At 45.6% G+C, this 288,358-nt stretch overlaps 5 protein-coding genes, 1 non-coding gene and 1 pseudogene across 17 annotated transcripts; 3 read left to right on the forward strand and 4 right to left on the reverse strand.

Annotated features, from left to right (window-relative positions):
- Nucleotides 1–42,449: 42,449 nt before the first annotated feature.
- On the reverse strand, nt 42,450–67,800 carry SPOCK2 (SPARC (osteonectin), cwcv and kazal like domains proteoglycan 2). Of its 2 annotated transcripts, none has more exons than XM_027530307.1 (11): nt 67,306–67,800; nt 54,404–54,412; nt 53,990–54,035; nt 53,616–53,730; nt 52,420–52,534; nt 50,688–50,802; nt 50,149–50,274; nt 49,427–49,645; nt 47,929–47,991; nt 46,322–46,459; nt 42,450–46,225 (listed from the first exon to the last, which is right to left on the reverse strand). In XM_027530307.1, the coding sequence occupies exons 1-11, from the start codon at nt 67,492–67,494 to the stop codon at nt 46,080–46,082; spliced, it is 1,281 nt and encodes a 426-aa protein (XP_027386108.1). In that variant the 5' UTR covers nt 67,495–67,800; the 3' UTR covers nt 42,450–46,079. The 2 variants fall into 2 exon arrangements, with proteins under 2 accessions (XP_027386108.1, XP_027386109.1); XM_027530308.1 differs by having other exon boundaries at nt 50,149–50,268; nt 67,306–67,798.
- A 7,309-nt stretch (nt 67,801–75,109) lies between these two features.
- ASCC1 (activating signal cointegrator 1 complex subunit 1) lies at nt 75,110–188,687 on the reverse strand. Of its 7 annotated transcripts, XR_003509259.1 has the most exons (12): nt 188,329–188,680; nt 186,375–186,510; nt 185,376–185,475; nt 181,204–181,301; nt 175,854–176,032; nt 139,869–140,005; nt 127,911–128,030; nt 109,870–109,994; nt 105,214–105,299; nt 76,920–77,076; nt 75,662–75,872; nt 75,110–75,502 (listed from the first exon to the last, which is right to left on the reverse strand). XR_003509259.1 is itself a non-coding variant. In XM_027531139.1 (11 exons), exons 2-10 carry the CDS (start codon nt 186,484–186,486, stop codon nt 76,960–76,962), a joined length of 1,074 nt encoding a protein of 357 aa, XP_027386940.1. In that variant the 5' UTR covers nt 186,487–186,510; nt 188,329–188,682; the 3' UTR covers nt 75,110–75,502; nt 76,920–76,959. The 7 variants fall into 7 exon arrangements, 4 of the variants coding, with proteins under 4 accessions (XP_027386940.1, XP_027386936.1, XP_027386939.1 ...); XR_003509258.1 differs by having other exon boundaries at nt 75,110–75,872; nt 76,524–77,076; nt 188,329–188,681; XM_027531139.1 differs by lacking the exon at nt 75,662–75,872 and having other exon boundaries at nt 188,329–188,682.
- On the reverse strand, nt 116,627–116,733 carry LOC113885627. Its single transcript, XR_003509279.1, has one exon. It is a non-coding gene; the product is annotated as a U6 spliceosomal RNA (small nuclear RNA).
- LOC113885601 lies at nt 173,750–174,811 on the forward strand (annotated as a pseudogene).
- Nucleotides 188,166–198,492, forward strand: ANAPC16 (anaphase promoting complex subunit 16). 4 transcript variants are annotated; one of them, XM_027531140.1, is made up of 5 exons: nt 188,171–188,260; nt 189,485–189,620; nt 191,104–191,272; nt 196,559–196,633; nt 197,668–198,492. In XM_027531140.1, the coding sequence occupies exons 3-5, from the start codon at nt 191,131–191,133 to the stop codon at nt 197,781–197,783; spliced, it is 333 nt and encodes a 110-aa protein (XP_027386941.1). In that variant the 5' UTR covers nt 188,171–188,260; nt 189,485–189,620; nt 191,104–191,130; the 3' UTR covers nt 197,784–198,492. The 4 variants fall into 4 exon arrangements, with proteins under 4 accessions (XP_027386944.1, XP_027386941.1, XP_027386943.1 ...); XM_027531142.1 differs by having other exon boundaries at nt 189,485–189,581; XM_027531141.1 differs by having other exon boundaries at nt 188,175–188,260; nt 189,459–189,620.
- Nucleotides 198,493–224,641: 26,149 nt separating this feature from the next.
- Nucleotides 224,642–226,772, forward strand: DDIT4 (DNA damage inducible transcript 4). The gene is made up of 3 exons (XM_027530630.1): nt 224,642–224,779; nt 224,902–225,157; nt 225,431–226,772. The coding sequence occupies exons 2-3, from the start codon at nt 224,962–224,964 to the stop codon at nt 225,922–225,924; spliced, it is 690 nt and encodes a 229-aa protein (XP_027386431.1). The 5' UTR covers nt 224,642–224,779; nt 224,902–224,961; the 3' UTR covers nt 225,925–226,772.
- Nucleotides 226,773–267,634: 40,862 nt separating this feature from the next.
- DNAJB12 (DnaJ heat shock protein family (Hsp40) member B12) lies at nt 267,635–285,786 on the reverse strand. 2 transcript variants are annotated; one of them, XM_027530476.1, is made up of 9 exons: nt 285,573–285,786; nt 278,008–278,185; nt 276,490–276,635; nt 274,467–274,652; nt 274,266–274,345; nt 273,084–273,193; nt 271,227–271,399; nt 270,584–270,681; nt 267,635–269,455 (listed from the first exon to the last, which is right to left on the reverse strand). In XM_027530476.1, the coding sequence occupies exons 1-9, from the start codon at nt 285,703–285,705 to the stop codon at nt 269,426–269,428; spliced, it is 1,134 nt and encodes a 377-aa protein (XP_027386277.1). In that variant the 5' UTR covers nt 285,706–285,786; the 3' UTR covers nt 267,635–269,425. The 2 variants fall into 2 exon arrangements, with proteins under 2 accessions (XP_027386277.1, XP_027386278.1); XM_027530477.1 differs by having other exon boundaries at nt 270,530–270,681.
- Between the last annotated feature and the right edge of the window lie 2,572 nt (nt 285,787–288,358).

Genomic DNA, 288,358 nt, shown 5'->3' on the forward strand with positions numbered 1-288,358 from the left:
GGGGACCTGGTGACAAGTCCCAGCTTTGCCACTTTCTGGTCCTGTGATTTTGGGTAAGTCAGTTCCCTTAATTTGTACCCCAGGTGCCTTTACAATGAAAGGTGTAATTAATAGTTGACAACCATTGTTCCAAAAATACCCCTTTAGGGATGGACTGAAGTCAGCTGTAAGGGCAGGCAACGCTTTCCCACTTAGCAGCTGTGCATTCATTTGGCCTTCAAATAAATTTCAAGAATCACCTGAGATTTCCAAGAACCCTTGCAGCTAAGAAATGCAGTGCCGTTACATGCTGTATCAGTCATATCAACTTAGTCCAAATTAAATTTCCACGCTTTTGTTTCCTAACAGCCACCTGGAGGGAACAGTTTTTCCCCCAGGAAGAACGGTTCATTTTAGAACCCAAGAAGACAGAGCCTGTGGAACTTTGTGGGTTTGGGGACACAGGAAAAGCGGAAACAGCAGCAGCCACGAAGAGGCAGAGAACAGCTGAAAACGGGACAGTAGTCCCGGGAGTGAGGGGGTGACAGAGGAAAGCATGATATGAGGGCAGAAGGCCTCTTCCCCCCAAATTCAAACCTGTATCTGTCATTTCACCCAGGCCAAGCCTTGGAAACTCAGACCATTCCCCTCCCAACCCTTAAAATACAGAAGCAGCACAATGACACCCCAGCCTGGGTGAAATCTTGGCCATGCGGCCCCCAGCCAGGTGCCACTGCTGTTTCCAATCTTCTGGGCACTGGATATATTTAGCTTAATTTCTAGGCTGTGTTTCCTACCACAAATGGCCCCCTGGAGAAACAAATTGCCCTAATCATAGAGCTGAGAAGCCTGGAGACCTCCCCACCCTCCCACTCTCAGCCACCAGCCTAGGCCAGGCCTCTTTCCACTCCCAGACCTCTGAGGGCTCCTGTATGTTCCTGTACTGCACTGCAAGTTATCCACCCTGGGAAGGAGCCGAACACCCTCCTGGGGTCGCTGAGACAGCCAGTCAGCTGGCTCGATCCTAGCGGGCAGCTTGATCACGCGCAGAGAGAGGCCTTGGGCCTGTGCACTTGTACACAGAGCCCTGCCAGGTCCTGGAGTCCACAGCAATGTCCCCAAATCTCTTTGGAGGACCTGTGGTCACCTAACCTCTTGTAAGGAGGTACAGTTCACATTAGTGTATCAAAGGCTCCGAGAAGCCCTGCTTTCCTCTGACTGATCCAGTTTACCAGGATTCCCTCAAAACCAACTTTATGGGTGGAATTTTTATCACGTAAACTTTTTTTTTTTCCTGAATAAGATTTTCAAGACTTTGGCATTCTACAGAACAATTTGTACTTACCAGAAACCTGCAAGGGTAAGTGTTTAGGACTAAAAGCCATGGTAAGCAGACAGTAAGGGGGTAGGTGATGTAGCTGTCTACTTCAAGGGAGAAAAAGCCCAGGGTTTCAGGGCCCCTTCCCGCTTTCCCATCCCCTTAACTGAGCTGCAGGCCAGGAGCAAGAGTCAGCCTTGGGGGTCACTGGGGGTCAGAGTTCACAGCTCCAAGGCATCCATGCTGCTGTCATAAAACCTGCCGGGGTGACTTGAAACCCTTGGCATCTTCAAATCGACCCACACCTGTGGGGCCTCTGTGGCATTACCCAAAAGATGTAGTGACCCCTATGGAGAGTGGGGACCCTGGAGAGCCAGGCCAGGCATAAACATCACAGGACACTACTGATCTGAGAAACTCAAGCTTGGGGTAGTTCTTAAAGGAACCATTTCTAAAATATCTGGACAAAGGTTACCAACAGTAAACAGGTTCCCTGGAGATGCAACCCCTTAGTAGCTAGTAAAGCCCTTGCTAAATGCTGCTGTGCAGTTTATTAGAAGAGCAAGCAAGCAGTAAAGACTCAGCTGGAGAGGCTTGCCCAAGAAAATCAGAATGAGGGAGACAAGGAAGGGAGGGAGGGGGGAAAGGAGAGTGACAACAAGGAAGAGACATTCTCAGAGATGCAGGGAAGGAAGACAGCCACGTTGCTGGAAAGAACACCCATGAGCATAGCCACAGCCATGATGCCAAGCATTTAAGGGATGCCAGGGTCAGGCCAGGCCCAGTGCACACCTAGCCCCACACACCACTGGCCATGGACCAAATCTACCCTGTGGATGCGTGGTCCATGAGTGGGCTGCTTTTGTTTATAACAACTGACCAACACTTAAAAATTAAGGGATTTTATATAAAAAGCAGATTTCTGCTTCATGTTGACAATCAGGCCTCTTGCTTTGAGTCACGCAAGAAGCTGATGCTGAGACAAAGGTTTGAGAACAAATGGTTTATGATGGAGCTGCAGACGGCCCAGCAGGGGAAGAGGGGAGGAGACAGGCAGCAAAGGGGGCAGTGCTGAGCCAGCGGCCACCGTGGACAGCTGGAGCTGAATGCGTCCAGGGGGTGCATAAAGCTTGAACCTCAGGATGACCCGAGCTGAGGGGCAAGGCAAAGACACTGAGAGTATATCTACATCAAAGACCCGTCAGTCTTGGGCTGAAGGCCATTCTTGGGATGTATTAATTCCCTTAGCACTTGCCCTGCTGGCAGAACAACATCCTGGAATTCTGAAAAAAGCTGTCAGGCCCAGAAAGGAAGGAAGATACAAGTGGTTGGAAGTTTCCAGAGCACCGTGCAAGTTTCCAAAGTAAGGTATGTGAGAGGGGAGGGGCCTGACAGCACCTGCTCCCTGGGGTGGTAAGTCACCCAAGGCTCTCACCCTGGCAGAACAGCTGGCTGCAGCTGCGGAGAAGGGCAGGGCCTGGGCTCCCTCTGGTCTCTCCAATACAAGGCAGCACTGATCACGGCATCAGTATTGATGCTTTACTTCCAACGGACACATTGGCCACATGGATTTCTCTCTGTAAATCCATGGCCATCCAAAGGGAGAAAGCAACGGGCCAGGAAGGCCACAGTACGACCCCATTCATTAGGACAGCACCCCAGACCCTGGAGCATTTGAGTTTTCAAACCCCGCTTGAAGTCCTGGTGGAATGCTGAGGTCTGAGTTGGCTTTCCCCTGACAGGGCCCACTGAGGGGCCCTTAATGCTTAGACCTTGGGCATAACGTGGTTAGTTCTGGATACCAAGGACTCTGCCTAGGTCTGTCTGGTCAGAACACCGTGGAATTTAACCTTCCCCCTTCCCTTCGCCATCTCTCCACACACACACCTGAATTTCACCTGCTCACCCCTACCCCAAAACAGCTGCTGCCCACCGGAGCAGGAGGCCAGAATACACAGTGAGGCGGAGCACAGGTGCTTTTCCCGCGCAGAGGATGGACGCGCCAAGCAGCATCTGATCCATACCAGTGCTGCCCTCCCTGGAAAGTCCTCCATGTCGTTCTGCTCTGATGCACATAGTAGGTGATGCTCACTTGCGGGGCCTAACAGGCCCCTGGGTGTGCTCTTGTGATGCTCACAAGGGCAATCCTCAGTGCCTGGGTTCAAATGCCACCCCATTCTTGCCCACCCAGGAAAGTTCAACAGGGTGACCAAGGAGACAGCGTGCAAAAAGACCTGGAGGATGAAGAGGACTTGAAGGGTTTGGGGACCGAGAAACGGTTTGCTCTGGTTGAGGTGGTGACGAAGCAGGAGGCTGGAGAGGAAAGCTAGGACCTGAGTATGAAGGAGCCTCCAAGCCATGCTAAGAAGAGATTGGACTTGATCCCAAGAACTGTAGGGAGCTGCTGAATGATAGATAGAGTGAAGCAGTGTGGGCTGGCCTGACCAGTTACGTCCCATTTTACAGATGAGAAGAGAGAGGCACAGAGAGCTGGCATGACCAGCAGTGTCAGCACGTGAATCTACATCCCTAATCCTTGAAGACCCTTCTGTCCCATCTTTTGCCTCAAGTCTCCCACTTCCATCTTTTAGGACCCCACAGGCCACGAAAATGCTGTGGAGATCCAGAACCAAAGGGTTTCCTTTGGGATCATACAGAACAAGCCTAACCTCTTCCCTATGTGCCAGCTTTCTAAAGTCATCCTGAGTCTGCTCTTCTCCAGCAAGGTGTCCCAGCTGTGTGACCTTGGACAGTACACTGCCCTCTCTGAGCCTTGGGTTGCTCATGTATTAAAACAGGGATAATATTTGTGAAGGATGTGAAGGGTGAGTGTAGCATGTCTGGTTCATGGTAAGCCCTGAGTAGACAGTGGCTGCTATTACTTGAAGACAGAGGTCCTTCGCCCAATGTTCACACACTTTTGGATGCCTCAGTTAATCAATGCATCAACAAATATTTTGAAGGCTAGTGTTGTTTAGTTGCTAAGTCTTTTGGGACCCCATGGACTATCACCCTCCAGGCTCCTCTGTCCAGGGAATTCCCCATGGTGAGAATACTGGTGTGGGTTGCTGTTTCCTTCTCCAGGGGATCTTTCCAACCCAGGGGTTGAACCCACATTTCCTGCATTGGCAGGTGGATTCTTTACCACTGAGTCATCAGGGAAGCCCTTTTAAGGTTATAGGGAATCCTAAATAGAGCTCACAGTGGAAGCTGGGACCAAATAGAATAGGTCCCTCAGTATCTGCCCCAGCAGGACAAATCATAGAAAGCAGTGCTGAGCTTCCAGGAACGACCCTCAGACGGCCCACAGAGCAACCTCCAGAGTTTGGTTGAGTGAGTAGGAGCTAGTCTTCCCTTTCCTTTTGGAAGCTTTCATTAATCCACTTCTGTGTTTCAGCAGTCTCTTTCCTCTGACTTGATGTTGATTTCTTTAAGCAGTTCCCTTTCCAGGAAAAAACTGCCCTCTACCTTCTGTCTGTATGAGTGGAAAGGCTGACCCTTGAGAACCAAGAAGATTTGGGTTTAAGTCAATTCATTCAAAACATTGCCCAATGGGCAGCACTTCTCCCTGATGACCTGGCCCCTGAGGGGTCTGGCTGGCCCAAATGGAAGTGTGTTCAGACTTGGTCTGAAGCCTACCACTTTGAAGCAAGTCTCGCTTGGCTGGGAGCAGAGGAACAGCTGAGAAGACATGTTGAGACTTGCCCTTGGAAGTAGGAATCCAAGGAGCTCACAACAGGGAAATGCTCCTGACAACTTACTTCTTGATACATGCCCTTCATATTCTCTTTCACGGGTGGTTAAGTCTCGGTGAAAGCCTTCACATCGTGTCTCCTGGCACAGCACAAATGCTGGGTGGATGAATGAATGAATGGAGAGGAAGTTTAAGAGGCAATTGGAATAAACATTTTTTTCCAATTGTAGTAATACACACATGACCTAAAATTTACTGTTAGTGAAATTAGGACATTCATAATGTGTAACCTGCAGAGGGAAATGGCAACCCACTCCAGTATTCTTGCCTGGTGAATCCCATGGACTGAGGAGCCTGGTGGACTAGAGTCCATAGGGTCACAGAGAGTCAGACATGACTGAAGTGACTGAGCAGGCACACAGGCAAGCAATATGTAGCCATCACCCTAAAAGGAAACCCCGTATGCCCTGCAACTGCAAGTCTGCTTTCTGTCTCGATGGATTTGTCTATTCTGGACAAATTCTAAATGGAATCATACGACACATGACCACCTGTTTCTGGCTTCTTTCACTTAGCATAAAATTTTCAAAGTTCATCCATGTTGTAGAATGTATTAGAACTTCATTCCTTTTTAAGGCTAAATAATAATCCATTGTGTGGATAAACCACATTTTGTTTATAAATCTGTAAGCTGATGGGTACTTGGGTTGTTTCCGTTTTTTGGCACCATTTTCATTTAATGAATATTTCCTGAGCTCCTACAATGACCCTAGCACTGTACTGGGGACTCACTCATTGTCTATTATTGAATCCTCAGTACCACTCTCAACTGAGGTGGAAATGACTTCCCCATTTTATAGATAAAGGAACGGAACGTCTGCAAGATTTAAGGAATTTGCTGTGATGAAAAGTAGCAGAAGTAGTTCAGCCCAACAAACACTGGCTCTGTGCTCACAACATGCAGCCCCCACATCGGGCTGCAGGGCATGGAAGCGAAGAGCACTGTCCCTGTCTGTGTGACAACAGACAGCCTGTGTCAGACTTGCCAGGCAGACTCAGTATCACTTACTTCTATACTTTCCATTTCATTGGAAACTCAACAACAATTCTGATATGGCTTAATTTGTAATCATCTGTCCCAATAAATTCCCAATAAGGGAAAAATAAAACCTACCATCAGACCCAACGATTGCGTCCGTCCCTCCCTGCATATGACAGATGGCACTGTCCAATTTCAAGTGGTTTAGACCTCACTGGTTCAAGTGTAAGTCACCAGCTCCTTTCTGACCTTGGCAATGCAACGTCACTCAGTCTCTACCTGTAGCAACAGCTCCCTGAGCTTTATCAGTCTCCTCAGAGGACTAAGACCTCTATTCACTGAAAATACCTCTCTCAAAACCCTCCAGATACTCACAACTGATCAGTAATCATAATGAGGAACTTCCCCAGTGGCCCAGTGGTTAAGACTCCATGTGTCCACTGCAGGGGGCATGGGTTTGAACCCTGGTTGGGGAACTAAGATCTCATGCCATCCACGGTAGCCAAAAAAAAAGGAAGAAAACTGATTTGCAGTTGCTGTGTGTGCGGGGGGTGGGGGGAAAGGGGGTGGCGGTGGGGGGGTGAGGAGGTGGGGGTGGGGGGAGGAAGGTAAAGATGAGTAATCTCATATATAAGGTCATAAAGAACAATTTAAAAAATCATAATGATGATGATTTATTGAGTTTGGCACACGCCCAGTACCTTCCAAGCATTATCTCCTTGGATGATCCTTCCATCCCTGTGAAACTGGCTCTTGATTTGATCATTTTACTCATTATCCCCCCATTTTACTGGTAAGGAAACTAAGCCTTGGAGAGGCAGACCCTGGGTGGACCAGGTTGCAAACCCAGGTCTTTCTGCTCTGGACTGGACTTCAGGACAGCTGTGCCACATCACCGTGGGGAACTGTGCTCAGGCCTTTGGCACCCTCAATCCTGTTCTTGGCGACAGGGGCATATAAAAGGCGCTTGTTAGTCCAGTTGTCTGGGGTCTTAGGCAATCCCTGCAGATGTCATCTGCCTCTGCTAACAGCGCTCATAGGATCCTGGCCAAGAAAGAAGCAGTGGGACCAGAGATTCTCTTTAGGACTTGGCTTTCAGTGCCAGAAGAGTGGAGCTGAGACAGAAATATCACACGCAGAGCTGCTAGAGGAAATTCTCCTGTTGCCCTCCAGATACAGGCCCACAGTAACACAGGCATAAAGCTCGAACTCAGCAGACAGCCAAGAAATGCAAACTAAAACAAGGACCTCTTAAGTTGGCAACAGTTTTAAAATACTAAAACCTAGTGCTGGTGGAGGCATAGAGAAACACCCATTCATCTACTGGGAGGAAAGTTTGGTAATATGCATCAAATACCTTAACATTTTTCATACCCTTTCATCCAGCAAATCCAGTACAGGAGTTTATTCTAAGGAAATAACTGTGGCTGAATGCTAAGATTTAATGTTTAAATCATTAAACATTTCTAACAGTGAAAAACAAACAGAAAAAACCTCAACTATTGAATAATAAGGAATTGGTCAAATAAATTATGGTTACACATATGATGGAATACTTTGCAACTATTAAAATAATCATGCAGAAGGCCTTTTATGACATTAAAGATATCTAGAATATATTATAGGAATATATAGGAGAAGGCAGTGGCACCCCACTTCAGTACTCCTGCCTGGAAAATCCCATGGACGGAGGAGCCTGGAAGGCTGCAGTCCATGGGGTCACTGAGGATCAGACACGACTGAGCAACTTCACTTTCACTTTTCACTTTGATGCGTTGGAGAAGGAAATGGCAACCCACTCCAGTGTTCTTGCCTGGAGAACCCCAGGGACGGGCAAGCCTGGTGGGCTGCCGTCTATGGGGTCGCATAGAGTCGGACACGACTGAAGTGACTTAGTAGCAGCAGCAGCAGGATATATTAAACAAAAGTAGTCTATAAAATTCCATTTACATAAAATATTTTTTATAATGTGAAATATTTTGCACAGAGAAATGATTGGAAAGACATAAACCAAACTGTTGACAGTAAATTACTTATCCGAATTTTAAGCAATTTCTTTAACAAACATGGATTCCTTACATTCATCACATAGTGTTTAAGAACATAGAGTCTGGGGGCTTCCCTGGTGGTCTAGTAGCTAAGATTCCATGCTCCCAATGCAGGCGACCTGGGTCCGAGCCCTGGTCAGGAAATTAGATTCCCCGTGCTGCAACTAAGAGATGGAATGCAGCAGCTTTAAGAACCTGCATGCCACAATGACGATCAAAGATCCTGTGGGCTGCAACTAAGACCGGGCCCGGTCAAATACATGATTTCTATAAAAAAAGAGAAAAATGAGTGTAGCCTTTGGAATCAGGCTGCCTGAGTTCAAATCTCACTTCCATCCCTGATTCATGGAAACCTCTCTGAGTTTCAAAGTACAAATGGAGGTAATAACAACACCAAAGCGCCTGCTCAGGGGGTGTTGGAGGCTCTAAATGAGAAGGTATGTGTGACATTCTCAGTACAGTGCCCCAGGGTGATTTATCATCACCATTGCTATGATTTCTATAACTAACTATGTTTCTGATAATACAAGTCATGCAATTAGGAAGGAGAAGAGCCTGAACATTTGCCTGCTTCCTCACCCACCTCGGAAAGCCATGTCTGCTAGCTGTCCCCACTCAGGGCTGGCATTTGCCCTCAACTTCCTGCAAGGCATTCAATTCACACTTGCCAGGACTCCCGTGTTCCGTCCTCCTCGCCCCTGTCCACAGAGAGGAAGAAACAGCCCAGCAAACACTGGTGTGCTGGCCCCAGAGTGAGACATGGAAGTTTACAAAAACCATAAGCAAATGTTTGGTTTGGGAGAAGGAGCAGAGGCTGCGCGGAGAAAGGAGACTTTTCAGAAGCCCCTGGAGGAGACTGCCCTTCACAGCTGGGCCTCCTTCTTTCCCCTGTTTGTTCTTGACTTCGTCCTGACCACCTCATTTTCTCTGAAGCATCTGGTCCCAATATGGGGCTGATTTTCATAAATCCAAGACATCTCCCTTAGCCCAGCAGACTTGGAAGAAGCCAAGGAGAAACCCTACAGTGTTGCCAGCAGAAGCCCTGAAAGGCAGAGACAGACAGGAAAGAGGAGGGTGGTTAATAACCAAGTGAGGACCAAGGTGTGCCCAGGGCGCAAGGCATGTACGGGAAGCTGATGTGTTCAGAATCCAGAGGGATGAGCCAGGGAGAGAAAGAGATGCCCCTGGAACCCACAGAAGCCTCCAGCAGGTGTCCACCCACCCTCGATTTCTTTCCTCTCCTGTGGCCCCTCACTAGACAAGAGCTGGCTCATATGGGTCACAGATTTCTTCAGGTGTGGAAGAACCAGATCAGGGGACATGTTCTGTCCCCTGCATAGACATACCCAGGTGAACACACACGCACACACCTTCCAGGCTGGGAAAGCAGAGGGTATGGAGTTCTAGCCAGATCTCATCCTCCAGTTGCTTTAACCCAGACGCATACTTTAGTCCCTTCTGCTTGGAAATACCAATACATGATCCCAAGACAAAGCAGAGTAACTGTTGCTGGGTGGAGCATCAGGAACAAGCAGTCAGGGACATTAAATTGAAAATAAAAAAGTGAATGAAAAAAAAAAAAAAGCTGTGATTCCTAGAAATTCCCACTCCACCCACTTCCCACAACTATTCTATTACTCCAAAATGAGAAAATAATTCCTCCAGGATTAGGATTGTGAAGAATGTGCCAAAACCCAAGAAAAAGGCTTTATGTTTTCAGGGTGTGAACTTGGCTTAGCTGGGACGCACTAAGCTGCAGCTAAGGGAGCCTGGGCTCCACCTCTTTGCATTTTTCAATACTGTCTCAAAATACAGTTCGTCAAGGATGCCCTCAGCCTGTCAGCCCCCTCTGTTACGGGTGTTGGTGAGAGAGCAGAGGGGCAGCAGTGCTCACCGTGCGGCCTCGTTCTCACTCACGTATGCAGATTTTCAAAGAATGGGGAGGTCACTGTCCCCTTTCACCTTACAGGGAGTAGAGGCCAGCTCCTCTCATCCTGAACTCTGAACCTCAGCAGGGAGGAAATAAGTCACCACTGAAGAGGCCGCTAAACTCAATCCTCACCCACTCACTCATTTTAAAAACACAAAGGTCCTAAACTAACCCAGGAGTTTTCAACTCTGGACACACAGTAAAACTACCAACTGGGCTTCCCTGATGGCTCAGTGGTAAAGAATCTACCTGCAGATGCAGGAGACATGGGTTTGATCCCTGATCCGGGAAGATCCCACACACCATGGAACAACTGAGCCAGTGTACCATGACTCTTGAGCCTGTGCTCTAGAGACCACGCTCTGCAATAAAAGAAGCCACTGCAATGAGGAGCCCGTGCACCGCAACTAGAGAGCAGCCCCTGCTCGCTGCAACTAGAGAAAGCCCACATGCAGCAGCAGAGACCCAACACAGCCAAAAAGAGACAAGAAAATAAATACAATTATATACAAAAATCTACTGTTTCTTAAACTTTTCCTGTGCGTAGGACTCTCCTGGAGGACTTGTTAAATTGCAGATTTGGGAACCCCACCCCAGAGTTCCTGATTCAATTGGTCTGGGATGGGGCTAGGGGACTTGCATTTTAACCAGATTAGTGCCCTGGTGTTGCAGGTCCCTGGCGCACACTGAGAGCCACTGCCTCCTGCTGTCCTCAGAGACTGACCCAAGTGATCTGAAGTGGGATCTGGACAACTGCTATTTAAAGAGGCTGAAGCCAAACAAGACCCCATGGGGCTCCTGGGCACAAAAGCCTTTCTGTGTCCCCCATTTCTTGATTACGGGAAATGGGCTTCATTTAGCCTCCATGACCTTCCCTGAGTTCCTAGCCACAGATTCAGCCGGTCACTAATTAGGGAAGGAAATGGATTTAGAGACAGGGTGGAACAGTCAAGAAACAATAGGGCAGCATGGGGCAGGGTCCTGGTTCCCCTCAGGGAATATACATAACAATACTGCTGAGTAATATCAGCTGTATTACAGATGCTGAAATCCCCACCAGGGGGGAAAGTTTACTGTATGCTGCTCACAAGCTCTGAGACCCCAGAACGCTGAAACCAGAAGAAAGCTGATGATGCTGACGCCCGCTGACCTCACCACCAACCAGTCAGAAGAATGTCCATGAGTTGATCACACCCTCCTCCTTGAACCATTACTATAAATCTCATTACCCACCTCCAGGTTGGGACACGCAGTTCTGAGAACATTAGACCTCTGTGGCCTCCTTTGCCTGGCAAAGCGATAAAGCTATTCTCTGCTGCTGCTGCTGCTGCTGAGTCACTTCAGTCATGTCCGACTCTGTGTGACCCCAGAGACAGCAGCCCACCAGGCTCCCCCGTCCCTGGGATTCTCCAGGCAAGAACACTGGAGTGGGTTGCCATTTCCTTCTCCAATGCATGAAAGTGAAAAAAATAAAGTGAAGTCGCTCAGTCGTGTCCAACTCCTAGCGACCCCATGGACTGCACAGCCTACCAGGCTCCTCCGTCCACGGGATTTTCCAGGCAAGAGTACTGGAGTGGGGTGCCATTGCCTTCTCCGAAGCTATTCTCTACTTCACCCAAAACTCTGTCTCTGAGATTTAATTTGTTGTCAAGGTACAGAGGCTGGATTCGGCACCAGGGCCCAGGAGATCCTGGTCAGAACCACCGCTAACACCGCAATGGCCAATTGAAGTGAGATCAACTACAAGAGCACATTCAGCACAAACAGCTGTTAACAGTGAAGTACTTAGTAGAATCCAGCTGTTCTCAACCATGGCCTTACCTAATATCTATTCCTTTTTTACATTAAAGGAAAATCTTGACATCTCTCTCTGATTTAGCAGGTCTGTAACTTCACAGAGGTCATTTCTGCACATCCCTGCTCTGCCCCTAGTTCTGGCTGATCTTTGGGGCCTCAGCACTTGGTCACAGCTCTCAGCTCTCAGTTTGCAGGTCCGTTGGTGTCTTAACGTCCTCCCTCTTCCCTTTGTTCAAGAGAAATGTTCCCTTTCCTTGCACATGGCACAGAAAGCCCCTATGGCACGCCTTCCTTATGACGCAGCCCAAGGAAAGCTGACTCATCTTGATCCATGGAAAAGCCGAGGTCCACTGAGCACAAGACTTTGGCCAGCCCTGGGAAGTGCAGTCTGCCTAGCACACAGCCGATCCTCAGTCTGCATGGGCACAAAGCCGCCTCCAAGACCTGGCAGCAGTGTCAGGGTGGGCCTCCAGCCCCACTGTGGGAAGATTTACAAAACAAAGAGCAGATGCTTCGGTAATGACTTCACCGCAGAATGGGGCCCAGTGCATTTTCATCAGGGAGGGAAAGGTCAGTGGCTGCCGGCCAAGTCCTGCTCAGAGGAGCCTCAGAGAGACAGGCAGGCAAGCACATTGACCAGGCCGCCATAATGAGAAGCAGAGAGAGAAGAATGAACACACTTTACCACCCCTAGGCCAGGCACTTATAAGTAGAACCTTATTTAATCCCTACAACAACTCCATATTAGATGCTGTCATTGCTTCTAATATTTTCAAGGGGAAATAGGCTCAGAGAGGTCACATAGCCTACCTACAGTCACACAGCTGTAGCTAACCTTTACTGTTGTAACGAACATCTTACTATATGCCACTTGCTTTATATGTATTGACCCATTTAATCCTCACAACGGTCCTAGAGGTAGTGTTTTAGTCTGCGTAGGATAGTGTACCGTGGTAACAAACAGTTCCCAAAGTCTCAGGGCCTAACATAACAAGGATTTACTTCTTATCTACACGAAGTCTGCTGTGGGTCCATGAACCTCTCTGGGGCGTCTTTCCTTCATACAGGGACTCAGCAAGCCGGGTAGCTTTGATCTTATCACTCAACCAACTGAACAGGAGGCCTTGGTGCTGAGGTAGAGAAAAAAACTGGAGGGTTGTACACCATCTCTTTTATCCTTTCTCCCAGAAGTGACTCATTCATTCAGCCCACAGGCCATTGGCCAGTGCTAATCACGTGACACCTACCCAATTTCAGGGGGGTGGGAAATATGAGGGAACAAACAGAACATTTGGTGACTGTCACTATCTCTGCTACAGTAAGTACTGTATTTTTTTTTTAACCATTTTTTAAAAATTGAATGAAATAAAAAGATTCTTTAAATTCTATACAGAGAAGGCAATGGCACCCCACTCCAGTACTCCTGCCTGGAAAATCCCATAATGCTTTACAAAATTTCACGCACACGATTTCATATAATCCCGTAATGACGCTTTTATTTCCCCCCTACCTCTATACTGCTCCTCCCAGTAGGTACTATTATTATCCCCATTTTACAGACAAGAAAACTGAGACTGAGTGGTGAGGTGCCATGCTAGGGCTGCCATAGCAGGGTACCACAGACTGGGTGGCTTAGACAACAGAAATTGATTGTCTCAGAGCTCCGGAGGCTAGAAGTCTGACAGGGCCGGTCTCTTCCATGAGGAGTGAAGGAGAGTCTGTCCCAGGCCCATCTCCTAGCTCCTGGTAGTCTGCTGGCATCCTTGGTGGTTCTTGGCTGGTAGAACCTTCACCCCAGTCTCTGCCTTTATCTCCACATGGTGTTCTCCTTATGCGTGTCTGCCTCCAAGTTCTCCCGTTTTATAAGGACATCAGTCATATTGGATTAGGGGCCCTCCTTTCTCCAATATGACCTCATTTTAAGTCATTCCATCTTTAACAATCCTATTTCTAAATAAGGTCACATTCCGAGGTTCTGAGAGTTAGGAGTTCAACATATGAATTTTGGAGGACATAATTCAGCCTGTAATTCTTGTTCAAGGTCACACAGAGCCAATAAGATGAATAACTTGTACCTTAGTCTGTCTGACTAATTTTAACTCTCCATCCAAGGTGATAATTACTTCCTCTGAAATGGGAGGTCTATAAAGCATTTGGAGCCATGTTGATGATGAGAATTAATCATGTTATTCTTGTCAGTCTCCAAAAGCAAGGATCATACTTCACAAAACCACTCTTACACTTGTCGTTAAAAAATATGATATCCATTTAAACTAGGATTCTTATAAATAAAATCTTCATCTAGGATGTTGAAAACTTCCTATAAATTAAAACCCCTCTTCCTCTCTACCAGCTCCACCCAAATAGAATGCAGTGTTCTCCTTAGAACAGACAGCTGTGGGGCTCTCATCTCTCAGGTCCCAACCATAGGCCTGATCTAGAAGGAAGATGCCTCTGTCTTTCCCGTCTTTATGAACTAGGATGGCAGTCTGGCCCCAGCATAAATCTGGGAGGTGTGACAGCTGACCTACTGCGCCTCCTAGGGTCTGACAGTAAACAAACTGGACACGGGAAAGGGTGTGTGTGCTCGTGTGTTGATTCACATACCTTTTTGCCGTCTACCCCAGGTTCCTACCCTTTACTTCTCCCAGCCCCACTGGACACAGATCCCATCTTTATCTTCCTAAGTTTTTGTCTTTGCCCAACACCACGCCCAGTAAGTCTCTGTTGGATTGGTGCAGGATTCCTCTCTGCTTAGCCCAGAGAGGAAGAAAACAATCCAAAAGTTTTAAAGTCTTGGTGTCGATGTTCTTGCATGTCATTCTCTAACACCTTCCACCCACAGAAGTATAACACACCCGGTGGAGATGCCCGATGAGCGAGGCCATGCCCAGCAATGGGCTGAGCATCTCATCTAAACTCTCACAGCAAGCCTGAGATGCCTCTGAGGAAGATGAAAGAGCCTGGCACTAGTTAGAGTGGTCTGGACAGATTTTAATCAGTAATAACCACTGTAGTAGGGAGAAGAGTCAGATGTGAGCTAAACTGAACTTGGACTTGTGCAGAGGTGCCTGGGCATTTTAAAGGGAGAATGAGGGAAGAGGGAAGTGGGTAAGCAGGGGCTTGGGAGAGTCAGGGTAGTGAAGACCAAGGCGTTGGTCCAAATGAAACCCTTGAGTGTTGGCTCACTGGCCTTGTAGAGGTTATGCCCCTCCCCTCCCATGGAGGCTGGGAGGTGGGCCATCTCTTCAGGTAACAGCTGGGACAGTCAGTTCTATCAGCAGCCATGAGTTCTCCCAAGTGGGCACTTTAAAAGGGACCAGGATCCATCCTAGAAATACGGCTCTGAGCTGTTAGAAACTGTTAGTGTCTGTTCAGGTCTCTTAAAAAAATTTTTTTTTAATTTATTTCTGACTATGCTGGGTCTTCATTGCGTTGCACAGGCCTTCTCCAGTTGCAGTGAGGAGCTACTGTTCACTGTGGTGCATGGGCTTCTCACTGCGGTGGCTTCTCTTGTTGCAGAGCATGGGCTCAGTAGTTGAGGCACTTGGCCTTAGCTGCCCCGCAGCATGTGGCATCTTCCCTGGACCAGGGATGGAGCCTGTGTCCCCTGCATTGACAGGCAGGTTCTTACTCACTGTGCCACCAGGGAAGTCCTGTTCAGCTCTTTCTAGTTCAAGGTTAAGGCCTATTCCACAAGAGGACTCAAAGTAGCCTGGCTGGGGTGTGGTCAAGGTGTCACGCCTATCATTCTCTGCCACGAATCCCATGAAAGCGGGTCAGCGTCCCACCCAAGGCCACACACCTGGGGAATGGTCAAGCCATACCTGGCCTCCTGAGTTCCTCGCTATGTGTCTCTGGTTTCTGGCTTACCTCTCTCTCCCTGGGTGCGTCCACTCACAACCTGCCCCCGCCCCTATTACTCAGCGCTCCAGCAGGGGGATGATGTGTCTATGAGGGTCAAGGTGCCAGCAATGAGGCGTGTGAGTGGCCCAAGCAAGTTACTCACCCTCAGGCTGAGTCCTCACCCTTCCAGTGGAGGATTATAGAACATCCTCGAAGCAGGCTGGGGAGGCCAGTGACCCCATTCAAAAGCTAATGATAACAGCAGATGGTTATGCAACACTTATGATGTATCAAGTACTTTACCCAACCTGATTTTTTTTTTCCCTGAAAGTAAGGCTCAGAGTTTCCTCTGCCACCAAGGTGTGAGGGTTATTTAGAGTGAGTCATCAGTCATCTTGGCCAGAGGAGGAAGAGGGCACACAGGACCACTCCCTCTCAGCCTTCAGACCCTGCCAGCCTCCTTGGGCCTCTGTCCCGTGGAGAGAAGTCAGCGTGACACTGTGGTTTTGGGGCCCAGGGTCTGAGTGGCCCATGGTTGAGGATGTAGGTCTGACATCCCCTGAACGGAACTGCAGTTTGTTACCTGCTTATTGTCCCTTTCTAGTCTCATCTTCCTCATCTGTGATAACTCTTGGAGTTAATGAATGCTGTGAAGTTTAATGACATAAAGCAGATAAAGAGCTTAGGAGAGAACTCAGCAGGTAGAGAGCCTCAAAAATGTTAGCTTAGGGACTTCCCTGGTGGTCCAGTGGCTAAGACTCTGTTCCCAATGTAGGGGGCCTGGGTTTGCTTTGTGATCAGGAAACTAGACCCCACATGCTGCAACTAAGAATTCACATGCCACAATTGCAGATCCTGCATGCATGTTATGATGAAGATCAAAGATCCCACATGCCATGGGATCTAAGACCTGGCGCAGCCAAAAAAAAAAAATCTTAAATAAAAAAAATGTTAACTGCACTTATGGCTTCCCAGCTGACACTAGTGGTAAAGAACCCACCTGCCAATGCAGGAGACATAAGAGACATGGAGTCAATCCCTGGCTAGGGAAGATCCCTTGCAGGAGAGCATGGCAACCCACTCCAGTATTCTGCCATGGACAGAGGAGCCTGGCGGGCTACAATTCATAGGGTCATAAAGAGTTGTACACGAGCGAAATGTCTTAGCACACATGCATGGCAGGGATGAACTTCAAAATCACATCTACTCTGGGAGATGTGGAGGGTGGACAGTGGTAACTAAAGGCCACCCCCTCAGTCAGTCCCGTAGAGCCCCAGGGCAGACCCCCAGCACAGGTGGAGCTCTGACCTGCTGGGAGCCCCGGTGTAGGACATCATTCCAGCCCTGCTGCTGGCCTCCTTCAGCCCCTGGATACCCTGCTCTGCTCTGAGGCAGGAGGTGGTTCACGCGAGCGCCAGGAACAGCTCCTCCCTGTGACCTGGCTCACAGGGAGGCTGGCGGGGGTGGGGAGTAAGGATGGGAAGCCAGGAATCTGTCACCCTTGAAGACAAAGAAACAGCCCTTTGCTGTTGTTATTGAAAAGAAATTTTCCTGTTCAAACCCAACTGCTGCAGAGAGCCCCAGGCTCAGACTCGGCCAATCCAGGTCCCTCCTGGGATCTTGGGACCCCTGTCCTGAGGGATGAGCCTCCCCGCAGATTCTCACCTCCCCTCAGGGCACTTCCCATCCCAGCATTGGTTCCCTAGTTGTTAGCCACAGAATCCTGCCCCCACAGTGGTATCTCACATGGGGATGGTTAAAAACAAGAAGAATAAAGCCCTGAACTAAAACCACAGCTGTTATGCTTGAAGCCCTGTCCTCCTATCCAGTTTTTTAATAATAATACAACAATGTGCTCTGTTACTCAGTTGTGCCTGACTCTTTGCGACCCCATGGACTGTAGCCCACCAGGCTCCTCTGTCCATGGAATTTTTCAGGCAAGAATACTGGAGTGGGTTGCCATTTCCTTCTCCAGGAATGCAACAATAGCTATCATTTATTATGCTATGTTGGAAGGACATTTGACTAAATTCAACACTCACAATAACCTCATGGGTGCTATTACTGTTATCCCTGTTAAACAGTAAGGATGTGAGAGTTGGACATTAAGAAGGCTGAGTGCTGAAGCACTGATGCCTTTTGAACTGTGGTGCTAGAGAAGACTCTTGAGAGTCCCTTGGACAGCAAGAAGATCAAACCAGTCAATCCTAAAGGAAATCAACCCTGAAAATTCATTGGAAGGACTAATGCTGAAGCTGAAGCGCCAATACTTTAGCCATCTGATGTGAAGAACCGACTCATTGGCAAGGACCCTGATGCTGGGAAAGACTGAGGGCAGGAGGAGAAGGGGGTGAAAAAGGATGAGATGCTTGGATTGCACTACTGATTCAATGGACATGAGTTTGAGCAAACTCCGGGAGATAGTGAAGGACAGGGAAGCCTGGCATGCTGCAGTCCATGGGGCTGCAAAAAGTCAGATACAACTGAGCGACTGAACAACAGCAACAACCATTAAACAGGTGGGAAAACTGAGTCACGGTGACTTAAACCACTTGCCCAAGGTGACACAGATAAGAGCGAAAACTGCATAAAGGCCCCCTGCAGCCCGCTCCTGACTGTAAAGGCTCTCTCTGCCCTCTATGTCCTCAGGGACACATGTGACACCCCAGTGCCCAACCCTCACCAGAGTCTCTGCTTTCAGGGGTGCGCACAGAGAGTCCTGAGCATCTGCCTCTGGCCACCTTTCTGTGTTTACCCTGAGGCCGCCATCTGGACAAAGCCTCCTGTCCTGTCTCAGGAGGTGGCAGGTGTTTAAGGACATGGGTTTAGTACCGGGCTGTTTATCATCAGGACTGGGTTTACTCTCTCAGAGGTGAAGAAGTTGCTCCACGAACTGTGTGGAGGGCGATGCCAAGCCCACCACCTCTTCCTCTGCTCCCTTCCCCAGGGAACACAGTTCTACCTGGCAGTGTGCTACACACACGCACAGCACACTCACACACACACACACACACCTGCAAACACACACATGCAGTGTGTACACATACACGGCCTTCCAGGAAGCAGGGGAAAGCAAGACGTGTCTTTCTTGAGTCTCTGAATGGTGTCGTGGGATTCCTGCACATCTGAAGTCGTTTGCAAATTGTGGTGTGTGGCTTGTGCATAAGAAATGCAGGCTTATGCAGGGCATAATCTGCAGGGCCCAGGGCAAAACGAAATGTGGAACCCATTGTTCAGAAAGTATTAAAAATTTCATGATGCCAACAACAGGCCTGGGGCCCTTCTGAGCATAGCCGCCTGCTCAGGAAGGGGGCCTCACGCCTGTGAGTGGGTTGGATGTTTATCTTGCAGGCACTTTTTCTGATTAGAAGGTTCAGAGCTGTCATTAGAGTCTCAAGGGGGTCCATGAGTCTCAAGGTTAAGAACCCTTTGGTAGCAGAAGGCCAGAGTCAGAAGCATGGGTCTGAGTCCCAGGCATCTGGTTTACTAGCTGCAGGACCTGGACCAAGTTCCTTAACCTCTCTGAGCTATTTTCTCATCTGTGAAAAAAACAAAACAGGGTTATAATAAAGCCCACCGCACAGGGTTAATGTGATGATAGGGGCAATAGGATAAAGAACTTAGCACAGAGCCTGGCATGTCAGTTCCCAGGAAGTACTGAGAGTTGTTAGTTACTGAACAGTGAGTTCATTCTCTTTTACTTGTTACGCTGGATGTCATATTCTTGTGCTAGCTTGACCTCAGCAAGCCGTGCCTTCCTAGCTGCCCTCGGCAAGCCCAGCACAGCGCCTGGCAGGGGCTCTTGTGGACACGCGCTGGCGTTTCTGAGGCCTGGCTTGGGGTCTTTGCTGGTCTCTCCCTCAGATCTTGCCCTGTGGGCTGCCTGACTGGTTTGGTCTGAGTGTCTGGGCCACAGGGATATGTGACAGGTAGCTACAACCTAGAGGACTTAGGACTGGTGGACGGTCTCTGGGTTGAGCTTGAGAGGACTGGGCCCCTCAAGAGGACCTCCTAGCTTTTAAGTCCAGTATCATCCTTGACAGAGCCTCTCTCCAAACTGGGGCACCCAGGAGAGGGTTCTTAGGAAACGTGGGGCCCAGCAGCCCTTGGCAAGCATGTATTTCCCCTCTGGGTACCCCCATGATGGCTCCTCAGGGGCCTCTCTGGTGCCTCAGCAATTGTCTCCTCTGGGCCTGCCAGCATCTCGGGGAGAGCTGCTGCGGCCCAGCCCCCGTTACCTCCTTCCCCCGCAGCCTGGTGCCCTGGCCCTCTCACTCCCTCAGGGTGGAGACTCCTAGTGGAAAGGAAGAGGGAGCCCCGGGGCTAAGATCACTGCATCCTCCGACCCACCAGGGGATCTGAGCAAGTCTGCAGCCCTTCAGGGTCCCCACTGCCATATTTCTAATCTGCAGGGGTGGTGGGGCGGGGGGCGGGGGGCGCAGTGTCACCTTCTTTTCTGCCCTGGAGAAGCCCTCACCCATATCCAAAGGAGGTGTTTCAATATGTGCGGTGTGCATCTTTGTGCTGATGAAAAGTGGAGGCAACTAAATGTCCATCCAGAAGGGAGTAGTAAATAAATGGCAGCTGAGAACTAAAACTATCAGTAAACTCTCAGTAAACAATGGATACTGCAGCCACCAAGCCATTACATTATGGCCGCCTGGATGGTGAGCCCTGAGAGAACTCAGGATGGAGACAAAGGGGGTGCCCACTGCCAAGCCCGTGTAGCAGTCACCCCCAGGGGTACACCTGAGGAAACTCAGGATGAGAAAACCCAGGACACCAGGCCCAGAGAGCTGAGGTTCATAGCCAGGGAATGACTTCAGTGAGCCCAGACTTTTGCACCTTCCCATATACAGAAACGCACCAAATTCCTTGAGATAACTGGTTTTCCTTTATTAACTGTAATCTTTTGATATTCCACCTACCTGGTCTTCTTTGGTAAAAACTCCTAAATATCCTGCCTCCCTCCACCCCCTCACCACCACCCCCTCCACTTGCCTGTTCAGAACAGCTTCCTCAGAGTTATCTGAGATGCTGTCTCCTGGACTTGAAGTCCTCAAAAAGCCCGCCAAGTAAAATAGACCGCCTGACTTCTAGCTTGTGAATTTTGTTATCGGTCAAAACTATCGTTCTAGAAGCGCTGTCCAGCGGTTCTTAAGAGCCAAGTGGGCTGACACAGAAAGGTGTCTAGGATGTATTTTTAAGAGAAAAATGAAAAGTGCAAGATAATATAGTATAAATAATTTCTGTAAAAGTCAAGTATACATTCTCTAAGCATATCTACGCACAGGGAAAGGCCTGGAAAGATGTATTTCAAGTTGATCATAGAGGCTGCCTCTGAGAGGGGAGGAGGCTGAGGGGGTTGTCAAAAGGGACTTGAAGTCTACCTAGAAAGCCCTTGCCCCAGAAAGCCTGTGTCAGATCCTGCCGGGATGGAATTCCTAACCCCAGGGCCAAGGCCGTGCTGTACTGCTGGCGTCTTGGGTGGGAATTCTCACTGGCTCTTTGTGAATAACTGGCCTCCCATACGCTGATAGTAAAATTGTTCCAAACATCATTTATTAACTCCCCACCAAGGGCCAGGCCTCCTACCCTCCCACAGCAGGGTGGGTATTAGAGTCAGGCATGGACTGCCAAGAATGGCGGCAGGCCTGAGATTTCCCTCTTGCTCATAAGCCAGCAGCCAGCCTGCCAGTGCCTTGAATAAAGGTAGAAGACTTCTGGGACAGAGACAACAGACCCGCAGGTAGAAGAGGGGACACGAGCTCCATGTTCATGTCGGTTCCCTTTGCCCCCTTGTCTCATGGGCCAAGGGGGAGGCAGGCCCAGGGGAACTCTGTGCCCACAAAGGGCTGGTGTCACAGCCAAGGAATCCTGAGACTAGAAAACCCCTAGCCTTATAAAGCCTTATATTTCCACTGGAGAAGGAAACAGCAACCCGCTCCAGTGTTCTTGCCTGGAGAATCCCAGGGACACAGCAGCCTGGTGGGCTGCCGTCTATGGGGTTGCACAGAGTCGGACATGACTGAAGCGACTTAGCAGCAGCAGCAGCAGCCTTATAAAAGCGGCTTCTAGCAAACCTGCTGGATCTTTGCCTTGGAGGAGACATTGTTTTTATTGTCCTGGAAAGCAAACAAATCTGCCCTCTGCCCAAGGGAGACACTGTATTTATCTGCCAAGGCTGTTTGCTAAACAAACACCCTTGGAAAGATAGTCCAGAACAAAAGGTGTCACAAGACTCCAGAAATTCCAGAGGCCCCTGGAGAACTATCTCCTGACCCTGACAGCCTGAGATGAGGCCCCGAGAGGCTGAGTCCCTTCCCCAGGGTCACACAGCAGAGCTGGGGTTACCCCAGGTAATCTGACTCCTGCACCCCTGTTTTTTCCTCCCTTCCTCCAAAACAGGCTTCTGGGCCAGCCTGGGAACGAAAGAAGCCCTGACAACATTACTTCAGAGGGAAAATCCACTTGGAGTTCCCAACAACTACCTATAGAAGAATTTCAGGAACAGAGTCTGTCTGCGGCTTGGGACCTAGAGCTGCCCACACATTGTTCCTGACCCGACTCCCCCCAGGGGATGAGAAAATTTTTCTCCGGCTGCCCCTGGGTGAGGTCAGAGAGGAGCTGGAAATAAGGAACCAGCTTCTGGAGACCGGATAAATGCTCTTTTCTTTTGCAGAAGGAAAATAATGTCATGCCGTTCCATATTTATTTAAATGTGAAATTTATTTATGGAGCAGAAAGAGGTGGTGTTGGCTTTCAGCGCCCAACCAGGAAATGGTCTGGGCTTGTTTTCGTCTCCTCCAGCACCCTGTCCCCCAGTGACCTAATCTGGATCCTAGCCCTGCTTCTCAGGCCCGCCCTGACCCACCTCATCTCCAGAGCCACTCCTCTCTCTCTGCGAGGATGCACAGAGAGGAGGCAAGTCTGTCATTGGGGTTCCCCTATTGCGTACTGTCCTCATCTGTAAAATAGGGACACATGTCTGCCCCACATCTCCCTCATCGATGCAAAGCAACTAATAGTAATAGTAACAGTAATAATAACAGCTTCTAATTTGATGAGTTGCTAATAAATACATGCATCGGTGAGGTTTTAGGATTCTTCTCTACGGATAGGGAACTGGGGTCAGAGACAGGGCAAAATTGGCCGCTGTCACATAGACACCCTTAAAGAATGTCTGCCTCCTGCCCCCTTGCCCCTCCCACATTCCTCCTGGCTACTCAGGAAGATGCAGCTCCAACATCTGTTCCTTTGAGCTCTGTCTGAAGCTGCTCAAGGTTTACGTACTCAGAGGCTTGGGCAGGGCTGAGGCGAGGGGCTTGTCTTACAAACAACAAGTTTTCCCCAGGAGCTAGTCTCTTTGCAGCCTTTTAACTTTGTTTACACCTCATGGCAGCCCTGACAGAAAGAGCTTTATCTCCACTTGCAGGCGGGGAAACCGAGGTTCTGAGAGTCTTCCACGGCCAGACCTCGTGGTTGGTGGAGACCAGGACAGAGCCCCACTCTGTAGGCCTGACTTCTTGTCCCCACACTGTGAAGCCCCTGAGCCAGCAGGTTATGATACGGCCTCAGTTTTTCCCTCCGCAGCATGGGGACAGTTTCTACCTCTGGTTCCTTACCATCTGAGATCCTAAGGAGTTTTCTACATTCCCTGCAGATGAACTCTGTGCTAAGAGTTTGGAAAGAGGCAGAGAGATCCATGACACGCCAGAAGGGAGCCACAGTAGGGCCAGACAAGGCCTGAGCCCCCTGTCTTCCACACCACATGACCTAGGCCTCTGCAGGGAGGCGATGGTGGGGGGTGGGCCGAGGCCTGTCTCAGGGAGGGGGTTGAGGGAGCAGTTCCAGTTAAATCCTAAAGAAGCTCCCATGGCAGACAGAGAAATTACAGGGTGAGGTGGTGGTGGCAAGGCCAGGGTGGGGCTGGAGGACAGAAGAACAGGGAAGAGCAGGCCTGATGCCCACACTTTCCTGCCCAGAGGTGGCTGGCAGCCGTGGAGACGGACACCTGCAACCAGCTGTGTCTGGGGACGCCCACCCCAGGAAAATGCCACCAGAACTGAGGCTGGCAGGCAAGCAGTGGGGATGACGCAGGAGCTATCCCTCCCCTCTTCACGGCAGGGTGAGATCTATTGTCCTGCTGACCTGCTAACTAAAAAATGTCGCTCGCCACCCAGTTCCACAGAATTAAGTCATTAGTCACTGCAGTTGCTGACCTTCAACACGCCCAGGAGTTCAGAACAGAGATCAGGACAAGGCACTCTGTGCTCTGGGAAAACCGACAAAACAGGCCTTCAGACAGGTAAGTATTTCCATGAGAAATTTTTTTTCAAATGCGGATTCTTGTATCTTCCCACACTTAGAAAAGCGCTAAAAGCACTAACTGACACCTCTGCTCCGCGTGACCAGCAGCAACTTCTACTGAGATATGTGCTTGGTTGCATGTACCCCCTTCATCAAAATCAGGTTTATGCTGACCTCGCCTCCCTGTTCGGAGCAGTTCCTCCCTCTACTGAGTAGTCCTCAGTAAGTTATCCAATAAAACTGAAACTCGCAGCTCTCACATTGTGCATACTTAGCTCTGCCTGGAACACTTTCTGCCCCTTCACCCTTCAGGTCTCGGTTTAAACTCTTTCTTAGGAACGCTGCCCGCTCCCCACCCCCACCCCACCCCCACTGCAAATCTGCTTGAGAGGAGCAGTCTCCTCTCCAGCTTGCTGGGTGTTCATGCCCAGGACTGCTGGCTATCCGCTTTATTTCAGATTCATTGTCATGTGAGAGCACCCTCAGAGTCCATGCCTTGCCTGGTTCTGTTTCACCGCTGTGGCCCTGTGCCCGACTCGGGCTGAGGTACAGCAGATGCTTGGTCTCTATGAAGAGGGCCCAGAATCAGCACCGGGATGCACTTGTTCATTCAGCTGCATAACAGGAGGTGAGAGACTTGTCCCATGGTTTCAAAAAGTCGCAGAAAAGCAAAGCAGATCTCTAAGGCAGAATGGGGCCCAGGCTTTAGAGAGCCGCCCATCTGGGGCTTAACCCCTTTCCCCAGAGCCCTCAATGCCAGCCAAACTGACCCTACCCCAGTAGCCTCCACCCTCACTCAGTCGGTGTGGAGGATGATATTCCTTGAGGGGAAAAAATTCAGATGACAAATAACTCTTCACCTGGCCCCACGGTGGGAAGGTGGCTCACCCTGTCGCCAGTAGGGGGGACCCTCAGAATTCTGCATGGATACTTGGGGTTCCTGCAAGGAGGAGGGGCTGCCATCTAGTGACCCAGAAGCATAGGCAGAGTTTTCAGGAGAGCTTGCCCTGTGTCTCCAAGAGTTAGGGATCCTGGAGAGCAGACAAGCAGGTTTGGGAAGGCAGGAGCCTGGGCAGCTGCCCCAGCGGGTGCTGAAGGATATATATATTAGAGTCAGGGCCTGGTCCTACAGGAAAATGCAGGGCCTTTGTGCAAAGATTACTAAGCAAGGTTATCATCAACAGTGGTAAGTCATGTTGACCATACACTTTGATATGATGTGATGAGAAAGGCACTTTACTGCCGAGGGATCCCCTGACTCCCAGAGGGACTGCCTCCCCAGAGGCATCTATGGAGCAGTGGCCAAAAAAAGTGTTAAAAGATGCTCAGAGATCAGAAAAATATAAATGAAAGCCACAATGAAATACTGGTTTTCACTGTGCAAATAGGCAAGAATTTCAAACATCAAACAGCAACAGCCAGGGGCACTGAGAGTGCCTGGGAAGCCAGCTGTGCTCTGCTGTGAGCACACTGCATCACTCTTTGGAAAAATAACCTGACGCTTTCTTCTAAAACACAAAATACATATACTATAGCCTCACAGCCCAACACTGACAGGTTTCCTAGAGGAATAGAAGCACCCACCAAAAGGATATATAAAAAGAAGTGGTTTTGTGATACAATTTGAAATAGGGGAGAAAAAAAAAACTCGAAACAACGTAAGTATCTGAAGAGCCATTTCTCTATAAGAGAAATGATTGAATGGACACGGTAGATTCCTCCTGTTGCATAGTCTGCATTTTTTTTTTTTTTAAAGGTAGATTAGACACAGCTCCACTGTCTGGAGGACTGTGCACATCCTGTGAAATTTAGAAAGTGTGTTGCCAAGTTGGGCCACTCCGGGAACCTCAGGTGCAGAACTGCCACACACGTTACAGGACATTCAGCATCCCTTTTCCCTTCAGGTCACACCAACTCTGCCTCCTCATTGTCAAAAAAAAAAAAAAAAGGAACAACAAAAAAACCTTAGCATGTTTCTAAATATTCCATGCTAAAAACCACTGGGACAGCGAGGCCTGAGGTGGGTTTTGGGTTTTGGTTTTTTTTTAGCAAATATTAGTAAGATCCTAGTTGTACAGAACTTTCCACGTGCTTGTACAGACATGTGGAGGGTGAAAGGGTCCCCAGGGCTAATACGGGAATGGGGAGGGAGAGGATCTCTATGCCTGGTTCCATCTTTGTATGGATTCACCAAGCAAATGAGTCCATGTCACTCTTGTAATTACCAAAATTAAGTAGGAGAAAGACCTTTTAAAAGAAAAATAATGAAAGAATAACAAGAACAAAAATAAAATGGAAGGAAAGCAGGAAGGGAGAAAGGGAGGGAAGGAGGGAAGAAGGAAGGGAGGCAGGAAGGCAGGCCGCTTTGGAGACCAAAGTCCCCACCCCCTAGCACAATATACACTCCATACGGTCCCTTTCACAGCTAGCGACCCTCACCCCCACCAGGGCAGCAGCATCGGAGTGTGGACAGGGACCGCTGCCACTGCCCCAGTTCTACAAGGATCGAGCCATTAGCCACAGCAGTTTCCCACTGACCGTGCACGCTGAGGGGAGTTCAGGATGGAGAAAAGCAGGAAAAATTCTGTGCTTTGGATACTGGCCCTAGATAGTTAAGACTATGTAGGGGATAGTCTGGAGAACAATTTCAATGAACCCAGATTCTTGCATCTTCCCACAATAATTAACGGAAGATAACAGTTTTTTTGTGATTAGCTGTAATCTTTTGATGTTCAATTGTGGTTTCTTCCTGACTCCTCCCTTATCTCTTCAGAGCAGCTCCTCAGAGCCATCTGAGAGGCTGTCTGTGCATGCTATAGTCCTCAGTAAGATCTCCAAATAAAACCGAATTTTTAACTTTCAGTTTGGGTTGGGCTTTTTCCTCCAGTAAACAGGGGTGACCCGGTGGCAGCACCTGCCGGCCACCTCCCTGGCCACACAGCACTGGCAACCTCCCTGCAGCCCCCCGACCACCCTCCGCTCTCCACAAAGGCCCCTTTCTCTGCCGCCTGTTTTCATTGGGCCTTGCCCACTTCCAAGGGCAGGCTCTGGCTGCTGCTGGTGGCACCAGGAAAAGCCCTTGCCCACTGCTGAAGGCTCACTTTATGGACATAAAGATTTGTCGGCCGGTGCACCCAGGCTCTTGGAAGGCAGCTGTTTCCACCTTCCTGCCACATTCCCACCCCACTCCCCGGGACCCCTGGCTCCAGGACGGAACACACAGCTCCTGTTTTTCCTCATCCCACGACATAAATTACTGCTCCTCCAGCTAGGTAGCAAGACCAGGTTCCCCCCCAAGCCTGCATCACAGGCATCCTTGACACCCTGCTGGCTGGAAAACATTCCCAGCGCCTCCCCTCCATGCAGTACCCTCCCTTCTCCCAGGCCTGGGTGAGGCCAAGCCAGGAGCCCCTGGCTGCACCCCAAGGCTACAGCAAGAGGAGGCTCCAACTCGTGTATTTCTCACTTCTAAAACATTGTATGCATTTATTAAACATGCCCTGTCTTGTTCCAAAAACACAAAACAGCCACAAGGACACATAAGATGCAACCAGCAAAAACTAAGAACCAGGAGAAGATGCTTACAAAAATCTTGGGGCAGAGGTTTTTAGTACAGTTGAAAACACAGAAACCTTGGAAGCCGCCCAATGTCCAACCATAGGAGACTGGTTAAATAAATTACAATAACGCCACACAATTGAATGTTATGCAGTCATAACAATTAAAATTATAGCTAGATAATAAAATTTATTTATATTGATAAAGAGTGTATTTATTTATAGAATCTAAAACTACATTTGTATGTCTATATGCCTAAGGGTATTTTTATGGGAAAAAGATGAAAAGTCTCATGAGTTTCTTGAAATGACTGCAGCTCCCAAGAAATTAAGAGTCACTGTCTTGTAGAAGTCACTGTCATATAATGCCATGACTAGGTATTTAAGTTGTATATAAAACGTATGTGTTACAAAGCCTCCTGCTGTCTAGCCTTAGGGTGCAGGACAAATCTGATGTGTGGCTGAGGGGTCTGCTAATACAGGTAGTCTGTCCAGGGGTACGCCTTGCAGCTCCCCTCTGCTGACCCCATTGAGGAAAAGAGTTGACTCGTTCCATCAAAGAGGTGTAGGGTGAGATGGGGTCTGAAACTCTGTTCACTTCTCACAGGAGAGTCAAAGACACATCTCAAAGAGCCAGCCTCTAATGGTGGTCTTTCTGGCACAAACAACAGAATGTTTGGGGGTGACTGAAATCAGATCACACAGAAAGTTATTCACTCCACCCAAGGCTTATCTACCTATCCCCAGGGGGAAATTCCCAAACACTCTGTTTACCTACTAACAGATCACCCCAAAACTTAGTGGCCTGAAGCAACAACAACCATCTTATTATCTTTCATGGTATTTGTGGGCCGGGAAGTCAAGGCTGGGCTCAGTTGGGTGGTTCCAGCTCACGATCCCATGAGGTTGTAGTCAGTGGGAAGCTGGCATTGGAACTGCATAGGACTGTGGCGGCTGGGGGGATGACCAAGCATCTCTCTCTCTTTTCATGTAGTCTCAGGGCTTCTCCATGTGATTGCTTCATGTGTGATAGTTTGGGCTTCCTAACAGCATGATGAGTATCACACAGAGCCAACACCAATATCCCAGGTTCGTTATACTATGCCGTCCTTTTTTCGTGAATGTTTAACACTTCCATTATAAAAAATATACATTTATATTACAAATTAAGAACACATCATTAAGCATTGCATCTAAAATTGAAACTGATTAGGTGTAATTAAGTTCCTGGAAATGTCCCCTCCCCATAATTCAGTTCAGTTCAGTCGTTCAGTCTGAGTCTGACTCTTTGCGACCCTATGGGCTGCAGCACGCCAGGCCTCCCTATCCGTCACCAACTCCCAGAGTTTACTCAAACTCATGTCCATGGAGTCAGTGATGCCATCCAACCATCTCATCATCTGTCGTCCCCTTCTCCTCCCGCCTTCAATCTTTCCCAGCATCAGGGTCTTTTCAAATGAGTCAGCTCTTTGCATCAGGTGGCCAGAGTACTGGAGTTTCAGCTTTAACATCAGTCCTTCCAATGAATATTCAGGACTGATCTCCTTTAGGATGGACTGGTTGGATCTCCTTACAGTCCAAGGGACTCTCAAGAGTCTTCTCCAACACCACAGTTCAAAACCATCAATTCTTCAGTGCTCAGCTTTCTTTATAGTCGAACTCTCACAACCATACATGACTACTGGAAAAACCATAGCCTTGACTAGACCGACCTTTGTTGACAAAGTAATGTCTCTGCTTTTTAATATGCTGTCTAGGTTGGTCATAACCTTCCTGCCAAGGAGTAAGGGTCTTTTAATTTCATGGCTACAGTCACCATCTGCAGTGATTTTGGAGCCCCCCCAAAATAAAGTTTGCCACTGTTTCCACTGGTTCTCCATCTATTTGCCATGAAGTGATGGGACCGGATGCCATGATCTTTGCTTTCTGAGTTTTGAGCTTTAAGCCAACTTTTTCATTCTCTTTTTTCACTTTCATCAAGAGGCTCTTTAGTTCTTCACTTTCTGCCATAAGGGTGGTATCATCTGCATATCTGAGGTTATTGATATTTCTCCTGGCAATCTTGATTCCAGCTTGTGTTTCTTCCAGTCCAGTGTTTCTCATGATGTACTCTGCATATAAGTTAAATAAGCAGGGTGACAATATACAGCCTTGACGTACTCCTTTTCCTATTTGGAACCAGTCTGTTGTTCCATGTCCAGTTCTAAGTGTTGCTTCCTGACCTGCATACAGATTTCTCAGGAGGTAGGTCAGGTGGTCTGGTATTCCCATCTTCAGAATTTTCCAAGTTTACAGTTACCAGAGTCATGTATACAGAAAGAAGGAAATGGCAACCCACTGAGGTATTCTTGCCTGGAAAATCCCACGGACAGAGGAACCTGGCGGGCTACAGTCCATGGAGTTGCAAAGAGTAGGAGACGACTGAGTGACTAACACTTTCACTTTCATAAATATAGAAGTTAGCAATCATCTATTCTGATGTACTTAATTCAGTTGTACAAACAATGCAGAATTTTCCTTTTAAGAGAAGTGTATTATATATGTGCAATAACAACAAAAATAGTCCCAGTCCCTGAATTCAGAACTCTCAAAGCAATGAGGGAGACATACATAGCTGGTGTTAGCAGTGGGAGGCAGGAATATCCTGTATGGTTTGCTGTGTGTATGTGTCAATTTTTTTAACTTAATTGATGTATTTATAATAAGAAAAAGCTGTTGAATTGGCTCTTCCTTTCTTTTTCCTATAGTAATATCTTTACTACTTTTTTAACTTGTGTTGTCTGCCAAGGGAGTAGGTATCACTAGCAGACAAGAAACAGCAGGCATCAAAGATAAAGAGAAAAGGATGCAAAGTTTTAAATGGAATGAACTCTGATCATCAACTTAATCCCACTTCTCTACTTTACCCCCACCCCCACCCCGCCTCCACCCACCACCTCTGACTTGAAAAAAAATCACTTGTTGGATTTCAGCCCCTGGACGTCTCCCAATCCTGGCTAATGCAATGGCCAGCGCGCCATCTGGTGGCTTCTCGCAGAAGTGCATGGGCCGTGTTCTTTTCTGAACTCATTATAAGCCAAGTTGTAGCTTCCACTGGTGGGTCATAAACTGACGCTCCGCAGGCCAAATCTGATATACAGAGGTACTGTCTATAAATATACAGTTGTATAGATCATAATACTTTCTCAGGTTTTGAATATTTTGTTCACATTTAAACATCCAGATGTTTTCCCTACAAAGTCTGACCTCTGGCTTCTTTTGAAAACCAGACCTGAGGATGCCTGGGGCTGAGGTCTGTGCTCTCCAGGTACCTGTCTGGCCTCTACTGTGGCCACTTTGATTTGTGTTAGTTTGTCCTACACAGGATTCCCCAGAGTGTGTTGAATAGTGTCTCCCAAAGGTACATGTCCACCAGGAACTTCAGAATGTGATCTTATTTGAAAAACAGGGTCTTTGTGGATGGAATGAGTTAAGGATCTTGAGATTACTCTAAATTCCAACCACTGGTGTCTTTATAACAAGTAGAGAGGACACAGAGACATCTTTCATGTGAAATAGATACTGGAGTGATGTGTCTACAAGTTGGGGAGTGCCAAGGATGGCTGGCGGAGAAGGCAATGGCAGCCCACTCCAATACTCTTGCCTGGAAACTCCCATGGACGAAGGAGCCTGAAGGGCTGCAGTCCATGGGGCTGCGAAGAGTCGGACACAACTGAGCGACTTCACTTTCACTTTTCACTTTCATGCATTGGAGAAGGAAATGGCAATCCATTCCAGTGTTCTTGCCTGGAGAATCCCAGGGACGGTGGAGCCTGGTGGACTGCCGTCTATGGGGTTGCACAGTCGGACACTGCTAAAGCGACTTAGCAGCAGCAGCAAGGATGGCTGGCAACCACCAGAAGCCAGGAGAGAGGCGTGGAAATGCATCTCCCTCACAGCCTCCAGAAGCAACAACCCCACTGATGTAATTTCGGGGTTTTGGCCTCCAGAACTGTGGGGGAATAAATCTCTGTTGCTTAAAGCTACTCAGTTTGTGGTAATTTGTTACAGTGGTCCTAGTAAACTAATCTACAGTACCTAAGAGGTCCTCACCTTTTTACAACAACCCCCAAACAGGCCTCTGCTCTAAAGTCTATAGGATGGACTTCCCCGGTGGCCCAGTGGCTAAGATGCTGCACTCCCAATACAAGAGGTCTAGGTTCAATCCCTGGTCGGGGAACTAGATCTCACATGCCGCAACTAAGAGTTCACATGCCACAGGTTAAAAAAAAAAGAACCTTTATGCCGCAACTAAGATCTGGTGCAGCCACATAAATACATATTGATCGATCGATCAATAGATAAATAAAGCCTACAGGGACAAGGAACTTACTACCTCCCACTTGTGTGATGAAGTAATTGCGATGGCCTAATTGTTGGAAACTCTTCCTGCTAAACCAATACATAATACAAACTACATAAAATCATATAAAGTCTATAAAAGTCTATAAAACAACACAAAATCTTTATGGAGTCTATAAAGAGTGAGGGAAACCACTCTTAAAAAGAAACAAATCCCTACTGGTTATGGCTCAGGGGTTTCATGGAGGAGGCAGCACTTGAAGTGGGCCTTAAATGATGGGCATGATCAAAACAAGCAGAAACAGGAGTGGTGACCTATGTTCCAGATGAAACCGAGCAGTGGATGGCCCAGAAGCAGGAAAGTGTGGGCTATGCATATATAGACTGATTGACTGATTCATTCATCCATTCATTCTAGGAATATTTATTCTCTGAGCAGTGGGCAGTGAGCTTAGTTGGAAGGGATGTGTGTGGGGTGGGTGGGGTCAGTCGGTTGGAATTAAGTGTGAAGCGTCTAAATTTCTAAAAGTCCTGGTCTCCCGAGCAAGCTAAGTAAAATATGTGATATTTACTGGGTTTTTCTTCAGGCTAAAAAGGCAGAGGAACCAGAGATCAAATTGCCAACATCCGCTGGATCATGGAAAAAGCAAGAGAGTTCCAGAAAAGCATCTATTTCTGCTTTATTGACTATGCCAAAGCCTTTGACTGTGTAGATCACAATAAACTGTGGAAAATTTGGAAAGAGATGGGAATACCAGACCACCTGATCTGCCTCTTGAGAAATTTGTATGCAGGTCAGGAAAGAACAGTTAGAACTGGACATGGAACAACAGACTGGTTCCAAATAGGAAAAGGAGTTCGTCAAGGCTGTATATTGTCACCCTGCTTATTTAACTTATATGCAGATTACATCATGAGAAACACTGGACTGGAAGAAACACAAGCTGGAATCAAGATTGCCGGGAGAAATATCAATAAACTCAGATATGCAGATGACACCACCCTTATGGCAGAAAATGAAGAGGAACTAAAAGCCTCTTGATGAAAGTGAAAGTGGAGAGTGAAAAAGTTGACTTAAAGCTCAACATTCAGAAAACGAAGATCATGGCATCTGGTCCCATCATTTCATGGGAAATAGATGGGGAAACAATGGAAACAGTGTCAGGCTTTATTTTTCTGGGCTCCAAAATCACTACAGATGGTGACTGCAGCCATGAAATTAAAAGACACTTACTCCTTGGAAGGAACGTTATGACCAACCTAGACAGCATATTCAAAAGCAGAGACATTACTTTGCCAACAAAGGTTCATCTAGTCAAGGCTATGGTTTTTCCTGTGGTCATGTATGGATGTGAGAGTTGGACTGTGAAGAAGGCTGAGCACCAAAGAATTGATGGTTTTGAACTGTGGTGTTGGAGAAGACTCTTGAGAGTCCCTTGGACTGCAAGGAGATCCAACCAGTCCATTCTGAAGGAGATCAGCCCTGGGATTTCTTTGGAAGGAATGATGCTGAAGCTGAAACTCCAGTACTTTGGCCACCTCATGCGAAGAGTTGACTCATTGGAAAAGACTCTGATGCTGGGAGGGATTGGGGGCAAGAGGAGAAGGGGACGACAGAGGATGAGATGGCTGGATGGCATCACTGACTCAATGGACGTGAGTCTCAGTGAACTCCAGGAGTTGGTGATGGACAGGGAGGCCTGGCATGCTTCGATTCATTGGGTCGCAAAGAGTCGGACACGACTGAATGACTGATCTGATCTGATCTGAAACTACTCTAATCACCATTTGTATAGAGGACTATTAGTTTGTATCTTTCCAAGATGCTTGCCTGTGTCCCTTCCCCTGGTCACAGCCCATGTCCTGGCCACAGGGGTGGATATATGATCCAGGCTGGCCATTCACAGCACCCCACCCACCTGGCAGCAGTGATGGGTCCAGTCGTTCTTTCCTGTGACTGATGTGTAGACTCTGGGAGCAAGCAGCTCTCTCTTTGCTTGAGCCGCCAAGTTCTCTGCCACACGGAGAACACTTCAACAGGAGTCAGAGTGAATGAGGCCAACAGGTGAAAAGAAACAATAAAGTGTTGATGAGAATCAGGCAGCACCGGGGACAGCCTTCGGGGCACTGACCTCACAGTTGCCATCACAGAGGCCCTGGTTCCTAGACTTTATCCTTCACTTCCAAGAACGGCCCCAATATCTTCCTATTTTATGAGGGCCAGTAAATTATTTCTCTGCCTACGCTAGTCTTGAGTTGAGTTTCTGTTGCTTGCACCAAAGGGTCCTGGCTGATACGGTCCTGTTTCCACACTCTCCCATCCCCAGTGGCCAAGCAGCCGATGAGAGAAAGGAGCATGGTTCCCACCCAGGCTGGTGGCCCTCTCTCCAGTTGAGAGAGGTCACCCGAACACTTTCTGATGAGCATGTGAGTACTTGGTCCTATTGGGGTGACGCTAAAAAAGCACAGGAGTGTGACTGCAAGAAAAACCCAAGCACAATGTAAATAAGATAATGCATGAAAGCCTCTCTGTTTTCTACCCAAAAGGACACCCATTTCCATTCTTAGAGAGTCATTCCTTTGGGCTAGTGTTTCTTTTGAAATATAAGCTGGGAGGGTAGCTCAGGAGGCAGTAAGGCAGCCAATTTGGCAAAAATTTCATATACCTGAATGCACCAAATTCACTAGATTTAAAAAAAAATTATAGAAGCTTGTTTCTTTTAACTAAATATAAAATTTTCAGCACTTTCTATAAAATGTTGACACTTGGTTTTCAACATGAAATGATTGTGATACTTTAGCTTGGCAGCAATTTGAAGAAAGTGTCTACAGGAAAGGGTAAAATTGTTCACGTACCTGAAGAGAAGTTAGTGGTGATAAACTGCACCAGGAGTGATGATTTTTAAAGGAAGATGTCAGGCTGAACTGAGACAAGATAATTCATCTAGCCACTCATTTATTTAACATATACATCCTGGTTATCTGCCCTGTGCCAGGCCCAGGACTCAAGGAAACACATGTGACAAGACATGATCCACGCCCTCAAGGACCTCCAGCAGGGAAAACCCAGGGAATCAAGGAAATGCAGCCCAGGGATCTTAGGATAGAATATAGGCCAGGGAGGGACAGAAGCAGAGTGGAGGTGGGAAGGAGACATGATGTTTGAGCTGGGTTTTGAAGAATGTGTAGGAGTTTACCATGTAAAGGAAGAGAATGGAGAAAGTTTTTCAGGCAGTGCCGGGGTCCAGCCCCAGCTGATCCAGGGTATTTGAAGGAGAGACGGCATAGGCGACCTATTTATTTAAATATTTATCAAAGATATAAAGAGTAATAGAATGAGGATAGCTCAGTAGGAAAATTCAGTGAAGAAAAGAGGCTGAGCAGCTTGGTTTACCCGGGAGACCAATAAAACTTCAAGACAAGAAGTTTGCACCTCTTACGTAGGCCGCAGGCGTCCTTCTGTTCTCCCGAAGGAGAGGAGACACTGAGGCCTCCCCGGTCGGATCTTAGAAGCCCAGGCATAATTAGCAAGCATGGCGGGTTCCGCACTCCAGATGGAGACTTAGCCAGAATTTGAGAGAGAGAGCAACATGGGGAGACCAAGTTTCGGTGAACAAGGCCCACACTTTACTTTTCAAAGTAGTTTTTATACCTTAAGTTGTGCATAGAGGATAATGGGGGAAGGGGTGGAGTCATGCAAGGACAGCAGTCCTAATCGAAGCCAGGCTTTCAAACTTACCATATGCAAAAGTTCAGGTGAATTACATCATCTTCTGGCCAGGAGGCCTGTTAACATTTTAAGAAACTTATCTTTCTCTAAAGGTGATTTTTCCAAAGTCAGGCACCAGCCTCCAAGAAAGCATTGGACAAAGCTGCATTCCTATAGGGCAAAGGTGAGGTGGGCTCAATCAAGAAAAGAATTAACTCAAGGGTCCCAGGTTACAAACATTGAGGCTACTACTTACATTTCTATACACCCATTATATCAATCAATACACTGCCAAGGACACAGTAGGTAAGGAGTATGGAGACTTAGCAGCAAACATTGGCCCAATAAGTGAAAAACCCTTCACCAATACAATTTCTAATCAATCTTTTAACTACTCAAAGGAATCTGTGTTTAGACAGTTTAGAACATCTCCTGCCTCTCACAGTTGGGAGGCTCTGAACAATCACATGTGGCCGGAAAAACCTATTCAGGCAGGCTAGAGGATTTCCAAAGGAGTTTGTAGGTTGAAAACACTGTCACACCCAGGAATTATTAACTGGAGCTGTAAGCTAACTCTCTTTTTTCAGAGAGAGGTAGTGGGGGACAGCCCCCCATAAAGTCAGAGGTGTAGGTGAAAGCACAAAGCAGAAAGTAGGCAGAGATGCTTGAGAATTTCCAGGGGGACTCCTGAGGCTCCATCCGCCTTTTCGTATGCCGAGCCTCCTTCCTCATGACCTTTGTCATGGGTGGAGCTCCTCATGCTGGCTCCCGGCAGTGATAGAATTCCAGTTGAGCTATTCCAGATCCTGAAAGATGATGCTGTGGAAAGTGCTGCACTCAATATGCAATATGCACTCAATATGCAATATGCCGGCTCCGGGCAAGGCAGGAAGTACAGACTAAACTAAGACTCTGAGGTACAGGAGGTGGAGAGGAAGAAGAGGAAGAGGAGGAGCAAAAGGACTGCGGGGGTCAGATCATCAGGCCCCTAAGAGGTCAGTCAAAATGAATTTGACTTTCACTCTGTGGGTAATAGGGAGTCACTGAGGGTATTATGTAGAGGAAACAAATCCTGCCTCCATGGCAGCTGTGACCAAGATGGACCAAGAGTCCTAGAAAGGAAGGGGCTAGAAGGCCAGTTTGAAGGCTGCTGTAGTTGTCCAAGCAACAGATGAATCGGGCTAAGTTAGAATTTATTCATTCAACATACACTTATCGATCACCACCTGCTTAGAGACAGGCACAGATCAGGTGATCAGTGCTGGGGATTCAGCAGTGCGTAGAAGCCGGGTGATCAAAGGGGAGGAAAGCATTCCAGCCACAGAGAACAGAGTGTGGGGGCCCTATGGTGGGAAAGATTTGGATTCTTTTCAGGCAGGGAAGCAAGAACCATGTGGCTAGAGCCTCAAGACTGGGAGGCTGGGAGAGGCTAATACTGAGGCCAGTCTTGCGATGTGTTGCTCATCCGCATTTATCTCTGCCCTTCAAGGACCAATGTATACGCTACCTCCACCAGGAAGCCTCCCCTGAACACTGATTAGGGTAGAGTAGCTCCCAGCTACTGTTAACAGGATGATCACTCGAGCAGTTTCTGCCCCAGAGTAAGTAATTCATAGTCTTTTGAATAAATGACTATTAGAAATAGGGGGAAAAAAGAGTGGTGTGAGAGAGATAGTGAGGGGCAGTGGGTGGTCACAGAAAAGTGGGAAAGCTGGTGGCCTGAGGGGAGCAACGTCAACCTGGGTAATAGCCTCAACAGTGTTTTTCAGACTTCAGGTCGTGACAAAATTTAGTGAGCACACGATAAGCATTTTATTTTAAAAACTAAAGTTAAAATATTGAATGCAGAGTGTGGGAAGGGGTGGTATTGCTTCATGAAGGCCTATTCTGATTACATGCTCACAGCCCAGTGTAAAATCTACTTCTTCCTGTGGTCAGGGAAAAAGAGTTCGAGACCCTCGTAATTCAGATATAGATTTAGCTCTTATATCAGAGGGCTTTCCAGGTGGTGCTAGTGGGGAAGAACCCACCTACCAATGCAGGAGGCATAAAAGATGTGGGTTCAATCCCTGGGTCAGGAAGATCCTCTGGAGGATGACATGGCAACCCACTCCAGAATTCTTGCCTGGGGAATCCCATGGACAGAAGAGCCTGACTGGCTACAGTCCATGGGGTCGCAAAGAGCCAGGTATGACTGAAGCAACTTGGCACTTGTATCAGAGGCTAAAAATAACAATGATTTAAACAAAATAAACACTTACGTGTCTCTCTACTGGCTGGAATGGTGACTCTGGGGTGAGTGAGGCCCAGGCTGCTTCTCCGGTTGTATCACCTCAGATGGAGCAGCTGTGTCTGTGTTCCCAAGTAAGGAGTTGGGCTGGGGGGTGGGGGTATGGCAGCTTCTCCTGAAGACCACCACCAGGAAGTGGTGCCTGTCACTTCTGCTCATGGGGAGCTGCAAGGGAGGCTGGGAGGTGTGGCCTTTGTCTAGGTGGCCAGGGGCCCCGCCATTATCGGGGGGTTCTGTAACTTTAGGAGAGGAGCATGGAGGTGGGCTCGTCCTGCAGCCTCTGCCCTGGCCTGTGTTTGAGGAACTGCTAGGGATCCCGTGGGCTTTGGGACCTGTTGTTGCCTGGGCACAGGCCCTCCTCCCCTGGAGGGCAGGGGAGGCCTCCTCCCATCCCACCCCACACCTCTTGTCTCGGGACTCCACGTCCCTCAGAACTCCCCACGCTCTTTGGACTCAAGGAGTGAAGGAGATGGCCCGGGTCAGTGCATCCACAGCACAGGGCCTGGTGCGGAGCAAGTCCTCTGGGAACCAAGCCATCTGCAAGTGTTGCCCTCCACCCACCCTTCTCCTCACTTAGCTGGATTGACTGTCACAGTCCCCAGGGGCCCAGCACCCAGCCGCCCACGTGCCCTCTTCATCTGGCACTCAGCCTCGTGCGCTTTGTTACCAGTGCCTCTGCCTCGCCTCTATAAAGCGGGACTACGGGGGAGCCTGGTAGGCTGCCATCTCTGGGGCCGCACAGAGTCGGACACGACTGAAGCGACTTAGCAGCAGCAGCAGCAGCAGCAGCAGTGAGAGGACTCGTCACAGACAGTTGTGTAACAATGTCCTCGTCCGTGTAATGCTTGGATGAAATCATGCACGTGAAGGCTCTGACCTGGCTGGGCCTGAGGCCACTGTCTGCCCCAGCCGCCCGCTGGGGAACTGTGTCAGCGAGGTGACCTCCTCGGCCCCTCCCTGCCATGTGGCAGTGTGCTCAGGCTGAAGGGAGAGTGCATGGCTCTCTCCTCCTGTCCCCTCAACTGTAGGAAGCACCCCGGTCCGTCTGGCCCCAGCCTCTCGACCTCCAGTCGTCACTCCATCCTTTGGTCTTTTGAGCCTTCCAAAAGATGGCTCCCACAGCTCACAGCCCTTCTCCAGCATTCTTTTTAAAGCACAGTTAATTTTGCTCTGCAAATGTGTGAGCCCTTGGGGTTAATTAGAGGAAATGTGGAATGTGAGAGGGAGAGCAAGAAAATTCTGAGCCTGTCAGGACTCCTGCCTTTGCACTCTGGCACAGAATCACAAAACCGGGTAGTCTAGTCCCACCCCGTCCTCTCACAGCTGGAGAAACTGGGGCTCGTGGGGAGGTGCTGACCCACGTTCGGAGACCGGACCAGGCAAATCCCAGGTGGCCTCGCTTCCGAGCTCTTCCCCGACACACACTCCTGTCCGCGTTTGCCATGGCTTGTTTTCTGCGGTACTTTCTGTCTCACTGCAGGATCACCCAGCAGTGGCCGAAGAACGCGGAGGCTCACACTGGAGTCGGCCTGGCCAGGTTCACGTCATGGATACAGGAATGAATCAAGGTCACCCCCTGGAGGCGAAGTTGTTGCCTGCATGAACGGGAGTGGATGGGTAATAATACCTGTCTCTTGGGGTTGTTGGGAATATTAAGCAACATAATGCAATAAGCACGTGGGATGCTGATGGAAAGAGAGAAACATTTGTGTTTTCCTCCTTTCCCTCACCTGTGTTGCTCAAAAATAAATTTTTTAAAATTATTTTTTAAGCTAGGGGGTGTTTTGTTGCTGTTGTTTTGTGTTTGGTGTCTTATTTGTTCTTGGTCAAAACTACCCCCTCTTTAAGCTCACTCCACCCAAAGAGGATGAGACCAGCCACAGGCATGGGGCCCACAGGGTAGGTGGTGGGGAGGCTGGTTCTCTATGGGTTTATGTGTGACTTTCTTTTTTCTTTTAGATTTGTTCTCAGGTCCTGGCTACTCACCTGAGAGCAGTAAATACACAGTCCTTGTCTCCAGGAGGCTCAATCCGGTGGAAAAGCGAGGTACCAGACCAGGGTGGCACCCACAGTGCAGGGAGCGGGTGGGATGACCAGGGCTGACGGACCATGTCCAGGAGGAGCAGTGGCAGCGGGCATCCCAGTCACTCGCTTTCTGCGTCAGCTCCTGGGCCTGCCCTGGGAGATGCCCTCTGTCCACCGCCCTGGGAACCCAGGACGCTGGGCTATGATGACAAGGGATGAACTTTTCCAGAAGCCTGGGCCCTGCCTAGCCTCTGCCTCCCCATTGCCTGAACAAATGCTGATCATGAAGTGCAAACACCAACATTTCCCTGCAGGCTGAAGATACTCACACTTCCTAAGGGGTGGACACAGGCACATACGGCAGACTACAGGCTCCTCGATCCAGTACCCAGGCCTGGCTTGGTGACTGACATTAGATGAAACAATAAAAGGAAGACCTACTGCCAGGGGACCGCTGGACCTCCTGGCTCCTGCCCGTGACCTGGCCTGCAGACCTCACACTGCCCCCACCCAGAGACAGGGGCCCAGTCCTGGCTCCTCACGGGCTTCTTCCTGCCCTGGCCTCTTGCACATCCTGCCCTCACCTAAGGGACATGCCCTGCTCCCATCTGCTTAGTCTGGATGCCACATCTGGCTGCATATCAGCATTATCTAGTGATGGCTCCAACGCAGAACAATGAAATCAGAATCTCTGTGGGTGGGGCTTGGGGCCTGGACTCCCTCAGGTGATCCCAATATGCGACCAGGGTTGAGCTACTAGGTAGCTCCTCCCCGTGTAGCGGGCCTAGCTGAAGTCCCATTCCTCCAGGAAGCTTTCCTGGCTTACCCCTGTGAGGGTGACCATCCTCCTCTGGGAGCCTGGGGGCCATACAAGGAGCAGTCACTGGACACTGATAACAGCCTGCTTTGTGTGAGGTAGTAATTAGGAAACAGAATCAAGGCTTCACACTAGCTGCATATCCTTGGTCAGGTTACCAAACTTCTCTGAGACTGTTTCCTCACTGGCAAAATGGGCATTAATAATAGTACCTACTTCACAAACTGGTATAAGATGCTTCCACTGACCAATCCAACCTCAAGGACCCCACACCTCCCCATGGCACCCCTACTTCCAAAACTATAGGTCCCCACAAACCCAGAGAATGAACCATTTTCCAGGGATCTCCATCTCCATCTCCAACCTACTTTCTCCTGCAACCTGCATGCTGGGAGCAGCTTCTAGGCAAGTCATATCCATCTTTACACTTCCTTCCAGGAAGACTTCTGGGCCTCCAGGTGACAAGGTCAGGTGACCTCTGACCTTGCGGGTGACAGTGAGAAGTGTCAGAGAGCAGAAAACCAGTGCACACAGACTCCCCCCACCCAGAAGGTAGCTCCTTTTCCTTAGGATCTATTCCAGCCAGACGGGCAAAGTCTGCTCTATGGGCTGGCACGAGGGGCAGAGCTAGACATTTATGCAGGGTCTTCACTGTTGAGAAACCACTTCTATGTGATCCTTGTGAGATGACTTCTCCACCTCTGCAGATGACTTGACCAAGGTCATGGTTATCAAGTTCTAGGGCTAGAGCTGAGAGTATCAAGAAACTAGGAACAATAGAAATATTAAAAAACAGAGAAATGATTAAATTCATTAGAGTACATCCATATTGTGGAATACTACATCAACTACTACAGTCATATTGGGGTGGGGGAGAGGAATAAATTAGCAGTTTCAGATTAAAATATACATACTACTATAAATAAAATAGATAACTAACAAGGACCTATGTATAGCACAGGGAACTACACTCAATATCTTGTAATAACCTAAAATGGAAAAGAATCCAAAAAGAATATATATATTCTTTACTGAATCACTTTGCTGTATATCTGAAAATAACCGACATTGTAAATCAACTATATTTCAATAAAATTAAAAACAAAAATTTTAAAAGGCATGTCTTCAAATAATTTTAATGACATAGGAAAAGATTCATAACAGGCTGAATTTTAAAAAGCAGAATATAGAGTTTGATCTCTGCTTTGTGATATAGATATATTTATTGGCCTATCTACAAATATATATCAGAGAAGGCAATGGCACCCCACTCTAGTACTCTTGCCTGGAAAGTCCCAAGGACAGAGGAGCCTGGTGGGCTGCAGTCCATGCGGTCGCTAAGAGTCGGACACGACTGAGTGGCTTCACTTTCACTTTTCACTTTCATGCGTTGGAGAAGGAAATGGCAACCCACTCCAGTGTTCTTGCCTGGAGAATCCCAGGGACGGGAGACCCTGGTGGGCTTCCGTCTATGGGGTGGCACAGAGTCAGACACGACTGAAGTGACTTAGCAGCTTAGCAGCTACAAGTATATATAGCGCGTATATTTACAATAATACCAAAAATGTTTCTAAGTTGTTTCTGGTCCTCCCCCAGTAAATCAGGCCCCTCCTCGCAGCCCCACCCTCATGGAGGTCTAACATATGAAACTGAATAAGAGAAGCCTGCTGACCAGAAGCCTGGACTCTGGGAACTTGTTTTGTGAAAAATGACACCGAGGGAGAGAATAATCAGAGTAGTGCCAGTAGGTGGTGTTTATAAAGTTTTTATTTTCAGTTTTCTTAAAAATAACATTTGATTTCCTTTATGCATGTGTGAAGTGTACTTGCTTTCTTAGGCTGAGTTAATAGGCAGATAAAGACAACACGAGGCAGGGTCCCCAAGTAGAAGTGGGGGGAGGGGGCATGTGAAAGGGAGGCGGGGCACAGGGGAGAGGGTGGGTGACCCACGGGACGCTTGAGTGCCCATCAATGCACAGACACGGTCTAACACTTTGTTTTTCGATTTTTTTTAAAGACATCTAAAATTACTGAGAGATACAGTTTCAGCACTTAAATATACAGACGGAAATCCAAGCACTTGAACACAATTCTTAACTCTAAGCTCAGTTATTGCACATAACACAGTTTAAGTAGGCTTCAGGCTATAAGCTCTGCTTGGGACTTCCTTGGATGTCTCGAGTCTCCTTTTGCACCCCCAGTGTCTCTTCCCTTTGACCCCTGCCAGTCCACAGCCTCATGATGATGCTGGGGGTCAGTGGATTAGCCATTCATTCTCCCCAAGGGCTGAGGGGGAGGCTTTGGTGAAATGGAGGGTCCCCAGGTTGATGCCCATGGACCCCCCACCCACTCTGGTGAAGCTGAAAGCACATGGAGCTCATGAGGGGTGAGTGGGTGGCCTGCCCAGATGGGGTGGCATGAGGACGGAAGTGTGGCCATGGCCACGTGTGGTCACAGCCCCAGGGGGTACTGGGGCGCAGTCACGCCCCCTCACGCTCTCATCGGCTGTGCTTCCCTCCTCCTCCTTCCTGAGCTCTCACACCTCCTTCCCCATTGCCCTGAATCCTCTCTGAGTGGTCTCTCAAGGCACATTTGTTTGTTCTGACTCCAACCTGTCCCATTTAGACGTGACTGTCTCTCCCAGCGCCCAGGGGAAAGGAGACTGGGGTGGCCAAGGGCAGCTCTAGAGCCAGGCCAGAAATTTCTTTGAAAATCTGGTCACGCTCTTTTCAACACAACTCAAATTCCACTGCCTGCCTAAACCAGGGGAGTGGGGACAGGACAGAGAGAGGACACAGAGAAGAGGGATGCAGAAGAGGCCGGGTGGCAGACAGCTTGGTCGAGGGCACACATCCAAGGAGTGAGGAGGGACAGCCCTGCAGTCTTGCTCACAAGGAAACCTGCACCTTGTCTGACAGGAAGTAACCTGAAGGCCTTCAGCCCACTGGGCTCAAGCTGCTTGGTCTAACTTTGGGGGCCTCGGTCCCAGAAAGTGGGGTGAAGCAGCATAGGGGCTTCAGACAGGGCAAGGCTGGACCCCTGAGTCCCACCAGCGTCTAGTTCAGTGTCTTTTGCTTTCTTTCTACAACATATATACAAGGTCATAAAAATGTGCACAGCCGGAAGACCCAGAGACACGGAGAGGATGCGTGCCCCCAGGAGGGGAGGGCCATTGTGAGAGGAGAGGGGCGCCCCTCCTCCACCCCAGGACGCCCCAACATCCTCAACAGCTGCGCCCAGGAGATGGTTCCAGAAGTCTGAGCCAGGGCAGAGGGAGGAAACAGACAGACTCCAATCCTGTGAGAGCACAAAGTTTCAAGTAGCTCTGAGAGGGGCTGCGCTCAGAGAGCAGAGGGCTGACTGGACCGGTGTTTCCCTGAACCGAGCAGGGGAGCAGAGGGCGGGCTGGGAGGCTGGGAAGCGGGGCGGGAGACGGGCAAGGGGGATCTGGGGCAGCGCGGGACACCTTAACAGCCGGAACTGTGCTGGAGAATGAGAAGCGGTTCATGGGGCTAACTGGAGTTTCGTTATTTCCCCTCAAGGGAGGACCTAGAAGATATGAATCCCAGGGTGGAAGTAAAGAAGCCAGGGAGCCAGGCTGGGAGGCTTGCCCAGGGAACTTCACCACATGGACCCCACACCTGCCACCACCCAGCACACAGGGTGCTCCTCCTCACACGCCAGGCCCCCTTGGCTCACACACACACACACACACACACACTCACACATACACACAGCACTTGCCATACACCATAGGGCATCAGAGGCCCAAACCCAGGAAAGAAATTCTTTACCAAAGTGTTAGGAAATTTGCTTCAACAGGGAGAACTGGACAGAGTAGGAAAAAAAACAAAACAAACCAGGGGGTACCTGCTCATCCACCCCAGCTGCCACCTGCTAAGCAGATTTGGGGAAGCACTGAGACAGCGCCTCAGATTCTGGCTACCCCAGACCCGTCCCCTCTGACTTTTCGCAGCCCTAAACACCCCAGCGCTTGAGAGGCCCTCCACTACAGCGGCCCTAGGATCCCTCATAGGGGAGGAGGGAAAAGCCAAGGAGCTGAGAGGACTGGGGCTGGAAACAGCCCAGGGGTGCCTCTCTCGGAGGAGGGACGGGAAATGTCGTGGTCTCTGAGGGCAGAAGGCTGCAGCTGTCCCCTCCGTCACAGGACCTCAGGGACAATGCCTTTATGGGTCTGGATGGGAGGGGAGCATTTATTAAGGGGTCAGGGAGGAGGTGGCACACACACTGGCGAGACCCAGGCTCTTTATCTGCTGCCTGATCTTTAGGCTCCTGGAGTGGGGGCCCCAACCAGGGAGACAGGGAAGGTGTGCACCCCCACCCCAACAGGAGCAGAGGGAGCTCAGCTGTACAACTGCCACCCACTGCCTCCACAGAGCAGCACAGACCAGGCCCCACCGAGAGCTGCAGGGAAGGCCCGAGCTGTTCTGACATCAGGGCGACCCCGCCTCTCCTCCTAAGAGCTCTAAGAGATCTGCAAAAGCAGCTCCCGCTGGCGCCCCCCCCACCCCCCGCCCCCGCTCACGTGGCCCCCTCACCATCCCAGCAGCCTGGCGAGTGCTTCTCCTCCCCCACCTCTCAGCCTCTGCCCCCAGCTTCTCAGCCACCACGGCTCGCCCTGGCCTGGGTTAGGAGGAGAGTCCAGCAGAGGGAAAGGGCTCCCTAAGGTGGGTGCCCGACTCACCTCATCTGAGTCTGAGGAGGGGGAATGTCAGAGCCAAACCGGCCAGCAGACAGCTCCCTGCCCTCCCTCCCCTTTGGGACCCATCCCACCAGGCCAGGGCCTGACTCCAGAAGGGACAGGGCTGGGGGGCGGGGTGGGGGTGGGCGCGGGGAGCAGGGAAGGGCACAGGCAGGAGGAGGGGGCTGGTTGAGGCAAGGACAGAAAGCCAGGACCAGGAACCCCAGGGTGACAGGGCGGCTTGGATGGGGCTGGGGGGCTGGCAAGGGGGCACAGAAGCCATTCTGAATCAATTTTCACTTTGCAGGGTGTGCATATGTGTGAATGTGCGTATTTCAAAAGTAACAAATGGAAGAAAACAACCACAAGAGACCTTAGGGGCCTTTGGGTGACCCTCTGCCACTAGCAGTGTGGACCAAGGACACATTTGTCAGTGCATGCCACACACACACACACACACACACACACACACTCTTGCATACGCAGTCATACATCCTGGCCGTGCATCCACACACGTGCCATGCGCACTCACACGTCTGGTCCTCCCCATTGGAGCCAGGGTCCTTTAGGCTGTATTTTCTGGATCCATTTGTAATCTGCCTGCTTCTGTCCAGGTCTCTGCTGCCGTGTCTCCCCGGCCGTCAGCACCCTGGCCTGCCCCGGTTCCCCGTGGGCCGTCTACCAGATGTAGCCTCCATCGTCCGCCTCGCCCGCCTCGCCCTCCTCCTCCTCTGTCTCCTCGCCTGCTTCCTCCGTCTCCTTCTCCTCCTCGTCCTCCCAGCCGACACCGCTCCCGAAGTCCCCTGAGAAGCCCACGATGTCGTCTGTGAGGGGAACCAGCCAAGGGGCAGGTTAGGACCCTGCCGGCAGGGAAGCCCAGCCCAGCAAGCGGGGCCCCCGGCTGCCGGCCCCTGGCTTACCACAGTCAGGGCTCCCGTGTGTGCGGGTGCCGGTCAGCTCCAGGCCCAGCTGGTCCACACACCAGCAGTCTCCACTGCTCTGGTCACACTGCATCTTCCGGTAGTAACCATCCTCGTCACAGCTCGGGATGAAGATCCCTGCGTGGGGCAGGCCCCATAGGGTCAGAGCAGGGGCCTCAGGGTGTGGGCTCCTTTGAGAGGTGGCTCCCGGAACCTCGGACTCACAAGCACGTGGGCCCCACCAGAGCCCAGCCAGACCAGCTACCAACCACTTAACAAGCTCGGACACCCAGGGCTGGACGCCAACGTTTCTTCCAGTTCAACTGACCAGAAACAAACAAACAAAAAAAAGCCTTCCTTTCTAAGCCACCTGCTCAGCCCCTGCTATGGGTCCCATCTGCCTCCACGGCCCCCCAGTCCTGTAGGATGGCCAATCTGACCTCATTGTGCCAGACGCCCTGGATCCTGGGCTGTGCCTAGGCCTGCTAATGCCCAGCTTTTTCCTCCCAGCCCTCTGATTCTGACCTGCCCTCGGGGCCCCCCACTTTCCTTCAGATTGCTCCTTAGTTCACTCAGTGAGACCCCCACCCCGGGGCCCTGGGGATAGACAGACTGCCCACTCTGTGGGGTGACCTGTGTAAAAGGACAGCTGCTCAGTGCACACGCTCCAGGAGCACAGACCAGAGAGGACTGCTCCCAGGAGGCAGAGACTGGCTTCCTGACAGAAGTGGTGCTACACCCAGCCCGAGGGCCACTGGGCTCTCAGTCGGTACGGCCTTGTGGGAGGTTCTAGGGGGCTCCATGTACGCTGGTGTCACTGCTCAGTTAAATGCCAGGCTGCACTCAGGAACTGGGAGGCCCCATGGGACCTGCCTCGTGGACATCTGTCCGCTCACCCACCAGGCTCAGCCAAGAGCATGAGCTTTCTGTTTCCCAAGAACGTTTCCCTGCCCTCGGCTTTGCTCCTGGCTGGCTCACTCTCATCCCCTCAGCTCTCCTCTTGGACACCAGCACCCCAGGGAGGCCTTTGCTGACTTCTGTCTGCTGTGCTCTCCCTCGGCACCACACACACAGGAGCTCTTTCTGTTGTGTCAATTTGTGGGTTGTGTTTCCCCAAGTAGCCTGTGTGCTTTCTGAGTCCAGGGACCATGTCTGTCTTGCCCATCAGTTCTGATCTGCGAGGGTTCACTGCTGTCTCTCCAGAGTTGGCACTCAAGTATTTGCTGAGAACATGAGCATCTGCTGTGGCGGGGGGGGGGGGTCCTCCCTTCAGCTTTGCACACCCTGCAGTCCACAGGGTTGCAAAGAGTTGGACACGACTGAGTGACTGAACTGAACTGACTGACTGAACTGAATTGAAAGGAGGGTTCAAGGAACTTTCCGTATTTCTACCTACAGTCCCAGCAGGAATGGGCACAAAATTAGTGCTTAAAACACACTGAGGGGCTGGTTGGGAGACCTTGCCTCACCACGAGGATAAACAGGAGAGGAATTTCCCTCTCCTGTCTTCCTAAGCCAGGGCCTCCTCTGAACTCAGCATTTTCCATGACACCCACAGGCTAGAGCCTCTGGGCCTCAGAGGTACCCTGGGGCACCTGCCTCCTCACCTGGCTTCTTCTTGGCAGCCTCCTGGATCTGGATGCGCTCCAGCTCTGCCAGGCAGGGAGGCTCTGTGGGGAGAGAAGCAGCCTCTGATGGGGGCCAGCCCGTGGTGCTGACGGGACTCACTGAGCCCCCCTACCCAAGGCTTGGCAACCAGGCAGGGGGCTTTGCAAAATTAAAATACCCGGGCTCTGACACACTGCCGACTGCGGGATGCACTGATCCCTCTAAGGTCCCCTGAAATGACAGAGGGGCTCTGCCAGGTGAGAACACCCAGGTTCCAGTTGAGAGAGGCTATTCCAAGGCTGTGGGATGGGTTGAGGCTCCCCAGGGCCTTGGGGAGGGTATTGGGGACTCATGGGATAAATAAACAGGATTCAGAAGAGGAGGTGGGGGTGAATGCACAGATTCCCCAGGGTGAGAGGCCTCCAGGGCAACATAAGACTGGAGGGAACATTCAATGGAGGCCTGAAAATAACTGGCAGCCAAATCTAACTTGTCTGTGACCTTGAGAAGTCCCCTAGCCCTTCCCAGCATGAGGCCCGACTGGCTGTAAAATGAGATCAGCTCCCAGCTAGACGGCTGCTGTACAGAACAGAGAGCATGAGCTCCAAAGGCCTGGGAAGTAATAAGTGCTGCTGGAGCCATGCGGAGAGAGTGGAAGCCTGGACAGTTAGGGACAATGAGACTGATCAAAACATGAGACACTGGCAGGGGGAGCTGTGATTTACATGGTGCTCTGCACCCAGATTTTTCTCACTTCATCTTCACAACAGTCTCTGAGGTATTGTTATCTCCCCATTCAGTTGCCCAGGCTCCCAAACCAGCTAACGGTGGAGCCCTAGCGGAAGCCTCAGCCTCAGGCCACAGATGCTGTAACCCTCCCACCACACGACCACAGTGGGGACCAGGCCAAACACCAGAGGCAGAGCAGGGGCTGCCCCACCTCTGGCTGGTCAGCTGACCCCTTGGAACCTCAATTTCCCCATCGATGATGGTTACCCCTTGACCTAGGTGGTCTCTAGGTGTGTGTCCCGCTTTGGTTCAGGATATAAAAAGCTGGCAAATGACACCACATCTCTAATGATCACATGCACACCCATATTTGGGGCGTATACTATGAGATGCATTCAAAAGTGGAATCACTAAGAAGCCAATGAAGCTTCAGCTTCAGGACCCCTTAGTCTCTTCCAAGCCCTCTGAGGGGCCCTAGAAATTTTACATTTGTAGTTTTTAATACTCTTCCTCAAAGTAGGCCTCCAAAAGTGCACAAGCTTCAGGACCCATAATATCCACTCAGGGCCTGCTGAGGAAGGGGGTCCACGTGCTGGTTCCCCTGGGCTCCAAGAGATGAGGTGCTAAAGAGTGCAGGAAGCTGGGGAGCTGGCAAGGTTCTGGGTGGTGGGAGGTGGCCAAGAGGTAGCCACCTGACTCCCAGAGGGAGCCTGGAGTAGGAGGCAGAGCCCGCATGGCAGGCAGGGGCCTGGGGAGGGGCCCACTCACTCTCCCTCCAGAAGCAGAAGCACCACTCAGCGGTGGAGACCCGGCCGTCCTTGTAGGTGTCACAGGAGTTGAAGAAGGGGCGGATGCAGACTTCGTACTTGTCCAGGTTGATGGCAGCCAGCTCTGTCTGGTCCAGGAAGAGGTCGGCACTGGTGTCCAGCTTGGAGAACATCCAGCCGATGGAGTCCTTGCAGCTGGCCCCCAGGCTCTTGTCCAGCCCTGAGGAGAAAGCCACAGTTCAGACCTGCTTGAGGTAATCACTCCATCCATCTGTCTGTCCATCCCTCCAACTCTCTGTCAGCCCCAGCTCTCTGTTCAGGGTCAGGACAGCTCAGAATCAATCCGACCACTGGGGTGAGAAACTCAAGAACAGCTGAAGGCCCACCCCTCAGCCTCTTCACAGGACCACCCAAACCAGTCAAAATCCTGTTTAGAAAGACCTTCAGGGAAAGTAATTCCTTACCTTCCCTTGGCTGCTCATTTCAGGGTTTAGTTTCTTTCCACCCATTTTAAGGAGTTCTTCCTTTTAGCTAACTCAAACCCCTCCAGTCCAGTTGAAGCCTACCTCCCCTTGTTCTGAAGTTTAGGCTCTTTGAGGCGCTCAGTGTCTGGCAGGAGGGGGAAAAATGTGGGTACCCCCCAGTGGAGCCAACTGGCCCCAGTGCACACCCATCTCCCCACTTTCCCGCCCTCCTCCCCGGCACAGCAAGCAGCTCCCATACCGCTGGCCGGGCTGGCTCCGCTGTTGGCTGAGCCGTTCTGCTTGGAGTTCTCATGAAGGAGCTGGAACCAGTCCCGCAGCCGATCCCCCAAGTCGGCCAGGTCCTGACCGGTGCATGTCTCTGCAGTTGGCAGAACAGGGAGAAAGGAGTAGAGGGTGAAGGTGGGGTGAAGCAGCAAGCATGGTCTCGGCTGGGGGTGGTGCCCTACAGGCCTGGAGGCCGGGCAGTGGCGAGGAGCGCCAGGGGGAAAAGGGAGCTAGAAACCAGAGGCTCTCTCTCCTCCTCTCCCATCTTCCCCTCCCCCTCACTCCCTAGGACCAAAAGCACACGGCTCCCTGTGATGAGACCAAGCCCTCCTGCTCCATGCAAACCAGACCCTCCAGCTCCACAGGTCCCTCAGGCCTGTTCCTGGTTTTGGTCACTTCTCCCTTCCCATTGCAAACCTCCCTTGCCCTTTCAGAGCTCTGAAGGAGGACCCCAGGAGCCCTGGCAGTGAGCCGCTCCCCACCCCAAACCTGCCGTGGCCCAGCACTCATTACCTGGTTTGCTGTCGGAGGTAGAGGTGGCGGCCTGCTCTGTGGGGCAGGGGCAGGGGCCCTCGCATCTCACTGTCAGCTGCTTGCTGCTCAGGCACGCCTGCTGCTCCAGCTTACACTGCAGGACAAGAAAGTCTGCTGGGTGTCGGGGGCACTGCTGGGGGCACCCTCCAGCCTACCATGGCAGCCACATTTGCCTTCCCCCTTGGAGATGGGAGGGCCAGACCTGCAAATAGCGCAGAAAGGCCCTCCCACTCCCTCTGCAGGCCACAGGTGCCCACTGGTCAGAGGAAGCAGACCCAGGAAAGCGGGAAATGAAATGCTCCCAGGATGTCCACTCTGCACCAGCCTGCCCTCTCGGCACATTTGTCCTTCCCAGGGTACCTGCATACCCTCACCTCATGCACCCACCCCCTCCTTGCCCTCTTGGCCTCTCCTCCCCCTCCCCACAGTCCCTTGGCCCCTGGGTAACCAGCTATGGGCCCCTCCCTCGCGGCCTTCCCACAGTCACTTCCATGGGCTCTCTTGATAACAAACAGCTACTACCTACTGATGCTGCTGCTAATTCCCTGGCCTTTAGAGCTTCCGAATTTATTCCTTGCTTTTAAAGCATTTTTCTGTGGTGGTGTCTGGTTTCTCCCCATGGGATGACCGCTCATGAAACTCAGGTCCTGGTAGCATCTTATTACATGATCTCACCTGGTCCCCCTCAGCTCCATGAGGGAGAAATTGTGTTTCTTGTGCTCAGCAGAACACAGACATTCAGAGAGGCCCAGTGACTCAGCTAAGGCCACAGGGCTGAGCTGGAATCCAGACCTTCTAATGACCTCCACCTCCTCCCTGGGCAGAGCAGGGACCCTCACACCACAGCCTCCTGCCCACACCTCATTTTGCCCTCAGGTGGTATGACTTGGTGCTCTCCTCCCCACCCCCACTGGCTCTGCCTGCCTCCTCTGTAACCCTCTGCCTCCTCCAGGCAGCTTCTGCCCTCTGGCTTATTCTTTCTCTCCTTCCTCTTCTCCCTGGTGACCTCATCCTCTCCCCAACTTCAATCATCACCCACAGCAGATGACTCTTAAATGTGCCTCACACCCCAATTGGGTTCCTAAGCCTAGAACCCAACTCCAGCTAATAGTCCATGCCCCCCAAACACCAAACAAGTCCTCACTGCTAGTAGGAGCATTCACAATTAGCACCTGCATTTCTATGGTACTTAAAGTTTATGCTTTCACAAATATTGTCTCATTTAACCCTTACAAAAACCCTACAAAGTTGGTCTTCATTCCCCCGACCACCATTCCCTCCCACACTGTCATCTCACGAAGGATTACTTCCTCTTGTCCCAGAATGCCTGGTGCTTGCTGGTGAACCATCCTGTCCATATGGATACCCAACCACAGAAAGATGTCAACCCCCAACACCTGGATGACAGAACTCCTTTCTTCTGTTGCCCTCTATGTTTTCCTGAAGCCCTTCCCTCACCTGCTCTGACTTGTAGTTACCGGCCTCCTCCAGGCCCTACCCCTCACCTGCCCAAGGTCGGGCGCAGGATCTGTCTCAGGCTCCTGGGCTTGGTGTCCGCACTGTGGCTGGCCACACTGATGTGCTGACAAGCGCGCCTGGCCCCGCATCATTACTGGGAGCCACGCAGAAGGCCTGGCTGAGTTGTTCTCTCTGCTCCCTGTAGCCCCAAGTGCACCCTCCCTCCACCACACCTGGGACCATGGCTGCTCACCACTGAGCTGTAAGTGTGGCCATCAGAGCCGCAGACAGAGGCAAGGTGAGCCATGTGACAGGGCTTACAAACGGTGTCTTTGTTTCCATGGAGTTTCACAGCGGGCTGCTTGATCCTACAGGAGGAGTGGGATAGGAGGGCACAGGGATGGAAGCAAACATGAGACAGACAGAGGAAGGGAGGGTGCAGGAGACTGGTTCCAACAAGAAGCTGCTCTTGGTGATCTACAGCATTTGCAGCTGCCTCCCTGCTCCCGCCCCGCCTCCCATCACCCCCAGTCAGACCCTCCTCTCGCTCACAAAAGTGGAACCAATCAGGCAGAGTATAGACACTCCCTGCTTCCCCTTTCCAGCAGGGCCCTCAGGTTCAACTCCAGGTTCAACTGTAAGATGTAAATGGGAGTTGTACTGGCATAAGGGGTCAGGTCAAATCAGAGGTTGCAAACTGATGGCCCGAGGGCCACTTGTGGTCTGTAGACCCGAATTTTATTGCACCACCAAGGATTTTTGTTTTCAATTGGGTTATGTACCAACATTTGCAAAATGGAAGAGTTCACATAAAGAATCCTGGATTTCTGGCCTAGGTAAAATGGAAGATATGGGAGTCCTGGTCCCGCATTTCCATAAGGCCTGGGCCTACCAGACTGGCTCATCACCAATGCAAGCTCTCTCTTCACGCATTTACATTACCTGCCAGGCCCCTAAAGGCATCTAAGATTGCAATCCCAAGTCCCTGGTCACTGATTATATGATTAAGCAGAGAGGGGAGGAAGATGAGACCTTCTCCAAGGGTCTTCGAGTCAGGTAGGGTCTTGCCCTTGGACTGGAGCTAAAGCCTCAAATGCTCCTCACTGCTTCCCTCCTCTGCGAGGTCCACTTGACTAGGGCCAACAGCCAAGTGAGTGAGCTTGGAAGTGGATCCTCAAGCCTGAGTCCAGCCTTCAGATGAGGGAGCCTCAGCGCACATCTTGACTGGAACCCCCTGACAGTCCCTGAGCCAGAACCACCCAATAAAACCACATCTCGCTCCTGACCCTCAGAAACTGTGTGATAACGCACATTTGTCCCTTCAAGCCACTAAGTTTGGGGGTAGTTTGATCTGCAGCAAAAGATAATTGTTACCTAGGAGAGGATCAGTTCAGCCCTTGCTCTTTAAGCAAACCCCCTCCAGCCCTTCCACCTCCCCAAGGCCCTCACCTATGCTCCAGCTTCTTGCGGCTGATGCACATGGCCCGCTGGTAGCCCTGGGCGATGCACACTTTATGACGGCTGCACTTCACCTTCTGGCAGGGGTCCTTGGTGGTATCCAGGGCTGCAGAGGACGTAGAGTTAGAACACAGGTCATCTGGGATTCAGTGTCAGAGAGCCCAGGAGCCCACAGCCCCACTTCTAAGCTGGGAAGCCCCCCCTCACTAGCAGCCCTTGATAACCACAGCTCCTCAACTTGGAAGTCTCATCTCGATCTGGGCCTGGCTCCCCAAGGAGCCTCCAAGGCCACAATCAGGACTTGCCCTCTGGTCACAAGTCCTCATGGGTATCAGTCACCTTCCCCTGTAAGAGGGGCATGTTACCTTCATCTCCTTGCTGATTGTCCTCCCAGCTCTTGATGTAGTCATCCTAGGGAAGGACAGAGTGGGTGAGGGGGTAGAAAAGGGCTAAGATTTACAACCTAGAGCCAAAGTTCAACTCCAGGGCCAACAGAGCAAGGGCCCGGGCCACTGCTTCCTCATGCCAACTGCCACCATTCTGGTGGCTTCCCAGGTGACCCTGTCTACCCAGGCCCTGCCAGCTGCCTGCCCCAGACCTTTAGCCCCTAAACCCATGTCCAGAATCCCTTCTGGCCTTATCCCTAAGTTCCTTATTTCCGACCCCCCCATCCCACACTGAATGCTGCAGGGAAGGAGAAATTGGGGTGAGGGTGCAAGGGAGAAGAGTGGGGTGTAGAGCTACAGATACCTATGCAGGGGGCCCCAGGCAGAACTCACCTCTACCTCCTAGGGATCAGGCAGCATCAGCAGGCCACGGGAAATGGAGCAGGAGGAGAGAGGGAGAGACGGTGATTTTAGTGTGCGGCCTATCCTCAGACCACAAGGTCTCAGGGCTCCCCAGGCCTTCATCATGTGACTGTGGGTGCTGGGCAACAATCTTTGACTGCTACGGTCCTCTGATCTCTACAGCTTCCAATTGGAGGATGGTATTCCTATGTCTTTACAGTAGAGAGCTTAAGGCCTGGGCACACTCAAGGCTGGCCTTAGGAGCAGTAGAGGTGAGGATCAGGGCTTTGAGAACGAGGTCCCATCCTTCCACTCCAGGCCCTGAAGATGGTCCCAAAGGCCCAGCCCTGGTCCCACCACCAGGACGGATGTCTGAGGGGCCGTACTGCCTGGGAAGGGATTCTTATGCCTCTGCCCTGGCTGTTTCAGAAACGCCTTCTCTCCTTCTGCCAGGGTCCTTTCCTGGGCAGTCGCCTCAACTGACACCTGCCCACCATGCAAGTGAGGCAGAACGGGCCTCTCCTCTGGGCTGCCTGGGGACTGTTTTTCAGTCAACATCTACCTTTCCTGAAGAACTCAAATGGTGTACTGAGAGAAAGGGGGGTCTTGGCCCCTCCTGATGGCTTTCTCAGTTCCACCATCCAGCTGCAAATCCTGACTCAGAAAATCCTGAAAAGCCCCTCTGAGGTCATCTGTCCCAGCCCCCGCTGTGTGCAGGAGAAGCCAGGAAGCCCAGAGACAAGAGAGGACCTCATCCAGGTCCCACCATCTCAAAGCCCAGGTCTCCTGGTGCCCAGCATAGAACGCTCTGCTGGATACAACACACCATTAGGGACCCAAGGCAACAGTGTGTGCTGGGTGTTCACAGGTAAAAAGGATGCTTCAATAAAGTTCACCCAATGCTAGATATCTTTTATCTGAAAATGAAGTAATAACCCACATATGTGTCCAAGCAGCCAAGTGTCCCCAGCCCTTAGATCCAGGAGCAGCAGGAGGAAGGCCACAGGAGGGGCTTCCAGGGAACCTGGCCTGGGCGGCCCCCTGGGCACTGGACAGGCCAGCCCACACTCCTGGCTCAGGAAGCCAACTGACTCCACAGGGCGGCTGGAGTCCTCTTGTGCCCTGCCCTGGGCAAGCTTCTACAGAGACTGCAGGGCAGCCCTCAGGGAACTACAGCATAATTCCCTGTTTGTCAGAACCAAAGGAAGCCAGCCCAGACCCAGCCCTTCTTCTCCAGGAACTCATCAGGGTGAGGGGTCCCTCCTGCGGTGTCTACTCCACCATGGATGGGAAATGAGGCTGAGCGTGGCCAAGTGGTTGAGGCTAGAGTTACAAGTTGGGGCAAAGGCAGAGGCTGGCCTCCACTGAACTGGGGTCTTCTCACCAACCCGGTATTCTTTGGGAGGGGAGTGGGCATGAGGTTATGAAGAGGACCGGGGAAGTAGCTGGTGTGAGTCACCCGCTCTCAACCAACGAGGTGTGTGTACCACAGAACCTACCCACACCTGAACTGGACCAGGGAGGGGTGTCAGCCGAGGGCCTCGATGCCTGCTCACTCCCCCTTCACTCTGGCCCTACCCTGCTGCTTTAACCTCTAACCAGGCTGTGAGCAGAAGCCTTTGAGACTCAGAACCGAGTAGGTCCTCAAAGGTCAATACCAAGAATTTCTGATTAGAAATCCATGGGGAAGTGGGCTGGTGGAAGACAGAGTTCTAAGAAAGGGACTTTCCCTGTCCAGTTGCTGTGTAAGAGCCCTGGTGGGGAGCCATCCCCACCCACCCCAACCTGAGCAAAGGTAGGACTCCCTCCTCTCATTCAGGATACAAGGTTTGAGCCCCTTTCATATACAAGTGTTGTTCTGGGTTCTAGCTGAGCTCCTTGTCTCCACTGCTGTGGATGAGGTAGGGGGAGGCCTAAGTGGTTCTAGATCCCAGGGCCCTTACTCCCAGGAAAATGGGAGAAGCTAGTCAGAAAAGAGTGATGAGGAGAGGGCCCTGGAGTCACACAGAAGCCCACGTTTCCCCACCAGCACACCCTGGGCAAGCACCTTGGCCTGTTGGAGCTTAGCATCTATCTCCTGGGACCACTTGGAGATAAAAGGAGATAGGGTCTGAAAAGTGCCTGGTGTTCACAGAATACTCAACAAATAAAAGCTGTTATAGCGGAAGAGACCAGAGAATTCAGATGGAAGAATAGTGCAGGGGCAGGAAATGAGCAGGGAGAGGCTACACGAGGGGCCCCTGCAAGTGGAGAAGAAAGCGGCCACCACTGGGACAGCAAAGACACAGGAGTGTGAGCAGGGTCACCCCAAGGGGCCTCAGTGAGAGGGGCGATGAGGAAGTCCAGTGGGTGACATGGGAATGGCTGCTCTGAGGCAGAGACCAGGGGCACACTTAGGAGCTCCTAAGGTCAGGTGTGGGCTGGTCCATCTGTAAGGTGCAAAGGAGGCATCTGTTGGCAAGTGTGAACAATGCCTTTCAAAGCAGTGGTGTCTGTTTACGGCACCCAAATGGGCTCACTAGCAATTATGAGAAACGGTCTGATAAGGGCACCGGAGACTTCTCAGCAAACATGCCTGTTTCCATCCCGGCTCTGCTGCCAATCAACCCTGTCCTCTCCTGAGAAATGGGGATTTGGAAGCGCCCACCTCCAGTACTCTGGGGCCAGGGCCAGGGTAGAGGGCAGATAGGTCATAGGCTGAGACCCAAAGCTCTAGGCAAAGGGAAAGCCCATCTATTTTATCTGGTAGTAGAACCAGCCATGACCACCGCTGCACCCAGGGGTGCTCAGCACAGGGCAGGCACATGGGGAAAGGCTGGGATATATAAGCGGCTTATATGTCATGGTGTTTTTAAATTAAATCCTCTCCATGTATTTTTATGTCTGTCTTCCTTTTATTCTCAGATTCCTGTGAATAGGGCAGAATGGATAGGATCAGCTACACAACAAAAAAAAAAAAAAGAGAAAATGGAGGCTCAGAGAGGCAGGGCAATAGGCCAAGGGTCCCAAGACAGATGAAGAGCTGGGCCAGGACTTCCCATCTGGGCCTGACCCTATGACCCTAACCCTATACAGGAAAGTTTTGCTCTTACGGGGACAAGGGGAATGGGTAGCAAGGACTTTGGACCCTCAGTTTGCTCTAAACTTGGTTCGCTGTGCGTCCTCAGCAAGTCACTTGCCCTCTTGGGGTGTCTCTCAGCAACAGCTGAACATCGGAACAACCTGAGGAACTTTTTCAGCCCTCCATTGCTGGCGCCACCCAAGCCCACAGGGCAGGCAGCCCTGGGCTCCCCTGGTGCTCAGCAGGCAGCTGAGTGAGCCCATGGCAACAGCCCTCAGGTGTCAGGTCCTTCCAGCTCTGTCTCTTGGTCTAATGCTCTCATTTGCTCTCACAGCGGGCCTCAGGGAGGAAAAAGAGCAGTCATTCACTTCCTTCTGAGGACACCTCACACAAAGCAAACACTCAGGCCAACTCACTAACCCCGGGTCTCCTGACTCTCAACCTCCAGCTTGAAGCCTTTTCCTTTGGAAAGTGAAGAAAGTGTTAGTTGCTCAGTCCTGTCTGACTCTTTGCAACCCCATGGACTGTAGCCTGTCAGGCTCTTCTGTCCATGGGATTTTCCAGGCAAGAATACTGGAGTGGGTTGCCATTTCCTTCTCCAGGGAACCTTCCTGACCCGGGGATTGAACCCAGTCTCCCGCATTGCAGGCAGACTCTTTACTGTCTGAGCAACCAGGGAAGTCCAAAGGGATGCTGTGGCTGAAGTGCAGATTAATTTATTCTCTCAAATCTCATGACACCAAGCCCACTCCACCCGCTGCTCTCTCTCCAGCCTGCCCTCCCCTCCCCACACCCACTGGTGCCACCCTAGCAGCCCTGGCCTCAAGTACTTCAGGGTCTCCTCTGGGCTGTCCTTGGCCCCACCCAACTCCCACACCCCTGCAGGCACAGGGATCTTTCTAGGACATAATTCTGATCATATTTCTCCTATCTTTAAACCCTTCACTGAATATGCAACTTTCTCTCATTTTGAAAAAAACTGTTTAAAAGATGATTAGGTTAAAAAGGATGAAAATCAAAATATTAACAGTGACTTCCCCTGGGGAGAGGAATAGAGAATTTCAGCATCTTTCTGCCTTTTTTCATAAGTTTCCAAAATTTCTACAATGAACATGTATTAGTTTTGTAATGAAGGTGAAAAAAATAACCACAATAAATATCATATTTAAATACCCTCACAGGTTCCCAGTCACCAACAGAAGAAAGTCCATCTTCTCTCAGTCTGTTCCTGTCCCCATGTCCTTCCAACAGATGTTTCAGTCTGGCCAGGCCTCAGCAGAGCCTTCTTCCCGCTCTGGAATGTGTTTGCATCCAGCCCCCAGAACTTCAATTCATATTTCAAAACTCAGCTTTCAAACTTTATCCTCCCTAACTTTGCCCCATATCTAGTTTTCCTTCAGGCCGACTGTACCTAGCAGAAGTTTATTATTACTCTGGCTACATGAAGCAATGCCATAGCTTCTGACCTCTTTAGATGGCCAGTTTCTTGAGGGCAGAGACCATATGAAGTTCACCTAAAAATACCCAAGAACAGCTAATAGTTTCTCACAAATTACCATGTGGGAGGCATTGTACTAAACATTTCACACTCATTGGCTCATTTTGCTCTTCATAAAAATTTAAGGGAAAATTACTACTATTATCCTATTTCTCAGGTGGTAAAATTGAGGCTTGGAGAGGTTAAGTGACTTATGCAGGATCACACATCAAATTGAACAGCAGAAAAGTATTAGAACTCCAAGAACTGGGATTCCAGACTTTGTGCCCCTAATCAGGACTCTCACTGTTCCTTAAATGTTAGAAGAAAAAAAAAAAGTCTCAGAATCGAACCCAGGAGGCCTAACCCCAGCCCATGAGTGACTTCTCCCTCCACACCAGCTCTGTTCCAACCCCTAGGCTGGAAGTCTTGTAGCAGAATGGAGGGATTGAGAGTGGTGGAGGAAGACACCTGGGGGCCCCCCTTCTTCAGGCATTTTCCAGAATCCCTTCACACACCCCTGGTTGGGCTGGTTTGGAGCTAACCCATCTCCTGCTTTGATCTCGGCAGCTCAGCCCGGTTGCCATGGAGACGGGGCCCACTGTGCCAAGCTGGGGGAGAAACAGTGGTGAGTGCGCAGGCCTAGCTGGGCTTAGGGGGGCACATGCTGGGTGTTTCCAAGTGCTGTTTACTTCCTGTCATTTTAATTAGCACCCGAATCACCCGCTCACTTCACAGCTTGAATTAACCCAATCTCTCCCAACCTCTCCATCTGGTGGGGAGGACGAGACGCGGCAGTGAATCAAGCAGAAGAGCAGCGCCCCAGGGCTGAAAACCACCTGGGCGAATCTCCACCTGCCTCTTTGCAGCACAGCGTGATGGGGAGACAGACACCGCCTACCCCCGCCCTGGCATAGAATGTGGGTATCCACTTGGCCTGGCCTCTGACTGCCAACAAGATGTGGGCTGGAGAGGCCTTTGGTCTACAAAGTGAGGATGACTTTCTTGTTTTCCTCCCTGAGGTGTGGAGGGACTCAGTGTGGCTGTGAGAGCACTTTGCAAACTGTAAAGCCATACACTTTCAAAACCCACAAAATAGGAGCACTTAAGCTGGGTTCTTCGGCACATACGGGGAGTCTGGGGGACAAGGTAGATGAGAGGTACTTCCCGGTCTCATAGTCACAAGGAGCCTCAAATGCAGACTTCTGATGTTGTCTCCAGCTGAGGCTCTAAGATGCGCTGACAGGACGGAAAGAGGTGCATCATGAGACTTTAAAGAAACCACAACTTCTGTAACCCTATTATGGCATTTTTTAATTTTTTAATAGATCAAGAACCTCTAAAAATGGAAGTGCGCCAGGCCTCTCTCAACCTCTGAAAAGCCTTGTAGCTGGCATTATTTCTGCCTCATTCCTCAGGTGAGGGAACCTCTGACAGAACCCAGTCCCCTGAGAACGCCCAGGAGTGGGGAACTTGTGGCTGGGGGCTCCTGCTGTGACTCCCTGCAAACCAGCAGGGAGCACAGAGGGAGGGGCCCAGAAAGGAACGAGCAGGGGTGAAGTGGGGGCCGTCTGGCTCCTCCTCAGCTGAGGCTGACACCCCCATCGCATGCCCAGGCAGAAGGCATCTTGAGGAGGCAGCGCCCTCCACACGGAGGAGACTGAGAAGGGAGGGGGGCAGTCATTAAATATTTGCCCCTCTCTCAGAGGGAGTGGTGGAGGCTGTGTGAGGCCTGGACAAACAGACGGAGACAGGCATCTGGCAGACTCCCTGCCTCCCACCTCTCCCCTCGGAGGAATTTCCTTGGAGGACAAAAATGTGCTTATTGCTCCCTGCATGCCAGGATCTCTACCTGGCCTCAGGTATGCCTGTACCAGCCCCCACCCACCCCCAGACTCCATGGGGCCTGAGCTCTCCACTGCTCCAGGGGCATCTCAGACCCCAGTCCTTGGGTTTCCGGTTCAGGCAGTGGTCCCAGGGGTCCACAGAAGACAGAGAATAGGAGAGAGAAACAGGGGAGAGCAGACCTGGAGCTCTGTTCTGAGCTGCCTCAGGACCTCTGTTTCCTTTCTAGAACATGAGTGGGGGGCAGGATTGCAATCCAGGATTCTCTGAGGAGGCCCAGACACTGGAGCTGAGGAAGCACAGGAATGGGGTCGTGAAAGAGCATGTGGCATTGTGTCTGGTCCTTTTCTTTACCTGCAAGTGCCCAGTGCTTAATGCTGCCAAGCTCCATGATTCTGCTGCCCAAACCTCCTAAACTGAAGAGCGGAAAAGGAGCCTGAACAAGTTTAGACTCTTCCATGTCCTCTAACCTGTGCAAAGGAGCCAGGGATCAGGGAAGGAGTCAGCAGCTTGCATCCAAGCAGGGGTAAGACACCGGCTGGGCCCGGCTTGTCCTTCCTGCTGTGTGCAGCTTTGACCTGTTCTCAGATGTCAGGGAAGAGACTTGGAAGGGCAGGATGCCCTGTCTCAGGGAACCTGGTTGCCACCTGAGGTAGCCCTGTGCTCACCCACACACAGGTCTGATGGAGGGTGACCTGCTCTCTGGGCCCACTGAGGTGGGGGGAAATTCTGAGTCGCCTATGCACCCCCTCACCGAGGAGAAAGGAGGCTGCCTGCACCCAGGTCCAGGCTGGTAAACATGGGGAAAACAGGGAGGCCTGAGGGCAATCTTCCTTCCTGGCATCTTTCATTCCCTTATCGTACAAATGAATCACTGGAGTCAGTGCTGGGGTTCTAGCTTTGACTATCCCAACCATTCAGGGCCCAGAAAGGGGAAGAGAGCACCCCAAAGAGTCAGCATGGCTCAGCCCAAAGCCCCACCTGAACCCATGACACTGCTACCTGGAGGGAAGAGGGAGGGGCTCAGAGGACAGATTAGTTGAGATCCTTCCTGGCTCTCACATTCCATGGTGCATACATTTATATGGAGCACCGACTATGTGCACAGCCACATGCAATGCTCTGAGGATGGGGTGTAAGGTCACAAAGCAGTCTATCTCTAAACCCTGCCCTCAGGGACTTGCCTTGGGAGGAACGTGATACATACCAGCAGGAGGACTCTTTATAAGCCCACAGTGTAAAGGATGCAGGGAGGCAGTACCAACACGTGCCAAGTGAGTTTATGGCCAATAAACGTGGCAGGAATCCCGAGGAAGGGGCTATATCGACAACTGAACACTGGCTGAGCCCTCAGGGGATCAGAGGCTGGGACATTTCAAGATATCACCCTGGCTTGAAGCTGGGCCTGGGTCTGCCCACGAAGCACAGACACATTTTCCCCATCTACAGCACTAAAAAGACTCACGTGATACCTGCACGGGAACCTTACACAGTGGCGACATGGCCATCCCCAGACTGGTGTTTGCCCTGGGATGCCATTAGGCTTCATTTCTCAGGTTCCTTTGTCTCTGGTTAGTACGCACTCAATGCTGATCTGGTCATAAATGCTACCTAAAGAGCAAATAAGAAAATCCTTTTCCTAAACCCAAAGTCTTGCTGCTCAGCTTGTGGCAAGGGTGGGGGTGGGGGGGTGAGAGATTCATGCAGGTGAAGGGGCGGTAGGTGGGCTCTAGTGCCATCTTCCGGAGTCACAGGATGACAAGGGCTGCCCATTAAACCCAGAGGAAAATCAAGGGCTGGCAAAGGGAAGTGGCTCTGCCAGGGAGGAAGACAAGCCGAGAGCCCTCCTGGGGCCCCTGGGGCTCAGGGTAGGCTAGAGTTCTCCCACTCCTCCAGAGAGCCCGCTGACCTTCTGGAGAATGGAGGGGTGGTGTGGGCTGGCCATCCTCTTCAGATTGCCTGGAAGTCAAGAGGAGACTAAGACAGCCTCTCCAGGCAGAGTGCTCTTCTCGCCCTCTCCTGTCCCTCTCTGCTCAAGGCCTGGAGCCCTGCTGGGTGTTCAAGAGCCCCTCACCATGCTACATTGCTCTGGGTGATGCCAGCTCCTCCAGGGTGGGAGAGGATTTGAAACTAGGCTGGAGGAGGTGGAGGCCAGAGTGGGGCCCAGCCTGAAACCCCAAAGATGGAATCCATCCTGACCCAGTTTGGGGTTCTTCTCACACACCCACACTTATCCACAAACACCTGTGCAGCTCAATCCCACACTTGCCCTGGTTCAGCTGTGTGAGGTGGAGAGAGGGGAGCCTCTTTGTGGCTGAAACTTGCTACTGGCCTACTTGGTGCTCATATAAACATATGAGAATATATGAGAATTCTCATATATGAGAATCACTAAGTAGCTAGCAGGTGGTATTTCTCTGGGCCAGACCCTAGGTTCATGGTGAAGTCCTGGGCTCCAGGGAGGTGCTAAGATCTGCAGTGAGTGAGTGAATTAGTGCACATACACCGGTGTTGTTCTCATGGAGATGGAGGTTGGTGTGAACCAGCCCCAGAAACACTGATCCATCTGGTGGTTTTTCTATGGGGCTGAAGTTTCTTTCTCTATTGCCTGAAATGGATGCCCTCCAGCCCTCAGACAAGATGTCTTCATGCTCAGTCTCCCAGACTGAAACTGAAGTTCAGAGAGGTTATGTGATGTACCTGGTATTGTGTGGCCAGGCAGCGGAAGAGTCAGAACCTGACCCCAGGCCTCATGCCTCTCCTTGGTGGAGAGCTGCCTCTGGAGGGTCACTAGGCCAGGCTGGTGGCAGGCTGCTGAAGACACCGAGCACCCTAGCCCTCCTTCCAAGGAGGCGGTGCTCCTGGCCAGGCATCCTTGAGCCCATAGGACACGAGCCAGGGTAGGCTCTTCTCTTCCATCTCCACTAAGTGTTAGGCACAAAGTTCTAAAAAGCAAAGTTGAGTTAGAGGAGCTGGGTTCAAACCCCAGCTCTGCCGCTTGCTAGCGATTTGATAGTGGATACGTTACTCAGCTTCTCAGTGCCTCCTTTTCTTGAGCCGGAAAATGGCTGGACGACAGAGTAATGGTAAGTATCTCACAGGGTGCTGGCGGGGGCAGAGAGAACAGGGACAAAGTGCTGACTGCAGGGACTGGCAGAGGTAAACACCCCCTACAGCCAGCGATGTGTGCCTCCCAGGTGCCCAGCGCTGTGCTGGACACTCATAAATATCATTAAAATGTAACCGAAGTGGAGTACAAAGCAGAGGAGCCAAGAAGATAAAGAGGAGTCAGCACTGTCCAGCCAGCTCCTGGAGCCTGCCTGGAAGAATGCTGCGTAATGGCCTGTCTCCTCTCAAGTGTCCATCTCTATCTATGAGGCCCTGGATGCTTTGTTCCAAAGACTGCAGTAAAATCCACCCACTTCTGCAGGGAGTTAAATCGAGAGATGGGAGCACCGGGGAGCAGGGCTCCGAAAAGCCCAGGCCTGCACAGATTGGGGCGCAGCCAGATCCCAGCTCCTCTGACTTGAAATTCCCTCCTCCCTGGAAACAGGACACGAGGCATTAAAAGCGATCTATCCAGACACATGTGAGAGCCCCAAGCCCACTGGAGAGGAGGATTACTCTGTCAGTAAACCCTTCACAATACCCCCTACCACCCCCTACCCCCCATCAATAATCCTACTGCTCAGAGGAAGAATGCTAAGCTGAATTCCCGGCTGACCAGCTCAGACCAATTCCACGCTGGAACCATGGCCACGCTTTCCTTCTCTTCTTGGTTTTCCTGACCGCTTTGACGTGATTCCCTCAATCTCCCTGCCCTCAATTCGGTCCAACCATTTAATGAGACACTGCCCCCACCCACACTCGACTCCTTGATCCTCTTCCCCAAGGATATTCCACTCCCCCTGCTTGTGTGCTTCCCTTGCACCAAGGCAGAGTGGGGGCCCTGCACCATTTTGTGACTGATAGTCAACAAGATTGCTCAACCTGGCAATGCCTTAGAGGTTCAAGAGAAACTCCTACCTCTCTTTTGAGGAGCCAAGGAGTATAGTTTTAAGAAAGCCTGCCTGATGAAAGGTACATAAAGCCCAATGCTACTGTGCCCAACTAGAAGGCCTTCAGTCCTTAGGGTGGGAAGTGGGGCCTCTACTAACAGAGGAGGGATGACAATGGTCTGCAGTCCTGGCATGGCCCCTGTGTATGGTCTGTGCACTGCACAACTCACTCCAGGGGCATCATTCACATGATGGCACCCCTAGAGTTATGCAGCACAGCGGCTCTGAGCTAGCAGCCTCCCGCATTTCTGCAGAGGCTGCCAAAGAATCCCTTCAGCCAGGCCCTCCTGCCAAGCCTTCCTTGTCCTCCTTCTCTCCCTGACCCCATTCTCCTATAGCCAGGGCTACCTTAAATGGGGTTTTAGAGGAAATCTACCCTATAAAGTGCCTGAGACCCTCCAAACCATTACATGCCTTGAAGCTTTCCATGAATCCTATGGAGGCAGATCTTGCAGAATTTCACTCTGGTGCCTTTCTTCTGATAAGCATGGGAGGAAGTGGGAAGTGACTGGCACCAGTACAGGGAGACAGGTGGGCAGCCCTGTGCCAGGGGGTCATGGAGTCAGTCATTTATCCTCACCCACAGAGTTGGCTATTGGAAGTCAGAGGAAGAAGGAAGGTGGGGAGGAATCTTTTATTTTTAAACTTGTACTGCTCTGATTAAGCATTTCTTTTCTCTCTGACCTTCACCAGTTCCATTTTGGAAAAGCAAACTGCCAGAGAGTCAGAGGGAGGACTGGACCAGTGACACATGGATTCAGGACGGGCCAGCCTGCTGCCACCCTCTTACTGCTGTGGCGGGGCTGCTTCCCAGGCAGCGGCAGGAGACTGCAGCTAATCTGAGTTGGGCCTGCAGGGGACTCGGAAGAGGCCTTGCTGGAGTGCCAGGCTCGTCGCTGGACCAGCCATGGGTGGGGAAAACCGCAGGCTGGGGCCAAGGCCACTCAGCCCTGAGGACCAGGCAGCCGGCGAGTCCTTCTGATGAATTACAACCCACCAGTTTGACTTTGGAGATAAACAGTCGTTTGTTTCACAGGAACAAAAAGATGCGTATCTGCCTGCTCCCATCCTTCGGCTGGTTATCACATGAAGCATGTGTGTTCTAAACGCATTGCCAAGGAACTTTTGGATGCATACAATATACGATGAGAAAGGTCACGGTGTTATACTACGTGGGTCTGCTGTGGGAATCTGGGGAACTGAACTGGAGAAGCAAGAACGGGGCCGTAGAAGAGGCTTCCTGGGGTTAGGGCGCTGGAGAGCACCGGGTGGTGGACTTTGCGTTCCTCTTCTCTGGAGCATCCGGGCCCATCCTCCACCTCACACCCCGCCCCCCCCCGCCCCCACCCCGCCCCCCCCTGCTCTGGGTCCCAGCCACGCCCTCTGCGCGCCCCTCCTCACTCCTACTTCCCCTTCTGGGAACGAGGCAGCCTTCAGTTTCCCCTCTGATCTACAGGTGCCTGTAAACAAAGTGCTGCAGTGTTGCCTGCTCCTCCGCAGCCACCTCCACACCCCCTACACGGCAAAGTTCCGCACAAGGTTAAGCTGGGTTCCAGCGGGCGTATGCAAAGGGTCCCCCGACCCAGCTACTGAGCTGTCTACTCTTTTCAAGTGTACTGGGCTAGGGAGTCTTCCCTCCAGGTTGGAGGTTCAACTTCTGGGTCATTCTACCCCATGAAAGATTGGCCCTGGAAAATTATCCTCCATTAGTGCTCGCGTCCCTCAATGGGAACCCCAGACCTGGCTCTGGCGGCCACCCAGAGGTGGCCTATGGTATTTTCACTGCCGTCACCCGCCCCCCATTACGGACGGACGGACACGCCTTTCACCATCTCGCCTTTAGGAGGATTGCTCAGAGCGCCCCCCTGACCCTAACTCAAAGCGCCAACCGTGGGCCGGTCCTTTCTGTTGCCCCCAGCCCAAAGCCCAAGATGGAAATAGAGGGCAAGCACAGGAAGATGCTGCCTTCCCCGCCGGCCCCACCCAGACCTGCTCCTTCCGCAGTGGCCCGTATGTGGAACCTGCAGCATCCACCCACCTTGGGGACACCTGGGGGTGGCTCGCCAAAAAAAAAGAGTAGGTCAGGGACTCAGCCAAAGCCGGGGCTCCCGTCCCTCCCTCCCTGCCTCCTCCCCCTGCCCTCCACATCTCGCACCCCTCTCCGCATCCAGCCTGCAGAGGAGAGCTGATCGCTAACGCACGCCCCCAGAGCAGCTCCTCACTCGGGGCATGTATGTATGGGACTGGGGGTCGCCAGCTCCGGGGCTGAGGGGAATATGAGGAAGGGGTTCAGGAGCCCGGTGGGTGCGCGCTGTTTACTCTCAGTGCAATTATCCGGTTGGGCTGCGGGAGCCCGTGGCTGCCATGGGCACCGCCACTCCTGGCCCCAGGGTCTCTGCTCCGAAGCTCCCTCCCTAACCCCCCGCGCGGACCCTCGGCCCTGCAGACTCACATCTCGGAAGCGGTTCCAGTGCTTGATCTTGCCGCTGTACTGCGAGATGGACGACAGCCATTGCTCGTCCTCCATGAAATTGCCGGGGGTCTCGCCCTCCTTGAGCCCTTTGGCGTCGCCTTCGGCCAGGGCAGCTGCCGAGAGCAGCAGCAGCGGCAGCGCCAGCCGCCCGCAGCCCCGAGCGCGCATCGTGGTCTGAATTCGACCTGGAGGGTGGGGGAGTCTTGACTTCTGCAGTATTTTAATGTCCTTTTCCCACCCCGCAGCTGGCGAGGCAAACGTCCTCGTCTTCCTCAGCCTTCCTCCTGCGGTCTGACTCCGATGACAGACGGATAGTGGGTCGCTGCTGAAATGTGACCTGGTTAGGAGATGCACTTGTCTGAAAAAAAAAAAAAAAAAAAACCCAGCGCTGGACGTGGAGAGGAACAGAGAATCAGAGAGGCTGCGCCAGTAGGGGCCGTGTCTGTAACTGTAGCATCAGCATCACGTTTGACATCATCATACCTGGTTTAAAAAAAAAAAAAAGGAGGGGGTAGATTTCAAAGGGAAGCGCTTAATCGGAGCGCCAAATGCCAGTCAGCCGCTGCAGAGCCCAGCCCAGCCCAGCCCAGCCCAGCACTTAGGGAGTTGCAAACCAAGGAATCCAAATCCCAAGATGTCCCTGCTGTCTCTCCAAGGGTAGAGATCAAAATCGGTGCTGGGCCTCCTCAGGGAAGATGGGAGTTAGGAAAAGACAAAACTCTCCAGTTACAAAGCCAACCAGGCTCAGGTGTCTAAAAGGGAATTTGGCCAGAGACACTCTTTTCTCTCCCCTTGCCTCCCACCCAGATGGGCCTGCGCCATAGCCCTGACAGCTGGCTTCCTGCGAGTTATGGCTCTACAATAATGGGTGGCTTCGTTAAGACAAAAGCCATATAACAACTGGCTGCCTCAGAACTATTGCTGCCAAGCCCCACATGCGCTTTTCAAGGCAAGGCCTGAGCACTGAATAGCTGGTAAAACAGAGGCAGATGTCCTCCTCCCCAGGCAGCTGTTTAAAGGCTGTCACCCTTTTTGTTAGCTCTTCTGAGGGCAACCCTAAAAGGCAAATGTCTGGCCATTTCATCTGCCTTGAGGCTTCACATCTGAAATAGGCACATTTGCTAAGGTTCTGACTTCAAGTTGATTTTAATAAGTCACTGGGGAAGAGGGTGTGGGGAGGCTGGTTTTTTTTGAGGTGTTTTTGTTAAAATTGTGATCTTTATCACTGCCTTTAGAAATGTGTTGACTTAAACATTTCTGGGCACAGTCCCAGGATCGGAGCAGAAATGGGGCAAGGTTTATATCACAAATAAATTGAAGAGGAAACAGATAATCTGACAGGACAAAACATATTAAACTTTTGGGACCCAAGCCCTGGATTGTTTTTATTGAAAAAACAAACAAATTTTAAAAAAAGAAAGAAATCAAAGGCAATGAAAAACATGATCTTAATCGATAGGGAGAAAAAATACAGGTTACAAGGTTCATAGTTGCCCTGAGTCTGGCTTGCCTGGGAATTCTGAATGCATCAATGGCTTGGGCTGGGGTCCCTTGGGAAAACAGAAAACAACAGCTCCCATTCCGTGTTTTCTTTTTTCTTTGCAGCTGGACTTAGAGGTGCTGATGCAATGAGGCCCGGGCCATTAATGTTTTCATCTCACAGTAAATAAAGCAGCCTTGCCCTGCCCACTTGTACGCAGCCGCAATGTATAATGGAAGAGCAATTTGTTGTCATATAGACTGAGGGCGGACCCCCTCTTACTAGCTGGGTTCTTGGGCAAAATATCTATTTTCTATCTATAAATTAATAATGATGCCACTCACCTCAGAAGACTGCTGTGGAACCCATGCAAAATTAAATACTAAGTGCCTGGGCATAGTGAACATTTCTAAAATGCTATTTCTTCTTCCCTCAGGTTGGGAACGGAGAAGGAAATGGCACCCCACTCCAGTACTCTTACCTGGAAAATCCCATGGATGGAGGAGCCTGTAGGCTGCAGTCCATGGGGTCGCTGAGGGTTGGACTCGACTGAGCAACTTCACTTTCGCTTTTCACTTTCATGCATTGGAGAAGGAAATGGCAACCCACTCCAATGTTCTTGCCTGGAGAATCCCAGGGACGGGGGAGCCTGGTGGGCTGCCGTCTATGAGGTCGCATAGAGTCGGACACAACTGAAGTGACTTAGCAGCAGGCTGGGAAGAGGTAGCTTTGATGTCCCATAGTTCTGAATACATACTAACATTTGCCATCTTTTTCCATTTCAATCCTAGTCTTCTAGCAAAGCTAGTTATGTGCCTCCCAGTCATTAAGGAGGCAGAACCTAGATACCATACACCTCCCATGTCAATGCTATCTTATGAAGTCCCTGATCTTCAGGAATGACTATGGTTGCCCAATAAAGAGTTTGGAAAGGCTTTAACAAGATGCCCATCAATAAGACAATAGCTGTTTCCAGACCCTTGAAGGTCAAAATGTTTCCCATATTTCTGGGTAATGCCTCCAATAGGACTTGCCTTCTGTAGCACCTTCAAGATGGGTCAATATTAGCCATGGGCGGGTCAATATTAGCCATGGGCAAATCAACAACAATCCAGAACTGTTAATTCTACTGTAAAGCTACTTAGAGAAAATTCAAATTTCCAGATAAGAAAAAAGTTGTAGAAAACGGACATTAACTATAAAGAAGAAAATGTTCTCCTAAATTTTGAGAGACTTACTGGCAGGTCAGCCTTTTCAAACCAAAGGGGTCTCAAAGTTGCTGGGTATATTTGATAAATGGTACTTTTTTTTTTTTTTTAATATTTAGCAATACAAAATGGAAGAAGGCCTTAGTTTTCAAATAAGAAACTTAAATTTAACCACCTCTTTAAAACCATTTAACCTCATTTCTAGAGGACCTCACAGACATAAAAATACAAACAAAGGTGTTCAATCCAGAATTATTTAAAATAGCCAAACCTGGAAACCCAATCAATGTCCATTAGCTAGGGATCAACGAGTTAAATTATAACAACATACAAAAGGCTATTCTGCAGACACTAAAAATAATGTAACTCTGTATCTATTGACAACTAATGTGATCCACTGCATACTACTTGGATCCACTGTGTATTACTGGGTAACGCAAGCTCATTATAGAAGACCATATATAACAGGTTGGACTTCCCCGATGGCTCAGCACTAAGAATCTGCCTGCAGGTTTGATCCCTGGGTTGGGACAATCACCTGAAGGAGTAAATGCAGTCCACTCCAGTATTCTTGTTTGAAAAATCCCATGGACAGAGGAGCCTGGTGGGCTACAGTCCAAAGGGTCACAGAGCTGGACACCACTGAACGACTGAGCATGCATGCACATAGTATAGTGCAGCAGTTCTCAGATTTCTGGTCTCAGGATTCCTGTCCACTGAAAGATTATAGAGGAGTCCAAAGAACTTCTATTTTTGTTTAAATGAGATATACAATATAGACACTGATATACTGTACTTGAAAAAAAACCCGGCCTCTCAATTTTTCTGTGAACCTAAAACTGCTCTAAAAGATCTTTCAAGGAAAAATTAATATTCAGTTCAGTTCAGTCGCTCAGTCGTGTCCAACTCTTTGCGACCCCATGAACCGCAGCACGCCAGGCCTCCCTGTCCATTACCAACTCCTGGAGTCTACCCAAACCCATGTCCATTGAGTCAGTGATGCCATCCAGCCATCTAATCCTCTGTCATCCCCTTCTCCTCCTGCCCCCAAACCCTCCCAGCATCAGGGTCTTTTCCAATGAGTCAGCTCTTTGCATGAGGTGGCCAAAGTATTGGAGTTGCAGCTTCAAAATCAGTCCTTCCAATGAACACCCAGGACTGATCTCCTTTAGGATGGACTGGTTGGACCTCCTTGCAGTCCAAGGGACTCTCAAGAGTCTTCTCCAACACCACAGTTCAAAAGCATCAATTCTTCAGCACTCAGCTTTCTTTATAGTCCAACTCTCACATCCAAAAAGTTTATTTAAAAATAACAACACTGACTCCTATTAACAAAATAATGTATTTTAAGGAAAAAAATTATATTCCCCACCCTACTCCCCACAAAATGTAGTACTGTTTTATACTCTGGCAAATCTCTTTAATGTCTGGCCCAAAGAAAGAAAGGTAGATTAGCTTCTGCATTATAGCGAGTGTTGTTAGTTTGTTAGAGCTGCCATAACAAAATATCACAGACTGGGTGGCTTAAACAGCATTTATGTTTTCAATAAATTCTGGAGGCTAGAAGTTCACAATTAAGGTGTTGGCAGACTTGGGAATTCCCTGGTACTTCAGTGGTTAAGACTCTGCTTTCACTGCTGGGCCCGGGTTTGATCCCTGGGCACAGCCAAAAAAAAGGAAAAAGCTGCTGGGAGACTTGGCTTCTCTTGTCTCCTCTTGGCTTGCAGATGTCTGCCTTCTTATTGTCACACATGGTCTTTGCTCTATACATGCACATAGCTGATGCTTCTTTCTTTTTTGGTTGTCAAATGATACTTTATTGAGGTATTGTCCTTTGTTGTCCTTAACTAGCTGGGCATTCCACTGGACCACTGTTGATGTCATCCATGATGTCACTGAGGGCGGCAGCCACCAACACTGCAGTCCACAGCCTGGGCAGTCCCTGGGATCTCTTTAATGATTCCAGACAGTTCTTGAACTAAAAGTAAGTGCCACATCTGCTGGGCAATGCTGACAATCTCATTGTGCTTAATGTTCTGCCTCTTTCTGTCTCTTGGCCATTCCTTGAGGGTGTGGATGATCAGGGAAGAGGCAAAAGGAACGTCCTCAGTCTGGCCCTGTCTGTTCTGTATTGGTCAGTTTCAATGTCATTCTCAGACTCTTCTAATCACCAGTTACTAGGCAATATCATCAACCAAACATTTTTGCAGACAGACCCAGGGACTGATGATCTTGGTAGTCTGGGGTCCAATGTTTCTTCATGTGTCCAAATTTCCTCTCCTTATAAGGACATCAGTCAGACTGGCTTAGGGCCCACAGTAATAGCCTCAGCCTCATTTTAACTTAACGACCTCTTTAAAGGCCCTATCTCAAAATAGACACATTCTGAGGTGCTAGGGGGTGAGAGTGTTAACATGAATTCTCAGGGGACACGATTCAGCCCCTAACAGCAGGTAAAACGGGAAGTAGCCAGTAATAGCCCAGCAGAAGTACTGAGAGCAAACTAAGTTATCTCTAAAAAACACGTATCTAAAACCTAAAACTACCACCTTATAAAATTCTAGAGGACATAAGAATATACACACATACAATTCTATTAACCATCAGTGTGGTGATGTTACCATATCACATAGCTTCTGGAGACTCCAATGTACACTCAGGAGAGAATTAGAGTGGAAAAGGCCAATTATATCTTAGTATTTTCATGAGAATAATAGGACCTTCTCACCCCTCTAAAGGAATCAGGGACTCCGAGGGGTCCAAAAATTACATTTTGAGAACCACAGATACAAGCTTTATGACCTCAGGCAAATTTCTTAACCTTATTAAATCTCAGTTTCTAAAATGAGGTACGATAACACCAACTTATCAACTTATCAAGGCTTCCCTGATAGCTCAGTTGGTAAAGAATCCATCTGCAATGTGGGAGACCTGGGTTCGATCCCTGAGTTGGGAAGATCCCCTGGAGAAGGGAAAGGTGACCCACTCCAGTATTCTGGCCTAGAGAATCCCATGAACTGTATAGTCCATGGGGCTGCAAAGAGTTCGACATGATTGATCAACTTTCACTTCACTTTACTTCAACACCAACTTAAGTGGGCTTGTGAAGATTTAATGAATAAATACACATTTACAAATAAATGACAAATGTGAATACTCTGTTAATATTGGCTGTTATCATTTGTGAAAAATTACTTAGCAATATGATATATGTGCTTAAATGCATAAGAAGTAGTAGCTTGTGGATGAGGAAATTTATTTTTTAAACGAATATTTAAATTGAAACATAACACACAGACTGGAAAAAGTTTAAGACATAAAAGTATATATAGCTTGATGCTTTTTCACACAGTAAGCTTATTTTACCTTTAAGAGATCATTTTATTAACAACAAAGTTATTGATAAACAACCACAACAGCTGCCCCTTTTCTTACCTATAACATCCTTGGGCTTGGCTATCCATCTCCCTGCAGGTATAAAGACAGAATCTGAGAGGTGTTCCTTAACTCATACCCCTCTGGCTCCCTTTAGCGCCAGGAAAATGGCAGAGTGCAAGAGCAAACCCGAACTAAGCTTTTCATCATTATGAAGCTGGAGTCTCATCAGTGTCCAATTTAGTAAACTCTGAAGTTCACTTAAAAAATAACCATTATAAGTAATATTTATCATGTCTCTACCAAGGATATGGAGTTTATTTGGGGGTAACTTCTTATGCCCCATCCAAAAAAAACCCCACAAAACTATTCTCACAACAAAGTTCTTTTTATAACAATACAGATCTCGTGTAACAATCGTGGTGAGAGATTCTTTTCCCCCTCCTCTTCTTAAAAAGAGTTAAGGGTGAAGCCAGTGGTGCCTTAAAAGTCAAAAAAAAAAAAAAAAAAAAGTCAACCGGAGTGATGTTAGCTACAACTTAACTCTATTTCAGTGCAGAATGAACTGCAAATTGGTAACACTAAGGGAGACTGGATGATAAGTAGAGATCAAATCCTCCAACCTTGACCTCATTATAGTTTGGTGAAAGGGGACCTGGAATCTTAAACAATTCTGTTAGCGCCATCAAAAATTATTTGCTTACACTGTTGCTCTTCATAAAATTTCTGTTATACATCAAAACTACCTGCTACTCCCTCTCCATAATAAGCAGTTAAAAGTGTACTTTCTTTAGAGCTATGGTGTCTCAAAAATTTGTCTACTGGCATCCAGGGAAAAAAAAACCAACTTAAAACATAAACACATTCCCCCCCGCCAGTTCTACTGATAACTACTAAGCTACAAAATTCTACAAAACACAAAAATACACAGGTGCATACACTATTAACCATCAGATTGATGATGTCACCTATTCATGTAGCTGCTGGAAAACTCCACTTAACAGTAATGCTAAGTCCTTACATGCTCGGTTACCTCTAAATACTAAATAACAGAATTTCTGTTAAGAATTTATGACTTGGGGTAAAGAATCTGCCTGCCAATGCAGGAGACATGGGTGCAATCCCTCAATTGGGAAGACCCCCTGGAGAAGGAACTGGCAACCCACTCCAGGATTCTTGCCTGGGAAATCCCATGGACAGAGAAGCCTGGTAGGCTACAGTCCATGGGGTCGTAAGAGTCAGACATAACTTAGCAACTAAACAACAAGAACATATAAAGTTACATTTTCCAAAGACAAAAATTTTATTTCTAAAAACTGAAATCATACCTCTGATACTCAAAAGAAGACATCTTTATTTTCTGGCCAAGGTCGCTCAATGGTAGCTGTCAGAAAGAAGCCAGTTAGAAGCAAAACCAAGATGACATGAGGGCACTCAACTCCACACTCGATTCTGCTATTCAGTACTACCCCTGGGAGCGCTTATTCCCATATGCCACTGAACAATCAGAGGTGAGCAAAGTAAAAGCTCCACTTAAATAAAAACTGAATATTACCTGTAGAAAGCTTTTTTGGGAAAACAACGAACCCGGCAGGCACCAATATTAAGTCCTGGAAGAATAAAATAGCTATGCCAGCGAATAAGTGATGGCAGCATCGTATCCCAATGTACACCAAGGGGGTCAAACAAACTAAACAGGAATACCAGAAGAAAAACACAGTCACTTTAGAAATCCATTTATTCACAAATGATTTGTGCTGTTACAAGGATAACAAATCTGAGTGTTACATACAGTCTTAACCAGTTAGTGGCCTTATTAACACATGGGGTTCAGAATCAGACTTCTCAAACAGAAAATAATAATCAGGATGAGACTAAGTGGTGAAGGAAAGACAGAGGCCACGGAGGGAGGAAAGCTGTAGGGGGGCAGGGATGAGAGGTGACAGTGAGGCTGGGGCTCCCTAGCAGAGAAAGTGGCAGGGCTGACGGGTGGGGCTGAGCAGAGGAGCCCCCACCCTCTGCCGGTCTGCAGCAAAGGAGTGCCTTCTGTGGCTGACATTCTCCTGGGAAACTGCACAGTCCTGCTGATATCACCATTTCAACTGCTGCTGCCCTGGGAAGTAAACAGAAAAGAGCCAAATACTGCAGCTCCGTCAGTGGTATGGGAAGGCAAGGGCTGGGGTAGGGTGAAGAGACAGGAACTGAGAGAGCACAAAAGGGACCAACTTCAGAAGAAAAAGGACAGATCAAAGTAAGAGGCTGAAACCTTTACCAGTTATTTTGCTTAAGTTAAAGTTCTAAGTAGTAAAGGAACTGAAAGCGGGGTCTCAGATATTGGTACACCGACGTTCATAGGGCATTATTCACAACAGCCAAAAGGTGGAAGGAACCCAAGTGTCCATCGATGAAAGACTGGATAAACAAAATGCGGTACAATCGGCCCTCAACACATCCATGGATCCCACATCTGTGGAGTCAGTCAACTGTGGACCAAAAATATTCAGAAAGTTACAGAAAGGAAAACTTGAACTTACTGTGTGCTGGCAACTATTTACATGGCATTGTATTTGGTCATTATAAGTAATTTAGAAATGATTTAAAGTATCCAGGATGGTATGTATAAGTTATATGCAAATACTATACCATTTTATATAAGGGACTTGAGAATCCACAGATACAGAGGGAGGTCCTGGAACCAAAGAAACTGAGGGATGACTGTATCATCCAGTGGAATATTACTCATTCTTACCAAGGAAGGAAGTCCTGTAACATGCTACACATTGATAAACCCTGAGGGCATTATGTTAAGGAGAATAAGCCAGTCACAAAAAGATGAACAGTGTATGATTCCACTTATACAAGGTAGTCAAATGCATAGGAGTAGAAAGTAAAATGGTGGTTGCTGGGGGGCAGGGGGAAAAGAAGAGTTTTTTAATGAGTCCAGAGTTTCAGATTTGCAAGACGAAAGGTTCTGGAGATATTTCACAAGATGAATATAATTAACATTACTGAACTGTACACTTTTAAGTGGTTTAAGACTAAAGTTTATGTTCTGTGTTTTTTTACCACAATGAAAAAGAAATTCTGGGTACTGATTAAAAATTAGAGTGTAAGAGGAAGGGAAAAATACAAACCTTCTAGAATTTGTTGATATTTTATCTAGGTGGAGAGATTAATAAGATCACACATCTGTAATTCTCTTAAAGTATTAATATTAATACAAAAAAGTTTAAAGGCTGGGGCAAAATCAGTAGGTATGTAAGAAATACTATGAGTCTGAGCTCCAATGGGCTTCAGAGGTACATTTCCAGAGAAGAGCTTTGGAAAGAGAGGTAGATTATGAGAAAGATGAAGAGGCATATGTTACAGGCACATGTTCTCCCCACGCCCAAAACCATCCCGGCTGACTGCGGTGACTGTGGACAACCAGGAGGCACTGTGGCATCCTCGGGGAGCCGCCCAGGGAAGTTATCCCCAGTTTCCCACATCCCTCCTTGGCGCTTAAAGTGATGAGACTTCTCCCTCAGCACCTTGTGAGGATTTTAACTTCAGTGCTTCCCAAGATCCACCTCAGGAGAAGTCAATCTGTCCACAGGAGGCATAGTTTCCAAAGCTGTCCACTGTGAACCTCTGAGAGATGTGAATTGAATTGAGCTTTAGGGTACCAAAGTAGAAGTTCTCAAATAGCTGAAAAGGAAAAATAAAAAACCCAGAATGAATATCCAAAGAATATCACAGACAAAAATAGTAAACACCAGATTCTCTTGTAAAAATCTCTTGCTGTGTGTGTCCCCAACAATCCTAATAAACCTCTTATGCTTTGTTTCTCAGTATTCTCATCTGAAAAATGATCCTAGAGAGCAGGGATAGGAGTGGGATTGAGGAAAAAACAGCAACTCTTCGTCGACTGATTGAAAAGACTCCTCTGACAAAATGCACTAGAGAAAGAGGTCTGAGAAATCAACTCCAAAATGTATCTATTGAGGAGATACCACCAAGAACTTGTAACAAACATCCTGGGGCCATACCCTGATTCACATGGCCTAACAAAGCTGCTTCTATGGACTTTCAGTTACTGACCATGGGGAATGTTAGTTTTGTTACAGCCAGGATAAAATTTGATATAATACATTCCTCTACCTCGTCAACAACATTTATTAGAAACAGTGACTAAAATAAACAGAAGATAAGGTTCCTGCCCTACAAATGATTTTGATAACCTAGCGAGGAGTTCAGAACACTCTCACACAAAAAACAGCCAGGGAAACACTTCTATTCAATGATAATAACAAGTACAAATGATAATGTTTATCAAAAACCTTTCATTAGACTTTGGATTCAAGCCAGCATCTTAAAGTAAATGCTCTTTACTACAATTCTTTATTTTAAAAGCGTTCAGCTTTGTCAGAGGAAGGGATGAGCCACGTTATGAGAAAGACCTACTCCCATGATGAGCACATTTACAAGGCAGAATGCAAAATGACATCAGAATTCATCCCAAGAAAATTAAGCTACAATGCTTAGAGAAGGAGCATCAAAGAGCAAAGGGCTGCCCTTTTCCTGTTAGGATGCAAGAGTTGCTCTTTCTTAAATGTCAGCATGATCCCAAGAAAGCCTTTCAGTACGTGAACCAACAATGCTTGAGTAGAACCTAAGGCTGAGACCTTTGCACACTAGCAAGTGACTGTCTTGTCTCTTCATTTTTTACTCTCTACAGCCATGGACTTTAGCCGTTGTCACCTTTTCTCTTCCTGCAGTTAATCGCCTAGCAAAGTGCCTGGGGTTCATTAAAGGCTAACTTTATAAAGCCCAGTAAATATTGATTCTTCAACATGACATCAACTTGACCCCAAAGATCTATTTAGAGCTTATGCGCTGCATTGTCTTGTCTTTCAGAAAGGTGATCAGCTCCTGCCTACATTGATTTACACAATTAACTTCTCTTCCTGCCTTTGGCAGCATGTTCAAACCATATCCACACTTTTGTGTAAGAAAATACTGCCTGAAAGGTTTATTGGCTAATCCCCTTTGCTGAACATTAATTTGAAGTGAAAACCACGTCAACAAGACCGACAGATTTGTAGCTTTACAAACTGAAGCCTTCTAGGTACAAAAAAGACATAACCAAATGGGCAATAAAAAACAAGCCAAAAACAAAACTAAAAGGGAACTCATAATACTTTTAAAGAGTTACTTTTTAGGGATTAGCAGCCCATGGTTCTCCTCTTTGTGCCTATGTTTCCATGAGATGGAGACACCACAGCTAGGAGCTGGGAGGTACTTATCTCTGACTTCACTTTGGCATGATTTGACAGGGAGATTTCTCATGCTTTAGGTTTGAAGCAAAGAGTACATACAACTATAATGAAGTTAGCTGGGATGTGATTTCAATGCAGTAATTACAAAACTGAAGACTGAACACAAATTCTCTTGCTTCTCTAAAGCAAGAGCAGTGGGTGGGAAGAGTGAAGTCAGTCTAAACTTTCAACAGGCCATGTGGGAGCTGTGGACAGACACCACCACCCACAACACAAGACCATAAAGGGCAAGGACTCAAAAAGATGAATAAGTCAAAGTACCTTCCTTATAAACTGCAAAGCACTATTGAAAAGTAAATATTGCCTATGATGTTTACAACACGTCTCTGCTCTTTCTGAAGTGATGAAGTGAAGTGAAAGTCACTCAGTCATGTCCGACTCTGCAACCCTATGAACTGTACAGTTCATGGAATTCTCCAGGCCAGAATACTGGAGTGGCTAGCCTTTCCATCCTCCAGGGGATCTTCCCAATCCAGGGACTGAACCCAGGTGTCCCCCATTGCAGGCGCTTTTTTAACCTGTCCTTATTCTACCTTCATAGGTTGCCATCTTCTTCCACATAATCAAATGAATTTCTTATCCAAAGTCCCTACTGCACTGTCAAGCTTCATCTTGGCCTTTTCTGTCCCCATGTCCTTATTCTGTGTTATTTATGATGATTTAGTAACAATCTTTCATAGTTATTTTATGTTTAATCTTGTTATATCTTCAGTTTTAAGCTTTTATTTTAGTTCTACCAATTATTTCTAGTGATTCATTAAAATATAAGCACTCTGGAAGAAGGGTATTTTATGTTTGTCAAAGCTGAATTCCACTATATGCTGTAACTGTAGCCAGGAGACTGTATATGATCAATAAATATTTGTTGGATAAAATGACAACAAAAACAAATGTTGAAAATATCTGTGTACTTTGTGTTGGAAAAGAGAAAACATGGCCCTGTTTAGATGGGCATAAAGATTTTATTTATAGATCACTGCCTAGGAATCCTTGAGGACCTACTCAATGGTATTACTTCTAATTATACCTCAACTGAAGGTATATTTCAGTTGAATATGAAGAAAATTTTTATTAGTGAAGAAAAATTTTATTAGTAACAGAAATTTCATATATTCCTTTAAATTTCTATGTTTCTTATTTGTCAAAGCCTAGGCTTGACTCAAACTTTTGATCTGGAATGTCACTGGGCACCTGATGATGTGCATTTTTCTATAAAGAGGCATATAACATGGTGCTGTATCCCAGGCCATCTGGTTAGGGAGACGGGGTATGTGTCAGAAGAGAGGCATGTTGATGACACGGCTGTGTTCACCCTGTGACAAGTTATTGTGTTATGTATTCAAGTAAAAAGTTTACCTAACACAATATAGACAGTAAAGGTTAAGTGTGGGAGGAGAGGCACAGGCAATCAGTAAATGCAATGGGAGGTAAGAAAACGATGGAGAGGGCTTGCTTTCTAGACAAGCCCTTTAGAAGAGACAGACACTGAGTTGGGCCTCATAGCAAGTCCAAGACTTAGAGAAGAGGAGGAGGGAGGGCAGCGTGAAAGCAGAAATGGGTCTGGAGGGCCAAGGAGATCGGTTTAGATGTATGCAGGGTTCCTAAAGAGAGGCAGTGAGAAGCACTAAGGCTAGAGACATAAGGAAGGTGAATCAGATTAAGGGAGGCAGGGGGCCTGAGGGTGGGATTCAGAAGTGAGACTTCATTCTAGATGGTGGGAACCACTGAAGGCTTCTGAGTAAGCTTGGGGCCCAAGATGAAAACCAAAGGAACTTAATCTGGGTGTGATATATATCACGCTAACTAGAGAAAGGAACAAGCAAATAAAGAAAAGGAGACCAGGGTAGTAGTTAAGTTGTGACATACTGAGTGTCTCTTGACTAAAAATAGTTAGTAGTGGGCCTACAAAGATTGGAGCAGATGTGAAATACTATGAATGAAACACAGAACAGACTCTGTGATTTTCTGGATATGAAGGAGAATACAGGAGATGAGAAAAGTCATGGATGACAGGGTATGTGAGGGCATCAGAGATAGTAGCAGAATAATTCTGAGTGGAGCGATTTTATAGGAAAAACAGACAATTCAGGTCCGTATCTTTAGCTGTGTATCTCAAGCCCTTCTCCAACCACGGGTTTGCCTGGTATCCTCTGAGAATATAAATGAAAGGCATGAAATCTATAGCACAGTTAAGTGGAAGCACATCCCATAAAAAACTTTACAACTGTCCATTTTTTTAAATTGAGTAGTAGTTCTCTATATATTAGGGAAATGAACTACTTGTGTGATGAATCACAAATATATTTTCCCCCCAGTTTGTCATCTGTCTTTTGACTTTACTTATGGTGATTTTTGCCATGTCAATTTAAACTTTTATAAACTCAAATATATCATAACAGGAGATTTTTAAAACAAAGTTACCTAATGCAAATACTGTTATATATTAAAACATCAAGGTGAACAACAAACATATAAGTGTTGACAATAACACTAATGAAATGAAGATCATAACAGCCAGAGTTTACTGAGTAACCATGCATGTCAGGCATTACACTTTGGGCTGTATGTGATTATCTAATGGCCTCCTCATTTTGGAGTTGAATGTGAAGTTTAAAAGGCTAAAGTAACCTGCCTAAGAATACACAGCAAGTAAACAGTAGAAAACTGACATTCATAAAGTTTGAAAAAGGGGAAAAAAAGGAAACTAAGATTAAAACTCAGAACTTATATACAAACCAGAAACAGACCCATAGACATAGAAAACAAATGTCTGGTTACCAAAGAGGAAAGTGGGGGAGAGATAAGTTAGGAATTTGGGATTAATCTATACACACTGCTGCTGGTGGTGCTGCTAAGTCACATCAGTCGTGTCTGACTCTGTGCAACCCCATAGACAGCAGCCCACCAGGCTCCCCCGTCCCTAGGATTCTCCAGGCTAGAACACTGCAGTGGGTTGCCATTTCCTTCTCCAATGCATGAAAGTGAAGTTGCTTAGTCATGTCCTACTCTTAGCAACCCCATGGACTGCAGCCTACCAGGCTCCTCTGTCCATGGGATTTTCCAGGCAAGAGTACTGGAGTGGGTTGCCATTGCCTTCTCTGAACCTATACACACTATTATATATAAAATAGATAACCAACAAGGACCTACTGTATAACACCAGGAACTATACTCAATATTGGGTGACAATCTACATGAGGAAATAATCTGGAAAAAAAAAAGATACACATGTATGCACAAGTGAATCACTTTACTGTATACCTGAAACAAACACAACATTGTAAATCAACTATACTTCAATTCCAGTAGTCATGTACAAATGTGAGAGTTGGACCATATAGAAGGCTGAGCATAGAAGAACTGATGCTTTCAAACTGTGGTGCTGGAGAAGACTCTTGAGAGTCCCTTGGACAGCAAGGAAATCAACTCTGAATATTCACTGGAAGGACTGATGCTGAAGTTGAAGCTCCAATACTTTGGCCACCTGATGCAAAGAACCAACTCACTGGAAAAGACCCTGATGCTGGGAAAGATTGAAGGCTGGAGGAGAAGGGGGTGATAGAGGAGGAGGTGGTTGGATGGCATCACCAATTCAATGGACATGAGTTTGAGCAAACTCCAGGAGATAGTGACGGAAAGGGAAGCCTAGAGTGCTGCAATTCATCGGGGTGCAAAGAGTTGGGCACGACCGAGTGACTGAACAACAACACTTTGATTAAAAAAAAAAAAAAAAAAGACTCCATGTTCATGGATTGGAAGAATCAATATAGTGAAAATGAGTATATTACCCAAAGCAATCTATAGATTCAATGCAATCCCTATCAAGCTACCAATGGTATTTTTCACAGAACTAGAACAAATAATTTCACAATTTGTATAGAAATACAAAAAACCTCAAATAGCCAAAGCAATCTTGAGAAAGAAGAATGGAACCGGAGGAATCAATCTGCCTGACTTCAGACTATACTACAAAGCTACAGTCATCAAGACAATATGGTACTTGCACAAAGACAGAAATATAGATCAATGGAACAAAATAGAAAACCCAGAGATAAATCCACACACCTGTGGACACCTTATCTTTGACAAAGGAGGCAAGAATATACAATGGAGAAAAGACAATCTCTTTAACAAGTGGTGCTGGGGAAACTGGTCAACTACCTGTAAAAGAATGAAACTAGAACACTTTCTAACACCATACACAAAAATAAACTCAAAATGGATTAACGATCTAAATGTAAGACCAGAAACTATAAAACTCCTAGAGGAAAACAAAGGCAAAACACTCCCTGACATAAATCACAGCAGGATCCTCTATGACCCACCTCTCAAAGTAAGAGAAATAAAAGCAAAAGTAAACAAATCGGACCTAATTAAACTTAAAAGCTTTTGCACAAGGAAGGGAACTATAAGCAAGGTGAAAAGACAGCCTTCAGAATGGGAGAAAATAATAGCAAATGAAGCAACTGACAAAGAATTAATCTCAAAAATATATAAGCAGCTCATGCAGCTTAATACCAGAAAAATAAATGACCCAATCAAAATATAGGCCAAAGAACGAAACAGACATTTCTCCAAAGAAGACACACAGATGACTAACAAACACATGAAAAGATGCTCAATATCACTCATCATCAGAGAAATGCAAATCAAAACCACAATGAGGTAACATCTCACAACGGTCAGAATGGCTGCTATCAAAAAGCCTACAAGCAATAAATGCTGGAGAGGGTGTGGAGAAAAGGGAACTCTCTTACACTGTTGGTGGGAATGCAAACTAGTATAGTCACTATGGAGAACAGTGTGGAGATTCCTTAAAAAACTGGAAATAGAACTGCCATATGATCCATGACCCAGCAATCCCACTGCTGGGCATACACACCCAAGAAACCGGAATTGAAAGAGACACGTGTACCCCAATGTTCACTGCAGCACTGCTTACAATAGCTAGGACATGGAACCAACCTAGATGTCCATCGGCAGACAAATGGATAAGAAAGCTGTGGTACATATACACAATGGAATATTACTCAGCTATTAAAAAGAATGCATTTGAATCAGTTCTAATGAGGTGGATGAAACTGGAGCCTGTTATACAGAGTGAAGTAAGTCAGAAAGAAAAACACCAATACAGTATATTAATGCATATATATAGAATTTAGAAAGATGGTAACAATGACCCTATATGCGAGACAGCAAAAGAGACACAGATATAAAGAACAGACTTTTGGACTCTGTGGGAGAAGGCAAGGGTGGGATGATTTAAGAGAATAGCATTGAAACATGCATATTACCATATGTGAAATAGATCACCAGTCCAAGTTCGATGCATGAAACACAGCACTCAAAGCCAGTGCACTGAGACAACCCTGAGGGATGGGATGGGGAGGGAGGTGGGAGGGGAGTTCAGGATGGGGGACACATAAACTCCCATGGCTGATTCATGTCAATGTATGGCAAAAACCACTACAATGCTGTAAAGTAATTATTAGCCTCCAACCAAAATAAATAAATTAAAAAAAAAAAAAAAGACTCAAACTCAGGCAGCCTAACTCTAGAGTCTAAGCTCTTTAACCTCTGCACTCTTTCCTAGTAGATGAGATCCCTTAAAACCTGGCCCTGTTAAACAAGAGAGGAAGCTTGACTCACAAAACTCCCAAAAGCTGAGATGAACATATTCTCTCCTTGTCATTTCTACTTTCACTGTAATCTCTTATTTTGGACCTGGTTTAAGAATCAGTGGCTCTAGTTCAGCTATAAGAATTTTAATTGAATTCTGGTTGAAAATAAGCACAAATCAACTAAATGGCTCCATTTAATTAGGTACCTGAATGGAGAAGAAGAAAAAGCTTAAACTACAAGTTTAGAAAAGAGAAACTTGGTTGCTCCTTTTAGGCTAACATAGCCCAAGAAGAGCAAAGTGGTCTATTGTTTAGAAAATAAAAGATAGAACAGGAAAATTTTAAATTCAAAAAGAATTACAGCAAGGTATTTAAATCATGTTGAATTTTTTCTCCTGACTGTTGTTTTATAACAATTCCTTGGGGATTTTGAAACCTAAACCTTTTTCTTTCTGAAAACATTTCTTTCTGATGCGCACACACATAGAGCCCTGCTGTGCTGGAAGCCAGTATTTTTTGAAGTCTGCCATAAAGGAATAAAACAATGAACAGCTGCACAAAACTATAAATATTTGATGAGAAAATAAAAACAGAGTTTAAGACCGCCAATATTTGCAACATCACTTGTAAGTAATATGTACTAATTTGGACAATTTAAGAAGAAAATTTAAAACTTAAGTATGACATTTGAAAAATGTCAACCACACGGTTGCTACCCTTTATTGACTACACTACTACTCACAGTTATCTTCAGAAAATTAAACAAAGTTTTCCTATTACCGAGTAAAGAGAGAAATGTGGACCACCAAGATGAAAAGGTTTTTGGTCAAAACCAAAGCTTCCTTGACAGAATCTCAAGACCAAGATCTAACCATCTTGGTGTGCCCTGCTCACATGATCTGTGAAGCCTACCATGTTTTAGTTTGTACATGGTTGTTTCCTAGGGAGAACACAGAAGGAATTATTATTTCTGGTAGTATAGTGGTATACACTGAAAGAAAGCAAAGAGCAAGACTTCAGGGCTAATTGTGGTCATTTTTCCTCGCTCTCATTTCAGACCTTCTACTCCTTCCTCTCAGGCTCCGTGACACAACCATAAAATACCAGAAATAATTCCACATGTGACGAGGCTGAAAAGATGAGTCTGAAAATCTCAGTGAGAAGTGGGGAGGAGGGTGGAGAGGAACCTTCTCATGTCTACAATCTCAAGCTACAGAACTGAATGAATGGCCAATCTTCAACAGCATAATGACAGACATGTTGGAGATCCCTGTCTATTGGACTTCCCAAATAAGGCCCACTCTCTTTCTTCAATCTTAGACAAAGTAGTGGCCACTCTCTTCAAAGATTTCTCCTTTAAGAAAATCTATTTCTTGTGCTAGGTAGACTCAGCGAGCTATTTGCTGTCTAATATGACTTCAAAAAGAGGAAATTCAGTTTTGAAGTCTAAAATGAAGATTCAAAATACGTAATTCCTGGCAAAAGAAATAAAAGCCAAAAAAAAAAAAAAAAAGAAATAAAAGCCAAAATAAACAAATGACATCTAATTAAACTTAAAAGCTTTGCATAACAAAGGAAATCAATGACAAAATGAAAAGACAACCTAATGAATGGGACAAAGTATTTGCAAATGATATGGCTGATAAGGGGTTAATATCCAAAATAAGTAAACAGCTCATACAACTCAGTAACAACCAAAAAAAAAAAAAAATTAAACAATGGGCAGAAGACCTGAATAGACATCTTCCCAAAAAAGACATACAGATGATTAAAAGGCACATGAAAAGATGTTCAACTTCATTCGTTATTAGACAAATGAAATGCAGATGGAAACAACAATAAGATAACACCTCACACTTGTTAGAATGGCTGCCATCAAAAAGTCAGTAACAAATGCTGATGAGGATGTGGAGAAAAGGGAACCTCCTATACTGTTGGTGGGAATGTAAACTGGTCCAGCCACTATGTAAACTGGCACATCAGGCATGCGGGTTCCTTATAAAACTGAAACAGAGTATGACCCAGGCATTCAACTTCTGGGTATATATTTAAAAAAATTTTTAAACACCAATTCAAAAAAATACATGCACATTAATATTCATAGCAGCACTGTTACATAATAGCCAAGAAATGAAAGCAAAGTGAGTATCCATCAGTAGATGAATAAATAAAGAAGATGTGGTGTATCTAATATATATATATATATATACACACACACACATACACACACACATCATACATATACACATAAATGTGTGTGTGTGTGTATATACAGGAATATTACTCTGCCATAAAAAGAATGAAATTATGTCATTTGCAACAACATGCATAAACCTAGAGAGTACTATACTTAACTTATATATGTCAGGCAGAAAAAGACAAATTTGTATGCTATCACTTATATATAAAATCTAAAAAATAAAACAAATATACACAGCAAAATAGAAACAGACTCACAGATATAGAAAACAGATTAGTGGATACCAGTGTGGCAAGGAAGAGGGAAGGGGCAAGATAGGGATATAAGATTAAAAGACACAAAATACTATGTATAAAGTAGATAAACAACAAAGATATATCATATACTATAGGGAATCATAGCCATTACTTTGAAATAACTTTAAAGGGAGTATAATCTATAAAAATACTGAATCACTCTGCTGTACACCTGAAACTAACATAATATTGTAAACCAACTATATATATAGTTTTTAAATGTAAGTCCTATGAAATTTATAGTCATTCTTGATATATGCGAGTTAAACTAACTCTTAGAACATAATCTGGTGCAATTGAAAATAATACTAGTATTCAATTAATGCAAGTATTTAGAAGGACAGAGTGGGTCCTGTTTCTCCCCCAACAAAGGATGATCTTTATTGTTTCCATGTATGGCAATTAGACTTTTGAAGCCTAAAGTACACAGGGATAGCAAATGCACACTACTTTGAAGTTTTCCCAGTGTTTTTCTTCTATAATCTGTTTTACCAACTTCTATTTCTCACAATTACCTCCTGTTTACAGATAAAAGTAACAGTAATAACACCATTTTGTACTTAATTGTAATGCTCACCCACTTCCCTCCTTACCAGGGATGGTATGAGGATGAATGGAAGACAGTCTGACAAACACTTTGAGCTCTTTGGAAGGCACTCCTGCAGGAAGCCTTGCTGAGGCTAAATAACACCTTTCATCTAAGGATCTATAAGAATCTCACAAAGCCCAGATCATTAACCCTTCCAAAAATCACTGTGACATAAACCAGAGCTCAGCGATACTATCCTCATTTAAATAAGATAAGAAACAGAGACAGGCTAGGACCACAAACACTGTGATATAAATTTAACAGTTTCTGGGAGCAGGCCTAAAACATAGGCCAGCAGCAGGCCATGTCTACATGGCAGTGTGCATTTCTCTCACAATCTGAGTAACAAATCTGTACGGAAGAACAATAAGTGGGGAAGAAGTTCCATTTGTGGGCTATGGGTATGCAGTCTGACAGCAAAGGAAGTGGTCACTTGGATTTGTGGCCATGAAAGAGAAATAAGTAATGTGAAAAAACTTTAATCATAGCCCTTGGAGGATCCTAATTGAAAACAACAAAATAAATACTGGTATACTTCACAAGTATTCTTCACCCAATTGGCCTCTAGGTACAATAATAAAAAGACTCAGACAGTAAACAGAAAGATGTGGACATCAGACTGACTAAGAAGATAAAAATTTGAAAAATACCACACAGCTTTTCATATGCTATATTGCTAATCTCACTTAAGAGTTGGGATCACAAATAAGTTTCTTTTCCCACAAGTAAGTTTTGTTTCAAAGTCTTATTTGTTAAAATCCCCCAAACCTTAAAAAATGATTCTGAGTTCTGTCAAGGAACCCAGCAATTCCAACCTTCAAGCCTTCCTGGACCTTGCATTTTCCTTCTGGCTATGTGTGACATTACTTCAAAGAGAGCAAATATGAGAGATGCAAAGACACAAGAAGGAAAATGATGATCTGACATCTCAGGTCCAAAACACCTTCCATCCACGAAAAAAATATTCATATAGGCTGCACTCACATGGATTCTTTCTAAATCTTCATGGAAGAATACAATGGAGTCTATTCACACTGAGGTAAGCCATGTCCCTCCAAACACACACAAACACATACAACTTCACCTGGAAACCAAAGATAGAAACTTCTTTTTTACTGAAGAGAGAAATCAAAACAGTTCTTAGGGCAAACGAGACTTCAGTGCTTTCCTGTCAATAACCACACAGCTACTCTATCCCTCAATTTTTCCATCTTTACACATGGACAACACCTTACAAGGATATTCTGTAGTTACAGGAAGATAAATTATCAATGTATTTTGAGCTCTATTATTGTCACTCACCAACTAAAACCTCCAATGCATCATCACAGGACAAAAAGCAGCTTCCTTAAAAGAAAGTAAGAAAAGTCAAGTAGGAACTCTGATAGCTTACAGTCTCTGCAGTCATCAACTGGTCTCATGGGGCTGTAATATTTTTAAAGAATGGAGCAGAAACATCTACTTCAGAATAAAAGACAATGTGGCTGTTAGATGGTTACTCTCCCAGTCTTTTCCAAATACAGCCCTAACTCCACCTCAGATACCACATCTAATCTGAAATCTGAGACTACAGTAATCAGTGGTGAGACAGCCAATAATAACAGCTAATAATAGCCAATAAAAATGGGACATAATGTGTTTCCAGGAGGCCAGGGGCACCTCAGAGCCAAGGAACAAGTCAAGGCCAGTCTGTGTGAGAGGTAATCCTTATCGTCAATTACCTCTGTAATCAGAGGACTCAGCCGCAATTTTTCAACCCTATTAACACATCACTCCTGCTTTGGCACCTCCATTACATCAGTACCAAAAAGCTTGCATGTCACCAGAGCTGAAGTCTCATCTCCACTGACTTCAATGACATGGGAACGTCATCAGGCTGCGCACACAGAAGAGGAATGTGAACTTCCCTCATTGATTCTGCTCCCAAGCCATGTGCCTGTCTTGGCTGCAGTGAGCATGAGGAATGTTATGAGGAGCCTGACCTGAGGAGCCATCAGGCAGAAGCCAGACAAAACAGCCAAGGAATGAAGGCTTTAAAACCTCCTTCAAATAATTTCGCAGGGTTGCACTTCTGGATATGTGGCCTGAGCCTCCCTGCTGACGTGAGGATTATCAAGTTTAAGACTCAGCTGGTAAGGTCAAATGACCTATTAAGAGAGTGAATTAAAACCGTTCTATACAAACAGAATGCCAGGCAGTTCTGCTGAGCATCTCAATACTCAAAATGCCAAGGGACTTCCCCTCCTCTCCCTTCCCTTTTCGGTTTTTAAAAGTAGCAAGAAAAAAAATGTGGGGTGGAGGTAGGAGGCAGGAAGAGAGAAGAGGCTGTGCTGACACGGCTGAAGAACCCGACCTCGTCTCAGCACACACCAGCACGCTCTGCCAGTTTCCACAGCACCATGCAGAATTAGCATCAGAGAGAGGCCGCTGGGATTCAGTTTGGTGCAAAATTACTTCCGGAGAAAGCTTTGCCTTCAGGCATGGATATTATTGCTTCTTCAGGGCAAAACTGCCCCAGGTGGCTGCTGGCGAGCAGGAACTCTTCAATGCCCTAAGCCTGTGCCCACCAACCCTAAGGGCAGATGCCCTTTCAGAATCTAGGTTGTTTCCACAGATAAATTCTTTCCTTCAGAAGGCGGCGACCTAATGCTCATTCAAATGTGTTTCAACTCTTACTTTCAGCTTGGTCATCTTCCCTCAGGGATTACTCATAACTGTCCCTCAAACAATAGCAACAGGAGGTAAGTGTTTGATCTTTGTATCATACATATCATACAGGAGAAAGGAAGTGCGAGTCAGCAGAAAGGGGCAGAGATGATTTCTGCTCAGCCTGGGGGTTCTCTGGGCAAGCAGCTTTAGGCTGGCAGGGCACAAATATGCTGACTATTGTGTCAAGTGACAAATTGGGAAAAAGAACAATGAGATGGGAGAAAAGGCCATCAGGTGCAGCCACCTCCTCTCCAACTTTTCCAATGGGAGAACAGCAATCAGAAAAGTTGAAAGAGCAAATCAGAGGCCCCTTGGCAACATCAGGCACTGGCAAGAGTATATAGACATATAAATAGGAGCTGTCTAAAAAATAGCTGGGTTTGAAATGCTTCCTTGGAAGATGGGAGAGAGGCTGCCACATGTTATCTTAGATTTTCAACTAAATTATCTTATCTTATTAGACAACAAAACATGAAATATTCTGTCCTCTGTCAGGACCATAGGAGACCTGCTTTCAGTAGCACCAATGTAACATTATCTATTATGACACACTCTTATCTGTAATCGAGTCCAGATGGCCTCCTTCCCTTCTGCTAAGGTGTGGGCTAAATGCCAAATAAGCAAAAGGCCTTGGGACAGGGGTAGGGTTATCACTCCCACCCCGCCAACACACTTCAGGGGTTGCAAGACCTCTACAATTTAAGGAACTGGTATCAATGTTTTAACTTACAACTGAGAGAACAAACTTTGAACTAGAGTTCTGAATGATTTATATTTTGTTTTTCTACTTTTATTTTGTAATAGTAATGTCCACCTATGAGCATTAATTCTAAAATTGCTTCATCACTGAGTTATGGGAAAGAGGACATTATTTCTTAAGAAATCATCACAGTTTCATGGCATCATGAACTTCACTCTCATTTCTTTATCTCTTCCCATGATGTCCTCCAACATTTGGAATAACACTTAGACATTTGTTGGCACCAAGCCACCTAATCTAACATGGTTTCATTTGGCCTGGTCTCTAAACAATAGGCTGACTCAAAAAAGACAGTGCCCTGCCACCATCTCTAGGTACAGATTTATGCTGGCTTGTTGTTGGTCAGTTGCCAAGTCGTGTCCGACTCTTTAAGACCCCATGAACTGTAGCATGCCAGGCTCCTCTGTCCTCCACTATCTCCCAGAATTTGCTCAAATTTATATCCATTGAGTTGGTGATACTATTAATAACTAACCATCTCATCCTCTGCTGCCCTCTTCTCCTTTTGCCTTCAGTCTTTCCCAGCATCAGATTCTTTGCAGTGTGTTTACATTGTAGCTAAAAAACCACAATGGAATATATAATTCATGCCCATATAATGCATACAATGGAATATTATATGGGCATGTAAACATATAGTGGAATATTAGTCAGTCTTAAAAAAAACTAGATCCTGATACATGCTACAATGTGGATGAAACTTGGAAATGTTATAGGATTAAAATAAACCAGAAACAAGGAAAATATTGTATAATTCCACTCATATGCGGTACATATAGGAGCCAAATTCACAGACAGAAAGCAGAATAATGAGTGCTAAGGGCGGAGGAGAGGGGAGAATAAAGTTACTGTTTAATGGGTACAGAGTTTCAACTTGGGATGATCCAGTTCTGGAGCTGGATGGTAGTGATGGTTATAGGACAGTGTGATGGGGTTATTAATGCCACTGAATTATATACTTAAAATGGTTAACATGGTGAATCTTATGTATATTTTACCGCAACTGAAAAACCCCATAAAACTCAATGGATCCAAGTGAATCATAACCCAACTCCCTTCATTTGTAAAGTACACCCAAATTAATATACTAGACCCCTAGAAATGAATATATAAAAGAGATGAATATTTCCCACAATAATAACAAGTACACTGTTCAAAGAGTTCACAGCAATGGGATCAGAGAGACCAACTGAATATCTGTCCCCATCTCCCAGAAATACAGCAAACAGTAGCTTAGTGTTTTACATTGAGGAGGGATTCAATAAAATATTTTTCATTCTGATAAAACACAGAAGCGATTTTAAGAAAAGTAATTTTAACCAAATAATTACTTTCTACTCTCACTGTCTTCTCCTATTTCTTGTCATCACATAGGTTAGGCTTTCCAAACCTGTCATTCCCTGCCTGAGCCAAGACAAGGCATGAAGTATCCCAGAACCACGGCAAAGACGAACAGCCAATAAACAGAAATTCAAAAGAGAGTGAAGGGAGGAAAAAACATCTTGTATAAACAGACAGCAACAGACCAGGGAGGGTGCATCTTTCTAGAATGGATGCTGGCTCTGTCAAAATCAGCTAAGAGCTTGTTTTCCAGTTTCATTTTAAGAACGGTTTTGCCTCACTGACAGTCATATTTTTGGGTGCCCTCATTAGTGTTTTAAGACTTCACTTTCCAGGCAAAGTGACACATGAAGCAAATTCAGATGATAAGTTTTGGTGAAATCCTACTTGGATTTAAATTGTCCCCCTGCCCCCAACCTAATAATCTAAAACAAGAAATGTACCAAACCAAATTGAAGCGCTTCAAACTGTACTTTTCCTTATATATCTGATGCGCCTATCACTTGGCAGAAGCCTTTCAGATTTTTAACATAAAACATATTATTTCTATTACTAGCAAAATATGAAAAGCCCCTAATGATTTCTTACATCTCCCATTTGCTTAAGTTTCATTCTGTAATCATCAAGAATGAAGGCTGAGCCACACTTTATCACTAACACAGCAAAGCAAGAGAGGCCATATTGTGGCAAGGTGTCTTATCACAGGTTCCTTCCTATATGTCACATTTTTCTGATAGTCATGCTAGTAATATATTTGGGACTGATTTACGTAAAAGTTCACTGGCATTTACTCTTCATTCAATATTTTTTATTAATACATTCTGCAATAAGGCATAAATGAAAATGTGAAAGAAATCACTGTTCATGTTTCAAGTTAATCAGTGTACACAATGGGCTTCCTTGGTGGCTCAGACACTAAACAACCTGCCTGAAATGCAGGAGACCTGGGTTCAATTGCTGGGTCAGAAAAATCCCCTGCAGAAGGGAATGGCTACCCACTCCAGTATTCTTGCCTGGAAAATTCCATGGAGAGAGGAGCCTGGTAGACTATAGTACATGGGGTTGCAAAGAGCTGGACACGAAAAGTGACTAATACATTCACTTTTTCACTTTCACAGACAAACACAAGACTAATTTTGGATGTATTTTGAAATAAAAGAAATTTAAGTGTAAATTCAAGCTCAAAATTATTCCTATCAGCTGAACTTTGCTGATGTGAAGTAATAAAGTTACAGTCAAATTTAACTGGAAAATAAACTTATCAACAGAGGATTGTGACTCTGGGCTCTCTTTTCTGCAATTTAATAAACTAATTTTTAAAAAATATTTGCTTGAAAAGAGTTAACAAAAATGCAATAGGATTGACGGCTGTTAACTCAATACTTATGACATAAATAATATATCTTGTCAGTCAGTTCAGTCGCTCAGTCGTGTCCGACTCTTTGCGAACCCACAAACCACAGCAGGTCAGGCCTCCCTGTCCATCACCAACTCCCGGATTCCACCCAAACCCATGTCCATCGAGTCAATGATGCCATCCAACCATCTCATCCAACCTTCTCCTCCTACCCTCAATCTTCCCCAGCATCAGGGTCTTTTCAAATGAGTCAGCTCTTCGCATCAGGTGGCCAAAGCACTGGAGTTTCAGCTTCAACATCAGTCCTTCCAATGAACACCCAGGACTGATCTCCTTTAGGATGGACTGGTTGGATCTCCTTGCAGTCCAAGGGACTCTCAAGAGTCTTCTCCAACACCACAGTTCAAAAGCATCAATTCTTCGGCGCTCAGCTTTCTTTATAGTCCAACTCTCACATCCATACATGACCACTGGAAAAACCAAAGCCTTGACTAGACGGACCTTTGTTGGCAAAGTAATGTCTCTGCTTTTTAATATGCTGTCTAGGTTGGTCATAACTTTCCTTCCAAGGAGTAAGCGTCTTTTAATTTTATGGCTGCAGTCACTATCTGCAGTGATTTCGGAGCCCAAAAAAATAGAGTCTGACACTGTTTCCACTGTTTCCCCATCTATTTCCCATGAAGTGATGGGACCGGATGCCATGATCTTTGTTTTCTGAATGTTGAGCTTTAAGCCAACTTTTTCACTCTCCTCTTTCACTTTCATCAAGAGGCTCTTCAGTTCCTCTTCACGTTCTTCCATAAGGGTGGTGTCATCTGCATATCTGAGGTTATGATATTTCTCCTGGCAATCTTGATTCCAGCTTGTGCTTCTTCCAGCCCAGCGTTTCTCATGATGTCCTCTGCATAGAAGTTAAATAAGCACGGTGACAATATACAGCCTTGATGTACTCTTTTTCCTATTTGGAACCAGTCTGTTGTTCCATGTCCAGTTCTAACTGTTGCTTCCTGATCTGCATATAGGTTTCTCAAGAGGCAGGTCAGGTGGTCTGGTATTCCCATCTCTTTCAGAATTTTCTACAGTTTATTGTGATCCACACAGTCAAAGGCTTTGGCAGAGTCAATAAAGCAGAAATAGATGTTTTTCTGGAACTCTCTTGCTTTTTCGATGATCCAGCGGATGTTGGCAGTTTGATGTCTTGTTCCTATGCCTGTTCTAAAACCAGCTTGAACATCTGGAAGTTCATGGTTCACGTATTGCTTAAGCCTGGCTTGGAGAATTTTGAGCATTACTTTACTAGCATGTGAGATGAGTGCAATTGTGCGGTAGTTTGAACATTCTTTGGCATTGCCTTTCTTTGGGATTGGAATGAAAACTGGCCACTGCTGAGTTTCCCAAATTTGCTGGCATACTGAGTGCAGCACTTTCACAGCATCATCTTTCAGGATTTGAAATAGCTCAACTGTGATTCCATCACCTCCACTAGCTTTGTTTGTAGTGATGCTTCCTAAGGCCCACTTGACTTCATATTCCAGGATGTCTGGCTCTAGGTGAGTGATCACACCATCGTGATTATCTGGGTCACGAAGATCTTTTTTGTACAGTTCTTCTGTGTATTCTTGCCCTTCTTCTTAATGTCTTCTGCTTCAGATAGGTCCATACCATTTCTGTCCTTTATTGAGCCCATCTTTGCATGAAATGTTCCCTTGGTTTTTCTAATTTTCTTGAACAGATCTCTAGTCTTTCCCATTATGTTGTTTTCCTCTATTTCTTTGCACTGATTGCTGAGGAAGGCTTTCTTATCTCTCCTTGCTATTCTTTGGAACTCTGCATTCAGATGCTTATATCTTTCCTTTTCTCCTTTGCTTTTCGCTTCCCTTCCTTTCACAGCTATTTGTAAGGCCTCCTCAGACAGCCATGTTACTTTTCTTGCATTTCTTTTTCGTGGGGATGGTCTTGATTCCTGTCTCCTGTACAATGTCATGAACCTTCATCCATAGTTCATCAGGTATGCTATCAGATCTAGTCCCTTAAATCTATTTCTCACTCCCACTGTATAGTCATAAGGGATTTGATGTAGGTCATACCTGAATGGTCTAGTGGTTTTCACCACTTTCTTCAATTTCAGTCTGAATTTGGCAATAATATATCTTGCTGTTGCTGCTGCTGCTGCTAAGTCACTTCAGTCATGTCCGACTCTGTGCGACCCCATAGACAGCAGCCCACCAGGTTCCCCCATCCCTGGGATTCTCTAGGCAAGAACACTGGAGTGGGTTGCCATTTCCTTCTCCAATGCATGAAAGTGAAAAGTGAAAGTGAAGTTGCTCAGTCGTGTCCGACCCTTAGCGACCCCATGGACTGCAGCCTACCAATATATCTTGCTGCTGCTGCTAAGTCACTTTAGTCGTGTCCGACTCTGTGCGACCCCATAGACAGCAGCCCACCAGGCTCCCCCGTCCCTGGGATTCTCCAGGCAAGAACAATGGAGTGGGTTGCCATTTCCTTCTCCAATGCATGAAAGTGAAAAGTGAAAGTGAAGTTGCTCAGTCGTGTCCGACTCTTAGCAACCCCATGGACTGCAGCCTACCAGGCTCCTCCATCCATGGGATTTTCCAGGCAAGAGTACTGGAGTGGGGTGCCATTGCCTTCTCCAAAATATATCTTGAGTGCCTATTAAATATGAGCACATATCTAATCATAAAGCAGGAAGGACATTGGGTGAAATTTAAAAAAAAATTAAACTAAATACTAACCTTTAAGACAGGGGTCAACAAACTTTTTCCATAAAGGTTCAAGTTGCTGTTGTTTACTTGCTAAGTCATGTCCGACTCTTTTTACAAACCTATGGACTGTATGTAGCACCCCCAGACTCCTCTGTCCATGGGGATTTCCCAGACGAGAATACTACAGTGGGTTGCTACTTCCTTCTCCAGGGGATCTTCCAGATTCAGGGATCAAATCTGAGTCTCTGCATTGTAGGCAGATTCTTTACCACTGATCCACCTGGGAAGTCCCATACGTGTATAAACATACATACAAAGAATGAAATAGCCATACTCTGTCGTCACAACTACTTAACTATGGCGCTGTGGCACAAACGCAGTCAGTGGATAAATAAAGGAAGATTGCTGTGCTCCAATAAAATTTTACTTAGAGACCCTGATATTAGAATTTCATATAATTTTTACATGTCATGAACTATTATTCTTCTTTTAATTTTTTTCAACCATTAAAAAACTAGAAACACTATTCATAGTTTGAGGGCCACACAACGAAACAGGTAACAGGGCAAATTTGGTCCTTAGACCATAGCTTGCTGACTCCTGAGAGTTTACAATTTCAAGTATGGGGCAAAAAACACCCCCTTCGTCAAACAAAACCTTTTTCTTTTCTTTTTTGAAAAGAAAAATCAACAGAAATTTACAGGTTTCTGATCTTTGTAGAAAACAGTTTTAGCTCCCTGAATGCCTGCCAGCACAAGAGACATGGCTAAGCACTGACAGTTTCTGCACAAAGTAAGGGGTGGAGGCAAGGCACTGAGAGCTGGAAGCTTGCCACTGACTGGGATGGCCCTCACCATTAGAGAGGACGTAACATCTGTATAGGACTCTGAAGAATGAGTGGGATTTGGATAGAACAAGACTGCAGTAAAAGTGAGAGATAAGGACAAAACTTCAGGACCTAGCCATATAAGCCAATGAATTAAAAAAAAAAAAAAAGGCATATCTAGAAAAAGGGAAAAAACCAGCAAGAACCAAATGCCAGTGAAGCCAAGAGAAGAGAACATTTGAAAGAGAAAAGGGCTTAAAATTCTCAATGTGGTTACTGGGAAAAATAAAAGTAGGTCAAGGCACAGGACAAATGGGGGCTGTTGCTGACTTTTTTATCCTGCTGTTTCAGTGTAATGATAGAGCTGACAGATAGGTTTCATGGAATTAAGTAGGGAAAAGCCTGAAAGGGATGCTGGTGGGAAGAATGGCTTTATAGAGATATACACTATTTTCTTAAATAAAACAAAAAACATTTTAGTGAAAGTCGTATCTTTCACTTTCACTACCTTATTAGGAGCTTGCTCAATATGAGACACCCTATTCAGGAAGCTGTTTCTTACATTAAATTCTAATACCCTTTGAAATTAAACGGGCCAAATTTTGTGGTAAGATCAAGAATTAATAAAAGTTGCATCTATCCTAAATGCTGAACAAAACACAGGAAAGACTTCAGCAAATTTTCTTAAGAAAAAAACAAAAACAACTATAACAAACGGCAGTGTCCTATTTCCCTTCTCTTTCCTTGCTGTTTTTTTAGTTTAAAAATTTTGTATGTCGATGAAGTTTCAGTCTTGCAGAAAGTTACAAAAACTGTAAAAAGAATTCCTGGATACCTTTTATCCTTTAAAAAAAAATTAAAATAACAACTTTAATCAAAGCATTCTTCTGTTGATTTCCTGGTTTTTGTCCTTTGTAATGTGGATACTGCCAACGAATTCTGGACATTCAATTTAAAAAGTGCTGGGGTCTAAGTAGTTTAGTTAATGCTGTCCATGATTCAGTCACAAGTTGTAGGAAAGAAAAGTGCAATATCAGCTCACTCAACAAAACTGGAATTCACTTGGCTTCTTTAATCTGTAGGTTGATGTCTTTCATCAGCTTTGGCCCATTCTCTCTCTCCTCTCCTTCTGGGATTCAAATTAAATGTGTGTTAGGATGTCTCATTCTCTCCTATATGCCTCTTTTTCTCTTATCTGTAATTTTTACTTTTCCTCTCTGCAAATGTAACATGCTGGATATTTTCTGATATAATTTCTAGGTCACTATTTCCCTCTGCAGCCGTATCTAATTTGCTGCCAAATCCATCCACTGAGCTCTTACGTTCACTTACACAGTTTCATGGTTCTAGTATTTCACAGTTCTAGTATTTCTAATTGGTTCTTTTTCAAAACTGCTACATCACTTTTTGTTTGCAATAGTTTCCAATTACCTGATTAGAAAAAAGTTATTTTTAGCCAAAGTCTGATGATAATTTTAGTTATTTCATGTCTATGAGTTCTGGATGTCTGTTTGCTCATGGTGGGTTATTTCCTCATATGCCTAGTTATTTGTGTGTTGGACATTTGGGGGGCAAAAATTCTTTGGAAGAATATTTTTAGGCAGAGAGTGATGAGACTTTCTTCCAGAGAGGTTTTTTTTTTTTTTTTTTCTTTACTATTGCCAAGTCCCTGGAAACACTACCAGTCCTGGGGCTCTCATCCAACTTCAAGACTCCAAGGTCTATGTTCTCCCCTTAAGAATCCTAACAGTTAATTTTTGCACTGCTTGAGGATCCTCTTCATCAGATTTTTTCCCTCATATTTTCTGTCTCTCTCCACACTGTCAGAGATTTCCTTGACATTATTTTCTAAACCTTAATTGAATATATACATATGTGGGTATATATGTTATTTCTATGAACTCTCTTCTGACAGAAACCTTTTCCACAGCATCTCATTTTCATTTTCCAAGTGAAATTCTTCAGAAAGTTGTACACTTGTTCCTCTAACAAGATGCCTATTTTACATGATTGTCAAGAACAATGTGATTGCTTTCAATGTATGGATAAAAGCTATTACAAAATATTAGGATGTCCAAGCACAGTGAAGTTAGTAAGTGTCCATGGTGTATAAGCATGAACAGCTTAAAGAGAAAGTGGCATCTGCTTAGTGATTCTACTTAAATAAAATTAAAATTTCAAGTCACAGAAATATCAGGTAGCAAAAATACTACCACAGCTGTGGTGGTAATGAGAACAACTTCTTTCTACATTCAATTTGCTGTTATTAATACTGATGTAATAGTGCAATGAAACATTTAGTGATAGATTTTTAAGGACAGGCTTTCTGAAAAAGGTAAGTTTGAGGAAAAAGTTCTAAAGATGAACCACAAGACTAAGGAGTAATTTTCAGGAACAGTATGTAATACAGCTTAGTACTGAATTGGATAAGAAAAAAACACAATCTTTTCTTCCTCAGAAATAATATACTTTCTAAATGCTTGTCTTCCTTTGTAGTCATTAATATATTCTTAAAAAAAATCATGACTGAGTTCTCAATCTAATCTCTCTTCCCTTGAAAGAATAAAAATGTATTCCTTTTTTCAGTATTCTTCTAATACTCCAAAACAAAGTAATCATTGAAAACAAAGCTCTTCACTAACAGTGTTTAGGAACTTAATTGTGCCTTTGTTACCTTAAGACAAACAGACCACAGAGTTGGCCAGGGAGGGGCATGTGAGGCACATTCTGCTTTTTGACCTTGGTAGTTAGTTACATTGTTCACTTTATGATTATTTGTTTAAAAGTACATATATGTTTGTGCACTTCTACCAAGAGAATAAATAGCATGCATTTTTAAACATCTTCCTTATAGAAACTTCCCTAAGTAACAAAAACTAAATAAAGCACTCATTTAAATGTATTCATTCTACTGTCCTCTTAAATACTTTAAGAGCCAGAGATGGAAAAAGAGCAAAACTGAATGAAATACTTGAGTCACTCTTATTTACATATTTCAAGAAAACTCTCAATGTAGCTAGCTAGATTTAAATCATATTCTCAGGTAAAGTACTATTAAATATTAATATAGTAAAATACTGACAATTCCCTCTTTCTCTAAATTTAAATATTCTTATATATAAAATGGAAACACATGTGCTTTTTACTTGGTTTATATGCTCCAGGATTTTTAAGTATCTAAAGAAATGGCACTTTTGTCCTTTGCTTTTGGACCTACAGTACATTCTGCTGCTGCTGCTAAGTTGCTTTAGTCGTGTCCAACTCTGTGCGACCCCATAGACGGCAGCCCACCAGGCTCTCCGTCCCTGGGATTCTCCAGGCAAGAACACTGGAGTGGGTTGCCATTTCCTTCTCCAATGCATGAAAGTGAAAACTGCACCCCTATTCAATCTGCTGAGAGCATAGTCTTAGAATACTGATTCAACTGCATAAGGGCATTTCATAGGTCCCCCAAACAAGACTGCCACTAAGTGCCGGGGTCCAGCCCCAGCTGATCCAGGGTATTGGAAGGGGAGACAGCGTCGGCGAGGATCAGGATACAATAGCTTCAATTAGACATTAATTAGAGATGTAAAGAGTAATAGAATGAGGATAGCTCAGTAGGAAAATTCAGTGGAGAAAAGAGGCTGAGTAGCTTGGTTTACGCAGGAGACCAATAAAACTTCAAGACAAGAAGCTTGCACCACTTACGTAGGCCGCAGGCGTCCTTCCGTTCTCCCGAAGGAGAGGAGACACTGAGGCCTCCCCGGTCGGATCTTAGAAGCCCAGGCAAAATTAGTAAGCTTGGGGGGTTCCGCGCTCCAGATGGAGACTCAGCCAGAGTGAGAGAGAGAGCGACATGGGGAGACCAGTCTTTCGAGGAACTGATCCCAATTCTTTATTTTCCAGAGTCTGTTTTTATACACTGAGACGTTATACAAAAGTCACGTGGGGATAGCAGTCCTGACTTTTATTAAAGTCAGGTGCTTCACACAAATGTATACAGAGGTCTTAGGGGTGTTACATCATCTTCTGGCCAGGGGGCCCTGCTGACAATTTACGACCCTCTCCTTGTGACAGCGGTCAGTCAACACTTATTTCTCCAGGGGTGATTATTCTTAAAACAGATGTCACTCAAATAAAGTTACATTCCTATAGGGTGAGGGTGTAGTGGGTTTTAGTTAAGGAAAGAATTTACTTGGCCTAAGGTCTAACGTGATTTATAGCAAAGGTTAATACTTATTTCTTCTATATATTCATTAATGTGTATAAGGGCAGGGGAAATGGAGACTTAGCAGTAAACACTGGCTCAACAAATGAAAAACCCGTCACCAACACAATTTATAATCAGCCCACTATACTTATACTAATAATTTTCTAACTTCTCTAAAGAACCTGTTTTTAGAAGGTTTAAAGCATCTCGTGCCTCTCACGGTTGGGAGGCTGTGAGCAATCACATGTGGCCGGACAAGCCTGTCAGGCAGGCTAGAGAACCTTCAGAGGAGTTTGTAGGTTGAAACACTCCTATCACGCCCAGGAATTATTATTAACTGGAGCTCTAAGTTAACTCCTTCTCCGAAAGAGGTGGTGGGGGACAGCCCCCCGTAAAGTCAGAGGTGTAGGGGAGAGCACAAAGTAGTAAAGTAGGCAGGCTCTGGTTATGGGGGTAGATGCTCAAGAATTTCCAGGGGGACTCCTGAGGCTCGATCCCGCCTTTGCGTATGTCGAGCCTCCTTCCTCATGACCTTTGCCATGGGCGGAGCGCCTCACGCTGGCCCCCAACAACTAAGACCACTTCTCCCTCCAGAAGCTGGCAGTCAATGACTATCCTACTTCTAGCTAGTGAGGGAGCAGTTATTTCCTGGCAGAATGTTTTTAGGTCAGCATGATTTCTCCATTTACAAGCTTATCACTGCGTTACAGATAACCAAACCACATCTTCGCTCCTATCTCTTAGATGAGAAATGGAAACTCTGACAGCACACTATCCTATTAATGAGGCCGAGGTCGTCTTCACTCGCATGTACATCCTCCTTTCAGAGCCATCTGTCAGTCTTTCATAAAAAACTACCACTACTAAATACATTGCTTTTCTGGTTTGAAAAACACAAGGGAATGATTCTCTAGTTGTCAGTTCTTCTTTCAAAGTCCTTCTTAGAATAATAAAATTCTTATTTTAACAAGGAATAATCAGATACTAGTCTATAATAGCTGCAAGAACTCTCAAAAGAGCTATACAAAACAAAAACATAGCTTCTACCTCCAAAAGTCATTGGAGATCTTTTTTTTTCTTATTAAGGCATCCAGAACACATAATATTGCACTGAATCAAAAGGACCAATTCTCTTCATGGAGTAGAATAGCAATTGGCTGTTACTCATTAAATTCTTACAGCAATGAGCAATGACTCTCATTCTCGTTTTGTTTCTCTTTGAATAGCAGATGAAGTTGATTTTTTTCCAAGGCTGCTTCCCATCACCAGCATTCCTGATCCTTGACCTGTGTAGCTGTCAATATGCTGCGCACATATACTTGGGCTCCTTAACAACCAATGCTGTTAACCTTTCTGTTTACTCCAAGTCAGTTCCTATCTTGTTAGTGAAAGTGATTTTTTTTCCTTTCTGAACATAATAATTATATGTGGTACAAAAACTACATATATAATCCATAGGCTTTTTTAATCTCTTGCTTTTTTTTTTTGCCAGGGATTCAGGGGCCATGTGTTTTCATATTCTAATTGAGAAAGACTTGTAATTCCAAAAAAGTGCACTGCTATAGCTACTTTATAAATATAGCTATTACCTCTTATATGTCTGGGGAATCAGTGTTGGATGCTACATTTTATCTTTATTCTCAAAGAAAAGTTAATTCCTTTGATTAAATATAAGTGAAAGATTATATTTTCTGGAACTAATGATTAAAAATAATATGTTATAGATTCTATCAAAAGATATTTTGTTACAACTACCTGTGTTCAAAGGAACTGTGTTCAAAGGTACTTCTCTTCCTCCATCTCATAATCTGCTCCCATCATTTTATACTATATATTAAAATACTGCCTATTAATCTGCTGTATCTCTCAAAGATAGGAAGCTCCTGGAAGGTAGGGACTGTATCATAATGACTGTTTTATCTGCAGAGCACATGGTCTGACAGATAGCACACAGTCAGTATTTCTGTTGGTGTTAGTATTACATTCACCTCAAAAGTCTAATTGTTAATTTGCCAGTTTTAGACTAACTGGCATATCCACTGCCCCAACATTTATGTCCAGTCAGATATTATCACATTTCAAACGGAGAGGCCCAATTTCAAGTATCTACTGATCTCTGCCTAAACACTGAGCATCTTTATGAAGAAGGTAGAAAAGCTAATTTGTGAGTTTTAAATCTTTTTTTCTGATTCAAACTCTGCTACTATCTAGCAATAACCTTTGACAAGTCACTTTAACCATACTGGATCTTGCACCCTTAGAGAGTAAAATGAGGAACTGGACTAAATAGTTTGCAAGAACCTCGCTGGGCCCAGTTCTAAAACTCCAATTAGGCATTAAACAGTAAGGGTACAACTATTACAGCAAGCTTTGTCAACACTAGAGGGAGCTATGGCCATGTTATCATTGGGGTGGGTTAGAAAGATTTCCAAGTCAAGCATCTTTAAATGGAAAACTGACTTTCCAGAATGAGAGAAGTTAAATACCAAACAAGAGACCCATACTGTTCATACAGCCACTTCTCAGGCTACCTGTGGTTACCTCCTTCTTACAGATGTCAAAGCACCTCACCCGCAACTTGCATCAATATACCTTATACCTTTTGGGCTTAATTCTAATTTCAAAGAAACCAAGTTGGCTTGAGTCATTCCAACAGATTTCTTTCCCCATTCATCTAGCTTCTTTCTTTATCAAATTAGCAGTAACAAAGAAAGCAAAATAATTAATGCTATTATTTTAAAAGCCTCAGGAAATGAGCTAGAGGAGGAAAGAGATTCATATCACAATAAAGCTGTGGCCTGGGAAAAAAGTTAACTGCAACTGAATTCATTAGCAACCTGCCACTCAAACTGAAGCTACCAGAACTACTCTGAAAATAAAACTATTCAAAGAGAGGAAAGGTATCAAGGAAAAGAAGGAATCAACAAAGCTCTGTAATGTGGGAGCTGGAATGCCTGCCTAAAGAGAATGCTGCCATTGCTCTGCTAGGCTCTGCAATGAGAAGCTTGCAGCTGCTGAAGAGTGATGTCATTAATTAGAGGCAATGGGGTCACATTAGGCATTTGGCAAGAAATCTGTCAAGTGACAAGATAAAGGAATGGAGGAAAAAGAAAAAAACATTTCTAAAGCTAGAGCTTGCTCTGAAGTTTTATTATTTACATCCTCTCCCTCCCAGCTCCAAAAAACACCCATGGCCTTGAAAATACATGACCCAAACCATTATAGAACAAGTAAAATGAAGAATCAAAAACCTTTCCTTTGATATCAACTTATGTTTCCCTTTTCCCAGAGGCACAATGGCATGTTAACCTGACAGAGAGGGCCTAAACTGTGGATGTTATAGAATGTGGTCTGTGGGAGAAAGATAATGCAATCCTGAAGAACCCTTTTCATTTAAATTTCATAGGTTAATTTAACACTCAGAAGCAAATCCTCAACAGTCAGAAATGGACCACCTACTTTTTAGCACATGGGCTGTTCCTGAGTAAAAATAGATTACACAGGAACTTTGGAGAGTGACTCTGTGGGTGAAGAGAAAAATCTACTAGAACAAGACAATTCTTCACTTAAAAAATGCATACTCAGTCCTTCAAGGGTAAAATACAGAGTAAGACTCACAAGGTTAAAATCAACTTATTCCTATGGATTCAAATAGTATAGTTGTTTCTTAAATCATCAACTTTAAGTACTCTAAGAGACACCAACAGCCTTAACAGGTCAAAAAGATTTCTCTTTTAGGACAATGAAAAGAAATTTAACAGTCCTTTCAGTCAATAATCCTCATGGGAAGTATAAGAAAAATATACTTTACTGTTAAAAGGAAAACTTATTGTCCTCCCTTATTTTAGGACACATGCCAAAGGATTTCCAATTCACTCAGATTTGTACTGACCTTTAAAATGTTTCGGCCATCAAATGATTCTCTTTCCTTGAAGATATATTTGCCATCCGCTGTGTAGAGATTGTACCTGCCTTCAGCTGTAAATATTCCAAAGACAGTGTTAGAACAGAAGCTTGGGTTATTGAGCTGTCTGTTTCCTCTTGGATTTCTACAGGGACAACTAGCAAGACCTTCATGTACTACCTAGAAAGTAACACAGTGAAAAAGTGAAAGTCTCTGGGTGTTCGACTCTCTGCAAGTCCATGGTCTATACAGTCTGCGGAATTCTCCAGGCCAAAATAATGGAGTGGGTAGCCTTTCCCTTCTCCAGGGGATCTTCCCAACCCAGGGATCGAACCCAGATCTCCCGCATTGCAAGAAGATTCTTTACCAGCTGAGCCACAAGTGAAGTGAAGTGAAGTGAAAGTCACTCAGTTGTGTCCGACTCTTTACGACCCCATGGACTGTCCATGGAATTCTCCAGGCCAGAATACTTGAGTGGCTAGCCTTTCCCTTCTCCAGGGGATCTTCCCAACCCAGGGATCGAGCCCCAGTCTCCTGCATTGCAGGCGGATTCTTTATTAGTTGAGCCACAAGGGAAACCCCAAAATACTGGAGTGGGTAGCCTATCCCTTCTCCAGGGGATCTTCCCAACCCAGGCATCAAACAGGGTTCTCCTCCATTGCAGGTGGATTCTTTACCAACTGAGCTATGAGGGAAGCCTGGAAAGTAACTTAACATGGAGGGGAAAACATCATATTATTATAGTCGAGAGACTAGTCTCAGCTCTGTCATCAACTCATTTGGTATATATTTATTCATTCAACATTGTCCACGTACTCACTGTACATAAACTACATAACAAACCATATTCTTAGGCAAATTATATCTCTTCAGTTCCTCATTTACAAAGTTAGAAGTTAAGAGTGGGTGATTTCCAAAGATTCCCTGCAGTCTAAAACCCAAGATTCCTTATAAGCTGTACAGATTTTTAAATACATAAAAGTTCACCCATTAACTAGTAAAAAATGCTGATAATCATGGTTTGGGTTGATTTAAGGACTCCCCTGAAATGAGAAAAACCTCTCCAGTTCCAATCAAAGGTATCCTTATGTTCTACACAGAAATCTGCAAATCTATGACCTTAGCCTCATCAAAGCTGTGCTCTAAATCCTTGTATTAATTTAGCTTGCTTATACCAAAAGCTGTCCTTCAAATACAGCAGGAAAAAAATGGATATCAAAGAAAAGGATAACCATTATGAAAAAGCAAAACAATGTATTCAACAGCCTTTTCAAAAGAAAATACAAGATAGAGAAGTATCCAAGGTATATAAAATTCAAAACATCTTCAAGAATTATTTAACTCTCAGGATATTTTCTGAAATACCAACTTTTTCCTGCCCACCAACAGACACTTAAAAGTATGTGTATTTCTACTTTTGAGTATACTCTTTTATTGTATGTAACTATGGAGATTGCACATCAGAACTGATAAAATATATTCAAACAGCTAATCCCAGGAAGATAATATATTTTAGAAAGTCCATTAGAATTACACCTGGGTAACTATAGGACTACTTCTCTAATGAGAACTATTCTCTTATAAAGAGCCCAAAGTTTTTCACAACGTAAAAATAGGTCCCCTGTTAAAAGAAAACGTGAAACTTTATAAAGCAAAATTCATACTAGGTAAATGTCAATTTAAAAAAGCAGTAATGAAATCTGGAGATTGAAATGTTTACTAACAGGTTCAAAATCTATAAGTAAATAGCATTAGCCATGAGGGGAATGTAGATCAAAACCACGAGATACCACTTCACACTCAAGATGATGGCAATAACAAAAAAGACAGATAATAAGTGCAGGTAAAGATGTAGAGAAATTGAAGCCCTGATGTACTGCATCCCTCCTTGTTCATGGTTCTTCTTTCCACCTTTTCAGTTACCCATGGTCAACTAAGATCAGAAAACATTAAATGGAAAATTCCAGAAATAAACAATTTCTAAGTTTTTAATCATGCACCATTCTGAGCAGTGTGATCCATCCCACCCAGGAAGTATCATCACTTTGTCCAACATACCCCTTTCTCTCGGTTATCATAATGACTGCCAAGGTATTGCACTGGCTTGTGTTCAAATCACCCTTATTTTATTTAATCATGGGCTCAAAATACAAGAATAGTGATGCTAGCAATTTGGAGATGCCCAAGAAAAGCCATAAAGTGCTTTCTTTAAGTGAAAAGGTGAAAGTTCGTGACTTAATAAGGAAAGAAAAAAAATCTTAGCTAAAGTTTGCTAAGATCTACAGTAAGAACAAATCTATCAATGAAATTGGGATGAAGGAAAAATAAATTCATAACTAGTTTTGCTGTTACACCTCAAACCGCAAGAGTTATGGTCACCGTGCATGGTAAGTGCTTGGTGAAAATGAAAAAGGCATTAAATTTGTACAAGAAGAAATTTTGAGAGAGATAGATAACATTCACATAATTTTTATCATAGTATATTGTTTAATTCTTCTACTTTACTATTGGTTGTTAATCTCTTACTGTACTTAATTTATGAATTAAACTTTATCATAGGTATTCATGCATAGGAAAAATATAGGATGTCTGGTATATGGTTTCAGGTATCCACTGGGGACACTGGAATGTATCTCCTGCAGATAAGGCAGGGTGGCTATTGTACTGCTTGTGGGAATGTAAAATGGTGCAGCCACTGTGGAAAACAGTCTGGCAGTTACGCAAAAAGTTACAACTTTGCATTAATCATGACTCTGCAATTTCACTCTTCAGTATTTACTTAATAGAAATGAAAACATAAAAATACATACATGTTTACAGCAGCATTTTTCATAATAGCCCAAAAGTGGAAACAATACAAATGTCCATCAACTGCTGAATGGATAAATAAAATGTGCTATGTCCATACAATGGGTTATTATTTGGTAATAAAAAGGAATGACACTGTATCATGGCTGAACCTTATAAACATTATGCTAAGTGAAAGAAGCCAGTCACAGAAGATCCCATATTGCATGATTCTATCAGTATTTATGTGAAATACGCAGAAAAGGCAAATTCATTGTACAGAAAGTAGACTGGTAGTGCCGAGGACTGAACGGCAAGGGGGAAACGGGGAGTCACTGCCAGTAACTAGAGAGTTTCTTTCTGGGGTGATGAAAATGTTTCAAAATGTACTGTGGTAAAGGCTGCATAACTCACTATACTAAAAATTACTGAATTATATACTTTAAATGGATAAATAATATACTATATGAATTATATCTCAATAAAGCTGTTACATTTAAAATATCTGTCAATAGGAAAGGATAACTAGACTGTCAACACAGAATATTTTCCTATATGATGCTCTGGTGCCAACTGAATATACATCTGGATCCACACAATTTAAAAGAAACAGATTCCTATATAATTCAACTCTTTTATGTTGAGGTTAGGTAATAATGGGGCATGAAATAAGTTGTAAGAGCTCTGAACTAAGATTTAAAGACAACAATTTATTTTTAAAAGTCTTAAAATACAATCTAGCATCAAAAAAACATAACACTAGAACTAAGAATTGGATAGCTACGTCTCTCTCAGTCCTACAATGGCTCTAATCAAACCAAACCACCTTACAGTTGAGATCTCTGGTATGTATCTGAGAGAAATTAAAAGATGTACTTTGGCAAAAAGGGATACAAAAACTGTCCTAAACTATAAATCTTAAATAGTTCATGGGTTCCAATGGAGTCCTAATGAAGTCCTCTTCCAATGAAGACTTTCTAAAACCAAGGTCAGTCCTAACAAAGGTAATAAAACCTATATATGGGGTTTTGGTGGTGGTATATTTTGAACAACAGGCTTTAAAGAAGAAGCTGCACATAACTTGAATTTGTAGCTCCTGTTCAAATAGATGCTGAATGTGCCAGACAGCTTTCACTTGGCAGGTGGGGATGGGAAGAAAAATAATCCTTTTTAAAATGCAGATTATTATCCCAAATAAAGGGTTAAAACAAGGCATTTTTATATGAAGGCTTTTAGATTCAGGAGGGGAAAAAAAAAACATTAACACAAAGTTTCTCAACCTTGGTGCTACTGACATGCAGGGCTGAAAAACTCTTCATTATGAGGGGCTTGTCCTGTGCATTGGAGAGAGATAAGCAGCACCCCTAACCTCTATGCATTAGATGCCACTATCAACCCACTCCCACTTCCCTAACTGTGACAACCCAAGTGTCTCCAAAGAATGTCCTCTGGAAGGACAAAACTGCCTCTAGTTGAGAATCACTGCTCTAACACTTACTTTTATTAGTTAATCTTCTCTTGTTTCTGAAAAAAAAAAAAAAAAAGCTGCCATGCATTCCTTAGGACACAGTTACACTAAAACAATTATTCACTGTCCACCTAAAATTTACTTAGGAATCCTGCATTTTTATTTGCTACATCTAGCAACCTTATGTGCAAGAAGAGTATAAGATTTGAGAAGCTATACAGTCCCATGCACGATATGATCCTGCCCTCTTCCACTGTACTCATCAAAACAAGATAATGGATATAAAAAAGATATGTCAGAGATCCTTTGATAGCCCATTCTTCAAACCCCAGGGATATCATTAGATCTTGGTGGTCACAAACTGTACTGTGGTTCTATGGAACACTTACCATTGGGGTCTTTCCTGAACAGAGTATTCATGACTGTAGCATGGAGTTTCACACTATTCCACTCCTTCACTATTAGTCCAGATGCCTGAAAACGTTCCAGCACTCGATCAACCAATTCCTGCAGCCTGCGGAAATTGAAGAAAGCAGCACAGAAACCTTAGTAAACTGAACCCCGATTACAAATTCAACATTTACAGAGCATCTGCTCTGAGCCGGTTACTGCACAAGGCCCTCAGAAGAGAGGCTGCAGTCCCCACCATCATGAAACACACAGCTTCATGTGGATAACAGACCTGGAAACAACTGCAGAACATCATGGTGAGTGTTAAGGGAGTGACCAACTGTATTTGGAGGGGCCAGGTTTTCACAGGAGGCTTAAGCATGGTCTTGAAGGAACATGGAAGTTTATCATCTTGGAAATCTGGTGCAAGCAGCCAGGTTCAACAGAGAGCTGCCTGAAAGAAAGTGCTTTAGTGGTCAATCCAGTCACAGAACCAAAAGCTACCATGACTGATGTGTTTCTGCCAGGATCAAATGAGGTCTGCCACAACTCGATTCAAGACATTTACTCCCTGGGAAAGAGCATGCACTGTGAAGTTCCCGGCAGCCCTGGCCACTACATCAAAGGGGCAGAAGTGCGGTACCAGTGAAGACGACTACAGGAAAATCCACAGGCACCGTGACTGATGCTCCAAAGGGACTCCAGCTGGCTCTAAGCACTGGGGCTCTGTAGTGGATGAGTTCTGTCTTGGGGATGGCTGTTCATTCCAATACCTCCACCAGAAACGATTCTTGCACAAGAATTTTTCCCTTTGTTCAGGTGTCCTGATCAGCAGCCTAAAGGACTCCCTTTAACACTTCTTATAAGGCTGGTCTAGTGGTGATGAACTCCTTCATTTTTTGTTTGTCTGAAAAACTCTTTATCTCCCCTTCAGTTCTGAAGAATTTTGCCAGTTGTGCCACTGAGAAGGGGTCATTATTCCAGCAAGGGTGTGGTGGAGCAGATCTTGGTTGGAGTATTCAGAAAACAGCCATCTTATGTGACCACCCACGTACCTGACGGTGAAGTTCAGCCTGGGGTTTTTACCTATTGTGCCCGAACGTCCACCCTGGGCCTGGTGAAGTGCTCTCTGAACACAGGTGTTGACAGGGAGGTCTGCATCAAATGACAGAACAGCTCACCTGGCGACGAGCACAGAGAGCAGTGTGTTCCTTTTAACTTTTCCCTTGTTTGTTTGTTTTTGAGATTTGTACTGCACTCTAACTTTCCTGGCTCAAAATCTTTCATTCGTCACCAGTGTACTAATGAACAACAGATTTCACTTTTTTTAGCTTTTACATGTTAGGTATACATACTAGGAATGCTCTTTGTATCACACACCACCTCTTTTCCCAGATGCAAGTGGCCCTGAGACATTTGGAGGGTTTGTGAATCTTCCACTGCTTCTTGGGCCACTTGCGTGTGCTCACTCATGTCCAGTTCTTTGCGACCCCATGGACTGTAGGCCACCAGGCTCCTCTGTCCATGGGATTTCTCAGGCAAGAATACTGGAGTGGGGTGCCATTTCCTTCTAGGGGATCTTCCAGACCCAAAGATTGAACCTGAGTCTCTTGCATCTCCTACGTCGGCAGGTGGGTTCTTTACCACTGTGCCACCTGGGATGCCCATGGCCTGTGGTAAAACACTGTGGCCCAGTGAGCGGCTTCTCTTTGAGCAGGCTGGATGGGTCTGTTTTATATGAGATGTGGGTCAAGCTCACCTTGGATGGCCCATTTGTGGGAGTTTTCCTGAGGCCATGGGGCAGAATCTCTGGTTGCAACAGCTGAGTTGCCCAATGCCTATATCCACAAGTTCAGCAGCCTCTGGTACCCCTATCTCTCAGTTATAGAACGTGGGCAAAACAACCATCTTCTGCTTGCACTCATACGCTGAAGCAAGAGGGGGTTATCCTCCTGTAGAGATTATCTCAGAAGCACAAAGGATTCTTTTCCCTTTCATGTTTTTCAGGCTTCAAAGTTCCAAATTAATATTTTTGTAATTCTAACTTCTTTATCTTAATTGTTTCTATTAAATGCTGTCTACTAACCAAAAATATTTAAACATGAGTAAGCCACCTGACACAAAGAGCTGACTCATTAGAAAACACCCTGATGCTGGGAAAGATTGAAGGCAGGAGAAGGGGATGACAGAGGATGAGATGGTTGAATGGCATTACCAACTCAATGGACATGAGTTTGAGCAAGCTCCAGGAGATGGTGAAGGACAGGGGAGCCTGGCATGCTGCAGTCCATGGGGTCGCAAAGAGTCAGATATGACTGAGCGACTGAACAACAACAAGAAGCTATAATTAATAATAATAAAATAAATATCCATACCCTCACCACTGACCTCCAGACCCTCACCACTGACCTCCAGAAACAGAACACAGGGCTGGGATGAGGGTGAGGTAAGTGAGACACTTGCCTGAGGCACACAATTTAAGGATGTGCCAAAAAATGCAGTAATCACAAGAACTAATTTTTTTTTTTATAAAGGAGATAAATAAGGCTTTAATGCAATATTTTAAAACTCAAAATTAATGCAAAAAAACTCAGGATGAACAAAATATCACATTTCTGAATGAAGGCAGGATCAGTATTACTGAGTTTTCCTTTTGCCTCAGTACAGTTTGGCATAGGACATACCAGAACCCAAGGGTACTTCCTGCTCTGCAGACCCCATAACTCCCTGCCGCCTGCCACAGCATTTGCTGAGGCGGCCTCACATCCTCAAACTCCTCAACATGCACACTTTCCTAGCAGGCCTCCTCCACTGAGCAGCTTCCAACTGCCGCCTCTTTGCCTTCTGTTACCTGGGCCCCACACGTCCACTTCCCCTTCCCTCCATCTACACAGATTTCATTACCCTTCCAAGCCCAATTAAAATCCCACTTTTCCACGAAGTCTTTCTAAGTACCTAACACAACCACCCCTCAGTATCCATGACCAATGAGTTTGCTCTTCTCTGAAATGCTACCCCACTAAGTAGGCTCTACTTAACCTTCTCAAGGACAGTCCCTTAATGTTTCACGTTTGTCTGTCTTGTTTCCCCACTGGATTGTCTGCTCCTCAACAGCATTATCTGTCTTGTATCTACCAGAGCACCACTGTACTACACTTTCTGTAACTACTTGCTATGATTGGTTAACTCATGCATTTGACTGATTAAAAACTGAGAACTGAATGTTAAAAAATAAAATAAGTATGGTTTTAAAGGATTATTAAAGATTTTCAGATGAAACCAGGGAAGGAAGGACACATCAAGCAGGAGAAATAGTGTGCAAAGATGCCAAGGCATGCAAGACCACAGCTTACCTTGAAAACTACCAATTACTTAATATAACTGTAACAAGTTAGAGAAAAAAGTGGAGATGAACTGGATGTAAGCAAGTGGTCAGAGAATGGGAAGCCACGGAAATTTTTTAAAAGGGAATGATGTTGTCAGATGTCCATTCATTAATCTCACACTGTGGAAGACTGGAAAATGCTTCAGAAGGGAAGGGACCAGTGGTACTGAGGTCAGCTAGGTGGTATTAATAATAGAAATAATAACAAACATGATGTGTCAGGCACTATTCTAAGCACTTTGTATCTCTTAAATCATTTAATCTTCATGATAAATTATCTCTATCTTACCAGTGAGGAACCTGAGGCACAGAGAAGTTATAAAATTTGACCAAGGGACGTAACTAATAAGTGATATATCCAAAATGAGAGCCCATGCAGTCTGGCTTCAGAGGACCACACTATAAAGGAGAAAGGGAGGAATATCTAAACTATGGCAGGGACAGGGAGAACAGAGACAAGGTCATATATTAATACTCAAAAGAGCTTGTGAGAGAGAAGCTGGGACCCGCAAGCACCACAGTGTCACAGAAGAGGAGGCAGCCGAGAGCCGCTCCCAAGAGCACACCTTAACTGAATGACCAGGTGTGTCACTGACCAGGTGGGAAGTGGTGGAGAGAGGGTTAACAGTGTGTATACTTCTGCATGTGTGGCACTGGGTATCTTGTGGGACATGTCCAGGAGACAGATGGAAATAACAAGCCTGAGGCTCAAGAGAAAAATCTGGGCCAAAGACAGACTTGGGAGTCATCAGTGCAAAAACAGTAGTTAAATGTGTGGGAAAGATGCAACCACAGGGTGAGGAGGAGTCAGAGCAAGAAGACAGCCAAGAACAGAGACCTTATGGGACACTCCTATGTAAGGGGCCGAAAGGAACCCGCAAGGACAATCAATAAGGATGATCAGAAAATTACTAGAGCTAATCAGTGAATTTAGCAAAGTTGCAAGATACAAAACCAATACACAGAAATCACTTGCATTTCTATATACTAACAGTGAAAAACCAGAAAGAGAAGTTAAGGAATCAATCCCATTCACCTTTGCAACAAAAAGAATTAAAAATCTAGGAATAAACTTACCTAAGGAGACAAAAAGAACTGTACACAGAAAATTATAAGCGACTGATGAAAGAAACCAAAGATGACATAAACAGATAGAGAGATATTCCATGTTCCTGGGTAGGAAGAATCAATATGGTGAAAATGACTATACTACCAAATGCAATCTACAGATTCAATGTGATTCCTATCAAATTACCAATTGCATTTTTCACAAAACTAGAACAAAAAATTTCACAATTCATATGGAAACACAAAAGACCCCGAATAGCCAAAGCAGTCTTGAGAAAGAAGAATGGAGCTGGAGGAATCAACCTTCCTGACTTCAGATTATACTACAAAGCTACAGTCATCAAGACAGTATGGTACTGGCAAAAAAAAACCAGAAATATAGACCAATGGAACAAGATAGAAAGCCCAGAAATAAACCCATGCACCTATGGGTACCTTATTTTTGACAAAGGAGGCAAGAATATACAATGGGGCAAAGACAGCCTCTTCAATAAATGGTGCTAGGAAAACGGGACAGCTACATGTAAAAGAATGAAATTAGAACACTTTCTAACACCATACACAAAGATAAACTCAAAATGGATTAAAGACCTAAATGTAAGACCAGAAACTATAAAACTCTTAGAGGAAAACATAGGCAGAACACTCGATGACATAAATCAAAGCAAGATCCTCTATGGCCCACCTCCTAAAGGAATGGAAATAAAAACAAAAGTAAACAAGCGGGACCTGATTAAACTTAAAAGCTTTTGCACAGCAAAGGAAACTATAAGCAAGGTGAAAAGACAACCCTCAGAATGGGAGAAAATAATAGCAAATGAAACAACTGACAAAGGATTAACTTCCAAAATATACAAGCAGCTCATACAAGAAAAACAATCAAGAAACTCAATGCAAGAAAAAGAATCCAATCAAAAAGTGGGAAAAAGACCTAAACAGACATTTATTCAAAGAAGACATACAGATGGCTAACAACCACATGAAAAGATGCTCAACATTGCTCATTATTAGAGAAAGGTAAATCAAAACTACAATGAAATATCACCTCACACCAGTCTGAATGGCCATCATCAAAAAGTCTATAAACAATAAACGCTGGAGAGGGTGTGGAGAAAAGGGAATGCTCTTGCACTGTTGGTGGGAATGTAAACTGATACAGCCACTATGGAAGGCAGTATGGAGATTCCTTAAAAAACTAGGAATAAAGCCACCAATGACCCAGCAATCCCACTCCTAGGCATGTACCTTGAGGAAACCAAAACTGAAAAAGACACATGTATCCCACTGTTGAGTACAGCACTATTTCCAATAGCTAGAACATGAAGCAACCTAGATGTCCATCGACGGATGACTGGATAAAGAAGTTGTGGTACATATACACAGTGGAATATTACTCAGCCACAAAAAGGAACCTTTGAGTCAGTTCTAATGAGGTAGATGAACCTAGAGCCTATTATACAGAGTGAAGTGAGTCTGAAAGAGAACAATAAATATCGTATTCTAATGTATATATACGAAATCTAGAAAAATGGTACCGAAGAATATATTTACAGGGCAGCAATGGAGAAACAGACATGCAGAACAGACTGATGGACATGGGGAGAGGGGAGGAGAGGGGGAGATGTATGGAGAGAGTAACACAGAAACTTACATTACCATATGTAAAACAGATAGCCAAAGGGAATTTGCTGTATGGCTCGGGAAACTCAAACAGGGGCTCTGTATCTCCCTAGAAGGGTGGAATGGGGTGGGAGATGGGAATGAGGTTCAAAAGGGAGGGGATATATGTATACCTATGGCTGATTCATGTTGAGGTTTGACAGAAAACAACAAAATTCTATAAAGCAATTATCCGTCAATTAAAAAAATAAATTTAAATTAAAACAATAAGGATGAGGAACAAGAAAAGGAAAACTTCAGAAAGGCTGAAAGGAGAATTACAAAAGGTGGGTGGGGTGAGGGGAGGGAGGAATACTCAGTATAGTACAATGCTATAGAAAAGTAAAGTAAAAAAATAAATAAATAATAAAAAAAATAAACAAAAAAAGAAAAGTAAAGTAAGAAAAGGAGCAAAAGATGCCTACTTATTTCTTAAAATCATAACATTATTTGCTAGAGCAGTTTCACTGGCATACTGGCAATAAAAGCCTTACTGCAGAGGACCAAGGGAGAGGCCAGTGAGACAGGGAAGGGATAGGGGCACATAAACTCAAGAAACTCACAAGGAAGGGAAAAAACTAATTGCTTGGTAACTAGATAAAGAGTCAAGGGCAGGTTATTTGCATTTGTTTTCTTTTTCTTTTTTAAATATGGAACGCTTCACGAATTTGCGTGTCATCCTTGCGCAGGGGCTATGCTAATCTTCTCTGTATCGTTCCAATTTTAGTATATGTGCTGCCGAAGCAAGCACTGCATTTGTTTTCAATGAGAAAGAGTTGAAAATGCTCACTGACAACAAGAAAACTATCCAACAGAGATGGAAGATGAAACCTTAGCAAGAGAGGGGATTGACAGAACAAGATCTCAAATGAGACAAGAAGGGCTGGTGTGTCACAGGTGATAGGAACACAGAGATGAGCGAACAAGTCCCTGCCCTAGAGTGGCTTACATTCTGGTGGAAGGAGACAAACAATAAACAAACATGTACCTGACATCAGGTGGTGCTAAGCACCATTAAGAAAACAAAATGTGACAGAGAGAGGAGAAAGGGTCTGATGGTGAGTGTACTATTTTAGACACGGTGCTCGGGGATGACTTCCCTGATAAAGTGACACTTGAGCACAGACCTAGGGGAACAGCATTTCAGAGAAAGGGAACAGCAGACACAGTCATCTGAGGCAGCATGGCATGACAGAGGAACAGGAAGAAGTCAGTGTGTGGAATGAAGCTGTGAGGAGAGGTGATGAGGCGGGAGGACCAGGTCACGGGGGCTTCCGTAAGGCTCTTGGGCCTCTGTAAGGACTTGTCTTTTAGTCCAGGTGAGGTAATGAGCTTTTGGAGAGTTCTCAGCAAAAGAAGGACATAATCTGACTGACATTTAAAAGGAAGCCTCTCACAGCCCTACGGAGGAGACAGTGGTGGGCAAGGAAGGAAGCAGGAAGGCAGTCCAGAGGCTGTCACAAGCCAGGTGGCGGGCATGGCACCAATGCAGGTGGCGAGGAGCATGGTGGCTTTTCTAATACACTGCAGTCAGGAGTTGAAGATAATGATTCTAAAAGAATTTTTGTCCTGAACAACTGAAAGAGTGTATATCAAAGAATAAACCATCCTCCCGGATCATGAGAAATTCTGTGGAGAGAGAAGGGCAGCGATGAAGCAGAGACAGGCAGAAGCAGGCTATGAAGGCTCCTGTGTGTCAGGCAGGGATGTTGCAGTCTTGGCAGGCCTAAGACAGCCAGGTGAGAAGCAAGATACACGAGGGGAAAACCAAAGGCATGGAAGCCAGTTAAAACAGATGCTGTGCTTCCCTGCACAGCTGTCTTAATCTTTTTCTGATTACAAAAATAATACGCTAGTTATAAAAAACAATGGAAAGTGCAAAAAAGGAGAAAAAGAAAAAAAAAAACCTTACCATCCACAGATGAAACACTTATTTGGGGGTTAGATAATTTTTAAGTCTTTTGCTACAGACAGACACCAATTTTAAAAAGACAGAACAGTTTTCTGTAACCTGCTTATTTAATATACCCTGAATATTTCCCCATGATATAAAATATTTTTCTCTAGTATTTAAACCAGTATTTTAACCAAAAGGGTTAACCAATAATACATTGATAAGGATGAAGAAAGAGGACTGATTCAAGAAAATGACTTTGTTCCTACATTCCTAAAGGGAAAATAAAATATATTCACAACGCACATAATCTGATTTTGCAGTTACTTGATTTACTTAACTGTGCATGTGGCTCTCCAAGCCAGGACCTACATTATCATGTCTAAAGTTTCTGATTAACTAACAACACCTCATAAACTTTAAAATATTTTAAAATATTGCAACAAGTCTAAACATAATCAAGCACTGCAAAATTCCCCTCAATTTCAAATCACAACAGAATGATGCCTCCCTGTTCCTTCTTGTCTATTAAAGAAGTGGACAGGGAGCTCAGATAGAGAGAAACAGCGAGCATGTTAATACTAGAGGAAGGAAATTAAATTGATCAAATGAAAGAGTCCAGTTTCCAGCTTTGTCTTTTTGGAAAATTAAGACTCCTGCCAAACTTACACACTCAGAACTTTGAAGAGACTAAAGTCCTTTAAAATGTTCTACTGTAACCTGCTCATTTTAGACAAGAGGAAATGAAGCAGACAGGTTGAGGTGCTCAGTCATGACAGAGAGAAAGGGACTCCAAGGCTCCTGGCAGCCAGTGCTGCTCTGCTATCAATTAACTGTGCACTCCATGAAGCCGGCTCTTTATCTTATTCACTCCCTTATCCTGGCACCCAAGGATTAACTGGCACCCAAGTTAATGCCTAACTGACAAATCACCAGTGCTCCATGAATAGCTGTTGCAGGTATGTATGCATGAAGTCAGATGACAAATCTTTGGAGATCTATTAAAAGAACTTGAGGGTGCTTAGAAACACACACTAAATTTCAGGCTGCTGTCACAGATACTACATTTGACAGTATGTCAGTATATTTCTAACAGTAATACAGTCTTTCAATTCCTACTTCATTGATCCTTTCCTGGTTGATTATGAAAGAGTCACAAAGCTTCTCTATGCCTTTGCCTCCTCATAAGCGAAATAAAAACAACATAGAATTGCTGTGAGAAAAATAACAAATTATTTTTAAGCAGCCTATCATTTTGACAGAACTCTGTGTTTGAAAACAGAAGCCAGTTATTAATGTCTTGAATCTGAGCTTACTTTAAAGGCTTATCAGCATTCAAGCATTCCAGAGGCTTGGAAATGTACAGCAGAATGATCACTGACTCCCTAGAAAGTACAAATTCCAGACTTTTGTTTGCCACCACCCCCCCAATTTAACTCAGTTCTATCCAATTAACATTTCCTGAGTGCTCACTGTATACAGGCATTATGCCAGTCACTGAAAGAATTAAAAACTAAGCACACACAGTTCTTGTCATCAAGGAGCTCACAATCTATTAAAATAACTATAAAGAGGACGTTGGTAATGACACAAACAATGCAAGGTGCTTTGGTAATTTAAAGGTGGAAGACAGTACTGTTAGGTTGAGACCAGAAGAGGCTACCAGGAGGATGGGGTGAGAAGAAGAAGTTAACCAGACTCACTTCACCTTTGAAAATCAGCTGAATAAGTAAATCACTTAAATAAACAAACATTTACTGAACATCGACTATAAGCCATGAATTATAAAAGCCAGTGGATACATAATGCTGAAATAAGACACTCCCTGCCCCCAAGAATCTTAAAGTCTACTTGAGCAAAAAGAAGGAAGGATAGCAAGAAGGACAGAAAGAGATGAGGAGCAACAGAAATTTTAGTCATAAGAAACGACACTGAGAAAGATACAAAGGATCATCAATAAGCAGTGAAGCCGGCTAGGGCCTGGGGCAAGTGCAAGACAGTGGAAGATCAAGTTGAAATATTAAGTTGGTTTCATCCTGCAAGATCTTAACTACTAGACTGAAGTCGTCCGAAGTCTTAACTACTTAGACTGAAGAATATGAACTAACTCAAAGAACGATGTAAAAGGATGGGAGATTTTTAAGTCATAGTAAGTCCTACTGTATATAGGTTAAAGCTTGGGAAGGCTGATGTAGTAGTAGGACCTATGCACAGTGGCATAAAGTAATGTCTAAGTAATGTTTCTTGAAAAGAAGTATAGAATAATATGAACAATGTGGTCCAGTTTGTATAAAACAATATGCACAGACAGTGACTCTCAGCAGTATCTGCTCTGCTTACAATCTATCGCAGAAGAATACAGGGAAAGTCAGGGCAGGGGGAAAGGGAGCCATTTAATTTTCATTTTACCAATCTGGGAGGCTTTAGTTTTTTGAGAGAAAATAATATGAAAGGAAGATGGCAAACTGGAAGACAGTACAGGGATGCTGGGCTGCACAGTTGTAGAATTTAACTACACTTTTCTCATCTTTTCACCAAACTTTTCAAAAGAGTGGTCTGTCTCCAATTATTTTTAAACTCCCTTTTCTGCCCCATGAGCATAGGCTTTACAGTCAAACACATTTGGGTCAAACCATAATTCTGTCACTTACATGCACATACCGATTACTACTGACCTCGGTATGATGAAGTGTACCAGGTATATCTGAGCAAGTGTAACACTTGCCTGCTTTACCAACATTTTATTTAAAAAAAAAAAAACTTACTGATAAGCTAAAAGAAAAAAAAATTACTATCAAAAAAATAGCCACTGATAAGATGTTTATATATTCAGACTAACTAGTTTATTTCTCTCTTGCTCGCTCTTTCCACTTTTGAGGGGGGAAAGGTAAATGTATATTTACAAATTGTATGACAAACCCTCTGCCCTCCAAGAATTTTAAAGTCTACTTGAGGAAAAAGAAGGATAGAAATAAGGAAAGACAGCACTTAGACACAAGAAGTTTTTATTTCACTTTTGTTTTTTAAGATGCTTTTTTAAATGAGCAAATAATTCCAGGTTGACAGCCATTTTCTCTAGAAAACAGCCCGCTGTCTTCTGGCTTCCACTGTTAATACTGAGAAGTCCGCAGTCCTGATAATAGTCAATCCTCTATAGATGGCATCTTTTAAACTCTTCTGTCTTCAGTGTTCTTCACTTCCATTGTGATTTATCTTGATATGGATTTCTTTTTATTTATTGTGTGCATTTATTCTTTTTTTCTCTTATCTTTGCTACTGCCTCAATCCATGCACCTCCAGAATCTCAGTAACACTCTTCACCCTAGCGTATTCTAGTTACTGATATCTGCCTCATCCATAACAAAGAATCCCTAGGGTCTACTGCGCCTCACATTCTGGGCACTTGAAAAATGCCTGAGGGAAAAGGGGACTGGAAACGCCCTGTAAGATGGAATAACTGATGGGGTCAGGTCTTTGCGGAGATAAGAAAGAATGGGGTCCCAGAGTAAATAAAGGGTTAGCCTCATGAGAGAGAATGCACGCCGTTCTTCAGAATGAGTGTGAAACTGAATGTGGTGGGTATGATGAAAACAGGAAGACTGTGAGGGAAAAAGGAAGTTGACTTGGCTTCACATGCTCAGTTTAATGTGAGGAAGATATTCCTCTAGAGGGGCAAGGGTGAAGGCCTGTGAGAGTAAGAGACAGAACAGAATAGCCACTGTGTTCAATGCTTAAGTCTTAGCAATACTTGACTACTAAGCAATGAGTAAAATGGTTGAATGCCCTACATAGTCAAGGCTTTACAAAATATAAGGATCTAACAATAAGCGTATGACCAACCTAGATAGCATATTCAAAAGCAGAGACATTACTTTGCCAACAAAGGCTCGTCTAGTCAAGGCTATGGTTTTTCCTGTGGTCATGTATGGATGTGAGAGTTGGACTGTGAAGAAAGCTGAGCACCAAAGAATTGATGCTTTTGAACTGTGGTGTTGGAGAAGACTCTTGCGAATCCCTTGGACTGCAAGGAGATCCAACCAGTCCATTCTGAAGGAGATCAGCCCTGGGATTTCTTTGGAAGGAATGATGCTAAAGCTGAAACTCCAGTACTTTAGCCACCTCATGCAAAGAGTTAACTCATTGGAAAAGACTGATGCTGGGAGGGACTTGGGGCAGGAGGAGAAGGGGACGACAGAGGATGAGATGGCTGGATGGCATCACCAACTTGATAGACATGGGTTTGGGTGGACTCCGGGAGTTGATGATGGACAAGGAGGCCTGGCGTGCTGCAATTCATGGGGTCGCAGAGAGTCGGACACAACTGAGCGACTAAACTGAACTGAACTGATACTGTCCCAGCTCTGTTTTCAGAGGAAAAATCTGATCTAAGTGGTTCCATTCTTTTGAAGGTCAGGTACTTCACAGTCAAGCATTTTAAGGGAATCTTTGATTTAAAAATATATGAAACCATACAGAGAAAGCGGAGTGTTTTTTTAATTACAACAAGGCCTCTCCTACATGACTGCATTGAACAGTGTCTCTTCACATAAAAAAACACAAATGATTGGACGTACCTTAAAAACAGAGCTATGTCTTACTCATTTCTCTATCAATTTACAGTCTTGCAAAATACCTTGCACAGAGGAGGCCTTCAAACAGTTTTAATGTCGAGTTAAATAAGAGGTATATAAAGTCCCTTAGACACTGCAATTTGGGGAGGGGAAATCTACAAATCTTTTTGAAATAACACAAATGTGTCTCTTCTTGTGGAAGTGGAATGGGCAAGGAAAAAGAGAAAACAGAGCAGTAAGAGAGATGAAAGTGAAGTCGCTCCGTCGTGTCTGACTCCCTGTGACCCCATGGACTGTAGCCTACCAGGCTCCTCCGTCCACAGGATTTTCCAAGCAAGAATACTGGAGTGGGTTGCCATTGCCTTCTCCAAGAGAGATGAGAGTTATTAAAAAAATGTTCTTGCTTGATCCTATTAGTGGATTTAGTCAACATTTCACATGACTTTTCAACTTACAAGCCCTCATAATAGCAAGTGTGCAAAATCTGTAAGGGTTGTGAAACAATGCAGCTCAGATGGGGACTTGAACCCACGGTTTTGAAACAGATCACACACATGGCCTCAGGGCTTTAACGCAGCTCACCTTCTTGATGTCTCATCACAGAAAGAATTCAGTGAGACACAAAGTGATAGGCAAGAAGTGAATTCATGTAGAAAGAAACATACTGAACAGAGCATGGGCCATCTCAAAAAGCAAGAGGGGCCCCAGAGTATGGGGCTGTCAGTTTTTACAGGGCTGGGTAATTTCATTAGCTAATGAATGGTAGGATTATTCCAATTATTTTGGGAAGGCGCAGGTATTTCCAGGAATTGGGTCACCATCCACATGTTGACCTATTATGGCTGGCCTTCAAACTGGTGGCTCAGAAGGTAAAGAATCCGCCTGCAATGGAGGAGACCCAGGTTGGATCCCTGGGTTGGGAAGATACCCGAAGAAGGGAATGGCTACCCACTACACTATTCTTGCCTAGAGAATTCCATGGACAGAGGAGCCTGGCTGGCTATAGTCCATGGGGTCGCAAAGAGTCAGACACAACTGAATAACCAACACACACTCTGGAACTGTCATGGAGCTGGTGGGTGTGTCACTTAGCTAGTGCTAATGTATTACAATGAGGTTACAGTAAGGCTCAAGGTCCACCGGAAGTCAAATCTTCTGCCATCTTCTACCTAGTTGGTTATAACCAGCTTTTGTCATGCCCTATGGCTACGTCCTTTTATAGGGTTCATGAGGTTCTCATGGCAAGTATCCTGGGGTGGTTTGTCATTCCCTCCTCCAGTGGATCACATTTTGTCAGAACTCTCTGCTATGATCCGTCCATCTTGGGTGGCCCTACAGGACATGGCTCATAGCTTCATCGAGTTACACAGCCCCTTCACTAGAACAAGGCAGTGATGTAAGCTGGATGAGTTACAAGCTGGAATCAAGATAGGCAGGAGAAATATCAACAACCTCAGATATGTGGATGATACCACTCTAATGGCAGAGTGAAGAGGAACTAAAGAGGCTCTTGATGAGGGTGAAGGAGGAGAGTGAAAGAGTTGGCTTAAACTAAATATTAAAAAAAAAAAAAAAACTAAGATCATGTCATCTAGCCCCATTACTTCATGGCAATTAGAGAAGGAAAAGGTGGAAGTAGTGACAGATTTCCTCTTCTTGGGCTCTAAAATCACTGCAGATGGTGACTGAAGCCTTGAAATCTAAAGACGTTTATGGCTTGGCAGGAAAGTTATGACAAAGCTAGACAGTGTGTTGAAAAGCAGAGACATTATTCTGCGGGCAAAGATCTGCATAGTCATGGCTGTGTATTCCCAATGGTCACATACAGTTGTGAGAGTTGGACCATAAAAAAGGCAGAACACAGAAGAACTGATGCTTTCTAACTATGGTGCTCAAGAAGACTCCTGAGAGTCTCCTGGACAGCAAAAAGATCAAACCAGTCAATCTTAAGGGAAATCAAGTCTGAATACTCATTGGAAGGACTGATGCTGAAGCTGAAACTCCAGTATTTGGTCATCTGGTGCAAACAGCTGACTCACTGGAAAAGTCCCTGATGATGGAAAACACTGAGGGCAGAAGGAGAAGAGGGTATCAGAGGATGAGATGATTGAATGGCATCACCAATGCAATGGACATGAGCTTGGGCAAACCCTGGGAGATGGTGAGGGACGAGGGGCCTGGGATGCTGCAGTCCATGGGGTTGCAAAGAGTTGGACATGACTGGGCAACAAAGCCTATGTCATTCTTTTAAAGGCTGTGCCCTACCCCCTTCCCTCCCACTTTGGTTGGATTTGTGGGAACATAAAGGGTACATTCACCTCCTAAGACCTTTCCTTTCCATTAATGTAAGGACAAATTATGTCTGAGCACTATCTTCAAAAGACATCTAGCTTCTATAGCTCTTATTTTCCTTCACATTTCAAAAAGCAATTCTTTTCTATACTTGAAAGTTGACATCACTTTGCCAACAAAGGTCCGTATAGTCAAAGCTATGGTTTTTCCAGTAGTCATGAAGGGATGTGAGAGTTGGACTATAAAGAAGGCTGAGTGCCAAAGAACTGATGCTTTTGAACTGTGGTGTTGGAGAAGACTCCTGAGAGTCCCATGGACAGCAAGGAGAGCATGGCAGTCAACTCTGAATATTCACTGGAAGGACTGATGCTGAAGCTGAAGCTCCAATACTTTGGCTACCTGATGCCAAGAGCTGACTCACTGGAAAAGACCCTGATCCTAGGAAAGATTGAGGGCAGGAAGAGAAGAGGATGACAAAGAATGAGATGGTTGGATGGCATCCCTGACTCAATGTACATGAGTTTGAACAAACTCCGGGAGAGACTGAAGGACAGGGAAGCCTGGTGTGCTGCAGTCCATGGGGTCACAAAGAGTCAAACACGACTTAGCAACTGAACAACAACATAATACTTGAAAGACCTTCTATAGAACTAAGGATCTAACCATTAAACATAATCAACAGAAACACTCAAAGTAATGATTTCATTACCCTTACTTAATGACCACCCTCTCTTCCTGGGAGCCACCTCCAATAGGGTAAACCAAAACTGTGCAGTCTATGACATATGTATGGTAAAACAGACCTGAAGCCCTAGATTAGGAAAAATTCACTATTTTATGTAATGAAACACTGTAATCCATGTAAATTTCCATATAGCTTCATGTTAACTGCCCAACTATACGCTATCACAGACTTTAGTCTCACAACATTAAGGTAGTGACAAAAATTAAGACTCGAAACAGAGAATAAGGAAATGACAGAGGTTGGGCTGAGTCACTGTGATGTTCTATAAAATTACGAGGTTTATCAAGGAAATAAAAAACATGACTTTAAAACATTTTTAAAAGTGAGTCAGCCCCAAAGAACTGAAAATAGCTCTATTCACAATAGCCAAAAGGTGGAAACAGACCCAAATGCCCACCAACTGATGAATAAACAAATGTGGTATCCTTTCATACAATGGAATATTATTTAGCCATAAAAAGGAATAAGTACTGATACATGCAATAATATGGATGAATATTGAAAACATACACTGAAAGAAGCCAGACACAAAAGGCCACATACGATATGGTTCATTTATAGGAAGTATACAGAATAGGCAAGTCCACGGAGTCACTAGACTAGTGGCTGCCAAAGGCTGGGGCTGGGAAGAGGGAAATATGGGGAAGGGAGAAACTGAGAGTGACTGCTTACTGGGTCTAGGATTTCCTTTTGGGGTGATAAAAATGTTCTAGAACTAGACAGTGGTGATGGTTGCACAATGCTATTAATGTACTTGATGCCACTCAATTATAGCCTTTAAAACAGTTAAAATGATGAATTTTATTATATGAACTTTACCACTTTCCAAAGAAACGTAGGTCACAATTTTCTATTTTAGGAATAAGAATTGCAACACAGTTTATTCTACTCAGCCGAGCACAATACATACACTAAAAACCGCAGGAATTCAGAGCAAGGTTTTGCTATCTATGCGTTCCTTAGCCAAGTTATTTAAGCTCTCTGAACCTCCTTCATCTATAAAATGGATATAATAAAAGTATTTATTTTATATAAATGTTATGAAGATAAAATAGAGATAAAACAATCTAAGCACCAAGTCAGGCCCATTAAAATTAAATTGATCAATTTTACTGAATCTCAGCCCTTGAGTAGGTGTCTTCAGTACTCTGTGTGAAGAAATTAGCAGGATGTATGAATCACTTGGACTGTATGAGACTATATGGCTGTCTGTAGGAGGCATTTGCAAGCTTCTTAGATTTATAGCTCAACTAGCCTCTTTGTCCATAGAACACCATTGTTGCTTCAAAGAACAACTGACAGACAAATTATGGTTATTCAGACTTGGCTTTTTGGCAGACATTTTCTCAAAAAAGAATTTCATGGAAAACAATCACCAGTATTTTTTTCTTCCAATAACAAAATTCAAGCTTTCAAGTGAAAACAAGAATTTTGGAAAACATGTATCTGCTACCATGAGCTTGACAGCTTCCCATACTTAAGAGATTTTGATGAAATTAGTAGTGATATTAATGTACTTTTTTCTCCAGTTTTCCTGAGATATAATTGATATTCATCACACACAAAAAACTGATTCTGTACCCTTTTTTTCTTCCATTAACTCAAAATTCACTTTCATTGGAACTGAAAGAGGAGACAACTGAGATTATTAATTCAAATTGAGATAAGCGAAACTTTACAAGAGACCCTCCAGGAAAGCAATTTGGAGGCCTGTCTAGAGACACAGATTTTCTCTAGAGGATTTTTTATTCTGTGTGAGCTCTGTTTTATCCTGTCCCAGTGAAAAGGCTACACAAAAACAAAATTCCGATTCAAGATGGGCTCCTCTGCTCACCAAAGGCCTTGCATAGGCTAAAAAATAGCACTAACACTGAAAATGGCCTCAGAAATAGCATGGGTTGCAGACTGAGAATCTCTAACAGGGATTAAGGTGTGGTAGTAACAAAAATTAAAAGCAGCAACCATTTTTAATGTATGATGTCAGCAAGTGCCAAGCACTGATCTAGGAATTTTATATTAATTCAATCTTAATATTCCTATGTAATTTGTGTTACAGTTCTGTTTTGCCCTTTTATTCATTAGATCTGCATTATGTCACTTTTGAAACTACCATCCTAGTATGCCATTCTTCTGCCTCCTATTATCCTAGAAAACATCAAGGAAGCACTGAGTTCCATAAAAACTAGATTGCTACTATCAATATCCACCAACCAAGTAATTAAATAATTACCAAACTAAAAGTCTGATAACTTCTTCCAACAACAAATTCCTCTTGCAAAATATTAACTTACTATTTCAGAATAAGAAATACAATACACTCCTTACAATAATAAGATCTCAAAGAAAAGGAATCAAAACTACCTGAACTTTCAGGAATGCTTTGAGGCACCTCTTGATTAAAACAAAGGAATATTTCAGAAACATACCTGTTGGAGCCATCTTTCATATGGACTTTGGCATAAAGAACATCCACCATGCCAGGATCATCATTCATGTATTCTATCCCTGACATCTCTACTTCCAGGGGTTTGCCCCCTGAAATGTCACTGCAAAGGAAAAAACATTAGATTTTCAAAATTTTTTAAGCTAAGAGGGCTATTATATTTTGAAATATGATAAATATAGTCAAATATTACAAAAATGAAGTTGTTGAGGTTTTTTTATTTAACTAATATGATTTAACTGTCCTTCTAATTTCAAACTGATACATGTTTAATGAACACAAACTAGAACCACAAGTATTCCTAAAGTCACACCACATCTATCCCAACACCAGTTTATTATTAATAGCATATCTAAGAATGTCTAATCAAAGGCCAAGTAATGACAGTTCTGACTGACAAAGACATTTACTACACTGCCCACCTCTCCAGCTGTTAGGGAAATTAAAATGGAGGTGGTCTTGTTCAGGCTTTAGATGTAGGGGAGAGGATTCCAACCAACTTCTGACCTTGTCTGGGCCCTGCCTGGACTACGTGCCTGCTTGTGAACACACCAATCGTTACCAGTAAGTCAAGTGGCACTTTAGATTAAGAAAGGGAGTGGATCTTGGAATTTTTCAAGCCCCTGGAGGCCTGGCTAACCCCATTGGAGTCTAAGGAAATTTGGTGACTCACAAGATGAAACAATCAGCATCGTAAAAGAAAACCACAGCTGCATTTCTGCACACAAACTGATGATGATACCAGTTTGTGGCCTGGGATTATAAACGGGAGCCCCCCAAACTGCAATTCAAAATCTCGCCCACGGAGTAGATGAATGGCCCAGGGCCCTTTTCCAATTGAGACTCCAGATTGCTGTTAATGAGGTATTTCCAAGAAGGGTTCAAATCTGGGTGTAGGTGTCAGCTCAATTTGGTGACGTATACTCTGCATCTTCTATTGTTTCTATTTCTTTTTTCCCCCAATGACTATATATTGAAATTAAGTTAAATAATCTTCTATTAGAAGTTAAAATTGTTTATTTGTGTGTAATGAGTGGTTTGTTAATGAATCCTTCAAACCTAAAACAAGGCAAAACATTCGGCAAAATACCAGTTTTTACCTCATTATTTCTAATAATTCAAATTGCAAATAGTACTTTATTCATGTAACAACAGTGAAGGTGCAAATTGGTAACACATCTTTAAGAGCAAGTTGGCAATATTTATAAAAAGTCTTCAAGAATAGAAACCCTTTGCCCAAGCAATTCAATTCCTTGCCCAAATAATCATAAATTCAGACACATATCCAACCACAGCCAATGAAGTTCTTTCAGAAGAATTCCAACAGATAAATGCAGAAGTAAAAATAGAATCAGAATATCACCATTTTGCAACCCCTGATGAAATATTTAATCAGTTTCATTATTTGTACAAAGGATGGAAAGTGGAAGTGTTAGTCACTCCATCATGTCTGACTCTTTGCGACCCCATGGACTGTAGCCCTCCAGACCCCTCTGTCCATGGGATTTTCCAGTCAGGAATACTGGAATGGGTTGCCATTTCCTTCTCCAGGGTATCTTCCCAAGTCAGGAATCAAACTCAAATCTCCTGCATTACAAGCAGATTCTTTATCACCTAAGCTACCAGAGAAGCCAACAAGGATGGAGATAAGAAAAATTAAACGTATACATTATATACATATACACACACACATACACATATATATGCTTGTACATAGGTCAAATCTCTGAACTGATACGATACAAAGAAACTGCTAAAATCTGTTGCCTTTAGAGATCAGAGTGCTTGGTGGGATAGCAGTGGGAAGGAAACTCTTCAGCACATATCCTTTGTACTTAAAAATTTTTTGAACCATATAAATGTATTATTCTTTAAAAAGTTAAAATAAAAAAATACATGCAAAAGAAGCCAAATACAAGATGTATATATATTGCACATACATGAAAAATAAGCCAAACATAAAAGTATATGTGCTTAATGATCCTATTTATATGATATTAAAGAACAAGCACATTTAATCTATGATAACAGAAATCAGAACAGCAGTTACTTCTGGAAGAAGTGAATTTACTGGTAAAGAGCATGAAGGAACATCCTAGGGTGATGGCAATATTCTACATGGAGATTTGGGTGAGGTTACACGGGTGTACACATTTATTAAAATTCATCAACTACACTTAAGATCCATAAATTTTACTGTAAGTAAAACACCATAAAGCAAAAATACATATATGAATACAAAAAAGTATGGGCACATATGCTCCAAAGTGCTGATGGTAATTATCTTTAGGTAATACTACTACAAGGGACATCTTGTTTATCCACAATTTGGGGCTTTTATAAAGCTAGTATGTATTGCTCTTCTGTTAAATAAAACCCACCATCTTGCTTTCTTCACAGACCCCTTAAACAGATTTATACTTCAACAAGTAAATAGCTGTGCCAACCCAAAACCCAGCTAAAACTCAGCTCACCACACAGCCTTCTCTAGGTCCCATGAGGCCAAGGACTCTATTCATATTTTCTACTCCCATATCCCCAGCACCTGGAACAGTGCCTTATATAAAGTGAGTACTTCGTAAATCTCTGATGATGTTCCACTATAAATGAAGAAGATGTTCTGGGCAATTTTGTGATTATGGACATATGCCTATATTATCATTGAATAAAATGTGGTACTGGCTCAGAGACAACAGGATGTTAGGATTAATCAAAAGATAATTCCAAATAAAGAAAACGAAAAAGTCTTACTGATATTTAATTAAGGCTCAGGGAGATTCTTTAGGAATCCTAATGATAGACTCCCTTAAAACATTCAGTTTAGTTCAGTTCAGTCGCTCAGTCATGTCCGACTCTTTGCAACCCCATGAATCACAGCACGCCAGGCCTCCCTGTCCATCACCAACTCCCGGAGTCCACCCAGACTCACGTCCATCGAGTCAGTGATGCCATCCAGCCATCTCATCCTCTGTCGTCCCCTTCTCCTCCTGCCCCCAATCCCTCCCAGCATCAGAGTCTTTTCCAATGAGTCAACTCTTTGCATGAGGTGGCCAAAGTACTGGAGTTTCAGCTTTAGCATCATTCCTTCCAAAGAAATCCCAGGGCTGATCTCCTTCAAAATGGACTGACTGCATCTCCTTGCAGTCCAAGGGACTCTCAAGAGTCTTCTCCAACAACACAGTTCAAAAGCATCCATTCTTCGGCGCTCAGCCTTCTTCACAGTCCAACTCTCACATCCATACATGACCACAGGAAAAACCATAGCCTTGACTAGACGGACCTTTGTTGGCAAAGTAATGTCTCTGCTTTTGAATATGCTATCTAGGTTGGACATAACCTTCCTTCCAAGGAGTAAGCGTCTTTTAATTTCATGGCTGCAGTCACCATCTGCAGTGATTCTGGAGCCCCCAAAAATAAAGTCTGACACTGTTTCCACGGTTTCCCCATCTATTTCCCATGAAGTGATGGGACCAGATGCCACGATCTTCGTTTTCTGAATGTTGAGCTTTAAGCCAACTTTTTCACTCTCCACTTTCACTTTCATCAGGAGGCTTTTTAGTTCCTCTTCACTTTCTGCCATAAGGGTGGTGTCATCTGCATATCTGAGATTATTGATATTTCTCCCGGCAATCTTGATTCCAGCTTGTGTTTCTTCCAGTCCAGTGTTTCTCATGATGTACTCTGCATAAAATTAAATAAGCAGGGTGACAATATATAGCCTTGACGTACTCCTTTTCCTATTTGGAACCAGCCTGTTGTTCCATGTCCAGTTCTAACTGTTGCTTCCTGATCTGCATATAGGTTTCTCAAGAGGCAGGTCAGGTGGTCGGGTATTCCCATCTCTTTCAGAATTTTCCAGTTTATTGTGATCCACACAGTCAAAGGCTTTGGCATAGTCAATAAAGCAGAAATAGATGTTTTTCTGGAACTCTCTTGCTTTTTCCATGATCCAGCGGATGTTGGCAATTTGATCTCTGGTTCCTCTGCCTTTTCGAAAACCAGCTTGAACATCTGGAAGTTCACGGTTCACATATTGCTGAAGCCTGGCTTGGAGAATTTTGAGCATTACTTTATTAGTGTGTGAGATGAGTGTAATTGTGCGGTAGTTTGAGCATTCTTTGGCATTGCCTTTCTTTGGGATCAGAATGAAAACTGACCTTTTCCAGTTCTGTGGCCACTGCTGAGTTTTCCAAATTTGCTGGCATAGTCACAGCATCATTTTTCAGGATTTGAAATAGCTCAACTGGAATTCCATCACCTCCACTAGCTGTGTTCATAGTGATGCTTTCTAAGGCCCACTTGACTTCACAGTCCAGGATGTCTGGCTCTAAGCTTTAAGCTTTAAGTCACTGGCTCTAGGTCAGTGATCACACCATCGTGCTTATCTGGGTCGTGAAGATCTTTTTTGTACAGTTCTTCTGTGTATTCTTGCCACCTCTTCTTGATATCTTCTACTTCTGTTAGGTCCATACCATTTCTGTCCTTTATTGAGCCTATCTTTGCAGGAATGTTCCCTTGGTATCTCTAATTTTCTTGAAGAGATCTCTAGTCTTTCCCATTCTGTTGTTTTCCTCTTAAAATATTAAGGCCATTATTATTTCACAAGACCAGAATTTTTCTAAGAAACTAAATAACCCAGCTATTTCATACAGTCACTTGAATGAAAAAATAACAGCCTCAATCATCTCTATAACCACCTCCAGTAAGTGGGATATTTGAAAACACAAGCCGAACTCTGAAATATCACCTGACTGAAGACTTTAGCTTCAATCAGCAATACAGGGTATCTTCAGTCCTAGTAATAGCCAAAGAATTCAATATGAAAGACTGCCATTCAATCCATTCAAGTGCAGTCAACAAAACTGCTTTCAGGAAAAAAAAAAAAGTTTAATACAAAGTATACATTCCTCTACATTTTTTTCAGCTCCAACTCTGCATTGTTAGACCACCAGAAGGCACCATACCATTGGTTTAGTTTTCCACTAAAAAACTTGTACCAGGTTGTACTTAATGTTACACCCTCAATTTCACGTCACACCCACGTGAACAATGTTTTTTTTATCTTCTGCAAAACTCCCGTTAAAGACACTGCTCATCATCATTCTTGGGTTCTTTATGCTAAGATTTACACAAATTTTTCTTGGACTGAGAGCCAGAAAAGGATTCTCTCCCTTAAAATTATTATGCTTCTTTTTATCAGATAAGAACTTTAATAACTGGTGTGTTCCTTTTTAGAATTTAGTTCAAATACACTGACGCTTGAAAACAGCACTAAATTTTAATGTTCTAGCACAATTATTATCAAACCTCAGTTTCTAGATAGAATTTTCTTCCCATTCCATCTTTATGGTTTCTAATCTGTCTTAACATTTCTTTTGTATATACGCCCTCACTCTAAACGACCTCAAGCCCTTGGAATTAGATGGAGCACCAAAAACAAAACACTGAAACAGGATCCAAAGTCTGCCTTACGAGCGGAAACAGAAACTCTTTCAACATATCTCTAGGATTTATCAAGAGAGAGAATTAAAGAGCAGTAAAGAAAAACGCTGATAAATGCTCTTTGTCCTGGTGACCAAACTATTCCACCTGGGACACCAGTGAGCACACTTCACAATGGAAACATACCCAAGGCAATAATTAGGAACATTTGCCCTTGGGTATTTTCCCTTCTCTTCTCTCCTCATTCTTCTCCCTTTTTAACTTATTTGGTTTTACTTCAGGCCTACTGGGAACACTCAGGTATGAGTTGAGTGATATGGGAGCTAAGGAAGAGCTGCATATTTGTCAGACTATATACTCAGAACCACTGCACTGTCTGTGTTTCATATCTCACAAAGAAAAGTCACAAGGGACACACTTGAGTGTCAGGACTTACTGAACACTGTGAGTAATTCATCTGAAATCTACACAGCTGCATGAGCCTTAAGCTTAAGAACTGGAATCAAAATTCTATTTCTGGTCAAGTCACATCCCTTAAACTTAATTGTCACCCCCAAACTTGAAACAAATGTTCAACCACCCATTTCTTTAGAATATTTATATAGCACCACAGTTTTAATTAGATTCCAATACAGCCACATTTATTTAATATCTCAATTTAAAAAGCCATCAAATTAAGCTACAGCATGTTATACAAAAAATTGAAGGCAGAAGGGGACAACAGAGGATCAGATGGTTAGATGGCATCACTGACTCAATGGACATGAGTTTGAGCAAGCTCCGGGAGATGGTGAAGGACAGGGAAGCCTGGTGTGCTTCAGTCCATGGGGTCGCAAAGAGTAGGACATGACTGAGTGACTGAACAACCACAAATTCATTCCCAATGTTTTCCATTTTTATATTTTAGTTTGAAATCTTTACATCATAAAAGGCTGGGGTTAGAAATGCCATTATTTACTGACATTTTTTCAAAGCATACCAAGTACAAAGATTGAGATCAAAGATCAACAATAGTGAAGAAAAAGAAGGTAGATGATGCAATTCCCACCAGGGCTTTATTAGAAGTACTTGGGCTTTCCTGGAGGCTCAGACAGTAAAGCATCTGTCTGCAATGCAGGAGACCAGGGTTCCATCCTTCAGTCAGGAAGATCCCCTGGAGAAGAAAATGGTAGCCCATTCTGGTACTCTTGCCTGGAAAATCCCATGGACAGAAAAGCCTTGTAGGCTACAGTCGTCCATGGGGTCGCAAAGAGTTGGACACAACTGAGTGACTTCACTTTCACTTTTCTTTCTTTTAGGAAAATCAGGCATATCGAGGCAAACAACCAATACTGATTATCATCCCCCTAGCCAATCAGGTAAATTAATTTTGCGCTATATACTTTTTAAACAAGTGTATGTGACAGAGAAGGTGAGAGAAGGCAGCTGGAAAGGCTTGCTTTACTTGTTGGTTTCAAATCTTTCCAGCTTTTTGAAAAGAGCATCTTCAAAAAATTTTTGCCTGCACTGCAGATTTTTGGCAGGGTAATGTGTCCTATTTCAAAAGCTTTGCTGAATTTGAAAAACTACAATTACTGTTTTCATCCTGTCATGTCAAAAATTCTTAGTAACTATTAAGGACGCTCTTCATTCCCTATGCACACCAACCCTGACATGCTTAAAGGGTTCAGATTTGGCATTTAGTCACAAAAGGCACCAACAGACATAAAAGGGAAGAACTCAGCTAAATCCTCACATAGCTCAGGATAAAGCTTCCATGATTAAAATCCTGTGACCTGATTTTCATAAAGTAAAAAAACAAATACTTCTTTAAACAAATATTTTATCTGCCTTTAGTTTTTTTCTTTGCGGGATTATCCTAATGGCAGCCAAAAAATGCAGCTGCTTCCATTTCTGTTTAACAAAAAGTAATCTGGGAAGTTAAAGTATCAGAAGTATTTTATCTTAAACAAGGTAAAATGGCTCTGCTTCATAAAGTAAAGCATAAAGTTTTATCTTATGCAAGGAAAACTATAAATATCTAAATACAAACATCAAGTTATTTTGAATTTTAGGTAAGATAAGACAGAAAATATTTCCATCACTAAGCAAACAACAAGACAAAGTATTCCTTGCTGTTTGAAATTCAGAAAGAACAGGTAGCTGCAAACCTGATCAGCTTATGATTTTGTTCAAGAAAAATATTTTGTCTTCAAAATAATTAATGGAAAAAATGAGAACTGGCTGACAGATAAGTCTCTGTATTACAGTTTCATATACAACATCAGTTCAGTTCAGTGGCTCAGTCGTGTCTGACTCTCTGCAACCCCATGGACTGCACAGCACACAAGACCTCCCTGTCCATTGCCAACTCCCTGAGTTCACTCAAACTCATGTCCATTGAGTCAGTGATGCCATCCAGTTCTCTCGTCCTCTGTCATGTCCTTCTCCTACTGCCTTCAATCTTTCCCAGCATCAGGGTCTTTTCAAATGAGTCAGCTCTTTGCATCAGGTGGCCAAAGTATTGGAGTTTCAACTTCAGCATCAGTCCTTCCAATGAATATTCAGGACTGATTTCCTTTAGGATGGACTGGTTGGATCTCCTTATATATACAACATAACTATAGAAAAAACTTAAAACATTTTACCTTGTTTTACCCAGTGAATAGGTAGCCCATTTCTACAAGACCATGTCAGAATAGGATGGGACCTGTATTTTATGATCTCTGTTCATTTCCAAGGCAAACTATTCAATATCACGGTAATCCAAGCCTATGCTCCAACCAGTAAAGCTGAAGAAGCTGAAGTTGAACGGTTCTATAAAGACCTGCAAGACCTTTTAGAACTAACACCCAAAAAAGATGTCCTTTTCATTATAGGGGACTGGAATGCAAAAGTAGGAAGTCAAGAAACACCTGGAGTAACAGGCAAATTTGGCTTTGGAATACGGAATGAAGCAGGGCAAAGGCTAATAGAGTTTTGCCAAGAGAACACACTGCTCAGAGCAAACACCCTCTTCCAACAACACAAGAGAAGACTCTACACATGGACATCACAAGATGGTCAACAAGGAAATCAGACTGATTATATTCTTTGCAGCCAAAGATGGAGACGATCTATACAGTCAACAAAAACAAGACCGGGAGCTGACTGTGGCTCAGATCACCAACTCCTTATTGCCAAATTCAGACGTAAATTGAAGAAAGTAGGTAAAACCACTAGACCACTCAGGTATGACCTAAATCAAATCCCTCATGATTATACAGAGGAAGTGAGAAATAGATTTAAGGGACTAGATCTGATAGAGTGCCTGATGAACTATGGATGGAGGAAACAGGAATCAAGACCATCCCCATGGAAAAGAAATGCAAAAAAGCAAAATGGCTGTCTGAGGAAGCCTTCGTATTCCAAGGCCAAATTTGCCTGTTACTCCAGGTGTTTCTTGACTTCCTACTTTTGCTTTCCACTCCCCTATAATGAAAAGAAGGGAAGTGAAAAGCAAAGGAAAAAAGGAAAGATATAAGCATCTGAATGCAGAGTTCCAAAGAATAGCAAGGAGAGATAAGAAAGCCTTCCTCAGCAATCAATGCAAAGAAATAGAGGAAAACAACAGAATGGGAAAGACTAGAGATCTCTTCAAGAAAATTAAAGATACCAAGGGAACATTTCATGCAAAGATGGGCTCGATAAAGGACAGAAATGGGATGGACCTAACAGAAGCAGAAGACATTGAGAAGAGGTGGCAAGAATACACAGAACTGTACAAAAAAGACCTTCACGACCCAGATAATCATGATGGTGTGATCACTCACCTAGAGCCAGACATCCTGGAATGTGAAGTCAAGTGGGCCTTAGAAAGCATCACTACGAACAAAGCTAGTGGAGGTGATGGAATTCCAGTTGAGCTATTTCAAATCCTGAAAGATGATGCTGTGAAAGTGCTGCACTCAATATGCCAGCAAATTTGGAAAACTCAGCAGTGGCCACAGGACTGGAAAAGGTCAGTTTTCATGCCAATCCCAAAGAAAGGCAATGTCAAAGAATGCTCAAACTACCACACCATTGCACTCATCTCACACGCTAGTAAAGTAATGCTCAGAATTCTCCAAGCCAGGCTTCGGCAATATGTGAACCGTGAACTTCCAGATGTTCAAGCTGGTTTTCGAAAAGGCAGAGGAACCAGAGATCAAACTGCCAACATTCGCTCGATCTTTGAAAAAGCAAGAGAGTTCCAGAAAAACATCTATTTCTGCTTTATTGACTATTCCAAAGCCTTTGACTGTGTGGATCACAATAAACTGTGGAAAATTCTGAAAGAGATGGGAGTACCAGACCACCTGACCTGCCTCTTGAGAAATCTGTATGCAGGTCAGGAAGCAATAGTTAGAACTGGCCATGGAACAACAGACTGGTTCCAAATAGGAAAAGGAGTACGTCAAGGCCGTATATTGTCACCTTGCTTATTTAACTTATATGCAAGGTAGATCATGAGAAACGCTGAGCTGGAAGAAGCACAAGCTGGAATCAAGATTGTCAGGAGAAATATCAATAACCTCAGATATGCAGATGACACCACCCTTATGGTAGAAAGTGATGAGGAACTGAAGAGCTTCTTGATGAAAGTAAAAGAGGAGAGTGAAAAAGTTGGCTTAAAGCTCAACGTTCATAAAACTAAGATCATGGCATCTGGTCCCATCACTTCATGGGAAATAGATGAGGAAACAGTGGAAACAGTGTCAGACTTTATTTTTGGGGGCTCCAGAATCACTGCAGATGGTGACTGCAGCCATGAAATTAAAAGACGCTTACTCCTTGGAAGGAAAGTTATGACCAACCTAGATAGCATATTCAAAAGCAGAGACATTACTTTGCCAACAAAGGTCCATCTAGTCAAGACTATGGTTCTTTCTGTGGTCACGTATGGATGCGAGAGTTGGACAGTGAAGAAAGCTGAGCGCCGAAGAATTGATGCTTTTGAACTGTGGTGTTAGAGAAGACTCTTCGGAGTCCCCTGGCCTGCAAGGAGGTCCAATCAGTCCATTCTGAAGAAGATCAGCTCTGGTATTTCTTTGGAAGGACTGATGCTAAAGCTGAAACTCCAGTACTTTGGCCACCTCACGCAAAGAGTTGACTCATTGGAAAAGACTCTGATGCTGGGAGGGATTGGGGGCAGGAGGAGAAGGGGACGACAGAGGATGAGATGGCTGGATGGCATCACCAACTCGATGGACATGAGTTTGAGTAGACTCCGGGGAGTTGGTGATAGACAGGGAGGCCTGGCGTGCTGCAATTCATGGGGTCACAAAGAGTTGGACACGACTGAGCAACTGAACTGAACTGTATTTTATAACTGCATAAAAATAAAATTATTCAAGCAAGTCAATTTTCAAATTGCTCTTGTTCTGTATCAATCTTATGCGAAAAGAGTAAAGGAAGGGGTCAGTGGGGAGAGATGATCCTTTGAAACAGAGCTGTTAGGTCAGATGTACATACAAGTTAAAATATTACAATAAAAAAGAATAAGAAGTCAGCCATCAGCACAGCAATGTTCTCCCTGGCCAGACTGCTTGGATACTTTTTGGTATCCTTATTGACTCAAACAAAATAACCTGAATTTGAAAAAAAAAGAAAAAGTCTGCTGCTTTTCTGAAATACAATGAAGACTCTCCTAGGGAATCATCTTATAATGTCTGAGTAACCATGGTAAACATAGTAAGAGCCCTCCCAAGATGCCCGTGTTCTACTCTTTGGATTTGTAAATACACTAGTTCAAAGAGAGCAAAGACGGTTTTGCAGATGTGATTAAGGCTAAGGAGTTTGAGGTGGGGAGATTTTTCTGCATTACCTGTGTGGGTTCAATTAAATCACACGCATCCTTAAAAGAAGATAACCTGTCCCTGCTATGGCCAGAGAGAGAGATGTAACAACAGACGGAGGGCCAAACAGATGCAATGTTGTTAGTGTTGAAGAAGGAGGAAGAAGGCTACTAGCCAAGGAATGTGGTGGCCTCTAAAAACAGGACTTCAAAGGCAAGCAAACAGATTCTCCCCTGGAGCCTCCAGAAAGGAACACAACCCTGACAGTACCTTGATAATAGCTCAGTGAATCCCGTATCAGACTTCTGCCCCACAGAACTATAGGATTATAAATTTGGGTTTTTTTAAGATACCAATCTTGCAGTAATGTATTACAGCAGCACAGAAAACTAATACACTCATACAGATAATGAAGAGAATTTCTTTTTTGACAAAGGAATGGGATGTCCTGTTAAAGAATAAAAACTACTTAGTGAATTAGCAAAATTTAAGGTAGAGCCTTTCCATACAAATTTGTAAATATATGCTTTAAATCCACTTTAAACCTTTCACACAAGAAACCCAATGTTAAGTGTTACAAATGGGTCAGTCAACAAATCTTGTTCCCAAGTCACCCAGCTCCCTAGGCCAAAAACAAGTCTGTGATACCAGAAAAAAAGGCCAGTACAGGGCAACCACCCTCCCCACTCCTCTGGATTACTCACTCAATGAATTCCTCTTTACACTGCTGTAGCATCTCACATGTCTGCTGGATCTCTTGCTCACTCAAAAGCACCAACATCCCAATAGTTAGGTGAAGCTTTTTAGGATTCTGGAAAATGCTGCTATCAACCCCATGATCCTGTTATCAAAGGGAGAAAAACAAGAAACTCAGCCCATACAAAACTAAATGGCAGCACAGAACTGAGCAGAAAGAAATAAAGTCACACATCCATGACCAACTGACTTTTCAACCAGGGTGCCAGGACAATTTAGTGGGGAAAGAAGAGTCTCTTCAACAAATGATATTGGGACATCTGAATACCTACACACAAAAGAATGAAGTTGAACCCATACCTCATACTATATACAAAACCTATATCAAAATGGATCAATGATATAGGAGCCAAAAACTACATAATCACAAAATTCCTGCTGATGCTGCTAAGATGCTTCAGTCGTGTCCGACTCTGTGCGACCCCAGAGACGGCAGCTCACCAGGCTTCCCCGTCCATGGGATTCTCCAGGCAAGAACACTGGAGTGGGTTGCCATTTCCTTCCCCAATGCATGAAACTGAAAAGTGGAAGTGAAGTCGCTCAGTCGTGTCCGACTCCTAGCGACCCCATGGACTGCAGCCTACCAGGCTCCTCTGTCCATGGGATTTGCCAGGCAAGAGTACTGGAGTGGGTTGCCATTGCCTTCTCTTGCACAAAACTCCTAGAAGACAGGAAAATCTTCATGACCCCTTGGATCTGGCAACGGATTCTTAGATATGACACCAGTAGTATGGCAACAAAAGAAAAATTAGGTACATCAAACTTCACATTTTAAAACTTTTATGTATCAAAGGACTATCAAGAAAGTAAAAAAGACAACCTAAAGAATGGAAGAAATATTTGTAAACTATATACTTGATAAGGGTCATACAGTATGCATAATATATAAAGAACACTTACATAGCTCAACAAATAAAAGAAAACTCAATTTAAAAAATAGAAAAAGGACTTGAATAGACATTTCTCCAAAGAAGAAATACAAATGGCTAACGACTACAAGAAGATGTTCAGTGTCGTCAGCCATTAAGGGAAATGCAAGTCAAAACCACGATGAGGTGCCATTTCACGCCCATAATGCTGGTTATAACCGAAAGAGTGGAAAGCAACAAGTGCCGGCAAGGATGTGCATCAGGGTATGGGATTCCTTTCAGGGGTGATAAAAACATGTGAAATATTACAGAATTCATAGTTGTACAATACTGCTAATGCACAAAATGCCACTGAATCATTCATTTTAAAATGGTTAATTTTATGTTAAATGAATTTCACTTCAATAAAGTAGTATTTTTTAAAAAATGAACTGGTAGCCTGACAAAATGGTATGCCCAGGAAAAACAGAATGCTACCTAATTATAGATTCTAATAACCTTTTGTTCCTCGTCGGCTTTTAATTAGTTCAGAGCAACTGGGCCTCTTATGGCCTTACCCAAAGATAATATACTATTTATAAAAGACAGTTTTTATCTTGGCAGACACTGCCAGTATTTATAGGTAAAATATTGTGTTAAGAACAAACTGTCCCCAAGCAAAGACAGATGAAAAATGAATTCAGAGAAATATCTAGACACTGGAGTTGCCACATCAAATATGGTCATCCTTTTCTGGCATCATCATTCCTTGCACTTAAAGCTTTTGTCTCTGAAAGCAGAAAAAGTAAATATATTTATGAACCCCACTGCCACTTTTAAAAAGACAGAAAATTCACTTAGCATACAATTAACCATTTTAGGATGACAATTGAGTTGTATTTCGTGTATTCACAATGTTGTACAACTGCCAGCTCTCTTTAGTTTCAAAACTTTTTCAGCACCCCATAAAAACACCTCATACTTATTAAATAATCACTCTATTATTTCTCATTGCTTATCCTCTGGTAACCTCCAGTTTGCTTTTTATCTCTTTGGAGTTTGGTACTCTGGACATGGCAAATAAAGTAAATCATACTACATACAACCTTTGCGTCTGGCTTCTTTCACTTAGCATGCTTTCAAACTTCATTCAAGCTGAAGCATATATCAGTACTTCATTTGTTTTAATGGCTGAATAATATTCCAGTGTATGCATATAACACAATTTGATTATCCATTTAACTCTTGAAGGCCATTAGGCCTGATTCCATCTTTCGTCTAGTATTATGAATAACACTGCTTTAAAAAACATTTGTGATCACTGATGAACATAGATGCAAAAATCCTTAACAAAATTCTAGCAAACAGAATCCAACAACACATTAAAAAGATCATACATCATGACCAAGTGGGCTTTATCACAGGGATTCAAGGATTCTTCAATATCCGCAAATCAATCAATGTAATACATCATATTAATAAATTGAAAATAAATACTATATGATTATCTCAGTAGATGCAGAGAAAGCCTTTGACAAAATCCAACATCCATTTATGATAAAAACCCTCCAGAAAGCAGGACTAGAAGGAACATACCTCAACATAATAAAAGCTATATATGACAAACCCACAGCAAACATTATCCTCAATGGTGAAAAATTGAAAGCATTTCCCCTAAAGTCAGGAACAAGACAAGGGTGCCCACTCTCACCACTACTATTCAACATAGTTTTGGAAGTTTTGGCCACAGCAATCAGAGCAGAAAAAGAAATAAAAGGAATCCAAATTGGAAAAGAAGTAAAACTCTCACTGTTTGCAGATAACATTATCCTCTACATAGAAAACCCTAAAGACTCCACCAGAAAATTACTAGAGTTAATCAATGAATATAGTAAAGTTACAGGATATAAAATCAACACACAGAAATCCCTTGCATTCCTATACACTAATAATGAGAAGATAAAGAAATTAAGGAAACAATTCCATTCACCATTGCAATGAAAAGAATAAAATACTCAGGAATATATCTACCTAAAGAAACAAAAGACCTATATAAAGAAAACTATAAAACACTGCTGAAAGAAATCAAAGAGGACACTAATAGATGGAGAAATATACCATGTTCATGGATCAAAATAATCAATATAGTGAAAATGAGTATACTATCCAAAGCAATCTATAGATTCAATGGAATCCCTATATCAAGCTACCAATGGTATTTTTCACAGAGCTAAAACAAATAATTTCACAATTTGTATGGAAATACAAAAAACCTCAAATAGCCAAAGCAATCTTGAGAAAGAAGAATGGAACTGGAGGAATCAACCTGCCTGACTTCAGGCTCTACTACAAAGCCACATTCATCAAGACAGTATGGTACTGGCACAAAGAAATATAGATCAATGGAACAAAATAGAAAGCCCAGAGATAAATCCATGCACCTATGGACACCTTATCTTTGACAAAGGAAGCAAGAATATACAATGGAGAAAAGACAATCTCTTTAACAAGTGGTGCTGGGAAAACTGGTTAACCACTTGTAAAAGAATGAAACTAGAACACTTTCTAACACCATACACAAAAATAAACTCAAAATGGATTAAAGATCTAAACATAAGACCAGAAACTATAAAACTCCTAGAGGAGAACATAGGCAAAACACTCTCTGACATAAATCACAGCAGGATCCTCTATGACCCACCTCCCAGAATACTGGAAATAAAAGCAAAAATAAACAAATGGGATATAATTAAAATTAAAAGTTTCTGCACAACAAAGGAAACTATAAACAAGGTGAAAAAACAGGCTTCAGAATGGGAGAAAATAACAGCAAATGAAGCAACCGATAAAGAATTAATCTCAAAAATATACAAGCAACTCCTGCAGCTCAATTCCAGAAAAATAAAAAACCCAATCAAAAAATGGGCCAAAGAACTAAACAGACATTTCTCCAAAGAAGACATACAGATGGCTAACAAACACATGAAAAGATGTTCAACATCACTCATTATCAGAGAAATGCAAATCAAAACCACAATGAGATACCATTTCACGCCAGTCAGAATGGCTGCTATCCAAAAGTCTACAAGCAATAAATGCTGGAGAGGGTGTGGAGAAAAGGGAACCCTCTTACACTGTTAGTGGGAATGCAAACTAGGAGCCTAGTGGGCTGCCGTCTATGGGGTCGCACAGAGTCGGACATGACTGAAGCGACTTAGCAGCAGTAGCAGCAGCATGGTAACTCTATGTTTAACTTACTGCTGCTACTGCTAAGTCACTTCAGTCGTGTCCGACTCTGTGTGATCCCACAGACGGCAACCACCAGGCTCCCCCGTCCCTGGGATTCTCCAGGCAAGAACACTGGTGTGGGTTGCCATTGCCTTCTCCAATGCATGAAAGTGAAAAGTGAAAGGGAAATCGCTCAGTCGTGCCCGACTCTTAGTGACCCCGTGGACTGCAGCCTACAAGGTTCCTCCATCCATGGGATTTTCCAGGCAAAGTACTGGAGTGGGGTGCCATTGCCTTCTCCGAATTACCAAACTGTTTACCACAGGAACTCAACAATTTTACATTCCAAGTAGCAATGTATGAGGGTTCCTATTTCTCTACACCTTCACCAATACTTAATATTTTCCTTTTTAAATTTATAATTTAAATTATAGTCATCTTAGTAGGTATAAAATGGTATTGCATCTACTATGAGGTGGTTTTGATCTGCTTTTCACTATTGACCAATGATGCTGAACATCTTCTTATGTCCCTGTTGGACATTTGTACATCTCCGTTGCCCATTTTCTGTCTTTTTATTGTTGAATTATAAGGATTCTTTATATATTCTGATACTAGTCCCCTATTAAATCATGAATCCCTTTTGAAAGTAATTAGGTCTCAACTTTCATTGAACTCATTTTGCAAATGAAGTCAAGAAAAAAAAGTTGAGCATCTTCTCCTCCAACAGGAACAAACAGGAATTCTACCTCTGAATTTCAAGTTCTTATCCCATAATCTGATCTCTATGCTAGTAAATCAGCCTAAAGGCAGAAGAATGTATTTATCAAATGCAGATAGTCTTATATCCCAATTCTTGGTTTGCCTAAGACTAATTTTGCCTTGGCAAAAGGAGTTAATAGAGTATTCATTTTCTAAGTGTTAACAGAGCTTGACCTATTTTTACATCTAATGAAGAGTTTTATGATTCTACAGATCAACTCAAATTGCCTCATTTAATGAAAGTGATTTTAAGGAACAATCAACTTTAAAAGTGTCGAGGAAGACTAAGCACAATGCTTATCAAACCCTAGCTGCTGTAACTCATGGCAGAAGCTGTCATTTTAGAAAGGCAAGCAAAGTCCCCCAAATGATGCCAATATGCACAACCCTATCACGAACTACAATTGAGAATTGATCCCCTAGTAATAAGATCTAATATTTTCTAAGCCCTTTACTCTGCCCTAAGCATTTCTTACAAACTTTATATAGACAAATATCTTGTGAGCAAAGTAGTAGTATTCACTGCTCACAGATGAGGAAAACTGAGGCAAAGAGAAATAAAGCCACTAACCCAAAGCAACACTGGTAGGAAGCAATGAAGCTACAATTCAAACCCAGGTAGGCAGGTCCGAAAGCCTACACTTTTGATCAATATTACACTGCCTCTCCAGTAATAGTTGCCCTGAAAAGCTGGAACAATGTGGCTATCACGCAGAAGCAAGGCCTTGCACATTTCAATAAAACTCACACAATAAATGGGTCTGATCACCAGACTAGTCCTGAAAATAAGGCAAATTTCATAATTCCATGAAAAGAAAGGTAGTTTTAATACTTGCCTTTTCTATTTATTTATTTTTATTATTATTATTTTTTCTTACTTTACAATATTGTATTGGTTTTGCCATACATCCTTTTCTGAGATATGAGCACCAAACGCATAATTCATAAAAGAAGAAAAAAAAGGATTAACTGAACTTGATCAAAGTTAAAAATTGTGCTTCAAAAGACACATTAGGAAAGTAAGAAGAGTAGCCACAGAGAAAAAAAATTATTTGGGAGAAAAATATTTGCAAATCATATATCTGATAAATACAATTTTTTTAAGTTTTTAAAAATTCAGTAATAAAATGGATACACCATCCAACTTAAAAATGAGCAAAGTATCCGTATAATTCACCAAAGAAGATATACTAATGGCTAGTAAACATATGAGAAGACACTAAATATCATTAGTCTATCAAAACCAAAATGAGATACCACTTCACATTCACTAGAATGACTATAATCAAAACGACAGGCAATAACAAGTGTTGGTGAGGATGTGGAGAAACTAAACTGCACGTTGCTGGGAGGGTGTAAAATGATGCAGCCATTTTGGAAAAGTTTGGCAGTTCCTCACTCCAGTACTCTTGCCTGGAAAATCCCACGGACGGAGGAGCCTGGTGGGCTGCAGTCCATGCGGTCTCGAAGAGTCGGACACAACTGAGCGACTTCACTTTCACTTTTCACTTTCATGCATTGGAGAAGGCAATGGCAACCCACTCCAGTGTTCTTGCCTGGAGAATCCCAGAGACAGCGGAGCCTGGTGGGCTGCCAGAGTCGGACTCTGGGGTCGCACAGAGTCGGACACGACTGAAGTGACTTAGCAGCTGCAAAAAGTTAAACATGAAATTTCAATACAACCCAGACATTTCACTCCTAGGACTTTACTCGAGAGAAACGAAAGCCTGAGTCCACATACAGACTTGTAGGTGAACATCATAGCAATATTATCTATAAAGGCCAAAAAATGGAAATAATCCAAATGTTTATTAACTGACGAGTGGCTAAACAAAATTTAGTATAGAAATACAATGAAATACTATTGGGCAACAGCAATAATATGAATAAACCACAAAAACAATAGCCAAGTAAAAAAGCCAGATGCAAAAACTACATATTATATGATTCCATTTATATGAAATATCCGGAAAAGGCAGATCTATAGAGACTGAAAGACAGATGGTTGTCTGGGATTAGGCATAAGGGATCTTTTTAGAGTGACAGAAATGTTCTAAAAGTACATTTAGATTATGGTAATGATTGTACAACTCCGTAAATTTACTAAAAATGACTGAACCATACACTTGAAAGGGGTGGGGTTTAAGTAAACTGTACTTCAATAAAGCTGTTAAATATAAAAATGTATATGTCTTTTCTGTTTAAGAGCATCTTAGCAATCCTGAAATAAGTTTTCTCCTATAACTCAATTATCATGGAATATTTCATTTGACCGTCTGATCAACTCTTAGTTGACCCTCTGGATTTGATGACTTCCCAAAGGTCTTTTAACATATGTTAAGAATACCATGTACATACAAAAATCTTTGTGGAAGGTAAGGTGTTATCTCAAATCACTGAAGCAAGTATCGTTTCTGTTAATAAATTGTATTAGGGCAACTGGATAGTCAATTAGAAAAAGAATAAAATTATATGTATTCACTGCACCAGACACAAGAATAAACTTCAAATTAAAGACTGAAATGTAAATAAACAAACTATACAAGAAAAAAAAAATGGGTAAATTCTTCTTTAACCTGAAGGCAGAAAAAGATTTTCAAACTAAGACTAGAAATCCAGATGTAATAAGAGATAAGACAAATAAATTTGATTATTTAAAAAGAGAAAACTTTTATATGGCAGAATATATAAGCAAGTCCAAAGACAAACAATACACTAGAAGAAAATATTTACAATAGTGTCACAGATAAAGGGGTAATATCTCTAATATATAAAGAACTTCCAAAGGAAAATGACTAAAATACTATTGCTATTAAGCAATGGAAAACAGACATAAACAAGACACTTGACAAAAATAAAAATGACTCAAACATGGGAAGATATACATGGTTATTCAAAAAAATTCCAATTCTCAGGAAATATATACTGAGGTATTGGTGTAAAGGGCCGTGACATATGCAATGCACTTTATAGAAGTTCAGAAAGAATGAAAAAAGAGAAAAAGAGAATGATAAAGTAAAATATTAACAACAAGCAAATCTGAGTAAAGGGTACTATTCTCAGTCTTACAACTTTTCTGTGAGTTTAAAATTATCAGTATCCCGTTGATGCTGCTGTTGCTACTAAGTCGATTCAGTCGTGTCTGACTCTGTGCGACCCCACAGACGGCAACCCACCAGGCTCCCCCGTCCCTGGGATTCTCCAGGCAAGAACACTGCAGTGGGTTGCCATTGCCTTCTCCAATGCATGAAAGTGAAAAGTGAAAGTGAAGTCACTCAGTCGGATCCGACTCTTAGCGACCCCATAGACGGCAGCCTACCAGGCTCCTCTGCCCATGGGATTTTCCAGGCAAGAGTACTGGAGTGGGTTGCCATTGCCTTCTCTGGTATCCCATTGTTACTGTAACAAATTACCACAAACTCAGAGGTTTGAAAGTGAAAATCACTCAGTTGTGTCCAACTCTTTTCGACCCCATGGACTATACAGTCCATGGAATTCTCTAGGCCAGAATACTGGAGTGGATAGCCTATCCCTTCTCCAGTGGACCTTCCCGACCCAGGAATAGAACCAGGGTCTCCTGCATCACAGGCGGATTCTTTACCAACTGAGCTATCAGGGAAGCCCACTTAGACATTTAAAAACAACACAAATGTATTATGTTACTCACTTACCTTATTCTCTGGGAGTCTACCACTCTAGTCAATTTGAATTCACTGGCCACAAAAAATCCCAAATACTGGGAAGCCAAACATAGATAATGCAAAAGAGGAAGAAAAGGAGCAGATAGGATACCTAAAGGCCACATAATCTGAAGTCTGGGGGAATTCTGAGTCATAGGAGTTCCAACAGTCTTCAACTATACTGGAGATTATATAATGCATATGCAACCCTACTGTACAATCTTTTAGTAAATGAAGAAACGCCCTAAATTTTACCCTGCCTAGGAATGCCATCTACCAAGAAAAGCTCTTCTCCTATTGAATTATCTAAATTTAATGTGGAACAAAACAATCTTCAAGGCAATGGCATAAATCTCTACAGTCACTGTTTTTCTTTGCTTGGAATATATCATATTCCTACCCGCAACCCTCTTCACTGAAATGAATAAAGGCCAACAACAAATTCTTTACTCCAGGGGCTTAATTACACTGGGCCCTGCTCCAAGTTCACCATTACTCGGAGCTGGAACTATTTTACTTCATTAGGTTGGCCACCCAGGCTGGCGCCTGAAAATTCTAATGGTGGTGACCTTCCACCCAGCAAGCAGAAGCAAAGGGTGAAGTAACAGGAATTCCCTAGGGCAGTTCTATCTCGACTGGGGGTGGGGGGTGTATTCTTCACGGCTAAGCCACATCTAAGAGCCTCAGTTTCTTTATTTGTTAAATAAGACCTCATCTAAGGAAAAAAATACATGCAAAAGCTACCTCCACAGAAAGCTTGTGTGCAGGCCTAAGCCCAAGCTCAGAGTTCAACGTCAAGCTGTAACTCAGCGTGCGTGTGTGCGTGCTAAGTGGCTTCAGTCATGTCCGACTCTTTGCAACCCTATAGACTGTAGCCCACCAAATTCCTCTGTCCATGGCATTTTCCATGCAAGAACACTGGAGTGGGTTGCAATGCCCTCCTCCAGGGGAATCTTCCCAATCCAAGTATTGAACCCACATCTCTTATGCCTCCTGCATTGGCAGATGGATTCTTTACCAATTGTGCCACCTGGGAAGCCCATAGCTCCATGATTTACTAGCAATCACCAACCACATGGTCACAGGCTCTTCACTGATCTCACTTTTAATCCAGCCCTCAGGCTCCACTCCTGGGCAGAACTGCTGGCAGTCCTATCAGAATGAACAATTAAGGAGGCATAGTGATATCTAACAATTGCCACGTTTGGGGAAAAGGCCAATAGAGAGAAGTATGGATTAGCTCAGTTTTTTTCTTCCCTTAAAGCCCTAATAAGTCTGCAGGATAGCAATGGAGATGGGATGGGATGAATGGAGAGGGTAGGATGACTTGAGAGAGTAGCACTGAAATGTATACATTACTTAATCACATGTAAAATAGACAGCCAGAGTAAATTTGCTGTATGATGTTCTGTGACAACCTAGAGGAGTGGGATGGGGTGGCAGGTGGCAAAGAGGTTCAAGAGGGAGAGGACATATATATACCTTTGTCTGGTTTATGCTGATGTAAGGCAGAAACCAACACAACATTGTAAAGCAATTATCCTCCAATTAAAAATAAATTAATAAAAACAAAACAAAAAGCCCCAATAAGAATTCAAACTGATCTGTTGAGGTTGGGATATAACTTAAGATATATCTGCCAGAGCTCTCAGCTAGCAGAAATGAAGCCTCTCAGATTCAGATCCCAAAGGTCATGCTCAATTACATGAGTTAAGAATGACTATGAATATGATCCAAACATGTAACACAAAACATAATTTACAGCACACTGCCTTGACAGAACATGCTGAGAGGCACAGACAAAAAAGTAATCCTCCAATTATATTCACATATGTATCATCTTCCAGGAACTCCAGGTATAACACAGGCTTGGGATTTAGCTACAAGTCTTGTAACCTGGAATATAGGGTCTCAGGTTCTAATTTCAATGCAGTCATAAACCAGCTATGATCAGGCATACCATCTCACTTCTCTAGACCTTGGTCTCCTTCTCTGTAAGATAAGGGAGATGGCCTAGTTTACTTCTAACTCAAAGGTCCTATATAGATTTTTTACATGCTCTCACAAAACCTATAAATAAGTACAAAACAGGTTATTTGTGAGGTGTCCACCTATTCACTTCCTGATATTCTATGCAAAGAAAAAGAGGGAATTAGTATGGAAGCCTTCTCCTCCTACGCTCATTAAATTTTCTTTATGGCCAAATCCCAGAAAATCACTCCTGGGTGAATGATATAAACCTCATTCACACAGGAAAGTTATTCATATAGGCAGACTGGTAAAAAAGAGCATTTGGTTTTGCAACCAGGTAGGCCTAGGGTCAAATTCTATTTCTGTCACTTATCAATATTACCTGAGGTGAGCTAGTCACTGCTCTGAAACTCAATTTCATCATCTTTAAAACAGACAACAGGGTTGTGCTGAGGCCTCTGGAACACAGTAGTATATAGTAAGTGCAGGTTTTACCCCTTCTCGCTTTTCATGTGACTATGCAACATTCTAAATAAATGCCATCTTTACTCTTCCTTCTAAAGCACAGCCAAGAGTTAATCAGGCTCTGCTGAGTCATATCTATTCAAGAATGCTCACAAAAGTGGACTTTGAGAGTCTCTATATGTTATGTTGTTATGTTGAATAAGCTTAGAAAACAGGGTTTTGACTATTCTATTTTATAAATTCTATTCAGACATAATAACAGGAAAGAAGAGAGGCTCTTAAAAACAAAGAGCAAATATTCAAGGATCAGCTTTTACAGTGACCAGAAAAAAATGAATGTTCTCACTTATTGTTTAAATATCTTTACCCATTAAAAAGGGGCAAAGAGTATCTCCCCTTCACTAAAGGATACATCTCTCTTAAGTAGATAAGCACAATGAGTACTCAAACCTACTTTTCTAAAAGTTTAACTAGTTCCTCCATAAGTTACTTGTAAGTACCAGCTGGCAATTCACCTACCAACCTACATTTATTCCCAAAGACAACGATCACTTAAACAGTAGTGGTGAGTTAATGGTAAACCTCCTATTCAGGTTAGACACTCATCTCCTACATGGTAACCTGTACTATTATTACAACAGCAAAAGTCTTCTTTCAAGACTGTTCAAGTGTCGCCTCCCTTATTAAGCCTTTTCCAAACACTGGAGAATCTCTTCCCTGGGTACCCACTGTGCTGCTGCTGCTAAGTCACTTCAGTCGTGTCCAACTCTGTGCGACCCCATAGACGGCAGCCCACCAGGCTCCCCTGTCCCTGGGACTCTCCAGGCAAGAACCCTGCAGTGGGTTGCCATTTCCTTCTCTAATGCATGAAAGTGAAAAGTGAAAGTGAAGTCGCTCAGTCGTATCCGACTCTTTGCGACCCCATGGACTGCAGCCTACCAGGCTCCTCCATCCATGGGATTTTCCAGGCAAGAGTACTGGAGTGGGTTGCAGAGTACTTCCCTCTAATAGCACTTAACTCTCAGTACTGTAACTCCTTCTATAAGAACACTATTTTCCCCCACTAGAATATGGGGTCCATATTAAAGTAAAGGTAAAGATCCAAGGTAAAGTCCATTGTTAGTATAAAATATATAGTCTGGCCAATAATAGATGTTTAAAAAATAGTTAACGAATGAATAAAAGATAAACACAACCACCATCTCCATCCAAATGGTGCACTATATGAATCTTGTTATTATACCACCTCCTTTCTGACTTTCCCACCTAACAAAAGACCTCAGGCGTTCACAACTTTTATTACAATCAAAGACAACTACAGACACACCTTGTTTAATTGTGCTTCGCTTTACTGTGCTTCACAGATAAGTTTTTTTACAAATTGAGGTTTTTGTAGCAACTCTGAGTGGAGCAAGACTACTGGCACCATTTTTCAAACAACATTTTTAATCAAGATATATACGCTTTTAGACACCAAACTGGGAAACCAAAAAATTCATGTAACTCACTTTATTATAATATTCACTTTATTGCAGTGGTCTGGAACCAAACTTACAATATCTCCAAGGTATCTCTGTTATCTGTCTTCATTCTAAATTAGTTCACAAGATAATTATAAATCCTGCAGCTCCCTTTACACATGAAAAATCCTAAATTATACACTAAAGCTTTTATATATAAATTTTCTTCTTCAGGGAATAATACTAAATGGAAAAAAATTATCCTAACTTGGGGACAGAATATGAACCCCAGATCCAAGAGCCATTTGTGCCTAGTGTCAGCCTTCAGACTACAGTATGAGCAGGATGATGTAGTTTCTGGTCCATAATCTGTTTAGGTTTTCCAGGCAGCCAAAAAAGTCCCCTGTTGCTTCAGACATATCTATAAGCTTTCAGAATGCTCCACCGAACACAGTTTTGAATTACTATTTTTCATTACTGATGTGCTTTCTACTAGGCCCTGCTGTGAGATAAAATGAAATTATAGCAGCATTACTAGCTATAGATAGATTGAGAGACATACAGGGTTTTAATATATTATGCTTCTTGAACTTGCAGACAATGAGACATCTTTGAATCTTAATGCAAGATAGGAAAGAGTAAAAGTGCAGTTCATCTGCAGATCACATAGATGAAAAATACCTTGCTTATGTCTGTGAGTAGCTAAATCCTACATTAAATACTCAGGCTTAGGGAGCTGAAGCACAAGGATGATGGTGATAACGTCTAGAGTCAAACAACATTTCTTATATAATTGACCAGCAGAAAAGAAAATGATTTCAGGAAACGTTATTCTAAAAGGTAAATACAGGGTTTCCTTAAGAGAGTCAAGGGTGAGATCAAGGACAAGCATACTATCAAATAAAGAAAGAAAAGGGGCCCGCTACTTTAAGGAAGAAAAGAATTCTAGGAAGGGTGAGGGAAGGGAAGGATGAAACCCGGGAGTAGAAAAGTTATCTGCTGAATCAAAAATGTGACCTTCACCACAATGTTTTAAAATGAACATTAATAGCTATGACAGGCAGAATTTTAAGAATGACCCTCAGAGACCCTTAACCTCGTAGAATCCCCTTTGACTGTGGATAGAACCTGTGAATGTGATATCACTGCTATGATTATACTATATTATATGGCACAGCTGACCTTAATATAGGCAGATTATCCCAGTAAGCCTGATCTATACACATGAGCTCTTTATAAAGCAGAGTTTTCTCTGGCTGGTGGCACAAGCAGAGATGTGAAGCACAAAAAGGATATGACAGAAACAAGAACAGTCACATGTCAAGGAAACAGGGACTTCAGACCTATAGGCACAAGGAACTGAATTCTGACAACAATGTGAATGACCTTGGAAGCAGATTCTCCTCCAGGGCCTCCAGATAAGAGATCAGTCTGGCCAATATCTTGATTTTGGCCTTGCGAGACTCTATGCAGAGAATGCCATAGAGTCCACCAGGTCTTCTGATCTACAAAACTACTACAATATTGTGAAATGATAAATGAGTGTGGTTTTAAGCTAAGACTGTGGTAATTTATTACATAGCAGTAGAAACCTAATATAGTAGAGGAAGATTTAAATGTAAACTAATAAATTCCTTTTTCAACATTACCTATATTCCTATTGCACCTCAGAGATCCCAAAAGAACTTCACACACTTGGCACAGCTACAAAGAAGGATAAATTCGCCTTCTCAAAGGAAGAAAAAAATTAATAATATGAATGAATTTTTAAAAAGATAAAGAATCTTACCTCCCGCAGTCCCGATTCAGGAGTGAAGATGGATAACCCTAATGAACAGAAGTCCTTCTTTTTAACATCTGATTCACATGATAACTTTAACTATTAGGGAACAGAATATGATTTGGAGTTGAAAAACCCAAGCACAACTGGGAAGACCCTGGGGAGCTTTTCTGAATGCTCAGGGAACGTGTCAGTTGCTCAGTCATGTCCGACACTTTGTGAACTCATGGACTGTAGTCCACCAAGATCCTCTGTCCATGGAATGAATTCACCAGGCAAGAATACTGGAGTGAGTAGCCATTCCCTTCTCCAGGGGATCTTCCCGACCCAGGGATCAAACCCAGTTCTCCTGCACTGTGGGCAGATTCTTTACCGTAGGAGCCACCAGGGAAGCCCATACTGTGCAAATTACTACCTAACTCTAGTCAAGGTTGGGCCCAAGAAATCTTGCTGAAAGACTGATGCCAGTGGTTACAGATAAGCAAAAGACCTTCAATTTACACAGCTTTTGGAGGCTTTTTGGTATTACGGTTTTGTTTTTAGCCATGACGTGCAGCATGTGAGATCCTAGTTTCCCAGCCAGGGATTGAACCTGTGCCTCTTGCACTGGGAGCACAGTCTTAACCACTGGATCACCAGGAAAGCCCCTAAACAGTTTTTTTTTCCCATTCAAATAATTTTCCACAGTGACTCCAAGAACCAATTTCATCTATCTGTTCTATCGGACTGTACAAACTGCAGCTGTTATTAGGACCTACACAACTTTGCATAATCTATCCTGCTTAGCATGATGGACCTACTAGCTGTGGTACCTTGAGAAAATTATCATCTCTAAACTTCAGTTTCTTAATAAGTAAAATGGAAAAGCAGTATCTAACTCAAAGGGATACACTGATGATGACACAAAATAAGCAAAGGAGGCACTTAGAACACTGTCTAGCATAATGGAAGAGTTATTTTCTCTTATCAGATCAAGGTCAATTAAATGAATAAAAACGGTAAACTCAGCCTTGTTTACAATATTACAAATTATTACAAGAAAACATGTATGAATAGCAGTGTTATTTATAAAAGCCCAAAGCAGAAACAACTCAAAATATTCACCAAGTGATGAAGGCATAAACAAACTGCGGTATAGCCATACAATGGAATATTACTTGGCCATTAAAAGAAATGAAGTAGCACTACATGATAAAACATTGATAAATCTTAAATACATTATAAATGAAAGATGCCCAGAGACAAAGGCCACATACTGTATGAGTCCATTTCTATCAGATATTCAGAATAGGCAAATTCATAAAGACAGAAAGTAGATTAGTGATTGTTAGGGACTGGGAAGAGGGAGCAATCACACAAGAAGAATCAAGCTCTCATCTCTCATTCCCAGACAGAAACACTAAATGAACAACATATGGACGAAAGTAGCTTTGGGAGAATGCTAGAAATGAGTTAAGAACCTGCAATAACCAAACAAATGCCTAACCAAAGGAAAACTGTACTCAAAATGGTAGGAACCCTCATGTTCTCTATCTACCCCTTGCCCTACACTCTGCCCTAGGACATCACAACAGATCAGAAAGAAGCCACCCAGTTTCTACTCCTCCAACAGGGGAGAAGGAAGAGTAAAAGTGGTTTGCAATGTTCCGGCTTATTAAGAGGCTGCCTGAGGAACTGGTTTCTGTCTTGCCTAACTTGCAGTGCTGTTGGGGACAGAAGCACAGTCTGGATACCAGGTTGGAGGCCACTATAAGAAGTGTTAATTGCCTGCAGAGGGAGAAAAGGAACTACAGGGGACGACAGATCTTTTACCGGGGACAAGAGATTACCGGCAGAAGAATACGACAGAATAACTAAAGCTCTAAGGGGAGACACCGGGTGAGACCTTAGAGAAATTAAGACATTTTAAAGCAGACATGTATACATATATATGGGAGAACTGAAACAAAAGTACAAATACAGGCCAAAGAAAATGCATCCCCAGAAAAGGCTTCAGAGGACTCCGAGATAAATCTGAGATAATTTAAGTATCAAAATAATTAAGCACAACAGTAAATTATAAGCCCTTGGAAAAGAAAATTTATGAAATCACACCCATAACAAATAAATTTAAAAGTAAGGTGAGAAGGAAGGTCCCCTACTTACAAATGAATGCAGAAAATTGAATACTAAATGTAGAGCAAGTGCTAGAATCATCAGGTAAGAATCACCAGTGGACGCTAAGCCTGAGGAAAATGCCAATGAGAAACAGGATACAGCATCCAAGATCCATTCCAATCAAGAGTAAATAAATAAATAATTTTAAAAAACATTCCAAAAGAAAAAAAATCCTGTAACCAGTAAAAATTATCTTTCGAAAAAGAAGACAAATTAAAGACTTATTTCATACAAAAAAAACTGAAAGTGTATCCAGTACCAACAAACTATAAGAAATCTTACAGAAAGTTGTTTATAAATAGAAGCAAGATTAATGACAATCAGACAAAGGATAGAAGGAAGGAAAAAAATGACATATTGTGAGGTTCTTAAATTATATGTTAAGTTATGTAATATTATTTGAAGGTGATGAATTAAATATATATTGTAAACCTATGAAGATTTACTGAAAAATAAAACGGTTGTAGCTAATAAGCCAACAGTGTCAAGAAAATGCAAGTTTTAAAAACCCTCAATCTAAAAAACGGTAGGAAAACATGAACAAAGGAAAGATAAGACCAAAAAAAAAAAAAAAATCACAAAATGGTAGACTTAAACCCACCTATGTCTATAACTACATTAAAAGTAAACAATCTAGTCATTCCACTTAAAAGGAAGAGATGACAGACCAGATTTTTAAAAAATCAATTATATGCTATCTTTAAGAAATCTACTTAGGGACTTTCTCATGGTTCAGTGGTTAAGAATCTGCCTGCCAATGCAGGGGACATGGGTGCAATTCCTGGCCTAGGAACTAAGATCCCACATGCCATGCAGCAACTAAGCCTGTGCACCACAACTACTGAGCCCACATAACACAACTACTGAAGCCCAAGCACTCCAGAGACCATGCTCTGCAAGAAAATAAGCTACCACAATGAGAAGCCTGAGCATGGCAACAAAGACTAGCCTCCGCTTGCTGCAACTAGAGAGAGTCTGAAACCATCAACGAAGACCCAGCACAGTCAAAAATAATTAACTTAAAAATAATAAATAAAAGTAAAAGAATAAAAATATATATACAATGAAAAATACAAAGCAAAGAAGGCTGGAATGGCTATATTAATATCTAAAAAAGTAGACCTCAGAACAAGAAATACTATCAGGGATAAAAAGGGATGCTTCGTAATTATAAAGGAACTGACCTGCCAAGAAGATATGGAAAAACTGACACAACTGAGAGGAGGAATAGACGAATCTCCAAGTACTGTTGGAGATTTCAACAGTCCTCTCGGTAATTAACAGAACAAGTAGACAGAAAATCAATATGGATATACAAGACAATGATCACCAACAACTAGATGCTATATTTATAGATTTATAGATCAATTAAAAAACAAAAAAACATCAGAATGTTCATCCTTTTAAATGTACATAGAACATTTACCAAGATAGATAATATTCTATAACAGAAAACAGGTACAAATGTATTTAAAAGAACTGATATTGTACAGAACGTTATTTGACAAACAGAATCAAACTGTAAATCAGTAACAGGGATATCTGTAACAGTAACAAAAAAAAAAAACCAAATGTAGAAAACTAAACATACTTCTAAATAGATGAAATAAATCACAAGACTTATAATTGCAAATGAATTGACAATTATCTCAAAAATGTTTACTTAAAATACTTTTAAAACACTAAAATACTAAAAAAAGTCTCAAATCAGTAATTTAAGTTACTACATTAAGCAACCAGAAAAAGAGCAAATTAAACCCAAAGCTAGGCATAAGAAATGTAACAATACAGATAAAAGCAGAAGTCAATGAAACAGAAAATGAACAAACAATAGAGAAAAATTAGTGGAACCAAAAGCTTTTTGTTGTTCTTCTTATAAGACAAATACAACTGATAAACCTCTTACCAGAGAGATCAGGAATAAAAGACTAGACACAAATTACGGATGTCAGCAAGAAAAGAGGGAACATCACTTCAGGGCGACAGACATGAAAGAATAATAAAATATTATGAACATTTCCATCTAATGAAATTCAAAAACTTTAGATGAAACAAACAAATATTCTCAAAGACACAAATTACAAAAACATACTCAAGAAGAAGATAATCTGGATAGTTCTAACTCGACTAAATAAATTCCTAATTTAAAACCTTTTCAGAAACCTACAATGTTATGAATCTTCATTCACAGTTCTCCAGGCACTCTGTCTACCAGATCTAATCCCTTGAATCTATTCATCATCTCCACTGTAAAATCATAAGGGATTTGATTTAGGTCATATCTGAATGGCCTAGTGGCTTTCCCTACTTTCTTCAATTTAAGCCTGAATTATGCAATAAGGAGCTGATAATCTGAGACACAGTCAGCTCCAGGTCTTGTTTTTGCTGAGTATATAAAGGTTCTCCATCTTCGGCTGCAAAGAATATAATCAACCTGGTGATGTCCACGTGCAGAGTTATCTCTTGTGTTGTTGGAAGAGGGTATTTTCTATGACAGTGGATGGCACCCCACTCCAGTACTCTTGCCTGGAAAATCCCATGGACGGAGGAGCCTGGTGGGCTTCCGTCTATGGGGTCGCACAGAGTCGGACATGACTGAAGTGACTTAGCAGTAGCAGAAGCAGTATGTTCTCTCGGCAAAACTCTTAACCTTTGCCCTGCTTCATTTTGTAGTCCAAGGACAAACTTGCCTGTTATTCCAGTTATCTCTTGACTTCCAATTTTTGCATTCCAATACCCTACAGTGAAAACGACATGTCTTTTTGGTGTTAGCTCCACAAGATCTTGTAGGTTTTCACAGAACCGTTCCACTTCATCTTCTTGGGCATTAGTGGCTGGGGCCTAGACTTGGATTACTGTGATGTTGAATAGTTTGCCTTGGAAACAAACCAAGATCATTTTGTTGTTTTGGGGATTGAAGCCACGTACTGCATTTCATACTCTTTCACTGACTATGAGGGTTACTCTATTTCTTCTAAGGGATTTCTTACCCACAGTAGTAGATACAACGGCTACCTGAATTAAATTCACCCATTCCTGTCCATTTTAGTCCAATGATTCCTAAAATGTCAATGTTCACTCTTGCTATCTACTGCTTGACCACCTCCAATTTACTTTGATTCATGGACTTAACATTCCAGGTTCCTATCCAATATTGCTCTTTACAGCAACAGACTTGACTTTCAGCACCAGACACAGCTGAGAAAACAAGAGAAGTGAAAGGAAAAGGAGAAACAAAAGATATACCTAACTGAACACAGAGTTCCAGCAAACAGCCAGGAGAGACAACAACGTCTTCTTAAGTGAACAATGCAAAGAAATAGAGGAAAACAATAGAATGGGAAAGACTAGAGATCTCTTCAAGAAAATCAGAGATAACAATCAAACATTTTATGCAACGATGGGCACAATAAAGGACAAAAATGGCAAGGACCTAATAGGAGCAGAAGGGATTAAGAAGAGTTGGCAAGAATACACAGAAGAACGATACCAAAAAGTTCTTAATGACTGAGATAACCACAATGGTGTGGTCACATACCTAGAGCCAGACATCCTGGAATATGCAGTCATGTGGGCCTTAGGAAGCACTACTATAAACAAAGTTAGTGGAGGTGACGAAATTCCATCCAAGCTATTTCAAATCCTAAAAGCTGATGCTGTTAAAGTAATGCACTCAGTTCAATTCAGTCACGTCCGACTCTTTGTGACCCCATGAACCGCACCAAGCCAGGCCTCCCTGGCCATCACCAACTCCCAGAGTCCACCCAAACCCATGTCCACTGAGTCAGTGATGCCATCCAACCATCTCATCCTCTGTCGTCCCCTTCTCCTCCTGCCCTCACTCTTTCCCAGTATCGGCGTCTTTTCAAATGAGTCAGCTCTTCACATCAGGTGGCCAAAGTCTTGGAGTTGCAGCTTCAAAATCAGTCCTTCCAATCAACACCCAGGACTGATCTCCTTTAGGATGGACTGGCTGGATCTCCTTGCAGTCCAAGGGACTCTCAAGAGTCTTCTTCAACACCACAGTTCAAAAGCTTCAGGGCTCAGCTTTCTTCACTGTCCAACTCTCACATCCACACATGACCACTGGAAAAACCATAGCCTTGACTAGATGGACCTTTGTGGACAAAGTAATGTCTCTGCTTTTCAATATGCTATCTAGGTTGGTCATAACTTTCCTTCCAAGGAGTAAGCATCTTCTAATTTCATGGCTGCAGTCACCATCTGCAGTGATTTTGGAGCCCCCCAAAATAAAGTCTGACACTGTTTCCACTGTTTCCTTGTCTATTTGCCATGAAGTGATGGGACCGGATGCCATGGTCTTAGTTTTTTGAATGTTGAGCTTTAAGCCAACTTTTTCACTCTCCTCTTTCACTTTCATCAAGAGGCTCTTCAGTTCTTCACTTTCTACCATAAGGGTGGTATCATCCGCATATCTGAGGTTATTGATATTTTTCCTGGCAATCTTGATTCCAGCTTGTGCTTCTTCCAGTTCAGCGTTTCTCATGATGTACTCTGCATATAAGTTAAATAAGCAGGGTGACAATATACAGCCTTGACATACTCCTTTTCCTATTTAGAACCAGTCTGTTGTTCCATGTCCAGTTCTGACTGTTGCTTCCTGACCTACATATAGGTTTCTCAAGAGGCAGGTCAGGTGGTCTGGTATTCCCATCTCTTTCAGAATTTTCTACAGTTTATTGTGATCCACACAGTCAAAGGCTTTGGCATAGTCAATAAAGCAGAAATAGATGTTTTTCTGGAACTCTTCTTACTTTTTCCATGATCCAGCAGATGTTGGCAGTTTGATCTCTGGTTCCTCTGCCTTTTCTAAAACCAGCTTGAACATCTGGAATTTCACAGTTCATGTATTGCTGAAGCCTGGCTTGGAGAATTTTGAGCATTACTATACTAGCGTGTGAGATGAGTGCAATTGTGCAGTAGTGTGACCATTTTTTGACATTGCCTTTCTTTGGGATTGGAATGAAAACTGCCCTTTTCCAGTCCTGTGGCCACTGCTGAGTTTCCCAAATTTGCTGGCATACTGAGTGCAGCACTTTCACAGCATCATCTTTCAGGATTTGAAATAGCTCAACTGGAATTCCATCACCTCCACTAGCTTTGTTTGTAGTGATGCTTTCTAAGGCCCACTTGACTTCACATTCCAGGATGTCTGGCTCTAGGTGAGTGATCACACCATCGTGATTATCTGGGTAGTGAAGATCTTTTTTGTACTCAATGCACTCAATATGTCATCAAATTTGGAAAACTCAGCAGTGGGGACTGGATTTGGCTGACTTGTTAACCAGAAATACAGTGGCTACTGTGATTGAGGAGGCCAGGGCCTCTCACTCACTTCATCATCAATATGCTACTGCTTTAAGATATCAATTCCAAATTCCCAGAGAGACTGCTCGAGAGATTGTGCGTTCTTGCCTACACTGCCCCACTGTTTATAATAGTCTACCTATGGGAGTTAATCCTCACGGTCTCAAACCTAACGTACTCTGGCAAATGGATGTAACTCATGTCTCTTCATTTGGAAAACTGTCCTTTGTTTATGTAACTGTAGATACCTTTTCTCACATTATTATTGCAACTGCTCGTACCGGAGAGGCGGTTAAAGATGTGATACAACATCTCTTTACTTGTTTTTCATATCTGGGCCTGCCAAAGGCTCTGAAAACTGACAGTGCTCCTGCTTACACTTCTAAGTCTTTTCAGGAATTTTGTATAAAGTTTCAAATTAAACATAATACGGTCATCCCTTACAATCTCCCCAGGGACAGGCCATTGTTGAAAGAGCGCATTCAAACATTAAAAATCCAAATTCAAAAACTAAAAGAAGGGGAGTTTAAGTATAGCTCTCCCCATCAAATCTTGCAACATGCTCTTTTTGTAATAAATATTCTAAATACTGATCTGGCTGGAACTACTGCAATGCTTCATCATTGGTGCCTGGAGCAATTAAACGCAAAACCATTAGTCAAATGGAAGGACCTCCTCTCAGGACAATAGAAGGGTCCTGACCCATTATTAACTAGCGGTTAAGGATGTGCTTGTATTTTTCCACAGGATGCAGATTCTCCAATTTATATCCGGAACAGGCTGATTCGCCATGTTGCAGTCCCCCAGACATCCAGTTCCCCCATTGCTTCGATCACAAAAGAGGAGCCCCACCAGAAGGGGAGGCAAGATAAACATCGAGATCCTGGCGGGACCGATGGGGCTGCTGCAGCGCGAACTCCAACCAGAAAATAATTCTACTTATTCTGTTTTGGCTTGTCTACCCTCTCCTTATGTTTTTCTCTTTACCAACGATTCTGGAAAACTTAATGTACATATGACTTTCACTGGTGGACCCAATGTAGTGACTTGTGAACAATGCATGCTCTCATCTTGTTTAAACCCTCAATATAATGTTTGCTCCTTTGTAGTGTTACAATGTCCACCTTATGTTATGATGTAACCACTTATTTATATGATAATTATTGGTCTTGCTGTATTACAACAGCTTCAGGATTTAATGCAATCGTGACAATTTGTGGGCTTACTTATTTTAGGAATATCAGCTTTAATAGCAGCAATTGCTTCTGTTACTGTGGCAGCAATATCATTGACTCAACAAGTGCATACTGCCCAATATGTTGATACCATGTCTAAAAATGTTTCACTAACTCTAGCAACACAGGAAGCTTATAGATAGGAAATTAGAGATGAGAGTAGATGCCTTGGAAGAGGCAATAATGCATATTGGGACTGAGTTACAGGCTTCAAAAGTGAAAATGGCTCTGTCATGCCACGCTGATTACCAGTGGACATGCGTGACATCTTTAAAGGTAAAAGAGACAGATTATGAATGGGAAAAAATCAAAAATCATATCTCAGGTGTTTGGAACAGCTCTGACATTGGCCTGGACTTAGGAAAATTTCATAATCAAATACAGACCCTGGAACACTCTAGACTGGATTTTACCGCGCTGGAGCAGCTAATGACTTATTTCACACCTTCTCTAACTTTATTTCTGGAAAAAACATTCTGTCTAATATCTTTAGATCTAATTTTGCTTCTCATAATCATTCTTCTTTGTATTGTCAGGATTCTTCGGCAGAACATTCAGAAGCTTGCGACTGAGCTGCATTTGGCTGTTTTAAGAAATAAAAAAGGGGGAGATGCTGGGAGCCGGCATATTGTATATTGAGTGCATATTGCATATTGAGTGCAGCACTTTCCACAGCATCATCTTTCAGGATCTGGAATAGCTCAACTGGAATTCTATCACTGCCGGGAGCCAGCGTGAGGAGCTCCACCCATGACAAAGGTCATGAGGAAGGAGGTACGCAAAGGCGGGATCGAGCCTCAGGAGTCCCCCTGGAAATTCTCGAGCATCTACCCCCAAAACCAGAGTCTGCCTACTTTCTGCTTTGTGCTTTCACCTACACCTCTGACTTTATGGGGGGCTGTCCCCCACTACCTCTCTCTGAAAAAAGAGAGTTAGCTTACAGCTCCAGTTAATAATTCCTGGGTGTGACAGTGTTTTCAACCTACAAACTCCTTTGGAAATCCTCTAGCCTGCCTGAATAGGTTTTTCCAGCCACATGTGATTGTTCAGAGCCTCCCAACTGTGAGAGGCAGGAGATGTTCTAAACTGTCTAAACACAGATTCCTTTGAGTAGTTAAAAGATTGATTAGAAATTGTATTGGTGAAGGGTTTTTCACTTATTGGGCCAATGTTTGCTGCTAAGTCTCCATACTCCTTACCTACTGTGTCCTTGGCAGTGTATTGATTGATATAATGGGTGTATAGAAATGTAAGTAGTAGCCTCAATGTTTGTAACCTGGGACCCTTGAGTTAATTCTTTTCTTGACTGAGCCCACCTCACCTTTGCCCTATAGGAATGCAGCTTTGTCCAATGCTTTTTTGGAGGCTGGTGCCTGACTTTGGAATAATCACCTTTAGAGAAAGATAAGTTTCTTAAAATGTTAACAGGCCTCCTGGCCAGAAGATGATGTAATTCACCTGAACTTTTGCATATGATAAGTTTGAAAGCCTGGCTTCGATTAGGACCAGGAACTGCTGTCCTTGCATGACTCCACCCCTTCCCTCATTATCCTCTATGCACAACTTAAGGTATAAAAACTACTTTGAAAAATAAAGTGTGGGCCTTGTTCACCGAAACTTGGTCTCTCCATGTCGCTCTCTCTCTCAAATTCTGGCTAAGTCTCCATCTGGAGCGCGGAACCCACCAAGCTTACTAATTATGCCTGGGCTTCTAAGATCCGACTGGGGAGGCCTCAGTGTCTCCTCTCCTTCGGGAGAACAGAAGGACGCCTCAGCCTACGTAAGAGGTGCAAACTTCTTGTCTTGAAGTTTTATTGGTCTCCCGGGTAAACCAAGCTACTCAGCCTCTTTTCTCCACTAAATTTTCCTACTGAGCTATCCTCATCCTATTATTCTTTACATCTTTGATAAAATATTTAAATAAACAGGTTGCCTATGCCGTCTCTCCTTCGAATACCCTGGATCAGCCGGGGCTGGACCCCGGCAGAAAAGGTCTGTTTTCATTCCAATCCCAAAGAAAGGCAATGTCAAAGAATGTTCAAACTACCGCACAATTGCACTCATCTCACATGCTAGCAAAGTAATGCTCAAAATTCTTCAAGCTCAGCTTCAGCAGTATGTGAACCGAGAACCTCTAAACATACAAACTGGATTTAGAAAAGGCAGAGGAACTAGAGATCAAATTGCCAACATCCGTTGGATTGCAGGAAAATCAAGGGAATTCCAGAAAAACATCTACTTCTGCTTCATTGACTACACTAAAGCCTTTGAGTGTGGATCACAACAAACTGTGGAAAATTCTTAAAAAGAAGGAGTACCAGATCACCTTACTTGCTTCCTGAGAAACCTGTATGCCGGTCAATAAGCAAGAGTTAGAACCGGACAAGGAACAATGGACTGGTTCAAAACTGGGAAAGAAGTATTTCAAGGCTGTATACTGTCACCCTGCTTACTTAACTTATACACAGAGTACATACATCATGTGAAATGCTGGGCTAGATGAATCACAAGCTGGAATCAAGATCAACAAGCTCAGATAAGCAGATGACACCATTCTAATGGCAGAAAGCAAAGAGGAACTAAAGAACCTCTTGATGAAGGTGAAAGAGGAAAGTGAAAAAGCTGGCTTAAAATGCAACATTCAAAAAACTAAGATCATGAGTTTGAGCAAACTCCAGCAGATGGTGAAGGACAGGAAAGCCTGGTGTGCTACAATCCTTGTGGTCACAGAGTCAGACAATAGAAACCTACAGATCTAGATGGCTTCAATGATGAATTTTCTTAAACACTTAAGGAAAAACAATACCTACACAAACTTACATGAACTCAGAAAGTTAGAAGAGAACACTTCTTAACTCACTTGACTAATCTGGTTTTTAATCAGATGGTCAGTACTACCCCTAATACCAAAACCAGATGAAGACTAAACAAGTGATACAAATGAACTTATTTACAAAACAGAAATAGACTCAGACACAGGAAACAAATTTGTTTACCAGAAAGTATAGCAGGGGTGGGGGGTAAGAGTTAGGGATAATTTAGGAGTTTGGGATTAACATATACACACTGCTATGTATAAAATAAATAAACCACAAGGACCTATTATATAGCATAGGGAACTAACTATATTTAATGTCTTGTAACAACCTATAATGGAAAAGAATCTGAAAAAGAATACACATATATACACACACACAACTGAATCACTTTGCTACACACCTGAAGCTAGTTATACAAACACATACAGGTGAAGACATCACAAAAAAAACTAAAACCAGTATCTCTTATGAACAGATATAAAAATCCTTAACAATTCAGTTCAGTTCAGTTCAGTCGCTCAGTCATGTCCGACTCTTTGCGACCCCATGAATTGCAGCACACCAGGCCTCCCTGTCCATCACCAACTCCCGGAGTTCACTCAGACTCACATCCATCGAGTCAGTGATGCCATCCAGCCATCTCATCCTCTGTCGTCCCCTTTTCCTCCTGCCCCCAATCCCTCCCAGCATCAGAGTCTTTTCCAATGAGTCAACTCTTCACATGAGGTGGCCAAAGTACTGGAGTTTCAGCTTTAGCATCATTCCTTCCAAAGAACACGGCTCTAATAAATCAAATCCATCAAAATCAAGTTTTAGTATAAGTGTTGCTAAAGCGAGCACAAATCCAGGAAAATATAAAAATTATAATACATCAAAAAATAAGTGAGGTTATCTGAAGAGCCAGACTGGCTTAACATTAAAAAAATTAATAAATGTAATCAAGTGTATTTATACTATGAAGGAAAATATGTAAATCTCATATTAAAAAAGGTTAACAAAGTTTAATACTCAGTTTTGATTTTTTTTAACTCTCAGCAAACTAGGAAGAAAATGGAATTTCCTTAACCAGATAAAGAGCATCTGTAAAACTTAATAATAAAAGACTGAGGACATCCCTGGAAATCCAGCAGTGAAGATTCAGCCCTTTCACTGCAACAGAACTAAGATCCCACATGCTCTGTGGTGTAGTCAAAAACACAATAATAATAATAGTAGAAGACTGAATATTGTTCCCCTATGATGGACAACAAGGAAAGACTGTCCTCTCTCACATCTTCTACTCAACACTATATTCGAGGTGCTAGCCATATGTCCAATAGAAAGACAAATACCGTATGACATCACTTACATGTGGAAACATATGATACAAATGAATTTATTTACAAAACAAAGAAACTCACAGACATAGAACACAAACTTATGATTACCAAAGGGTAAAAAGGATTAGTGAGAGAGAAATCAGGAGCTTGGGATTAACAGATACAAACTATATATAAAATAGCTAAACAACAAGGTCCTACTATATCACACCTATATTCAATATCCTACAATAAACCGTAAGGGAAAAGAATATGAAAGAGTATGTGTATGATGTATGTGTAAGTGAATCACTTTGTTATATACCAGAAACTAACAAAACATTGTAAATCAACTATACTTCAATAAACAATTTAAAAAATGAGAGACCACCAAATGTTAAACCTAAACTCTTCACACATCATTAGTGGTAGGAAGAGGCACAACCACACCTGAAATAGTTTTAACAGTTTTCTATAAAATTAAACCTACATCTGTACTTGATTCAACAATTATACTAAGTACCTGCTCAAGAAGAATAAAAACATACTTAACCCAAAGATTTCTATACAAATGATTAAAATAGGTTCATTTACAATACACTAGAAACCACTTAAAGAGTTGAACTAAACACATTTTGGTACAGTCATGCAAAGGAGTATGCTTAACAATAAAAAGAAATGAACTACTGTAACACACATCAACATGAATGAAGCTCAAAAACGTTCCACTGAACAAAAAATAAATAAAAGCCACAAAGACTATATCCTGGGGTCTTCTCAGAGGTAAAGATTCCGTGCTTTCACTGCAGGGGGCATGGGTTCAATCACTGGTCAGGGAACTAAGATGGCACATGCTGCATGGCACAACCAAACAACAACAACAACAAAAAGACTATATGCTGCATAACTCCATTTATATTAAACTCTAGCAAAGGGAAATCCAACAGTAACAGCAGATAAGTGGTTGGCTGGAATCACTGGTAGGAGATGAGATGGCAGGAAGTGGAAGTGGCTGCAAAGATGCACAAAGGAATTTTTTCGGCTAATGGAAATGTTCTACATCTTGTTTTTGATGGTTGTTGCACAGCTGTATATGTCTTATGTCTGTCAAAACTCAAAGCATATTCTTAAAATATGCTTTATATTTTAAGCATTATGCTTTATATTATATGTGCATTATATACTTTGTAAGTTGTAACTCAATAAAGTTGATTTTTAAAATAAAATGGAAAAAATCTATCAAAAAATTTTAAGTTTACATTCGCCTAACCCATGTATCATACTGTTCATGGGGTTCTCAAGGCAAGAATACTGAAGTGGTTTGCCATTCCCTTCTCCAGTGGACCACATTCTGTCAGACCTCTCCACCATGACCCGCCCGTCTTGGGTGGCCCCACACGGCATGGCTTAGTTTCATTGAGTTAGACAAGGCTGTGGTCCGTGTGATCACACTGGCTAGTTTTCTGTGATTATGGTTTCAGTGTGTCTGCCCTCTGATGCCCTCTTGCAACACCTACCTAGAGTATTGCCAAGAGAAAGCACTGGTCATAGCAAACACCCTCTTCCAACAACACAAGAGAAGACTCTACACATGGACATCACCAGATGGTCAACAAGGAAATCAGACTGATTATATTCTTTGCAGCCAAAGATGGAGAAGCTCTATACAGTCAGCAAAAACAAGACCGGGAGCTGACTGTGGCTCAGATCATGAACTCCTTATTGCCAAATTCAGACCTAAATTGAAGAAAGTAGGGAAAACCACTAGACCATTCAGGTATGACCTAAATCAAATCCCTTATGATTATACAGTGGAAGTGAGAAATAGATTTAAGGGACTAGATCTGATAGATAGAGTGCCTGATGAACTACGGATGGAGGAGACAGGGATCAAGACCATCTCCATGGGAAAGAAATGCGAAAAAGCAAAATGGCTGTCTGAGGAAGCCTTACAAATAGCTGTGAAAAGAAGGGAAGCGAAAAGCAAATGAGAAAAGGAAAGATATAAGCATCTGAATGCAGAGTTCCAAAGAATAGCAAGGACAGATAAGAAAGCCTTCCTCAGCAATCAGTGCAAAGAAATAGAGGAAAACAACAGAATGGGAAAGACTAGAGATCTCTTCAAGAAAATTAGAAATACCAAGGGAACATTTCATGCAAAGATGGGCTCGATAAAGGACAGAAATGGTATGGACCTAACAGAAGCAGAAGACATTAAGAAGAGGTTGCAAGAATACACAGAAGAACTGTACAAAAAAGACCTTCACGACCCACATAATCATGATGGTGTGATCATTCACCTAGAGCCAGACATCCTGGAATGTGAAGTCAAGTGGGCCTTAGAAAGCATCACTACAAACAAAGCTAGTGGAGGTGATGGAATTTCAGTTGAGCTATTTCAAACCCTGAAAGATGAGGCTGTGTAAGTGCTGCACTCAATATGCCAGCAAATTTGGAAAACTCAGCAGTGGCCACAGGACTGGAAAAGGTCAGTTTTCATGCCAATCCCAAAGAAAGGCAATGCCAAAGAATGCTCAAACTACCACACAGTTGCACTCATCTCACACGCTAGTAAAGTAATGCTCAAAATTCTCCAAGCCAGGCTTCAGCAATATGTGAACCATGAACTTCCAGATGTTCAAACTGGTTTTAGAAAAGGCAGAGGAACCAGAGATCAAACTGCCAACATCTGCTGGATCATGGAAAAAGCAAGAGAGTTCCAGAAAAACATCTATTTCTGCTTCATTGACTCTGCCAAAGCCTTTGACTGTGTGGATCACAATAAACTGTGGAAAATTCTGAAGGAGATGGGAATACAGGACCACCTGACCTGCCTCTTGAGAAACCTATATGCAGGTCAGGAAGCAATAGTCAGAACTGGACATGGAACAACAGACTGGTTCTAAATAGGAAAAGGAGTATGTCAAGGCTGTATATTGTCACCCTGCTTATTAAACTTATATACAGAGTACATCATGAGAAACGCTGGGCTGGAAGAAGCACAAGCTGGAATCAAGATTGCCAGGAGAAATATCATAACCTCAGATATGCAGATGACACCACCCTTATGGCAGAAAGTGAAGAGGAACTAAAAAGCCTCTTGATGAAAGTGAAAGTGGAGAGTGAAAAAGTTGGCTTAAAGCTCAACATTCAGAAAACGAAGATCATGGCATCTGGTACCATCACTTCATGGGAAATAGATGGAGAAACAGTGGAAACAGTGTCAGACTTTATTTTGGGGGGCTCCAAAATCACTGCAGATGGTGACTGCAGCCATGAAATGAAAAGACGCTTACTCCTTGGAAGGAAAGTTATGACCAACCTAGATAGCATATTCAAAAGCAGAGACATTACTTTGCCAACAAAGGTCCGTCTAGTCAAGGCTATGGTTTTCCCAGTGGTCATGTATGGATGTGAGAGTTGGACTGTGAAGAAAGCTGAGCGCCAAAGAATTGATGCTTTTGAACGGTGGTGTTGGAGAAGACTCTTGAGAGTCCCTTGGACTGCAAGGAGATCCAACCAGTCCATTCTAAAGGAGATCAGTACTGGGTGTTCTTTGGAAGGAATGATGCTAAAGCTGAAACTCCAACACTTTGGCCACCTCATGCGAAGAGCTGACTCACTGGAAAAGACCCTGATGCTGGGAAAGATTGGGGGCAGGAGGAGAAGGGGACAACAGAGGATTAGATGGCTGGATGGCATCACCGAATCGATGGACATGAGTTTGAGTGAACTCTGGGAGTTAGTGATGGACAGGGAGGCCTGGCGTGCTGTGATTCATGGGGTCGCAAAGAGTCGGTCACGACTGAGCAACTGAACTGAACTGAACCCATGTATTCCAATTCTAAGAATTTATCCGAAAATGTACCCCAAAGAAACTGTCAGCCAAAAACAGAAAGATGTATTTACAAAAATGTTCATTATAGCATTATTTAATATAAATAGTTTCCTTTAGTGGTCCATCGCAGGGGATTGATGAAATAAGTTAGGGTACATACACAGACTAGGATCTTTACAGCACCTAAAGGCACCAGTTAGATTTATATATATTGACCCAAAACATGTTGTTAAATCAAAAAGATAGGGAGGTCCATGGTTGCCTAGTGGCTAGGATTCCGGACTCTCACTGCTATGGCCCTGGTTCCATCCCTGGTCAAGGAAAGTGAGATACCAAAAGCCATGTACAGCCAAAAAAAAAAAAAACAAACCCAAAAAGGTAATTAGAAAACAGTGTGTGTAACAATTTAAATAAATATACATAATACATACATATGTAAATTTTTTTAAATGTATGAGCCAACTGTATACCAAGAGAGGTCATCTCTTTCTTATAAGGAAGAAAATGCTAAGACCACTCCTATTTTAGAGATGAAGAAATTCTCATCAGAGATGTCAGATAAGTGTCAGAGGAGTCAAAATAAGACTGAGAGCCACACGGTCTTTCAGGAAACCACTGATATCTCAATGAACAGGTATACATTCTTCAAAGTCACCAGAAAGGAACTCTCCTCAGTCGGAAAAATAAAAGAGTACCAGTGGAAAATGCCTGCATGGTTTTATGGTCATCTGCTTATCAGTCTAAATTCAGTAAAACTTTCTTCAGTAATAGGTAGATAATGGTTCCTTATTTACTGTTTTATGCTGTGCTTACTTCCCTGCTGTTATCAAGATCTGATTTAAAAGCAGGAAGATGACATGTCAGTGTGGAGTCTCCCTGAGAGCAGGAAGGAAGTACTTGGGGCTGATTAAGGCCAGCATGATACACATAGTGGCCAATCTCATTCCAGCTGAGTTAAAGTAATCATTCCAATATTTATTCCTTTTCAGCCCATGCCAGGAAACGAAAGAAAAGTGAAAAACATTCACACATATAGAGAGAGAGAGAGAAAGAAAAAGGCCAATTTATTACAATCTGCTTGTCACATACCAGGTATTTGTAATATTTCAAAAAATAAATAATCATTGAGCTTCAATAAGTGGTGTTTACAAGGTAAAACAATTCCAAAACTTACCAGCACGACCCCCACAAAATTTATCCAAACTGTACTGAAACATCAATATTCCTGATCTTCTCCTACCCTACCCTCCACTCCCACTGAGAATAAATCCTCTTGCTATGAAATTTTAAGGGGAAAAAAGATACTCTGGTGGTTGACTAATGACAATTAGTAATATTCTGATGGCTTTCTAATCATATATGTATGCACGGATACACACATATGTATAGTATTTGAGTACTGAACTTATAGATGTACCTTTGTTCAAGCACACAAATGCTAAGAAACTTTGAGATTATACGGTTCTGTACTGTCTGCTCACATCTGCCCAGTCTCTATGTTCTTATCATATTAAATAATCAAGTTGATGAACTGTCACGCCCGTCCCACAAAAGTACTTGGATTCTAATACTTCTATATCTGGATACCTATATCTCACTCTATCCTAATACCTAAGACCCAGCTCGAGCAATATGGACAAGATGAAAAAAGGAAAGGAAAAAGAAGAAAGGATCTTACAAAAATGTTCACCAAATCATTTTCTCTGACCTTGCCCACAACTATCAAATAGAGGGCTTATCTACTCTGAATACTCCAAGTAATACTTTTAACCTAACCAGTCATAAAAATATCAGGAATAGCAGTTACCTTTTATCAAATGTTTCTTTTGTATCCAGCACCATGCTGAGTACTATATGTCATCTCATCTAATCCTTCCTACAACTCTCCAAAGCAGGCTGTAAAAATCTGGAGAGGTTCACTTGTTCAAGTCTATACAGATTGAAGAACCCAGAATCAGATGTAGGTCCATCTGTTTCAAGAACGAAAAAAAATCCTAACCACTATTCTATTTTATCCACATGCTTTTATTCCTCTCTTTACTACAAGATTGAGAAAACACAGTATGGACACCCATATGCAAAAAAATGAACCTCGACCTAAACCTTACAACTTAAACAAATACAAAAATTATCTAGATCACAGATCTAAGTGTAAAAAAGCAAAGCCATAAAAATTCTAAGAGAAAACCTTTGTGACTTGGGGCTATGCAAAAAGTTCTTAGACATGACATTAAAAGTTCAATCCATAAAAGAAAAATTAATAAATTGGACTTCATCAAAATTTAAAACTTTTGCTCTATAAAAGTCACTGATAAGAGGATGAAGAGATAAGCTACAGCCTGGGAAAAAATACTTGGAAATCACATATCTTTGAAAGGACTTGTATGTGTAACATTTACAAAAGAACTCTCAAAACTCAGCAGTAAGAAAACAGTTTTAAGTTGTGCATAAGAAGTGAACATGGGCTTCCCTTGTGATTAAGAATCCACCTTGCCTGGTCCAGGAAGATCCCACAGCTACTGAGTCCATGCGCTGCAACTTCTGAAGCCCACACACCTCGAGCTTGTGCTCCACAAGAGAAGCCACGACAATGAGAAGCCCACACACTGCAACGAAGGGCGGCCCCTGCTCACCACAACCAGAGAAAGCCTACATGAGCAACGAAGACCCACCACAATCAAAAACAAATAAAAATACAAATCTTAAAAAAAAAAGTCAACACCTCTCCAAAGCAGATATAAGAATGGTTAAAAAACACACAATAAAAAGATGTTCAACACCATTAGCCATTAAAGAAATGCAAATTAAAACCACCATAACATCTCACTACACACCACACTCATTAGAATGGCTAAAATGAAACTGCCAACACCACCAAATACTGGTAAGTATGCAGAACAGCTGGAATTCTCTTATGCTGCTGATGGGAGTGTAAGGTAATAAAGGCACTCTGAAAAACAGTTTGGTAGTTTCTTATGAAGTTAAAAATACACCTAGCGCAGGTGCTGCGAGCATGGTCCGGAGAAGACCTTCAGCGGTGCCCTGGCGGAGTGGACAGGCCCCTCCTGGTGCAGCGGACGGGCCCTCCGGTTGGAAATATGTGTAACATGCCGACTTACTGTGACCTAGGAAAGGCTGCCAAAGATGTCTTCAACAAAGGATATGGATTTGGCATGGTCAAAATAGATATGAGAACCAAGTCATGTAGTGGAATGGAATTTTCTACTTCTGGTCATGCTTACACTGATACAGGGAAAGCATCAGGCAACCTAGAGACCAAATACAAGATCTGTAACTATGGACTGACCTTCACCCAGAAGTGGAACACAGACAATACTCTTGGGACAGAAATCTCTTGGGAGAATAAGTTGGCCGAAGGGTTGAAACTGACTCAATATCGTATTTGTACTGAACACAGGAAAAGAATGGGGAATTGAAGGCTTCATATTAACGGGATTGTTTCAGTCTTGGCAGTAATGTTGATAAAGATTTTTCAGGACCAACCATCTATGGCTGGGCTGTTTTGGCCTTTGAAGGTTGGCCTGAGTTTTGACACAGCCAAATCCAAACTGTCACAGAATAATTTCGCCATGGCTTACAAGGCCGCAGACTTCCATCTGCACACTCAGGTGAATGACAGCACTGAGTTTGGAGGGTTGATCTACCAGAAAGTGAATGAGAAGATTGAAATGTCGATAAACCCCGAGTGGACAGCCGGCAGTAACAACACCCGCCTAGGCATCGCTGCTAAGTACAAGCTGGACTGCAGAACTTCTCTCTCTGCTAAAGTAAACAATGCCAGCCTGACTGGACTAGGTTACACTCAGACCCTTCGACCAGGAGTGAAACTGACTCTGTCAGCTCTAATCGATGGAAAGAACTTCAATGCAGGAGGGCACAAGGTTGGTCTGAGATTTGAACTAGAAGCTTAATGTGGTTTTGAATAAAGCATCAGCTTTGTCCCTGGAGGTGAAGAGAAATGAACCCACTATATTTTGGCCTTAAAATTCTTCTGTGAAATTCAAAAGTGTGAACGTTTTATTCTTCCAAAGAATTGTACTCCTCCCCACACTGAAACTTAGATACTGAGTCCATCCTAAGGGAGGTGCTTGAAGGCATGCCCGGAAGTGGTCACGTACTTGCCCTGTTTCAGTTCAGTTCCACAGTGTTATTTTCAAAGTGTTCCTCAGCGACAGTGTAGTGTCATGTTCAAAGGAGATGACCTGACCCTCCAGTTGTCCATCACGTCCTGCATGTCCCACACCACTTTTTCATGACCTTGCAATATATTGGTCTCTGTATGGTAGTAGAATCTTTGGTTTTGCATCAGAGTAAAATAAAATAAACCCATCACATTTGGAACATAAAAAAAAAAAAAAAAACCTACCATAGATCCCAGCAATCCCACTCCTGGGTACTTAAGGAAATGAAAACTATGTTCACATAAAAACCTTTACACAAATGTTTATAGTAGTTCTACTTATAATTACCAAAAACTGGAAACAAATTAATGAAAGAGGATAATCTACTGAAACAGACCACTCAGCCATTACACTGAGTGAAAAAAAAACACAATCTCACATATAGTACATTCTCAGGAAAACATATAGTATATATTCAGGAAAGACAATGCTAATAGTAACCAAGAAGGGATCAGTGATTCCCAAGGTTTGGGGTGAGGAAGAGGTGACTCCAAGAGACCACGTGAGGGAGTTTTTGGGGGGAGTGCAGCTGTTTTGTATCCTGATTGTGGTTAAGTGGCTACAGGAATCTATACATGTGCTAAAATGAATAAAAATACACCCACAAGGTGCAGAATGGTAGGTACATTAGGATGATCCTTTTGTGTCATCCTTTAGAGGATATTTCTGTAATACATGGAAACTTATGTGCTGATACAACCGTAGGTATTTTTTTTCAGTTCAGAATTAAAAGAAACCATCAGAAATGGTTCCCTTTTTCAGTGGGAGAAGAGTGTATCTTTCTACTGTTTGAATTACGAGCCATTTTTGTACTCTTCCTTATACTTTTTCAACTTTTAATTTTGTTCTATTTGTTGCTTACCATGGAGCACTTCTCCAGTACTTCCTCCTGGAATTTCAGAAATCGTTCCTGAACTTCAGCTTCATTGAGGAAAAAGGCAAGGAAGTGAGTGAAGGGCTGCTTTCTTCTAAAAGTGAGCAGAAGAACATCAATCCGAGTTCGGGCTGAAACTACACCACTTCGATGCTGACCAGTGATTACTGTAAGCAAAAAAAAAAAAAGATTTAACACGCTCAAGGACCATCAGTTGGTTGTAAAATAGGTGACCTCTTAAAACTGTCATCTCTGGGGAACAAAACTGTCATGAATGTGTACATAATTCTGAACAGCAGACAGTATCAAGGGTAAGAAAGCTGTTAATGAATCCAGTCTAAGCAGAATGAGGTTTAAACAGAGTAACCTTAAGACCGTCTGATGAAGTAAGAAAATGAATTCAAAAGCTACAAAGCTATCCCTCATACCTTGCTAGTATGAATGTAAAATGGTGCAGCTGATATGTAGAAGTCTGGCAGTTCCATGAAAAATTAAACAGAGAAATATCACATGACCCAGGAATTCCACTCCTAGGTAGAAACTCAAAGGAAGTACAGGCAAGTATTCAAAAACAAAAACAAAAACTTGTACAAATGTTCATAACAGCTTTATTCACAACAGCCAACAGGTGGAAAAACACAAATGTTCTTTAACCAATAAATGAACAAATAAACCGTGGTATTAGGTATTATCATACACTGAAATACTATGTGGCAAAAACAAAAAAGGAGTGAAGTAATCATACATGCAAAAACACGGATGAATCTTGAAAACAGTATGCTAAGTTAAAGATGCCAGACACAAAAGACCACATGTTGCATGTTTCTGCGTATAGGAACTATCTAAACAGGCAAATTCAGAGACAGAAAGCAGATTAGTGGTGACAAAGATCTGGGGAGTAGTGAGGAATGGCGAGTGACTGGTTAATGGGTATGAAGTTTCCTTTTTGGCTGACAAATGTTTTGGAACTAGACAGTGGCTGTCAAGCAACTGTAAATGTTTCCTACTCCAGGGCATCTTTCCCACCCAGGAATCGAACTTGAGTCTCCTGCATTGCAGGCAGATTCTTTACAGTCTGAGCTACCAGGGAAGCCTGTAAATGTACGCCACTCGATTCAACACTTTAAGGTGGTCTAAATGGTAAATTTATGTTGTGTATATTCTACCATTTTAAAAAAAAGAACAATGTATTACACAGAAATTCAAACAATAAAAATTAAGAACAAAAAAAGTGGAGTTTTCTGTTATGTGAATTTACCTCAATTTTAAAAAATACTGTGGCAAAATTTTTAGCAATTTGCTATAGTAAAAGAGCAAAACGGAGTCTACTACAATATATACGATCCTACCCTAACTGTATGAAAAATACAAGGTTAAGTAAAAATGTTTATCTATATCTGCATTGTATGTATGGATATCAAATTTCCACACCTCAGTGTAACTTGGTCTTCTCTGATCTGGGCTGTCTTTATATATAAATGAAAATAAGAGGAAAAACCACAAAACCTTACACTACAATCTGTAAAGAAAAAAAAATCATTTAAGGATTACATAACCTCTGTTTAATAGAGATTAAACCTCTAGGTTCCAGAACTGGCAGTGCTTGGTTCAAAACAGAAGCTAAGGACAGACGCAGAAGACAGGAACAGCGACCAAAACTGCCACCTCAATGGAGGACTTATTAAAGAGGCAAGGACAGACTCCGAATATGATGTGAGATACTGAAGTATTAACTTCAATAGTAGCAACATCTGCTATGTACTTTCAAAACCACAAAGCTTGCTCCTTCCAAGCAACTGCAGAAGTTGCTTGGAATGGAACAAATAATTCCATTTATTTGTCCTAATACTTCCCATTAAAGCATTTGAAATTTTCTACAAGAACAGCCTATTTTTTTAAATGAAAATGAAATTGTCATATCCATTTTGTTGTAAAGAAACAAGATGGAAATTTCTGGGAAAAGAAGTAAATTATGAATGAACTGGGATTCCAATGATAAAAGAATCTGCCTGCCACAGCTGGAGACTAAGGAGACACTGGTTTCATCCCTGAGTCGGGAAGATTCCCTGGAGGAGGAAATGGCTACCCACTCCAGTATTCTTGCCCGGAGAAACCCATGGACAGAGGAGCCTGGCAAGCTACATTTCATAGGGTCACAAAGAGTCGAACACAACTAAGCAACTGAGCACTCACGCACACACATGTGAATGAATGAACAGAAAGCCTAAAACCTGTTTGCCTAAATAGAAAATTGACATAAGTCATAACCAAAAAATGTAAGAGAGCTTCCCAAATGCCACTAGTGCTAAAGAACCCACCTGTCAATGCGGGAGATGTAAGAGACTCAGGTTCAACCCCTGGGTCAGGAAGACCCCTGGAGGAGGGCATGGCAACCCACCCCAGTTATTTTTGCCTAGAGGATCCCATGGACAAAGGAAAGGAGCCTGGCCAGCTACAGTCCATGGGGTCGCAAGGAGTCAGACGTAATTGAAGCGACTTGGCAAGCACGCACAAAAAAATTAAGAAGTAGAGATACGGTATTTTTTTGATGATATAATTGTATTTTCAGTAGAACACTTTGAGAATCCAAAAGATTCAAATGCCCGGTGAAGGGAAGTGTCCAAGCAGGCATTCAAATAATGTGCCATAGAAAGACTGACAAAGGAGGACTCAACGGTAAACTGGAACAATGTTAAAGTAGAAACTATAACTATCTCTGTACAAGGAAAAAAATACGGTAAGAGACTAAAAGAAAAAGGTATGCAGGGGAAGGAAGCTTAAAACTCCTACTATATCTATCCTTCTGCACTAAGAAGGTAGTTTGGCAGAGAATAAGACTAGTAAGATGTTTTCATTTTTTTAACACAGAAAACTGCTAAGGGCATGTCAAAGGTGCTCAGACTTATTTCCAGAAAAAGATTCAAAGTTGAGCAAACAATGACTACAGAGCAAATATGATGAGGTTAGAAATATTCTAAAACTACAAATATCTGAGCGGGTCAGAATTTACTTGACATGGGTCTAAGGACTACAACAAGAGATACAGAGGAAGAAAACAAGGGCACTAATGTGGAACTTTATAAAAACCAACTGCATAACTAAAATGACAAAATAATTTTAAAAGCCTGGAGAATCCCATGGACAGAGGAGCCTGGCCAAATACAGTCCACGGGGTCGCAAAGAATCGGATACAGCTAAAACACGCACAAAAAAATCATTCTTATATCCCACTGCCTGAGGCTTCAAAACAGACTAGACCAAATTCTTATCTAGAGGACAAATTAGTGAAGTCGTTCAGTGTCTGACTCTTAGCGACCCCATGGACAGTAGCCTACCAGGCTCTGCCATCCATGGGATTTTCCAGGCAAGAATACTGGAGTGGGCTGCCATTTCCTTCTCCAGGGGATCTTCCCAACCCAGGGATCGAACCTGGGTCTCCTACACTGCAGACAGACGCTTTACCATCTGAGCCACCAGGGAAGCAAATCGAAACCTACCAGATCATTTTCTTCTCTAGTTTCTCTAATTTAGGAGAGGCAAAACAACTAATTACAGCATATACCATATCAATGCAACTGCAGTTTTGATTTCACATCAGAACCCAATTTACTGTAACCAGTAAATTCAATTTTTTTATATACTTTACTTCCCTACAAGACTAATAAGCCAGTTTATCCTCTTGCTTTTCAATTAAATTAGTTCCACTAAATTCTTACTTTTAACAATTAAACACCCTTATTATTCACACTGAAATATTTTGGCTTTCAAGTCAATAACCTGTCTAACCTTTTCTGGATAAGTTTTGGAATGACTCCAGTATCTTAAAATGGCTAAGGTCTTCACATTTATTGCCTGTTATAATTTTTACCAAAATAAAAATTATTAGCCATCTGTTACTATACTCATAGAAAAAAATGGGGAACAGATTCAACTGTTAGCAACAATTATGGCTGAAGTTCATAACATAAAAGACTTTCCTTTATACTTTACATATAATTTCTACAAGCTTTTCTTTTTGAAAGCATGTATTAATTTTTAAATCAGAAAAAGAGAAATAAGCTTTAATGCAATTAATAAAATTACTTCAGTATTTGTAGCCTGAACTTTAACACTTAGGGAAAGACACAAGCTTTTTTTTTTAAAACAGTAATTCTAATGAACTAAATATCTATTTTAATGGGAGTTCTTCAAAAATGTCATTAAAGTTCTGAAGTTAAGAGTTTACTCATGGGGACTTCCCTGGTTCAGTGGTTAAGACGCCACCCTCCCAATGCAGGGGCTGCCAGTTCAATCCCTGGTCAGGGAATGAAGATCCCACATGCCACGTGGCCAAAAAACAAAAAAGAGTTTACTCGTTACCAAGGGGCTAGGGAAAACTCCAGCACTTCACTGTCCAAAATAGGAGCCCACGTGCAGCTAGTTAAATTAAAAGATAAATGAATTAAAATTAAATAGAATTTAAAATTCAGTTCCTCAGTCACATTAGCCACATTTCAAGTACTCACACGAGTGGCTAGTGGCTCTTTGGATACTGCAAATATACAATATACTCACCATCATGGAAAGTTCTTCTGGACAGCCACTCTAAAGTCAACTGCTACTTATCTGCCACAGTGATTATTTTTACATAGAACAAAATAAGAAGAGTACTTATAATTCTTTTCTCCTAAGACTTAATACAATCCATGAATGTTTATGGAAAATGGATTATTGGAGGCTGCTGCACTTACTTGAGGCTGAAAAATTCCTACTGTTTTAAAAATTGTCCCTTCAGTACCCCTCACTCAAAGTCACTTTACAACACAAGTCTGTGCACCTGGTTCACATTGATGCTTTAGTACAGAACTTTCTGACATGGTTTCTATTGCTAAACTACTTTTCCTCACCTGAACACTTACTTGAATCAGGTTGTTGTTTTAATTATTATTCTTACAATTTCCTTCCTAGTCTACAAAGCAAGATACAAACAAGATAACTAATAGGGAAAGGGCTGAACCTCATTTCAAATTTGCTGATCTCACTTTTTCCCTCTAATTCTAACCTGAAATAATTCACAAACTCCATTTCAAGCTACTGAAGCATACAAGAAATCGCCTAGTCCACAACAAAATCTGGAAGCTTTATTCCATCAGTGTGTAGTAAAGTATCAAATTAAGGCCCAGGTACTCAAATCAAGATAAGGCTGTGTAAGTACATCTTTCCTCATCTGAGAGACTGATACTGATATAAAAAGGACAATAGCTACAGAACCACACAAAAAATATAATCATCAAACTCAGTTGGGTCACATTATTCCATACACATACAAAAGTGACTGCAAACATATATAGAGTCTCACCAATTTCTCCTTCTTGTCCAGGCTTAGGAATGCTAATAGAAGTTTTGGTCTCCACTTCTAGTTTCTTTCTAGTGTCCCCTCTCTTTCCAACAATATGCCTATAATATAGAGAAAGTTAATTAATGTAAGTCAAAATATACCCGAATAAAGAACTCCATCATATTTAAATCATATGTGGCCAGAGATACTCCCTCATAGAAGAGTGCTTCAGTAAAAACTCAGTATTTGTAGAGGAAATTACAAGTCATATAGCTTTATAGAACGTGTTGCATTATATTCACTGACAAAACGATGTCCTACAGCCAATTCAATGCATAGAAAGAATAATTATACCCAATGCCTGTTTGCTTCTCAAAACTAGATTCAAAATCTGGGTCTGCAGTTAAGTGAAAGAAAAGCTAGCATAGTCTCATTGGACACTTGAATGGGTCTACAGTTTGAAGGGGGAAAATCTTGCCCTCTTAGAGAGCAAATTAACTACATTTTGAATTCATCCTAAGGGAATTATCCTTCATTCATTAAATAATGGTAAAGAGCTTAGCAAAGAGCAGGGTCCACCAACCAAGATGCAAGCACAGAAAGAGGTAACCCTCAGACTGAATTCAAACACATAGACATGTGTTGTTTGGGAAATTTCACCTAAAAAACATAGACTTCTAAGTTCTTTCAAAAAATTAGGAGATCTGTCTACTCAATGGCAAAAACAGGCTGGAACATGAGCTCATTTCTGAAAATGGAATATGAATTCATCACAATCCCTGCCACTTCCTACTGTCTTTTATTGACTCCAATCATCTATTGGCTCACATTACTTACTTAGGCCTCCTAGTATAAATAATTCTGACCATCCAAAGCTATCTTCTGGAACCCATAGTAATTAGATGTATCAAGGCAAATGAGACTACTGGATCCCAGGAGAAAAGTTTCAGAGTCTAAATAAAGCACTAAGAGACCATCACAGGACCATAAAGTTAAGAGAAAAAACTTCCTCATCAACAGTATTTTGACTTCGATGATTTCAATTACAGTACACTACAGCATTGGTGGTGAGCTTCCCTGGTGGCTCGGAGGTTAAAGCGTCTGCCTCCAATGCGGGAGACCTGGGTTCAATCCCTGGGTCGGGGAGATCCCCTGGAGAAGGAAATGGTAACCCACTCCAGTATTCTTGCCTGGAGAATCCCATGGACGGAGAAGCCTGGTAGGCTACAGTCCACGGGGTCGCAAAGAGTCGGACACGACTGAGCGACTTCACATTCATTCACAGCATTGGTGACTATGTCTAAAATTCCGTATTTGTTTTTACATGGGATAACCAAGTCTGATTATTTCCTTTAAGATTTATTGTAGTAAGCCGCTTTTTATAAAACAAGATGTTCAGAGGAGGACTGGAACTCCACAGTTTCCATGTAGTTTTTCTCTGTGCTGAGCTAGGGACTATGTAGCACCAACCCCCTCAGCCTTTGTCTTTCCAGGTCTTATCAATAAAGGGGTATTTTCAGTCAGGTTCCTATTTGTTAGCACATGGCTAGTGGACAAACCTCTCATAAAGTTGTTGGTTCAAAGTGTTATTAATAGTCTAGGCACCTTAGAAAGGGAAGTGGTTGAGGTTAAAGAGGCTTTAGAAGCAAACAAACCTTGGCCAAGTCATTTAACCACTCTTAGCCTACTACTTCGGAGAAGGCAATGGTACCCCACTACTTCACTTAAAAAAATGGAGTGAGTAATACCTAAGTATCATAAGGTTGGTCGTAAGGATTAAATGTGATCATATATAAAAGGACTTCCCAGTGACTGGCACATAGCTCAGTACAGACCATGTCATCCTCATTAAACCCATGATGGCATCCTTCCAGTTAAGAGTACAGACAGACCCAAAAGAGGTTTACACGGAAAGTCTAAAGCATTCACTAAAATAATACAGATAAACAGTGAAAGGATGACTCGTTTATTGTATAAGTAGAAATTCTTGCCAGATCAAGTAGTTCTCAATCTTGGCTACACACTGGAATCACCTGGCTGCTGCTGCTAAGTCGCTTCAGTCGTGTCCGACTCTGTGCGACCCCATAGACGGCAGCCCACAAGGCTCCTCTCTCCATGGGATTCTCCAGGCAAGAACACTGGAGTGGGTTGCCATTTCCTTCTCCAATGCATGAAAGTGAAAGTGAAGTCGCTCAGTTGTGTCCAATTCTTCACGACCCCATGGACTGTAGCTTACCAGGCTCCTCCGCCCACGGGATGTTCCAGGCAAGAGTACTGGAGTGGGTTGCCATTGCCTTCTCCTGGGTAGCTATAAAAACTAATGATGCCTGGGTTCAGCTCCCAGAGATTCAGACTCAACTGGTCTGGGGTACACCTAGGTATTGGGAGTTTTTAAAACTCCCCAGGTGATTCTAATTGTACCTGAAGTTGAGAGCCACAGTATTAGACCTCGTCTGTGGACACGTGCACCACTATTAGACTTTGATTATAAGTTAGTTTGGTCAACTAATTTCTTCCTTGGACCAAATAAGCTTACATAAATGATTCTTAAGAAAGAAATCTTCCATGTAGGTCAATCATTTGTCAATAAGACTGAGAGGAAGGAAGAGAGGAAGAGAAGGAAGGAAGAAGAAAGGAAAAAAGAAAGAAGTCTTCCTAGTAAATATTGTCTATTAATTAGGATTTAGCAGAACCAATACTTAATGTAACATGCAAGTCATCTGGAACAAAATGAGTATTTAGAATATATAAAATTCAAAAGGTCATATGGTTAGAATCAGACATTTAAGGAATCTTTACATACCTTAGCAGTAACAAATATATACATTAAGGAAGACATGTTGCATTGATTTTTACAAGGAATCTGAGTCACAGCTTTCTAAAATCACATTTCTTAGAAGAAAATGTGCCTGAAACCTGGAAAGTGAGCTGTCAGGATTCGCATTTGGTTTCTCATTTGGTCCCATTCCAAGAGAGAAATGTCATCCTCATTAGGTGTTTCAGAAAATTCTCAAGTTGAAAAACATGCAACTATTTGCCTCTTGGAACTTAAAGGTGTATGATTCTGTATTTGTAGACCTTCTCTCATAGAGAAGTATAGACAGACTTTATTCATCTGGTACAACACAGAAATACAATCTATGACTTCCTAGACCATCCTATCTTCAGAGGTGCAAGCCCAAAAGAAGCCAGCCAGCTACAAGAGCTAACGATATTAGTGGTTAATAAGAGACAGAATATGATCAACACGAAGGCAAGCAGGCACAGACTGAAATGATCACAAAGCTTCCAAGCAATTTAAAACTAAAGATGATTCTGGAAAAAGCATTTTAGTCTTTGACAAGAACTGGAGGACAACAGAACAGACATATTCCTGCCTTCAAGTAGTTTCCAGTCTAGGGGAAGAAACATCAACTAGCTGACAAATAAATATAAACATGAGGCTTGAGAAATGCTATAAAGGAAAAGTAGTGGTGTAATGAAAACATATACTACGGTAATCAATGTGGCGGGTGGGGATGCCGGTGTCAAAACAAGCTTCCCTAAGGAAGGAGAATATATTAATAACTAGGTAATGTAAGGAAAGGGAACAGCATATGCCAAAGCTAGAAGGTAGGAAGGAACCCAGAACATTTGAGGAACTAAAGAAAACCAGTTAAACTTAAGTGCAAAGCCAGGGAAAGAGTGGTGTGAGCTGAAACTGAAAAATGCAGGGCTGGCTAAGTCACGTTCAAGATTTTGGCCACTGCTCTAATGGAATAAAATTCCATCTTCCATGGAAGAATGTTAATGGATTTCAAGCAAAGTTAATAAAATAATCAGGTTTTCCTTTTAAAAAGATTATTCCACCCTCAATGTGAAGAACTGATTGGAAGAGAGCAACAATCAATGTGGAGAGACCAGTAAGTAGGCTATTTGAAATAATCCACAGAAGAGGTAGCAGAATGGCTATAAAGAAAAAGTAAGTGGTGGATTCAAAAGATACTTAAGAGGCAAAAATCAACAGGCTTTGGTGATGTATATGGAACGATGAAACTGATCTGCAATTAGTCTTTAGAAATTCTAGGATGTTAAACACTAAACCATTTTGTCACTAGTAAGTACTATAATAAGTGTGGAAAAGAGAAGCAGCAGCTTCCTTCTAAGTTTCCTGGAAGTGCCTCCCCATGAAGCTGCCAAGGGGCATCACTCACTTGTAGAGTAGGCTGGGGGCCTTCACGGTACATCGGAAACCTTGTGGGGTCTGCACCACCTCGTAGGTTTCACAGGGCTCTTCTGCACACTCCACGAGGCCTGCACAGAAACCATAACACCTCACTCAGTTGCTCTGTGGACAACAGTCTTTCTTCTCCTCAGCTGTCCAACTATTCTTAAGGTTTAAAGAAAAGCAACACACACACAAAAAGAACAGCCATACACGTCACACTGCAGAACACTGCTCCAACATTCCTCCTCACCTGCTCTTAGACAAACAAATAAAGAATAAAAACACATGACTATTTTAAATCTTCCAATCCTGGAACCTTGGAAAAGGAGTATCTACATACCACTATTTAATTGTTTTCTCCCAGAAATAAATCTTTTGTACTATTTTACGAAGACATAATTCACATAAAATTCATCCTCTTAAAATGTACAACTCAGTGGTTTTTAGTATTAGGACACAAAATCACCTCAGTGAATGAGGTAGGCAGGAGTGAGACAAAGAGAAAACAGGAGGCTGAAATAAAAGAGCTCAAGGCCCCAGGGCTAAAGGGAAACAGCCACGTCGGTTGTATATTTGAAACTGCCTGTATATGACTGCAGAGAAGAAAAGAAAAATTATGACACAACAATAACAGTTAATATTGGGCATATATTCATTTATTTCAACAATTCATAAAAACTAGTTCATAGCTTTACAGATAAAAGAACTTAATTTTACCACAGATAATTAATTGTTAATATTAATAGCTAACTAAAATTACCCCTTATTACATTTAAGCCTCTGCACAAAGATGACACAACTTAACTTATGAACTGAGAATACCTCATCAAACTAAATTACCAGCCCACTCAGAATCAACAAGGGAGCTATGAGGGGCCAACAAGTCAAATTTCAGTGCTCACACAGAAACACTGAAACAAAGAATTGCTTCTACAATACGGATAACATTGTACTTCTAATCTGACCAAAGAGCAACTAAGATTACCTTGGTAATAGTCATCATCTTCTTCTTCATGTTGATAAGTCTGTTCTTGGATGGGATTCTTCCTATAAACCCGTCCACCAATTTTTATAAGCTGTGGACGCAGAACTTCCATGATTATGTGGATCTTTATACAGGCCTACAAGGACAGAATTGGGCATCAGTTCATAGTACACCCTAAGCAAAAGCATTACTGTTTCCACTAGATTTCCCCTATCTAGAAGCTGTTTTATTAAGTCAATTGCTGCATTTTCCACTACACTATTCCACTCCTGGCACACTCAAGACAGTAATTTGCAATCTATTCAGCATTCCTCAAAAAAAGTGATTACAAAATACTGAGCCTGTCCATGACTTCGGAAGAGAGACTAGAGGTTCTTCATTACTTTAACCTAAAGGGAGTAAAGGAGAAGACAATGGCACCCCACTCCAGTACTCTTGCCTGGAAAATCCCATGGATGGAGGAGCCTGGTAGGCTGCAGTCCATGGGGTTGCTAAGAGCCGGACGCGACTGAGCGACTTCCCCTTCACTTTTCACTTTCATGCACTGGAGAAGGAAATGGCAACCCACTCCAGTGTTCTTGCCTGGAGAATCCCAAGGACGGGGGCGCCTGGTGGGCTCCCATCTACAGGGTCCAACAGACTGAAGCGACTTAGCAGGAGCAGCAGCAGCAGCAAAAGGAGTAAAATTCAACCTCTGTGCTTATCTGAACATTTGTGAAGCGTCTCACGCTCTTACCCAGTATGACAGTTAAGACAATTAGGGATGTTTAATACATTTATCCTCAAGGGGAGGACAAAAAAATCCTTAACTACTTTTACAAGTGCTAGAAATACATACTCAACAATTAGATCCAGTTGCCTATTAAAACAAAGTTAAAATATAACTTAACCAACATGGTTCTGCAAACTAACACATTGCTGAGGGAAGGAATTCAATTTCTGTAGGTCACTGCCAAAAACTGTACATCACTCAGGAGAAACCAAGTTTCTAGTCACCACTTAATGAATTAACAATTTAGGAAACAAAGCTTCTTAGGTTAACTCTGGTTATGTTTAACCAAGGTTCCTACCACATATAGTACATGGTCTTGAAACCCAAAATAACCTAAGCAGTCCCCCTCCGAAAAGATCAATCCTTACTAAACACACTAATGCTCAATCCAACCTCAGGAAGTAAATCGCTTTCATTGGTAATTTGCTTACAGAATCAATGAGTTAGTTTCGTGTTGTGAGAAACAATAATATATAAAGTAAACAGACTTGAACATCGAAAGAGGAGGCATAACTAGCAATACTTTAATGACATTACACCCTAATACTCAATTTCCCAGGACCTTTCAAAGAAAAAAAAACGCTCGCCACAAAAGTAGAAGTCAATGTCAAGGTAGGTCCTCAAACTGAGCTCTGGAATAGAGGGTTGTCTCAGAGATAGCAAACCCTCCATTTGCCTTTCCTATAAGGCCCTGGGCTGCAAGACTGCTCAGGAGGAAGGATGGGGGAATAGCCAATTTAATCCTGCTCCGTGGTGGTTTGGAGAGACAGAAAGGAAAGCAGAAGGCCTACAAAGTCGGGAAGGAAGATGAAACCCTGAATCATAAAAGCGAGCAAAAATCAACCCCAGTACGTCAAAGAAAGTGAAGAGAGGACTTCGCGGTGGTAGGAAAACCGCTGTAGTGAGAGCAGACCAAGGATCCAGAAGGTGTCTCTCCCAGAACCGGGTCTCCGCGGCTCTCCGCCCCCGGCCACGCCCACCATTGCACCAGCACGCGCACGCCGCGGCCGCCGCGGGCTCCCTCCGCACGGGCGCGAGCACGCCGCCGCCCTCGTCGTGGAAAACGCAGCCGGTTCAGTTGGGGGCGGGGCTGTAAAGTGCCAAAGCAGCCGAGGTAAGTGGTCGAGGGCTCAGGGACCCTCAGGAGCTTGCTGGAAAGGGAGCTGATCCCTGAGATCCTACCTGAAGGGACTAGTGAAGTGGAGAAAGGAGGAGGAGGAACTGGAGCCTGCCGCAGAGGGCGTGTAAGAGGAAATTTCCTCAGGCCGCACGAGACAATTGCGCATGCGGGCCAAGCGGTGGCGCCTGCGCAGTGGGATGGCGCCAGTAGTGTCGCCCCCTGGAGAGGTCTGGGTGGGTGTGGGGTCATGGCTTGGAGTTAGCTTGGGAACAGCTGACGTTCTGACCCATCTTCTCTTCATCCCCTTTCCACCTACGCTGTTTTTAGCTGCAGCACCTTTTTGATTGGTAATCCAGCTATTTGGAATGATTTCTGATGATAGAGTTTAATAATTGCTTGTCTTTTTGATAAGGAGACTTTTTAAAAAGGATTCTTTTCAAGAATATAAGCATGTATCTGCCAGGAAGGAAAGTGGTTTATGAATATGAGGTCATCCCTATCATGCATGAAGTAAATGTGTTGATCATCCTGTCACTGTGAACACAACCATGCAATATCTCTGCTCTCCTGTAAGAATCTCTACTTCCCATCTAGCTTATTGGGTCAAGTCCCAGCTTATGTCATCATTAGGATTTAAATATTCAACAGATGTTACTGAGCACCTACCTTGGGCCTGGCAGCCTAATTGGAAAAATAGTTGTCCAAATAGATCTACAGAATGAGGGAGAAAAACCAGTAATGGACCCACCCTCCTGACATCAAACTTACCTATCCCCTGCTAGCCCTGTGTTCTGTCATTTGTTCCTTATTCATTCAGGAAACACTGCAATCCAGGTTCTGTGCTAGGCCTTGAGAGTAGAAAGACAACTCCTTCCCCTTTTCCTAAGAAAAGGGTTCTTCCTAAGATCATTAACCTTAAAATGAAAGTATGGGGTGCATTTTCCCTCTTCGCTGAGCATGCTTTCCATTCTAAGAGACATGTGACATTGACACTGTGTCAAATGGAGAGAATTAAGACTTTTCCCATGAGTGTGTTGAAACATAGTAAGTATCAAAAACTGGAATCTGCAGAAGAAAAAAAAAAGATTCAGGACTAAATATTCATTGGTAGTTTTGGATAGCTGTTGTTTACTGTGCCTATGAGTGTTCAAATGCTTTAGTTATATTAACCTTCCTGACACCTCTGATGTAGGTACTGTCATTATCTGCATTCTATAGATGAGGCAGCTGAGGAGCAGAGAGGTCGAGTGATTTGTCCAGAATCAGACGGCAAGTAACAAAGCCAGGACGTGAACCTGGGCCAAGAGGCTTCAGAGTGAGCTCTTAATCACTGTGCTGTTTCACCTCTCACAGGGTACATGTTGTTTAGTCACTCTGTCGTGTCTGACTCTTTGCAGCCCCAGGACTATAGCCCACTGGGGTCCTGTGTCCCCATGGGATCCCAGGCAGGAATACAGGAGTGGGCTTCCATTTCCTTCTCCAGGGGATCTTCCCAACCCAGGGATCGAGCCCATGTCTCCTGCATTGACAAGTGGATTCTTTACCACTGAGCCACCTGGGAACCCCATATAGCACATGACAATGCAATAAAGCCATTGCTTTAAAAATGGCACAACAAATAAGCTGAAGTCTGTATGCCTATGTGCAAAATGGGGGGATTGGATTAGATGATCTTTAAGGAATCTTGTGGTTCCTGTGAAATGTTAACTCATTTAGCAAACATTTATTTAAATCAACAGCTAGTTGGTATAAGCCAAGCATAATGTTTGGTCTTGGTAATCAGAATGCCTGCCTTTATAGAGCGGTTCCAAACTAGGGTTTATTGTGAGTTTCACTTTAACTTTGGTTACCACCTGCTGGTAGCATTCAAAATTTAACCTAAATCTTTAAAGCTAAAAATTACTTAGGTAATCTTTCCATCTCAGCAGAAAACTGCTTATATGTGTTAAAATTAGTGCTAATTCTGCACTCCACTTTTCAACCCTGGCTGTTTTATGTCTTGAATGATAGTTCTGAGTTTGAAAGAAGACTGTTCTTTTTATATGGAAAACATAAACCTTTTAGAATCTTCTGTAAATGTGTAGTGTAAGCTTCTATTTTGTTTTGAACTTGTTAAAGGAGACATGTATTTGGTATACAGATTTTCTCATTTACATTTGGACCTTTTGATTTTTTAATTTGATACAGGATTAAACACTCACAGCCCCTCTAATTCCTAATAAGCCATGATTCTAAGATCATTCTTGAACTATTTTGTTCCAGTTTTGGGACACCACCAAGTGATCAGTTTGGGTATTACATTTGGATGAAAAAAATTTTTTTAATTTAATGAAAGGGCCAGTATGTATTTCCTAACCATTCCCCTTCCTTGGGAACAGAACATAGTGTTATTCTGAAATTTTATTTGGAAAATTTTATAAGTGAATTTCTTGGTGTGGCTTGGTCAGGATGTATCCAAGACAAACTGTCCCATGAGGCATGGTTGTTTTATCCTCATATAATTTATTTCCTCAGTCAAATTGCTACCTTGGCACTGCCATATCACCCTTTCATAACCCATAAATCACCCACAGTCAATCCCAAATGACATAAACAGTTTGCTAATGGTAGGAAGCAGTGTTTTGTGTAGAAAAACTAAGAATAAACATATTTTCACTTAAAATCCTGAGTGACGTTTTGGCCCAAGGAGCCATAAAAGATCGTGGGAGTACAGAGGGTAGAAAAATTTGGAACTAATTCTTGACTAAACTGTATGCTGGCTTTCATGGTAGCTGGAATGAAATGCTGTCAGTCTCACTTCCATAAACTTGCCAATTGCTATTTTTCTTTGTCTGTAGTGAAGTGAGAATTCTACTGGAGAGGAAATGGCTGCCTCTTCGTCCTCCTCCTCAGCTGGTGGGGTCAGTGGAAGTTCTGTCGCTGGATCTGGTTTCAGTGTCTCAGACCTTGCCCCACCACGGAAAGCCCTTTTCACCTACCCCAAAGGAGCTGGAGAGATGTTGGAAGGTGATCTCATGCTGCTTTTTGCTGAATAATTGGATTCAGACCTGCAATGAATATTAATTGTAAAGAAGCTATTAAGTGGATTAGTTACGAGTTTGTCCTGATTTCAGCTCCACATTTCATCTCTTGTCCTCATTTCAGAATATCTTTAAAACACAAATGTTTCTCCAGAATTAGAATTTTGGAGCTGAAAAAGACTTTGGAAATCATGGAGGTCATTTAGAGTTATTTAGATCCAGAAAAGATAAAGTGATTTGACCATGTGAAAAGACAGTCAGCACTTGAACCAGGAATTCCATTACACTCCTGCTCCAGTTTGCTTTATCCTGGCACCAGTCGGCTTCCCTATGGTTAGTAGGTTTCATATATTTTTTTTTCTAATATAATTCACTTATAGATAGATGAAGAGATTCTGAGAGAAAATAAAAACCAATCTACTGTTCTTACGTGGCCCACTGCAGGACAGTGTGGTGTGGTTTCTCAAGCACTGGAGCTGGATCTGCATCGAATCATCCCCCATCTTATTCCGCACACATTTGCAAACTGGCTGGCCAAGATCAGGGCACAGGCTATAAGCATGAAACAACTTTAGCACCTAGAATTCATCAGGTACACTTCACTTTAGGAGATGGACCAATAAATTCTTAATAGAGAGCATTAAAACCTCCTAAAGAGCTTATTTAAAATGCACATTTCTGGCTCACCTATAGATTCCAAATTAGTCTATAGCACAGGAATCTCCATTTTGACTAACATCCAGGGGATTCTCATAAAAATGGCCCTTAACTATTAAACTATTCTTCCTACCTCAGAAAAAATCAGCCAAGAACCTATTAAAGATTCAAAATCTTGATTCTAGCACATCTGTGCTTAATTGTATATTGATCCTTTTTGCTTTAAATATTGCAAATTTCAGTAAATATACTTAAAAATTAATCTGGAAATATCTGAGAAAGGCACAGACTGTAGTTAAGAGTCAGCTTTTGGGGGGTGGTCTTCATTTATATCAGGTATAATAAAAAGCAGAGGTTTGGATTAAGCCAACGAAGACAGAAGTATCACTTGTGACAGGAAAACATAGGAAGACTGGGACCATAGGGAGGACTGGGACTAAACATAGGAAGACTTTTTAGAATTGGTTCAAATCATGATTGGTGAAGTAAACAATCAGATATTGTAGTTAGTGATACATATGAGGTATATGTACTGATACTTCTGTCTATGCCCTTTTGTTTTCTTCAATTAGCTGAATACTCAAGCTAACATCACGGAGTCTGGAGGTAGTGAACGTCTAGGGCCTTGTTTGCCATATTTGGCACTAAAATAAATTATGACTTAAGTTATATGCTGCAGAGACCTGGTATTAGGAAGTTTCTCCCAAAACAAATCAAAAGTTGGAGGTACTTAAATTGCTTAATGAGTTTTATGGCAGCAGAAAAGGAATCCTTATTTAACAACGAACCCTTAAGATTAAAGTCATTTAAAGTCTAGCTATAAGAGGAATTTAATGCATGTGGTCTCAGAGCTGTCAGCATTCTTTGTTGGTGTACACCAGACTTCTTGGAAACATTAAAGAAGAAAGGCTTCTGAGATTAGTCTAAATGTTGATGTTCTAACAAGTGATAGTTCTGTCCACTTTTATTCCATCCCAGTATGCTTCATGGGGGACTGTGTTGCCTTTCTACTGTAGAATGAATTTAAGTTTAAATATGCAGTGCCCAGTTTTGGATTTCTTCCTTAGGTTTAAAGTTTCACCTATACATTTAAGGACAAACTGAAAACTTAGAGGTGGCAGCCCTTGAACTATCTTGAGTCAAGTGAAAAATGTTAAACTGAAAAGGCTACCCTTAAATTTGAATTAAAAGGGATGGTAGATTTGGATACCTCATCCTGCTATGTTTATGGGTGATACTACTATGCAAGTAATCTAATGCACGTGTACCTGACCATTTTTCTTACGGTAGTTTAATGGAATACAGGCATACCTTGTTTGGTTGGGCTATGCTGATACCGTGTATCTTACAGATTGAAGGTCTGGGCAACCTTGCCTTGAACAAGTATGTTGCGCCATTTTTTCAACAGCATTTACTCATTGCCTATCTCTGTGTCACATTTTGGTAATGCTGACAGTATTTCAAACCCTCCACCAGCAAAACGTTTACATTTCCCTGAAGGCTTGATGGTGGTTAGTATTTTTTTAGCAGTATTTTTTAGACATAACGCTATTGCACACTTAACAAACTACAGCATGGTATAAACATAACTTTTATATGCAATGGGAAACTAAAAAATTTGTGTGATTTGCTTTATTGCAGTGGTCAGGAACCAGGCCTACGACATCTCTGAGATATGCCTGCATGAAAATAGAGTAGGAAGGGTTGCCTCTTCAGAGCAAGAACAAAAGCAATTAGGTGCTGTTTATTATCTTAACAGGTTCAACTTGGTCTTGCATCCTCCTAGTCTAGGATAATAAACCCAAATAACCTGTACTTAACCTTGTGTATTAACTTCTTTGTGTATCTGCTGTCTGATATCAGACACCTCACATAAGCAGTATACTGTACAGGACTTTTCAACATTCCCCTGCCTTTGGCTAGGATTCTCTCACCCAGATATTAGTAAGCAAATTAGAGACTGCCTTCCAGTCTGAAATGGCTGGATTTTGGTGGCATCGTACGCCACTGGAGCATAAATTATCTGCCATTGCCTGTTTTCCCGCTGTGGGATAATAGGCTTTTAAATGAATTTGTTAGCATCCTATTTATTGGAGTTAACAGTAGTGTTAGATTTGGACAATTTACTGAACTTTTCACCATTTATAACCTTTACTTGTCCCTTAAGAGGAAAGCTGATGTATTGCTACTTGGTGTGTTACAAAGAGTTTGATTACAATTTCTAAATGGAAGACAGATTGCCCCAGGCTGACTCCTCTCTGGAGAAATTCCAGACTTTAGATTGTTACAGATATCACATCTAATAGGATGTAGCTAAGAAGCAGTGGACTTTGTGGTTAGTACAAAGCTGCAAATCAGCAAAAATGTGTTCCATAGACATACAAAGCAGCAAAGTGATGTGCAAGTGCCTTTTTGAAAGATTAGCTTACATCCTTTTGCTTTGAAGTTCATTATCAAGGGAGATATGCAAATGTTATAATTTAAGCATTTATCCTAATAACACCTGTGATTAAATGTAAGCGGGAGGTAGCACTTTGAAGAGCTTGCAAACAAATCTTGGCCTGGTCCTTACAGCCAGAATCCCCACTGCCTTGTGTGATATCCTCAAGTTCAGAATCAAACCACCTGAGAAGAGCTCTAATTCCGTATGCTTTGCTCTTCCTAAAATAAAACTTAAGTTATAATTTGATTCTTTAAGCAAGGGTATGAATGCTGGCATACTTACACAATTTATTAGGCATAATAAATTGCATCATTAGTGTCAAATGTTCACACAGTCCCTCTTCCCATTGTGGGATTCATAGTTATTTTCAGGCAATTTCCCTTATTTGAAAAACTCAGTAATATCATTGGCTTACATTTCCCTTATTTGAAAAACTCAGTAATATCATCTTAACATCATAGATCTTTAAACTGGACAGCCAGTATAATATTCAATAATTGAAAATTAAATTTTTGCTCAGTTTAGATGATATACTTATAAATGAGTTACATTCTGCCAGAGGAATGGGGTGGGAGGAGGGAATGGGATCATATCCCCATATGACACAATATTTAGAATCATCTTCCAATATTTAGAAAAGAAGTTGAGTTTAAAGAATAACACTCTCCTCAAAGTCTACATCACTATATGAAATTATATTTTGAAATAATATATAATATGCATATATATTGCTAAGTTGCTTCAGTCATGTCCGACTCTGTGCAACCCCATAGACGGCAGCCCACCAGGCTCCCCCATCCCTGGGATTCTCCAGGCAAGAACACTGGAGTGCGTTGCCATTTCCTTCTCCAATGAATGAAAGTGAAAAGTGAAAGGGAAGTTGCTCAGTCATGTCCGACTCCTAGCGACCCCATGGACTGCAGCCCACCAGGCTCCTCCATCCATGGGATTTTCCAGGCAAGAGTACTGGAGTGGGGTGCCATTGCCTTCTCCGATGCATATATATTAATACATAATAATTTTCATACATATTATGTATGGAATAATTATATTTTTGCACCAATTTTGAAGATATTAGAAGCCCTCTTGGTCATATATTTAAGCTATTTGAATATAGTATCTATGGTTTTTCTTATTTATCATGAGCTTCTGAAATGAGGTCTTCCTTGTGTGAAACTCAGCATGAAGCCAGAATATGTTAGTCCCGTCTCCTTGTCACTTAATAGCTGGTTGACGGCAGCAACCCGTGATTGATGGGTGAGTGCTTGACACCCAGCAGTGTTGGCATGAACTGCCATCTAAAAAAAGACAGCCGTGTCCTCTACCTTCATTTGTTTTAGAATTTCTGCAATAAGATCCCTTCCCTGAATGGTTTCTGCTACCCCATGAAGTCACATTTTCCTACATGAGTTCTACGTCTTTAGGGGTATGTTTTGTTGGATCAGCCCTTGCCTGATAAGGAATAACATGAACTAGCTTATGTTTCACAATCATCTTCCAAGTACTGGGGTGACTGAATTAGCTACCTTCATGTATCCAGTTCTTGGCATCAGTACAATGCTAGGTTCTGAAATTGCACCATACTTTTATCACCATCCAAATTGCAGTGTTCTGGTTTAGTTGGAAAATCAAGGTTACAATTTGCGTTTACAGAATGAAATTTCCCAGCAGTGTTTGTGATGGTCACTGTGATATAATTTGATATACAAAATATTGACAATAGCTGTTTTTCTTCAACTTTACTTTGTAGAATGAAAACGATTAAGAGTTTTGGTGTACCTTTGTATTTTCAAAGTTCAGGGCCACATGGCCAAATGCGTTAGTTGTCAGTGATTGCTTGACATACAAAATAGGAGAACATTAAGAAATTGTCTAGTTAGGATGGGAGAAATGTTGACCAGGACATCAGACTGGGGTTTCTTGTTTTTGTTATTTTAACACTATTTTTAAACTCTTGAACAAGTAGAGGGACTATTTTAACATTCTAGGTATAGAAGTAGCTTTTATAACACAGTATTGTTAATTCTAAGTGAAACAGAAGCCCTTTGTAAACACTGAAAACCAGACCTGAATGTAAAAGCAGGGAGAATGGATGTGTTTACTACGTTTATCAGAAGCCATTAGATTAAAATGGACTGGAGCAGATTAAAACTTGTCCTCTTCTGTTTCTAGACGGCTCTGAGAGATTCCTCTGTGAATCTGTTTTCAGCTATCAAGTGGCGTCTACGCTTAAACAGGTGAAACATGGTAAGCACATGAGTACTGTGTACTTAACTGAAAATGAACTTACTAGGGAGCGGAAGGGTGGGAGAGGGGCACTTAGAAAGGTCAGAGTGCTCTGTAACAAAAACTCAGCAAGGCTACTCAAGTGGACTTCCCAAATTGCCTGCAGACAAGAACATTCTACAGCTCTTAATCCACACATAATGTTACATTAAGGCTTAAATTTGAAGTCAGAGGGGTTAGTTTTCTAGGGGAGTTAATGCTTCCTGCTGCTGCTGCTAAGTCGCTTCAGTCATGTCCGACTCTGTGTGACCCCATAGACGGCAGCCCACCAGGCTCCCCCGTCCCTGGGATTCTCCAGGCAAGAACACTGGAGTGGGTTGCCATTTCCTTCTCCTCTTGTATTGCTTTTTCCACTCCTTCCTGAAAGCTTCTTTTCCTGTTGTCCTCCACTGGTAGCACTGTCTGCATCTTCGGGTGTGTATGTAATACTTCTTGGTCTACCTGGATTCGAAGATCCTGGTAACACCTTTTCTACTCTATCATGCCTCACCAGGTCTTCATTATGCATCAGGGAACTCTGTTCCACCACCAAACCAGACTGTTTCTCCCCTGAGAACATAATGTTGGGGTGGGTGGGGGTAGGGGGAGCTGCAATTGCTTGTAACCCTAGGTTTTTGGCTTTTTGGGTTTGTTTGTTTTTTGTAGCATACAGGATCTTAGTTCCCCAACCAGGAATAGAACCAGTTCCCCCTGCAGTGGAAGCACAGATTCTTAACTACTTGTAACCCTAGATTCTTAGTAGCAGTCACAAATTTCGTACACAAATGGCATGGAATATAAGTACTACTATTTTTTTAAGATTGTCTTAAGTAATTATCCTACAATTAAAAATAAAATGTAAATTAAAAGATTAGGTCTTCTGACAACATAGGGTAAGACCCCATTACTAGAATATTGAGGGGGGAAAAAATCTTTCTAGAAATTATTTTTAAATCAGTCATCATCTTGCTGCTTGGTGTATAATTAATAAATACTATCTCATTGGTTCTTTACAGATCAGCAGGTTGCTCGGATGGAAAAACTAGCTGGTTTGGTAGAAGAGCTGGAGGCAGATGAATGGCGATTTAAACCCATCGAGCAGCTGCTGGGGTTCACACCCTCTTCAGGTTAACCTGGCCTGGATGGTCATCTCGGGTGCACGGCAAGTGCAGGTCTAGCAAGGAACTTTTCTTACAATGTATATAGCCATCCAGAGATTCACGGCTCCATCACTGAACTGTTAATTCATATTCATACTTGGTTTCTCTGTGTCTATACACAAGCAACAAATTCTTAAGTGTGTGATCTTGCAGGGAAATGTTTTGCTTATTTGTTTAAAAAAGTATTGAGAATTGGATTTAGACGGTCGACATCAGAGAACCAGGAAGTTTGGGTTTAAAAGAGATTTATAAAACTTCACAATCCAGGACACATGGCAGAATTGGCCAGATGAAAGACATCCCTCCTGTCATTCACGCAGTTCCTAGAATCCTCACCAGTCAAGTCCAAGGTCAGGATCTGAAGTTATAAAATACATTTCTGACCTAAAACCCTTCTTTTTGCAGATGAATGTGATTTCGACTCAGGACTTGTCCAAATTAGGAATTTTTTAATGTTTGGGATTTTTTCTATTTTTAGACATCTAATTCTATAGATTCTAACTTTTTCTAACCTCTTCTAGGCATGCCAATGCTGGCAAAAAGAATTGCTTTTTGAATGTTGAAGTTCTTGTAAAAATAAAGCAGTGAGCAAAATCCTTTTAAACACAGAAATCCTGAGTTCATCTTGTTGGTGGGCTCTGGCAATTCTGTAGCAAATAAATCCTTTGAAAGAACTCCAAATTGGTTTCTTTATCCTTTCAAAGCCTCAGGGATTTGGGATAGGGGGAAGAGGTCAAATTACTTTTTTATAAGAAGGGAATCTAAAAACCATTTCTCCTAAACAAATGGTAGATTTGCTTCATCTCAGGGATATTTGTTTTTTTAGAAGTATATGAATTTATCATCAACATCTAAGTAGGTTTTTAACCATGATAAGGAAAAACCTGATAAGCTAAGAGATAATCTTTTGTTTTTCCTCATGGGACCCCCACGTCCACACTACATAGTTAGGAGAATCATTTAGATTGTATGCAAATTTTGCCCCAGACAGAATTTGCCTTTCTCCTCATTAATAACTTGTTCCTGACCTGCTTAGAGTCAGTTAATTATGAATAAATAAAATCCCAGTAGCAGTTGGCCTTAATCTCAGGAGTTCAGAACGTTTTAATACATACTCGGTGACAAGGAGGTGGTGGCCTCATTGAGTTGATACGGAATCTGAGCACAGGGAAGATGAAGACCCACACATGGCCACGTAAGCCCAGACTCCGAAGAAAATCTTGGAACTTAAAACAGATGGCAGTTTACTGACAATTCAGCCCACTAACCTTGTCTCTGAAGCACATCAGAGCACAAAAATTACCAGCCCTCAAACTCACTAATTTCCATGTAATACTTCTTAACCTAAACCAGTTCTATTATTGAAAGCCATTGAATTTCCTAACATTGTCCTTTTGGGTATCAACCATCTTCATGATTACCAAAGGAAAAATTTTAAATACCTAGTCTGCAATAAACCTTGCAATCATATTTTCAGTGACAGTTTAGAAACAATCACTGACTTTCATTGATTTATGTAACTAGAGGACCCACCCACTATATTACCTCGTCTTTACCCTCTGGTATTGAACTTAAAGAATTTTTGTCTCTTTAAGTTGTACATTTCTTTTCATGGCCTTAGAAATTGAAGAGATCTATAGAGTTCAGTGGAAATACTTTCTGAAGCACCTTTTCCAGAGACCGTTCAGCTTCTCCTTGAGTGCTGCCAGAAACAAGACCCTCACTGTTTGAAGATGGCCCCTCCCTCTCTGCACGTTTCTGTTGGTCATTATGTCTCATCTATAACTCCTATTACCATGCTTTGGGCTTGAAGATGGACCTGTTGTTCATCTTTCATCACTTCTGCACTCATTATGTGCCAGTCACTCAAAGGAACTAATTATAGTCCTTTCAGTAACACTGCAAGATATTTAAAAAAAGCCCTAATACAGATGAACTTAAAGCTCAGAAAAGGCATTACTACATGCCCAGGCTGCCTAGCTAAGTAAGTGGCCAAGTCTGGATTTGAACTGAGTGTGCCAGGCTCCAAAGCTGAGATTATTTTATATACATATATATATAAAATTGAAAGGTTTATATATATATACATACACACACATATATGTATCATGCTTCATCCCACTGACCCCAACCCAGTGCCTCATACAAAGAAAAACACTAAAATCTTTTTTTTTCTAGTGATAAAATGAATTAACTACCTGGAGGAAATAAACCTTAATACCACCCTCCCTGCTTCCTCTCACTGCTTGGTGATAAGGTTCAATGAAGGAACAGCCTCTTCCTCTTCCTTTAAGAACTGATTGGAAGTAGCTATGTCAGTATCTACATAACCTTTTAAGATTCGGCATGATGAAGTTAGATGCTTAAGGGATACATACCTTGTGTGTGTATACCTGTCTTCCTCCTTGTGTGTGCAAGGAGGAAGACAGGGAAGATGGCAGCTAATGGCACCCCACTCCAGTACTTTTGCCTGGAAAATCCCATGGACGGAGGAGCCTGGTAGGCTGCAGTCCATGGGGTCGCTAGAGTCGGACACGACTGAGCGACTTTCCTGCATTGGAGAAGGAAATGGCAACCCACTCCAGTGTTCTTGCCTGGAGAATCCCAGGGATGGCGGAGCCTGGCGGGCTGCCGTCTATGGGGTCGCACAGAGTCGGACACAACTGAAGCGACTTAGCAACTTAGCAGCAACAGCCAGGATTTCACAGACAGCCTCCATCTTAAGAAAGCTGATGGTAACGAGTGTTTCAGTGCATAAAACACTTTGCAGTTTCATAAATGTCTCATCTTGAATCCCACATCAACCCTGTGAGATAAATGAGGCAGGTAGTTGACAGTTGAGGAAACCAGTACAGAGAAGGTAAAGTACCAAGATTATTAACCAAAGTACAGTTAACAATATAGGCCTTTCAAACCTTTATGCCTTCTAGTTTGTCATACACTAGAAAATGTGAAGGCAGAATTTGCTAATAAAGAATTGTTCACATCAGTTTGATACACAAAACTTACATAAAGCTGGTTTTACTTTTATGAAGTTAAAAATCTTACTTTTTTACTTTAATTATCTAAGATCAGCATCGAAGTTCTCAGTGTTCACTGATAAGCTTAAGTGCTTTATTTATTAGTGCCATCCTATGCGTGATACTTACCTGGAATGACAGTGGTCTGGAACTCTAAATCAAGTTCCTGACACTACGATCTCTCTGCTCAGTCCACTTACTTGAAGCCCTCAGGTTCCCTTCCCCCACATGGTTGAGAGGCCTTGAATCCCTTGTTTCCGATCAGAACGCCAGATACTGAAGTGTAGAAACTTTGGACCTTAAGGCCAAGCCAAAGGTAGAAGAAAAGAGATAGGACCAGGAGATGCCTATCATCTACAAGGAAGAGGAGGAACAGCCCAAGGACATGGTTCCCTTTCAGGCAAACCCAAGAGATAGTACACTTGGAGGAAAAGGCAGTTATGCTTCTCCCTCTCGTTTTGTCAGAGCACCTAACCTTGCCTAAAGTATCTCGCCTGGCCTCCTTGTAATTGCCCAAAGTTCCAAGCAAGACAAATCCTCTCCACAAAAGAGGTACAAGGTTTAACTAACAGATACTTGGGGAAGTTTGGGGTTGCAGGCAGAAGGCAAATGATGCTGGATCTCTGGTTTCCCAGAGCTGAGTTGCGATGGAAATGGCACCAAGAGTGAAGAATGGGAGGAGGAGGCTGGAACGGGACCCTGTGCTACTAGCCTGCCTTCTTACTTCGCATCTGGTCAAAGAGGGAGTCTCAGAACTTAGAGCTGAATGGAAGAGATCTTAAGAGACCATCTAGTTCATCCGCCTGGTTAACAGGCCCTTACCTGTCTCATTCATTGCTGTATGTATATTCAGTAGCTAGGACACTAGCCGGCACATGGTAGGCATGCTGCAGGTATTTACTGAGTGAATGGAAGCATGAATTTGTTGTATGTTTATGTTTACCCTCATGTGGAAGCTGGGCTAGCTATGGTGCAGCATCCATACTGGAGAAACGCCTAAGGCAATTAATTGACAAGACAATAAGCCAGAGCCCAGCCTAGAGCTCTCTATAATGCTGTACTGACAAGTGGAAGCTGTGTCCAAAACAGCCATGGGAGGAGCCTGGGAAGATGATGCTGGTGGCTCCCTGCCTTCCTCATAGGCTCCGGCACACAGGCCCGATGGTGGTTCCGCACGTCAGCATCCACAAGCTGCTCTCCACCTCTCCAGATACTCTGATTTCTCCAGCCTGTCCAGTCTTCCTGCTGCTGCTGCTGCTGCTAAGTCGCTTCAGTCGTGTCCAACTCTGTGCGACCCCGTAGACGGCAGCCCACCAGGCTCCTGTCCCTGGGATTCTCCAGGCAAGAACACTGGAGTGGGTTGCCATTTCCTTCTCCAACGCATGCATGCATGCTAAGTCGCTTCAGTCCTGTCCAACTCTGTGCGACCCCATAGACGGCAGCCCACCAGGCTCCTCTGTCCATGGGATTCTCCAGGCAAGAATACTGGAGTGGGTTGCCATTTCCTCCTCCACCAGTCTCTGTAGAGAAGCTGCTTCTCCAGAATCCACTTACTTCATTTTTATAATATAAGCTCTTTAGGGAAGGTAATGAAACAACATACAGTTTATTACCAGGAACAACAGCTGCTGCTGCTGCTAAGTCGTTTCAGGCGTGTCCGACTCTCTGCAACCCCATAGACAGCAGCCCACCAGGCTCCTTTGTCCCTGGGATTCTCCAGGCAAGAATACTGGAGTGGGTTGCCATTTCCTACTCCAAAGGAACAACAGAGTGGATGTTTATTTCCAAATGTCTTTTATTCACTCTACAGACATTTACTGAGCACTTACTCTGTGTCTAGCATCTGCTAGCTGCTGAGGATATGCTGTCAATCAAGACACAGTCATCGGCTTTGAGTTTATATAGATATATTAAAAGAGATAAAAGTAATTTTCAGTCTAAAAACTGTATGATAACAGAAACCATGTAAAATCAGAGACAGCTAACCCAGCTGAATAAGGGTTAGAGAAGAAGAAGGAAATGGCAACCCACTCGAGCTAAGACCTGGAGAACAAGTAGGTGGGGTGAGAAGGAAGGACTCTAGATGGAAGATACGAAATATGCAAAGGCCCAAGAGTGCAGCAGGGCATCGTGCTTCTGTGGGGCTGTGGTTGCTTTGTTATGGATGATTCATAAAGACAAGAGATGAGACAAAACTGGACCTGATGGGTTTTGCTAAGGAATTTGAACTTCAACTAGAGGACAGTGGGGAACCATTAAAGGGGTTGAAGTAGGGGAATGACAAGATCTGGTTTCACTTTAGAAATCTTAGCTGCCAGGAAGGAGAAGGCAATGGCAACCCACTCCAGTACTCTTGCCTGGAAACTCCCATGGACGGAGGAGCCTGGTAGGCTGCAGTCCATGGGGTCGAGAAGAGTCGGACGCAACTGAGCAGCTTCACTTTCACTTTTCACTTTCATGCATTGGAGAAGGAAATGGCAACCCACTCCATGTTCTTGCCTGGAGAATCCCAGGGACGGGGGAGCCTGGTGGGCTGCCGTCTATGGGGTTGCACAGAGTCGGGCAGGACTGAAGCGACTTAGCAGCAGCAGCAGCAGCTGCTGCAAGGCACAGTGCAAATTAGTGGTGATAAGACCCAGATCCTTTTGGAAGCTGTCATGGAAATCCAGGGGAGACCTAACTGCAACCTTAAAAATGTGGAGACAAGAGGATAGATTTTAACTGAGAGTTACTCAAGGAATAGCCTTATGTGGGACCTGGTAACTCGTCAGACTTGGAGAATTCAAGTAAGACTCCTGGGTTTCATGTCTAAATAGCTGATGGACAGGATTCTATTCACTGAGACAGGGATACAGGGAGAGATGTGGATTCAAGGAGATATCTGGCAGTTGACTCTCTGGTCTATAGCTCAGGAGAGTGATCTGGGCTAGAGTTAGATTTGGGACTCTCCAGACTAGAGATATGCAGCCAAACGTAGGCACAAATGGCACTGCCCAGGGAGAGAACCCAGAGTGAGAAGAGAATTAGAACCTTCTCAGAGGAGGAGGAGGAGCCCAGGAAAGCAAGTGGCAGGAAGTCACCAGAAATGGCTGGAAAATGAGGAATATGGCATCAGGGAAACCAGGAGAAAGGACATTTTAAGAAGGGGGCTGCTGCAAACACCAGTATCTGGTGTAGCCAAGCCGTTAAGTGACAGGGGTGGAGAAGGCCTTGGGACTTTACCAAGGAGCTTGTTGGTGACCTTGTCTCGAGAGCAGCCACCTAAGTGGCACAGTGGAGGCGGAGCCAGTCTGCTGTGGCTGGGAGAGTGAGTGGAAGGTGAAAATGTGGGGCCAAATCTAGGCAACACTTTTAAGAAGTTCAGTGGTAAGGGGAAGCAAAAATGAGGGGCAGGGAGCATGACAGTTAAAGGAAGAAACACAGTCAAGACATTTGTTTTGGGGAGAGGCCAGAAAGAGGGCATAATTGAGGGTGTGAGGTCCCTGACAAGTGGGAGGGATGGGACCCAGAGCCCAGGTGGGGCGATTATTAGAGGGGAAGGAGGGCGAAAGGGTAGTGCTGATGTGGGTAAATGCAGGTGAGGTGGCAGGAAGCTGAGGGAGTTCCCATCAGTAGGCTCCTTTTTTCTCTGTGATGCAGGAGGCAAGTTGGTCTGTGGCCTGTGGCAGGAGGCGGGAACAGTGGGATTGGGAATGGTCCCTGTGAAGAATGGGAAGGAGCTGACCAGGGTCAGACTGCCAAGCACATTCAGGGGCCATTTGCAGTTCAAGTCCCTAAATTTGCCATGGCAGCAGTCACTGGAGAAGTATACCAGGAGCTCCTAGCAGCCTGGCAGTAGGAATAGAAAAAAAATGCATAGTTGGTGGTTATACGGTAAGCACAAGAGGGTAAGCAGATGGTTGGTCTGGGGCTAGTGAGAGAAGGAAGTAAAAACAAGAAGAGGTTACCAGAGAAAGATTAGAAGGGTCAGACATTTCTTGAGTGGAAGGCAATGGCACCCCACTCCAGTACTCTTGCCTGGAAAATCCCATGGATGGAGGAGCCTGGTGGGCTGTAGTCCATGGGGTTGCGAAGAATCGGACACGACTGAGCGTCTTCACTTTCACTTTTCACTTTCATGCATTGGAGAAGGAAATGGCAACCCACTCCAGTGTTCTTGCCTGGAGAATCCCAGGGTCGGGGGAGCCTGGTGGGCTGCCGTCAGTGGGGTCGCACAGAGTCGGACATGACTGAAGCGATTTAGCAGCAGCAGCAACTATGTCTCTGGTAATATGTAAGGCAACAGAAATACAAAGAAGGGGCAATAGTTCCCAAACCTAGCTGTGCCTCAGAATTAAGCTTAATAAAAATACAGACTCGCTAGCATGATTCCTGGGATCCAACAGGTCTATAATTAGGGGTCTCGTGTAACTCTCCTGCAGCCAGTTGAGAAAACACTTGGACCAGTGAAAAAAGCAGAGAAGTCAACAGAAACACGGAATCTGTACAGCACCATAACTCCATGACTCTGGTCTATACGGGGTGCTGTGGAAGCCAAGAGGGCTTGGTGGTGGGAAGGAAGGGGAGATGACATTTTCCTAGGGAAGGTGAGCCTGGGCCTGAGCGGACTGGTCAGTCGGGGTCAGAGGGGAAGATGCCAGAGAAGCATTCCAAGTACAGGGACTAGCACGCGCATAGGCAGGGCTGCATTCGTGGAACTCCGAAAGTCATCTGGTATGGCTGGAGCTGAGCCTGTAAACTGGGGAGGGGTGTGCCCTCTCAGGAGAAGGAAGCAAGAACCAGACTGTTTTGAGCCATGCTCTACTTTCCATCAAGACAGCATTTCTCTGACAGGGCCAGGGTACACCTAAGAAAGAGGCCAAGAATCCTGCCCTTCACAATAAATAACTGGGGAAGCAGGCTCCTCAGGGCCCGGAAGGTTAAACCCCTTAGCCTGGCATAAGGCACCAGAGTGATCTTTACCGGCCACCAGGCAGTACTGTTCACGGTGCTGTTGCTCTGGCTGAGAAACGAAGCATTTACAGATTTGTACTTATTTAGTTACTTTTAGGGGAAGGCAGATGTTCCAAGCTCAGAATTACCGAAGGAACCTCCCTTCTGGGCTCTGAGCCAAACCAGGATAAGAGGCAGTCTGAAGGGATCAAATTTAAAGTATATGGACAATGCGGAGAGATGTTGTTCCCCCTGGACTGGTTTCTCCTCCTTCCTTGCCTGGCCCTGAAGGCCTGAAGTAAACTCCCACACCCTCTCTCCCTCTCCTTATTCTCAGAAATCTCCAGGCATATAAACCACACAAGTACGGGCATTTCATCTGTTTAGCAAACCTAAAGTTCATGCTTGGGGGTTGTTGAAGTCAGATTCTACCCACTTAACTTTCTGCAGCGTCTCCAAAATACAGTAAGTCTGGAATATTCTATGAAGTCAGGGCAACTTAGCTCTCCAACATACTGCCTAGAGGACAACCCAGGACCTTCTATCCTGGACCAGTGTCATTGCCCAGAGAAGACTCGAGGCTCATTCTGTGATACTGCTTCAATGCTCAAGGCTAGAGTGCTTTTTGAAAGCACTCCCGATCATGGAAAGGAAAATCACAGTCTCCCAGCCTGCCTGAGATGGTAGCTGGAGGATCCAGGTGCTATCGCCTCCAGAGACCTATAGACTCAGGAGCCAGGAAGAAAGCAAGACCTCATCCCCATGCCATCTCTCAGTACAGAGGAGAATTCATTCTGAGAGCAGAGCTAGAGAAGCAGCAGAAGCGGGGAGGGATGCCCAAACAGGAAGGCAGCATTGCGCTGCCTGGGATGGCAAGCCCCAGCTGCACCCGTAGTTAAGCCTTACTCTGCTGCCAACCAGCGGGCATCCTCATTGAGCAAATATGAAAGCAGAGGCTCAACCTCAGAGTTCTACACCTCTTCATGACCCTGGGGAATCTAAGAACAGAGGAACCATCATCCAGCCTGAGCTTTTGCAGTCTCTTTTGAGTCCTACTGGCTCTGTGGCCAGAATGAACTTTCCATGAAAAAAGAGTTCGGCTTCTAGAAGGTGTCACTCTAATACTCTTCAGTTGAAAAGCTGCCGAGGGGAGGAGGACTCCCCTGGTGGTCCAGTGGCCAAGACTCTGCGCTCCCAATGCAGGGGGCCTGGTTCAATCTCTGGTCAAAGAATGAGATTCCACATGCTGTAACTGAAAGATCCTGCATGTCACAAGATCCAATGCAGCCAAATAAATAAATTAATGTTTTCAAAAATAAAAAAAAGCTGCCAAGGGGGATAGGAAAGGCTTCGGGAATGAAGGTATGAGTGACCATGAGGGCCCAGGCTCAGTACCCACACCTCTCATTTGGCACATAGGCTCCCGGGGTAGGTACAGGTCATATCCAGGCACTCAAAGAACGTTCATCATGGTTAATATGTAGTGAGGAATTACTATATGTGGGGCACTGTGCTAAGCACTTCAGACACATAATGCCATTTACTTACTGGGAGAGGGTAGCAGAAAGGCTATGTGGGGCAGAGGAAGCCACCAAGGGATGGCAGGAAAGAATCCCATAGTCTAAGAGCTGAAGGGCCTTGGCAACTGTATTCCTTTGGGCTAGGGCTGCCATAACAAAGTACACAGACTGAGTGGCTTAAACAACAGAAACTTAATTACCTCATAGTTTTGAAGTCCAGAAGCCCAAGATCAAGATGCCACCATGGCTGGTTCACTGTGGTTGGTTCCTGCCGGAGGCTGTGAGGGAAAGGATCTATTTGAGGCCTCTCTCCTTGGCTTATACATGATCACCTCCTCTCAGTGTCTCTTTACATCATCATTGCTCTATGCACATCTCTGTGTCCAAATCTCCCTTTTCTTTAAGGATGCCAGTCATCATCTTAGATTAGGGCTCACCCTACTGACCTCATTTTAATTTGATTACCTTTTTTCAGGTTCTATCTCCAAGTGGCTCAGTGATAAAGAACCCTTCTGCTAAGGCAGAAGATGTGGGTTCGATCCTTGGGTCGGGAAGATCCTCTGGAGAAGGAAATGGCAACCCACTCCAGTACCCTTGCCAGGAGATTCCCATGGACAGAGGAGCCCGGTAAGCTACAGTCCATGGGCATGCGAAGAGTCGGACATGACTTAGTGACTAGACAATAACATCTCCAAATAAGGTCACACGCTAAGTCACTGGGGTTAGGACTTCAATATATAAACTTTGAGGAGGGACACAATTACACCTGTAACAGCCATGGTGTCTGACCAAACCCTCTCCTTCTATAAATGAGGATATTGAAGTCTCAAGTGAGAAAGTGACTTGCACGGGGTTGCACAGCAAATTGGCAAAATTAAGACTAGACCCCAGGTATTTGGGAGCTGCAAGCTTTGTGCTTACTTCCCCGGAGTAGGAGTAGTGCTGGCTTTGGGGAAGTTCCTTCTCTAAGAAGGGAATCCCTGAGCTTGGACAAGTCTGGGAAGCACCCAGTCGAATCTCTATCAGCCTCTGGGGAGGACATACTAAAACTCTCTTACAAATCAAGATTTGGGAAAAGACTCTGAAATGCTAGAGTGGAAAAAGCCTTATTAATGGAGCATAATATAAGCACCAGGGTTTATTTTCAATGACCAGGCCCCTCATTAAGGAGGCAGACCTGTGGGTGTCATAAAGGAAGAGCTTTGCTGCTTATCTGCTGCCCCCAACAGCTCAGGTTGCTGAGTACAGCTGGGTGGTGCTGGCTGCTCACAGACTCCCCTACTGTTTACTCTCTGGGCTTACCTCTGCCTCCAGGCTGGCATCTAGCCTCTCTGCAATCAGTTGTGACAACTCACTAAAAAGACTCTTTTGCAAGTCTCATGCAACATGCAGGAGCAACATGAGTTTAAAAGCCTTGCTCTTGCAGTTTCAAAAACAAGGAGGCAAAAATTGAGATTGAATATAACACGGAAGTGTGGGTGACACCAAACCGCAGATGAGCTGATAGGCTGTGGGGAAGGAAGTGAAAAGTTCACCTTGTCCTTCCCTGTAACAGAGGGCTATTGGTTTTGTAGAGGTTTGCTTTTTTAAAATCTTTTCATTCAATAAAAATAGCTCGGTAGGACAACATATTATAGCATTCGTGGAAATAAAAACTAGGAACCACATCATACAACGTTCTGCTCCAAACCTGGCCCTGGTTTCCCAGGCAGCTCCCAGTTCCTCCTGATTTATGCAGCAGCCGTGGAGGCCCTCGCCCCATCCCAGGTGGAGTCTGGCCTTCAGGGAGGAAGGGAGGAGGTGGTTCAGAGGTATCAGCTGTTTCCCTTGCTTCTGAGCCAAGACCCTCGCCTCAGCTAGAAACCCAACTTTGTCCCCTGTGTCTGCCTTCCGCACCGTGAAAAGTTTCCATCACAAAGGGCTGATTCAGGAAACCAAGGTTAGAAGCAAACGGTCTTATTTGAAAATGGTGAAGGCCAGCCAGGTTTTGGGCTTCCTGCATTGATTGCTCTCCCAGGGCCTGGGACCAGCCCAGCAGGGTGGGGCCCTGCAGCTCTGCAGGTCACAGGATGTGAAAGTGGGGACTGAGGTTAGGAAAAAGAATAAAAGGCTAGGACCAGAACACACCCAGCAGAAGGCCATGTGCAGCTCTCCTCTTCAGGGTTTCCTGTGGGTACACTGAGAACATTGTGTTCTGGCTGTGAACTTACCCAGCTGAGCCGCTCCAGATTCGGCCCCTGGGTCCTAGTGCTGCCTCTCGCTAGCCTCAGCCTTCGCTCACCTGCACCACACGAAGCCCACTGTGGGACCCCAGGAGGCCACTTCCATTGTGCCCTCCCTACTGTGTGAGGCCCCACGACCAGACTGTGGGCACTGATGTTCCCGATCATCATGAAGCGTCCTCAGCTTGCTTGGCACTGCCACGTAGTAACATCTCATGTTCCTCACAACAAAACATCCTGCAGATGACAAAGCTGAGGCTCTGGGAAACTGGGAGGAACAACCAAAATCAGAAATTCAAGGTTTTTGGACCCAGATGTCCTGACACTTTGTTCTTCAGTTGCCCAGTCATGTCAGACTGTTTGCGACCACATGGACTGCAGCATGCCAGGCCTCCCTGTCCCTCACCATCTCCCAAAGTTTGCCCAAGTGCATGTCCACTGCATCAGTGATGACATCCAGCCATCTTATCCTCTGACACCCTCTTCTCCTGTCCTCAATCTTCCCCAGCATCAGGGAGTTTTCCAATGAGTTGGCTGTTCACATCAGATGACCAAAATACTGGAGCTTCAGCTTCAGCATTAGTCCTTCCAATGAGTATGCAGGGTGAATTTCCTTTAAGATTGACAGGTTTGATCCCCTTGCTGTCCAAGGGACTCTCAGGAGTCTCCTCCAGCACCACAGTTCAGAGGCATCAATTCTTTGATGCTCTGCCTTCTTTACTGCCCAGATCTCACAAACATATGTGACCACTGGGAAATCCATAGCCTTGACTATATGGACTTCTGTTGGCAGAGTAATGTCTTTTACTTGCTGTGCAAACCCGACACTTCAGGGATAACTATTTTAAGACCAGCACTTCAAATCATTAAAATGAATGTAAGCCTTTACCCTCAAAGTTTCTCTCCAGATGAATTTGATGAAAAGGTGATTTCCTAACAAATTCTCCAAAACAACTAAAGGCTTAGGCATGTGGTGTGGCACTGTCCAGAGGAGCTTGGAGAGCCCAGTGCTGTCTGCTCTGTGCCTCAGCTCCCTGGACCTGCCACCAGGAGCCTGTGTGAAGCCCCACAGCAGGCCTGGCTTGTTCTGGGCCTGGGTAGGTCTTGAAACTCAGAGGAATATGCTGGGCCCCAGCCCAAGGAGCCAAGAATCAATGGGCCAGTAGAGCAGGAAAGGGGCCTAAGGAGGGGCTGGAAGCACTCTGGTTAGAAGAGATTTTTACAGTTTTCAAAATGAGTTCTGGATTGTCAATTCCAGACGGTGAACCTCTTTTTCCAAATCATCCTTGTATCCTGTGGGTATGCCGGTCCTTGGTAAACAGTTGCTGGACGACCTTCACGACCTGAATGGAAATCTCTCACCAGAAAGAAGGCCGAGCCTGTAGCTATGGAGCAAAGTCATTCCCAACTGCACACTGAGCACCTACTGTGTACTAAGTAGGCACTGATTGATAAAGGGCACACAATTGCTAAAAACAAACATACAAACAAAGGGAAGGCAGCCATGGTGTTGGCCCCTCCTAGAGATCAGAGTCTTCTGGAAAGAAACGCATTCAATAAGCAAGAACAATTCCAAGGGTCCAGGGTTATCCTAGAGCAAGTCAGGAGTGCTGTGACTGCATGCAGAGCAGGGAGACCTAAGGACGCTGAGGGCCCAGAAAAGTCCTTGAGGAAGAGCTCTTCAAACTGAGACCCAAAGGGGAGTTAGGAATTAGCCAGAGGAAGGAGGCTGGGAAAGGGAGCTTCCAGCAGAGGTAATAGTACTTGTGAAGACCTGAATTTAGAGAGCAGGTGACTCACTGAAAGAACTGAGAAATGTCTTCTGTCTTCAGAACCCCACCAGTGGGAAATCTAGTTCTCACTTCAGGGTAGAGTCCAGCTGTTGTTACTGTCCATGAGAAAGGAATCCTGCTACTTCCCTTTGGCCTTCCCCTAGGCTCTAGGCTCCAAATCAGAGGAATCGTAAAAGCTGACTGGGATATATCCTGAAGCAGAAAGGCCACAAGAGTGGCCTGAAAGGGCAGGTATTGGTCCAGGCATGGGGACCCTGAGCTGAGATGCTGGGCAAGTCACTTCCCAATTTTCAGGATTTATGTATTCTCAATAGTTAGCCTGACACTCAGACCTTCCTGAATTAATGAATGACTGCAGTTTCCATCTGGAAAAAGATTTCTTCCAATGCTAAGATTCTGGGTTTGAGACCCATGTTCAGTCCTTCCCAGGATTCTTTTGGCAACAGAAGTGCCAAGAAAGGAAAGAGTACACTGACCAGCAAACCCACAGCCAATGTTTGTTGAATGAATATGTGATTGCTCTCCCTGAAGTCACTCTAGAAGCTTTGATGGATCCTTGCTTCTCTTAGCAGCTGCTCTGATCTCTATCACTTCTAACCCTGTGCAGTCATTATTGCCCACATACTTCACAGACAGACATCAGATTTAGTGGTGAAAATAAATCCTAGATCTTGTCTTCAGGATCCATCCTAGAGGAAGAAGATAAAAGATGACTGCAGGAAGCTGAGAGGCAGTGTAAGGAAAGAAGGGAGAGGACTAAGATGGTCAGAGTCTGAAAATCAGTGCATATTCTCACGTAACACTCCCTGTCTTAGAAACCCCAAACCTGCCCAGTGCTCTGCCCCGTCCAGTGAACAGCTAGAACTCACCAGGGCTGGCTTGGAAGAGCTCTGGAAATGAGCAAGTGCTCCCTGAGCCACCAATCCCCTGACTGCCCTGAATCAGGCGCTATGGTAAGGGCAAGAGTTCCCAGCTGGGCACACCCTGAAATGCATTTTCCCTCTCCTGTGGGTTTCCAGGCTAGCCCACAGAAGCCTGATTCATCCACAACCGCACTGAAACATAGAATTAATTCCAGCTATACCCTGGGTGAGCTAGGCCATTATGGCAACCAAACCACCACTTACAGCATTATTTTGATGGGAAAATGTGTTCTGAGCTCCAAGCAACCAAATTATAAGTGGGACACAGGCACACCCAGGTTCGAATCCCAGTTTTAACACGTCCTAACCATGCGGTCAGGGGCAAGGCACTGTCTTCCCCAGCCTCAGTTTCTTGATTTGTAAAAGAACACTTCCTTTAGGGGCTGGAGTGCTGACTGAACAGGCCCGTGAAAGTGCCCCTTTCCTTTCACAGGCACGTTTGTAGGGAGACGTGGAGATGGGACTCCAAACACAGTCCCTCTGATGAGGCTGTACCCAGCGTGCACGGTGGCAGCCCTAGCACCGGACTCAGGCTCCAAGCAAGTGTTCACGGGATAAATGAGCTGCTGTCTTAGAAATCACAGAACATTCCTCATCTTTGACCTTCTCCAGGCTCTGACGGGCTTATCTGAGCCAAGAAACTTCTCCTGCCCCAACTCAGCTCCCTCTTTCCCAATCTCCCCATGAACAGCTGGGTTCTGGTTTCCTTTGCTCCTGATTCGAGTCTGATTTCCTTTGCTTTGCCTCCAGAAGGGGCCAGAAGCCCTGACCTTTCACCAGAGCCTGGACGTGTGCCCACAAGAGCAGGCGGGGGTGGGGGTGGGGGTGGGGGTGGGGCAGAGACCCAGGCCACACCCGCAACCGGCCAGTGGAAGACCACTCCTCCTGCTGCCTTTGGTTTTGGCCCCTCCTTGCTCTATTTGTTTCCGAGCTGCAGCAAGAACGGTCTGTACTCAAAGATGGTGAAACAGCCAAGGAATCCGTAGGGTCCTAAAGGTCGACCTTCTTCCTTTCCTTGCCCTTGTTCCCAAATGTTAGTTTCCTGGCCTTGGGCTCCTTGTCACCTACCCAGGGTCACAGGCACTGTGGAGGTCAGTCACCTTGAACGAGCCTTTCCTACACTGCCCCGTGCTTCCACAATCGTCTCCACAGCCATCCTCACTTCTCCCCATCTGGAACCACAGAGCTGTCCCAGACCCTCCCTCCCTCTGTCCAGATCTTGTCAGTGGCCCCTTCCCACTGGGTTTCCACTGCCGCAGCTCTGCCCCACCTCTGTCTAACCCCAAACCCCATCAGCAGTCCTTCAATAGCAAAAAAAAAAAAAAACCCCAAAATCTTTGAGAGTAATACAAGCTCATGATAAAAATCCAATTTCCAATGTCTCTACAAAGCAAAATAAAGGTAACCTTAGTTTTTAACCTGAAAAACAAACAAAAAAGATATGAAGTGAAAAAGTAAAAGCCTCTTCCTCCCCTCCATCCCTCAGAGATAACCTCTGTGGACAGTATCCTTCTAGATGTTTTCTCTGCACATCTAAGTGTGTGTCTGCTGGGGAGCGTCCTCTGTTTTACTTTCAGAATGAGATGAGAGGATACAAACTGTTCTGCAACTTGTCCTTTTTACCTAACGACATATCTTGGGCATTTTTCCAAAACTGACCTCACTCTTTTTAACATCCACATAATGCTCCATGATTTGGAGCTTATTTAACTATTTGCCACAGACACTCAAGGGGGTTTTCAGTTTTTTCTGTCACTATCTAACTGACTCTCAGCCTCTGGTCTCAAACTTCCAATCTGCCTTCCACACCGCCGCCGGATTGCAACACCCAGTCTATCATACCTGGATCAGCTGTCTTCCCTGCATTAGGGTTACACACGAGGTGTCTTATCTTTCCTCCTTGGTCTTAAGCTCAAGACAGGGTGTTAGCCTTAGAGGTCGTGACAAGGACAGCCTATCAACTGTGCAGTTTTCGAGCCAATCTCAGTGCTGCCCTGGGAAAGTGGAAGGAGGTTCTCAGGCCACGTGGATATTCATTTTCTTTTTTCATATTTGTATGCTGAGAACTCTGGGGCCCTGGCTTGTGCCGGGCACTGGAGCTCTGAGATGAAACAGATGCAGACCTCGGCCTCTCAGAGCTTGCAGTTCAGTGGGAAAGAAAGGCATTGTACATCCACACAGATAAATACATGGATAATTACATATGGGATGAGGGCTTTGAAAGGAAACAACCAAGGAGATGGGAGGGGGCCACCAGGAGCGAGGGCCTGTGAAGCTGGCAGACCGTGGGATCTGGTTTCCATTCTAGGCCACTTCCCCTTTACTCTTCTCAGCTGATGAGAAGGGAAATCCCCCTTTCAGTTTTAACTTTCTGTGACAGTAAGACACGCTATCAGAGCTCAGTGGTAGCAGAGTTCCCCAGGCCAAATACTTACTGAGCACATACCATATGTAGCTAACATACAGAGGTAGGGACATATGTGTGTGTGTTGGGGCAAGTTGTGGTGTTAGGTGTTTAAAGATTTAAAATAGGTGACCTCTGAAGGAGTTTACAACTTGATGGAGCATCACGCCCAGGAGAGGATCATTTCAATATACATCAGGTGAGAAGAGAGCACAGCTCATCCACAGCTCTGAGAACTGAGCACTAGCTTCACAGGCAGGCAGCTCTGGGCTGGACTCGCTGTCCTGCACTCACCAGCCAGGGAATGTGGAACTTTCCAAGTGTGTTCAAAAAGGGCTCCTGGAGGGCCCGGAGCTGAGACAAGCTTGGAGTATGAATCACAAGAGCTAGAAGGGGATCTGGGAAGGGTAATCTGTGTGAAGATGGGAACAAGCTGAAGGGAAGATACTTGACTTCACAGAGGAAAAGTAACCCACAGGGAACCTGAGCAAAGTCAACTATACCAGCCTTGGAAGAAAATCCAAGCACAAAAGAGCAGTTTAAGGAGTGCAAGCATCCCCCATTCTCCTCCTGGGAGCCAAAGATTTCATGCCCCAGAGAGGGCACCAGATGGGAGAAGACAGAAATGTTACCTCTGCCAGTCTCACTTCCAAGTCTACATGTCTGTTTCTCTTTAGCGTGATTAAAAATATTGTAAATCATATGCTTTTACTTTGCTGATGTTCTTTGTGAGCCACTGTATGTGGCTGTATATATTTTGCACATCTACATACGTATTACTGTGCAAGGCTGTATACACAAAGCCAGGCATACTGTACTTTATGGAAAATGTAAGAGCATTTCAGAGGTAATTAGAACCATCTGTGATTTTCCCCTCCTAGCTTCAGGAAGGAGATGCAGCTAGAGATAGTCAAGCTGGAGGTTTGTGAGGCCGAGGTATGGAGCCAGACTTGCTCTAAAGGTAGTGGGAAGCAGAGCAATAGTAAAATAGTTCTAGGCTCTCCTTGTTTCTCCTTAAGATAACAAAGTTACCTCCACAAACAAAGCAGGAACTCCCAAATCAAGTTCTGTCCACAACTCGTCTCTGCCTCATTTTCTCCACCTGTAAAGGGAAGAAGCCTCACCTGCCAGTGTGGGGCTGTAGCACCACGGGTCAACTTTGGCAAGCAATGAGGCCCAGGCTGAGGGAGCTTTTAAACCAGCCTGGGCAAAACTCAGGGACATTGCTGTCAAATCTGAATGTTATTCCTGGCCTCCAAGGCTAATTGTCTCTGGACTGGTGCATCTGGGTTCAGATCCTGCTCCTTTGAGAAGCAACTTAGTGAAGCTTCTGCTGGCCTATTGATGTCCTTTCCTGGGGCCAGAGACTCTTAAAACTTTCTGGGAGAATGACAAACAAGCCTCATTGTGCAGCCCTCAGTAAATGCAGCACCGAGTACTAAGGAAAAGCTCCCATAATAACCACGTGTGATAATAAAAAGATAAAAAGGCAAATAGGTATGTAGGTCAGCTCAAAAATAGCCAGCCACCCACCCATTTGACCTAGGTAACCATTTGTGCCAAGTGGGTCCAAAGTTTTCTTCGCTCCTCTCCCAAGCTGACCTTCCCTGCTTTTTTATAAGGTTACCTTAAATAAAAGTCCCTTCCTGCATGGGCTGGAGTTGGCCCGGGCAGTTCTGACCTGCAGCCCTACAGGAGCAGGCACTTCTCCGTGCGCTCCTTCCATCGAACAAATCCTGGGGTCAGAGGGCACAAGCGCTCGGCCTCTGCCATGAATTCTTGCACCTAAGTCGGGGTGTAGGGTGGTAACTCACAAACACTCCCCCGCCCACCCTCATAAGGGTTCTGTGCGCAACCCAGAAGGCCTCCCCTACCCCAACAGAGACCGCTTTGTTAGCAGACCCGGTCGGAGGAGAGTTACAGCCTCAGGGTTGTGAGGGCCTCCTCAGCCTCTCCGCCCTCCCTCTCTCCCCGCTCTTCTGCCCTCACCGAGAGAGGGGCCGGCCCCTCGCCCTGCCCCCACCCAGCAGCCCAACGGCCGTAGCGCTGAGCTCAGCATCTCCGCAGCCCGGCCGCCTTCCTGTAAGACGGTAGGAGTCATCCCCTTCCTTTCCCCCCGCAGTGGGCGGAGCTATCACTGGCCCGGCCCTCCTCCCCTGTCTCACTTTCCCTCCTCCCCTCTCCTCGTCCCCCACGCACACGTTCTCCAAGTCACGTCCCCGTTCCCCTCAGCACACACCAAGGGGTCCGTGGAGATGGACACCCCCTCCCCAGTCAGCTGCTCAGCATCTGTCACCTCCACTGCCAGACTCCCCAGAGGGCGCACCTCGGTTGAGGGTAGGGGGTGGGAGGGGAAAGGAGAGGGAGGAAGGGTCTTCCCTTCCCCCATCCCGCTGGCCCCCACTGCAGACCAATCACAGCAGGGAAGTCGGTTCAGCTCTAGGGAAGTCAATTCAGCTCTTAAGTTCACCTCTTCCCAGAGCAGAATCTAGAGGTCTAGATTTGTGTGTGTGTGTTTCTCTGCCTTTGATTTTTAAGTACAAAAAGATTGAGCCATGGCTTCTAGCTTCCTCTGTCAAACTGTCCTTTGTGGGTTACAAGAGGAACAGATGGGGCAGGGAGAGACCCCTCAGCGCACCACTTCACAGATGGGCCTTCCTAGAGGAGACCAGAGCTCTCAGGGAGGATGCTGGGATGGGGGAACGTGACAGAATCACTGTCACTTCTGGGCTTGAGGTTGTTTAGCTGAAGGTGATCCCTTGGGCGACACTGTTTTGCCATTGAGTCAGCACTGCTGGGCCCTGCTGAATTCTGCAGGGGGAGGAAGAGCCTCATCAGATAAAATAAGAGCCAAACCAGCAGAGAAAGTTTTTTGTCAACAACACCATGTCGACTCCAGGTGTTCACTCCACCTGTTCTACACCATGTGTCCCCAGCGTGTACTGACCCCTTTCCCAGCAATGCAGTCTCCTTTGGCTCACAACTAAGAGTATCAGTCAGGGGCTTGGAATCAAGGAAATGAGCCTAGATCTAGAGTCATGGCTCCAGTCTGCCGACTGGCTATGTGACCTTAGGCAAGTCCCTGCCTCTATCCAAGCCTGTTTTCTCATCTGTAAAATGACACTGATGAGGCCTGTCCTGTCTACACTACGCAAATAAAAGTTGTTTTTATTGACAGAGTTACGAAGATGCTAAAGATATGAGTGTTTTTAAAACCATAAGGAGTTCCAGAAAGGTCAAAGATCTTTGTGAGGAGGTGGCAGTGTTGCCAGGTGGAACTGGCAGCTGTCATCACCAGCAAGCCAAGGAGTTCCAGACAAAGACCCAGGATGCAGACCCTGGGTGGTTGCCTTTTTGCACAGACCTGAGTTTTTCAAGCCTTTGGCTACTAAGGCCACTAGAGAGAAAAGCCGCAATTCTGAGGGAAGTTAAGAAACTTGACAGGAGCCAGGAAGGGGTTACAAGCCTGGGAAAAGAAAGTTCTTGAAGATTGAATAAGGCCTAATTGCTAGGAGAACTCATGAGGCTCCCTGCTCTCCAGCTTGGTTCCTTATCCGTAAAGTGGGGAGGGGGTTCCTAAAAGAGGCACTTTCCCTGGGGCTGCAGGCCCTAACATTCAAAGATTTTAAGATTCACTCACTCCATGAAGAAGAATCCTGAGAGTGGAGGACTGACTTCTCTCTCTGCTGAGTATTAATCTAGCCGTGCTCACCTCACCTCAGCCCCTTAGGGGGTACCCAGAGGTCTCTCTTTTCTTGTGTGTGTGTGTAGCAGCGGGGGTAGAGGGGGTGAGCTCATTTTACTTCCCAGGCAGGCAGCAAGCCCAGATTCAGGCTGTCCCCAGGGTAGCAGCTTCTGATCACCCTGGTCATCCCCCACCCCTACTCCACCCCCCAGCTTGAGGGAACAAAGCCCAACCTGACCCCGCCTCCCGCCTTTGATATATGGCAATTGGAAACCCTCAAAAAGCAAGCACACTGAAAGGACTGAACTGGGACGTCTGTTTCTACCTTCTCTGGCAGGCCTCCTCCAGATGGTCCACCACCCTACAGGTCAGGCCTGGGAGTTTTAGAAAAGGAGCTCCATAGAATTTAAATCTTTTTTTTTTCTTTGTTATGATCTTTGTGGCGCTTGAATAGGCCTTTGAGACTCTCTAGTTCTGGGTTTTCAAAACTGGGGTATGAAAATCCCCAGCAGTATATGAAGCCACAGGATAAACGCAGTGAATCTTTTGTTAAAAAGGGTTTTTGTGGGGGCAGGGAAGATTAAGAAATTTAATATTAAGTCATTTTAAAGTTTGCTACTAAAATTAACACAAATTCCCCTACACAGATAAAATATAAAATAGAATGCAAGATTATATTATTTGTAATAAAAGTAATAAAATAAAATGATACTTTGTAATGAAAATACTGAGTTTCAAAGACATTATGCTTCCTAGGGGCTGCTTCAGGCCACAGCCCAGTACCCTATTCATCCTTAGCAGCCAAATGGCCTGAATTGGGGTCAGCTGACTCTTGTCCCTTCATAGGACCTGGGCTTGCCTCAGAAAGCAGTTTTGGGTACTAACTGGAGAGGGGTGTTGCCTCACCCTCCCTCCACTTCACTATTTTCTTTTCTCATAAGAGTTCAGATGCTAGGATGGGAGAGGGATTCTGGGAAGCTGGCCAAAAGCTGACCCCGCAGATGGGATTCCTTCCTGAGAAGCAGTGCAGTGTGTCAGTGAGAAAAGAGACAGTGCCTGGAGTCTGGGTCCCATGGGCAATTCTGGCTGCATGGGAGACGAGGAGGGGAGCAGTGAGGTCTGGTAGGCCGTCAGGACTTTCATCAGTGCAACGGGTAACCTGAATTCTTGCAGGAGCCTCAGGCTATCCTCCGCCTTTGTCATGGTGGTTTAACAAGCCAGCCTTTCCTGGGGTTCCCTCGGCCCTTTGTCCTGTCCCCAGAGGAAATGGCTTCCTGTGAAACCTGGGAGCCCAGCAGAACTGGCTGCCTGTGAGCTCACCATTGCCACAAGTAGGCCTACTCGCCATAGCTGTCTGCCATTTCACCAACCCCGAACCCACCCCCCACCCACAGAGAGGCTGGGGAGCCAACCCAGTGTTCCTTCCAGGGCCTACCCTTCTTCCTGAGAAGTCAGTCCTCAGTTCGCAGACATCCCAACTAAACAAGAGCATCAAGACCTCCCGAGGAGGTTTTGTACAAAAGGGTCCCATTCAGACCTACCAAATCAGAATGGGGGCTGGGGAGGTGGGACTCTATGATTTACAAGTTCCACAGAAGATTCTAATTATCAATCAGGCTTAAAAGCCACTAGTTGATGGAAAGATTATAGGACACTCACTCTGGGCCTCAATTTGCTCCTCTGTAGAATGGTATTATGTTCATTCCTCTGGGTATAAGTAGATAATACAATTCAAAAGCTTCTTTGAAAGGCTGCATAATACAATGTATTGTCAGTATTTCCATTTCAAAAAGTAGCTTTATTTGCAAAAAGATTCCTCACTGAATTTTTAATTATCCCTCCAACAGCACAGTTAAAATCCTACGGTAGTCCTCAGCTGTCAACAGCTTTTCACAGCCCTCCTAGTAAACCAGGTGCACTTATAATCTTGCTATTTTGACCAAGTTGTTTGTTTTTCAAGTAAAAAAGCCACAGAAGTCCTGGGAACACTTCTGCTGGCTTCATTGTCCCCACCTCCCACCACCGCTCCACCCTCTCCCTACCCCCCACTCTCCTCCAGCCTCCTCCACTCCCCTCAATGACATGCTTCCAAAGGGCTGTGGAGGCGCCCCAAGCACAGCCACACAGGCATGCCAGCTGGCCTTCAGGGGTTCCCATCCTGAATTCTGGGGTTCCAAGAACCACACTCCCACCCCAAGATCTGGTTAAACTCCCCAAACCCGACTGGAGCAACTTGCCAGACTGAGGCCCTGGGAACCTGTGCGCAGGACAGAAACCACCAGAACAGGGAGGGGCAGGTGGCCAAGGGGTGAGTGCTCATTGACTTTAAATTGCAGGCTGCTGTGGGTCCTACGGGAAGACAGCAGAGCCTGGGAAGATGCGGAGTGTCTGCATGGGCAGGGCCCTGGCCACAGAGACTGGGACTTGGGACCTGGTTACCAACTCCAGAGGCCTGAGTCACAGGGGATGTGACACTTAGCCCATTGCTGCTGGGAGTTCAGCCATCTCCCTTTCAGGGTCGCTTGGCGCAGATTCCATGTTGCACACTGTGTCTATGTTAGGCGTGCTTTCCCCAGAAGACACATGTAAATGCACAGACTTGAATGGTTAACAATGCCCTCTGGAGTTGTGCAAAGGGACATCCGTACTACCACCAACACAGGAATATAAACTTCAAAAGTAGAAGAGAGTGACTGCTTGGTGAGCTCAGGGTCTCCTTTGGGATGATCAAGATATTGTAGAATGGACGGAGGTGGTGAGGGCACAGCATGTGCACACATTAAATGCCAGTGACTTGTGCACTTTAAAAAGTTTCATTTTATATTTGAATTTCATCTCAATAAAAAAAAATTTTTTTTAAGTTTTTTTAAGGCACTCGAAAGGAAAGTACAAATTGCTTTAAAAGATTTCCCACAAGTCAGCCCTCTCTGACAATGTGTGCGTTTCCCACAATGCACCTCTCTCCCCAGCTTCCTGGGGTTGCCGACTGTACTCCAACTGAAAGAATTAGGTTATCTTGGAAGCCCCGCTGCTAGACCTGAGCAAAGGAAGAAGGGAAATATTCGGATACATCCAACACTTTTGGCAGCACTTGTCAGAAATGGGATAGAAAGGTAGCAAGCAGTTCTTCTGAAGGCCTACCCCAAAGTCCACCAGATCATGAAAATCCAAATGTAGGCCTGCGGTTCTCAGAGAATCCACCTTCTTGCTTTATCCATTAATTCATTTGTTCATCCAAGGAGTATTTACTGAGCCTCTACTATGTGCTTTACACTGAAAGTTGAGTAGAACAGGGATTTCCCTGATGGTCCAAGTGGCTAAGGCTCTGCTGTCCCATAGAGGGGGGTACAGGTTAGATCCCTGTTCAGGCAACTAAGATTCTGTGTGGCCAAAAAAAAACGAGAGAGAGAGGGAAGAACACCACCTTTAAGAAGCTCATAGTCCAGTGAGAAAACTAAAGTGGAAACAGTTATTAACAGAGATGCGCATGAGGTGCAAGGATGACCCAAGGAGGGGCATCTAAGGGATGGTGAATTGGATTCACCAGCTGGGGAGGTCTTCCTGGAGGATGGGATGCCAGAGCTGGTCTCAAAATCTGCTGGTGGAAACATGTCCAGGCAAGCCTGACCAGCAGCCAGCCTAGGCCTGAGAGGGAGAGAAGCACACCAAATGCGGGGTTCATAGGATCTTTAAAGGCTCTGAAGAGGCCTGGCTCAGAAGCTAGGAGATGTAGCTGTCTCCTTCCTGCAAGTACCACCTTTTGGGGTCCCCCTTCATCCCATCTGTTTCAGTATGTGAGATGGTAACAATGTCTTTCCAGCCACTGCCTTGGGGAAGGGATCCTGCCCTTCACCTCACAGGACCCTTCACCTCACAGCATGAACCAAGACCCTTCAACCAGGCCCCTCAGAGGGGTTGTTAAGAAACTCCCCTTTAGATCCAAAGGTTCTCCTAACAGACAACAGTATGGGTGAAGAATGTCAGTGGAGAAGCCATTTTGCCCTCCACCCTCATCCCCCTGCAGCTAGGCCTCCTCCTGGGTGGTCTTTTACCCTATAGCCTACTCTCTCCTACAAGGGAAAAACCTTTAAGGTTAAGACTGCCTGTCCTTTTTTCATCACTTTTTGAAAACAATGAGACAACATTAATGGAGTTTTTTTTTTTTAAGAAACAAAATTATCCAGTGCTCATTTAACATAACCCTTTCCAATTATAAAAAGCTGTGTGTGTGTGTGTGTGTGTGTTTTAAGCTGTTTTATTAACAGAATGAGACAGTGAATGAAAAAAGGTGCTTGGCACACAGTATATGGCTCCACAACACACTACTTCCATGATGGCTATTTATTGAATGAATGAATGATTCCTAGTAAACTGACCTTTCTAGAATAACTCTGGATTCTTTTGCTTACAAAACCTCTATTTTTCATAGATTAGTGTTCCACATTTTTCAGAATGTTTTTTCATGCAGGGAATGGGGGAGAGAGAAGAAAACCACTCTGTCTCTTGCTGTCTCCCCAGTCCAGTCAGCCTGGGAGGAGAGAACGGTCTTGATAAACTAATTCCCTGATCTTTACTCTGAGTGACAGAAAGACACACCCATATAGGTCACCCCAACTCTTTTCTTTTCACCTCAGTAAAGGGTAATTTCAAGAGGATGTCATCTCCCCTCAGTCTTCCAAGCACTTCACCCAACTGTTGTCTTTAAGGCTCCCAGCAAGTTACTGGAGCTGGAAGAATAGGAAGAAAGGGCCAGTGTGGAGGCCTCGAAAGCTCTGGCAGCCAAAAGACTATTCTATTTTGCAGCAGTCTTTAAGGTATCTCCTAATCTGAGTCATCTGATTTCTTTTTTATCCATGAATTTGTCTCCAGAGATGGTTCTCTCATCTGCTGGAAGCTGATGGGGTGCAGGGTTTGAATTCTGATCGTTTACAGTTTTAAGTCTTGGTTTACCCGGAAGACCCACGGGTCAGTCTTTTTTTTTTTTTTTTTAATGGGAGCGGGGTGTGTGGATGGCAGCGGCCTGACTACTCCAGTGGCGAGTGTCTTTGGTCGCACAAGTCTGCCCGGAAGCGAGGCCCGCCAGTCTGATCTGGTTAGGCTCTGGCCCGCCCCGGCACGGGAGCGTCTGATGTAAGTTTGGTTTTCTCTTCCATCAGGATTCTGTGTCCCAGATTGATAAATCTCTTAAGTAAATAAAGGTCGAATCTGTCAGAACCTCTTCTCACCGTCAGCAATCTCTGTTAGTTTTCTATATTACCGCCGTCGGGTCACATTTTCTGTGGCACCGCCTGAATGACGAAACAGGGAATGGCGATTGCTCTCCGGGGCTTTTTCTGGAGATCTAGGTCCTTGATCCTGATGCAACTCTCCGGGTCTTTTACACAAAGCGTTTTGGTGAGGACGGGCGCTAGGACCCAGCAGACGCCTTGGGTTCTCTCGCCGCTGCGGACTGGAGAGACAGCCGCACCGCAGTCGGTCCATCGGGCACGCGGGTGGGTCTGTGTGTCTCTATGATGAGAGTCAGTTCCCAGCTCAAGAACCAAGCGCTAGGAACCCGGGCCCATCAATACTGCTTTAACCACATTTCCCAAACCCTCTTCTTGTAGGCAGCTGGAAGGAGCGGACACTGTTTGGGGACCAGGCTCACATTCCGGGCACGGACCCTGGCCCCCGCATTAGTCCATCCCCTGGGGCTGGAGAGTAATAGGCGGGCGGGCAGGTGGGGCGGCCGGGAAGAGGGAGAACGGTGCCCGGAGCAGCCCAGTCTTTGCACCCCACCCCCAGTCCTTTCGTAAGGCAAGGTTAGCGTGGGGTACGTGTGCGAGAGCCGGCTGGATTAACGTCTGCTCCCGCACCGCCGTCCCACGAGTATCCAGCCGGGCACCCAATTGTGCCTGTAGCTCGCAGGTTCTCAGACGCTGGGTGCAACCGTTTTCCTTGCCTCTTGCCCCCTCAAGTTCCCCTGCTTCTTCCCCCCGCGGCTGCGGCCTACCCCCTCCATCAGAAATACGACCGTATAATAAACAAGTCTTTCCTTGATCCTCCCCTGCCGCGAGCGCCCTCGGGGACCTTGGCAGCTGCAGCCGCCACAGATCCCTTCCAGAAAGGGGGCGTGGCCGCGGCTCGGGGGTTCGTCCCCGAGCGTTCTGGGGCTCAACGGGGGCGGGGCCAGGCGGCTGTCACTGGGCAGGAGAGAACGTTGCGAACGTGCGCCTGAAGCCCATTGGCCGAGGTGGGCCACACTCCCGGGTCTGGATTGGGCCGCCTCGCGGAAGGGGTGTGGCCTCTCTGCACTAGCCCTTATAGGTCTCTCGGCGCTGGTGCTAGGGACCGCGGCAGGCCTAGGGGGAGGTGCGGGTGGGTAGAAGGGACAGGTCTGGGCAGAGCTCGGGGCTTGGCACCAGTTCGCGCACTCATTCAAGCGGCAGTACGCACTTGTCCCAGCAGTCCTCGCTGACCGCAGTAACTGGTGAGTGTCCCTTCTGTTTATGCTGATCGTTGAGCCGAGAGGCCTCGGCCGTGGGGGTCTTAGCGCTCTGTCTGATCCAGCCCCCAGACTGACGCCCAATCTGAACCGCTTTTCTCTTAAAGCGTCTTCTGAGCTCCAGCACCCTGAGCTCATCGGCAGACGCCCTGGCGTCCATCCTCACTATGCCTAGCCTTTGGGATCGCTTCTCGTCGTCCTCTTCGTCCTCGTCCTTGTCCCGAACTCCCACCCCAAATCAGCCGCCGCGCTCAGCGTGGGGGTCGGCGGCCCGAGAAGAAGGACTCGGCCGCTGCGGGAGCCTGGAGAGCTCGGACTGCGAATCCCTGGACAGCAGCAACAGTGGCTTTGGGCCGGAGGAAGGTAAGCGGTAGGCAGGAGCCGGACGCGAGTAGAAGGGCCGGGGAGGTGAGGAAACACCGCGCTAGGAGTCAAAGCCCACCTAGACTTCCTATCCCATCAGAATCCGGATTGCGGAAGGGGGCAAGCAGAGGAGAGGAATTGAGGTATAGGGTACTATCATGGGGCATAAACTGAGGCACGGAGTGGGAACAAGTGCTGGTTTCTTAGCGAAACAGCACTTCCCCCGTTTGGAGCTTCTCTTACCTAATCCTCCCCTATTGCTTTCCCTTGCAGACTCTGCATACCTGGATGGGGTGTCCCTGCCCGACTTCGAGCTGCTCAGCGATCCCGAGGATGAGCACCTGTGTGCCAGCCTGATGCAGCTGCTGCAGGAGAGCCTGGCCCAGGCCCGACTGGGCTCGCGGCGCCCCGCGCGCCTGCTGATGCCGGGTCAGCTGGTGAGCCAGGTGGGCAAAGAACTACTGCGCCTGGCCTACAGCGAGCCGTGCGGCCTGCGAGGGGCGCTGCTGGACGTCTGCGTAGAGCAGGGCAAGAGCTGCCACAGCGTGGGGCAACTGGCCCTCGACCCCAGCCTGGTGCCCACCTTCCAGCTGACCCTCGTGCTGCGCCTGGACTCACGCCTCTGGCCCAAGATCCAGGGGTTGTTTAGCTCTGCCAACTCTCCCTTCGTCCCTGGCTTCAGCCAGTCCCTGACGCTGAGCACTGGCTTCAGAGTAATCAAGAAGAAACTGTACAGCTCGGAGCAACTTCTCATCGAGGAGTGTTGAACTTGGGCCTGGGGGGCCGATAACGCCCCCATGTCAGAGACAATTTTGAACTTTTGGGGTGGGGGGCAAGCAGAGGCTGAGGGACTGGTGCCTGCCCTTAGAAAACTGACAACAGCCACCTGAGGGTAGAAAAGTCAAGGTGGGGGGAACACAGTGTTTCCCTAGGAAGCTCACTGAGGTGTGAGCTGGTGGCTCCCAGTTGGAGGCACGCACTGCCCCTCAGTACTGTAGCATGAACAAAGGCTTAGGGGCCAACCAGGCTTCTGACTGGATGTGTATGTAGCATGTACCCAGTTATTTTTACTGTTACTGACAGTTAAGGCAACAGTGGTGTGACAGAGCCGGGAGAGCAGCTGGGCTGCTCTGGCCTCTTCGAGGGATGTGTGTTTCACCATAGCTGGCCCTGGTGGGAGGGGGGGAGGTCATCGAGGTGATTCGTGTATCTCATGGTCTGAAGGGCCCAAATGTTTGGTTCTTTGTTTTTGTTTTTTGATCATAGCTTCACTACTGACCTGTTCGAGGCAGCTATCTTACAGACGCATGAATGTAAGAGTAGGAAAGGGGTGGGTGTTAGGATCACTTGGGGATCTTTGACACTTGAAGAATAAATACACCTGGGAGCTGTGTGTGGCCCATCCTTGGATGTGTACTAAAGGGTTGAGCTGTGAGGGGATGGGGCTGATTGGGGTAGGGGCTGGCACCCCTCCCCCAGAGGAGTACCATCTGGATCTTCCATCTAGAACTGTTTACATGAAGATACTCGCTGTTCATGAATACACTTGATGTTCAAGTATTAAGACCTATGCAATGTTTTTTACTTTTCTAATAAAAAAAAGTTTGTTAAAACACATGTCTCTCATTAGTGCCACGAAATAAAAGGGAGGGAGATGGGTGCTGTAGAGGGTGGGTTTTGTCAGACTCTGGTGCAGCTCGGTGTTTCTCTGTTCCTCAGGAAGGTCTGAGGCCCCGTGCCAGCACGGTAATGGAGGTATGCAGGCTGAGCGCCCTCTGTGTCAAGAACCCTGGCTCCCTTTGCTCTGCTGGTTGAGGCTACCAAGGAGAAGCCCTGGAAGCTGAGGAGGGAGTCAGACCTCACAGAGTCAGAGTCTCACCTGAGTGCCTGGGGTTAGAAGGGCCTGGCGCAAAGGACTGCTGAGCCCACGGTTCTTCCAGGCACTTAAAGGACTGCAAAAGACATTTTGGGTGTGTGAAAAAAGGCACATTCTATTGGTTCTACAGTCATGAAAGTTACACATTTTATCTCCGGACAAGAACAGGCTAGGGAGCAGGAGCAAAAGGCATGGAGTTTGAAAAAGACTTACTTTGTTCAAGCCTCTGACTGGACAAGAAACTTAGGGCTCAGAGAGGGGCAAGACCTGCCAGGCAGGAACAAAACACACAACACGCACAGGAGGCGTGGCGAGGGCTTTGGGAGCCAGGCGACTCCAGAACATTTCGTGAATGTTCTTGGTGACCTGGACTCATTACACTCGTTGGGCCCCAATTTCCTTATCAGTGAAGTTGGGGTTGGGCCAGATGAAGGCCAGGGCCCTTCCCACTCCTCCCTCCCGGCGACTCGGCCAGTCCTCCCACACCAGCCTCTGGAGGGTTGTTATCTCCTTTGTTTCTCTTCCTTGTCTGAGACAGACCTTGTTTGCCCAACTGTGAAACAGTAGTTCTTCCACTGGATTGTAGAGTCAAATCTGTTGGGGCCTGAGTTAAACACAGAGCCCCCTGCCCTGGTGGAGATTCTGACTGCATGTGTCTGGGGCAGGGCCGCAGGAATCTGCATTTTCATTCAGGATCCTGACACGGTCTTGAACTTCGGGATGGTCTAGAAGACTCACGTCTCTAGTGGAATGAAATGACTTGTTCCCCAAGATGAATGAAGTGGTTAGAACTAGATTTGAAAATGGTGGTAAAAGTAAGAAGGTGCCCAGAGCAGTTTTAAGAGAGCCCTTACTTCTTGGCACATCTTCCTGATAGCCACCCTGGGAGGGGTGGGTGGGGTGAGGGTTAGTAAAGTTTTACAGATTAGTAAACAGTTTTATAGATGTCTATTTGACATCCAATTGGAGTAGGTGATTGGATTTGTGCATCTGGAGCTGGGGGGAGGTCCAGGCTGGAGCAGAAACGTTTACTAACAGAGGCCTAACCCCTAAATGACCATATCTTCTTCTGACCTTGGCTGTCCTTGCCCACTCTTAGCCCCTCAGGGTGGAAAGTAAGGCAGACTTAGCACTTCGGTGGTGTCTGGGGGCACTCTCCCAGGAACTGAAATCAGGGGCAATTCTCATGGCTGTGCTTCCCTGGCCCCCAAAGAGGAAAACAATCATGTCTAGAGAGTCTTATTGGTATTTGGAAGCAAGAGAGGGATAGAGTGGTAAGCATTAACCCTCTCCTAGACCAGGAAGCAGCAAGCACCCTCAGGTCATTCCTTCTCTTAGCTGGAAGACCAGAGGAAAACTTGCATTCCCAAGAAGGCTCAGCTAAGATGTTCTTTCCTGTGGCCAGATTCCCTTTCCTCATCCTCATGGTGCTTGAAAATCCCCCCAAATAGGATAGAAAGAGCCCCCGAGGCTGGGACTCTTAGACCCCCTTATGAGGCCTAAGGGAGCTTTGTCCTAGATATTGGGCTGTTGAAGAGAAGATGAAGCAGGTTTCTTTGTTGCCAAGACTGAAAGCTAATAAAGCTTATGAGACTTCCGTATAAAATCCAACTTTGAAAAATGCTTTCTGAAATCATTCTGTTTGGCCTATAAAATTTGTATTGATTTCCTTGATCTTGAGGCAGGAAGGCCATGAGTGTGGCCTGAAAGCCGGGCAGGTACTAGTCTAGGCATGCGGACCCTGAGTGGGAGGGACCCTGAGGTCCCACTTCCCGCTGGACCTCAATTTTCAGGGTTTATGAATTTTCAGTAGTTAGCCTGACACTCAGACCTTTCTGAATTACTGAAAGACTGCAGTTTCCATCTGGAAAAATGTATAACTGGAGTCCAGCACTGGCAGAGGAAGTCAGTGGCTGGGCAAGAGATGGGAGGCCTGAGCTGTGGCAGAGCAGACACCCTGTGATAGAAACCACCTTTGACTGCCTTCCCTTCTGATCTGACTTTCCTCTAATGCTCTAAAGTCATCACCTTAACAACAGTCATGTCAACATATAATCTTAATAAGTTCTTGTAAAAAACATCATATTGGGCTACTGTGCTCAGATAGCATCACTTCTAAGCTGTAGTTTTCTAAACCCAGTGCATATTAAGCACCCTACATAAGGTTCCTTTAATTCTGCCTCATGTTTCAGAAGGAAATTCGAAGGCTCAGAGCGGCTCAGTGAGCAGGGGTAAGAAGGGAAAAGTGTCTCCTACCTCCTAGGCCTTTGGCTCAATTCACTGAACCCTGCTGCTTCCCCAGCTCAGGTGTCCCGGTCAGCCTCATCCTGCTTTTGCTGCTGGGGCAGCAAGCTGAGGAAACATGAGGCATAGAAATCAGGCCCAATTAATAGATGAATACAGGACTCTATAATTATCCTGCAAGGGGGGCTCTTTATGAAGGAATCACAAATTAGAAAACAGTCCATTAAACCCAGACACATCCATGCAGGGTCCCAGCTGGGGAGTCTCCATCTCAGTCCCAACAATGGGCAGCTGCATGAAAATATCTGTGGCCAGGCAGTACTGATGGCTCCAGAGGGCAGACACTGGCAGATAGATGGTCACTTGATCACTGCATTCATTTATTCAACCTACATACAATGAAATGGGGCCGTGGACCTGCAAGACGAAGCCAAAGTAAGTGGGAACCCTTAAAAAGCTGATGGTAAAGTCAAAGTTCTCTCTCTCACACACACAGACTCCCACATAATCACACACATACGTTTACAAGCAAAACTGTGAGGCAAAGAAAAATGAGAGAGAGAAAATGGCTATATATTCAATTTTCCCTATCCCTAACTTCCCAGGAAAAAAAATCTAACAATCAAGAAAGATTAAAAGTATACCTACATAAAACTAATTAAATTGTATGCTTAAAATGGTGAATTTTATTGAATGTAAATTATACCGTAATATCTGAATTTTTTAAGAATTATGTATACACAAAAATTAACTCAAAGTAGATCACAGACCTAAATGGAAGAACTAACTATAAAATTCTTAGAAGAAAATATAGAAGTAAATCTACATGATCTTGGATTAGGCAATGACTTCTTAGATATGACACCAAAATTACAAGTTTTAAAAGAGAAGATCAACAAGTTAGACTTTATAAAATTTTTAAATATTTGTGCTTCAAAGGACACTATCAAGAAAGTAGAAAGACAACCCACAAACTGGGAGAAAATATTTTACAAACCCTATACATGATAAGCAATTTTCATCTAGAATATATAAAGAACTCATGAAACCTAATTAAAAAATGAACATAAGATCTGAATAGAGCTTTCTTCGAAGAAGATATATGAATGCCCTATAAGCATTTATGAAAAAAATTGTTTTAACTATTGGTCATTAGGGAAGTGTAAAACAGGATACTGTTTCATACTACCAGAATGGCTATAATCAAAGATGCAGGCAATACCAAGTACTGGCAAGGATGTGGGGAAACTGGAACTGTCATACATTGCTGGATGGTTTGTAAAATGGTACAGTCATTTTGGAAAAGAGTTTGGTAGTGCCTTATAATGTTAAACATATAGTTACCATATGACACAGCAATTCCACTTCTAAGATATACCCAAGAAATGAAATGTATGTATGAATGTATGAATGAATGAATGAATGAATGTATGAATGTATGAATCTTCATAGCAGCATTATTCATAATATCAAAGTAGAAACAAACCAAATGTCCATCCACATGAATGGATAAATAAAACATGGTATATTCATACAGTGGAAATATTATTTGTCAATTAAAAAAATGAAGTACTAATCCATGCTACCACATTTGATGGTTCTCAAAAATGTCATGGTAAGTGAAAGAAGCAAGTCATGACCACATATTGTATGAGTACATTTATACGAAATGTCCAGAAAAAACTAATCATCGAAATAGAAAGTAAATGAGTTGCTTAGGCCTGGGCGACAGGGGAAGATGGGGGTGAATGCTAGTGGATATAGAGTTTCTTTTGGGGGTGATGATAACATTCTTAATTCTGCAACTCAGTGAATATACTAAAACCCATTTAACTGTACACTTTTAACAGGGGAAATCTGCAATTCAGTTGCTAAGTTGTGTCTGACTGCGACCCCATGGACGGCAGCACACCTGTAAATTATATCAATAAAACTTTTTTTTAAGTATACATTTTTCAAATCCATAGAATTGAACACCTAATAAAAGGGTGCATTTTTCTGTATGTAAATTATACATCGATTAAAAAATTTTAACACACATGAAAAAGTACATAAAATGACCCCTAGAAGTTTTAAAGCATAAATTATTATAGTGCTATAATTAGGGTTCCATTTAGAAGGCAATGGCACCCCATTCCAGTACTCTTGCCTAGAAAATCCCATGGATGGAGGAGCCTGGTAGGCTGCAGTCCATGGGGTTGCTAAGAGTTGGACACGACTGAGCGACTTCACTTTGACTTTTCACTTTCATGCATTGGAGAAAGAAATGGCAACCCACTCCAGTGTTCTTGCCTAGAGAATCCCAGAGACGGGGGAGCCTGGTGGGCTGCCGTCTATGGGGTCGCACAGAGTTGGACACGACTGAAGCGACTTAGAAGTAGCAGTGTAAATATAGTAAATTTTTCACTAAGGAAGGTAAAGAGAAGCCACGAGCAAATTGTATTTAGTGTCTGTCTCTGCCAACAGAACGTCAGCCCTAAAAAAGTGCCTGGCTTCTAGAAAATGTTCAATGCATATATGTCGAAGAAAAGACAAACCCACCAGCTCCTCGAGAGGCCCACTGGAACCACTTTCAAATACTTTCTTTTTTATTACGGTAAAATACACATAACATAACATTTACCATGTTAACCATTTTTAAGTGTCCAGTTCAGTAGTGTTCAATATATTCACACTGCTGTGCGACCCATCTCCAGAACTTTTTCATCTTGCAGAACAGACACTTTACACCCATTAAATAACAATGCCTCATCTCCCACCCCATTCTACTCTGTGTCTCTATGAATTTAAAGTCTCTAGATACATCACATAAGTGGAATCATACACTATTTGTCTTACTCTGCCTGGCTTGCTTCACTCAGCACAAAGCTACAAGGTTCAATTATATTATAGCAAATGTCATAATTTCCTTCCTTTTTAAGGCTGAATAATATTGCACTATATTGATATACCACATTTTTCTTATCCTTTCATCTGTCAAAGGACATTTGTGTTGCTTCCATTGGCTATTGTGAATGATGCTGCTATGAGCATTGGCATACAAATATCTCTTTGAGACTCTGCTTTGATTTTGGGGCGGATATATACTCAGAAGTGGAACTGCTGGAGCATATGATAATTCTAGATCTAATTTTTTGAGGAATCACAATACTGTTTTCTATATCATTTTCCCCATTTTAAATTCCTACCAACAGTGCACAACACTTCCAAACACTTTTATGCCTCTCCACATCAGGACAATGTGGAGAGTCAAGCCCACTGCACCCATGCCCATAGGTGGTAAGTGGTAAAGGGCTGAATGAGGGTGATGAATCTGCAGGAATTTGGAGACAGAGTGAGAACAGGGTCCCAGAGTAGGAAGGACGCGATTTCAGCCCTGAAAATGTGAAGGCAGCTTTCCTCATTCTCTCTCCTGGGCCTCCTATCACCACATTCCCATTCCCTCAGAGGGGAGAGGGTAATCTAGGCATGAGGACAGAGTAGTAGAGTTGATTCGGGCTGGCACATCTCGGAGGACAGGAAAGGGACCTGGGCCCCAGGAGAGAAAGGCTTGAGGCCTGGAGAACCTGCCCCCAACCAATTCTCAGCCTCCAAAAATTGTGACTTTTACCATCATTAATTCGGAGAAGGCGATGGCACCCCACTCCAGTACTCTTGCCTGGAAAATCCCATGGACGGAGGAGCCTGGTCACAGAGTCAGACACAACTGAAGCAACTTAGCAGCAGCAGCAGCATCATTCATTGGGTGAATACCTAACAAGCCTGTGACTTCAGTAACAATGTTAAGGGAATATGTACTTTACTCACCAAATTTGCATCTACTGACATTTAAAAAAGCAGCAGGATGAACATGGGCCAGACGTGCTGTAGACCTACAGACAACACTGGGCAAGCCTTGCTGGAATCTGCCAGCACCCGGTGATAAACGTCAAACCCTTTTGAGGCCCTCCTGCTCTCCCCATCCCACTCCCAGAAGTCAGAAGCAGGCAGAGTGGGAACTGCACACTCCCCCACAGGGCTAGAGAAAGGGCAGGCTTAGGGTTACATTTATCCTTACATCTTTAGCTCACTTCCCTGGTGGCTCAGACAGTAAAGCATCTGCCTATACGGGAGACCAGGGTTCAATCCCTGGGTTGGGAAGATCTCCTAGAGAAGGAAATGGCAACCTACTCTAGTACTCTTGCCTGGAAAATGCCGTAGACGGAGTGAGCCTGGTAGGGTACAGTCCATGGGGTCGCAAAGGGTCTTACACGATTGAACCACTTCACTTCACTTCACCCTTACATCTTTAGCTCACTTAACATACCACCAGTCCTGTGAAGTAGGTCCTGTTATTATTATTCCCATTTTACAGATGAGGAAACCCAGGAACGTGGGCCAATGGAAGGAGCTTAAACTGGAGAGAGGAAATCTGCAGTCTAGCATGCTTTTGCCCCTGACCTTGTCTCTTTATCTTTGAACTGAGGGGGCTGGACTGGATGACACCAAGAGATCTTTGCGGCAGAGCTCAGCGGCCAGCTGCAGCTCTGCTGCTTTCCCAGAGCCCCGCCCTATCGCTGCTCCCTGGGTTCAAGCCTAGGGTGGGGTGGGGGTGGGGGTGGGGGTGGGGGTGGGGGCGGGGGCGGGGGCGGGAGGAAGAACAGAGCCGCCTTGCAGGTCACTGGGCAAAGGCTTCACTGCTTCCTGGGACAAGTCCAAGTCTGTAAGGAGAATGTTAAGAAGAAATTTCCACGGCCTTTCCCCGCAGCCAGGGATTTTCCACTCTGCCTGGGCAGACATGCCTCCCCGGGGGATCTGGCAATCCATAGGTGTTAATGGACAGCTCATCTGAGTGCTAGGAAGAATGGAAGACCTGATTCTGGTTCCTGCCCTGGGAAAAAGGGCACGACTGCCACAGAAAGAAGAATAGGCCGACTGAGAATGGGGATGGTGTAGAACAAAGTGTTCGATCTAGAAGAATCCCAGAGAGAGACCAGCAGGGACAGGTACCATCAGAGGAAACCCTGCAAGAGGGGACCTGAGCTGGAGGGCCAGCGGAGGGAGGAGGTTTTCCGGGGCAGACAGGAGACAGCAGAACAGATGAGGAATAATGTGGACTAGCTTTACAAAGGTTGCCATGAACACAGGAGCTGGGCAGTAGCCAGGAGAGAGGTAGATGAAAGAAGTGGAAAGTTTGATGAAGCAGATGGTGCAATCCAGGAGACAGATAGCCGTCACAGGGGATTGGCTGTGGCCTTTGCACTGGCTGTTCCCTCTGCTGGAAACACCTTTCCCTCACAGCATCACCTGGTTGGTTCCAAGTCGGCCATGCTAAACAGGGAAACCTTCCCTGGCCACTCCTGCTGTAGCAGTCTCTAGCAACACCTCCCTGCTTCATTTTCTCCCCAGCACTCATCACTACCTGTTCTTCTTTGTTTCTTTCAGTGGCCACCTCCCTCCTGGAGGATGCACATTGCATGAGAACAGAGGCCAGCTTGTTCCTCATTGACTCCTCAGAGTCAGGCACATAGCTGGCCCTCCATATATATTGTTGAGTTTAATTGAACTGCAATTGGGTTCGATGATAAAAGGAAGCCTATAATAATGTTGTTGTTGTTTTTTCCTGAGGACTACTGTATGCCAGGCAGTGTGCTAAATGCTTTATAAACATTATCTCACTTACTCCTCTGAACAACTCTATGAGGGAGGTGCTGCTATTATCTTTATCTTAATGGTAAGGAAACTGAGGGCCAGAGAGGTTGGGTAAGTTGCAAGGACACACTGAGCCAGAATTTGAACCCACACATTTATCCTCTAGATTAGCACTGTTTGATAGAAATATAATATGAGCCACATAAGTAATTGAAAATTTTTCTAATAGCTACATTAAAAATAGAATCAGGTGAAAGTAATCTTAATAATAGTTTAAATACTTAAATGTTCAATAATATTTAACATTTTAATTTGATATATTAAAAATACTATCATTTCAATGCAATCAACATAAAATATTAATGAGTTCTTTTTCAGATCAAATCAGATCAGTTGCTCAGTCGTGTCCCACTCTTTGCGACCCCATGAATTGCAGCACGCCAGGCCTCCCTGTCCATCACCAACTCCCAGAGTTCACCCAGACTCACGTCCATCGAGTCAGTGATGCCATCCAGCCATCTCATCCTCTATCGTCCCCTTCTCCTCCTGCCCCCAATCCCTCCCAGCATCAGAATCTTTTCCAATGAGTCAACTCTTCGCATGAGATGGCCAAAGTACTGGAGTTTCAGCTTTAGCATCATTCCTTCCAAAGAAATCCCAGGGCTGATCTTTAGAATGGACTGGTTGGATCTCCTTGCAGTCCAAGGGACTCTCAGGAGTCTTCTCCAACACCACAGTTCAAAAGCATCAATTCTTCGGCGCTCAGCCTTCTTCACAGTCCAACTCTCACATCTATACATGACCACAGGAAAAACCATAGCCTTGACTAGATGAACCTTTGTTGGCAAAGCAATGTCTCTGCTTTTGAATATGCTATCTAGGTTGGTCATAACTTTCCTTCCAAGGAGTAAGCATCTTTTAATTTCATGGCTGCAGTCACCATCTGCAGTGATTTTGGAGCCCCCAAAAATAAAGTCTGACACTCTTTCCACTGTTTTCCCCATCTATTTCCTATGAAGTGATGCGACCGGATGCCATGATCTTCGTTTTCTGAATGTTGAGCTTTAAGCCAACTTTTTCACTGTCCACTTTCACCTTCATCAAGAGGGTTTTTAGTTCCTCTTCACTTTCTGCCATAAGGGTGGTGTCATCTGCATATCTGAGGTTTTTGATATTTCTCCCAGCAATCTTGATTCCAGCTTGTGCTTCTTCCAGCCCAGAGTTTCTCATGATGTACTCTGTGTATAAGTTAAACAAACAGGGTGACAATATACAGCCTTGACGAACTCCTTTTCCTATTTGGAACCAGTCTGTTGTTCCATGTCCAATTCTAACTGTTGCTTCTGTCTTCACGATGTGGCACCTCGTTTACATACAAAACACTTGTTAAATTTTTGTCAGAAAATGATCTGTATTTAGATTTCAGGAAATTTGCAGTTGAAAAAGTAGACCCACATATTCAGGTTGTTTCAAACGTACTGTAATGTTTTCTAACCACTGCATCAAGTATCAGTTTTTAAGCTTACATGTAAATTGATTAAAGAACATGATAACTCAGTTCCTTGGCTGCACTAGGCACATTTGAAGTGCTCAAAAGCCACCTGTGACTAGCGTCCACTGTGGGGTACACAGCCTCATCTGATGAGAAGGCAGGGTGGGTGGGAGGGACCTGGGGGAGGGATTCGGAGCAGACAGGAGAGAAAAGGGCAGGGGAGCTGAGGTGGCAGGCCTTAGTTCAGTTCAGTTCAGTCGCTCAGTCGTGTCCGACTCCCTGCGACCCCATGAATTGCAGCACGCCAGGCCTCCCCGTCCATCACCAACTCCCGGAGTTCACCCAGACTCACATCCATCGAGTCAGTGATGCCATCCAGCCATCTCATCCTCTGTCGTCCCCTTCTCCTCCTGCCCCCAATCCCTCCCAGCATCAGAGTCTTTTCCAATGAGTCAACTCTTCGCATGAGGTGGCCAAAGTACTGGAGTTTCAGCTTTAGCATCATTCCTTCCAAAGAAATCCCAGGGCTGATCTCCTTCAGAATGGACTGGTTGACTCTCCTTGCAGTCCAAGGGACTCTCAAGAGTCTTCTCCAACACCACAGTTCAAAAGCATCAATTCTTTGGCGCTCAGCCTTCTTCACAGTCCATACATGACCACAGGAAAAACCATAGCCTTGATTAGACGAACCTTTGTTGGCAATGTCTCTGCTTTTGAATATGCTATCTAGGTTGGTCATAAAAATGAGGTGGTTTGACCAGCCATGACTCCTACCAAGCAGCATAGATCTGGCCCACTCACGAGGCGATCACTTCCTATGGGTCTGTAGTCTGGGTTTCTGCCCACCAAGACAGTGATGGCCCTCAGACCCCTGGGTTAAGCAAATGGTGGCTTTTCATGGGGCTTCTATCCCCTCCAATACCACAATGAAGGGATCCTGAGGATGTGTGAGGCTGGATCTGCACCAGCTCAGGCTGGGGGTTGGGTGATCTCCCTCTGTCCTCCTCCTCCTGTGGGCGGCAGAAGGCATGGTCAGGTGAGGGGCCCTGGCTAAACAACTCTGGAGTCAAGAATACCTGGGTTCCAATTCCAGCTCAGCCAATCCCATGCAGTGTGACCTCAGACAAGTCAAGCTCCCTCTCTGAACTTTGCCTTCCACATCTAGAAAATGAAGACCAATAATGAAGTGCTTGAGAGTTTAATGATGGAAGGCAATGGCACCCCACTCCAGTACTCTTGCCTGGAAAATCCCATGGGGTCGCTAACAGTAGGACATGACTGAGCGTCTTCACTTTCACTTCTCACTTTCATGCATTGGAGAAGGAAATGGCAACCCACTCCAGTGTTCTTGCCTGGAGAATCCCAGGGATGGGGGAGCCCGATGGGCTGCAGTCTATGGGGTCACACAGAGTCGGGGACGACTGAAGCGACTTAGCAGCACAGTGTGCCCAGCTCATAGTAAGTGGTCAATTAACAACAGTCTTCCTAGACATTGTCCTTTTCCGGTTAAAAACAGGAAAGTAGACTGGACAATGTCCATGCTCACTGGAAAGGAGATGTCCAAAGTGAGCTGGAGAGGGAGTGAATTAATCTGGACAGATGAGGGTTCCCTCCTCAGGGCTCCCGCACCTCCCCTGTGTGACACAGACTTGGTTAACCACCTGGTTAACCCGTTGAGAGTGGGGAGGGAGATATGCCACTCCCACAGGCCCCGGGTGCCCAAGCATGACATAAGAATGGCCAAGAGCCACCTTCCAGAAATGGGGAGGATGAGTCAAACTGAATCAGAAGCAGTTAAGGTCACCCCGGGTCCCTAGAGTTACTCAGAGTGACCCTGGTATATGCCGGGCAAGAACGGTGAGTGGACTGGGTTCCAGGAGAGCAGGTGGGACTGGAAATCACCCGAGACAAGGAAATCAACAGGTGGAAACTCCCTGCAGGCAGAGCACACTTGAGAAGCAGCCGACAGAGGCTGAAAGTGGCCTTGGTTGGGTATTTTTGAGGGTGGGGCAGCTCCAACTCCCTCTCCCAGTCAGCACGCCACTTGAGCCAGGAATATTGGTCCCAGATCCCAGCTTTCCCCACTTCAACTCCCCAGTCATCAAACCTTTGCCCGGGTCCTCCCAAGTACAGGAACTGAGACAACCCTGAGTCTACCTCTGCCCGCCAAAGGTCTCCTGGCTCTTGCCACTTTGTCCTGTTAAGATTCTCAACATTTCCTCCCTTGTCTGTCACCCTCCACTGGAACTGGTGCTCCTGGAGGAAGGACAAGCCCGTCCTGCTCACTGCTGTGTGTCCTGGGCACAGCTCAGACTCTGACGCCCCACTGAGTGCTTAATAGATTCTTGCCAGAGCAGTAGACTCAGACCTTGGTGGGTTCTCATCACATTTCTAACACTCGTTATGTGGCTATGTGTCAGCCTCTCTCAGCCATGTTTCCTCATCTGTAAAGTAGGAAACTAAATCCCTGTGAAGAGCTTAGAAAACCCAGGTCAGAAAGTGGGGAGGATGGAGCATCCTGCCAGCTCTAGGAAGTGTCTGATAGCTCTTACTTCAAACACAGCTGTGAGCACAGCAACCTACAGAAGGGGGAACTGAGGCACGAGGAAGACATGCTGAAAGGCTGCCCAGGGAGGGCCTCCCTGTCCCACCCCTGCCCCACCGCCCCCGGACCCCAGGCCCTGGTTTCTCCTTCCAGCACCTCTGGTTAGATCACTCTCATTCAGCGTCCCTGGGAGTTTCAACCCAGAGGTTCTGAAGTGTACCAGCCTCTCCCGTCACCTTTCTGTATGGGATGGGGCCCGGCTCCTGGTGCTGGAGACAGCAGAGATGGCTGACTCAGGTGCTAGGGTCACAGAGCCAGGGCTGTGTCTGTGTGTGTGTGTCTATCACTTTGAACATATTCACTGGCTCCTCACTGTACCCCAAGAGCGAGGCAGTTCAGCCCAGTGGTGAGATGCTGGAACCCTGAGGTCTGAATGGACTTAAAATATGAGTGACATAATGCACTTTTCCCTTCCTAAGTCCCAGTCTCCTGCCTGATAAAGAGGGCTCTGAAACATGATGCATGTTCAGCTCTCAGCACAGGGCCCAGCTCATCCTTAACACTTAAGAAATGGCAAGTGTTTCTGTTTGTTTGACTGTCAGTCCTATGACGGCATGAGGGCCATTTGTTTTGACCATTCTTGGTGCCCAGGTGGATGAACGAATGAGTGGAAGGAAGAAAAGAAGGAAGAGATGGAGGGAGGAGGGGGAGAAGAGAGGAAGGAGCTGCTTTCATGCCCACTGCATCTTCCTTCTCCCATCTCGGAGCTGCCTCAAAGCTCCTCTCATTGAGTGTTGCCACATGTGGTCACGGAGAGCTGAGCAGAGATGGGAGTGTGCTGGGTCTGAATTCTGCATCTGCCTCTCGCCAGTTGACTGAACTTAGCCTCCTCAACATTCTCCTCTGACAAATGAGGATGATCCTACCAACTAAATCATTGAATTGTAGGGAGGTCCAAAAGATGTCAGTGAATACACTGAACCCATTTGTAAACTGAAGAGTGTTAGGGACTGTCTTGGTGCCGTGGTAGGCAGGGAAGGCTCTGGAACCAGACTTCCTACAGATTCCTGCTCCACTGCCTGAAAACCTTGGGCAGGATCCTTAACCTCTGTGGGCCTCAGTTTTCTTATCTGTAAAACAAGGAAGACTTCAGCACTCACGTCACAGAGTTGTGAGATTTAAATGAGATAATGTACGAGAAACTCTTGAATCAGGGGAGAATGCATGGCAGGCACTCAATAAATGGTGGCCATGATAACAAAACCTGCTCTCGGGAAAGATTCTGTGAACTACATCTCACTAAAGTGTGAATGAGTAATAAGACCTACTATGCCCCCCTCTCAGAGGAATCTGAATCTTCACAGGAATCAAAGGAGTGAAATCCTATTTAGTGGTGGAATTTTCAAAAGTAAAGGAGGAATATAGGGGTTAGAGAAGGACCTTCCTAGGGTCCCTCAAAATCACAGTTGCTGCCTGTTGCACAAATTCTGCCGGGTCCCAGAGGAGGACCACATAGGGGCCAAGGGAGAACAGTCTCAGCCGCTGAGGAACCTCCTCTCTGCTTGTAGGAACAGAAAGCAACTTGCCTCCAGGACAGTGCATAACTCCAACACGTGGAGTGCCTCTGGCAGCGTGGCTGGCAACAGCCCAGGCCCAGCTATAAGAAGGGCTCCGGAACCTGCGAGGGAGCAACAGAGCCAGGGCCGGAGGTGGGCATGCGCACCAGGTGTGATGAGGACTGACCTGGGACCAGTGAGGAAGTGGTGGGCTCCCTCCCAGGGTGAGGGGGAGCCTCATCTCCCATATCTAAGTTATCTCTACTAGAACCTTAGTACCAGGCTAGCACCTAAGGGCCATGGTTTCTGGAGCCAGACTGCCAGGGTCTACCTCTTTTCAGCTGTGTGACCTTGTGACATCGGTGTGGGGGACAGAGGTAGATTAGCTGCGGGCATCCATCCCTCATCTCTTCCAGTGCTTCTTTGGACAAACACTTCTTCCTCCTCCTTTTCAGCTCATTGAACAGGTGAGGCTGCTGGCATGGGACCTGTGACCAGACCCATCAGACAGCACTGAACCTTCCCGGGCAGGGTTTTTATTTGTGTGGTTATATGACCACCAGTAGTCTAATTGAAGTAAATCCTGGGACCTGTGTCACGATTACTAAGAAGAGATGCTTTTCTACCGACCTAGAATTTGGGATGATATGAACCTGGAGCTGCAGAAGACCACTGATGGCAGAGTGGAAAGATTCAGCCTTTATGATACGTTCGAGCTTCCAGATCAAACCATACCTCAACTTTGTTTCCCAAGTCAGTAAATTCTCTTCTTGGTATAAACAAGTTTGAGTCAGGTTTTTCTGTCACTTGCATCAGAAAGAGTCTGAAATTTACATGGTGAACTTTCTTAACCTCTCTGTAAATTTCAGTTTCCTCATCTACAAAAAGGGGATGGTGATAAAAAGCATTTTTCAGAAGAAAGGAAGGGTTGTTCCAGGGTGATTCAAAGGGTTGATCAGAGTCCAACACTTAGACTGTTAAGTGTTAGCCACCTAACGCCTAGTGGGCTGCCGTCTATGGGGCTGCACAGAGTCGGACATGACTGAAGTGACAGCAGCAGCAGCAGCAGCAACTCTTTAGTGTTCCATGTGTGCTGTACTATGCCACTTTAGTTGTGTTCAGCTCTTTGCGACCCCATGGACTATAGCCTGCCAGACTTCTCTGACCATAAAATTCTTCAGGCAAGAATACTGGAGTGGGTTGCCATGCCTCCAGGGTATCTTCCCAACCAAGGGATCAAACCCATGTCTCTTACATCTCCTGCACTCGCAGGGGTGGGGGTTCTTTACCAATAGTGCCACCTGGGAAGTCCTAGGTGTTCCGTTTAGTTCAGTCGCTCAGTCGTGTCCGACTCTTTGCGACCCCATGAATCGCAGCACGCCAGGCCTCCCTGTCCATCACCAACTCCCGGAGTTCACCCAAACTCATGTCCATCGAGTCGGTGATGCCATCCAGCCATCTCATCCTCCGTCGTCCCCTTCTCCTCCTGCCTCCAATCCCTCCCAGCATCAGGGTCTTTTTCAATGAGTCAACTCTTCGCATGAGGTGGCCAAATTATTGGAGTTTCAGCTTCAGCATCAGTCCTTCCAATGAACACCCAGGACTGATCTCCTTTAGGATGGACTGGTTGGATCTCCTTGCGGTCCAAGGGACTCTCAAGAGTCTTCTTCAACACCACAGTTCAAAAGTTCAATTCTTCGGTGCTCAGCTTTCTTCACTGTCCAACTCTCACATCCATACATGACCACAGGAAAAACCATAGCCTTGACTAGACGGACCTTTGTTGGCAAAGTAATGTCTCTGCTTTTTAATATGCTATCTAGGTTGGACATAACTTTCCTTCCAAGGAGTAAGCATAAGTGTTAACAAATCTGGCCCTGGGATGTGAACTGCAAGGGCATCTGGGAAAAAACCTCTTCCTATAACTGAGGGGTCCCAGGAAATTCTGGGGAGTGGGGGTGGAGTGGAGGACGCTCTTCAGGGAGGACTGCTTTTCCATCCGGATCACAGGTGGCACCAAGAAAAGCTCTAGTGGGTGTCATGATTATTTTTCCTACTCCTCACAATGAAGCCCATTTTACAGATGAAGAATGTGAGGCTCAGATTAGGTCCAATCTAAGATTAATTCCACCACCCACTCTGCTGGCTCAGCCCCTCCCTTGGAGCACATCAGAGCGGTCCCATAGTAGGGCCACCTCTTGCCAAGTCTCAATCCCAACTAGGCTAAATTAATAAATGGCTCTGTTATTGTTAAATGAAGCCTTCCATTAGTAATTCTAGGCGGTTTTGAAAAGGGCAAAAAGTTATAAGCACTCTCTCCCTCCTTCCCCAAGGGCGGCTTTATCTTTAACCCACGTCTCCTGCACAGGAACTTCAATGAAATCTACAGGTTTCCCCTTTCTGATCTTAAGTAGTAGAGAGGCTGTCACCAGTCAGAGGCGGTTTACCCCCCAGAGAGAGCCTGACGCAGTTTTGCTAAAGGAAACCACGCAAGCCTCAAGGCTTGGCACGACCCTTCCTTCCGGACAGGCCAGGATGCCTGGGGGTGGGGGTGGGAACGGCACCTCCCACTTCCCTCCAGATAACTGCCAGGTCATTCTCACGTCTGGGGACTGAGCTCACCTTCGGCTTTCTCCACGTAGCCTCGTTGAGCCTCAGTTTCACCTGTAAATGGCACCCACCCATTTCAGGGTCGTTTTGAGGGCATCACGGAGGGAAAAGTCCTGTAATGTTCAGCACAAGGATCTGCACAAAGTCATGAGTGTTGGAATCCTTCCCCCAAACGGAGAGAGGAAGGCACACGTGTGTGCTGGCAAGGACAGAGAGAGGATTCAAACTCGGTTCTTTGGTGACTCCAAGCCCAGACCCCTACCTCCAGGAACGTTTACCTCTTTTACTAGTGAGATCCTCCCCACCCCCTTCCCTAATACTTTTCCTCCTCAGCCTCCTCCCCGGCCCCGCTTCCGCCTGGCAGCCCTCGGGGAACTCTCAGCCTCAGCCTCAGCCTCACGGAGCTAGACCTCCCAGGCCTGAACTGCTGAAAAGAAAAACTGTTTCCTCCCCTGTCCATTCACCCAGGTCGGCCTGAGAAACGTCCAGCGAGATGCTCCCCTACCCCCACCCTCACCCACGACAGACTCTTGGACACACCTCCACTGTAGCCAGGATAGGTGCGATCGGTTGTCCCTGAGTCTCCCTGCCTCTTAGGAAGCTAGACGCTCACCAGCTCTAATCGCCCCTACTCACTCTGCTTGCTTCTGGTTGGTGCTTTCTGATGGCAGAGGCGGGATCTCAACCTCAGTAGCCAATGAAGAGGCTTACAGAAGTGCTTCTAGTTGTCACGGCAACAAGGAGCTACATCTTACTACCCCCATTCCGCGGAGACTACTCTTCCCAGGAGCGGCCAGGTCACACTCGGGGGGGGGGGGGGGGGGGGGGGCAGTTCTACCTTAGGATAAGGATGGGGTCAAAGTTGAGGGCCAGGTAGGGCCCAAGCCCTTCTTAAATGCTACTAGCGTAGATGAAAAAGAAGGCTGCCAGGAGGCAGAACACTATGAGTAGGCTTCTGTTAGAAGGGACAAGGAAATCCAATTTACTGTATTGGAAGTGGCCATAGCACTGGAGGGGCAGGGCATGAGGCTGGGCAGTTTAGGTAGAAATAAGGGTAGTAGGTGCCTAGCAAGCAGTTAGGGCCTCTGAGCCAAGGCTCACCCAGGGCAGGGTGGGGGACCAAGATTAGCAGCCACAGCTGAACTATGGGTCTCACAGTCCCTCAGTTCTAGGCAGGAAGAGAGAACCAAGGTCACCAAGGCCATTCCCTTCCCTCCAGGCAGCTTGTACTCCATCGTCAGTATAGTCATGTCCGGTCTTGGGCATTCATTAACCTTGAACTCTCCCCAGGAAAGAGGAAGGTGACCAGGTTCATTGTCCCCATTTTACAGATGAGAAAACCGATGCCTACCTGGTAAAGTATCTCACCCTTGGGCCCTGGGGCCTGGCACTGGGCCCAAGCAGGGCTGTCTAGGCCTTTAATTCCCTGGCGTGGTGGCTTGTCTAAGGAAGCCCCATGCCACAGGGTTGACGCTGTCCACCCTTGCTGATGATACAGGGATGCTGGGGCCACCTGAACCCATATTTAACGAGGGAGGTGAACCAGGACAGAAAGCCCTGCCCCTGCCCTTGATGGCTCTGGGTGGGGGTGCAGCAAGACAGCCTCGTTAGTCCTTCTACGAGTGAGTCCAGTAGATCACTCCATACTCCCCATCTCAAGAAGCCCACAATATAGAATGTAAATTGGTGTAGCCGCTATGGAAAATAGTATGGAGAGTCCTAAAAATAGAGTTCTATATGATCCAGCAGTTCTGCTCCTGGGCATATATCTGCAGGAAACTCTAATTTGAAAAGATGCATGCACCCCAGGGTTCCTAGCAGCACTATTTACAATAGCCAAGACAAAGAAGCAACTCAATGTCCACCAACAGAAGAAAGGTTAAAGAAGACATGTTACGTCAACACAATGGAATACTGCTCAACCATTAAAAAGAATGAAATAATGCCACTGGCAGCAACATAGACGGACCTAGAGACGATCATACTAAGTGAAGTAAATCAGAAGGAGAAAGACAGATATCATATGATATCACTTACAGGTAGAATCTAAAACATGATACAGATGAACTTATCTACAAAATAGAAATAGACTCACAGGTGGTGCCTAGTGGTAAGGAACCTACCTGCCAATGCAGGAGATGTGAGAGACACTGGTTCAATCCCTGGGCTGGGAAGATCCCCTGAAGGAGGGCATGGTAACCCACTCCAATATTCTTGCCTAGAGAATCCAAGGACAGAGCAGCCTGGTGGGCTACAGTCCATGGGGTCACAGAGAGTCAGACACAACTGAAGTGACTTAACACGCACGCACAAACAAACAGAAAACAAATTTATGGTTACCAAAGGGGAAAGGGTGGGGAGGGATAAATTAGGAATTCAGGACTAGCAGATAAAAACTACTATATTTAAAATACATAAACAACAAGGTCTTACTGTACAGCACAGGGAATGTATTCAAAATCCTGTAATAAACCACAATGGGAAAGAAAATGAAAAAGAATAAGTGTATGCATGTAGGTATGTGTAACTGAGTCACTTTGCTGTACGTCAGAAACTAAGGCAACGTTGTAAATCAATTATACTTCAATAAAAAAGAAGAAGAATCCACAGCCTAACTAGGAAACAGACCTGCAATGACCGCACAGTGTGATAAATGCTGCAGGGAGAACATGGGCAGAACACAAAGGGCTCACAAGAGAAGGGGTGCCTGAACCCGCCCAGCAAAGCCGGGGTGACCTCCCAGAGGAAGTAGCCTTTCAGAGGCACAAGACATGCCTGGCCTTTGCCAGGCAGATGAGCAAAGGAAGGGAGTGCCAGGCAGAGGGAAGAGCATCTGCAAAGACCAAGAGGCCTGGCGAGCCTGGCACATCAGGGAAACTACAAGTCAAGAGGGAGACTGCAGCAGGACCTAGGCTGTGGAGTGAACGCACAGGACAAGGCTGCATGCCCTGCAGTTGGGTGTTTTAATCTATGAGTCAGCAGGCACCCACATTTGCTTTGCTCCAAATGGTGGATTCATAGACCCCTTAGAACCACTGCTGAAAATCGCACTTTGAGAAATGTTGGATTAGAAGCTAAAACCATTGTCAACTATGGCTACAGGCCAACAACAGGGATGAAATTCACAGGGTGAGAGAAAGAGGTCAGGGTCAAGAAAGAGTCATCCTATATGACCCACTTATATCAAGTTCGGAGAAGTCAGGATAGTGGTTACCTCTGGGGGGATGTGGAAGATTTTAAGGAGGGTGTCCAGAGGGCAGTAATAATATTGTGTTTCTTGATCTGAGTGTTGATTTCACAGATGTGTTCTTTGTGAAAATTCATCCAGCTCTATACTTAAGCTTTGTATATTCTACTGTATGTAGCTTCCGCTTAAAAAAAAAAGTTAACTGCTTTCTATAAACATCAGTGCAAATGTAGACATTAAAACTTTGTGATTCCATAATCGGCTGTGAGCCAGGCATCCAGATGATATAGAATATGTTTATATTCATTTTTTATATTATTTCCAAATGAAAACACAAACATTGTATAGTCTCACAGAGAGCTCTCAAACTCCAGAGAACTCGTCTACAGATCCCAGGCTTTGAGGAACCCCAGCTCAAGAGGAAGCATAATAATGCTCAGTTCTAGGTTTGGGGGATGGAAGATAAACGAGGGGCCTGGAGCTTCTCCCAAAACCTCTGGAGAGGTGGGTCTCCCTGGCTTGGCTGTGAGCTCCTGAAAGGCAGGGGCCTCTCTTGCTCACTCTATGTCCCTGGTGCTCAGAGAGGGACCCGGCACACAGTGGGTCTCAGAGGACCTTCTCTGCCAGGGCCTCTTGGGCCAGCCCCACGTTGAGCGTGGAAGAGGGGATCTGTTTGGGAAGCTGTGGTTTCCCAGTCACTGGCTGAGTTCCACACCACAGGCTCGCAACCATGGGTGGGCGATGCTGCAGCAGGGATTCCAGGGTGGAGTTGGTATTGTTCAGTTCTCCCCAGAGGGGAGAGCTGCATGCAGAGAGGGCTCTGAGCTCTTGGGGACCATGATTGTGGGCAGGAAATCCCAACCCTGCCTGCCCACCAGCCTTGCTGGAATTTGTAACAACCCAGCTCTGGGGAAGACAAACTGTTCCAGAACCAGAGAGGGCTGCATCTGTGGGCAGGATGCTCAACAGCCGCTCAACAGGTGTCTCCTCCCGTCCCCGGGGACTTCCCTCCCCGGCTCAGCCTCTCTTGCCCACTCTGAAGAACTAACCTCCTCCTCCCACATCCCGTCTGTCTCCACTCAGCCGGCATTTTCCAAACCACCTTTACAATTTCTGCCCTAACCCTGTGCTACCCGGAGCATCGTTTACTTAATAGTTTTCTTTAAAACCATGTTCAATTTTTGTCTTAACTTGCCCTTGTTAAATATTTGTGAAATCCTGGATTTGATGTGCCAGGGTTTTTTCTAACACACATTAAATTTTCATTTAAAATACCTGTTCTTGTATCACCTAAAACTACCCTGTGTACCTTCACAATGGAAACGATTTTGTACAATGGTTCAGCCAGGATGGTGGTTATTATTATTAATAATTATAGCCTCACGTTAGCAGCAAGCTATATGCCTCTTCCACACATTTGCATTCAGTCTCATTCAGTCCTCTTGGTTCCTACACTATGGATATCATTGGCCCCATTTTACAGGTGAGGAAACCAAAGCTCAAAGAGTAGTAGCGATTTGCTTAGGGTCACACAGACAGGACTTTGGTCCTGATTCAAGGCTCTAGGGCTCCCGACCTAGGAGGAGGCAGGGAAGCAAGAGGCATTTTCCTGTCTCTAGCCAGACTCACAAGAGCCATAGGATGGCATCCCATGGCAGAGAGAGTTTGGATTAGACATGAGGAAGTACTTCCTGGCTAGAAATGTTTAGGCACGAGAATGATTGGCCGAGGAGGGAAACTGGGAGTCCTCAGAACAAGATAAAGGCCCAATTGGGATCATGTCAGTGCTGCCTAGAGGCAGAAGAATGGACTGAATGACCTCTCCAAGCCTCATCCAAGCCCAAAGATTGGGCGCACCCTGCCATCAAGGCAGCCTTCCTTGCCGTTTCCCCAGTGTCTATTAGACACGGCGAGGCTGTGGCGGCTCCCACTTAAAGGAACTGGGAACCTCTCATCTTGGCCCTGCCCCATGAGGGCGTGTCAGGAACAGCAGGCCAGGGTGGCAAGGCATTATTAGCTTGCCCTCTTCCCTTCCCACCGCTCTGGCAGCTCCTGGGCTCATCTCCGAGGTCTGGAGTCGAAGGCCTGGCTGCCCTCGGAACCACTGGGGCTGCTGGGCCACCCGTGGGCCACCTGAGCCAGGGAACCTGCATTTCTTCCATCCTCTCCGGGGATCCTTTTCAAAACTCCCTGATCTGAAAAATTAGACACGTAATGACTTAAGGTGTTGCCTCTCCAAGTAATGAATTGTCATTTTTTTTTAAGTCAAAGTATTTATTTCTCAAAACAAAATGGGTATTATCTTCCTCTCTAATTAGACAAATAATATATACCCAGTGATTTGAAAACAATATAAAAATGAATATAAAATTACTCACATTTCTATCATCTAGAAAACAGTGGCCTTTGCCAGGCAGAAGAGAAAGGAAAGGGAGTCCCAGGCAGAGGGAACAGGATCTGTATAGACTAAGAGGTCTGGGCGAGCCTGGCACATCAGGGAAACTACAAGTCAGGAGGGAGACTGTGGCAGGACCCAGGCTGTGGCATGAATGCCCTGGACAAGACTTCATGCCCTGCAGTTGGGTACTTCAATCCCTTTATGAACCAGCAGGCACCCCAACTGTAGCCAGCCATAAGATCCCTGAGGGCAGCTATTGGAGCTTCAGGGGTCTTCAAAGCCCCTGGGTTTTGCCCAGTTCAGTGCCCCACACAGAGCAGATGGTTAGGGTCCATCCACATGGCAAGGCCTTTGTGTGAGGCCCTGACAACAGGAGAGGTCGGAGTTCTGAAGGAGGCAGTTCTAAGGCCATCCAGGAAGTTTGGAAGGCATCCAGGAGGAGGTGAGGAATACCTAGGGTTGCGGAGATAGCATACAGTTCAGCTAATGGAGAGGGAGCAGGTGAACAGGGCATTCTGATGGGAGGACCTGCCCAGGGAGTGATGGGGTGTGGGCTAAGCTCCGGGCAGTCTTGCATGTGGTGACTCCCAGGATGATGCTGGCAGGCTTACACCAGCATCTGCCAGGAGGTGAGGGTGAGATTCAGGTGCTCCAATTACAGTCATGACCCGGGTTGGTCTTAGGGGTGACCCCTTTTCCAAGAAGCTGACTTTTGAGGAATTTGCTTGGCCATGGAAATCATGACGTGTTTCCACTGGCCTCAGCTGTTGATTAAACCTCCATCCGTGTAACTACCAACCCAGGAAGAACCCTCTCTTCCTCACAGCGTGTTCCCCGCTCCTGTTTCTCATGTTTATGGGCAGGTGGTTTGTAAAGGGACCTGCACCCAGTGAGGTCAGCTGAGAAAACAAGAGTCACCATCCTGCTGCCCCTCATTCTAGGAGCTGCAGGCTTGGGCCACCGTCACCCCTGGGCACACACCCCCTCCTCCTGCTTTCGCCCGCCCCTGGTGCTTCTCCTCTGTCCTGCTCCAGCCTTGTGCCTGCCCAAACTGTTGTTTATCAACACAGACCAGAACATTCCGCTGCCAGCAGAAATACACACGGCAATGGCACTGCCACCCCACACCCTGCCGTCAACACACTCCCACGCGCTGCTGGCCACCGTCAAAGCGGCGCTCTCACATGCATTCCCACCCGCTCCTGCCAGCACAGCTGTTGCCCGCTGCTTGGAATCGGGCCCTCTGTCTCACACACGCATTCGCTGTGGGTTTTTCTCCCGTGTACTCAAGGCTCACACTTGTAAACAAGGCCAGCATACACTCTGCCCCCTGACCTGGGGTGTCCGTCTTATCACTTGCAACTGTGTGACCTTGGGCAATGGACTTAACATCTCTGGGCATCTGATGCCTCATCTGCAGAATGGGGATAATAAGTACCTTCTAGGTGTTTTCCCAAGGCTCAGGGGGGCTGGGCGAGAGAGCAGGCATCCGGGAAGTGCTCCATCAGTGGGAGCTCCGATGCTGGAGCGTCGTGTGTCCTTTTTGGAATCTGGCCACTGGTTTTCCTTTCCCACGCCTGACTGCTGGCCTCACCTCGTGGTCACACCTTCCTGGCCGTGTGACCTCAAGTGAGGCATATCACCTCTCCGCTTCTCATGTCCCTCGCTGGTGAAATGGGTTTAACAACTGCCTGGCTGGGCCCAGAGACATGCTGTGAGGGGCACAGGGAACTGGTCACCGTTGTGCTTCAGAAGCCCATCAGTCCTGGCCACAGTTGCAGGGTGTTTGGGAGAATGGGATTGGAATGGGGCAACAGCCACACATGGGCATTTTCAGCCTCCTGCCATCTCCCCCTCATCTCCTCATCAAGCCTCAAGCTGAGGCAGTGTTTCTATTTTGGCTCTGCCGTGGGGCTGCAGTCCACCCAAAGAGGCCACTGTAGCCCATCTCTGCAGCACCCGGGCCTTGCTGAGTTGCCCAGCTACCCCCCTCCCCGCCTACTCCTTCCATAAGGCACAGTGGCTCTTCCCAGCAGGATCACTGTGCAGCGCTGAGCCGTCCAGCTTACCCATCTCCTCCTGCTTTCTCACTCACCCTAAGGCTAAGGGTCCCCGTTCTTAAGGCTAAGGGTCCCCGGTCTTCTCCCCGAGTTCCCCTCCACCCTGTCATCTTCTCCAGGACTCCGTCTTTCCTTCTCCTTGGCCAGAGAACCTGCTCTAGATTTTTCTATTCTGGGGAACAGGGGTATGCAGAGGGATAGAAAACAAATGTGATTTAAGAACTGAGATAAATCTGGGCTGAGCAGGAGGGTATGCGTTATGGAGAAGGAGGCTCTGCAGTGGGTGGAGCAGCAATTCAGGCCAGGTGGGTGAGCTGGGCTTCTCCCCATGCTGCAGCAACGTACCTTCCTGCCTCCTGATGCAAACAGGTGAACTTGCTGGAGGGCAGATCTTGGCCTGGTCCCTGCTCAAAGGTTGTGGCTTCTCCATTTGACTCTAAGAGACTCTCAAGCTCTGGCCACCACTGGGAGGCCACTGGAGATCCATTGGCTCAGGGGAACCATAGTAACCAGGCTGCCTCTGTCATTTGGGGCACTGGAAAGAACACAAATGGAAACCCATATACCACATGTATCGATATCCAAAATGTGTAAGTCAACCTAAGAAGCTGTTAAAATATAACTTCAGAATGACCTGGAAAGTCAAGTTTGAATTTAGAATTCTTGGATTCTTCAGAGTCCCTCCAGAACACAAGGAGGGACACGAGAGAGCTGGGTGGGTTGGTAACCACTGTGCAAGTGGGGCTCTAGAGCAGTTGGCTGATTTGGCAAAAACATAAACTATGTTTCAATCCAATCAGTACCTTCTGTTTTTAACTTGCTCCCAGGCCAGTGTGGCCAAAAGAGCTAGAAGGCAGTAGGCACAGTGGTGGTTATTACCTTCATTCAAATCCCAGGGCTGCCAAAATCGAGGCTCAATTAATTTCTTTAATCTTTTTGAGGTTCAATTTCCCCATTTGTAAAATGGGACTAATGATACCTCCCTGATAAAGTTATTGTAATTACTAAAAGAAGATAATCCTTTTAAAGCCCTTAGCATGGTCCTGGAACGTAATAATTGCTCACTAAGCTGTGAGCTATTACTGCTATTATAATTTCTCCACATACGTGCAATGATAGTATCAGAGCAGGAAGTCATCTGCCGGTCTCTTTACTGTGCACATGATGAAATAGGTCACTCAGCTAAGCAGAAGCAGATATGCAACTAGGGTTTCCAACTTTCCCACAGTCTTGGGTTTTTCCCTAGCTAAAAATAAAAAAATTAAAAAAATGGTGGCCCAATAATGTGAATGTCTTTAATTCACTGGATACTTTACAAATGGTTAGTATAGCAAATTTTATGGTATGTTCATTTTACTACTGTGTGAGTTGATTAGGGCTGCCATAACAAATAATCGCAAACTAGATGGCCTAAACAACAGAGATGTACTGTCTCACAGTTTTGGAGGCTAGAAATCTGAAATAAAGGTCCCAGTGACGCTGACACCCGAAGGCTCCGAAGAACAATCTAGTCCATACTTCACTCCTAACTTTTGATGGTTTGCGGGCAAGCTCTGGCGTTCCTTGGCTTGTAGAAGCAGCACTCCCGTCTCTGCCTTTATCTTCACAAGTTGTTCTCTCTGTGTATATGTGGCTCTCTCCGTGTGCCCAGATTTCCCCTTTTTATAAGGACACCAGTCAGATTGGATAGAGTCCACGCTGTTGACCTCATCTTAACTAAAGACATCTGCAATGATCCTATTCTTGAATAAGTTCACATTCTGAGGCACTAAGGATGAAGACTTCAACATAGGAGTTTTGTGGGGGACACAATTCAGCCCATAAAAACCACAGTGAAAAATTATGGCTACCCTGCACGCAGTATCAGACTGTAGGCAGGGGAAAAACACCTCTGGTGATGTTTCAGGGCCATGCTCATAGCAAGTCTTCAAAATGTGTTTCCTGATTTGTGTTAAATCTGGTGCCAATAAGCTAAAAGGGCTGAAATTTCCCATATTCCACAATGAGTCCTCCACTGGCCATGAACTAAAAGGATTTTTAACTACCAGTACTGTTTCCAGACAAGTACTTAATAAACTCTTTAAAAATAATTTGTTCTCTTTGGTTGGCTCAACTCTGCAATCCTGGACACCATCTTGTTTCTACTATTTCTGTCCTCAGAAAAGAGGTAAAATTCAGCTGGAGCAGGCTGAATTACACATTGTCTTGTTTTGCACGTGGATAGCTTATTTTATTTAAATTTTTTCCCTTTAAGATTTTAGGGAGAAAGTCTTCACACAAATAGAAATCCTGCAAGAATGGCACAATAGACACCTATGTACCTTCCACTTAAATGCAACGATTATTAACCTTTGGCAGGATTTGCTTTATCTGTAGCAAGTTTTTTTGATGAACCACTTGAAAAGAAGTTGCTGGCATCATGATATTTTAGCCCCAAACATTTAAGCATGAATTTCCTAGGAATGAGGGCTTCCCTGGTAGCTCAGCTGGTAAAGAATCCACCTGCAATGCAGGAGACACCAGTTCGAATCCTGGGTTGGGAAGATGTAGGGGAGAAGGGATAGGCTACTCACTCAAGTATTCCTGGGCTTCCCTGGTGGCTCAGAGGGTAAAGAATCCATCTGCAATGTGGGTAGACCTGGGTTCAGTCCCTGGGTTGGGAGGATCCCCTGGAGAAGGGAACAGGTACCTGCTCCAGTATTCTTGCCTGGAAGATTCCATGGACAGAGGAGCCTGGCGGGCTACAGTCCATGGGGTCGCAAGCAGGACATGACAGCGATTTTAACTTTTCCTAGGAACAGGCTGTTTTCCTATATAAGCACATTGAGAAAACCAATTGTTCCATAATGTCATTTCATATCCAGTCCATACTCAAATTTGACAAGGCTGATTTTTCAAAAATTCTGAATCTGATGAATTTCAAATCTGTGAAGTTTAGGGTCTTGACAGTATGACCCGTGTAATGGGAAATTTGGGAGCTCTTGAAAATTAACCTAGTATCTAGAACTCTTTGCCCCACACCACACTGACGTTCCCTTTCCTCATTTCCTTTCTCTAGTGAGCCAGCTCTCTGAAAGCCCAAATGCATGCTTGGGGTGGGGTGCTCCTGGAATTCCTTTTATTCTAAGACTTAGAATTCTAAGACTAAGACTAATTCTAAGATTTAGCCTTAGGAGCATCTGAAGGAAGACCTGCTGGCCTGGGGGCCTGCTACACTTGCCTGGGAGCCCCCTTCGGGGAGTCACAAAGACTGGGCTGGCGGTGCAGGGATGCAGACTCCACCAGCCCTTGACTGGGGTGGAGACTCCCAGACTTAGCACCACCCTCTCCAAAGCTGGCCAGGTGCCAGTCCAGCGTGGTTGCCAGCGCTGCCATTGTCACAGCCTCTTTCTGGGGATTTCCAGACAGTGGCCTAGAGGATCATCCTGGCCTCCAGAAAGGTGACCGCAAATCAACAGCGAAAGAAGAAAAAGAAGAAAATTCTGCAATGAACTTCTCTGAGTTTGGGGGCACAGTCCTCTTCCCCTTATCTGCAAATCCAGGGCTCAGGATTAAACCTTTGGTTTTCAAAACTGTTTCATAACTAGGAACAGCATTAATCGGTAGAACCGTGCAAATAAAAAGGGGGCCAACAAAGATGCAGGGTGTAGGGAATGGCTGGTTTGTGATTCAGAACCGCCTTCCCCCTCCAACCCCCAGGCTTGTTTGAGCTTGGCTGCAAGTTTCAGCCAATGTATTTCTGGATGGGACAGGAGCCAGGGGTCAGATAAAGTTCCAACATATTTTGCAGCAGGCCTGACACTTTGCCCAGTGCTCTGGGCCTGTGACAGCTGCCAGGATGGTGCATTGGGAAAGTTAGGCCAGATGGAGCTGGTTTACATGGGTCTGAGGGAACAGGCAGTTGACTAACCAGACAACTCAGCAACACCCAGCACAGTAACACCACCATTGAACCAACATGACTGCCTGGGCCACCAGAGGCCCTGCACGCCATTCTCGGGATGTCACTAGCAGCCACCATGCTAACCCCCCACCCCACTCCCGGCATCCCCGGGACAGGGATCTGTATTTCCATCTTATTATCTTTAGTAAAACAAGTAAACACTGAACACACCAAGCATCTAACACGCACTATCTAACTTAATCCTAACAACAGCTCAGTGAAATAGGCATGGTTATTACCCCAGACAGACAGATAGACAATTTGTTTTTGTGTAAGACAGCTTACACAAATAGTAACAGATACACCTGCAGGTATGAGGCCCGTTTGTAAACGCTTCCCGGGCGTTACCTAATTTAGTGGGGAAACCAAGGTACAGGGGGCAAAGCCATTTGTCCAGGGTCACAGGGTTGGTAGGTGTGAACAGGAAACCACTGGACACTAGGTGAGTCCAGATGGAGGGCCCACGCCTGCACCACCCCGTGAATGTCCAGCTGGGAAACCTTTTCTGAGACAGGCAAGGGGAAGAGAGACTGGGTTGAGATCCGAAACAAAGTGAAGGCGAAGGTCTGCGCTCTTTTCCGTTTCCTGACAAGCATAATGAGAGGCACCCGTGGGAATAGAAACGCAGACATCTGACCCTGAGCCCTTGGCCGCTCTTCCTTCCTCTCCCCTGGCCCCGCTGGTCTGAACTGTGTGGTCCCAGGCCTCATGGGACAGACACCGTGGGACAGAGCCAAGCGAGCTGGCTGCAGGAGGCCTGTTTTCACCGAACTGCATCTCACCCCTCTCAACTCTGAGGCGCCCAGTGGACAGTGAGGAGCTGCCCTGTGCACCTCCCACAGCCGAAGCTGACTGTCTCAAATCTGCAGTTGAGCCGGCTGGGTGCAGACCCGCACGGAGGCCAGGTTTCCTGTCGCATTTTGGAGCTCTTCTGATAGCCCAAGACCACCTGCAGCAATGTCACCGGGCGGGTAGAGACAGTCTGCTCTTCGTCCTCAGCAGCTCTGCTTTCACCTGCACGTGGACAAACTCACGCACCCAGGGGAGCTGCTGTCCCCCGTCCCAGCTGCCTGCACGCACTCGATGGCCTCTGGATGGGCTCTGAGGAAGGAACACCAAGGCCTTGCTTTGGAGCACCTGCCTGCACGCTCCAAGGCAGCTCCTCCAACACAAAGGCAGCATCAGAAGGGTTCTCAGAGGAGGTGATGTCTAAGCAAGGTACTAGATAGAAAATAAACCGTGACAATGTCTGTATCCTGCTCCTCAGGGGTATTTCAGTTGACGTACGCTGTCAACTTTTTCTTATGTTTACAGACATATCTGTGTCTTTATCTATATACATGCTCCTGACATTTAAAAAATGTCATGCTCTGACATTTTTAATTAGAAAGGAACCAACTTCGTTTCTTTACTTCTTGAGACACCAGGAACATTTTTCCATGTGGGTTTATATCTATCTAATGGCTGCCTCGTATCCCACCATGCCATCATTTATAACAGCAATCCCCTACTGATGGACATGTAGGTTGTTCTCAATGTTTTTGCTAATCAATCATCCACCCTTTCTTCCTTCACACAAATATTTATTAACCTCTTAATTATGTGCCAGGCATCTTGGTAAATGCTGGATATATAGAGATGAAGAAAATGAACATGGTCTCTCAATCATAGACCTTTCAGTCCAGTGGAAAGACAAACTTCTAATCCCAAGGTGCAATAAGAGCCGAGGAGGGAAGGAAGTGCTAAAGGGAATATCAGAGCCAGAGCCCCTGCTTTCCTGGACACTGGAGAAAGACCTCTCTGGGGTGGTGTCATTTCAGTGGAGATCTGTGTCAGGAGCCAATCATTTGAGGAGTGTAGGGAAGAGCATTCTGGGCAGAGGGAACAGCATGAACAAGGACAGAATTGTATGAACACCTTGTGTGTGTAGTATGTTTGGGGAAGTCTGAGATTCCCCCTAAGGCTACAGAGTAGGGGTGAGGTTGAGGGTGAGGCTAGATAGGCTGGGTGGAACTCACGTGAGAAAGCCTTGATACCAAGCCAAGGAACTTGGACTTGATTCTCTCAACAGAGCCTCTCAACATGTCACTGAGTCTAGACAGAATACTGTGGGCTCCTGCCTAAAAGATCCAGGAGAATATTAATGTTCGACAGGAAATCTCTGCTTTAAATGGAAGGTTCGTTTTCCTGCTAGAAGTTCAAAGTCTGTCCTGAGCTTTAGGGCCAAGCACGTTACCTTATTACTGAGTTCCCCAGAAATGTGACCCAGAGAGATCAAGGATTTGCCCAAGAGAAACAGCAAACTCACTGCCAAAGGCAAAACCTAAAGCCCCAACAGCCAGCTTTCAGCTCCTGCACTAAAGCCCGCCCCCTTTCACCTGGGCATTCTTTCTGGCAGCCACTCAAAACAGGAAGAGGGTGAGGAAATGCATTTTCAGAATTTGTGGAACACCCACGAGTGTCAAGCACTGTGCCTGGCCTGGGAGGTACACAGGGCTGTGAGGCCAGCCTGGAGGGTGCTCACAGCCCCGGAAGACGGCATGAGTCTCCAGTCATCCTGGAGGGTGCTCACAGCCCGGAAGACGGCATGAGTCCCCAGTCATCCTCACTCCAGAAGTCCTCCCTGCCCCGCCTCCCCCCGAAAAGTTGCTGAAAAATCATGCGTAACAAAGTGGCCAGGAGTTTCCTGCTTTGGTAAGCTGGCTTACTCAATTTCCCTCATTTGTCCACCCGGACCAGACGGAGCAAAGGGCAGCCATCAAAGGTGTCTGGGTGAGGCTCCGGCAGCCGGGTGAATGGGCCGCTGGGGACTCAGTCTGGCCGTGGTCTGGGCCGGGGAGGGGGAGGGACAGGCCGGGGGCAGCCCCGGCGGCCCCGCCCTCCCGGTGCCAGGGGTGTGCTGTGTGCTACACGTGCGGGAGGGCGCGAGCCGCCGCGGTCGGATGAGGCAATCGCGGGGAACGTGCGGCTGGGCCCGTCAGGGGCTGCGGCTGGGAAGGGGGAGGGGACGGTGCCGGCGGGACCCGCCCGAAGCAGTTACGCCCTCTCCCCGCGCCCTGCTCTCCCAGCCACCTGTGCTGGGCTCCGGGGCGGGCGCCGTCGGCTTCTGGCTCGGCCCAGCACGGGTGGGCGGTGCGGAAAGGCTTGTCCCCATCCCCCTTGCCTCCAGGGTGCCCTGGCTCTTTATACCCCGGGCGATTGGCTTTCTGTTCTTCTCTGGTCCTTCCACGCCCCCCGTACTGTGCTGACAGACACATGAGTTCCTGTTACCAACCTGCAGACACACCTGGGCAGCTCCACGTGGGCGTCACACGCGCGGAGGCCCCTCTGCCTCTGTATTTGGAGAGCTGTTCTAAGCCAGCCCCTAGATTTGTTGTCCTATACTTGCTGGAACAAGCGCTGTGTCTTTGGGGAAGTTCCTTAACCTCTCTGAGTCTCAGGTAAGCCATCTGTCCAATGGAGATGATGATAGTATTAACACATACCAACCTCACTGGCTTGTGGTAAGAATTAAATAAGACAGTGCCTATAAAGTGTTAAGACCCAGTGGTCATTAGAAGTCACCCAATAAAGGATAACCCTGATGATTTTTATAGAGGAGAAAACTGAGCTACAAGCCCTACCTGGCTGGGCTCAGGGAGTCTGTAACAGGAGCAAGACTGGGTGCTGGGTTTTGTCTGTTTTATTTCCTTTATCAGATTAATCTTTTCTGCAGTATCACTTGTCCTTCCACCCAGGGCCTGCAACACAACACACATTTCTTGATATTTGTGCCTACTCTACAGCATTAAAAACTGAAGGCGTGGCACCCCGGGTGCTGCCAACTCCACCAGTGGCCTCCTGGCCTGGACTGCTGCCAGCCCTGGCCCCTGACGCATTGGAGTTAAGTCACTTCCTGCCTCAGTCTGTCCATCTGTACTGTAGGGATAAGAGGCCTCCTCTGTCCCTTCTCCTGGGACCGGCAGAGGATGACTCAGATAACGGTGGGGAAAGCCCACAGAAACAGAAAAGAGGCTCTTACTGGAGCCGGGGGCCCACTGAGTGATGCAAGCTTTGGGCTTTACGTGCAACCTAGCAGGAGGGAACAGGGACGGTTCTGGGAAAGTGTGAAAAGCCTGAGAGAGCAGAGGCATTCCTGCCCCTTCCCCTTTGAAATCGGACAGCCGGGGTGCGGGGACAGAGCCTCAGTTAGGAGTCTGAGGGGCCAGCACTGGGCGCAGAATCTGCCTCCCCCAGGTCTGTGGCCACCAAAGGCTCATGATCCCTTTGATCTGTCTGCCTTTTCTGTCAAGTGGGAGTTGTGGTATTTCCCTCACGGGGCTGTTGTGAGTACAAGAGGTAACCCCGAGAGAGGGCAGAGTACATTCTGTGTTTCTAGGTGGGGCCTCAGGGTGAGGGAGTTGAGACAGAAGGCAGCCCCTAAAGGCTTGGCATAGTCTAGTCACCCCAGGCTAGTCTCCAAGGGCCCCTTCCTCCAAAAGTCAGAGAGTCACAGACCCAACTCCAGACATAACAGACCTCCACTTACACCCCACGAAGTACAAAAAGTTTGGACTCAAGAGTGGGTCCAAACATGGTCTCTGCCCCATACTACCTGTATGATGTGAGGCAAGTTACTGTCCTTGGGCCTCCATTTTCCCACATGTGACATGGGGATAATAATGCCTGCTGTATGAGGCTGTTGTGAGGACAAGAGACAATGAGGGGGACTTCCCTCATGGTCCAGTGGTTAAGAATCTGCCTTCCAATGCAGGGGACGTGGGTTCCATCTCTGGTTGGGGAACTAAGATCCCACATGCTGCAGGGCGACTAAGCACCCCCGTCCACAGCCACTGAGCCTGCGCGCTCTGGAGGCCTGGAGACACAGAGAAGCCCGAGCGCCTGCAACGAAGAGCCCATACACTGCAACTAAGACTCGGCACAGCCAAACAAATACATTTTTTTTTTTTTTTTAAAGAAAATGAGGTAACTATGATGTGTTCATACTAGTGGCCATTGCTGTTGTTGTAAAATGCAGTTTTACACCGCTGCTCATCTTAACCTGTCACGAGTGGGGCCAGGCAGAATATTATCATTTTGGGTCTTTAAGTTACAAATGTGTACTGAAGCCTGTGGTGCCTTTTTGGTTTTTTAAGTTGATAGCCTCACACCATGAGCTTTAATGGAAACAGGTCTGTTTGCTTGGAGACTCTATAGGCAATATGGCATTTGACATGTGAGGAAGACCTTATATATCATCCATTATACAGATGAGAAAATTGAGACAGGGAGAGGTCAAGTAACGTGTCAGGTCCTGTGGGTAGAAGACGGCTGGCCAGGATTTGAGCCGAGGCCTCCCAATTGTCCCACCGCTCAGGGCCCTCCCTGCCTCTTATGTTTCTGCTCTGGCTGTTCTGCTGCCCTTTCCTGAGGGGGCCTCTTAAAGTGTCCCCAAGGCCAAGGACAGTCATGATTACTGTTCGCTTCCTTGTTTCCCAGGGTGTGGGTCAAGCACACAGTGGGTCCTCAGTCTGTGTTGCTGACCAGGGAAATTGAGTCCCACTTAGCAGGGGGATAAGTCCTCTTAGAGGGAAGTGACTCACAGGCCAGCTGAGTGTGCGGCTGTGTCTGTGCATCTGCGTGTGTGTCTCTGTGTGTGGGTAGGGGTGGGGAGTGAACCGGGTTCTGTGGAGATGATGTGGAGGGAAATCCAGGCTGGTGATCCAGTCCCTGCCGTTCCTGCCAGGGCCGAGCCTTCCAAATCACAGACTCACCCTCCTCTTTGCCGGCCCTGTCTGCTCGAGGCCTCGGTACAATCTCCCACTCCACCCCAATGCTACTTGTGCCTCAGCCCTCCAGATGCCTCCTCCACACCTCAGCACCCTACTCTGAGCCTGGGAAGGGGTGGGCGGCGCCCTTCTCCTCCGCCGGATGCAGGCAGCTGGCTGAAGTCACAGCTGGTGTCAGCTCTGGTGAGAAGCTGGCTCCTCCCTTGCCCAAGGAGAAGCTCTTTGGGTATCTCCAAGGCTGGGCCCTACTATTTTTAGATACTATCCCCTCCTTTCCCCTCCCAGCCTCATACCAGCTGGGGGAGGAAATGACTCACCTCAAGCCCAGACAGGTAGAAGCTGTCTCAGTGAGCCCCAGGCAGCCCTGCTTGACTCCAGCTCTAGGGCTCCCCCACCTGGGGTCACCCAGAGTGACCTACCTCCCAGCCTGAAGATAAAGCTGGGTTGAGATCAAGACCCAGGATCCCACTAGGCTTTTTGTGGGCTCCCTCTGCTATTTCTCTCACAGGGTCTAGAGTAGGCTGCCCCCAATAGGTTGTAGACCCTCTGCTCACCTTAGCAGACTCTGGGCCTTTAACTCTACTCTGGGCCTGGGCTAGGCCTCAGCCGAGTCTGAGGGGGCCAGACAGATTGAGTGGACTCACTGACCTCAGTGGGGATCAGGGGAATAGAAAGAAGAAAGACCCTGTTCAGTGGAGGGCGGGGAAGGCGTGGAGACCCTAGGTACGTGTATGCTGAGTAGGGTGACCAGGTGTCCCAGCTTGCCCAGGTATGAGGAACTTCCTGGGGACTTTAAGTGCCAACCAGGAGAGTTCTGGATAAGCTGAGACAGTTGGTTGCCCTGGCACTGAAATGTGGGCTGTATCTTAGGGAAAGGGCAGGTGTCAGGAGCTTGTTTGGATGTCCCGGCCTAGTCCCACCCAGTCATGGCTGAAGGACCAAGTTCTTGGCCCGAGCCTGCTCTGCAGTCAAGTTCACCTCCTGGGGAGGGACTGGGCCCAGGCTCTGCGAAAGGCGGGTAGCTCTCTGTGGACTGAGAGACCTGGGAAGCCCCTGGTTGGGGCAACTCCTTGCTAAAGCCAGTGAGGGCAAAGTAGGGTCAGTCAGCACAGGGTTGGGTGCAGGGAGAGCAGAGCCCGTGTTGTGGGGAGGAGGAAGAGCAGAGGAAAGACATTGAAAAGATCAGGAAATAGTGTCGAGAGGACAGCTCTGACATCAGGGAGGCTCAGTTCCAGGTCCACTTACTGCCGGTGCCTCAGTGCGCTTAACTGTAAAATGGGCAGAGGGGCGCCTGTCTGCCTGCCGCGGTTACTTGCAGTGAGTTCTGTGAGACAGTGCCTGGAGAAGCGGGTAGCAGGCTGGAAAGCAGGGGGTGAAGTGGTTGATTAGTTGGAAAGGGCTTGCAGGGGGCTGACCACCCACAGAGCTCTCAGCTGGTCAGAGAAGTGGGCAGAGGAGGCCTTGCCCTCCTCTCCATCCCAGATCAGCATCTGCTCATCATGGCCCCTGGCCCTGAGGCCTCACCTCGGGGGTCACGTCAGAGTTGCTGTGGCGGAGGCCCAGACCTTCATGGCAGCACCCCGCTTTGCCTTTGTCCTCCTCGTCCTCGGGGTGTTGGCTCTTTTTTCGCAGACCAGCGGTGAGTAGCCTAGGCAGCAGCTCTGATGCAACTGAGCTGGGCAGCCTTAGACAAACCACTTCTCTTTTCTGGGCCTCAGTTTCCTCACTGGTGAAGCTGTGGGGTTAGATGAGGTCTCTGGTTTTTCAATATTCATTTTTGTAGTGGAATCTCTTTTCCAAAGTTCCAACTGCACTCACTGAACAAGAGGGACCTGCTTTGTTTAGTGGGCAATTGAAATGCCCGGTGGCCCCCTCCACCCCGTCCCCTGCCCCCACAGGGGCCCAAGGGCTCAGGCAGACACAGTATGAGGCCCTTCTTCGGCGTGCCTGCCCTCTCCAACACTATTATTTGTGGCTTGAGGGCAAGGGTGTCCTTGCTGCCCTTCCCAAGCAGCCTGGAGTTAGACCCCAAGCCCAGCACCTGGCACCTTCTACTCGATTCTCTAGCTCCCGGTTCCTGTTGACACTGATGTCAATCTCAGCCCTTGTTGCAGAGTTCTGTGTGGCCACAGGCCCCTTGTCCTGTCTCAGGAAAGTTACAGTACCAAAACCAACACCACAGCTAACCTTGTGGGGCACTTCCAGGCTCGTAGAGAACTTCCACGTACCTCATCTCATGTGCCCAGTCCTCAGGACAGGCCTGAGGTTCCCGTGTGACAGGGATCTGGCTTCAAGATCCCCCCACCTGTGGGTCAGAGCTGGGCACCTCGCCTGAAGCCCTGGTCCTTCCCTGGAGCCGCAGTCTGGGGCACCTGGCCAAGGCCCCAGCTCTCCCTAGCTTATCCCCGGATGCTGGCAACATCCAGCAACAGGGACCAACAGAGAGAGGAGGTAGGAATCTATGAGGAAGGCTGGAAAGAGGGGGAACTTGCTTCCTCATCTTGGGGGTCATTGTTCCCAGCTTACCAACAGGCAGGGATACTCCGGCCCCACCCATCACCTTCCCCAGTGAGGGGTGGGGAGGGCGAGGGAGCATGGGAGGAGTGGGGAGGCCAGGACCTCAGAAGCTGGGACTGCACAAATGGGTACAGAGGATGCCAGAGACCAGGCAGCTGACCAGGGTCACCCAAGGGCCCATGGGAGGCCCCCGCCGGCACTGACATCAGCAGGGCCCTGCGGGGACGTGCAGTCCTCATGCCGGCTCCTCTGGCAGCAGGCGTGGGGAGGGCCCTGAGCGGAGTCAACAGTTCCTCGGATTGTGTCACTGCCTCCGCCTGCCAGCTCTGGAGCTAATAACACAAACACATGTAGGTCATACAACTCCGTCCCGTGGCCTGGATCCCGCGCTGCTGCGTGAACCCCAGGCTCAGGTCCTGGGGTGAGGCTGCATCTGGGAGGGACCTGAACCCCTGGGTTGGCCTGTTTGTACAAGCCCACCCCAGTCAGGCTAGCAGCCGGTAGGCTCCATGGTTGACAGAGGTCGACATCAAGGACTTGGTGTGGTCTGTGGAATGATGATAACTGTCACAAAAATGTTTAAATGATACAAATGAAAAGTGCTTCTTTATGTATAATTTTACAATTATAACAAAAAAATTTTAAAAGATACAAATGAAATATGATACAAATGTCCTTCACAGCTGAGGCATGAAACCTGATCTCTGGACTTTGTGCACAGTGGTTCATTGCTGAGGAGGGACCAGGGGAAGACTGAGGCCCACACAGTCCCAAGAGGAGTGGCCCCAAGCCCCTTCCCCGGAATACCATGGAAACAGTTGCTGCCCATGTGGCACCGTGGGAGGTGGTCTGACGCACGGGGTCCAGGGTGCCATCCTCAGCACCCAGGGCCCTGGGCTGGTGGCCAGCAGGTAGCAAAGCCTGTCAGCGGTGACCCTGAGGCCTGTGGCCAGGGCCACGTTGAGGCAGCAAGGGACAGAACTGGGTCTGAGTCCACGAGTGGGTAGCGCCACCTGGCAGAGGCCTGAGAGCCAGAGAACATGTCCTCTTCCACCCATTGGGGTGGGGACGCTTCGGACAGCCGTCAGAGGTGTCCTTGAGCAAGAGCACTGCTTATGAGTCTCACTTTAACCCCTGGTCCAGCCACCCTCCCACAAGGAGAGGAGACGTGGTGGGCATCTGAGCAGGACTCTGCTTCCCTCAGGAGGTGGGGAAAAGCGAAAGGCCTCACTTAGTGCTCATCTCACAACAGACTGGTTCACACATCTTATCTGTCCAGCTGGATGTTGGCCCTCCCGGGAGCCCTGTCAGGTGTGGCAGAAGTGCCCCTGGTCCTGCAAGAGGGGTTATGGCTGCAAAGCTACTTGGAGGGTGACCCTGGGCAGGGCTGGGAGGAAAATCACAGAGGGACAGCTATGAGTGGCCATCAGAGAGGTGCCGTGGTGTTGGGGGTGCCCCACTGTGCCTCGGCAGTGTTCATGGATGCCCCGCTGTGCCCAGGCCCTGGGGCCGCAGCACTGAACAAGTGGACAGGCCCCAGACAGGCCCACGCCTCTCCAGGCTGTGAAACCTCCTTCCAAGAACTACATGAGCTCCTCCAGTGAGACAGCAGGGCAGACCCAGGCTGTGTGAACATAGTCAGGCCTTCTGGGGGAGGAGGATGGCAGAGGCTCAGGGAGGCTGCAGGCAGAAGGAGCTGGGTGGTGGGTCAGGGAAGGGTGGGTGGAAGGGGCTGCACCAGGCCCCTGCAAGGTCTGCAAGGTCAGAGAGGAGGTCACCTGGAGACAGGAGGGGGACCTCACTCCACTTTTCCGGCCTCCACTTCTCTGTATCGAGTCTGTCAGTATCCTCCTGCGCTGTTCGGGTGCCTGTCTCTCGGACCCCTTCACGGTGTCCATCAGAAAAACGGCAACCACCCATGTGGTCAGGTAGTGGGGCTGCGGACCAGAATCCTGAATGCCCTAAGCTGACCTCTCGGCCTCACCAGTACCAGCTCCACTGTGGAACTGCACCCCATCATCCCCAGGGAAAAGCCCAGCCAAAGTCGGAGCTAAGAAAGGCAGCCAGGTCCCCCCTGGGGCTTTATTTAGACTAATGAAGGGGAAGGGGGGACGCAATAAACAAGGTCAGACTGCCCGCTCTTCTCCAGAGCAAAGTCCGGACTCCTGGACTCTCGGAGGGCTACCTGGACGTGGGCGTCTTGAAGATGCCCATCACGCCCCTGGTCCTGTCTGGGCCCTGGAACTTTATTTCCTGCCCAAACAGCTGTGGGGCTGTTGAAAGGAACAGGAAGCCTGGGCTCTGTGCCCGGTGAAACATCCCTCCATGAGGGTCAGGAGTGGGGTAGGGGGTAGGGGGCGGGGACAGGGCGATGGTGTGAATGCCACAGCACAGGCTTCCGAGTTTGCCAACCTCTCCCCCAACTCCTCTGTCCCCCGTCCTGTGCGACTGGCCTCACAAGGCTGCCTCCCTGAGGGCAGGGCCCAGCACCGACAAAGGTTCAGACACACTTGGTGGATCCCTAACAGAGTGAACCCAACAGCCAGGATTCTGGAGGCGCAGGGGCTCTTGTTCCTTCATTCCCGGTGAAGGTCTCTTTCTCTGCCCAAGGCCCCTGGGTGTGACTGGGTGAGCTGACAACTATAGGCCGGGGACCTGGTGCATGCATTGTTCCCTCCCGTACCTTCCCAGGGTGCCCGCACCGTCCCCTCCAGCCAGAGTGCCTGCCCACCCGAAGCCCTGCCCACTGTCACTCCTTCATAGATGGGTCTCTCTACTGAGAGCTGCTCTCACCACCACCAAAGCTCCCAGCTTTGTTGTCACAGTCATCTGCTCACTGGGGTCTGCTGAACACCAGGCTCACCCACCCGGCCGCAAGTGCCTCCAGGGCAGCCCAAGTCTCAGTCACCTTTGTGGTTTCGTGTCTGGAGTGGGATTTGACTCCAGTTGGTGCTTGGTGAATCTTCCCTGAGGACAGACAACACATAGACCTTCCTGTGTACCTGTTTTGTTTTTTTTAATACGTATGGGAAAACTTTTACTCCTTGCAGTAACCCACTGAGGTAGGTGGTTTTATTATCTGCATTTTTAAAATGAGGCCACCGAGACAGAGGGAGGTTAAGTGACATGCCCAAGGCCACCCAACCAGTACAGGGATCAGTCCACACAGCTGGGCTGTGGGGTCCATGCCGACACTGACGGATCTGCTGTCCTGCCTCTGGAGTGTGTGGCCAGCTCAGGGAAGCTGCCCGCACAGCAGGTGGACACCTCTTTCATCGCCGGGAGAGAGTAAGTGTGCATAGCTCCTGAGGGCAGCCTGCCCCCAGTCCCAGCCCCCCCAGATTAAGTCTCATTTCCCTTAGCATGGCCTTTCCCCACTCCCACCCTTCTGACTCAGGGCTCCTGCCACTCTACTTGGTGTGAGTGGGTCTGACCCTTCAAGGACTGATTGTTCTGCTACATAAACCCCAAATACACGCACGGCTTCATAGAGGCTCTCGGGGCATGAACTTCCCTGCCTCAGGGTCTGAGTCTCCTGCTCTGGGAAATGGGCTGACTGGCTCAGACCACATGGTGTGACATTTGGTAAAGATTCTGAGCCCACGTTGTGTCAACAGTCTATTCATCCAAGTCTGTGCACCTCTCAACAGCCAGGCGACTCTGCCCAGGAACTCTAGGTGGGGATGAGGCTACAGTCAGGCTGGGGTGTGTGCTCCTTGCCCCTTGGTGCAAGTCTAGAATGAGGAGATAAGCCGGCTGATTCCGGGAGCTTGCACCGACTCGGGCCCTGTTGTGCCACCCGACAGTGGGTGGGACACTTGTCAAAGGCTCTTTTTGTAGCAAACAGTCAGACGGAGTCTGTCCGCCCCTTTTGGCTCATAGAACTGCACACTGAGGGCAGGGGGACTTGAGGGGGGTTGAATGGGGGCGGCTGGCACCGCCCCTGCCAACCGCAGCCAACAAGTGGTGGCTCGCAGACCGGGCGCGGGCCGCAGTGACCCGGGTGGGGGCAGCCAATGAGCTCCCGGGCTGCCGTGGCACCACCGGGCAGCCGGCCTGTCTTTGGCTGGAGCTGCAGCAGGAGGGGCCTCAGGCCACCAGTCAGGGCTGCCGGGCCCTGTCTCTGGGAGGCCCGGGCAGATCTGCTGCTCCATTCACGGAGGCTGCCACATTTTTAACTTTTCCATGGGGGAGGAGGGTAGGCTGTGGGGGCGGTGTGGCAGGGATGGCTGGGAAGAGTGTGCAGCCAGAGATGGAAAGAAACTCTGAGAACTTTTCCCTTGTTCTGGATCCAGGGTGGGCTGGAGCTCCAGGCTGGGGAGAAGGGAGGTTCTAAATCTGCTGTGTTCACCACAGGCCTGATGGAGTCAGAGGGGTAGGACCTAGGGGAGGCCCAGGTTGCCCACCTTGGATTAGTGCCAGGGATTCCCCTGGGTCCTGGCCTAAGTGAGCTGCTTACTCTTCACTGCGATGGGAGTCAGCCCTGAAACACCACTTGTGACTGAAGTGGCTGTCAGCTGGGGCGAGGGGACGTGCCGACTAGCCACCAAACTCCTCGTGGTCTTGGCAGGACGGTGTCAGCAGCAGCAGGTGTTCGTACCCCCTTCTACCCTCCGAACCTGGCCCCCTTGCTCAACACAGACCCACCAATCACATAATAAACATATATTTATAGATATACAATTTCAGAATTCTAATTCAAGAAATACAGCTTCTCAGGGGATCCGTCAGGATCTGTGTTCTTATTGCACATGGCTCAGCCCGTCTAGGGACATCTACTGAGACCAGAGGGTTGGGGTGCTGGGGCGGAGCACCGGGGCCACCGCGGGCAGGGCGCTCTCCTCCGCATCCAGTTCTGAGCATCTCTCTGGGCTGGGCAGCCACTTCATCACAGGGCAGGACCTTGTTTAAAAACCATATTTGACATTTCTTAACCAAGCTTCCTTTCCCAGCAAGAATCCTACTTGTTGGGAGACTTTTAAAAAAAGAGCCAAGAGAAGCTCTGGGAGGGTGGTGACCCCCTCCTGGCTGGCAACTTGGTTTGGGGTAGTAAGGCTTCGGAGGATGGCAGGCTCAGCTGACACACCCACCACGAGAGGAAAATATGGGGAAAACGGTAATTCCAAAAGGCCCAGTATAAACTGTGGGAATAGATAAAACCTCCCTCCCTTCCCCTGGCAGCAACTGCTGTTTTGAGAAAAATCCTCATTTGAAGGTGACGATAAGAAAACCTTCTGGTTCATCCTTTGTCCAAAGTGCAAGAGAAGGCCGGGTGGCATCACATCCTTGGAGGGTAGAGACAGAGGTGCCCATGGTCATGGACTTTCTTCAGGATTTGGCTGCTGCCCCAGGGTCCTGGGTGCCACCTGGATGACTCTTGGAAGAAAAGCCTTCTGGAGCCTTGGTCCATGACTTAGGAAAAACCAGTAGCAACAACGGGGCTGTGCCTGGAGGCACCTATAAGGCAAAACTCACATAGGGACTAAACGGGGAGGTGGTCAGGCAGAACCTGATTCCCCTCTCCAATCCTGCTGTTCTCGGTGGTGGGGGGTCAGGGGGCTCCTGGACGCCAGGACTAAGTGCCACCTGAGCTGACCTAACTTACAGTGGGTCGGCTCATCCCCCTAGGCCATCTGGGGCCTCTATCATGACACAATACTGACCTGGCACCTGGCCCTAGGGGCACCTTCTTTTCCCCATGGCCTGTTCCCCTCCAGTTTAATCATAAAGTTGGCAGCCTTCCAAGTTCTCTACAGATTTATGCTATCATGATTACTGCTGCCATCAAAAACAGGCTGGGCTTGAGGGCAACATTAGAAGCTGTGACCCAACTTTCCTTCTGCTGTCAGCTACAGACCAGGCTCCCTTCCCCAAACAGGTCTCATTTTCTAAATCAGGGAAGAAATCAACTCAACAACCTAACCAAATCCCTGCATAGTTTCAAAAAGTAGACTCTCTCTCTATATATCTTTATATGTGCTATTTACATATAAATAGATATATACATATACACGTATCTATAAATTACATTCTATGGAGAGTTCTCTTTCCTCTTCCTCTTTATCCTTGGCCAACACATCTGACTGCTTCCACTGAGGTGAATGGTGGTGCTCCTGGGAGGGGGGAAGAAAGGCAGTTGGGCACCCCCTCCCCCAGCCCTTCCCACAGACATTTGCTGCAAGTTTTACATTCTACTTTCGTTGCCATGGTTTCTGTATCCTAGGAGAGAGCTGATGTGGAGCCCGAGCGTTTGCCAGCCCTGGGAGGAAGGGAAGCAGCCCCGTGGCAGGTTTTCCTGTCTGTCCTAAGAGCTTTCTGCATTTACTGGGTGAGAGAGAGGGCAGTTGTGCAGCGTTCGGCCTCCAATTCCATTTTAATTTTTTTTTTTTCTTTTTTTGTCTTTCCTTAAGTGTATAGTCCATCACCTTGGCTCAGTGCATGTCACCAAAAATTCTCCAGGGATTTCATAGTCTGAGGAGGAGAGTGGTTAACAGTTAGCCTGGCAGTTATGTGTCCCGCAGCCTGGAGCTTAGCCCCCACCGACAAGCCAAGTCCTGGGCCCTGCAGTCTGTTCCTCTCTCCCAGAGGCACCAGAAAATGGCCTCAGAGCAGAGCCTGCAGCTGAGGGGACACAGGCAGAAGAGGTGTTGGGCAGAGCACCAACTAAAAAGGAACCTTGACCAGCTCTGCCCACACTCCTCTGGGCCTGGTCCAAGCTGTCCCCTCTGGCACATGCTGGGGACAGAGCCTGCAGTAAGGGGGTAAAGGTGGGAGGGTAGGGTGGTAGAGCCTGCTACCACCACCTTTAATTTTTCCTCCCATTTCTCTGTGCTGAGGGCTCTCTGTTCACTGGGCCCTGAACTTGTGACCTTTTGTTCCTTTCCTCAGACCACAGGTGAGACGCATGGGCAGTCAGATGCCTGTGGCTGCCAGGTGTAGAGCTGCTCAGAGTGCTTCTGCTCCACCCAGACTAGGACCAGTCTGGGGGCAGGGCTCTCCTGCTCCCAGCCTGTCGGCTCCCTGCCCTGCACATGGGTTCCCTCCCACGCGCACCACATTTCTTCCTGCCTGGAAGGACAGGGGCAGAGGAAGGGCTGTCCGCTCACCCATCCCCACATAGTTTATCCTGGTGTCTGCTAGGGAATGTGGCGGGGGGTGGGGGGCTACTGACTGCCCAGTAATACCAGGCGGCCTAGATCCCAGGGCACAGATAACAGCCTGTAACACTTGGGAAAGGGCCCTGGGGGGCCATACGGCTGGAGTAGACCAAGTGAGCATGAGTAGCAGCCCTGGGCACCCCTCAGTTCTGGAGCCAGGGGGCAGGGAAGGGTGGCATGGAGGCATCCTGGAGGGCTGACACAGACTTCAGTTTCCCCACGCACCCCAGAGCACTCCCAACTCTGCAGGCTGGGGTGAGGCTGAGGACAGGGAAACTGTGCTGCGCGATCACTGGGCTCCCACCCTCCCTCCTCATACCCTCCTTTGCCTCATGACCAAGACCAGAGCTGCCAGGAGTCGCCAGGCAGAGGAGGCCCTGGCTCATACTTGGACCTCGGTGGCACGGCTGGCCCAGGACTATCCATGCAGGGAGGCCTGCACCTCTGACAGTCGGTTACAGCTTGGGGTCCCCATCTTCTGTGCTTTGTTGTACATGTCCGCGTCACCAAAGTAGCGGGCCCGGTACAGCAAGCCTTCCTCTGCAAAGCAATGGGGCAGGTTAGGGCGTGCTTCTAAGGCTGCTATGATGTCAGCACGGTCTGTGCAGGAGGGGAAGGGCGATTACGGGCCCAGGGACAGAGGCAGAACCCCTTTAGGGTAGACCCCTGCTGGGGAGCAGGATAGAGGCCCCTTTTGATAGAGCACAGGTGAGGCCAGCCAAGGTGAGAACCTGTCATCCTGGTCAGACTGCCCCAGGGCCCCAAGATAGATCCAGATATCCAATCAGCGAGTGGCCAAGAGATTTGCCCCAATTTCTCTCTACATAGTTACCTATGGCAGCCAAACAACAGGCTGATTGCAGTGATTTATGGGAAGCTGGAAGAAATCTCCAGGTGGCCCCTGGCTCCTAGCCCCAGGAAACACAGGGGTGGTAGGTGGCTTTTGGCTGGGCCAAGGCTGGCGCAGGGCAGGGCCAGGTGCTTGGCCCACAGATCACGGGGGGAGCAGCGCCTTCTTCTTCCAAGCTCTCAGGCTTTGTGCACACACACCCCCCACCCCTACACACAAACACACACAAACTTACTTTGCTGTTTCTCCTTCCAACAGTTGTTTCGAAGATTGGCAATATAATCATCTTCCACATTCCGTTCAACCATTTTGAGGCTGGAGCCTGTGTACTCCTGGGAGAACGTGTCTGCCACATAGTAGACGACGTTCAGGTGGTCAGTGACTCGCTTGTGGACGTGGCCCACCGACCTGGCCAGAAACAGACCAAGCGCAAAGTGGGCGGGGGTCCACAGGCCCAAGGTAGCACTAGGGATGACTGGGGCCCCCAGCATAAGGTGCCACACAGGTCACAGGGGTAGGGCTGGAGCAGGAACTCCCTGCTGCTCTGGAGAAAAGAATGAGGCGCCCTCCTGTAGAGTGGCCTGGACCACGGCAAGGTGTGCCTCCAGCGCTCTGCTTACCACACTGCTGCCTGGGGCCTCTGGGGAGCAGCCCTCTCTGGGAGGGCCTGGTCAGGGCAGCAGCGAACCCAGGGTGAGCGCAGGCTCCCTCTGTGATGAGTTGTGTGACCTGAGCTCCCCGTGCTTCCATTCCCTTGTTCATCCCCTAAGCCAACCCTTGCTGAAGGCCTGCCCTCCTATCCAGGGGCTCCCAGTCCAGAGTGAAGAGCCTTAGGAACAAAATGACAGGAAGGATTCTAAGGCGCTGTATCCTTCCACCTCTTGGAATCTTCGAGCTCCAACTGCAGGCTCAGGGCTTCCCAGGCGGCCCTAGTTGTAAAGAATCTGCCTGCCAACGCAGGAGACATAAGAGAGGCAGGTTCAATCCTTTGGTCGGAAAGATCCCCTGGAGGAGGAAATGGCAACCCACTCCAGTATTCTTGCTTGGAGAATCCCATGGAGAGAGGGGCCTGGCAGGCTATAGTCCATGGGATTGCAGAGTCAGACATGACTGAAGTGACTTAGCATACATGCATGCAGGCTCAGGGAAGAGCCTCTACATGTTGACAGAAGTTAGTGCTTTGGTGAGGACAGCTTCTGTCTGCCCATTCCTGCCTCTCAGCTCTCCAGCTACAGAGAAAAAGGCTGGCATCAGGCCACAGAGTGCCTGTGCTGGCTGGTGCGGGTCCAGTGGACCGACTCTGCCCCCTGCTGGCTCAGAGGGATCCTGCCAGGCTCCCAGGCTAAGCCTGACCGCTAGGTGGGAGCACTGGGCTTCCAGCCATAGAAGCCAAGCAGTCCCTCTATATCAGATACTTGGTCAGGTGCTGGAAATAAATGAGGGGAGCTGATGCCTTAAAAGGGCAAATAACTTGCCCAAGTTCACCATCAGTGGTTGAGACCGTATATTCATTTGACAAATGTTAGCAAGCATTTCTAATGAGCCTGGTATTTTATGTGTATTATTCATTTAATTATCACAAGCAGATATTCCCATTTTGTAGGTGAAGAAACAAAGGCTCAAGAGAAGTTACATAACTAGTCCAGGGTCACAGAGCTGCTTAGTTAGTAGAGGAGCTGGGATTCAAAGAGACCCTTGCCCTGACTCTAGAGCCTCTGTTCTTCTCATGGTCTCAGGGCCCTCAAGCGGAATGGAAGAACAGAGGTTCCTATTTCAAGGCCAGCAGATGAGATGGGGAGAGTGTCATGAAACCTGTGAAACCATATGCAGAACAGTGTGCATGCACAGAGTTCTAGGGAAAAGAGCTGCAGGTTTCACTGCGTTTTCTTAGGGGACTATGACCATAAAAAGATCGAGAACCTCAGCTTAACAAGGTCTATTTTCTTGATTCTAAGCAGCATCTGCAATTTGATCAGGAACCTGCTGAAGAGGATGGGAAGGAAGGCCCCTGCTGGGGGCTGAGACTCCCAAGCTCCCGCCCCACCCGCCGTGTACCCATGAACCTGGACTCACCCCAGCAGCAGGTACTCACGGTCTTAGGCTCAGACTGTAGGGTGGACTGGACACCATGAGCTGGCTTAGAGCTGACACGAGGATCAGGATGAGGATGGGCATCAGCTGGACAAACACCCCCAGCCCACCCTGGAGGGAAGAGCCAATGGTCACCCAGGCTGAGCCTAGTGAGGGAAACGCTGGCGGCAAACACCACAATGGAGCCCAGGTGGTGGGAGCCTGTGCAGACAGGCCAGGATGCCTCTCTCTCCCATTCCCTCCCATGGGCTCCCAAACACAGAAACCCCTCTACCTGCCAGTTTCCCCAAATAAAAACAAAGCAGCAACTGGGGTTAAATACTGGGGTGGGAGGTGGGTATACATATTTATGAGAGAATACAAAAAAAAAAGACGAGCAAAAGTGTCTGCCTTCAGAAGAATGGGAGGCAGGGCTTGAAGGGGGCTTTCACTATATCTACCTTTCTGAATTCTGAACCCTATGACTGTATTACCAATTTAAAAGTTGCCAGTTGAGAAATTATAAAATAAATTTGTCCAGTGTGTGATAATTTGTGATTTTAAAAAACTTCTGTATGTTAAATACACACAAAATAAAAGTTTAAAAAATGAATAAACAAAAACAGAAGGCCACGTTATCAGAGCAAAAGAGAACCCTCTGCCTGGTATAATTTTAAATATTCTGCAACTGTCCACAGTATTTTAATCTTAGCTAACTGCTTTAATTTCAGTCAGCCACCTGTTCTTATAATTTGTGGCACTCAAAGGATGTTTGATGCATTGTCTTGTTACAGCTCTTGTACACATTTTTAAAGGATACTGAAGAGAAGCAAGAAGACCCAACCCTATGTTGTCATCCTTCACAATTCTCTTGTGAAGTTTAACCTTCCATTGCTTGGAAAACATCTTCTGACCTTAAGAACATATAGACCTCACGAAGGCCGTTAACACTGGAACCTGCCTGGAAGTAGGGAGCTTTCTGCATTCCCAGCAGAGGCCAGCACACCCAACTCCAGCTGTGGGTGCTGTGGAGTGTGGCTCCCTCTGGTGTCCTTTCGTGGAATGGCAATGGGGGACCAAGTTAGCTCCCTGGCTGAGTTGTGGGGGTACTGCTGTCGCAGGAGAGCAAGGTATTCCCCGCTCCAGGCCTCCCCCCTTGGGTGGGACTAGGCACTCTCCCCGTACCCACCCCTTCCTCACTCACATCACCCTGGTTCTCCCTGCGGTCCTGCCTTTGATGGTACGTGTAGCGCATGCGGCCATTGCTGTAGACGTGGACGTTACCTGGGGGTCAGAGGGACTGAGTCAGGAGTGGGGCTGCTGGGAAGGGGAGAGAGGCTGGCATCCCATCTCCCACCATCACCACCAGGGAGGCCTGGACGTGGGGGAGAGCAGGGAAACTTACTAGATGGGAAGCCACCACCAAAAAACATGTTGAAGAGGTCTTCAGGGGAGATGTCAGCCTCAAAGCCGCGGTGGAAGTCCCCATGCCCATGGCCGTGCCGGGCTGCCTGGCCCTTGTCATCACCGAACTGGTCATACTGCTTCCTTTTCTCTGGGTTGCTAAGTACCGCATATGCTGTGCCGATGGCTAGAAGCAAGAAAGGAGGCAGAAAGGTGAGGTCCGAGGATGCTGGGGGTGTAGGCCCATGGTGGCCAAGTGCTCACTTCCTTCAGGTGTTCAAGTGGTGCCCTAAGGTGCGGAGGGTGGGGCGGGAGGATGGATGCTGGAACACCTCTGAATGAATCGGGGCAGCCTGGCTGGACTGGGTGGAGGATTAACACTCAGTCCTCACTCTCCACCACCTGATGATGGTCCAATTTTTTCTATCGATCAGGTCCTTTATGGGTATTACCCTACTTACTCCTAAGAACTCATCTCCATTTTACCAATGAGAAAACTGAGGCTCAGGGAGGTTAAGTACAAGCTCACACAGGTCTGATGCTGTAGAGCCAGGAATCAAACCCAGGTGAGTCATGCTTCAGGTCTGCTCTCTGACTTTATGAAAACCACCAAAATACCTCCTCCTCATTCCTTTCTCCTGGGGTGTCTGGTGGGATGGGGCATCCTTTCTGGAGGGTATGTAATCTTCAAGTCACCACAACATAACACAGGGGCTGAACAAACACGTGACGTGCTATTGTAAACCGGAGAGCAGCAGGAACTGCCAAGAGGGACCAGGTCCCCGGGCTCTAGTCGGGACTCCACTGCTGGTGGTGTGGCCTGGGCAAGCCCTCTCTTCCCTGGGGCCCAGGTCCCAGCTGCGGTTCCTCTGCTGGCCCCCATTAGAGCTCCCGGGGGTGGGGAAGCCTGTGCCTGGAAGGCCCCAGCTCTGAGCCCTCCTTAGTCTCTCCTCCTCCAGCGGCCCACACCCTCAAGGCAGCAGGTCAAAGCTGCATCTGCTTCAGAGCGAGCAACGACGAGAATGAGAATGCCTCTCCTCCTCCCACTGTGACGGGGCCCCGAGGCCAGGGCTGCAGAAACGTTAACTCCAACTGCCTTGCCTCCTCATTCCTTTATCCTTCTGCCCCGGGGTTGGTGGACAGGCAGTAGGGGAAGATGCCTGCAGACTGCGCCCTGAGCACCTGGGGTGGCCCCGAGAGAGGCACATGGGATCTTGGGGGTCTGTTCTGTGCAGGCTCCCCACCTGGCGATGGTCATAGCCCCGGTACAGCATAGCACCCTGCCTGGGCCGGGGAAGGGGGCCAGTCACCACACCCCAGAGGGAGGTGAGCCTAAGACCATGAAGGTCCCGTGGAGGACAGACATGTGTGAGAAAAGAGAAGGGATGTCTGTGGAACTTCAGGCCTAGCAACTCAGCACTGGCACAGAGCCGGCACGCGTGCCTGACGTGTTCAATGAAAATATAAACGATTAAAGGGCAGCTTATGTTTTCAGCCAGAACTGAAGCCCCCTCCCCAGAAATAACAGGCCCTGAGTCCAGAGAGACTGCCGTGTCCCCTACTGGAGGTGAGTGCTTGTGCGTGGTGTGTATGTGTGGGGTGTGTGAGTGTAGAGATGGGTGGGTTGGCTGTGGCTGCTGGTCTGAGGCGGCCAGCAAGCTCTAAGCCAGGCCATCCAGCTTCTCAGAACAGGGAAACTATTTTCAAGCTCCCAGGATGTGGAAGTGACACGGGTGGGTCAGGAGGCCTCCTTCAGCCCCTCAATCAGCATGTGACCTTGGCAAAGGCACTGGTTCTCAGCTTCCACGCTGTAACTCCGGGGAGGGAGGGGGAAGGAGAGAGGGGAGCGGTGCCATCTGCATTCTGCGACTGCTGGGTGGAGGCGACTGCAGGGCCTTCTTCCCAAAAGCAGCTCCTGAGCTGGGAGGACTTGGGTCCAAGGCAACTTCCAGGAAAAGCCCCTCCTTCCCTCCCAAGGATAGGAGATCAGAACACCCAAACATAGGAAACCTAGGTCAGCTTACCTTTGAAAGCTTCAGTGGCGCCAGGCGCATGGTTCTTGTCGGGGTGGAATTTGAGGGCTAGTTTGCGGTAGGCCTTCTTTAGGTCCTCATCTGAGGCCCCTCTGCTCACTCCCAGGATCTCGTAGTAATCTTTACACTGCTTGACCCTGGAGGAGGAGGGAGTAGAACCTGTCGAGGGAGCTCTCGTGGGCCCAGGCTGGGAAGGGAGGTGGCTGATGAAAGAGCAGTGTGGGCGCCCAGCTCTGAGCAGGCTGGGGGACCAGCAGGACAGGCCCAGCGGAGACAGCAAAAATATATTTAGGATTTAAGAGGGGGCAGCTACTGTTTCTGCCGGGCCAGGAACCATTTCCCTGAGCTAACAACAGCACCCTCGCTGCAGGCACCTAGGAAGGACTGTCGGCCAGGGACCTCTGCCCAGGGGCAGGTGTGCCCCGTGTTGGGCAGCTCTGCCCTCCTGGCAATCAGAGGCTGAGGGGGCAAACAGGCCAGACGTGGAAGGTGTCTGTTCACCCATCGGAGGGCCCTGAAGAGACGCTGTTTCTCTCCCTCTAATTTTTACTCCTGGGGTCCCTGGAGACTCCCTGACTCTTGGCCCACAGTTGGTTTCTTTCTTTCTTCTTCTTTTTTTTCCTTTCTTTCTTTCTAATACTCATTTTTATTCGGCTGTGCTGGGTCTTAGTTGCAGTATGTCGGATCTAGATCTCTGATCAGGGGTCGAACCTGGGCCCCAGTGTTGGGAGCGTGGAGTCTTAGCCACAGGACCACCAGGAAAAGTCCCGTCACTGGTTCCTACTGCCTACAACCCATGGGCTTGCCTGGTCGAAGTGCTGTCTGGTCAGAAAGATGTAAATTCAGCAAATACTTTCATGGGAAACTATCGTCACACTGGGTCACACACAGGCCTGAAGCTTGACAACATCTTCACTAGCAGCCAGGACCATGGGGGAGTGACCGCAGAGGGACTCTCAAGGCTAGCTGGTGAGGAGGCCTCTGGAGAAATGAGAGCAGGAGTATCTAATCCTGAGCAGCCATGGCTGGGTTGTCTCGGCCTGGTGTGAGCTGCTCCGTGCTGGGCCTGCCCAAGCCTTGGAGGGATAACTCCTCCTGTCTCCACCCTACCCCACACAGGCTCTGATCTGAAAGGGTCTTTGTTGGGGGCAGGAGTGTGGGTTGGGGGAGTATCTGTAGGGGAGACCAGACCTCATCTCTGACAAACAGGGCTGTGTAAAGAGGCCCAGGATCTGCTGGCCTGTGGCTGAGGAGGCTGGGAGCATCAGCGGTTTCCAGCCTTTGCTGTGGGCTGCCGGGGCATCAGGGGACAGCGGGGCCCCAAGGCCCGCACTAGACTCCAGGGCCTCATGGGAAATAGGAGAGGGCCTTGTGAGCCCAACTTCTGAGCATCCTCCAGCCTCAAGGTCCTCCCAGGCGAGGTGGATGCCGGGCGGCAGGAAGCCTTCTCTAGATGTGAAAATGTCCCAAGCCCCGGGCTCTGGCCCTCCGCCCGCCCAGTCCTCTTACCTTTTCACGGCTGCTACTTGCTCGGCGGTGTAGCCTTTGGTGCTCTCTCCTCCTGCCTCACCGTTGGCTGAGGCCGTGTTGGCCCCAGCTGCTTTCCTATGGGTTGTGTGAGTTGCCTCTGTGGGTTGGGGTTGGTCGCCGGCAGGCTGTGGTTTCTGGTTGAGGGACTCGATCAGGGCTGTGCAGAAAGCAAGACAACTGTTCAGGGCTCCTGCTCCAGCAGCAGCTGAGGGCCTACCTGGCCCTGGGAGATCCCAGGACCCCTGCACCCCACCCATTCTTCTTCCCAACATAGCTTGCTTCTTTCCTGATTTGGGCCTGAGGGCCTAAGGGGATAATTGCTTGCTCTCTGAGGAGCTACAGTTCTGAGGGTAAACCCAGCACAAAAATAAACTATTAATCTTTTAGGTTTTTAAAATCCCAAAGTAATGTGTGTAACAGCCACCCTCTGTTGAGTGCCAAGATAGGCAAAGTGCTCTGTAAGGGGGCTCCACTTGGCAGGACCATAAGAGTCAGCAGGGACTGGGAGGAAGGCCTCCTCCCGCTAGCTGTGGAGAGGACAGGGAGCAGTGACAGTGCCCCAGGGGCCAGGAGTGTGTGCGGCTCAGGACACACATCTGCTTCATGGCTTGCTACCGTTTACCTTCTTCAAACAGCTGGCCACGCCCAATGTCCTGCGTCAGCGTTCACAGTCTGTACAGGGCATTAGCGGTCATGCTCAGAGAGGCTCACAGATATCTAAACCCAAGTCCTTGGTGCCTTTTGATTCAATGAAGAAAGGCCCGTATCTCTGGAAGGAGTCCCCTGTGCCCACTCATTACAGGCCCAAAGCCAGCTCTGAGCCCCTGAGTCATGCCTGGGGTACAGCACCCTGGGAATCCAGGCGTCTGGGCCACTGCAGGGAGCCGGGACCCCTCCGTGCAGAGGAGGGGCAGCGGTGCAGCCTGGCTGGTCCCCAGCTTCCTTCAAATATGCCAGGTGTTTGCTGGGCTCCAGGCACTATGATGCATGTGGGCCTGGAGGAGGCCCAGAGCCGGGCTCCAGGGAGCAGAGCACTCGGGCTCGAGTGGACCACTGTATCCTGAGCCACAGCCGCTGCTGCGCTACTTGTGGAACACTTGCACGTTCTCACCGAGTCAGCAGCTGGGAGATGCACAGAGGCTGACAGGTGAGCTGGCCCTGCACGAGGGGGTGGAGGGGCTCCTGCAGCAAAGCCCAAGAGGGTGCTCAGAGAGAAGCCGCAGTGGTGAGCGCTCACCGTGAGTCAGCAGGCCTGGACACGGTGCTCTGCATGTTTTCGCTCATTTAATCTTTTTAAAAAAATTAATTACTTATTTTCTGGCTGCGCTGGGTCTTCGTTGCTGCACTCAGGCTTTCTCCAGCTGCAGGGAGCGGGGGCTACTCCAGTTGCGGGCGTGGGCTTCTCATTGCGGTGGCTTCTCTTGTTGCGGAGCACAGGCTCTAGACACGCAGGCTTCAGCAGCTGCTGCACAGGGGCTCATTAGCTGTGGCGCGCCGGCTCTAGAGCGCGGGCTCAGCAGTCGTGGTGCATGGGCTTAGCTGCTCTGCAGCATGTGGAATCTGCCTCAACCAGGGATGGAACCTCTGTCCCCTGCACTGGCAGGCAGATTCCTATCTACTGCGCCACCAGGGAAGTCCTTGCCCATTTAAACTTGACAGTGGCCTCAGAGCTGGGTCTCATCACTGTCATCCCTGTTACAAGGGAGGAGCTGTGTTTGATCACCTTGCCCATGGCTACACAAGGTGAGTGGCAGCACTCGAGTTCCAGGATGTCCAGTTCCGGAAACCATGCTCTTGATTACTCTGCCATCCCAGACCACATGAGCCTGGCAGGAGAAGCTCCTTCCAGCCATGTTGTTCTGAGAAAGAAGTTCATTCCCAAAGACCCAGGCTTCGAACCGCTGTCCAGCCTAACACTCCGACCTCTGGCGGATTGGTGAAATTTCTCTGAATTTCGGTTTCCTCACTGTGTGTGTGTGTGTGTGTGTGTGTGTGTGCGCGCGCGCTCAGCTGTGTCCAACTCTTTTGACCACATGACCCCACCGCCAGGCTCCTCTGCCCATGGAATTTTCCAGGCAAGAAGAGTGGAGTGGGTTGGCACGTCCTCCTGCAGGGGATGTCCCCACACAGCAGATGAGGATAAAATGAGAGGTGGATCTACCTGGCACAGACGCTGACATACAGTAAAAGTTCAAAATGAGGAGCTGCTAATACTGCGACCTGCGCTGATGAGCTGGCTGGCCAGGGAGGTGAGGTGACCAAGGTGCGGGGTGGGCAGGGCACGCCACATCTTGGGGAGGCAAAATCTCAGCACCCAGTAGGCTCTGGACTCAGCTGTAAGCATGAGAGTCAAGCCATCCCAGGCTCCAGTTTTACGCCGGGTACCAAGGAAACGGCAAAAGTAGAAACCAACAAAGTGATGCTGATCAAGACAGGACTGAGCGAGGAGCCGGTCTGCTGGTTTCCTAAGGCTTTTAAAGAGGTTGTTTATTTTGGTTTCTCTGGAAGCCCCAGGGGTCCAGGCTGATGCCCTCAGGAAAATATGACTGGCCATTCAGTTACTGTAGATACACAGGAGCATCAGCCAGGAAGTGGGATGGACTCTCTCTGGTACCTTTCAGGGAAGATTCTGGAAGATTTTTTAGGCAGTTATGTGGAATCAGCCCTTCTAGTTTCCCTACACTGCACAAAGACAACGCAAAGGGGAACGAATGTGCTCTGGGTCACACAGAAGACTGCTGTTTGAGGTGGCAATTCAAGATTTATGGGTGCTAACAATTAAGACTCTCTTGTGGCCAGGACAACCCCTCTGCCAGCCCGTGGATATGAGTGCCTCATGCTGTCTCACTGCTACACGCCTCACAGCACAGTGCCTGGGAAGCAAAGTCACAGAAGAGTAGGCAACAGAATAGCTTAATGTGGCGATAGAGTTAGACAGACAGGGATGGGTTCAAATCCCAACTCTGCCCCTTCTCAGAAAAGCTGGCAGACGGTTAGAAAGAAGGGAAACTGGAGGAAGAGACCAAAGCTGGGGTGGGAGCAGGAGCCACTGAGGTGGAGGTGAGACCATCTGCACAGACAAAGCTACTAGAGGAGACCCCTCCTCAAACCCAGACTGGACAGTCGGACTGCCCGCTTCAAACTTGGCCCTGCCACTCGACAGCGCTGTTTCCTTGGGCAAGTCAACGTAGCTTCTCCATGTAAACCTGGGTCTCCCTCAAGACAGCTCAAACAGCAAATGAGTGAATGCGGGCAAAGCACCGAGCACCACCTCCAGCAAACACTGTGTCACCGGGAACACTTCCTCTCCAGGCTCTCTAGGTACCTGCAGTGCTCAAAGTGGCCGGGAGATGGAGGCCAGATTAGAGCAAGAGCCCGGGAGTGGGGCTGCACAGTCTGGATCCTTTGCTAATTAGCCACATGGCCTTGTCAAGTTACCTAATTCCTCAGTGAAGACACAGTCCCTGCCCTCACAGGGTTGTTCAGGGGGGTAAAGAAGATTCAATAAAACAAGATAAATGGAGGACTGAGTGCACAATGGGGTACACAAAGGCTGACCAACTTGAACAGAAGGCTCCACACTCTGGACCTTGCCAGTCCTAAAACATCCCCCACTCCTAGACCCTGAATGCCAAACCCTCTCAGTGGCCCGTCCTCTCTTCTCCCGTGTGCTGGCCTCCCTGACTGAGCCTGAACCCCAGAGCCAGCACCAGCCAAAACCTTGGGCAGCGTCAGCATGGACCTGGAGTCTGGGACTTCCTGACATCTCTTGGTTACAACTCAGTCCACAGCCTGCTGAGTGTTGAGACTTTACCTTCTGAAGCCCTGGAGCCTCCCAGCCCCCCACCTTGGGTCCCCTCACCTCCCTGGCTGGCCTGTTCCTGGGGCTAGCCGGTTCATGAGCCCAAATCATGACATTACCAGCTATTCATCTTGAACCTTGTCAGTCTCTGTGGCAGGTGCCTCACAGAACCTGAGGCAGCCGAGCTGTCCTCCATGGCTAACCTTCACTCTGGATGCTGGAAACACACAGGCCTGCAGATGTTCTTAACAGCTCCCAGGAAAGTGCAGTGCCTTCCACCACTGTCGCTAAGCCCGAGGCGAAGCCACTGCTTACCAGGCTGCAGGACTGGATATAAACTCTCAGAAAGGGACCGACTGGCTCCATTCCCCCGGCCCTGTGACTCTCACCTCAGGGCCCCACCCCTGCTCCAGAGCACATCAGTACAGCCCCTGGTGCCTCCCCATCCCACCTCCTGCAGCAGAGTTCCAAGTCTTCTTGGACTCTTTCACTGTGAGGTCCTTGGAGTCTTCAAGATTTCTCTGAGCCTCCTCTCACTCCTAAACTTTTCCTGTCTGTCCTTCTACGTCTCCAAGACCAGTCCTCCTCTGATGCTCTTGATTTTCCGCCTTTCACTTCTTGACTTGCCCTTTTCCCACGATGCCTCTGCAGCAGCTGGCAGTGCTGCTCTCCACCTCCTCGACACAGGGCTCCATGGCTACCTGGCCGCTGTGCCCTCCTGGGACCGCCTCTTCTGCTGTTGCTCCATCTCACCTCTTGCTTCCTCTGTCTCTGCCCTTTGGCTACGGGCAGATGTGGCAATGACTGCCTGCAGTAACCTCTGCTACACATTCACACCTTCCCATGGTGACCTCAGCCAGCGAGCTCCATCCAACTGATGACGGCACTCTCAGCCGGAACTGGGAGCTCTCTCCTGAGCTCCAACCTGACAGCTTATTTGGAACATCCCACCAGCACCTTGCACTCTGCCCATCTCTGCCCACCACTCTGTTCTTTAGCTTGGTTTCTTCCTGATCACATAGGGTTGGATTCTGAGTCCCCATTTCTCCTCAGCATCCTTCTTTCAGAGGCCTCAGCACCTCTCCTCCAGTGACTTTATTCTGATCCATGCTGCCTGACCTTAGGCCCTCGTAACACTTAACCCACGCCACACAACTGCTTCCCAACTGATTTCTGCCTTGAGTCTCTCTTCCCACTCAACAGCCCTATATGTTGTTTTAAGATCAGTAGCCTATCTTCCACCTGCTATCAAAAACTTCAGTCATTTTTCCACTAACTACAGAAAAAAGTGAAAATATCCGGGTATGACAGGAAAGGATTCCCCCAGTCTGGTCCCATCCTGTTTTCACCATAGGCCCCTCCATACTCAATTACCACCGCCACGGCCTCCACATCTTCTTACTCTCAGTCTCTTCCCCCACATCTCTTACAACTTGCAGCCTCCATATCTTTCCCCCCACATGCTCTTCTCAAGCCCCCTACTCTCCTCTGAAGTGCAGTTAAAACGCGCCCTCTTATCCTATTCCCTGAAGCCTTCCCTCACTATGATCTACCATTATTTTCACATCCCTGTCACGAGACTACTTATCATTTACTCTCCATGCTTCCTACCCCCAAGACTCCCCTCCGCCTCGTGAAGGGCAGGGACTGCATTTTTCACATCCACCCAGAGGTTCTCAGCATCTAACACTGGGCTTCATTTCTGTTTAATCACAGCTCTCATTTTACAGTTTGCAATATCATCTTTTCTGTAACTGTCTCCTTCACTAGATATAAGCTACTTAAGGTGAATGATCACATCTTACCAATCCTTCTACAACCACTTAGCACCAAGCAGAGACTTGGCAAACAAAAACAAAGAAGTCTTTGCATTAAATGAGTGTGTGGAATGAGTTCAAACTTTAAACATCAAGTGTAGACAACTACCTAGTATTTTTTAACCAAGGTTTACCTATCTCAAGCCTAAATCACCCCTACTTCCTCGTCAGCTCAGTGCAGGGCTGCAAATGGCACAAGGTAAAGTTTACAGAGAGCTGAGAGGCATGTACCCCTTCCAGAATAATATGAATATGACAAATATGCAGCAGGTCACGCCTCTGCCTGAGCAAATTCCAGTACTTGTGCCCCAGGAAGGACACCATCCAGGCACTTGACGTGTACCCGGGGGGCCTGGTAACAGAAGAGTTCCACAGGCCATGCTGTTACCATCCATTCTTGGCTGCCTATTTCTGAACCTCCAGAAGTACCAGAGTCAGTCTGGGAGCTGCCCTCACGCCCCCGTATACAGAGGGCCCTCTTACAGACTGTGATTTCGTAGAAAAGTTCCTTGAGCAGGTTACTTCAGGAGCTGTGGAAAAGAGAGACTGAAACTCTCTCTAAAGCAAACAGGCCAAACCTGCAGTCAGGAGGGAGAAAAACTCGGGCATTCTAGACTACCTCTTCCACCACTACTCCCCTTTCTCAATTTCATAATGTGGGCATGAAGGGTTAGAAAGCTAACTGCTGCCGTTCAGTTTCATTTTATTCCTTTAGCAAACATGTAAAGAGTCACAGAACTTTCTAATTTCTAGCTGTGTAATCTTGGACAAGTCCCTAGCCTCTGAGGTATTTCCTTATCTACAGAACAAAGATAATGATCTGCTCTGCCTCCCCGATAGGGCAGGCTCAAGAGAAAAAATGCACTGAAAGAGCTGTCTAAACTGAAAAGCCCTTTTGGGTATGATTGTTTGTCACATTATCTGTGCCAGCCCTCCAATTTTCCAGTTGAGGAAACCCAAGCTCAGAAAGATCACAGCGTAGCAGTTAGGATGAAAACTCCCGTCTTCTAAGTACCTGCTATCGGCCAGTTTACTTAGTGGTAATTGCAGGTACAAACTCTGTATTTTTAATGAACTACCTCTTTCTCTCCTCCAGCGTGTGTGAAGAAAAACTCCGAAGAAGACTTAGGTTAAAGAAAAAAAAAAAAAAAGGCTTCCTGGATAGAGTAGTACAGACAACCTCACTGTTCCCTCTCTGGTTTGGAAACAGTCCAGGGCTGCTTAGCAGCCTGGTGCTGTCCTGCCGCTCATATGGCCGGCCACTGACGGACTCTTGGGGGCGAGGGTAGGTGGGAGTGGTTGAGGCCATCGCTCTCAATCTCGCAAGCAGGAGAAGAGGCTCCAAGAGGGAGTGAGGGGGTGTGTGGAAAGGGAAAAAGGCAGGCTCTAGTTTGGTGAGGGTGGTCCTTGACCCTAGCCCGGAGACACGCCAGGGAGTGAACATACGGAGATGACTTTTCAGGCCGTCCGAAGGTCATAAGTCCTTTTTTTTTCTCTGGAACTTATTTCTTCCTTCAGAGGAGTTATGTTTATTTTCCTAAACTATAATATTTCCCAGGCCGGCAACTGGCCCTGGGCCACCGAATGGCCCCTTGGGAAAAGTAGTTCGATTTCGCTTCCATATAAGTTCCTTTCGCCCCATCTGTCAGAGAGGCTCTCATTCTTGGGAACTCCAAATCTCAAAGGGTTCAGCAAGCACCCGGAAAGCTAAAGTCACCGTTGCCCCTGTCACCAAGTGTCCAGTATCCCGGAGAGAGGTGGGCGCCAAAGACTACACCTCCCGAAGGCCACCGCGCATCTCAGTGCGCATGCGTAGCCGCGCCTCGCCACCCCTCCCCCTCCTCCAACTGCTCCCGTCGGTCCGTTCCCGTATTCCCCCCATCGGTTCTTATGTCCCCTCAGTGTCTCCGGCATCTTACACTCACCGTGAACTCGCGGCGTCGGGTACAGCCGCTGCGCCTTCTCCAGAAAGCGGAGCGCTCGGTCCGGCTGGTTGCTCTGGATGGCCTTAAGGGCGATGCTAATACAGCGCTCGGCTTCATCCTTGTTGGATTCCATGGCGGAACCAGAGCGCGGAACCAGGGAGGGGGAGGCCGGGGGAGCGAAGGGCTGCGCCAGCAGCCGGCGCGTCTAGGGGCAGGCGGTCGCAGGGTGATGACATAAACCCTCCGCCCCTCCTTCCCTGAGGTTTGAGCGAGGGCGGAAGCGCTACCGTATGTCTTCTAAGAGGGGGACGTCTAGATCAGATCAGATCAGTCGCTCAGTCGTGTCCGACTCTTTGCGACCCCATGAATCGCAGCACGCCAGGCCTCCCTGTCCATCACCAACTCCCGGAGTTCACTCAGACTCACGTCCATCGAGTCAGTGATGGCATCCAGCCATCTCATCCTCTGTCGTCCCCTTCTCCTCCTGCCCCTAATCCCTCCCAGCATCAGGGTCTTTTCCAATGAGTCAACTCTTCACATGAGGTGGCCAAAGTACTGGAGTTTCAGCTTTAGCATCATTCTCTCCAAAGAAATCCCAGGGGGACGTCTAAGAGAGGCCCTAATGGTGCAAGCCCACATTCCAAGCGGTCATTTGCCGAGATCTTAAAGTTTTGTATGTTCGCAAGTTCTTGGTAGTAACTCTATGCATTTGAGACGAAGGTTTCTTATTTAGTCATTCGACAGATATTTGGGTACCCGCTATTTGCCAGGTTAAATATATAATAGAAAACAAAAAAGTTCCTGCCCTCATGGAGCCTATATTCTAGTGTGTGTAGTGGGGGTGGGGAGATGTCGGATAAAAAGATATATTCAAATAGTGATAAATGCTAAGAAGGAAAAAAAAAAAAAGATAAAGAAGTAAAGGGATTGAGAGTGGATGGTGCTATTTTAAATAACCTGATAGGAGAAAGCTCTCAGAAGCTGTAATTTTAACAGAAAACTGAATTCAGGAGAGAGAGAGAGCAGATAATCCAGATGTGACTACCTGGTCCAGAAAGAAAGGTGGTCCAGGCAGAAGGAAGAGCAAATACAAAGACTCTGAAAGGAGAATTTTCTTGATGAGTTATTACAGATCAACAAGGAGCATATAGAATCCCACTGTACTGTGGAATCCAGTTCTGTCAGATTTTCACATTACCTATCAATCCAGTAAAGCAGTCTTACTAAAGTTACTAATGACCTGCACTGGCAAATCCATCAGTCATTTCTCAGTCCTTATATTATGTGGCCTCCCCAGCGAGATTTGGTAAGAGTCTTACCACGGATAAGGGTTAGGAGGCTACTACTATAATCTCAAACTACTGCACAATTGCACTCATCTCACACACTAGTAAAGTAATGCTCAAAATTCTCTAAGCCAGGCTTCAGCAATATGTGAACCGTGAACTTCCTGATGTTCAAGCTGGTTTTAGAAAAGGCAGAGGAACCAGAGATCAAATTACCAACATCCGCTGGATCATCAAAAAAGCAAGAGAGTTCCAGAAAAAAGTCTATTTCTGCTTTATTGACTCTGCCAAAGCCTTTGACTGTGTGGATCACAATAAACTGCGGAAAATTCTGAAAGAGATGGGAATACCAGACCACCTGACCTGCCTCTTGAGAAACCTATATGCAGGTCAGGAAGCAACAGTTAGAACTGGACATGGAACAACAGACTGGTTCCAAATAGGAAAAGGAATACGTCAAGGCTGTTTATTGTCACCTTGCTTATTTAACTTATATGCAGAGTACATCATGAGAAATGCTGGTCTGGGAGAATCAAGATTGCCGGGAGAAATATAAAAAACCTCAGATATGCCGATGACACCACCCTTATGGCAGAAAGTGAAGAGGAACTAAAAAGTCTCTTGATGAAAGTGAAAGAGAAGAGTGAAAAAGTTGGTTTAACGCTCAACATTCTAAAAACGAAGATCATGGCATCTGGTCCCATCACTTCATGGGAAATAGATGGGGAAATAGTGGAAACAGTGTCAGATTTTATTTTTTTGGGCTCCAAAATCACTGCGGATGGTGATTGCAGCCATGAAATTAAAAGACGCTTACTCCTTGGAAGGAAAGTTATGTCCAACCTAGATAGCATATTGAAAAGCAGAGACATTACTTTGCCAACAAAGGTCCGTCTAATCAAGGCTATGGTTTTTCCAGTGGTCATGTATGGATGTGAGAGTTGGACTGTGAAGAAAGCTGAGCGCCGAAGAATTGATGCTTTTGAACTGTGGTGTTGGAGAAGACTCTTGAGAGTCCCTTGGACTGCAAGGAGATCCAACCAGTCCATTCTGCAGGAGATCAGCCCTGGGATTTCTTTGGAAGGAATGATGCTGAAGCTGAAACTCCAGTACTTTGGCCACCTCGTGCGAAGAGTTGACTCACTGGAAAAGACTCTGATGCTGGGAGGGATTGGGGGCAGGAGGAGAAGGGGACGACAGAGGATGAGATGGCTGGATGGCATTACTGACTCGATGGACGTGAGTCTGAGTGAACTCCGGGAGTTGGTGATGGACAGGGAGGCCTGGTGTGCTGCGATTCATGGGGTCGCGAAGAGTCAGACAAGACTGAGCAACTGAATTGAACTATAATCCATAAATTCTGGGCTGGATGAAGCACAAGCTGGAATCAAGTTGCTGGGAGAAATATCAATAACCTCAGATATGCAGATGACACCACCCTTGTGGCAGAAAGTGAAGAAGAACTAAAGCGCTTCTTTATGAAAGTGAAAGAGGAGAGTG

The sequence above is a fragment of the Bos indicus x Bos taurus genome, chromosome 28 (genome assembly GCF_003369695.1).
Source record: "Bos indicus x Bos taurus breed Angus x Brahman F1 hybrid chromosome 28, Bos_hybrid_MaternalHap_v2.0, whole genome shotgun sequence".
Taxonomy (NCBI): Eukaryota; Metazoa; Chordata; class Mammalia; order Artiodactyla; family Bovidae; genus Bos; species Bos indicus x Bos taurus.

What these genes read in the sequence shown, in the direction of transcription:
- ASCC1 (XM_027531139.1), bottom strand. Translation starts at nt 186,486, where the DNA reads ATGGAAGTTCTGCGTCCACAGCTTATAAAAATTGGTGGACGGGTTTAT. An exon ending in GCCCCCAGCCTACTCTACAA is followed by an intron (nt 181,302 to 185,375) that starts GTGAGTGATGCC and finishes TCTATATTATAG; the next exon opens with GCATATTGTTGGAAAGAGAG. An exon ending in TACTGGAGAAGTGCTCCATG is followed by an intron (nt 140,006 to 175,853) that starts GTAAGCAACAAA and finishes CTTTGATAACAG; the next exon opens with GATCATGGGGTTGATAGCAG.
- ANAPC16 (XM_027531143.1), top strand. Translation starts at nt 191,131, where the DNA reads ATGGCTGCCTCTTCGTCCTCCTCCTCAGCTGGTGGGGTCAGTGGAAGT. An exon ending in AGCTGGAGAGATGTTGGAAG is followed by an intron (nt 191,273 to 196,558) that starts GTGATCTCATGC and finishes TTCTGTTTCTAG; the next exon opens with ACGGCTCTGAGAGATTCCTC. An exon ending in GCTTAAACAGGTGAAACATG is followed by an intron (nt 196,634 to 197,667) that starts GTAAGCACATGA and finishes GGTTCTTTACAG; the next exon opens with ATCAGCAGGTTGCTCGGATG.
- DNAJB12 (XM_027530476.1), bottom strand. Translation starts at nt 285,705, where the DNA reads ATGGAATCCAACAAGGATGAAGCCGAGCGCTGTATTAGCATCGCCCTT. An exon ending in GCAGGGAGAACCAGGGTGAT is followed by an intron (nt 273,194 to 274,265) that starts GTGAGTGAGGAA and finishes TCTTCCCTCCAG; the next exon opens with GGTGGGCTGGGGGTGTTTGT. An exon ending in TTGGAAGGAGAAACAGCAAA is followed by an intron (nt 270,682 to 271,226) that starts GTAAGTTTGTGT and finishes ATTGCTTTGCAG; the next exon opens with AGGAAGGCTTGCTGTACCGG.
- DDIT4 (XM_027530630.1), top strand. Translation starts at nt 224,962, where the DNA reads ATGCCTAGCCTTTGGGATCGCTTCTCGTCGTCCTCTTCGTCCTCGTCC. An exon ending in TGGCTTTGGGCCGGAGGAAG is followed by an intron (nt 225,158 to 225,430) that starts GTAAGCGGTAGG and finishes TTTCCCTTGCAG; the next exon opens with ACTCTGCATACCTGGATGGG.
- SPOCK2 (XM_027530307.1), bottom strand. Translation starts at nt 67,494, where the DNA reads ATGCGCGCTCGGGGCTGCGGGCGGCTGGCGCTGCCGCTGCTGCTGCTC. An exon ending in CGCAAGAAGCTGGAGCATAG is followed by an intron (nt 52,535 to 53,615) that starts GTGAGGGCCTTG and finishes CTCCTCCTGTAG; the next exon opens with GATCAAGCAGCCCGCTGTGA. An exon ending in CTTCTGCTTCTGGAGGGAGA is followed by an intron (nt 47,992 to 49,426) that starts GTGAGTGGGCCC and finishes CTCTCCCCACAG; the next exon opens with AGCCTCCCTGCCTGGCAGAG.